Source organism: Pseudorca crassidens, chromosome 3 (assembly GCF_039906515.1).
Source record: "Pseudorca crassidens isolate mPseCra1 chromosome 3, mPseCra1.hap1, whole genome shotgun sequence".
In the NCBI taxonomy this organism is placed as follows: domain Eukaryota; kingdom Metazoa; phylum Chordata; class Mammalia; order Artiodactyla; family Delphinidae; genus Pseudorca; species Pseudorca crassidens.
The window spans coordinates 137,910,779-138,199,136 of NC_090298.1; the positions used below are offsets into that span (position 1 = coordinate 137,910,779).

General features: G+C 44.8%; 3 protein-coding genes and 1 long non-coding RNA gene across 22 annotated transcripts; all 4 read right to left on the reverse strand.

Moving 5' to 3' along the window:
• Positions 1-17,081: 17,081 nt before the first annotated feature.
• On the reverse strand, positions 17,082-114,863 carry RASGEF1C (RasGEF domain family member 1C). Of its 17 annotated transcripts, XM_067732605.1 has the most exons (18): positions 113,442-114,353; positions 112,407-112,509; positions 106,093-106,257; positions 105,059-105,153; positions 53,061-53,165; positions 49,668-49,850; positions 49,374-49,496; positions 48,044-48,181; positions 41,026-41,226; positions 39,871-39,945; positions 34,715-34,804; positions 32,932-33,034; positions 32,346-32,425; positions 32,168-32,263; positions 26,980-27,075; positions 24,826-24,949; positions 18,281-18,353; positions 17,082-17,787 (listed from the first exon to the last, which is right to left on the reverse strand). In XM_067732605.1, exons 6-18 carry the CDS (start codon positions 49,842-49,844, stop codon positions 17,763-17,765), a joined length of 1,401 nt encoding a protein of 466 aa, XP_067588706.1. In that variant the 5' UTR covers positions 49,845-49,850; positions 53,061-53,165; positions 105,059-105,153; positions 106,093-106,257; positions 112,407-112,509; positions 113,442-114,353; the 3' UTR covers positions 17,082-17,762. The 17 variants fall into 17 exon arrangements, with proteins under 17 accessions (XP_067588706.1, XP_067588703.1, XP_067588705.1 ...); XM_067732602.1 differs by lacking the exons at positions 53,061-53,165; positions 113,442-114,353 and adding an exon at positions 114,745-114,848; XM_067732604.1 differs by lacking the exon at positions 106,093-106,257.
• Positions 66,748-79,795, reverse strand: LOC137222007 (uncharacterized). Its single transcript, XR_010942249.1, has 2 exons — positions 79,470-79,795; positions 66,748-67,762 (listed from the first exon to the last, which is right to left on the reverse strand). It is a non-coding gene; the product is annotated as an uncharacterized lncRNA (long non-coding RNA).
• Positions 114,864-130,504: 15,641 nt separating the features above from the next.
• On the reverse strand, positions 130,505-193,465 carry MAPK9 (mitogen-activated protein kinase 9). Of its 3 annotated transcripts, none has more exons than XM_067732616.1 (12): positions 193,312-193,465; positions 174,833-175,003; positions 162,405-162,534; positions 159,840-159,898; positions 157,291-157,429; positions 143,920-144,085; positions 142,396-142,467; positions 139,029-139,211; positions 137,892-138,016; positions 136,806-136,869; positions 134,969-135,040; positions 130,505-133,606 (listed from the first exon to the last, which is right to left on the reverse strand). In XM_067732616.1, the coding sequence occupies exons 2-12, from the start codon at positions 174,952-174,954 to the stop codon at positions 133,464-133,466; spliced, it is 1,275 nt and encodes a 424-aa protein (XP_067588717.1). In that variant the 5' UTR covers positions 174,955-175,003; positions 193,312-193,465; the 3' UTR covers positions 130,505-133,463. The 3 variants fall into 3 exon arrangements, with proteins under 3 accessions (XP_067588717.1, XP_067588719.1, XP_067588718.1); XM_067732618.1 differs by having other exon boundaries at positions 130,505-133,611; XM_067732617.1 differs by lacking the exon at positions 142,396-142,467 and adding an exon at positions 142,811-142,882.
• Positions 193,466-202,548: 9,083 nt separating this feature from the next.
• Positions 202,549-248,116, reverse strand: GFPT2 (glutamine-fructose-6-phosphate transaminase 2). Its single transcript, XM_067732619.1, has 19 exons — positions 247,970-248,116; positions 232,568-232,675; positions 231,592-231,690; positions 230,968-231,093; positions 228,487-228,545; positions 227,685-227,819; positions 225,327-225,388; positions 222,888-222,967; positions 222,333-222,450; positions 216,034-216,197; positions 214,500-214,595; positions 214,323-214,420; positions 213,916-214,036; positions 211,118-211,275; positions 210,853-210,967; positions 208,002-208,129; positions 205,830-205,997; positions 204,649-204,810; positions 202,549-203,424 (listed from the first exon to the last, which is right to left on the reverse strand). Exons 1-19 carry the CDS (start codon positions 247,974-247,976, stop codon positions 203,380-203,382), a joined length of 2,049 nt encoding a protein of 682 aa, XP_067588720.1. The 5' UTR covers positions 247,977-248,116; the 3' UTR covers positions 202,549-203,379.
• Between the last annotated feature and the right edge of the window lie 40,242 nt (positions 248,117-288,358).

Below are 288,358 nucleotides of genomic sequence, written 5' to 3' on the forward strand. Positions count from 1 at the left end.
AGAGTTCCTTTAAAAAACAATCCCACCTGCTAAATAAAGTTTGCTATCAAGCTTTGCTGATGTGGGCAGTGGGAGCATGGAATCTAAGGCAGGCAGAGCAAGCTTGAGTTTTTGAAAACGAGTCCAGCCATGCCACTTGTCTGCTCACACCCTCCAGCGGCTCCCCATACATTCATAGTCCAGTCCTTGGCCAGCTCATGGCCTCAGGCCCTGGATGCCTCCACCTCTCTGCTGTCATTCTCCACCATTGCGCTTGCCCCTTTGCTCAAATGTTACTTTCTCAGTAAGACTTCCTCTGATCTCCCTATATAATGTAGTCTTTCCCACCCCAAACTCTCTCCCTTCCAAACAATTTTTCTTCCTAGTCCACAGCTGCTTCCACATTCTAACATCACATTATAGGATGTTTTGTTCCCAGCTGTATCCTCAGAGAGCAGTGCCTAACACACAGTGGGTGCTAAATAACTATTTGTGGAACGAATGAATGAAGGAACACACTACAAGTTGTTTCCGCCTAAGGGCCTTGGCGTGGGCTGGTGCCTTTGTCGGGAAACTTCTTCCTCCTCAACACACATTTGGCTCCTTCTTGTTACTCAGGTCCCATTAAGTGTCCTCACCTCAGAGAGGACTTCCCTGACTCTCTAATATCCTACCTCTCAGTCTTTATTTGTCATCCTGCTTTATTTAATTTTTCTTTAACTTGAGATATAATTAACATAATATAAAATTTCATGTAACATAAAACTCACCATTTAAAAGTATACAGTCAGTGCTTTTGAGTGTATTCGCAAGATTGTTCAACCACCATCAATGTCCAATTCCAATTCCAATAACACCCATTACTCCAAAAGGAAACCCTATGCTCATTAGCATTCTCTCCTCATCCCCCTCCCCCAACCCTGCAACCACTAATCTACTTTCTCTATGGATTTGCCTATTTTGGGCATTTCACATAAATGGAATCATACAATCTGTGGCCTTTCATGTTTGACTTTTTTCACTTAGGACATTATTTTCAAGGTTCACCCATGTTGTAGCATATATCAATACCTTAATCTTTTTTATGGCTGAATAATATTCCATTGCATAAAGTGACCACATTTTGTTCATCAGTTCATCAGTTGATGGACATTTGGGTTGTTTTCACTCTTTGGCTGTTATGAATAATGCTGCTATGAACATTCACGTACATGTTCTTGTGTGAATGTCTATTTTCATCTCTCTTGAAAATGAAAGTTCTTATCACTTTAGAGTTCTTATCACTTAGAGCTCTTATCACTTTCTGAAATTATTACTGGGCCTACTATTTATTGACTGTATCTACCAGGGCCAGGGTTAGGGTACAGTGAGTGAAGAAGCACTTATCTCAGGTACAAAATATAAGAAGAATGCCCCAAACCTCAGTCATCAGCATAAATACTATTTTTATGCAATATTTTAAAAAATCAAAGATAGGATCCGTCAAAGTGCTGGAGCCTGAGGCAAAAGGGAAAATCAAATCCTGTCTCTATTTAAAATGTTGATCTTTTGTTCCCCATGGATTTTTTGCCTTAGTTTTGATTTTTTAAAATATTGCATTAAAATATTATTAATCTTGATGGTTGAATTTTGGGGCACTATTTTACATTTTGCATGGAGGAAAGTGCCTCCTTTGCCTTAGTCCCCTCAGGGTGTGAGTACCATGGGTGCTCCATCTCTAACACACACAGAAGGCTCTCAGGAAGCTCATGTCTGGCTGAAGGAAAGGATTGTCTGTGAGCAGGGGGTATACAGTCAACTTTGAATTTAGGGCAAGCTCTCAAGCTGTGAGGCCACGGCTCCCCTGATGCCCTTCAGAACCCAAGGTGAGAGGGACTGAGGCCAGTCCCCAGGGAGGGCTGCTTGATGGAGAGGAGGGAATAGATCCCAGGGCATTGTGAAGAAGAAATGGACACAGATCTGTGAGCAACTGATGCGGGGAGGTTGGCAGAGGAATTTTACCATCCAGTTAGGCATCTGATATCTGGCATTGAAGGTGCAGGAGGCCCAGCATGGCTTTGGGGACAGGTTGGCTGGGACTGCCTGCTCTACAGATGCATGCCTGAGCCGGGTTGGGGGTGTCAGAAGAAGGGCGCCTCCCTGGTAGCCCCATGCAGCACTGGCACCAGCTTTGGTCTTTGTGAGACTCCAAGCAGACAACTCAACAGGGCTTCAACCCAGGTGCAGAATTTAACCAAAGGGGAGCCAAAAAACTCAGCAAACAAGATAAATATTTTAATGCAGTAGTAAAAAAATTAAATCAGGAAACTATTGTCTATATACTGGCCACCTGTTTTTGTTTTTTTAAATAAAGTTTTATTGGAAACTTGGCAAAAATTAGAGAATAAAAGCCCCTGGTGCTGGCCATAGCATCACAGAAGGGCACTCTCATGCCCTTCCTGGGGTGTCCTGGGTGTCCTGGGATGACAGTGGCTTTAGCAGGGCTCTCTTTGACCATTTCTTTCCCTCATGACTGAAAGGACTGAGTATTGACACAACCCTTTTGGAAAGTAATTGGTCGATACTTACTAAAATTTAAAACCCACTTCTCCTTTGGAGCTATCATTGCATTAAAAAAAAATCCATTTAAGGACTTCCCTAGTGGTGCAGTAGATAAGACTCCATGCTCCCAGTGTGGGGGGCCTGGGTTCAATCCCTGATCAGGCAACTAGATCTCACATGCATGCTGCAACTAAGAGTTCACATGCCACAACTAAGGAGCCTACTGCCACAACTAAGGATCCAGCGAGCTGCCACTAAGGAGCCCTTCAGCCGCAACTGAGGAGCCCGCCTGCTCCAACTAAGGAGCCCACGAGCCACAACTATGACCTGGCGCAACCAAGTAAGTAAATAAATATTTTTAAAAATCCATTTAAGTTTTTATATCAGGTCCCTGTATTAAGTACTCCCATTTAGCATGATTTTAATTTCTCTTGTCTGGAATCTGATTGATTTATCTTCTACATCCCTGAGCAATCATTTTAGGGAGAGAGGAGAATTATACCAAGGAGTGGGATCACTGGTTTATAGGAAATATGCACACAATTATTCAAAATACTGCTAAAGCATTTGCCAGCATGGCCAGCACACATAAACTCCCTCATCAGCAAATGAGAGGCCTCATCCCCTCACATTCTCATCAATATTTGATATTATCTACCTTCCTAACTTTTTATTTGGCTACGTTGGATCTTCACTGTTGCTCACTGGCTTTCTCTAGTTGCGGCGAGTGGGTGCTACTCTTCGTTGAGGTGCATGGGCTTCTCATTGTGGTGGCTTCTCTTGTTGTGGAGCACGGGCTCTAGGCACGCGGGCTTCAGTAGTTGTGGCATGTGGACTCAGTAGCTGTGGCTCGTGCGTTTAGTTGCTCTGCAGCATGTGGGATCTTCCTGGACCAGGGCTCAAACTCGTGTCCCATGCATTGGCTGCTGGATTCTTAACCACTGTGCCACCGGGGAAGTCCCTACCTTCCTAAATTTTGAAGTTTGGGCATAAAAGTTGTATTTCATCTTGGTTTTAACTTGTTTTTTTCCTGATTCTTAGAGAGTTTTGTTTTTCTTTCTTTTTTGTATTTATTTTTCTTAATTGAAGTATAGTTGATTTACAATATTATATTAGTTTCAAGTGGAAAACATAGTGATATTTTTATAGATTATACTCCATTTAAAGTTATTATAAAAGAGTGGCTATATTCTTTGTGCTGTACATTACATCCTTGTATCTTATTTATTATATACATAGTAGTTTGTATCTCTTAGTCCCCTTCTCCTATCTTGATCCTCCCCTCACTCCTCTTCCCATTGGTAACCACTAGTTTGTTCTCTGTATCTGTGAGTCTGTTTCTGTTTTGTTATATTCATTCATTTTATTTTTTGATTCCATATAATAAGTGAAAACATACAGTACTTGTCTTCTCTGTCTGACTTATTTCACTAAGCATAATACCCTCCAGGTCCATCTATGTTGTTGCAAGTGGCAAATTTTCATTCCTTTTTATGGCTGAGTAGTATTCCTTGTATGTATATACCACATCTTCCTTGTATGTATATACCACATCTTCTTTATCTATTCATCTGTTGATGGACACTTAGGTTGCTTCCATACCTTGGCTACTGTGAATAATTCTGCAATATTGGGGTGCATTTATCTTTCTGAATTTGTGTTTTCATTTTCTTTGGATGTATACCCAGGAGTGGAATTGCTGGATCATATGGTAGCTCTATTTTGAGTTTTTTGAGGAACCTCCATACTGTCTTCCACAGTGGCTATACAAATTTACATTTCCACCAACTGTGTACTTGGGTTCCCTTTTCTCCACATCCTTGCCAACATTTATTATTTGTTGTCTTTTTGATGATAGCCATTCTGACAGGTATGAAGTAATATCTCATTGTGGTTTTGATTTGCATTTCTCTGATGATTAGCGATGTTGAGCATCTTTTCATGTGCCTGTTGGTCATGTGTATGTCTTCTTTGGAGAAATGTCTATTCAGATCTTCTGCCCATTTTGCAATCAGTTTGTTTGATATGATGTTGAGTTGTATGAACTCTTTATATATTTTGGATATTAACCCCTTATCAGACATACCATTTACAAATATTTTCTCCCATTCAGTAGGTTGTCTTTTTGTTTTGTTGATGGTTACCTATGCTGTACAAAAACTTTTAAGTTTAATTAGGTCCCTTTGTTGATTTTCCCAGAACCACTTATTGAAGAGATTCTTTTCCTTATTTTATATTTTTGTCTCCTTTGTCATAGATTAAATTTCTCTATTCTGTTCCATTGATCTATGTGTCTGCTTTGTGCCAGTAACATACTATTTTGATTACTGTAGCTTTGGAATATAGTCTGAAGTCAAGGAGCCTCATACCTCCAGCTTTATTCTTTTTTTCTCAAGATTGCTTTGGCTATTCTTTTTTTGTTTTTTCTTTTGTGGTTCCATACAAATTTTAGGCTTATTTGTTCTAGTTCTGTGAAAAAGGTCATGGGTATTTTCATAGGGATTGCATTAAATCTGTAGATTGCTTTGGGTAGTATGGACATTTTAACAATATTACTTCTTCCAATCCATGAACATGGGGTATCTTTCTGTTTATTTGAAACATCTTCAATTTCCTTCATCAATATATTATAGTTCTCAGAGTATAGATCTTTCACCTCCTTGGTTAAGTTTATTCCTAGGTATTTTATTCTTTTTGGTGTGGTTATAAATGGGATTGTTTTCTTGCTTTCTCTTTCTGATAGTTTGTTTTTAGTGTGTAGAAAAGCAATCGATTTCTGTATATAAATCTTGTATCTTGCAACGTTACTAAATTCATTTATTAGTTCTAATGGTTTTTTGGTGGAGACTTTAGAGTTTCCTGTATATAGTATCATGTCATCTGCAAATAGTGACAGTTTTACTACTTTCCTTCCAATTTGGATGCCTTTTATTTCTTTTACTTATTTGATTGCTGTGGCTAGGATTTCTAATATTATGTTAAATAGAAGTGGTGAAAGTGGGCATCATTTTTCTGTTCCTGAATTTAGAGGAAAAGCTTTCACTTTTCACTACTGAGTATGATGTTAGCTGTGGTTTTGTCATAAATAGCCTTTAATATGTTGAGATATGTTCCCTTTATACAAACTTTTTGAGAGTTTTTATCATAAATGGATATTGAATTTTGTCAAATGCTTTTTTTCTGCATCTATTGAGATGATCATGTGATTTTATCCTTTGTTTGTTAATGTGGTGTATCACATTGATTGACATGCAGATATTGAACCATCCTTGCATCCCTGGAATAAATCCCACTTGATCATGGTGTATGATCCTTTTTCTATATTGTTGAATTCAGTTTGCTGATATTTTGTTGAGGATCTTTGTATCTATATTCATCAGAGATATTGGCCTGTAATTTTATTTTATTTTTTGTAGTGTCTGTCTGGTTTTGGTATCAGGGCAATGGTAGCCTTGTAGAATGAATTTGAGAGTGTTTCCTCCTCTTAAATTTTTTGGAATAGTTTGAGAAGGATTGGTATTAACTCTTCTTCATATGTTTGGGAGAATTCCCCTGTGAAGACATCTGGTCCTGGACTTTTGTTTGCTGGGAGTTTTTTGAATACTGATTTGATTTCTATACTAGTAATTGGTCTGTTCAGGTTATCTATTTCTTCCTGATTCAGTTTTGGAAATTTTGTATGTTTCTAGAAATTCTTCCGTTTTTTCTAAGTTGCCAATTTGTTGGCATATAACTGTTCATAGTATACTTTTACGATTATATCTATGTATTATTGATTGTGATTTCTCCTCTTTTATTTCCTATTTTGTTTACTTGGTCCTCTGTCTTTTTTTCTTAATGAGCCAGGCTAAAGGCTTATCAATTTTATATTTTCCAAAAAATCAGCTTTTGGTTTCATTGATCTTTTCTACTGTTATTTTCTTGTTTCTATTTTATTTATTTCTGCTCTGATCTTTGTTATTTCCTTCCAGCTCTGGTCATCAGCATCCTACTCCCACATTGCCCCCTCACAATCAGTCAGTCCCCAAGTTCTGTCAATCCACTTCCTTAGCACTGTCTGTTCCCATCACTTCTGCTCCATCCAATCATTCATCCACCCAGCCATGTTTCTCTCCTTCACTTCTTACCCTCTTTCTCAGTTCCTTGCTGACCTCCTTGTCCTCAGCTATACCTTCGTTTTCACCTAGCACACTGATCATAGGACCATATTTCTGGAAAAGAATGTGACCTTGTTAGGGACTGTGACCCTTGGATCTCAAGGACTTAAAGGGTAAAAGCCAAACACCTCTTTGTGCATTAGCCACCTACTTTGCTTTCCGTCCCCTACTCTTGTACCTGCCATTTAGTCACAAGACACTTCCCAGAGCTCAGCCTACTCTTTGAAAGATAGTCATGCTGGGTATAAGATTCTTGGTTGACACATATTTTTCTTTCAGCACTTTGAATGCATCATCTCACTGCCTACCTTTGATTCTGATGATGTTCTCTTGTACATGATGGGCTGGGGTTTTTTTGCTGCTTCAAAGATTTTCAAACGTTTTTCTCCTTCTCTTTCAGAATTTTTACTATGATATGTCTGTATGTGGATGTCTTTGAGTTTATCCTAGTTGGAGTTTGCTGAGCTTCTTAAATGTATAGATTAATAATTTTCATCAAATTTGACAAATTTTTAGCTATTATTTTTCAAACAATTTTTTCTGTTCCTTTCTCTCTTTCCTCTCCTTCTATTCTTCCCATTATGCATATGTTGGTGAGATTAATAGAATCTCACATTTCTTTGAAGCCCTGTTTACTTTTTTTTGTTCTTTTTTTCTCTTTGATCTTCAAGTTGTATAATCTGAATCAATATATCTTCTAGTTTGCTATTTCTTTCTTCTGCCAGTTCAAATATACTCTTGAGCCCTTTTAGTAATTTTTTCACTTCAGTTACTATGCTTTCGACCCCAGATTTCCATTTTCTTCCTCTTTATAATTTTATATCTCTTTATTTGTATTCTCTGTTTGATGAGACATTGTCATCATATCAACCTTTATTTCTTTAAGCACAGTTTCCTTTAGTTCTTTGAACATATTTACAATGGCTGCTTTGAAGTTTTTGTCTGTTACATCTGACATCTTGGTCCTCTCATAGGTAGTTTGTGTTGTCTGCTTTATTTTTTCCTCATGCATGGGCAGATGTTCCTGTTTCTTTTCACATCTTGTAACTTTTTGTTGGAAACCGGAAATTTTAGAAAATATATGTTAACAAATTTGGATACTGGTCTTCATCCCCACCCCCACCCCCAGCCTAGTTGTTGTTGTTTGCTTGTTTATTTGTTTGGTGACTTAGGTGGACTGTTCTAGTGAAGTAAATCTATTTTGCTGGCAGTGTGAAGCCTTTAATGTTGCTCCTCAGAGGGTGCAGTCTTAGGCATGTGCACAGTCACCCTGAGATGACAGTGGCTTTGGCAGGGTTCTTTTTGACTGTCTCTTTCCCTCATCTCTCTGTTATCTGTCTTTCTTTGTTGGTATCACACCCATCTGTTAAGCTCCACTAATTCTTGGATGATTTTTCTATTGCTTTTGACAATGTCCTGGGACATATACTGTTCCACAGTCTGGTCCAATTAAATGCAAGCCCCCTTTTCAGCGGTAGTTTTAAAGGTCAAATTTTGAGTTTTGTTCTGAACTCAGTTGGGTTCTTCATCACTGCCTTTTCCCATGGTTCTTTCTGGTAACCTAGCTGTTTTATGGTTTAGCTTATAGTTCTCATAAAGCTACCAGTCTCCTACTAATTGCTTAATTGCAATTAAGCTAATTGCTTATGGAAATTTCTATTGTTTTTGAGAGTGCCCTTAGGCTTGAAATTTGCTACATTATGTTTCAAATAAAGTAATTTCCTCTGGGTAAAGCTTGGGAGTTCTCTGTTCTTATGGCCTCCCTCTCCCTGGGCAAAGTCTCTGAGCCACTGCTCCATCATGGGTAATGGGGACAGTGACCCACTTTCTCAGAGTGATATCTTTGCTTTATGGGCAGAGCACTGTGTGGGGGCTGTAGCATCTGGTCTCCTTGGCTTGCCTCTCCCAGCGTGGAAACTTCACCTTACAAGTGAGCTGGGGTGAGGGTAATCAGGGCTCCAATATTCTCTGACTAAAGCACCTGGGATAGAGTTTCCACTCTATGAATAGGAGCTGGTGGAGGAAGGGAGCCTCTGACCTCTCAGGTTTACTAACTCAGGGTTTAACCTTTACAACATGTAACTGGGGTGTGGGGATGAGAAATACTGGCAGTGTGTTCCTCTTGGGGAGATATGGTAGCCCTTGACTGGAATCTGGGGGGAGAAGGAGCCCTATGTTCTTGGCTGCACCTGCCTAGAGTGGAGCATCTATCATGCTGAGCTGAGAGTGAAGAGTGAGGAAGTGGGTTCAAACACCATAAACTTTCACTGTTCTTACTGAGTTTCAGTAGATTTTCTTAAATAAGTTTTTATTCATTTACTCTATGCTCTTAAGACAATTTATAGAAACTTAAAAAAAATCATTTCACCACCTATGCTTGTTTTACTGGGGAGTGGGTCCCTGGAGCTCCTTACACGACCATTCTAGAAGTGGAACTCCTCCCACCTGCTCTTTGAGATTTCTGCTTCTGATGCTTGAAAGAGACTCTTCATCATCACTGCTCTGAGAAACTTTTCTGGTCCTGCCCTTCCCGTCCTCTGTCCCCAGGTGTTTCCTCTTCTGGTAGCCCCAAGTGTTTGGAATCATATTACTTTGGAAGGAGATAACCTTTGAGAGATAAACCTATCTTTTGCTGTCCCTGCACTTCCCCATTTCCCTGCTCATTATTCTGGGTACACAAGCCCTCTCAGGTTTGGGAGCCTCATTCTACCTCCCACAGTGATTTACTGTAATTTTTTGGGTATAATCCTTGAATGGAATTTTATAATTTGGCTTTAGAAATTATTATTTTTGCGGTACGCTGGCCTCTCACTGCTGTGGCCTCTCCCGTTGCGGAGCACAGGCTCTGGAAGCGCAGGCTCAGCGGCCATGGCTCACGGGCCCAGCTGCTCTGCGGCATGTGGGATCTTCCCGGACTGGGGCACGAACCCGTGTCCCCTGCATCGGCAGGCAGACACTCAGCCACTGCGCCACCAGGGAAGCCCCTAGAAATTATTTTTAAAATTAATTTAAAAAATCAAAGTACTGCTAGAAAATAATCTATAGTGTTAAAGGGCTTATAACAAAGGTCAGCTATCCCTTTTCTCCCCTTCCCCTCCTTTTTTCATTCCCCAAGAGCACTCTGGGGTAATGGTTAGGATGGTCACAACTGCCAGCCATCCCTCAGAGCAGGCTTTTCCAGGAGTTCCTGCCCTACTTGCTCCAGTCTGCCCTATTTCCCCATGTCTTCCCTTGTTCTCTCCTTGCGTTGTAGCCTATGATTGCTGGTGCTCATCACCTTTCTTATTTCCTTATTTGGTGCACATAGTTTGCAGCAGGAACATATCCTGATGTTATTAATTGTTGGCAAGGATTTGGGGGGCCCCCTGAATCTTGTTGGTGGGGATATAGACTGGTAAATATTCTGGAAAGCAATATTCTGTGAAATTAAGAATGTATAGATCCTGTCCAGTAATCCCACGTGCATAGAAATCTCCCACAGCTAGAAGCTGGAAGTCTTCACTCTTTAGATTCTCAAATACACGCTCTCTCTGTGTGTGAAATTTTAATCAATTTAATTTTTGGATAGGTAATACATCGCATAATTTAGAAGCAGAAAGTCTTTTTCTATCCACCCAGTCCACATCTCCCAAAGTTAACTATTATTAGATTTTTGTGTATTTTAAAACGTTTAAAAAATTTTAGAGACTTTGAATGTAATATAAGCAAATATAAATATATATTTCTTCCCATCCATTTTTACACAAATGCTAACATACTATACACGCTTTTTTATACCTGTATCATACAGTGGGTACCTTTTTATATCAGTAGGTAAAGAGCATCCTCATTACAGCTGCACAGTATTCTGTGGTAGGGCTGTGCAGTGATTGATTTAACAAGTTTCCTATTTATTGACACTTGGGCTGTTTCCAATCTTTTTCTGTCAAACAGTGCTGTGATGAATAGCTGTCTTCAGGCTTATTCATTTGGAGGTGTACAAGCATGATGGTAAGATAAATTGCAAGAGATGGAATAACCATGTCACAGCATACACATATTTGCAATTCTGGTGAAAACTGCCAAATTCACTTCCATAGGACTGTATCAATTACACTCCAAAGAGCAATGTGGGGGTGTCTGTTTCCCCATCTTTGCCCACACAATTTTGCAATTATTAGTCTGTCAATCTAAGAGGTGAAAACAGCATACCAATATGGTCCTCTTTTGAGTGAGGTTGAACATTTCTGCCATCCCTGAGCATCTCTTCATAATTTGAGTCATTTGCATTTCTTCTTCTATGAAACTGTTTTTTATCTCCTGCCCATTTTTCTATTTGATAGTCAATCTTTCCATTTTCTTTTGAATCGTCTTCGGTCATACGTTTCCCCCACCCCAAATTTCCCCGGAACTCCTCCCTTTGAGGTTGCTGTTTACCTCTCTGCTGCCCAGTGTGAAGGTCAGCTCTTGGTTCTTGTCTTATTTGAATTTTCAGTAGCACGGGACACAGCTGACCATCCCTTCCTTCTTGAATCTCTCTTTATCAGGTTTTGTCTCTTCTTTGGTTTTCCTCTTAACTTCTAGAAACCCCTTCTCAATGTCCTTTGGTGGATCTGCTTTATTTCCCCAACCTCTAAACATTCGAATGCCCCAGGGCTCAGTTATCTTCTCTCTGTGCCCTGCTCTCTAGGTGTTTTATCTGTGCCCCTGGCTGTAAAGCAGCCTGCACAGGGAAGCCCCCCAGATTTATATACCCAGGCCAGATCTGCCCTCAGAACCCGAGTCGTGTCATTCCAATTCGTACCCGACACCTTCACTGGGTAGCCTAATGAACATCTCAAACTGAGCATGCTCCAAATCAAATTACTGATTTTCCCCTTTCATCCTACTCCTCTCCCGGTTTCCCACAGCTCAGTAAATGGCAGTGCCATTCCTTTATTTGCTAAGGCCCCCAAACCTTGGAGTCTGTCTTGACCTTTCCCTTTCTCTCCCATTCGACTCCATCAGCAAATACTCTGAAGGTTTTACCTTCAAAATATATCCCAAACCGGGTCACGTTTTGCTACCTCCACTGTTACACTCTGGCCCAGGTTACCTTCTTCTCTCGCCTGCATCCTGTTAGCGCCTCCTAGCAGGTCTCCTTGCTAAGTGCCTGCGTGTGTGAGATCCAGTGATTAACTATAAAGACAGACCTAGACAGAGAGGTTGTATATATTAGTGTTAAGAGATCTTAATTTAAACCAAACTGTGCTCTACCCTGATGTATTTTATTTATGTTTTAATGCAAAAAGGCAAATAATTATTGAAGTAAATGAGATGTAACTGTCCACAAAAGCAGTAAGAGTAAGTAAATTGGCTGAAGAGATTTCTGCATTGCTATGCTGCACTAATATTATTGCTGACTTAGCTCCTCACTGTCAGCCCATCCAGTGTGCATGCAGAGGCCAGGAGAATGCACCAGTCTCCCACTTGGGCTCCAAGAAGGAGTTTAGGCATGCCTCTTCAGCAGGTGGGGGCTCTCTAGGTTCTGGGTTGGGCTGGGGAGCAAAATCTACCTGCTGTCACAGGAACAGGAATAATGTAACCATTAGTTACTTCCTTATTATGCAAATACTGTGCTAATCAAATTGTTTTCCTTAGGATAAATTACAAAAGTAGAATTATTGGGTTAAAAGGTATCAAAGAAATCTTTCTAAAACGGACCATGTTTTCTAAAACTCTTATATTAGTCTGGGTTCTCCAGAGAAACCAATAGGAGAGATAGATAGATGGTAGGTAGATAGATAGATAGATAGATAGATAGATAGATAGATAGATATAGATAATGGGTAGATGATAGATAGATGATGAGGAATTGGCTCATGTAATTATGGAGGCTGAGAGTCCCAAGATCTGCCATGTGCAATCTGGAGAGTCAGGACAGCCAATGGTGTAAATTCCAGTACAAATGCAGAAGAACCGTGTCCCAGGTCAAAAATAGGCAGAGAGCGAGTGAATTCTCCGTTACTTCACCTTTTGTTCTTTTCAGGCCTCCAACTAATTTGGGTGAGGCCCCCTCACATTGGGGAGGACAATCTGATTTACTGAGTCCACTGATTCAAATGTTAATTTCATCCAGAAACACCCTCACAGACACACCAGAATAATGTTTGACAAAATATCTGGGTACCCTGTGGCCCAGTCAGGTTGACACATAAAATTAACAATTACATCACCTCTTAAAACACTTTAGTGTCCCTCCTGCCCCAACCCAGAGCTCCAGGGTAAACTCCAAGCTCCTTGGTCTTCCCCAGGTGAGGGGGTTGTATTTCACCATATGGTCTCTGCAAGTCTTTCCTGCCATTGCTCTCTGCCCCCGACACACTGGATTCCTGTCTCCGCCGTCTCTCTGCTGATCTTTTCCCCAGCTTGCCCACTTGGTGGAGGTCTATTGGTGGGGGTTCTAGCTTATGCCTCAGGTTTGTTCATTCCCAGTTAATTTTCCTACTCTTCTGGTCTTGCCTGGAGGCCCAGCATTGGATATCTAAGGCAGTGTCAGGCTCTCTGCTCAGCCTGAGGGCAAGGGCCTGGTTGTGCTGAGAAGCATCTTGTGTGTGTATTTTAAGATCTCTCTGGATCTGTTCCCTGCCCCAGGGATCTAGGGCTCCCATCTGAGTCCTGAGAGTGAAAAATGGAGCCATTTTCACTGAAGACGCTGTGTACTGGGATGTGAACCTTACAGCATGGATGCCGGTGGCAAAGGGTAGCATGATGGGGAGCGTGGGGTGAGGCCTGCTGTCTTCTGCTGCTGGGGAAGAGGCACAGCTGTGCCCAGCAGAGCCCACAGAGGGGTGTGTGCAATAGGGGAGCGGGGAGGTTGTCTTGAGCATAAATGAGACAGTAGATGCACCAGGGGGCACAAGGGGCTCAGCAACCCTCCAAAGAGGAAGGGGCAAGAGTGGAGGAAAGATGTGTGTCATTGTGTCTGTGCTGGTAGGAAGACCCAGAGGCCATTTGGAGCTCCCCTTGGCTCCTCAGCACCCTGAGCAGCAGAGCCTTGCTGGACAATGGACCCTGGTAGGCCCAGGCTCTGTCCCTGCAAGCTGGGTGTCCTTGGGCAATGGCTTTGCCTGTCTGAGCCTCTGTTTTGTCACTTGGCAAGGGGGATGGTGATAGCACCTATCTCGTGGGATGTGTCAGGCTTTATATAAAGTGCCAGATCTGGGGCTTAGCACCCATGATGGAAGCATTTCAGTTTTGGGGTGAAATGGAGCTTCCAGCTGAGGCACACCCTGACTGTGGCTCCTGACTGAGTTATCTGGCTCCCTGCTCCCTTGACTCATGGATGGGGTGGTCAAGAGTTAGAGACTGTGGAGGGCACTGCTTGGGCATGCTGTGGGTGGGGTGCCCCCTCCTTGGGAACCTCATATGAGCCCTGCAGCGTGGGGGATGAAGTGCCCTGAGGTCTGATACCTGCCTGCGGTATCTGAAGGACGAGGGGCCACACTGGTGGCTGTCTGTCTCTGAGTTGTTAGGGTCTGTGGTGTTCTGGGACAACTTTGGATACACGTTTGAGAATCATCCTGGTGTTGTCTGGGGTCCTGCCCTGGAGGGCTGTCAGGTGGATAGACAGGCCTCCACAGAAGCCTGGCTGAGTTCCCGGGATAAGTCACTGGTCACTGGCCACAGTGGAGACACTCGCCCCAAGAAACTAGGGTGGGTAGGGAAGCAATGTAGGGGGCAGGGGCTTCAGAGGACCCACAGATTGCGCATATGAGATGAATTGATTCTGAACCCCAGCCAGCCCCAGGGGTCTCTGAGGCAAACCCCAGACAGGGACATCTTCCTGTCCTAACCCCCCTGTTCCTTCCCTGGAGGGCTCAGAGAAAAAGTGCTAGACAAAAAAAGAGAGACCATAGCCATGGCCCTTCCCTGGCCTCCTGTGCACAGTGGGGCTGGTGGTTGTCCCGGAGCCCTGAGGCCCAAGTGCCTGCTGTGCGGCTCAGCTGGGCGGCCTCAAACCTGCTGTGTGGCAGGGATCTGTGTCACCTGGCACCAAACTGGGCCTCACGGGCCTCACTCTTGGGCACCACCTGTGTGGCTGACACCTGCCCCCCAGGAATAGGCTCCAACTGCTGCATCCCCTGTGGGCCATCTGACCTGGCCATAGGGACTGAGGCCAGGACGGCAGGAGGACAAAAGGGCCTCTACAGGGAAGGGCCTGGAGTCCTGGATGTGACTAAGGAACCATCCAAATGGCTGTGAGCAGGGCACCATCCCTCTCTGGGCTCCGAGGCTGCACCTGGAGAAAGGGCACCAAGATCCCCACCTGCGGAGTTACTGAGAGAAGACCCTCCTCCTGGCCTGGGCACCTGGGGCTTGGTACCAAGTGGGTGCTCAGCAAGGCGGGGAGCAGGGCCCCTGGGATGAACCTAAGACACAAACACACTCAGCTTGAGTCCCCTTGGCCCTGTGATCTCTGTGGGGCTGGCCATGGGCTGCCTCCTTCCCTCCTTCCCTGGACCCTCTCCCAGCTGGGGATGAGCCCAGGCCTCACACCACCATCCTCACCTGACACCTATTCTGCACTGGGTCTCTGAGGGGCTTGCAGACTAGAGGGAGCAGATGTGGGTGAGGGGGCTGCATGTCAGGAACCTCTGCCCAGGAGGGGGGACTTACAGCTGAGGTTGCAGCTCCGACTAGATCAACATGCTCAGGAACAGCATGCCAGGCAGCGGGAAGAGCAATTGCAAGGCCACAGAACTAGGAAATAGGAAATAGCCTCAAGCCTGGGGGTGGGCCGCTATCAGCAGTGACATGCTTGACTTGCCTCCCACCTAACCTCCAGAGTTTCAGCTGCGGGCCCTGTACTGCTTCTCCAACATCCTTTCTTCATGCTCCCCACAGCCTGGAGGAGGCTGCCGCAATCTCCCAGTATGAGATGGAGAGGACTGCGAGGGGTATGGCTGAGCTGAGGAATTTGGAATCTGGCCTTGGAGAGAGAGCTGGGATCCTGGGCCTGGGTGAGGGATTGCATGAGGCAGGGGGGACAGTGGCCAGCTGCCCCCAGCCCCTTGACCTCACCTGCTGCTTCCTGAAGCTCAGCATTCTGGGGTTTCCTCATAGGTCCCTGAACTGAGTTGCTCAGGAGCAGGGAGCTGGAGCCAGGTGACCGGCAAGGTCAGGGCCCATGGGTAGACTGGGAGCCCCCTCCAGAGTGTCCTGACTCCCTGTGGCTGGGGAAGGATATAACCTCCTCCTTCCCGGGCAGGCATCCCAGAGCTCCATGGGCATCAGCCCTGGACCGGCCATCACATGTCTCCAAGGCCACTAACCCCTTCTGTGCCACTTGCCCCTGCTCCTGACAGGCAGCGCTCAGTGTGACCAGGATGCAGGGACAGTCCCTGCTGATGTTTGTAGGGGTTTTGTCTAATGTTGCCCCAGACACCAAGGGAGTGTGTTGGGTAGGGACGAGGGGATCAGGAGGTGCTTCTAGTCAGCTCCTGGAACCCCCCAGGACTCCTTGGGTTTGGCACCAGGGCCCCACCCACATCCCTGTGGGAGCTAGATATGGTGTGAGGCAGGGTGGGAGCCTGGGTTTGGCTGAAGCCCAGTTCCTGCTCTGCTACCCACTCCACTACTCACCCTCTCTAGGGTCTCAGATGGAAAGGGGTGGGCTGCTCTGGTGCAGAGCAGATCCCATTCAACCCTAACGTGCAGCATTCCCATGCCTCTGTCAGGCTGCAGGGCCCTTCTGGGGCCTTGCTGAGGTCCTGGGTTCATCAGGCAGAATTCCTCGAGTTGGGGGAGGCCCATGGGGTGCTGGTTGCTCTGGCTTTGCCTGTCCCTCAGGTGGGACCCAAGGCCACACTGCCAGGACAGAGGTGTCAGGTCCTAGCTGAAGGGGGCCTAGACTCTGAGAGTCCTGACATGGTCAGGAGCTGGCCAGGATGCATCAGTGCATCCTGAAGTGACCTTCAACACATCACTCTGCCCTCGGGCCCTGACCAGGAATGGGGGTGTACATCACGCTCCCTGACTTCTTGGCTGGGTGACGTGGTCACTTGCCAGGTGGGGACTCAGCAGCTCCACAGCCCCTCCACTTCCTGGTCCAGAAACTTGGCTCAGTGTGTGAAGGGCTGGGTGAGAGCCCCAGGGGAGGAGCTTCATGGTGGGCTGAGGGTCCTCCCTGGATTCATCACTCCTTGCCCAAACAAGAGAGGTGTCTGGCCTCACACAAGGCTGTCAGTATCCATTCACCGGAGCTTACCTAGCATCTACTGCACACCAGCTCATTTTAGCAGGACATGGGGTTTATGGAGTGGAAATAGCCACCAAGTGCCCCTCCTGAGCTGTGGTCACAGCATTCCTGGGCCTGAGCTGGGAAACTGCCCTGCATCCTGGCAGAAGCCCACGTGTGAGAGACATGAAGTGGATGTGGATACGCAGGGTATACCAATGTGTTTATACCAACTCTAAAATTTACAATGTACTGTACACACTGTCAAGTCTGTGACTCAAATTTGTCCTGCTGACCAGCATTATAGTGGTCACCAGAAAGCTATCCCGATACCAGCAGGATGCAGAAAGGGGGTGCACGGGGCTGCAGAAACCAGCCCATCTCAAGGGGCAGGGTCAGGTCCATCAGTAGAATGGCAGAGGCCACTGGTGGGCTCTGGCCCTTCTCACGTCATGGTGATGTTTGCTGGAGATACAGAGGCTCCCAGGCCATCTGGAGATGGACCGGGTGTCTGTCTCCATGGCACGAGTCACCCACTGAGAGCAACACTGCAGTCACCCAACACCTTGGGTCATCGCCGAGGACAGACAGACTGACCAACAATGTGAGCATCACTGTCCTGAAGGTAGGGCCCCTGAGGCACGGGCCACCCCTGTGTTTGGAGGCTCTGGGCCCTTCCAGGGCTGAGGCTCCACAAAAGGTGGAGAAAGGTCTCCTGTGCTGTGTGGTCACTGTGATGGGCACCAGGCCACAGGGTCACGGTTTGCAAAGCAGCGAGGCACCAATGCCTCCTCCTTCCACTGGGCTGGCTGGGGCAGGGCGGCAGAAGGCTTCTGCTGGCTTCCTCTCCTCCTCCCCCCTCTCCTCCTCCTCCAGCTCAGTGCTTTTCACGTCTTCCCCAGAATAGAAGACCTGCAGATTTAAACACGCCGAGCGAGGGTGGTGAGAGCCTGCTGGCCCGGCCCGTGGTTATACTCCCGTCCAGCCCCCCACCCCACAGGGGCACGTGCAATCCTCTTGGCTCAGTCCTTGGAGCCCGCCACTGCGCATCATTTCCAACCTCCGCTCGGCTGTGTTAACAGGCCGAACAAGCAGGAGGTGGTGTGTGTCTCTCTGTCATAAGAGTATGGACTGGGGTTCCAGGCCCTGGGGCACACATCTCAACTGCCCACGGGGCAGCCTCCAGTCGTGGGGGATCGTGGTTCCAGCCTCTTCTCCCTACCCCAGCGCTTAAGTTCCTCCTCCACCTCTAAGACCCTGGTCTGACCTGCCCCCTCCCCACGGAGGGGCTCCCAGGAGGCTGACAACCGAGTGTAGATGAAGTCCCTCCACTCTGTCTTGGCCCCAACCGCCCCACCTGCTCCCTCCACCTGCCTCCCACACTTGTCTTGGCACAGAGACTCACCTTAGAGATTTCCACCTCTCTTTTTCTGTTTGGTTCTCTGGACTCTCGCTTTCATAAGAAGCCAAATAAAGACCTAGTCAGAAAATGAAGTGATATTATGCATTTATGAGCCATGACAATAACCTCTTCTACACCCAGAGTCTCACCTGCTTTTTGTTTTTAAATTAAATTGTTGTTGGGAGGTAACTGTAGATTCACAAGCAATTGTAAGAAATAATACAGGGAGATCCGTGTATCTTTTACCCAGTTTCCCCCAATGGTAACCACTTGCTAGACTATAGGACAGGATCATCACCAGGATTTTGGCGCCGACACAGTCAAGATATAGAACATTCCATCACCACAAGGATCCCTCATGCTACCCTTTTATAGCCACACACACTTCCCTCCCATCCCCACACCTCTCTTAACCCCTGGCCACTACTAATCTGTTCCCTGTGTCTATATTTTGTCATTTCAAGAATGTGATATAAATGGAATCACACAGTATGTAACCTTTTGGGATTGACTCTTTTCACACTGTAATTCTCTAGAGATTCATCCATGCTGTAGTGTGTATCAGTGTGGTTCATTCCATTTTGTTGCTGAATAGTATTCCATACCATACTTTGTTTAACCATTCACCCACTGAAGGACATCTGTATGGTTTCCAGTGTTTGGCTGTGACAAATTAAGCTTCTGTAAACATTGGTGTATGAGTTTTTGTGCAAACTTGTAAATTCATTTCTCTGGAATAAATATATGCCCAAGAGTGTAATTGCTGAGTCACATAGTAGTTGCATATTTAGTTTTATAAGAAACTCTTTGTCTGGTTCTACATCCTGAAGATTTTCTCTTGCTTTTTTTTTCTAAAAGTTTTATAGTTTTACATTCAAGCCTGTGATCCATTTTGATTTAATTTTTGCATAAAGTGTGAGACTTAGGTTGAAGTTCATTTTTTGCCCTATGGATGTCCAAATGCACCTGCACCATTTGTTGCAAAGACTATCTTTCCTCCACTGAATTGCTTTTGCACCTTTGTCAAGAATCACTGTGGGTCTCTTTATGGGTCCTCTATTCTGTTACATTGATCTATGTGTCTGTCCTGCAAACACCACACTGTCTTGAATACTGTAGCTATTCAAGCTATATTGGCCTTAATATTGGGTAGAGTGATTCCTCCTGTTTCATTCTTCTTTTTCAAAATTGTTTCAGCTATTTTTGTCCCTTTGCATTTTCATATAAACTTTAGAATAATCTTGTCTGTATCTATAAAAAATCTTCCTGGAATTTTGATAAGAATTGCATTAAATCTGTCCTGAAATTTGGAAAGGAGAACTGATATCTTTGCTATGTTGGAGTCTTCCAATTTATGAATTCGTGTCTCTCCATTTATTTAGATCTTCTTTGATTTCTTTCATCAGCATTGTGTAGTTTTTAGCATACAAATTCTATACATGTTGTGTTAGATTTATACCTAAGCATTTCTTTTTTGATTGATTGTAAATGGTATTGTATATTTAATTTCAGTGAACTCATATTCATTGTGAGTACATGGAAATAAAATGATTTTTGCTTGTTTATTTTGTATTCTGTGATGCCTGCTGAACTCATTTTGTTCTAGGAGTTTTTATGGATCCCTTGGGATTTTTTACATCTTCTGCAAATAGGGGCAGTGTTAATTCCTTTCTGATATGTATGTCTTTTATTCCTTTTCTTGCCTTATTGCACTGACTAGGTCTTCCACCAATGTTGAATAGGAGTTGTGAGAGTAGACATCCTTGAGTTGTTACCAATCTTAGTGGGAAAGCATTCCATCTTTCACCATTAAATATGATGTTAGCTGAAGGGTTTTTGTAGATGCAATTTATCAAGTTGGTAAATTCCCTTCTATTCTTATTTTTCTGAGAGTTTTTACCATGCACGGGTGTTGAAATTTGTCAAATGCTTTTTCTCCACTGATTGACACAATCTAGTTTTTTTTTGTTCTTTGGCCTGTTAATATGGTGGATTATACTGGCTGATTTTCAAATATTGAATAGCCTTGCATTTCTGGAATAAGGCCACTCGGTCATGATATATGATTATCTTTATATTTTGCTGAATTATACTTGCTAATATTTTCTTAGGGATTTTTTGCATCTATATTCATGAGGGATTAATCTGGGTAGAGTGTATTATCTGTACTGTCTTTGTCCAGTTTTCATATCATGATAAGACTAGCTTCATAAAATAAACTGGGACGTTCCCTCCTCTTCTTTTTTCTGAAGGAGATTGTGCAGAGTTGGTGTTACTTCATTAAATATTTGGTAGAATTCTCTAGTGTAACTATCTGGGCTCAGACATTTCATTTTGGCATGTTTTTAAATGAAAATTTCAATTTCCCTATTAGCTATAGGGTTATTCAAATTATCTATTTTATGTTGAGTTGTGGCAGTTTGTGTTTTTTGAAGAATTGGTCCATTTCATCTAAATTGTTAAATTTACATGCATAGAGTTGTTCATAGTATTTTCTTACAAGTCTTTTGATGTTGGCAGAGTCTGTAGTGATACCCTATTTCATTCCCGATACTAGTAGTTTCTGTCTTCTCTCTCTTTTTCTTTGTCAAGAAGTTCTTTGCTAGAGGCTGGAAATTTTATTGTGCTTTTCAAAGAACCAGCTCTTCAATTAACTTTTAAAAATTGTTCTGTTTTCTGTTTCATTGATTTCTGTTCTCTTGTGCTCTTATTTCCTTCCTTCTGCTGACTTTTGGTTTATTTTGCTCCTCTTTTTCTAGGTTCTGGGGGTGGGAACTTAGATGATTGATTTGAGGTGTTTCCTTTTTTTTCTAATGTATGCGTTACATGCTGTAAAATTCCCTCTCATCCCTGCTTTAGCTGCACCCTGCAAATTTTGATAGCATTTTCATTTAGTTCAATTTTAAAAAAAATTTCCTTGAGACTTCTTAACTCATGGATTATTTAGAATTGCGTTGTTTAGATTATAAGTGTTTGGACATTTTCCAGTTATCTTATATTATTGATTTCTAGCTTGATTCCACTGTGATCACATGCTGTGAACACATGCTGTATGATTTCAATTACTTTAATTTTGTTGCACTTAGGATATGGTCTATCTTGGTATATGTTCATGGGCAAATGAAAAAAATGTGTATTCTGCTGTAGTTGTATGGAATGTTCTATAAATGTCTATTAGATCCTATTGTTTGATGGTATTGGTGAGTTCTGCTATGTCTTTGCTGATTTTCTGTCTAGTTGTTATATTAATTGTTAAGAGAGGGTGTTGAAATCTCCAAACTATAATTGTGGATCTATTTATTTCTCCTTTCAGTTCTATTGGGTTTTGCTTCATAAATATTGCAACTCTGTTGTTTGGTAGATACACATTTAGGATTGCTATATCTTCTTGGGAGACTGACAATTTTGTCATTACATAATGTCCCTCTCTGCCTCTGGAAATTTTCTTTCCTCTGAAGTATACTTTATCTGATATTATTATTGCCATTTCTGCTTTCTTTTGATTAATGTGTCCCCATCCTTTTACTTTTTAACCTGTCTACATCATTATATTTGAAATGAGTTTCATGTAGGCAGCATATAGTTGGGTCATATTTTTAATTTATTCTGCCAGCCTCTGTCTTTACTTGTTGTATTTGGACCACTTACATTCAATATAAGTATTGATATGTTAGAGCTTAAGTCTGCCTATTTATTTATTATTTTCTATTTGTTCTGTGTTTTGTTTTTCTTCTCTTTCTGTGGGTTACCTGAACAGTTTTTAGAATTCCATTTTGATTTATCTACAGTAAATTCCTAAAGGATATTTTCACTGGATATAGAATTATGGGTTGGCAGTTGTTTTCTTTCAGCACTTGAAAAATGTGCCACTGCCTCTGGCTATGGTTTCTGATGGGGAACCTGATGTCATTTGAATTGTTTTTCTCCTATAGGTAAAGTATCATTTCTCTCTCAGTGCTTTCAAGATTTGTTTCTTTTTCTTTAGTTGCCAGAAGTTTGACTATGATGAGTCTTGGTATGGGTTTCTTTGGGTTTATCCTGTTTGGGATTCACTCAGTTCCTTGAATCTGTAGGTTTATGTCTTTTCCACATTTGGGAAATTTCCAGGCATTACTTCTTCAAGTACTCTTCAACCATACCCAATTTGTCCTCTCCTTCCCAGACTCTGATGACATGAGTGTTAGATCTTTTGTTATAGTCCCACTGGTCCCTGGGGCTCTGGTACAGTCTATATTTTTCTCTGTTGTTCAGATTGTAAAATTTCTATTGTTTTATCTTCCAGCTCACTGATTCTTTCCTCTGTCCTCTCCATTATGCTGTTGAACCCATCCGTTCAGTTTTTTATTTTAGTTATTGCACTTTTCAGTTCTAAAATTTCCATTTGGTTCTTCCTTATATCTCCTGTTTCTCTGCTGAGATTTTCTATATTTTCACTTGTTTCAGGGAGCCTGAGACTGACTGGATTGCCAGCATGCCCTGTCAGGGGAGGTCTGATGGAGCTGAGGGCAGGGCCAGGCTTTTGTCAGAGGGTTTTACCATCCCAGTTGGGGCCCAATACATCTTAAGTCCCTTCTCTTGAATTTCTCAGCTCTTTTGGGGAGGTAGAGGGAAGGATAGGAAGAAGAGAAGATCAAAAGGGAAGGTGCTTCTCTCTAAGGGTATTCCAGAAGGGCTGGGATTTTATTTGCAAGTTCATAGCTGTCTGTCTGACTGGCACACAGCAGACTCTCTAGAAGTATTGTTGACTGAAGGAGTGAATGAAATGCCCCCACCCCACCTCTGCCCTTCCTGCCTCTAGACTCTCCCGACCTCTCTCCTAATGTGCCTTTGACACATTTTATTGCCCAAGTTCCACTGGGTAATGACAACAGTCATCATAATAACTAGTGTAGTAGGTTGAATAATGGGTCCCAGAGATATTTAGGTCCTAATCCCCTGAATATGCCCTTTTGGGACTTCGCAGATGTGATTTAATTAAGGATCTGGAGATGAGGAGATTATCTGGGTGGGCCCTAAATGCAATCACAGGTGTCCTTATAAGAGAGAAAGGGGGAGATGACTACAGAAGGCAATATGATGATGGAAGCAGAGGCTGGAGTAATGTACTTTGAAGATGGAAGAAGGGGCTACAAGCCAAGGAATTCAGGCAGCCATTAGAAGTCATAAAAGGCCAAGAAATGGATTCTCCCACCAGAGCCTCCAGAAATAACCAGCTCTGCCAACACCTCTATTTTAGCCCAGTGTAACTGATTTCAGACTTGCTAACTTCTGTAATCATAAGAGGCTAAATTTATGTTGTTCTGAGGCACTAAATTTGTGGTGATTTGCCACAGCACCAGTAGAAACTAATACAACTAGTATTGATTGAGTGCAGTCCTGTGGGCTTTGCTTGTGTCACGTCAATTAATTCTCACCATGGCCCTGGGAAGTAGTTTCTCTCATTACCTCATTACCTACCCTTTAGAGATGCAGTAGGTGAGGCTTAGAGAGGGTGAGAAAGCTGCCCAGGGTAACACAGCTTCTGGGGTGGGAGCAGCCAGGCTGGTTTATCCATCAGGCTGCTGAGCTTCTCATGTATGTGGAGTAGGGGAGACCCCAGATATGGATGAGACCCCCCCAAAATTACTGGCTCCAAAATATAAAAAATAAAATGGCAAAATTGAAAGTATTAACGATTCAGAAGCAAGTCATTAAAAAGTCCTTCCTCCTAATTTTTTATTTTTGGCAGAAAATGTTTTCCTGGGCATGGGTGTGGGTCCCTGTGTAAAATGCCTGCCATGACAAGGAGCCAGGCCTCCTGTGTGCTGAGCAGGGTTCTCCCAGGGTGGTACCAGGGCATCCTGCATCCAGAGAGCAGCTAACCATGGGGCCACTCTGCTCCCCACAGGGTCCATCAACTCAGCCAGATGACTGTTTGCTTCTCCAGCACTTTCTCTTCTGGAGGAGGGAGCTCCAGGAGTATGCTCATTTAGCAAATTCATAAGCAAATCTGTTGTGTCTGACAAATGATCGGATGGAAATACTGACTATTTAAGGGGACAGACATCAACAGTGCTCTGGAGAAAGGATGCCTCGTTTCATGCTGGTGTGTATCACACATGAACACACACACATACACAGGTACACACTCACACACGCAAACATGCGCATGCACACACCAGGTGTGGAAAGACCCATGGTCAGCCTAGTACTTTGCCACCCCCACATGAGCCCTGGAAGGGCTATTTTTTATCATCATGCCCACTTTCCTGATGAGGAAATTAGGGTCAGACATCGTTCAGATTTACAATGTCCAATGGCATCCAAACTGTGCCTGGGGGAAGCCTGGCCTTGGGGGCCCAACCTGCAGCTCCTCAGGCCCTGTCCTGTGCTCTGGGGGTAGCAACTATTCAGTTGGGGGATGCAGACTTCCCTGCTTCCTTGCAGACCTAGCACACATGGGCGTGGTACATCCCTGCTCAGAGCAGGGGCCCTGAATTGTGATGTGACCAAGAGACCACCCACGAGTTCTGTGGCTGGGTGTCAGGGAGGCCATGGGGCCACCTTACCATCCTCGCTGAAGATGGGAGCAGTGTGCAGGTAGTGGGTGATGCTGGGGTCTTGCTCGAAGGGACACTCCACTTGTTTCCATGTGATGAACTCTCCTACTTGCTTGGCCAGCTCCAGAAATTTCTGCCAGGGACACAGAGACACAAAACGATGCACCCTGAGTGCCTGGAAGTCACCTGTGACAGTGGGGCCGGCCCTGGCCCAGTGTCTCTCATCATCCCCAGTGAGGCCTGCCTCTAGGGTGGGCAAGGTGGGACACGGGGCAGAAAAATGATGGAATCACCCATCAGGAAATCTGGACGTTTGTCACATTTCTTCATTCTCTCTGAAGAATTTGCTATGCCCAGCACCTAGGGTTCACCTGTCCCCCTTGTCATGGCGAGAGAGCAGCCTTGGGCTATGCCATCAGCAGGCAGTGCATTTAGCTAGAGGTGACTATTACTTTAGTTTCATTCTGTTTATTTTTGTGGTTATCTCAACTAATGGCAAGAGATATATCCTTACTTACAGCAACTTTGTTTACATAGAGAATGAGGCGAATACATTTAAATAAATGTATTTAAGTAAAATTTAATTCATTTAAGTAGAATTTTAATTGAGTAAAATTTAAGTACATTTATTTAAGATTTTAAAAACTGCTAACTTAAAGCAGGATTTTAAATACAAAGCTGTGACTGGGTGAGAACCCCACTCTGTGGCATTCTTTGATCAGCCTTGGTGTCTGCCCCCAGTCCCCACTGCCCATGCCCCAGGATCTGGGGCCATATGAGTACCTGTCTTCTTGCCCCTCACTGCTCCCCCACCCATCATTCCGCCCAGGCCTTGATTCTGAGGACCAATTCAAGAAAGGCAAGAGACAGAGTGTGCGTTGGGACCAACTGGAGAGTGAGCTCCCAGGCCCCCTTGGCCCCTGCAGTCTCTCCCAAGCCCAGCCTCTTCCATGTCGCCTCCAGCCTGGACTGCCCCCTGGGATGCAGAGCCCAGGCATCCTGCTGGACTGGGCTTCCTCCAGCTATGCCGGACCCTACGGGTAACCAGACCTGTGGACAGCATGTGAAGGTCTGCTGGGGTGTCCATGTGAAGCCCCACAGCAGAGGCAGCTCCAGGCCAAAAGGCCCAGGCATTCATTGTGGGCCCTGTCAGCAGGAGACACGTGCAGAGCCTTTGGGGGGCCATGTGGCATGTCCACTCCTCCTAGCCACTCTGTGTGGTCATGGTGGCAGCCCTGTTTCACAGAAGGAGAGACTGAGACATGGACAGAGCGAGGGGCTGGCCCAGGACTGGTGCCCCTTGGAGTTGGAGGCTGAGTGGGGCAAGCAGTAGGGTAGGGCTGGCCCTCTCGCAGGAGAAAAGCCCCTTCTTTCCTGTGGATTGGGGGGTACCACTGCTCATGGCATGCTCTGTCTGACTCAGTGACCATCTGCTGTCACCATCCTGTGCCCTTGGGGCTCCTGGGTCCCATTCCTCCCCCTCCCCATGCCTAGCCCACCAGCTACTTCGAGACGTACATGCTGGGTAAGCTTGTATGTGGTGTCGAGACATGGAGTGGATCAGCCTGGCCTTGCTTCTAAAGAGCTTGGGGACTTGGGTGCTGTGACTGAGGGATAATAGCCCGCTATAGAAGGGGCCTCTCTCCTCCTGTGAGGTCAAGGGGAACTTCCTGGAAGAGGGAACATTTGAGCTGACAGTGATGAGTGTCTGCAGAGGGAGAGGAAGTCTTTCTCTCCTTCCCACTCTGCCTGACACTTCCTCCTGTTGCTAAGGGCTCCTACTTTGGAAGGCCTCTCCTGACCATGAACTGTGCCCCTGTGCAGCTCCTGTCACAGCACCATGTCAATTGTCACTGTGGGTCTGCAGGGCTGTCTTTCTTGCCAGCCTGGGGCTCCTTAAGGACTGAAAATGATGCTACTTCACCTGTGCTAGACATGAGGCCTGCGCAGAGTGGGGGTCAATGCCTTCATGAGCCTCAGTCTCTTCCTATGGAAGATGTGGGGAGACCCCAATAATCCCACTCTGATGTTGGCTGCAAACTGCTGCACTCTGCCTCGGAGTCCTCCTTTAATCCAACCATTCAGGGCCAGAAATCCTGCTCTGGGAGCTTTTATCAGCCTGCTTAACTAGGTGGCAGGCCCTCCAAGGCCCCTGGACCCTACCTCAAAGTTGATGTGTCCATTGGGGAGGCGGTTGGCACAGCCTTCGTTTAGGAAGTAGATGTCTTTGATGAGCAGGCTGAAGAAGGGGATGACGATCTGGAAGGGAGAGGGTGCAGGTCAGCCCTCAGTTGGCCTCCCCACAGTGGCTGCATAGGAGAGAGGCAGCCTTGCCAGCAGCCACCTGCCCCAGGGACCTCAGATACAACACCAGGATGCAGAATGTGGGAGAGACTTCCCACCTGGGCAAGGCTGGCCAGCCTCAGGGCTTCATGGGCCATAGGCTACGTAGTACGTACCATGGGGAGCAATGTGGAAACCACAAAGAAAGGAGGCACAAACTAGGGCCAGACCATTTCTTTCCAAGTCCCACCAGACCCCAGTGCAGTGCTGATTGAGCTCCTACTGTATACAATGCCATTCCCCTTCCTGTTGGGGCTGGGTGAAAGATGCATAGTTTCAGTGGCCTTTGAACATTTCTCCCATCGTCTGTTGGGAAAGGCCAATGGGAACTTCTCCCCACAGTCCAGGGGTCCACAGACTTAGGTCTCCTGACTCATGTGCCCCAGGAGGAATGGAGTGTGCCGAGCACACTTAAATATAAAATAAAAATTTTAGAAAAGAATAAATATACTGAAATAGAAAAATATTTTTTTTAAGTTTTGGTTTTATGAATCAAAAAATATGCTAATGGAATGTGAATTATCTGCTGTGAAATTCTGTGGCCTCTTTTAAAAATATACATTTAACAATTTGCCATTCTATGTCTTTCTTGATGCTAAAGATCTGATGCTGCTGCACTATGGTAAGGCTGAAAGCATCCCTACTCTGGTTCCTGAAGGGACAGGCTTATGTGCTCAGCCTGAGAAGGATGGGGTCTCTGTGTTTCACTGTCAGATGTCTTGTTTCTCCCTCCTTGTTCCATACCTGCTAACCCCTAGAGAAAGGAGTCCAACTGGTGACAGCTCAGACTACTCTTGGGGAACCAGCTGGGTCTACCTTGTGTTGTGGGTTGAACTGTGTCCCTCAAAAAGTTATGTTCAAGGACTTCCCTGGTGGTGCAGTGGTTAAGAATCCGCCTGCCAATGCAGGGGACACAGGTTCGATCCCTGGTCCGGGAAGATCCCACATGACACGGAGCAACTAAGCCCTTGTGCCAAAACTACTGAGCCTATGCTCTAGAGTCTGCAAGCCACAACTGCTGAAGCCTACTGAAGCCAACTGCTACAACTACTGAAGCCCACGGGCCTAGAGCCCATGCTCCACCACAAGAGAAGCCCGCGCACCACAACGAAGAGTAGCCCCCACTTGCCACAACTAGAGGAAGCCCGTGCGCAGCAACGAAGACTCAATGCAGCCAAAAATAGAAAGAAAAAAAGTTATGTTCATGTCCTAAACCCCCCAGTGCCTATGAATGGGAACTTATTTGGAGATAGAGTCTTTGCTATGGATGGAATCAAATGGAGATAAGGTCACATGGATTAGGTGGGCTGGTATTTTTATAAAAAGAGGGAAATTTGGACACACACAGGGAAGGTAGTCATGTGACAACAGAGACATAGATGGGAATGATGCAGCCACTAGCCAAGGAGTGCCTATGGCCATCAGAAGCTGAAAGAGGCAAAGAAGAATCCTCCCCTAGAGCCTTTGGAGGGAGCATGGCCCTTCCAACCTTGATTTTGGCCTCTGGCCTCCAGAACTGTAAGAGAACACATTTCTGCTGTTCTAAGCTACCTAGTTTATGTGCTTTGTTATGTCAGCCCAGGAAACTAACACATCTGCTCTGCCCTTAGGCTCCAGAGCTGGGCACATGTGGCCAGGCCAGCTAGTGCCGGCTTCCAGCCCATCACCCTTAGGCCCGGGCACCAGGCCCTGACACTTCTGGCTCAGGGACTGCCTAGGTCATTCCCCAACCAAGCTGACAAGGGCTTTGATGTGAGGACCTGGGCACTGACCACTCGGCAGAGCATAGAAGCATGGATGGCTCAGCTGGGCGGGGCAGATGGGGAAACCAAGGTCCATAGAGTGGTAGGGCCTGGCACAAGGTCCAGCTAGTGATCACCAGGGCCAGGACCAGAGCCAGGTTTAGCAGGGTTTGTCCACAACTGAGGGGTTTCCTGGGATGCAGGACTTGTGATACTAAACCTGGGGCAGTCCTAGGCAAACTGGGATGAACTGGTCACCCTAGATTTATGTCACTTCCACAAACATTTGCTCATGTCTTCTCTATGCTAGGTGCCGGGGCTTGGGGGACAGTGAGAGTGTGTCACACACATTCATTCCTGATCCCAGTATAGTGGGAGACAGTCAAGGGAACAACCTACAAAACAAGGAAGCCTCATCTTGGCTTCCCCCACGCTGGCTTTAGTCCCTTGCTGTGCTCTCAAAGAGTGTCTCCACTTACGCCCTTGTCACCGGGGCATTGGTGGTGGGCCTGAGTGCTTCACTGTGCTGAGGTATATACACATGAGATCATGTTTCATCCTCATCACTGTCCTGTGAAATAGGGCTTTTATGACCCCACCTCACAGATGAGGAAGCTGAGACTCAGACAGGTTAAGTAACTCATAGAAGCTCACACAACAGTAAGTAGTGGATGCAGGACTAGGACTCTGCTCCAGAGCCCCTGTCCTGTCTTCTTCCTCACTGTGCCAAGAGGGAGGGTGGTCTCTATCCATCTCCCACCACCCACACTGGTGCTGAGTCCCTGGTCCAGTTCTTGTTCATGATGGCTGAATTGAGTTGGAATGGGGAGACCCACTGAGACGGGCAAGGGTGGGGATTAAGGGCTGTGGGACTCTGGGGACAGAGACGGCTCCTCATGGGCCTGGTGCAGGTTTCCTGGTGGCAGGGCCATTGAAGTGGTCCTCTGGGTGGCAGCATTTCCCATGTGTGAGAATTTTTCACCACTTCTGTCTGTCCACATGACTGTAAACCTGGGCCATTGTTTTCTGGACCTGAGCATTTCCATCAGAACCCAGCTCAACCTGGAGGGCACCCAGAGAAGCCTGTGTGGAGGGTGCTTTGTCACAGAGACTAGGGGAGAGTGAGGGGCAGACAGGAGCCAGCCATAGGCAGGAAGAAAACACAAAGTGACCTCCTGGCCTCAAAGTTTCAGCTGGGGGCACTGGGAGACTGCGAGAGCATCTGCAAGCTTCTTTCCCTCCTTCCCTACTTCATTTCCTCCCTCTTTCCTTCCCTCTCACCCTCCCTCCCTTTTTTCTTCCTTCCAACCTCCAGCCTTCCATTCTTCTATCTTTCCTTCCTCCCTTCCTTGCACACTTCCATCCATCTATCTATCCTTCCTTCCATCCATTCTTCCATCCATCCATCCATCCGTCCATCCATCCTCCAACCTTCCATCCATTCATGAAGGAGCTTCTGTGGGTCTAGCCCATGGTCCATAACTCCCTGGAAGTTAGAGGAGAATGCAGTGAAACTAAGTGCACAGCTCTGTCAGTCTCCCACCTATAGCCCCAGACCTAAATGCACAGCGTCCCAGCACCCCAGAGCTAGAAGGGGTGCAGAGAGCGTGAGCACAAAGTCCCAGTCTGTTCACTCTGCTTTCAGGGTAGAAGGAAAAGAGTGTAGAGCACCAGTGCTGTGACTGACACCTCAGTCCAAAGGCTGCAGCCTCCTCTAGGCACCCCCACCCACAGTCCAACTCCTGGGCCAGAAACCAGTACCCCTGTGACTGCCACATGGTACCTGTGCCCCGAGGACGGAAGGTAGAAAAGACTGGGAGACTTAGAGTCTGATTCCTGGCTCTGTTGCCTACTTGCTGAGTGACTTGGCTAGTGAGGGCTCCTCTCTGAGAATCAGTCTTCTAATGCAGAAAGTGGCAATGCTGAAGTCTACCCCATGGAATAGTTGTCAGAATTAAATTGGGAGATGGTGGTCAAGTGGCCCTCATGCGGTGGGTGCTCAGTGAAGCGAGAGTACCCCTGCTGCCCTGGTTTTCCAGCTTCCTGGCTCCCGGGGGACAGGCTCACCTGCCCTGGGACTTGAGGACATGCCTTGCTGAGTGCTGCACCCCTACACCAGGCTCCCCGGGACCCAGCATTGCTGAAGTGCTGACAGCCTGAACAGGAAGGGTCAGCTGGACAGGACATGGCCAACAGTGTGGCCTGGGTCTGCGCATAATCTGTGCTCTGCGGGGAGGAGGCTGGGAAGGCCTGGTGGGTTGCACGAGCATGCATATCTCAGCCTGCTCCCCAAACCCGACCACATATGCATCCAATACGATCACAGAGTCACTTCGAATTTCAAGAACAGCAACTGGTTCTATTATCCTGTGAGCTGGAAGCAACTTCCACAAACTATGGTGGGGCCCTGATTCCACCAATGTTCCTGCAAGAGACCAGACTGAAAAGGCACAGCAAGTCTTGCTGTTTTCTCTCCATGGAGATGAACGACTCTAATCATCAAGCTGGTGACAGGTTTTAAGCTGGCGGATCATGGCAATCCCAGGACCTGGGACGGTTTCTTGTATCAGAGGCCACTAGGAGAATTTGGAGGAGAAACAAAATTGATCAGGATGACCAAATGCTCTCCAAATGCAAATGTATAAGAACAAGATCTGTGAAAATGCAATTCTGTGGCAAGAAGCCACAGAATTTTGGTTTAGTCATTTCCAAAAACATAAATGTGATCTGAGGCCACATCAATGAAGGTATTGACTTTAGGATAAGGAGGTGTAAGACCCTATGTACTTGGAACCACAATTTGATCTGAAACAGAGGGACCCTGACAAATGGAGCTGTTCAGAGAACAAAGGGACCCAAAAAGGGAGGGAACTGGAGACCACAGCATGGCAGGGCAGGCCTGGGGCTGCTGACTCAGGAGGAGAGAGGGAGGCGGGGCCTGGGGCTCAGAAGGACTGGTGGCTGGAAGAGGGAATGGCCTTACTCTGTGTGGTCCTCTGGAGAGGACAGCCCCAGGTGGCTGACACAACCCCACAAGGCAGCACTTGCTACCAGTTAGAGCTGCTGGGGGGTGGGTTGATCTGTTTGGGGAGGTGGTGAGTTCCCTATACTGGAAGCATGCGAGCAAGGTGACACGACTCTCTTATTATAGATGCTGCAGAAGGGCAGGGGATTGGACCAGATGACCTTCAAGTCACCATCCCACCTGGGCCTAGGTGGTCTGGAGCAGGGAGGGGCTCTGAGGGCTGGGCAAGCCTCTGACCTACCTTCTCTCGGCTGCTGTGGGCGGTCAGGGAGCGGTGGGCTGCCCCGCGCAGGGCTGTTCTATAGTTGCAGAAATTCCCTGTTGGGTCCATCTGGTGCTGGAAGGAGATAGGGAGGCATTTGGGCAACTGTGTCCTGGGGATGGCTGGTGGCACCCAGCAGCCCAGCAGCCTTGCTTACCTCGAGGATGAAAAACTTGGCTGTCTTCACTTTGGCCCAGGTCTTCTTCAGTCTTGAGACAGGGCTCATGTTCATGCCAGCTGAAAGAGGGAAGGCTGAGCTGGGGGCAGGGCCAGGCTGGGAGGACTGTTCTGAGCTGCACAGTCCCTCTGTGAGGCCCCCAGCTGGCCTAGCCCCTCAGGCTGCACCCTGACCAGGGCTGATGTTTGTGGAGCCTCAGCCTGCCAGATGGAGGGTGGGTGGGTGCTAATGGACACTGTGTACAGGTAGGCCTGGCTTCTGTATGTGCAGGGCCCCTGTCCCAGTCCCTGTCCCACACTGGCCCTATACTGTGACCAGGGGCCTGCTTTGGGCCCCTGCTTTCCCTGGGTCTGGGGACACACTGCCAAGCTCTCATCAAGCACCCTGAAAGTCCTGGGCTTGCCTCAAAAGGGGCACCTCCCCAGGACCTTTGGGGTGGGGTGGGGGGAACATGGGCCCAGCCTGCACCCACCCCCTGCTCAGGTGGCTTGCACCCCACCTGCCTGGGTGTGCCCACTCCACCCTCTCTGGGAGCACTTGCACCGGGGGCTCCAGGCCCACTCACAGATGATGGCCATTAGGGAGTTGAAGTTGCCGATGTTGAAGCACTCACGGGCTACGTCGATGAAGAACTCAATCACCTGGGCCCTCTGTTTCTTCTTGGACAGCTGGGGACAGGGCATATGAGCCTCAGTGATGAGGTGTCCCCACCCTGCCCTGACCACACACCCTGCTTACCTGTCCTATCCCTCATTAATCTTCTTTAAGCCCATTTCACAGCTGAGATGCTTGATGCCAAAGCAATTTGTAGCCCAGGGACTGAGGCTCTCAGTGCACCCTGGGTGGAGCTAGCACAGAGCTCATTGCCATGGAGGGCCGGATGGGGGCTGGTGGGACTCCTGTTGCCACACAGGAGCCACCTGCAGCATGGGAGGTGCTGGGGGCCCCCACATGTCCTCCTGCCCTCTCAGGCCTAGCTCCAGCACCCCTACACCTAGAAGCAGAAAACATGACTCCCTCACCTCTCTTCCCAGCACCAAACTTCTCCACTTCACACGGGGTGCGGGGACCCCACGGTGACCCCGAGGCTCTGTCCCCTAGCAGCCCCACCAATGCTTTCTGTCGACTGACTGTGATTTCAACCCCAGCTCGAGTCGAGCGTGTGAGACTTTGATCTCTCTGATGGGTCAGAACCAAACTGTGTCCTCTCCCAGGCTGAAGCGCTGCCTGACTCTGGGGTGGGCTCTGTCCAGGCTTCACTCAGGCAAACCCCCGTCTTAGCTGCCAGGCCAGTGATGCGGTGTCAGAAGCAGGCAAGGCCCAAGGAACCCTACAGTGTTCTTTCCACGTAGATTGCCCTCCTCCCATAATTGCAGAAGTGGTCCTTACTGCTGCCAAGAAGCTTGCTGTGGTGTCTGAGGAGCTGTGCATCCAAAACCCCTTCCGAGAGCTGCCCGCCTGAGGTCCTGCCCTTTCATGGGACAGCCCACACGGGGATGGTGATGGTGACCGAGCAAGGTGGGGGATCAGGGCCAACTACTAGGGTGGATGTGGGCACTCTGACAGGAAGCACTGTCTCAGGCTGAGGTATCACAGATAAGCTTCTCCTTTCTCGGTCGCAGACCCCTCATAAACACCTTATGCCCCAAGCTCTGTCTCAGTGTCTGCTTCCAGAGAGCCCACCCTGGCACATATGCTGCCTCCAATCTTCCCCTGAGACGGGGGACCTTGGGCTTCACCTGACAGTGGGAGAATGGGCTTGGGAGAGGGTTCCACTGCCATAGGAAGGGAAGAGGGTGGGCAGGGTCTGGCTTGGCGGGGCTGAGACCTGGTGGCGAGCATGTCCAGCTCAGTGTTTCCTGGTCTTCCTGCTTTCCAGGAGAAGCCAGAGACCTGGACTTTAAAGTGCAATCTCCCACTTCTTAAAGGTTAGATTATTTCTACCTCTAAGTCCTGAGTGAGCCAAATGGAATTTGTCTGCAGGCCAGACCAGTCCGCCCCAGGAACACGTGGAAGAAGCAGAGCCCGCCCCCCTCTCCCTCAGCAAGCATCTCTCTGACACCCTCTGTGACTGGCAGGTGGATCCACGCCAGGCAGGATCCACTGGCACGCCAGGATCCACCGCATCACTGACCTGGCAGCTAAGACGGGGGTTTGCCAGGCTCTACCCAGAGGGGAGATATCACTACAGGCAAGCTGGGTGACACCCGGTGTCCCAGAGCGTGCCCAGCCTGGCCCTGGGCTTGGAGACAGGCTCATGATGCTCTTCTGGTTCCCTCCCAAGAAGGCTCCTCTCAAGCCCTGGCCACCTTTGGCCATGCCAGGTCAGGCCCTGGCTTCCTACGCACCATGCAGATCTCAGTAGCCACAAGGTAGCACAATCTGTTGAACCATTTCACGTAAGCCTCCAGGTTGTTAGTCTTGTCACTGAAACAAGGCTAGGAAAGACACAAGGACCATGCTCAGGCTTTTTGTCAATAACTTTTTGAACACGAATAACTTTTTGAAGTCAGCCATGATCATTATAGACAATCTGGGAAATGTCGCAACCTCAAAACCATCCACAAATATCTCAAAACCATCCAAAAATACATGATTTGACATGTATCCTTCTAGTCTTTTTTTCTATACACTTAAAGACGTAACTTAATATGATATATATATATCATATACCCACACACATAATTAATCCTCATTATTCACAGATTTTGTGTTTGCGAATCTACTTCCTAAAATTTCATTTGTAAACCCCCCAAATAACACTCATGTCACTTCTTGGTCATTTGTGGACATGTGCAGAGTGGCAAAACATTTGAGTCACCCAATGCACCTGTGTGTTCCCAGCTGAGGTTGAGCTGATGCCCTGACTTCTGGTTTCAGCTCCCATACTGTAAACAAGTGTCCTTTTTGTAGTCTATTTAGTGTCTTTTTTTTTTTTTGGCACTTTTGTGCTTTTTCTTGGTGATTTCACTGTTTAAAGTGGTCCCAAGCACAGCGCTGCCATGCTGTCTTGTGTTCCTAAGCACATGAAGGTTGTGACGTGCCCTAAGGAAAAAAATATGTGTTAGATAAGCTTCATTCAGACGTGAGTCACAGTGCTGTTGGCCATGAGTTCAATGTTATTGAATCAACAACATATATTAAATAAGGTCTTATTAAACAGAAACACACATAAATCAAGGTTATATATTGACAGGTTGATGAAAATGTTGTGATGAAAGGCTTGCAAGGAACCTAACCCTATGTTTTCCCCGGGAGTAATGGCTCAGTATTTGCTAATTCAGTGTTCACAACGACTATAGGATATAAAGGTGAATAATGAGGACCAACCATATGTGTTTATGTATGTATGTGTGTATGTATGTTTCTATCTCTATCTCTATATTCTATATATATTCCCACATTTTTCTACATGAACCCTTTCATGTGCTATAAAATATTCTTTGGAAACATAATTTTAAAAATTGATGTAGACTATTCCACTGTATAAATGTACTACAATTCCAGAGAATCCAAAGGAAGTAAAGAAAGAAGGAAAAAAAGAAGCACAAGAGGTAAAGAAGACAAGGTACAACAGAAGACAGTAAAAACAAATCCATCTAGAGCAGTAATTACCCTGATATAGACCAGTCACTGTAATTTTAAAAATCCAGCCTTCTGCTATTTTCAAGAGGTAAACCCCAAACCCAAGGATATAAGTAAAAAAATTGAAAAATACACGTGATAAATATTTATGTGATATTTATCATCACATAGCTATATTAGTATTAGACAAAATAGACTTTAAGGCAAAAAAGGACTCCAAGGCAAGAAGCATTAAGAGAGTTTAAAGGGTAACTGCATAAAGATAAAAGTTTTGATTTATTGAGAATATGTCATGAGTCTAAATTTGTCTGCACCTAATAGCATAGCTTCAAAATATGGAGGCAAAAATAATCCAGAAAGGTAAATTCCTTATAAGGAGGAAATTAAGAATACTTGTTCGTTAAAAGACACAATAATGAGAATGAAAAGCAAAGCAACCAACTAGGAGAAGAAAATTTGCAGTACATCTAACTGACAAGGGATAATTAACTAGTACACATTTTAAAAACTCACTCAAAACTCTTAAAAATCCTTAAGAAAAAGACAAATCACCAATAGAAAACCGAACAAAAATCAGGGACAGGCATTTCATAGACGAGAAAACAAGAATGTCCAAAACACATGAAAAGATGCTCCATTTAACAGTTTGACAAAAATTAAAAAGCCTGACAATTTCAAGCGTCAGTGAGGCTGTGGAGCAAGAATAACTCCCTGCTGGCAGTGTAAATGGATACAGCCTCACCTGGCATCATCTGGTAAGGTTAATCATATGCCCACCCTGTGACGGACACAGTGATTCCCTTCGTAGGTATATATTAGAGCAACATCTCAAAGTGTTGTCCATGGACTCCTGGGGGTCCCTGAGACCGTTTCAGGGGGTCCACAAGGGCAAACCTAATTTCATATTCATAGATTATTGCCTTTCACCATGTTGACATTTGTACCAATGCATAATAGAATGATGGGTAAAATTGCTGCCACCTTAGCCTGAATCGAGACAGAGTCACCAAATGACACCAGTGGCCATCGTGTTCTTCACTACCACACACTCACAGTAAAAGAAAAAAAGTGAGTGTGACTAAGAGTGTCCTTGAGGACAAAAAACTTTTCAGTTTTATTAAATCTCAACCCTTGAGTACATGTCTTTTTCATGTTCTATGTGACAAAATGGGAGTGCAGTTGTCCCTCGGTATCTTTGGGGTGGGAATGGTTCCACCTCCCCCCTCAGATACCAAAATCAGAGGATGCTCAAGTTCCATATGTAAAATGGCGTAGTATTTGCATAAACCTATGCACATCCTCCCGTGTACTTTAAATCATCTCTAGATTACTTATAATACCTAATACAATGTAAATACTATGTAAATAGTTGCTTGGGTGAGCAGTAAATTCAAGTATTGCTATTTAGAACTTTCTGGAGTTTTAATTTTTTCTAATATTTTTGATCTGAGGCTGGTGGAATCTGCAGCTGCAGAACCTACAGATACGAAGGGAGGACTGTAGACATAGGCACTTCTGCTGCACACAGAGTTTTGATGGTGGTCTTGTGGGAAAGCACTGGTGTGACTGACTTGTGAGCTGAACTTTACTCATGGAGCACTATTTTTACCTGAAAGAAGGACTGACCCATTGTGGTTACTCAGACTTCAGTATTTGGTTGATATTTCCTTGAAAATCAACAAAATGAGCCTGTAACTTCAAGGAAAACAACTGATAGTATTCGTTGCCAAGGATAAAATTCAAGTTTTCAAGAGAAAATTGGGAACTTATAAAACATGTATCTGCCTGTGGAGCGTGACAGCTTCCCAATACTTAAGAACTTTTTGGGTGATATCAGTAGTGAATATATATAATGAATATCATTTTAAAATATCATATAATGAAACATGCCAACATTCAGAAGGTCTGCTTGATTCAGTGAACCCATATTTTCCAAATGGACAATATATGTCACAAAATCCTGCATGGGCAAAAAGATCCATTCAAGATGCAAGATGGACCAATGAATTTTAAAGTGATAGAGTTTATTTTCAGATTCCAAATTGCAGCTGATGTTAAAAAATTACCCCTTGTTGAGTTTTAGTGTACTATCAAAGAAGAATATTCACAATTATCTGAAAAGACTGTAATATATGCCTCTCTATTCCAACTACATATTTGTGTGAGGATGGATTTTCAACTCAAATAATGTTAGGTCAAGAGATTGAATGCAGAAGTAGATTAAGAGAATTCAACTGCCTTCTATTTTCAGTCATTAAAGAGATTTGTAAAAATACTGTAAAACAATATCACTCTTCTCATTAATTTTTTTTTATTTTGGAAAATAGAGTTATTGTTCATAAAACTTACATTAACATATAATGAGTTATGATTTTTGAATAAATAAATATTTTAAAAAGTTATTGGCTTTAATGGCTAATAGAATAAATACCGGTAGATATTATTAGTACATAATCAAAAGTTCTTTGGGGTCCTCCATAATTTTTAAGAGTGAAAAAGGCATCTTGAGACCAAAACATTTGAGAACTGGTGCCCTAGAAAAAATGTACCCACATACATTAGAAATGTGTAAGAATGTTCATAGAAGCAATATCTACAATAGCCAAGAGTCTGGAAGCAACACAAAAATGTTCATCTACAGTAGAGTGGGTAAAGAAATGTCACGTGCAATCTTGATGTATTTCACAATAAAAAATAATACTTGGAAAGGGCCAAACCCCCAAACAAAACAAAACAGAACAACAAACAACTCAATAAGAGTAGCAAAGTCTCCTTTCCACTCTTCTCCCAGCTCCATGCTGGGCTCCCCAGAGTAACCAGTATTCCTAGAGATTGTCCACACGCATGTGCAAGGGGATATGTATCATGCACCCTCCTATCTGTTGTTGTTACACAGATGGTCACATACTCTTTGCCACTGCTCTTCACTTTACTTTCTTTTCTCAACAATGGACTTTTGGTGATTATTCCATTCTTACAGTCACTCTTATTCTAATAGTTGCATAGCATTCTATGTATGGATGTATTATAATGTTTAATCAAGTCCCTGTGGATGGTAAGGTAGTTTGCTTCCAGCCTTTGGTCATAAAGCACAGAAAGATATCCCAAATATCTTTGTGCATACATCTTTGTGTACATGTGTGTGTATATCTGCAGGGTAAATTGTTAGGTGTGGAAAGTTGGGGTCCAGAGTGTATATTTCAAGTGTTGATGCTATTGCCATGCTGCTCTCCAAAGTGGCTGTGCCAATTTTACCCCTTACCAGCCATGTATGAGACGGTCCCTTTCCCTGCACATACACACCCATGTTTAATCTTTGCTTATCCGAGAGGTGAAATGCAATTGCATATTCAGTTTTCTCTTCTTTTATTAGGTGCCAGGGCAGAAGACAGGATATTTCCAGTTCTGGTTCGGATTTAACTCCTTGATAAGCACCAGGCTAACTGCTGGTTGGGCTCTGAGAGAGAGGGGCAGGCTCTGAAATTCCACCTTCAGAGGGAAGAGCATGCCCTTAACTTCCCTGGGCAGCTGGCACCAGCCCGCGTTACCCCGGGTGGCCGCTAGAGGGCATCAGCGCCCACCGCAAAGCACCGGGAGGGCACATGGGGTCTTGGAGCGGGCCCCGTGCGAACCTCTACCCTCTAACCCACCCAGGGCTCCTGCTCCTCGACCGCCACTCCGCCCTCGCTGGGTGGGTGACCCGGCCAGGCTCATCCCGCCCTCCCAGGCTTCCCCAGGACTCAGGGCTGCTGGGGTGTGATGGCCTTGGGCTAGGGGCATGGGTGGAGTGGGCACGACCGCTCCAAGCCCATCTGCCCTTGGTCCCTCCGAAGCTGGCTCAGCTGATGCTCCGGGGATCCCCCAGAGGGACCGGTGAGTAGGGGTCACTGCTGGGACAGTCCGTCCAAGGGCCTTCTACCTTTGTGCTGGCCAGAGGGTCCTTGTTCACAAAAGCCTGGACAAATTCCTCAGGTCCAATGTGTTGTAGCCGTTCCTGCACCAGAGACAGAAAAGGAGTTGGGAAAATGGGAAATGTATGGGGAAGGGATGCTCCCTGGGGGCCTGGCATGGGCCCAGCTGCCCTTCTCACCGGGCCTCTACAGCCCTGTTCTGGGTTGTCACAGAGCTTAGCACCATCTTGAAGGGGGCAGCCCCTCCTTTCCCATGCTCAGGGGCTGCTGTATTTCATGGGGGCAGGGGTCAATGTCTCCATAGGGAGTGCTTGTAGGGTGTGATACCTAGGAAACCAGGCTCGGAGTCGGGTAATTGAAATGACCTGCTCCCTCCAGGGTAGGCCTGATGGCTAAGAGCATGGGGTCTGGGTCAGAATTGAATCCTGGCTCTGTCCCTTCTGCTGTGTGACTTCTGGCAAGTCACTTAAACACTCTGGCTTTAGCTTCCTCAACTGTGAAAAGACAATAATAATAGCACCTATCTGGTAAGGTGGTGGGAAGATGAGATAGTGCACGTAACTCTTGAATATAATGCCTGGAAACCAGTAAGGGTGCCATAAACGATGGAGGTTTAAAAGAAAAGAACCCTACTCCCCAGCTTCCCTTCTCTCTGGGGCAGGCCCCTTTGGCCTCTGCATCTACAAGGAGCCCAATATACTGGAGGTTAGGCCAGGGCATCCCTTTCACACACAGGAAGGCCTGTCTGCGCTTCTCTGGAAAGCTGGGGTGGGTACAGTGTGACTGTGTGAGTCCTGGATGGGGAAAACCGAGGCCCGGGTGGGGAAGGCCTTGGATGTGGGAGGATCACACATCAGGTGGTGTCAGAGCCAGGATCTGAACCTAGTTCCTCTGTCCCAGGCCTGGACTCTCAGGCAGGCCAGAGGTCAAAGTTGGGCAGGGCTGGTACCTCCAGCCTTCCTGTTCCTCGCCCCAGGTGTGGTGAGAGACTGCTCCAGAGTCAGGGTCCTCTGGAGATGCCTGGGTGGCCCTGATGTGATGGGCTCAGGCCCTGGGTTAGGCTGAGACCAGGTGGGGTACAAGACGGGGAGTTGGGGGGTGGCCCACTATTTTCAGTGTTCCAGGCTCTGGGTCTGAGTGGAGGGCGGTGTGGGCCTGCTCACCAGCTCTATGTGGGTCAGCTGCTGAGCCAGTGTGTAGGGGTCACTGCAGATGCTGAGGAGCTCCCTGTGGATAGAGGCTGGAGGCTTGTTCCTGTAGGAGATGGGCTTGTCAGTGCCCAGCAGGCTTTCCGGCCCCTGGCCCAGAGCTGCCAGCTTCTGGTGCAGAGCCTGCAGGAGCTGATGCATCCTCTTTCGGTATGCCTGGAGGAGGGTAGAGAGAGGGTGCTCAGGCCTGGAAACCTGTCTCCGCATATCTAATAGCTGAGGCAGGCAGGCTCCCCAGCTGTCAGGGATGGGCTGCTCCTAGGTGTGCCTGCACCTCCCCGACCCTGAAATAGGACCCAATCCAGGGCAGGCTGGGTTTGGGGCCTACAGTCAAGGCTGGCTGGGGAGAAGGCTGCAGGATCACCAGCGGGAGCCAAGAAGAGCACACATTAGGGAGAGTGGCTGGGTGCAAGCCCCCCCAGCTGTCTGGGGAGAGGGGCAGCATGGGGTGGGGACTGCCAGGGGGTAGAGGGATAGAGGAGGGAGATGTGGAATGGACCCTGCCCTGGGTGCTAGTCTTTTGCTTGGCTTCAATGGGGGTCCCCTCCTGTCTCCCAGGCCTAGCTTAGAGAGGCTTTCCCTGACCAGCCTTGCTGTTCATCCTCTGCCCCTGGCACTCTGTCTCCAGCTCACCCTGTGTGACTTCCTTATGGGACCACTGCAAGAGACGATTGGGGTTGTTTACTCCCCTGCAGAATGACAGCTCGGCAGGGGCAGGGAAGTCTGCGTTAACCTCTCTGTGTCATAGCTCTGGGCATGCAGTGGACACTTGATAAGCATTTACTGTACCGACAGAGCCCCTCACCATGCAGCTCAGATGCTGGGCTTGGTGCAGGGACCACCCTCCCACCCCATGGGGAAACTGATTATTGCCCCTCAGAGACCCCTATTTCCAAGGAAGGTGCATCAGACTAGCTGGGTTTACTGAGCAAGTGGTCCACACATTCCCAAAGGTTTGGTCAGTAGCCCACAGAACAGGCCCCCGACTGGTCAGCAAATGGCTCCCCCAGAAGTGGATTCAACCCCCTTGAGCCAGGACCTGGCCTGGGAGTGGCAGTGGGCATCTGGGGCCTGGACTCCTGCCAACAACAAGGTGTCAGGAAGACAGGTTCCCAGCAGGGCCTGGTCCCAGAGGCCTCAGAAGAAGGTTGTGGATAGTCAGTACTACCAGGTAATTTCAGATAGAAAAAGTGCACATTCTTCATGCACACAAACCCAGAGGCATTTTGCAGGTGGGGCGTAGGGTGTAGGGCTTGCCTGGGGGACCTCAGTGTTTCCTCAAGTCTCTGATGGGGCTCAAAGGAGCACTGAGGTCCAGCATTGTTGGTGCCCAGAGCTCTGGTGATGGAGGTGGCATCCCAGCCCCTTATGAAAGTGCTTCTCTGTGGAGTGGCCAGGGCAGCTGTGGTAGAGCCCTCAGGACACAGGAAACCCGAACCCAAGCCCAAACCCTAACACTAACCCTAACTCCCAGAGCCGTGGGGGGCAGACCCAGAAGGCACCCATGGGTTAGCTGGGCAGTGTGTGGGTAAACTGAGGTCCAAGTCTTCCCTTTGTCGCCAGTGGAAGGAACAATCCGTCTCAGCTTTGCTGTATCCAAAAGTGTGGTCAGCACCCATGCTGCCTCCCAGGTCTTCATTTGAGTGCCAGGAAGATGGTGAGTTAGGTCCAGTCAGAGCCAGCCCCGGTGACACAGTCACTGGTGATTCCCAACACCTCCACCAGCCCCCCACCTCTCTCTGCTACCCAGCCCAGAGGTGGCTACACTGGCTGTTGAGATCCCGCATTTCCCACTCAACCCTCCACCATCCCATCTGCCTCCTCTCCTGTCACCAGACTAACTCTCACTGGCACCAAGGACCTCCTGTCATGAAAGCCAGGGGCTGTTTCTCAGGCAGCATCTGCCTCAGCTCCCCAGTTTCTCCTGCCTTGGGCTGTTTGTAGGCTTGTCTGTCTGCACTGTGATTGCATGCTGGGTTCCTCCTGCCTCTGTCTATTCCTTTCTTCACCATCCTCTGTACTTCATTCCTGGGTTTTCTGGTTCATGTGCAGAGTGTTGTTTAGTATTCGTGTGCAGACAACCTTCTCCTCTGATCTCCAGAGCCATGTGGGCAAGGGGCCACCTGGACCTGGTGCATGCAAGAAGTCATGCTCTCCTCCCCAGGCCTGCCTCTTCCACCTGCATCCCTGTCCGCTGAACGGAGCACTGGCATCAGGCACCTGGACGTGGAGCCATCCTCAAACCACCTTCTCCCTCAGGCCCTCCAGGCCATCACCAACCCTCTTGATTTTGTCTTCTTCCATTTCCATGCTTGTCATCCACCACAGTGTATGTGGTCCAGGCCATAGTCATTTCCCTGGTGGCTGCAGTGGCCTCCTCAGTGGGCCCCATGCATTCACGCCAGCCTCTCTCCATTCCACCCTGTAGCAAGAGTGTTCTGTTCAAAATGCACATTTGACCACTGCATGCTTCTTCCCTAAATTGCCTCCCTGCTTTTGCAAAGACAAAAAGCCTGACGTGGCTTGGAGGCCCTGAGGTCAGCTCTGGGCATGCTCAATGGCCTCCATGTAGCCCTTGCTCCTCTTTTCTGTGCTCCAGACACAGACCACTCCCCAATCCCTTTGACCCCTTGTCCCTCCTGCCCCATGACCCAGGCAGGACCTGTACAGCCTTCTCCCTCCAAGCTCCATGCCCTTCCTTCAGAGCCCTTGTCCAAGCCTCTCACTGGAGTACCAGCTCCATGAAGGCAACACTGGGTCACTCTTTGCTGGTCCCCAGCATGAACAGGAGGGGCCCACACATATTTGCTGATTAGATAAAACTGGCCTTCACCTGCTTCTAGACAGTCAGCCTCTCCAAGGCAGACTTCAGAGCTCTACTGAAGTCAAGGATGCAGTGCATCTGTGGCTACAGTTTGATAGAACCAGGCACTGGCCCTATCTTTAAAAATATGCAGACAATTTAGCAGGACTTGTTTCTATTGAACCAATATTCACTCCAAACAATTGCCATTGCTTGCGTGCTAATTCATTTAAAAATTTTCCTTTAGCGTTAACCTCAAGCTTATGTGTTTTTTCCTGAATCTTCTGTTCCCCCTCTGAATGTGGGGAAGGTATTTGACCTTCTCTTTGACCTCCTCTCATTCTCTCACTGATTTCTACACCTTGTGGACACCGTCTGGGAGATCTCAGTGAATCTGGGCAGGCCCAGGGACCTACCGCTGAGAACGCCAGTGTGTTCCTTGTCACTGTCAGGAGCCCACATTCGAGAGCCGGGGTGCACCCAGCATGGCTCAGCTCTCCCCCAGTGGCTCGCCTGTGAGCTGGGAGGATGGGGACTGGGCTGTTTTCTCTGTCATTCTCACAGAGCTGCCTGCTGCATGCACGGAGCCGAGTGTGAGTGTAGAGGTCGCCATCCAAGCGTGGCCTGGGTGGTGGCCATGGCTCTCCAGGTGCCTCCAAGTTCTCTTGGACTGAGCGTTTCGTGATTAGGATCCATTTCTATCCAGACGAGTACGGGCCCTTGTTTTCTGAAGTTCCTGAAAGCTCCCACCTGAGCCAGCCCGCGGCTGATGTCCAATGGGCTTAGCCCACCTGCACAGGCAGGAGTTCTGCACCCACTGCCAGCTCGTTCTCTGAGTCAGCTGTCCACCACCTTTGCCCTTGGCGGGAGGTAGTAGACAGCCATGTGAGTGGGAGAGCAAGGCCAGAGTGAGGAAGGCTGCCCATACAGTCAGCCTCCTCTGGCCAGCCCAGTGGGTGTGGCCAAGGCACTGCTGTCCTCCTGTCCTGTCTCCCTCACCAGGGCTGTGACCCTCTATGCCTTCCTGTGATCCCCCAGTCTCTCTCAGCCTCGGCATTGGTCTTCCTGAGTTGTAACTGCTGAGCCCAACCTACCAGGATGGGAGCCGAGGGTGGACTGGAGCAGCACAGAACCCACAGTCATAGAGAATGGCCTTCCCAGAGACGCTCCAGCCCCTTGTTCCCGGTTACTGAGAGGTGGTGGGGAGCACAGTGAGGACATGAGGCTTCCAGGAAATGGCAGGGGGGCAGGAAGAAAGAGAAAGGTGTCACCTTTCACAGCCACTTTGATGGGGAAGCCCCACTCCTTCCTGGCCCTGTACCACCTCCTCCACGTTCCTGAGCAGCATTGTTCTCCTCACAGCCCTTTGAGGGAGGGCTTATCATCTTCCCTCTTACAGAAATTAATTTAAGGTCCAGAGAGGTTAAGTAATTTGCCCAAAGACACGCAGTTCTGAAAACACTGTGTTCATCTCATTGTATTATGCACAACACTTTATATCATCCTATCTTGATCCTATCTCTGTGTAAGAAATCTTTTACAAGATGATTCTGAAATGTTTTTGGAGCAAAAGATATAATGCCTATGATTTAAAAACATAATTTGGAGGGAGGGGAAGTGTGTGAGGGGATAGAAGAAACAAGTTTGGCAAAATGTTGATAATTGTTGAAGCTAGGCTATGAGCACACAGGAGTTCATGGTTACTATTATCTATGTTTGTATATGTTTGAAATGTTCCATAACAAAAGTTTCAAAAAAGTTAAAAATAATCCCCATGTGCCTGAACTTTGGAAAGAATTTGTTCCTCATCATAGCTCACATTTACCAAGTGCTGAAATACGAGCACACGTGACTTCAGGGCCTTTGCCGCAGACCTGTGTGGTGGGAGCAGTTATCGTCTCTGTTTGACTGATGAAGAAACTGAAGTTCAGAGAGGGGAAGCACCTTGCCCAAAGTCACATAGCTGTGGTTTCTGAGCTGGGATCTGAGCTCAGAAGGTCTGACCCTGACCTCATGTTCTGAGTCCTGTGGGCCCTGCCTCATCAGTTTGGTTCAGGGCTCACCAGCTCCTTTCCCAGCTGAGACTGTGCCTGTGCTGGGAGGGGAGCAGCCTGCAGTCCACCCACAGCATCCAGGGGAGGGAAACCAGCACCTACAGGACATCCCCTTGGAGCAGGTGCTTTCTGGGGAAGAGAAACTTGGGGATTACAAAGACACATGGGTCACCCCTGGCCTGAGCCTGGGTGGGTGGCATGGAGACTAGGGAATCCCAGGTCCAGTTCTCACCACTCAGCACACCTAATTGGATTCCGAGGGAAGGAATGAGAAATGCCCCGAATGAGTTATTTCTGCTTTGAAAATCCACACCTGGTGGATGACTGCTTTCTATAGCCCATTCATAGGTCTTGGCTGTATCTTATTTTCATCTACTGGGTAGTTAGAAAAGATTTCCCAGCACAGTCTTGACAGATTTTTTGAGGGCTCAGTGAGGAGGCACTGCTTCTTAAGGAAACAAGCCCAGGACTTACACCCATCCCACGCCACGGTGGCCAGAATGGCAGGGTCTGCCTCTGAAATTGCTCTGCCAATGGCAGAGGCAGGCCTGATAAGGGCAGATAATCCATCTTGTCAATGGCTTAGACCTCACCTGCTTGAAGGCCTACTGTGGCAGGGGAGAGAGATAAAGCAGAGGACTGGGCTCTCATCTCACTACATACCCTCTGCTCCATCCATCCATCCATCCATCCATCCATCTACCGTCCCTGCAACCATCTATTTCCCACCCACCTCCCCTTTTATACATTCACCCACCCACAGATCCATCAATTCACTTATCTATCCTTCCTCCCTCCAGTCTAACATTTGCCCTCATCCATCCATTCATACATCCATCCACCATTCATCCATCCATCCATCACCATCAGTCCACCATCCATCCATTCATACATACATCCACCGTCCATCCGCTCACCCACCCATCCATCCATCCACCATCCGTCCATCCATCCATCCATCCATCAATCCACCCACCCACCCTCCCCTCCATGTTCTCACCCACCCACCCATACCCACACACACCCATCCACCTACCCATTCACTCACCCTCCCATCCATCTAGTCATCCATCTACCCACTCATCTAGCTATCATTTCTACCTTTCTCCTCCACTTCTTTCCATCAGTCTCTCCACATCCACTTAGCCCATAAATTTCCCTGCCTACCCAACTTCCCAAACATCTTTCTTTCCCCCTCGACTCATCCATCAAAGTAGCCAACTATGTACCAAGCCGGTCAGTCAGCATCTCCCCTTCCTGCTTCATCTTCCTGATCCATCCAGTCATTGAGCCTTCCCTGAGTCTCCTTTCTGCTGCAACCTAAGCCAAGTGTTATAATCCCCAGATGGATCAGGGGATGCAAAGGAGGAGGAGGAGATGACCCTCATCTCACTGAGGTCTCATAACAACTAACTTGCTGGCTATGTGAAATGACCTCAGGGCAGGGCATCCCTTTCTGAGCCTCAGTTAGGCCTTGGACTTTACAGCTTCCTGGTGCCCAGCCTGCCTTGGCAGTTCTCCTTTGGCTCTGGCTGGCTCTGTGTTCAGACCCACTGTGGGGCATGTCACTAGCTGTCAGCTTGCCACATTCAGTCTCCTCCCAAGGCAAGCAACATGCACTCCCCCTCAGTGTTCTCACCCTAATCCTGGGAGGTAGGGAGTAGGGAGTTTTGTTCCTCTTTCACCTTTAAGTGCCTTCCCCAGAGTAATGCAGCTGGGAGAGCAGGGCAGGGTGTGGGGCGCAGAGGCACCAGATGCCCAATACACTGGCTGTCTCCCAAGCTACTGGGGAAGAGGGTTCTGCCAGGCCAGCCTAATGGGTCATTGACCTATGGCCCGACCACGCAGCCACAAGAGCCCTTCACTTGCCATCTGATGCCACTGATGAGAGCAGGACAGGAGAAAGGTCAAGAGACCAGGCCTGGAACCAGAGGCCTGCTCTCCCTGCCAGCTCTGCAGTGCCTGATTCTCTGATGGGGCGGAAAGGGGCTGATTTTAGAGGGGCTGCAGTGTGCTGGTGGGGAGATGAGGACCCTGAGGCCATCCCAGGAACAGGCTCAGATCTGGGGTGTGAGGGTGTAGACAAGGTGAAGAGAATCCCGCTTGGCTCGCCCACCTCGTCACAGGGGGCGATGCGGCCCACCACATCCTTCAGGTGACTGATGGTCGACTCCTCCTGGAAGTCCCGAGGGAACGTCTCTGTCCACTCGGCCAACAACTGGAGCAGTTTGGGGCCAAACTTCCGGACCTGGGCCTGCAAGGCAATCCGAGGGTCGTCTGCATTTGGTGAGGGTTGCTTGGGAGGTGGGGGTCACAGCAGCCTCTGTCTCAGCCACTCACTGCGCGTCTGGGCTGTCCGAGGGGCAGCAGCAATGGCCGAGGCGGGGTGGGCCTCGTGCCTACTTTGTGCCAGGAGACAGAGACGGGACATGGGGATGGGGGCTGACCACAGCAAAGCAGAGGGGGACAGACACACATTTGGAATGGGGGTCATCTCTTGTTTGTAACTGCCAGTCGTCCCATCTCCCTTTCTGTGGTGACAGCATCTGTTTTCCTGTGGGGTCTCCCTCTCCATCCTTCCCAGCTGATCCTGACCCAGGGCTCCAGGAGTGTGCCCAGATCAGTGCTGGCCAATCAGGGCATGGCACACCCCCATCATGCACTGTGATTGGCTCACAGAGGGGCATGTGGCCTAAGCTAAGCCAATGAGATCGGGGCTTTTATTTATCAGGCTCCTCTTTCCACAGGATTGGGAAGGGTAGACCATGACCCTGGAGCCGCGGAGGCCATCAGACCGTACAGAGAACCTGCCTGAGCCAGAGTGAGGCTGGCCAGAGGTAAACAAAGCAAGGGGTCTTAGGGAGAAAGACCACGTTTTAATGGTGCTTTAGTCCCTGGAGCCAGTGGTAGCTTGAGACTTTGCAGTTATATGAGCCAGTAAAGTCCCTTTACCTTAGGCCCGTTGAAACTGGGTTTCTATCACTGGACAGCGGAACCCTACTGACACATGCATAAATAGGCAGTTGTAGCCCATGGGATATGGCGAGGGACAGAGGAAAGGATATGGGGAACCGAGGGAAGGCTGAGCCAACAGTGGACCCGCAGAAGAAGAAAGGGTGGAACAGAGGGTGCTGGGGGCAGGGAGACCAACAGGCACGGCAGGGCCATCCCAGGCCACAGATGGGGATCTACTCATGGGGCTCTGGGGGCCCAGGTTTGGGCTGTGTGAGCTCAAGGCTCCCCTAGGGCATTGGAAAACAGCACTGGGGTTAAAGGTTCTGACTCTGTCCCTTCTGGCTCTGGGCTTCAGACAAGTCAGAAACCCCTGTGGGCTCCTTGTCAGGAGAACGGGAGCAATTGCTGCCTCTCCAAGAGGTTGATTCACAAGTGCATGTCAGGGGAGACCCAGTACACTCGGAGGCCCCCGGCCCTGCCCTGCCTCTCACCTTGTCCAGCACTGGCTTGTCCAGCTGCTGCTGCTCGATGCACAAGTGGCAGACCCGGGCCAGGAGCTCCTGGGGCTCGATGAAGAGGCGGGAGCTCAGCAGGAAGGTAAAGATGTAGGCTTTCTGGGGGGATACGGGAGAAAGGCAGCATGTGCTCACAAGGGCATGGAAGGACGTGCCTCCCAGCCTACTCCACCCCCAGGCCCAGCCAGCCCCAGCTCTGCTGTCTCCCCCATGCCTGGTGGAAGAGAGCCCAGTCTGCTACCCCTCCTCCCCACTGGGTGGATCACCCACCTCAGGGTAGTAGTCAGCTTTGGGCACCAGCTGCTCGATCAGGGTGTCCAGGGAGGCTGAGGATGGAGCTCCATCCAGGAGGGGCTGCCCGGCCTGCTCACCATCCGTGGGCTCAGGGTGGGGTGGGCCGAGGCTGCCTGGAGTGACCATGTTGGAGGTGCTCAGTGTCCGGGGCATGCCTACCTGCAATGGCAAGGGGCATTTGGACCTGCTGGTCCCCTGGGATCCTGGCTGGGCAGGCCCTGCCTCCCATAGGCTCTTCTGTGCCCACCTGAGCCCAGTGATCACCTCCTGGGAGGGCTGCCAGGGAGGGATCCCCCCACCCCATAGCCACTGCATCCCCAGGAATCATCTCTTTTCCATTATCATTCCTAGCCATTTAGGGACTGACTGTTTCCAGTATCCACTCCTACTCGCAGTGAAGGTTGTTTTTGACCAGGCTTAGACAATCAACGTATTTGCCCTGCTGCTGGCCACAAGAATGAGTCGGGGGTGGACCTGATCCAAACTAGAGGGCTCAGATGCAATCCTAGAACTTCTGTGGCACTTGAAAGCTCTTTCCCCTGGGTCCCTGAGCAGTGGAATGGCACGGTTGGAACCATCCTGTCCCTCAAGGAGCCAGGAAAGCGAGCACATTCCTGAGTTCCGTGGGTGAGGCCCTGGATCCTGCTGTGCCCGAAGCTGCTCTGTGGACTGCTCCATCACATGAGTCGGTTTGAGTTTCTCTCAGGTGCAGCCAAATGACGGTCCAGGCTCTTTGTGATTAGGACCCACTGACCTGTCCCGCTATTCCCCCCTTGCAGGAAGGCTCTCCCACCATCTTCAATCCTCCATCCCTCTGCACGTGGCTGAAGTGACTCCCCCTAGGTGGGACCTTCCCTGTTTCCCTGCAGCAACCCGTCAAGGCTGGGCCTGACTTCCGGTGGGCATCAGCAGATTCTCCCTGTTAGCACTGTGGAGTGCTTGGGGTGCTGCTGGTGCCTGGTATAGAGAAAGGTCTCCAGCCAGACCTCCTCCAGGTGGGGCCACAGCACACATATCTTCTGACCCAGCGCTGAGTCAAGGTCCTGGCCTGCAGCAGGCACCCATCCACGAGTGTGCACTGGACAGTGCTTCCTCCCTCGGGCTCTGCACATATGTCTGTTGGTCAGTCTTCCTGAATGAAGCCTTTGGGGCACTTGTGGCAGCGAGTCCTGGCCAAGCCTGTGACTGTTTAACCATCTCCCATACGTTTAACCAGCTCCCATACGTAACCATCTCTCCATACATTCAAGCAGCCCCCGCAGCCTTAACTGTGGAGTCCTGCAGGCTCACCACAGGGACCTTACAGGGAGCAGCCTCCCCACTGCCCCTCTCACCTCACCCCTACTGCCCCCATGGCAGACCCTGGCCCCAGCCTGTTTCTGACTTCTCCTGCCCGCTGGTGACCTGGCCCTGAAAGTAAAGACAGAGGGACTTGGAGAGTCCAAGCTGATGTTGGGGATCAGAAGCAGCCCTGCAGAGGGCTGTCCCTAGGGCGTGCAGCGACTGGGTTACAGTGCAGGGAGGGTGCGGGAACCAGTCTGAACAGCGGCCTGGACAGTCCCAGCCCTAGGGACAGCCACAGCTTTATTTCACCTTTCCAGCAAAGTTGTAAGTGTTCAATTTTCAGTTGATGAAACTAAAATTTCACAAAATTGTCTCCTGTCCATCCCAGTGGGAAAGCTGCTGCACATGAGGGCACACGGGGGCTGCCCTGCAGGGAATGGTGGTTAACTCTGGGGTGAGCGCTGCCTCTGCCGCACACCCAGAGCCCAGAACCAGAGCCCAGTTCCACTAGACAGAAAGCTCTTGAGGCCAGGAAGGTCCGCTCTCTCCTGCCAGACACCTGGCACCTCCTCCCTATAGCCTGTCCCAGATCCCAGTTTTCTCAAAGATGAGCCAGTAGTGGAGGTGGAGGCGATTCTGAAAACCTCTCTGTAGCTCAGGGTGGTCCGTCAGACAATGTGAGAGGGTCTGCAGAGGGGCCTTTCTGGGGAAGCCAGGATGTCACAACTTCAAGAGGTGAGCTGGGAAGCATCCAGAGCACCTCAGGTCTGGCCTGGTACTGGGGGCCGGGTGTGGGGGGCCGGACACACGAGGAAGGGGGGAGGGCTTGGACCCAGCTCTGTTCCGAAGCAGCAAGTTTCCACTGGAGGTCAGGGGTTGCGTGGAGCTGGGGGCCAGAACCATTATGACTCACAGGGATGCCCAGAGAGCAGATGGGTGGCTGATGTTGCCCTCCCACCTCCAAGCACCCATCCTGTTGCCAGCTGGGCTCTGGCCCGATTATCAGTGAATGGATGGGCTTGGCCCCCTCCTGCAGTCTCTGGTGTCTCCTGCTGTTGCTGATTCATGCGTGCATTCATGCGTGCATGCATGGAGTGGCTGCAGATGGACAGGACCTCTCAGAGCTGGCAAGGGGTTGGGGAGGCAGACATAAGCAAGCCAAGGCATGCAGAGAGACTGTACCACTGAGGCTCTGAAGGGTGTGCCCAGGCAAGGGGAGAGGGGATGATGACTTCCTGCATCTGGGTATTCCTTTGAGATAGGGTGGGTGCGGTCAGAGCCACAGTAGTGCCCTGACATTCCTCTCACCCCTCCCCGAAGGTGCGCTGGCACAGACGTCATCCTCCTCCCTTGAGCAGGGGCTCCAGCCTACTGGGAACACAGACGGGCTGCGGAAGTGGCCCCCATTCACCCTCTCCCATAGTAACTGCTTTTATTAATTTCTTACCTATTTTTCTGTCCTTCTGTATACAAGGACAAAAAAATATAAATATATATATTCCCCCCTTTCTTTATTACACAAAAAGTAGTGTATTGCACACACTCTCCTGTGCTCTTTTCACTAACAGTACATTTTGAAAATCTTCCCATGGCAGGACAGAGCACGTTCATGCTTTTTATTTTTTAACTGTCCCACAGTAATCCATTGTTTGGATGTCCAACGGTAATTTTTTTTAACATCTTTATTGGAGTATAATTGCTTTACAATGGTGTGTTAGTTTCTGCTTTATAACAAAGTGAATAAGCTATACATATCCATATATCCCCATATCTCCTTCCTCTTGCATCTCCCTCCCACCCTCCCTATCCCACCCCTCTAGGTGGTAACAAAGCATGGAGCTGATCTCCCTGTGCTATGCGGCTGCTTCCCACTAGCTATCGGGGTAATTTTTAAAAGCCAACTCAACTGTCCATCAACAGATGAATGGATAACAAAATGTGATGGATACACACGACGGGCTATCATTCAGCCTTAAAAAGGAAGGACATTCTGACATGTGCTACCACGTGGGTGAAACTTGAGGACTCTAATGCTGAGTGAAATAAGCCAGACACAAAAGGACCAATCTGTATGATTCCTCTTACATGCAGCTCCTGGAGTAGTCAAGTTCATAGAGACAGACAGTAGAAGGTGGCTCCCAGGGCAGGAGGTGCATGGGGAGTTACTTTTATTCACAGAGAGCTTCAGTGCTGCAAGATAAAAAGAATTCTGGAGATGGATGCTGGTGGTGGTTGCACAACAATGTGAATGTATTTAATGCAATTGAACTGCACACTTAAAAATGGTTAAGATCGTAAATTTCATGTTATGTGTATTTTACCACAATTTTAAAAGAAGCCAGTGATGCTGGGAAAATTGTTTCTTGTCACAATTTCCCTTGAGAATCCTTGGAATCACCAGTAGTTCCCCAATGTGTGCTTCTAAGCACACAGCCTGCATGGTGTACATGAGCAGCAGCTGGGAGTACAGGGCCGGCACAGAGGTCCCGAGCGGGCTGGCGGGCTACTCCGTCTGTGCCCCATCTAAAGAGCTGTTTCAAGTTATCTCTCTTTGCTTTGCCTCGGGGCCTGGGACTCTCTCTCTCTCTCTCTCTGTGTGTGTGTGTGTGTAGACAGGTGCATGGTATGACTCCAGTAGGTGTGTCTGCTTTATACCCACTAAATGAACAAGACAACAAAACAACCAGTGCTGTCTGGCATGTCGGAACAGCCCTTTAAACACTGCTGGGCAGGGCTATACACTGTCACAGCCCCTTTGAATTGGACAAGATTTGACTCGATGTGCAAAGAGCCTTATGTTTGAGAGTGTTCTTTCACCTTAATCAAATCCTTGGAAATTTATCCCAAGAAAATAATCTAAAGAGGAAAAGTTTTGGAAAGGAGTTTGGTTTGGTGTTAATTATAAGCAGTGAACAAAATGCAGAACGCCACAGATGATGAACAGAAGGAGAACATACCCATTAGTGGAGTTTCTGTTGCCGTTGAAATGACAGTTATGAGGACTCAGTGATAACATAGAAATGGTTATGATGTAACGAAGTGAAAATGGGAGGAGAGGAAACTGCACATATGACACGATACAAGCAATATTATTCCAATGAATAAAATTACAATGGAACACTGAAAAAATGCTTCATTGATGTGCATGCCCCCTTTGCCCCGATGTATGCTATTGTCTTGGTGCTATCCATTCAAGCTGAATGAAGGTCGAGCTCAGTCATCAAACATAGCTGAGAAGACGAAAGGCCCCCAGAACACCTGAACACATCCCAGGGCTATGGCGGGTGGTGGGATCGCGGGCATGCTCAGCCCGTGACCCCCTGAGGGGACGCAACCAACAGTGGCCCAGCCATGGTTTGAATGCAAAGTCCACTTTCTGATGTGTCCAGGTGAGGGCCCCTTTACCCCAGGACTAACCACACACCACACCTTCGAACACGCTGCACCTGCTTGCCTGGCATGCCTCCTGACCCCTGTGACCCCTGGGCCTCCCCAATCCCCCAGACTTCACACTGGCCTTGGTCTCCTGGCATTGTGTTCTCTCCAGGAGGAGGCTGGCTCGCCCACTGCTGCACTCTAGGGCCCGGCTCCCTGACACACACGCACAGTGGGTGCTCGGTCAAGATACGTGGCATTCAAGTGACTCAGTGGTGCAGGTGAGAGGCAGTGAAGCCTGAAATTGAACAGTGCAAAAAGGGATGATGAGGTGTGGCCAACACACCAGGCATTCAAGTATTGGAGTCTGTGGGAGGGAAGCTGGGGAGAAGCCTGCAGTCCTGACCTGGGAAGGCCAATCTTCCCTGCCTGACGCCCCATCTCATCCCTTAGGCCTCCCATCTTACCGATGAGGAAACTGAGGCTCAGAGTGGGAAAGGCAGGTACCCAGCTCTCATGCTGAGTACATGGAAGAGCTGGGACTTGAGCACAGGTGAGTCTGAACTCCAGGCCCTCTTCCTGACCATCAGCCCACCTGGGCACTGATGCTGGTATCCCCAGGCCACAGTGTCAGAGGGACTCGGTCAGACACTTGAGGTGTGACCAGCAGTGCCCAAAACACGAGGAGAGAAAAAGCCCATGCTGGTTGGCCCGGGGTCACAGTGGCCCCTACGGGGACAGGCCATCCCTTCCAGGTATTAACTTTGGCCTGTGGGCCCAGGTGCACAGAGGACCTCCTCTTCCAGGTGCCACATCTCCTTCCCAGCCCAGACCTGAGCTCCAAATCCACCCCTCTTGGCACCTCCATTGGCTGGGTCTGCTTTCTTGGCCTCCATCTCCTTTCCTTCTGGCTACAAACACAGGAGTTTTGCTTTGGGGAGTAACCACACCCTCTGATGAATACTGACAGTCCTGGTGGGACTACCAGGGAGGCCCACCCTCACTTGGCCAAGGGGCGGGAACCAGCCCAGCCTGGGCCAATCAGATGCACTGCCCTGGAAAATGCACTTGGTTGTTGTGGGGGGACCTGACCTAAGCAGGCCTGACCTGCTGCAGGCCAGGCCTGGGAGGGGCAGGGGTGGCTTCTGAGTCACAGTTTCCCCCCAACCTAGGCTTGTGCTCCTGCCTCAGTTTCTCTGCCCATGTCTCCTATTCCCCTGCTTAGTCCCTGCCCCTCAGGCGTATATATGGATCCCCGTGTTTAAGTCTCCAGGCCCCGCATGTGGAGGTGCTGGGACTCCCATGACAGTTATGAGGGGTAGGCAGCGAGCCTGCATTGCATGGATCTGATCTGCAGGAAGACTGGCAGATGCAGGGAGAGGACCCCCAGCAAGCCACCCTGCAGGTGAGGCTGGTAGAGAGTGGCCAGAGCTGTGGGCACGAGAAAACACAGCTCCGCTGGGCTCCCTGAGGGCTGTCCACGTGCTCAGACCTTCCAGGTTTAAGAGAGCCCAGAATTCCTGACATTTTGTATTTTGATTTTAATTAAATTTGTTTTTTTAAAAAAGCCACAGCGGGGACCACACTGTATGACGAAAGCACATTTAGAAACGACATCTCTGGCTCCTGGGTGGCCAGTCTACAACCCTCATTCTGCTGGCCCAGCCCACAGGGCTGGTGACTGGCATAAAAAAGCTGCCAAAAATGGAAATCCAAAGACCCTATGGAAGGAATGTGTGTGGCTGGTCAGTGCAACATGTCTTGGGGACTGGAGAGGAGATGTTCTCTCCAGCCTTCTTTCCTGGGTGGGCACCGGGCCAGGCTTGACCGAGGGGACAGAGGGAAAGACACTCCTAGAAAACGGCCCTGAAAAGTGCCTTTGTGCACAGAGAACAGGGAAAAGAATCCCTCCTCTTTAGTTTATGAAGAGGAACCGGTAAGATTAAGTGCACAAAGCACTCAGCACAATACCTGCCATGGAGAGGAAAGGACCACCAAGGCCAGTCCTCCCCACGGGTGCTCACCACCTGCAAGGGCTTAGAACACAACATGAGCAGCAATTCCAACTGCTAATGGAGCTCTGTGCCAAAATTCTGAACAGCACTCCTGTGCTTCACCAGGGTTTCCAAGCTGGCTGTGGCCTGATGGCCCTCTACCCTGCTCCTCCAGGCTTGTAGCTGGAGCTTCTGAAACCAGCTATCAATAGCTGCTGGGGGTTATCCCTGCCAACTGACTCTTGAAGGATGTAGTTGGCCACAACTTCAAATCAGAGCCACTTCTGCCTTTGCCTCCCTATGTAGCATACGTTTACACATTTACATATTTGCATCCCATCATTTCTTCCCCCTCCCCCATTATATCTTTCTCAAAAATTGTTGTAATATCTGCTTAACATAAAATTTATCATATTAACCATTTTTAAGTGTACACTTCAGTGGCATTAACCATTTAGTTGCTCAATCATCACCACTATCCATCTCCAGAAATTTTCCATCTTCTCCAAATAAAACTCCATGCCCAGTAAGCAATAACTCCCCATTCTCCCCTCCCTTCAGCCCCTGGTCATCACCATTCTATTTTCTTCTTTAAGAATTTGACAGTTCTAGGTACTTGTATAAGTGGAATCATATAGTATTTGTCCTTTTGGAAGGCAGCTATGTTCACCACTATACCACCAACACTGCACAGCAGTATTTGTCCTTTTGGGACTGGCTTATTTCACTTAGTAGAAAGTCTTCAAGGTTCATTCCTGTTGTAGTATGTGTCAGAATTTCCTTTCTTTTCTTTTTTTTTTTTTTTTTTGCGGTACGTGGGCCTCTCACTGTTGTGGCCTCTCCCGTTGTGGAGCACAGGCTCTGGACACGCAGGCCCAGCGGCCATGGCTCACGGGCCCAGCTGCTCCGCGGCATGTGGGATCTTCTCGGACTGGGGCACGAACCCGTGTCCCCTGCATCGTTAGGCGGACTCTCAACCACTGTGCCACTAGGGAAGCCCCAGAATTTCCTTTCTTTTTAAGGCTGGATATTTATACTGTATTTCACTGTATATGTATACTACATTTTCTTTATCCATTCATCCATCAGTGGACATTTGGGTTGCTTCCACCTTTGTCACACTGCTTTCCACAGCAGTTGTCCATTTTACATTCCTACCAGCAATGTAAAAGGGTTCCAATTTCTCCACATCCATGCTAATACTGATTTTCTTTATTTTTTTTTTTCGGTACATGGGCCTCTCACTGTTGTGGCCTCTCCCGTTGTGAAGCACAGGCTCCGGATGCGCAGGCTCAGCGGCCATGGCTCACGGCCCTAGCCGTGACCGGGGTACGAACCCGTGTCCCCTGCATCGGCAGGCAGACTCCCAACCACTGTGCCACCAGGGAAGCCCTGATTTTCTTTATTTTTGATGGTAGCCACCATTAGGGTATGAAGTGGTATCTCATTGTGGTTTTGATTTGTATTTCCCTAATGATCAGTGATGTTGAGCATCTTTTCATGTGCTTATTGGCCATTCATATACATCTTCTTTGGAGAAATGTCTACTCAAGTCCTTGGCCCATTTTTGTATTGAGCTGTTTTTATTGTTGTTGAGTTTTAGGAGTTCTTTATGTATTTCAGATATTAATCCCTCTTAGCTTTGTGATTTGTAAATATTTTCTTCTATTATATGGGTTGCCTTTTTACTCTGATGATAGTGTCTTTTGATGCACCAAAGTTTTTCATTTGGGTAAAGTCCAATTCGTCTATTTTTTTCTTTTGTTGCCTGTGCCTTTGGTGTCATATGTAAGAAATCATTGACAAATGCAATGTCATAAAGTTTTTTTCCAATGTTTTCTTCTAAGAGTTTTATAGTTTCAGCCCTTATGTTTAGGGCTTTGATCCATTTTGCATTAATTTTTGTATATGGTGTTAGGAAAGGGTCCAACTTCATGATTTGACCTGTGGATATCCAGTTTTCCCAGCACCATTTGGGAAAGGATTTTTCTTTCCCCACTGAATGGTCTTGGCACGCTTGTCAAAAATAATTTGATTCTATACACTGGCATTTATTTGTGGGCTTTCTAGTCTATTCCATTGGTCTATATGTTTGTCTTTATGGCAATACCACACTGTTTTGATTACTGTAGCTCTGTATTAAATTTGAAATCAGCACGTGCAACGCAAATCCTACAACTTTGTTTTTCCATTTCAAGATTGTTTTGGCTATTCAGGGTCCCTTGAGATTCCATATAAAGTTTAGATGGAGTTTTCTACCTTGGCCAAAAACCCAATTGTAATTTTGATAGAGATTGCATTAAATCTGTAGATTGCTTTGGATAGTGTTAACATCTTAACAATATTAAGTCTTCCAATCCATGACACAGGTTGTCTCCACTTATTGGTGTCTTCTCTCATTTCTTTCAGTAATGTTTTGTAGTTTTCAGGGTATAAGTGTTTTGCCTCCTGGGTTAAATTGATTCCTAAGTGTAAGTTTCTAAGTTTATTCTTTTGATGCTATTATAAGTGGAGTTGTTTTCTTAATTTCCATTTTGGATTGTTCACTGTTAGTATACAGATACACAACTAATTTTTTTTTTTTTTTTTTTTTTTTTTTTTTGCGGTATGCGGGCCTCTTACTACTGCAGCCTCTCCTGCTGTGGAGCACGGGCTCCGGACGTGCAGGCTCAGCGGCCATGGCTCACGGGCCCAGCTGCTCTGCGGCATGCGGGATCCTCCCGGACTGGGGCATGAAACTGTGTCCCCTGCATTGGCAGGCAGACTCCCAACCACTGAGCCACCAGGGAAGCCCCACAACTAATTTTTTTGGTGTTGATTTTGTAGCCTGCTACTTTGCTGAATTTGTTAATTAGTACTAACAGTTTTGTTTTGTTTTTTGTATGTAATCTTTAGGGTTTTCTATATATTAGGTCATTTGTTTGCAAACAGCTAATTTTACTTCTTTTCTAATTTGGTTGCATTTTATTTCTTTTTCTTGCTCTGGCTAGAGCTTTTTTCACTATGTTGAATAGAAGTGGCAAAACAGGCATCCTTGTCTTGTCCCTGATTTTAGAGGGAAAGATTTCAGTCTTTCACCAGTGAGTATAATATTAGCTGTGGGTTTTTCATGTACAGCTTTTATTATGTTGAGGTAGTTTCCTTCTAGTCCTAGTTTGTTGAGAGTTTTTATCATTAAAGGGTACTGAATTTTTTCAAATTCTTTTTCTGCATCAATTGAAATGATCAGACGATTTTTTCCTTCTTTTTTTAATGTGATGTGTTACATTAATTGATTTTCATAGGTTGAGTCATCTTTGAATTCTAAGAATAAATCCCACTTGGTCCTTCTAATATGCTGCTGAATTCAGTTTTCTAGTATTTTGTAGAGGAACTTTGCATCGATGTTCATGAGGAGTATTGGTCTATAGTTTTCTTTTCTTGCAGTGTCTTTGTCTGGCTTTCATATCAGGGCAATACTGGCCTCATAGAATGAGTTAGGAAGTGTTCTCTCTTTACTTTTTGAGAAAAGTTTGAGAAGGATTGGTGTTAATTCTTCTTTAAATGTTTGGTAGAAATTCACCAGTGAAGCCATCAGCTCCAGGGCTTTTCTTTGTCAGGAGGATTTTAATTACTGATTCAATCTCCTTACTAGTTATAGGTCTAGATTTTCTATTTCTTTGTGATTCAATCTTGGTAGGTTTTGTGTTTCTAGGAATTGTACATTTCATCGAGGTTATCTAATTTGTTCTCATACAATTGTTCATAGTATTTTCTTATAATCCTTCTGTAGAATTGGAAGTAATGTTCCCACTTTCATTTCTAACTTTAGTAATTGAGTAATTCTCTTTTTTATTGTCAATCTAGTTAAAAGTTTGTCGATTCTGTTAATCTTTTTGAAGAACTAACTTTAGGTTTCATTGATTTTCTGTAATTTTTTTCTATTCTATATCTTATTTACCTCTTCTCTAATCTTCATCAGTTCCTCCATTCTGCTAGATTTGGGTTTAGGTTGCTCTTCTTTTTCTAGTTCCTTGTTGATTTGAGATCTTTCTTCTTTTGTTTTTTTAAATAAATTATTTATTTATTTATTTATTTTTGCCTGTGTTGGGTCTTCATTGCTGCGTGCAGGCTTTCTCTAGTTGTGGCTGGCGGGGGGGCTACTCTTCATTGCAGTGCACAGGCTTCTCCTTGCAGTGGCTTCTCTTATTGCAGAGCATGGGATCCAGGCATGCGGGCTTCCGTAGTTGTGGCACATGGGCTCAGTAGTTGTGGCTCGTGGGCTCTAGAGTGCAGGCTCAGCAGTTGTGGCACATGGGCTTAGTTGCTCTGCAGCATGTGGGATCTTCCCAGACCAGGGTTCGAACCCATGTCCCCTTCATTGGCAGGCAGATTCTTAACCACTGTGCCACCAAGGAAGCCCTCTTTCTTCTTCTTTTTTTTTTTTTTTTTTTTTTTGTGGTACGCGGGCCTCTCACTGTTGTGGCCTCTCCCGTTGCAGAGCACAGGCTCCAGACGCGCAGGCTCAGCGGCCATGGCTCACAGGCCCAGCCACTCTGCAGCATGTGGGATCCTCCCGGACCGGGGCACGAACCCGTGTCCCCTGCATCGGCAGGCGGACTCTCAACCACTGCACCACCAGGGAAGCCCTCTTTCTTCTTTTTTAATGTCAGTGTTTATAGCTATAAACTTCTCTCTTAACATTGTTTTCACTGCAACCCATAAGTTTTAGTATGTTGTGTTTCCATTTTCATTTGTCTCTAAGGATTTTCTAATTTCCTTTATGATTTTTTTCTTTGAACCATTGGTTAAGAGTGCATTGTTTAGTTTCCACAGATTTGTGAATTTTCTAGTTTTCTTTTTATTGTTGACCTCTAACTCATCCTTATTGTGGTTGGAGAAGATACTTTGTAAGATAGATATCTTTTTTTAATATATTGAGACTTGATTGTGGCCCATTATATGGTCTATCCTGGAAAATGTCCCCTGTGCACTTGAGAAGAATGTGTAATCTATTGTTGTTGCATAGAGTGTTTTGTATATGTCTCGTAGATCTAGTTGGCTCATTGTGTTTTTCAAATCCTATATTTCTTTACTTATTTTTTGTCTGATTGTTTTATCCATTATTGAGAGTGGGGTATTAAAGTCTCCAACTGTTATTGTAGAACTATCTGTCTCTCTAATTCTTGTAATTTTTTTCTTCATATATTTTGATGGTCTGTTTTAAAGTTATGTAAATGTTTATAATTGCTATATCTTGCTGTAATGAACCTTTTATTAATATATGATGTCCTTCCTTATCTCTTGTAACCTTTTTAAATTTAAAGTTTATTTTCTGCTATTAGCATAGCCACCCCACTCTCTTTTGGTTAGTGGAATATCTTTTCCCATCCTTTCACTTTTAACATATTTATGTCTTTGAATCTAAAATGAGTCTCTTGTAGACAGCACGTAGTTCGATCATTTTTTAAAATCCATTCTGCCAATCTCTTTTTGACTGGAGAGTTTAATCCATTTAGATTTAAAATAATAACTGTTAAGGGGAATTTACTTCTGCTATTTTGCTATATTTTCTATATGCCTTATAGCTTTTTGTCCCTCATTTCCTGTATTACTGTCTTCTTTTGTATTTAGTTAATTTTTTATTGTGAAACATTTAAATTATTTTCCAGTTTCCTTTTGTGTATATTCCATAGCTATTTTCTTTGTGGTTACCATGGGGATTACATTTATCATCCTAAAGTTATAACACTCTAGTTTGAATTTATGCTAGCTTAACTTTAATAGCATACAAAAACTCTGTCCCTATACCATTCTGTCCCTACACTGTTTCAGTTATTGAGGTCACAAAACCACGTCTTTATGCAGTTAGTGTCATAGGCTAATAATTATTTTTGTAAAAAAACCCATTAGTCTCTTAAATCATGTAGAAAACAAAAAGTGGAGTTACAAACCAAAGTTACAATAATACTAACTTTTATACTTGCCCATGTATATATCTTTACTAGAGATCTTTATTTCTTCATATGGCTTTGAGTTACTGATTAGTGTCTTTTTGTTTCAACTTGAAGGACTCCATTGAGTATTTCTTGTTCTGGTATAATGAAACCATTCAGCTTTTGTTTATCTTGGAATATCTTAATTTCTCCCTCATTTTTGAAGGATAGTTTTGCTGTATATTGAATTCTTGGTTGGCAATGTTTTTACTGTCAGAACTTTGACTATATCAACCCATTGCCTTCTGGCCTCAAAGGTTTCTGATGAGAAAAATGCCAATAATCTTATTGAGGTTCTCTTGTATGTGACAATTTGCTTCTCTCTTGCTGCTTTCCATATTCTTTTTGTCTTTTTCTTTCGATATTTGATTACAATGTGTTTCATCATGGTTCTCTTTGAGTTTATTTTACGTGGAGTTTGTTGAGATTCTTGAATGTTTATATTCATGTTTTTCATCAAATTTGGGAAGTTTTCAACCATCATTTCTTCAAACAATCTCTCTGCTCCTTTCTCTCTCTCCTCTCCTTCTGGGAGTCTCACAACATGTATGTTTGTTTTCTTATTAGTGTCCCACAGGCTCCTTAGGCTCTGTTCACTTTTCTCCAGCATTTTTTCTTTATGTTCTTAAGACTCAATAATTTCAATCATCCTAGCTTTAAGTTCACTGATTCTTTCTTCTGTGTGCTCAAATCTGCTTTGGAATATATCTAGTGAATTTTTCATTTCAGGTATTGTACTTTTCTGCTCCGAAATTCCTTTTTTGTTTTTTTATGTTTTCCATCTCTTTATTGATATTTCTATTTTGTTCATAGTTTTCTCAACTGGTCACCTCATCTTTGTCTAATAAGTCCATCATCTGGTCTTCCTCAGGGATGGTTTATGCTGATATTTTTCTCCTTTCAATGGTCCATACATTCCTGTTTCTTTGTATGCCTTATGATATTTTGTTGTTGTTGAACATTGGACGTTTGACTCTTATAAAGTAGTAACTAAAATCTGGAAATAAGATTTCCTCAGGATTAAAAAAAAAATTTCTTCAGGGTGCCTTTGTGCTGGGATCAGCCTAACATGTAAAATTAAGATCTTTTTGGGTCTTTTACGAGCCTGCACCTTTCCATAGGCATGTTCAGTAACTTTAGAAATTCTTCCCTATATGTGGTTTTTTTTTTTTTTTTTTTTGCGGTACGCGGGCCTCTCACTGTTGTGGCCTCTCCCGTTGCGGAGCACAGGCTCCGGACGCGCAGGCTCAGCGGCCATGGCTCACGGGCCCAGCCGCTCCGTGGCATGTGGGATCTTCCCAGACCAAGGCTCGAACCCACATCCCCTGCATCAGCAGGCGGATTCTCAACCACTGCGCCACCAGGGGAGCCCTATGTGGTTATTTTTGAAAGTCCTAATCCTTAAATGTTTGGCTCTCAAGAGAGGAAAAAGAGAAAAAAGAAGGGAGGGGGAACCAGGCTCTGGCCCTTTAAATCCCCTAAAGCCTATTCAGCCAGCAGGAATTGCAACTATGGTGGCCTGCTTCTGTATCTGCGCCTCCATAATCAGAAGCAATAGGTATAAGAACCCAGATCCCTGATATTTAGAGAACAAGGGCATTATTGCCCACCTTGGCTCCCATAAACTGTGTGCAAGCTGCTCCAGGAATATGTGCATGGCTGCCTGCCCTGAGGCTGAAGGGTGGAGGATGCTGCTACCATGCTCAGATCTGAAACTGACCAAAATTAACTGAGATTTACTGCTTAAGCCTTCCTCTGGGAGCTGCAGGCCTTTAAATAGACTCTAGAGTGCTGAAATAATTACATTAGACAGATTCTGCCAGTTCAACTGTCATCTAGGTGGAGATGGAATCCTGGTACTTCCTATGCCACTATCTTCCCTGATGTCCCCCAATTATATCTTTAACTGGGTATTGCTATTGGGTTTTTGTTTGTTTAGTTTCTTGTTTTATAAATTTATTTATTTTATTTATTTATTATTTTTGGCTGTGTTGGGTCTTTGTTGATGCACACAGGCTTTCTCTAGTTGTGGCGAGTGGGGGATACTCTTTGTTGTGGTGCTACTCTTCTCATTGTGGTGGCTTCTCTTGTTGTGGAGCATGGGCTCTAGGCATGAGGGCTTCAGTAGTAGTGGCACATGGGCTCAGTATTTGTGGCTCGCAGGCTCTAGAGCACAGGCTCAGTAGTTGTGGTGCACGGGCTTAGTTGCTCTGCGACATGTGGAATCTTCCAGGGCTCAAACTCGTGTGCCCTGCATTGGCAGGTGGATACTTAACCACTGTGCCACCAGGTAAGTCCCTGCTATGGGGTTTTGTATATGGATTTTTTCATCTCATTAGTTCTAATAGTCTTGGGTTTTCCAGAAACCAATCATGTCTACAATTAATAGTAATTTCATTTTTTCCTTTCTTGTGGTTAAACCTCACTCCCTTTTCTTGTCATAGTGTATTGGACAAAACTCCTGCAAAAACAATACTAGTGGGAATAAACATCTTAAATTGTTCCATCTTCGATCAGGGACAGGTATGCTCTGGGACAGAGATGAGAGCCCTTCAACGATGATGCTCCTAGTCCCCTTGCAGCTTTTTGGGAGGGTTTGGGGCCACACACAGTTCCTGAATCTGTGTGTGCCCTGGAAGCCCCAGGCATCCTCCTTCCCCTGCCATGAGAAGGAGCTCCCTGTCTAGATGGCCTCTTCAGAGACCATGTTTCAGTTTTACTTTTATCTGTGCAGGGCCACCAGAAGCTCTGAGAAGAGGCCTAAATTCCAAGCTTTTCTCACAGGGTCCAGGCAAGACCTGCTCCCCAGGTAGGGCATCTGGAGCCTCAGCTGGCCCAAGGCATGATTGAGAGAGTTGAATGGGCATCTTTGGTTGGGACTGCTTCTGCAGGAATAGGGACAGTCTCTGTGCCCTTAGGGGAAGAGGAGCTAAACTTGGGGCTGTTTCCAAGGGTCCTGGATGAAGTACTTGCCCCATCTGACCCAGACAGGCTCTGACCCCCAGGGGTTTCATTTCAAGAAGAAAGAGATTCTGTGTCATGTTTCATGTGTCTTTTGTTCTCACATGTCACTTAATCCTTAAAACGACCATATGGGAATGATTGCCCACTTCATAGATGAGCAAACCTGGGTCCTACATGGTAAAGTGGAGTGGATAAGGTTACTAGCTGGTGACTTTTACCCAGATCCCAGACTCCAGACCCAGCTCCTATCCTTGGCCCTGGGAAGGAAACTGGTAAATGCTGAACGGAAGACAGACATGGCCCAGAGATTCAGCAGGGGATCTGGGCTCAGGGGCTGAGAGCTTGAGGAGGGCAGCCTGATTACTGGGAATCCCAACATGGCCCAGCCTCCAGGAGGCAGGAAGCCCCCTGAGCAGCCCCTAATGGACTCAGCTGAAGAAGAGGTTTCAGCCCATGGCCAAGCCCTTCCCCCACCCTCACTGGAGCCTCAGAGGAGGAAAGGGTCCAAGGGTAGGGGCGTGAACCATGCCATCTCATGCTTGGCTGCTCTGAGCAGTGGCAGCATTTGTTCAGAGCCCCAAAAACCTCTGTGGTCCTCCTCCCCTCCCTCCCTAACAAAGCCTGGAGCTGAGACACTCATCTCATCACAGTTTGGGTCCAATGAAGGGCTCCTCCTTGTTTCCTACTGTCTGAAGGGATACTGTGGGGGTGCTAGGGTCTCCCTCAGACCTGAGCGCAGAGGTGGCACATGCGCAGCCTGGCCTTGCCTTTGGGAGGCCATCCAACAGACTTGGCTGTGAAGGGAGGACTGGCATGTGTTATTTTTGTGCTCCATATGGCCCTCAGCTCCTGCTGACAGAGCCTGCTGCTTCCATATCTTGGGAAGCTCGGGTTTCTGAGATCCTAGGGCCCAGCTTGCAGGCAATCTGTTGAGTGCAGGTTGACAGCACCAAGACCCACCACAGGTCAGTAAGTAATACAGAGCTCTTCAAAGGGAAAATTGGTCTCTCTCTCGCTCCATAATCCATCCAGTCAGTCCCTTACTCTTGGTCCACATCCTTGATTGTTTCCTGAGGACACACTTTTAGAAGGAGCAAGACTGGGCTGAAAGACACCAGTCCTTAAAAGCGAATCAAACTATACTGCCCAGTTGCTCCCCCAAACCACAGTGAAGGGGTTTTGTTTTACCCTTCCAACTGCCATGCTTCCTTACTTCCAGGAACCACTTCTCCCCACTGGCTGGAATCCTGCTTAGGTGGGCTTGGGGCGGGTGGTAAACTGGGTCCTGGCAAATGAAAATGAAGCATCCTCTCCTCTCACCCCTGAGTGAGGGACCCAGGTTATCCAATCAGAGTAAATATGGGGCCTTGCTTGGCGACCACCACAGAGAGACGTTCCCTTGATACTTTTTCCTCTCTTCACTTAAAAAAAAACTAAACACAAAAGATTCTATGAACACACCTATAATTTAAATAAGAATTATTTTTATTATTATTAAAACAATATGAATGAACATATGTGAACTGCTACCCAGGCTAAGAAAAAGAGAATTACCAGTACCTTAAAATCCCTTACGTACTTTCCCTGATGAATCCACTCCTTACTCCCTAACCTCTAGGCAATAACCATTCTGACTTTTGTGCTAATTGTTCCCTTGCTTTTCTTTATAGGTCTACCTGTGTATCTATCCCAAGAAACATACTTCTTAGTCTTAAAATTGAAGGGCAAGCACACACCAGCCATGCAAGGAGCGGGCAGCACTGTCCCTGCTGGGCAGAGGCTCCAGGAGGAGGTGAGTGGAGCAGTCTTGGTCTGACTTCCGCTTCTCTGGGAGGTGACAAGGCCCTTTCTGGGGAACTCATGAGCAAGGTCACGAGTGAGTCTTGGGAAACACTGGGCTCTCCACAGTTGGGTGCCTGGCAAGACTGGGGTGTAGACCAGGCACTGGACATGCAGCAGAAGTCTGGTCAGTGAAAGTGGGCTGCTCTGTCCTTTCTATATTTGAGCCCACTGTGGTCTACCTCCCACTCTCAGGGGAAAGCTGGAAACTTCTGTGAGTGATATGCATGTCTTCAGCAGAGCTTGAGGGGAGAGACCCTCATTAGCACATGGTCAAGACAAGCCAAGTACTGATGAGAAGCTGGCCCAAGTTGTCCTGGGTGTTCTGTCCTTGGGTTAAGAAGACGGCCTGATGGAAGGGGGTCTTAATGATGACAGTTTGTTTCTTGGGTTGCCCTGATGCAGTGTGGCTCAGTTGCCCTCCACATGTGGTGCAGAGCTGCTATCCTGGAATCATTTTCACCATCCTCCAAAGGATGATTCCCTTGTCATTTCTTTTGTGTGGGGTCTCCTTCTTTCTGCAGCTCATGTCTTCTTCTTTTCTGGTTTATTCTTTCATTTCAATGGAGCTCATCCTCCAGTATCTTCTTGAGAAGAGTGCTTAGGAAACAAATTTGAATTGTAGGACACCCAGCTGGTGCTGGGGGTGTCGTGAGTGAGAGTAAAGGAGAAACACACACCAGATCTCAGATCACATCATGCAGACCTCCTTTGGAGGCCCCTAGACATTGCATCACCAGGGCTATTTTCTCATAGTCTTTGATACCTACTGAAATTCTCATGTCTGTTTGTTTGCTTATTTCTCCTCTGTTTCCCCACAAGATCAGGAGCCCTGGAACATGGTCTCTCACGTCCACTGAAGCATCCCCAGTGCCTGGACTGTGCTTAGGCACATGGTAGTTACCCCAAAACATATTTAAACGAAGAAATGAGTGAGCAGATAGATGGCTATTAGAGTCTGGTCCTATCTGGCCACTGACCTGTTGTATAGCCTGGGACAGAATGCTTCCCTTCTCTGGGCCTCATTTCCTCACTGAACTAAGGGGACTGGGGTGGGAAGGTACCTGACCTTGTCTAGCTCTGGTCTGCACAGGGGCAAGAGCACTGTCCAAAGTCAACAGCTTCCTGCTCACAGGTCCTGCCTTCTTTCTGAAAATCAGGATGATTTTTGCATGCCTCTAGACACCGGATCCCTCCATCTTTCAGGGCCACAGAGGTCCCACACAGAGGCTGGAAATTCATCCCTGAGTCTCAAAGTGCCGGGCAAGAATCCAGCTGGACCAGGAGATGGAGAAACTGAGGACTGGAGGGGGGACACTCGCAATACAGGTCAAAGCTCTGGCTGCCAGCCTGGAGGATTCCCAGTCCTGGGTGGTGGATGGAGGGACCACAATCCACATGCCACCATGCAGAGCAGACCCCGGTGGGTGTCTCAGATTCTCAGAGCCGAAAACAGAACTGTCCTCTGGACTTAGATCTCCTCTGTGTCACCCTGAGCAACTCAAAGCCAAACAGCATTTCATTAGTGACATTTGATGATCAGCTCCCCTTATCTCATTAAGGAACTTTTTACAGGCATGCACTGTCTTAAATAGATTTATGATTTTACTAATATTTTGGTGTGTTAAACTATTCTGGTTCCTTTGCCTTTCCATATACATTTTAGAATGACCTTGTCTGTATCTACAAAAACCCCTGCTGGGATTTTGACTGGAACTGTAGCAAATCTGTAGATTAATTTGGGGAGAACTGGTAACTTTACTATGTTGATTGTTCCAATCCATGAGCACGGTATTTTTTTTTTTTTTTTTGTGGTACACAGGCCTCTCACTGTTGTGGCCTCTCCTGTTGCAGAGCACAGGCTCCGGACTCGCAGGCTCAGCGGCCATGGCTCGTGGGCCCAGTGGCTCCACGGCACGTGGGATCTTCCCGGACCGGGGCACGAACCCGTGTCCCCTGCATTGGCAGGCGGACTCTCAACCACTGCACCACCAGGGAAGCCCCACAGTATGTTTTTAATGTCATTGATTTCTATATTTATCTTTATTATTTCCTTCCTTCTGTCTGCTTTGGGTCTATCTTGCTCTTCTTTTTCTGGTGTCTTAAGGTGAAAGTTTTAATTATTATTTAAGACTTTTCTTCCCTTCTAATGTGAGAATTTAATGCTATCAATTTCTTTTTACAGTACTGTTTGAGGCATATCCCACAAATTTTGATATGCTGTATTTTCATTCTCAATCAGTTAAAAATATTTTCTAATTTCCCTTGAGACTGCCCCTCTTACCTACGAATTATTAGAAATGTGTTGTGTTATTTCTAAGTGTTTGGAGATTATTCTGTTGTTCTTCTATATTTGATTTCCAATCTAATTCCTTTATGGTCAGAAGACATACTTTGTATTAATGCAATGTTTTTATATTTGTTAAGGTGTGTTTTATAATCCGACATAGTCTATCTTGGTGAATACTCCATGTGCATTTGAAAAGAATGTGTATTCTGCTGTTGTTGGGTAAAGTGTTGTATAAATGTCAATTAGATTCAGTTGGTTGATGGCGTTGTTTGGTTCTGTATCCTTGCTGATTTCTGTCTACTAGTTCTCATGATTAGTGAGAGAGAAGTGTTGAAGTCCCTAACTATATTTGTGGATTTGTCTATTTTGCCTTTCAGTTCTGTCAGTTTTGCTTCATGTATTTTGATGCTCTGCTTTTAGAAGCATGCACATTTAGGACTGTTATGTACACTTTGCAAATGACCCTCTTATCATCATGTAACATCCCTCTGGTGACTTTCTGGAGTTCATTCTGTTATTAATATTGCTACTCTAGGTTTCTTTTGATTAGTATTTTCATGGTATATCCTTTCCCATTCTTTTTCTTTGAACCTATCTATGTCATTATACAGTTGACCCTGGAACAATGCAGGGGTTAGCAGTGCTGACCCTCCATGCACTCAAAAATCCACATTTAACTTTACAGTCAGCACTCTGTATCTGCAGTTCTGCGTCTGCAGTTCTGTAGTAGATTTTGCATAATTCTTAAGGGCCCAAGGATTTGAGGGGTGGTAAATGAGCACTGGCTTTATCGTAAAGTTAGCGTTAGCCCCTAATGAGAGATTTCTCCTACTCTTTGAAGCTTTGAAGCTAGGCACTGACTTGTCCTCTCCAGCTATTAAAGTCCTAGATGGCACCTTCTTCCAATATAAAGCTATATTAAAAATCTGTTGCTTAGTGTAGCCACCTTTATTCATTATCTTAGCTAGATCTCCTGGATAGCTTGCTGGAGCTTCTTCTTCAGCACTTGCTGCTTTACCTTGCACTTTTATGTTAAGGAGACGGCGTCTTTCCTTAAACCTCATAAACCAACCTCTGCTAGCTTCAAACTTTTCTTCTGCAGCTTCCTCACCTCTCTCAGCCTTCACATAATTGAGAGTTAGGGCCTTTCTCTGGATTAGGCTTTGGCTTAAGGGAATGTTGTGGCTGGTTTGATCTTCTCTCCAGAACACGAAAACTTTCTCCATATTAGCAATAATGCTGTTTCACTTTTGTATCATTCGTGTGTTCACTGGAGTAGCACTTTTCATTTCCTTCAGGAACCTTCCCTTTGCATTCACTACTTGCCTGTTTGACACAAGAGATCTAGCTTTCGGCCTATCTTGGCTTTTGACATACCTTTCTCACTAAGCGTAATCATTTCTAGCTTTTGATTTAAAGGGAGAGGCATGTGATTCTTCCTTTTATTGAACACTTAGAGGACCTTGTAAGGTTGTAATTGGCCTAATTTCAATACTGTTGTGTTTCAGGGAATAGGGAGGCTGGAGGAGAGGGAGAGAGACAGGGGAATGGCCTGTTAGTGGAGCAGTCGGAACACACATGTATTGATTAAATTTGTTGTCTTTATGGGTGCTGTTCGTGGTGCCTCAAAACAATTACGGTAGTAACGTCAAAGATCATTGATCACAGACCACCCTAACAATTATAGTAATAATGAAATAGTTTGGAATATTGTGAGAATTAACAAAATATACTGCAGAGACACAAAGTGAGCAAATGCTGTTGGAAAAATTGCTTGACACAGAGTTGCCACAAGCCTTCAATTCATAAAAAATGCAGTAACTACAAAGTGCAATAAAATGAGGTATGCTTGTAGGTACTTTTCATAGTCTATTTAGAATCAATATTTTTTACCACTTCAAGTGAAATATAGAAAACTTAGCCACAACTAGGGTGCTTTACCCTCTCTCCTCTATATTGTAAGCATCTTATATGTTACATCTACATACACTGAAAACAACATCTGACAATGTTATCATCTTTGTTTTCAACCACCAAACATATTTTAAAAATTCAAAGGGAGAATAGTCTGTTGTATTTATACAGGTATTTATCATTTCTGTTACTATTCCTTCATTTCTGATGTTATAAGTGCCCTTCTGGTATCATTTCCCTTCTACCAGAGCAACTTCCTTTAGCAATGCAAAAGAGCAGGTCTGTTGGCAATAAATTCTTAGTTTCCTTTCAGCTGAGTGTTTCTTATAACATCTTCATTCCTGAAGGATCTTTTCAATGGATCTAGAATTGTGGGTTGACAGTCCTTTTCTTTCAGCACGTTAAAAAATGTTGTTCCAATTATTTGACCTCTATGGTTTCTAATGAGAAGTCCACAGTCATTTGACTCACTCTTCCCTTCTAAGTAAAGCATCATTTCTCTTGGCTGCTTTTAAGATTTTTTTCTTTGTGTTTAGTTTTCAGTGGTTTGATTATGATGTGTCTGGGCATGAATTTCTTTGTGTTTTATTTTGTTTGGGATTCACCTTGTTTTGGGGTTCTTGAATATGTGGATTTATATCTTTGATTAAATTGAGATGTTTTCAGCCATTATTTCTTCAAATACTTTTTCTGCATTACACTTTTTCTCCCGCCCTTTTGGGACTCCAGTGACATAACTGTTAGACATTTTGCTATTATTCCATAGATGCCTGAAGTTCTGTTAATTTTTCTTTCAATTTCTCTCTGTTGTTCAGACTGGATAATTTCTATTGAACTACCTTCAGTATCACTGGTCATTCTCTCTCATTTCCATTCTGTTACTGAGCCCTTCCAGTGAGTTTCTAGATTTGGGTTATTGCATTTTTCAGTTCTAAGATTTCCATTTGGTTCTTTACATCTCTTATTTCTTTGCTGACATTTTCTATCTTTCCATTTGTTTCAAGAGTATTTGCCCTTATTGTTGGAGCATTTTTATAATAGCTGCTTTAAAGTCTTTGTCAGATAATTTGAATTTGCTAAGATTCATCTTAGCATTGGCATCTATTCATTGTCTTTTCCCATGTGAGTTGAGATTTTCCTAGTTCTTCACATCTCAAGTAATTTTGGATGGTGTTCTAGACATTTTGAATACTATGTTTACAAATTCTTGTTCTTTAAAAAATCCCATGGAGAATATTTATGTTTCTGTTTTAGCAGGCAATTGATCCAGTTGGGCTTGTTCCAAAAGTTGGGCTTGTTCTGATGGGGTTGTGATTTTAATGTTTGTTAGTTTTATTTTCAAAGCCATTGAGTTGATGTTCAAATCTGTATGTCATGCAGTGGCTAATCTGAGATGTGGGCAATAGTCTTATTTTGTACTTTAGTTATCAAAGCCTATGATGTGCTCTTTAGGGTCAGATCCCCAAATGTGCAGCTTGGGTATGAGCCCAGGAGTTCATAAACAACTTTATGAGGTTGCTTTTCTGACCTCCTCCCTTTCTACAATCTATGGTATTTTCCAGTGTCCTGGGGCTCCCTTTTTTTGGTCTTCAAGGCAGAAAGCTAGGGCTTTACTTACCCCGTTCTGCTATGCACTTCCTATGACTATGCCTGCATCCATGGCTAAGTGGTAGGAGGACAGAGAGAGATAGAAAAGTGGCAAGTTCACCCTGTCTTCAGTGGGGCAACAGCTCCTCTGCTCAGAGAGAAAGGTTTCCCTTCCTCAGAGTTTTAGGTTCTTGCGGGGTCCAAGAAATGGTCTTGTGGGATTGCTTGTGAGCTAGAGTATAAAAGAGCACAGGAAAGATTTTTTAAATGGATTTTCCTGCTCTCTCAGAAATAAGAGGCCTCTCACTTGCTCCTTGAGCCAGAACCAGTGGGTGTCTCCTGAAGCTCTCTGTGCCAGTGTTGATGTCCCTTTTAGGTTTCAGGCTGCCCTGAGTTCAGGCTAGCGAACACCAGTGGAGGAAAAATGGTAAACTCACTGCCAGTTAGGTGGTACTTCAAATTCTGATTTTCTTCCCCAATCTGCCTGCTATTATTCAGTTTTCAAAGTCCTCTAGCTGCTCCATGTGTACTGTTAGATTTTAAGCTTCAGTGGGAGAGATAGGATGGAGTATGCTTATACTATCCTAGAACCCAAAAGCTGGTGCTTATATTACATTTTGTAGTTTCATTCTTTTTAAAAATCAATAATGTTTGTTTTCATTACATTAATTTTATGGTCACTTTCAACTGATACTGGTGATTTAGATAGGAATGTAAAATTTCACTACAGAATACTTTCATTTTAATAAATGAGTTGATTTTATAAAAAATAGTAAGCAAGACTACACCAGTATCTGCCTGCCTGCTGTGCCCCAAACATGCATCCACACTCCCACCACTGAGTCAGGTTTTCAACTGTTTCCTCCATTTTAGAGGACCCGTCTTCTGTTCCTCTTGAAGGTCCAGCTGCAGTGTTCCCTCCTGGAAGAAGCCTTCAAAAATGCAGTAGAGGGCTTCCCTGGTGGTGCAGTGGTTGAGAGTCCGCCTGCCAATGCAGGAGACACGGGTTCATGCCCCGGTCCGGGAAGATCCCACATGCCGTGGAGCGGCTAGGCCCGTGAGCCATGGCCGCTGAGCCTGTGTGTTCGGAGCCTGTGCTCCGCAACAGGAGAGGTCACAACAGTGAGAGGCCTGCGTACCACAAAAAAAAAAAAAAAAAAAAATGCAGTAGATAGGGGGCTGGGGCCAAATGCATTTGGAGGCGGCCACTAGAGGAACAGAGTAAAGAAAGGGTCCTCTGAGCAGCTGGGGTTATAGAGACAGACTTGGGAAGGGCTGGTAGGCTGCGACAGGGGGAGCGGGTGGCAGGTGGGCATAAGCTGCAAGGGTGTGTGTGGACTCCTCCCTGAGCCTGAGTTTCCCCCCATGAACAATGGGGATGGTAAGCCCACATAAGCATGGAAAGGTTGTGAGCAACTGCGCCCAGGACAGCACTGGAACTTGGTCAGAACCATCCCCGGCTATGGCTGGGCCCTCCTCTAAAGTCCTTCTCATGGCCCATGAGGTCCCCCCGACTGGGCTCCAAGCCCACCACTCCAACCTCGTCCTAAATTCTCTCCTTGCACACGCTGCACTCATTCTTGCCTCGGGGCTCTGTGCTTGCTGTTCCCCACTGGGAACACCCTTCCTCCCGGATGCCTCCCTCTCATCTCCCATCAGAGCCTTCCCTGACTGCAGGTCCACATGGCATTCACTGCCCAGTCATTCTCCACCCTGGACATCATTTCATATTCCTGTGGCATGAAGCTATCGTGTGTCTTATTTGTCTCCTGTTCTCCCCATGGGACCGTGAGCTCCTTGGGGGCACAGCTTTGTTAGTCCTATTCATGGCTGCACCCCCAACATCTGGACCAGGGCTCAGCCAGCACTTGCTGAATGAATGAATGAATGAATGAACAAACGAACAACCGTCACTAGGCGGTGACTGGATGCAACACCAGACAGAGGAGGGCAGAGAAAGTGCTTAGTGGTGCCTGGCCAGGGGCTGAGGCTGACAGTGGTGACCATGCTGCTTCATGGGGCTGGCCAGCCAGGCGACAGCTGCCAGGGAGGAGTGTGGCTTGTTTTGTGAGGGGAAAACAAGTGTCTTATTTATCACAGACAATGAATATCAGACTGTGTGAAAAACACATTTGTCACTGAGATGTGTGAATCAAGGACCCAGGCATGAAAGCGCTAACTGTTCCTCAGCTGAGATTCTTTTAGATACTGCTACCCACCAGCGGAGAGGCACAGCCCTGCCTGCCCTGCCCAGGCCCAGCCACCTCGTCCCCTTGGAGGCCACCACTCCAGTCAGGCTCACCACCCTCCTGTGACTGACCAGAGTCAGCTGTCCCCAGGTTTCTCTCCTGTTGAACCTCCTGATGGCTCCTGTGGCCCCAGCCCTCAGCTGAGCCCCTCTCTGTGCTGCAGCCAAAGGGGCTGCACCGGCAGCTAGGTCATGTCCCTCTCTTGCTCCCCGCATCATCAGAGCTGAGTCCTGAACATGGTGGTAGCTGTGGGAGCTGCCCCGAGGCTGGGCCCCCTGCTCTTGGCTCCCTGCCTCCCCTCAGGCTATGATGTGTGTGTCTCCCTCCAGTGGGTGGGGTCAGGATCACCCCTCTGTGGCCCCTGTCCAGCGAGAGGCTGGACATAAGCACTGGCTCTCATAAGCACTGTAGAGCCGCTCCAAATGGGGGCCCTTGAGTCCCAGAGAGTTGGCGACAGCCCCGGTCAGAAGGCCATGGTCCTGGTTCCAGGTGCAGGGGCCACACCTTGAGACACAGGCCATGGCCCCCAACCTAGGCATCCTGGGGCCCTTCTCCAGCCCAGAAGTGGGATCCTCACCTCTTTAACCTCCTTGGGGAGGGAGTACCCAGTGGGCTACAGGGAAGGAAAACCATTCTCAGCTCAGGTTTTGTGGCTTCTGAGTTGCAAGAGCCTGGGACTTTCAGCTTCCACAGCTGAGCTCCGAAGGCGGCCTCAGGTGAATATAGAAGGTGTGAGCCATCTAGGAGGTCATGGGCCCTGGGGCCTGCTCACCTGGAGGTGGCAGGGCAGGGGGAGCCTCATGTTCAGACACTGAAGACTGGAAGAAAGGGGACATCAACAAGGACCACGGTCCCCACCCTGCATGGCCCTGGAACCCAACATAACCCTGGAGATGACAACACCCCAGCAAACCCAGAGCCAGCATTCTGGGCTGAGGGATTTGTCTTTGTTAATGCTGAAAACATTTGGAATGTCTAGTCCACTGTGCTCGGCACCCACTGCCTTGACTCCCCGCTGTGGGTCAGCCCCGGCTGCCTGCGCACCTGCAGGGACGCTGCCCATATCTCCTTGGAGTTTGAGGCAAAAATAGCTAATTGCATCTCCAAGTGTCTGCATGAGTCACCCGCACCTCCTGACAAAGACCTCTCAGGTGTTTTCAAGGATGGGAAATGGTTGGCAAAAATAAAACCTTTGTTTTTTATCCCTGTGGCTTCTGGGATTCGTTTCAGAGTGTCTGGGGAGGTAAGCCTGGGAGGCCTGGGGACGTGCCCTGTGGGCTACGCGCTGGTGGGGGGGGTCTTCCTCACCGTCTGGCACTGGGACAGTCCCTTCCCCTGTATGAGCCTCAGTTTCCACATCTATAAAGTGCGCTGATAATAGCCACCCTGAGGTGGGTCTACTGGGGTCAGGAGCAGAGTCAGTGCTCTATCGGTGTGGTCCTGCCCACTCTCTGACAAGGGGCACTCAGGATCCTATCGTTCTCAGATGGCCGGGAGGCCATCCCAGCCTGCTCCCCTGCCTCCTTCAGGTGGGAACTGCCCCTGGCCCAGGCTGCCCGGCCTTCCACTGCCACTTGTGTTATCCTGGCCTCTCTCAGACCTCAGGATCTGGCCAAGTGCACCTTATGGCATCCTGGTCAGGCCCCAGGAAACACGAGGTGGCTAAGGAAGTGGGGGCATGGAGGTGCAGGGATCCCCAGAAGTCAGGACGGTCTGGGGTGTGCACAACTCCCAGATGCTGCTGCCCAATGGCTCCTCTCAGACCCTCCCGTCAAGCCCAGCCAGGGCCTTCCTGCCCCAGCCTGAAAAGAACTGGGCCCACCTCCTCCTTTCTCTAGAATCCCTGCTAGGCCCCACCGTGGAGCTGGAGCCCACCTGGATCTCCTCCCCACAAGTGTGCCCTCTCACCCTATAGCCCTCCCACCTGCCCACCAACATTCCATTCCCACCTCTCTGGCCCCTTCCTGCCTCCAGGCCTTTGCACTTGCTGTACCCTCTTCTTGGATGGCAGAGGCTGAAGTTCAACCCGCTGTCCTTTCCTCCAGGGAGCCTGACTCAATCCCCTCCGCTGGTGGCCAGAGCTCCCTTTCTGGGCTCCCATGCCCTTTGCACAGTCCTCTGGGCACATATGTCCCTGGGCAGGGCTTGCGTTCCCTGTCTGGCTCTCTCACCTACTTGTTCATGGCCAGGGAGGGTGCAGTTCACCTCTCTGTCCCCGGTACTGGTCTTGGCGGGCACCGGCCAAGTGCAAGCTCAATGGTCACTCCAGGTAAGTCACCTGAGGTTGACAAGCAGAGGCCCAGGTGTCCTGCCCTTTTAAACGGTGAATTTGCTGACCTTATTTACACAAGGGCTTTCATAAGAATCAGCATTTCTGCCTTCGCTCAAGAGCTCAGAAGAGCCAGCCACATCAGGCCTGTGTTCCCGCCTGGCACCTGTCCCTCTACCCGGGGATGCCACCACCTCACTGTCCCCATCAGCCGCCTGTCCCTGCTCTGCCTGGCCTGATTAAATCCTCTGTGGTCGCCTGGGATTTGGGCACCTCAGGGGATCCTGGGGCAGGGGTCCTGCTGTCCTGGGGCACACTGGAGACCAGACCCTCACACTGACTCTACCTGTGGAAGCCACATGGACATCACTCCCTGGGGCTGTTTCCCTCTAGTTAGAGATGTCTGTTAAGGGTCTGGAAAATCTTAATGAACAGAGAAATCATTTCATTTCTCCTTGAATTTGGAAATCTTCAGGAAGGAGTTAAAACCTGTGGGATGGGGCTTCCCTGGTGGCGCAGTGGTTGAGAGTCCGCCTGCCGATGCAGGGGACACGGGTTCGTGCTCCAGTCCAGGAAGATCCCACATGCCACGGAGTGGCTGGGCCCGTGAGCCATGGCCGCTAAGCCTGCGCGTCCGGAGCCTGTACTCCACAATGGGAGAGGCCACAACAGTGAGAGGCCCGCTTACCACAAAAAAAAAAAAAAAAAAAAAAAAAAAAACCTGTGGGATGGTCCCAGAGAGTTGGGCAGCTGAATGACTAGGAGGGCGCTGCGGACTTCCCACCTCTTCTCCTCCCCCCACAGATGGTAGGAACTGGAGAAGTAGGGCCTGAGTGACACCCAGCAGGGCCACTTATCTGAAAATAACTCCGAGAAGCAAGAAGCTGCTTTTAAATACTTCTCATTCTTGCTATAAGAAGAGGCTCTCACAGCTGAACTTTAACAAATTCGTCATTGTCTTTTCTGGGAAGACAAGGGAAGATGAAGTCATCAGTGTTATAATAAAACAAAGAAACATACTGTTTTTCTCTGGCTTCTCTCAGGAATGTCGAGTAGACAGAGAAAAGGCCCTTGTCAGAGAGGCTGGGAGGATGTATGTGTGTGTCTGAACCCCGTAGCTGGTGGCTCCATTTGGCATTCTGAGTCACTCCCTATCCTGGGCTGTAGCCTCTGGACCACTGGGGCCCTTGTCCACGGCCAACAGCATGCAGCATGTGCACAAACACAATTGTGAATCTGGTTCCCTCCAGGCTTGCTGAAAAGCAGTTTGACTGTCACCTGCAGGGGACACAGAAGGGGTTCTGTGGTTGTCACAGAAGGGGAAACTGAGGCTCAGAGAAAGGGCCTGACCTGTGCTAGGTCACCCAGCTGGATTGAGGGGGGACCAAGATGGCCCCCACCCCTTCCAGGGATTCAAATTGATATTGGGCTTTTATTGACTTCTGAAATGGGTCTGGGGTAGCCCACAGCCGGGACTGATTCTGACTTGGGAGGGTCTCCACACAGAGACCCCAGGCAGCTCATGTGGGGAAAGGCCCAGGCTGGATGGTGGGCTACTCGGATCACAGGCACTAGAGGCTGCCCCAGTGCACATGGTCAACCCCAGGGGCCCAGGCAGATCAGTGCCTCCCCAGCCACTGTCCTAAAAGACAGTAAAGGAGGTAATGGTGTTAGAACTTGAGTCCTGTGTAAGAGGCCACTTGTCCATGGCCACCTTTGCAGAAGGCAGTGAGCCTCTGCCTCTGAGGCTGAGACCTCCCACACTGGGGGTAGGGCCATCTTGGTCAGATGTGGGCACTGGACATCTGTCCCTGCCCTCAGCATCTGGGGGAGGCTGGAAGTCACTGGAGTTGCTCCTGGAAAATGCAGATGCCTGGGCCTCGCCCCAGCTTGTGGACATCCTGGGTGGTTCCAATGCTCAACCAGCCAGATCCTTCACCTAGAGGAGTCCCAGATGTGGGGACCCACAGACCACCACCCATCTGGGAGCCCTCAGGCAAGTCCCATCCCCCTAAGAGCTTCCTAATAAAGTGGATACAGTGCACCGCCTCACTTGTGGACAGGAGGATACAGGTGTGAACCAGCCGCCACGCGCCAAACTCACAGCCCAAAGACGGTTAACACACACATCCTTGAAAATAAACACATGAGTATTAAGAAAGCCCAACAATGCCCTGGCAGAAAGGGGACAGCCAGTTTTCCCTCCGACAGATTCACCAGTCCTTCTACTAGTAGCAGTAGTGATGGTGGAAGCAGTAAGAGGGATCACAGTGACAGCAGGAGCCCAGACTCACTGCTCAGCCACTGGGTGGATTCCTCATCGTCTCTGTCCCACACCACGCCGTTGCTCTCATCCTCCCTGTTTCACATGAGGTGACCCTGGTTGAGTGACCTGCCGCTGCAGTGTGGGGAGCTGGGGGAGCCAGGCCATGGCACGGCATGTGACCAAGAACACAGCTCACCCCACTTCCTCCATTCTGGGCCCTGGGCCACATGTGTCAGTGCATGGAATCCCCAAGAGGGAGTGCTGGAGAAGTGAGGACACCCACCAGAAGGAGAAGTTTTCACAGGGCTAGGGACACCGATATGCCAGGTACCAGCAGGGTGATAAGGGTGGGGCCCCCCTATGCACACCTGCCCTGTGCAGCCCCCTGGGTCCCTCCAAGAGCCTGGCTCGGGCTCAGGACCTTCAGAACATGAAACCGCTCATTTCAGCGTTCGTTGAATGACAGGATCGATTTCATGATATTTCCGGGTCTGACTACTCTCTGCACAGCTATTCACTTAATCATGTTCTTTATCAATTCACATTTTAAAATTAGCATCATTCTTACCAATAATATCTATGAACTCACAGGTCTAATGTGCTGGCTGTGTGCTTTTTAAAATGCATTAAAATAAACATGTCAACACATAACAGTGACTGAATAGTGAACAAGTGTTGTCAATCCTCAGCCCAGCCTGAAGAGGCAGCATTGCTGGTCCCTGAGGACAATGGCTGTCGGGTGAGGTGGATTTTAGGACCTCTAAAATCTTGGGGTCTCTTAGGTGAACGAAGCTGCCTCCTTGACATGCCTGAGACCCACAGGGACCCATGTCTTTGGGCCTCAGCTGGCTACACCCTCCAGCAGCAGGTGGCCCTTGAGGCAGAGGTCACGCAGGCCACACCCTCCCCTCAGCACACTTTCACTGTGGTCTCCAGTCCATGGAGGGCCTGGGAGGGCAGTGAATGGTCCAGCCATGCTGAGTGCTGCTTTAATCTTGCAAAGACCTGTCCTAAGTGGCTGCCAATCCTGTCATCAGGACAATGACTTCCAGGTTCTGTACAGGCCGCCAGGCCAGCCCAGGCACCACCTATCATACCTCCAGGACTTGCCAGGATGTGGCAGGGAGGAATCACTGCTTGTGCAGATGGGCCATGCTGCTCCGGGGACAGGGGGCCCTGGCTTTCTGGGACTAATACTTTTCTTCAAAAAAAGACACAGACACTATGAAAACATCACTGTTCTGGTGATGGCAGCTGTCAGGGCCTGGCAGAGGCCAGTCCCACATGAGTATCCTCCTGGCCCCAATCTGCTCCTGGAGGAGGGGGCTACAGAGAAGAGGGGCTTCCAGGGATGGTGACTTTGCCAGCATGTGGGGGACCGAGATGTGTGGGGTGAGACCCTCAGTGAGAGAAGGAGTGGCCAGGTAAGGGGCAGTGAGGGTGATGCTAGTCTAAGGGCCATAGAGCGACTGGAGTTACTTCCAGAAATATCCCTCCTAGGAAAGGATGTCTTTGGGGCTGTCTGCACATAATATCCCTGGCTCAGCAGCCCTGATCCCTTCCCTCTCCAGGCCCACCTCCTACTCGGTGCAGGGGCTGGCCTGCCTTAGTAACTTATTTCAAGGTGAACTCACTGAGTGCTTATGCTCTGCTCACCTAGCAGTTTCCCTAAGGAAGCAGCCTGTTAATTGGCTCCGTTTTAACCTCTTCTCAGTTCCAGCAGCCCCAGCAAAGGCCCTCAGATGAGTGTCTGCACTATCCCTCTGGCCAGGCTGCAGCAGTACATGGACCAAGTGAGGCTAGGGCGCAGTAAGCAAGAGAAAGACCCCAGCTTGCCTCCTGGTCCACACCAAGACTTGGCCCTGCTGTAGCTGCCCAAGGTCACGGGCCTCTGTGGCTTCTGCCTACCCAGCATCTATTCCTCCTTCTGGCAACAGAACCCATTCTGTCCTCTCTCTCTTGCCTGTGGTATTAAAGGCACATGGCCCTAGTGGCTACTTGGGGTAGGAACTAGCTTGGCCTACAGTGCTTTGGGATGGGCATGCGATTCAGGCCCGGCCACTCGGTGCATTCTACCTCCAGACTTTGGGATAGATTCATGGGTAGGCATGTCACTTGGGTGGGCCACCAGAGAGATAAATGTCTTGGGAGCAGAGACTCTGTCTTCTGCTTAGGGAAAGTAAAGGACAGGAGGTAAGTGCAAGGTTGCTGAGACACGTCTTATAAAAGAAGCCCATGTGGAGAAAGAAGAGCCAACAGGCAGAGAGCCTGAGACCATGTCCTAGATCTAGCCATGCCTGAAGTCTACCCCTGGGCTTTTTATTTACAGATGCAAATACATTCTCTTTTTGTGCTTATGTCTGCTTGAGCTGAGTTTCTGCACATGCAATAGAAAGAACCTTAATGACCCAGGCGCTCAAGACAGGCATGTTTTTGGAGTACACCACCACCGTGGACTGTGGGAAGTGCATTGACTTTACACATAGGCTGACGAGGGCAGATGTGGGTTTGGTCCTTAGCTCTGAGTTCCTGGGGAGGTCACCTTCCCTCTCATATTCTCTTCTGTAAAATGGATCTAATGACCCCAGCTCACAGGCTGATGTGCCAAGGTGACATCTGGCCTGGAACTCAATGGCAGGAAGGACCAGATATGGGAAGGACATCCTGGGAGTTGGGGAAGGGCTGTGTAGGGGGCAGCAAGTGCCAAGGCCCAGAGGAGGGAGCAAGCCAAGAAGAGCGAGGCTGCTGTGGCTAGAGCGGGTGACGAGAATCCTCACCATGGGGCACGGGATGGGGAAGAGGTAGGTTTGGTCAAGTGTTGTGGGATGGCCCTGGTGGGTCTCTACTGGGTGAAGAATGGGCATGATTGTGGGATGAGCTGGAATCAGGGGGTGGAGAGAAGTGGCTGCATTCTGGACAGATCAAGAAATTGACACCCACAGGCCATGCAGATGTTTGGATGGCAAGGGGGTGGCTGATGGAAAAGGACACTCAGCTACTCAGGTTGGCACCTGGCCACCTGGGTGACTTGACTGAGATGAGGGAGACTGTAGGAAGAAGAGGTGGGAGGGGTGGGGGGAAGCCCAGAGTGGAACAGTGGAGGAAGGAAGGGCTGATCAGTGGGCCAACCATACAGAGAGCAGAGGACAGCATGAGGCGATGCCCCAAGGTTTTGAGGACCTGCTCCAGAGCAACTGATGGGTGGCATGAAGGCAGAAGCTAGCATGGATCTTCACCTTCGACCTTAACCATTACTCTGAGACCCTATCCAGGGAGAGTGCAACGATCAATAGCACCTGCCAAGGGCAAGGAGGCTCACCACACTGCTAAGAATGTGCAGCACCCGGCAACAGGCACTGGTTAAGCGAAGGGTGGTCCCTTTCTTCAACAGAATACCATGCAGCAGTCAGAGGAGCACAAGAGATGCTGAGAATGTCTGCCAGCTAAGGAGTGAGAAAAGCCAGTTATAATTCAGGCTATGTTTAGAATGAGCGAAGCTTTGCAAAAGAAAAATATACCTCCATGCACCCAGAGAAAAAGTCCAGCACAGTCAATGATGAGAGGGATTATCTTGTCCTTAATAGGCTAGTGAGTGGTTTTGGTTTCTCCTTTACCACTTTCTGCATTTCTGACATTTTCCCCTTCAATGGCTTGTATTACTCTTACAAAGAAGCATCAGAGAGTTTTCATTTTGGGGAAAAAAGAAAGGAAATACAAGGAAAGAGCAGACAGGTGATGGAGGAGGAGTGTGGCTCCAGGTCCCCCAGCAGACGCCAGGGGGAGGCAGCTTGCTGGGGCCTGCAGCTTTGGGGAAGGCAGCCAATTCCTCTCTCTCCAGCCACTTGTTAGTCTGAGGAGGTAATAACACACAGAAGCATGCAGGGCACATTTGAGTTTAACAAAAAGCAGGGATGATTGACTCCAAGTCATTTCTCAAAGCAGAAGCCAGCATATGGGATGGCCCGGCTGCTGCCTTCAGACACCAAACAGCTGCAAGGCCGACTCTTTTCTAAAACCAGTGCTGCCACCATTGCTCTTTGAGATGAGCTCCAAGATCCAAATACTCAGAATACAAACTGCCATTTGGGGGTTCACACTGGCATGTGCACAGCGCTTTACAGTTGGCAGAGTCCTTTCACAGATGTCATTCCCTTTGAGTCCTAGGTCCCTGCATATACACTCAGGGAGCTAAGCCCCCGCCCCAGCCTGGCCACTAGCAAGCAGCCCAGGACCCAGCTCCTGCCCAAAGGACTGCCAAGTTTACTCCCACAAGCAGAGCCCCTGGGGCCCTTAGCTTCTTTTTCAGCCTTAGTTATTGTTACTTGTTTGTGTTTTAACTTTTTAATGAAGTATAGCATACATCCTGAAATGTACACACATTTGAAGTGTGCAGGTAGGTGAGTTCTCCCAAAGTGAACACACCTGTGCAACCAGCACCCAGGTGGAGAAACAGCACATTTCCAGCTCCCTGAAGTCCAGCCTGGGCCCCTTTCCTCTCATTAACCCTTAATTTCAGCTGGAAAGAAAAATGAAGAGGGATCACCATGTAGGAAACCATCACTGTTAAGACAATGCCTGAGACGTGCAGTACCCAGAGGGCTATTCCTAAATGCAGAGAAAGGAGATGAGGAGGGGCCCCATGTGCCCTGCATGCGTGGCCGTGGTGGGCTGCACACCCAGCTTGGGGCCACTCTGCCCCTCTCGTCACTGGTGGTCAGGAGGCCGCTGCCTGGGGATACACCGAGCCTGCTCAGCCTCAGTCCCACTCCAGATCTACATAAAAGAAGCAAAACCAAGGGAAATATATGGGTAGATATAAAGACATTTTTTCTTTTCCTTTAAATATCTTTAAAATGTAATTGACCGTTCAAAGCAAAAATAACGTAGTGTGGGGTTTATAAATATGTAGAAATACAATGTATGACAACAGCACTGTTATGGGTTTCACTGTTTCCCCCAAAAAAAGATATGTTGAATTTCTAACCCCTAGAATCTCCGAATGTAACATTATTTGGAAATAGGGTCACTATAGATTTAATTAGTTAAGATGAGGTCATTCTAGAGTCAGATGGGCCCCTAATTTGACTCGTATCCTTAAAAGAAGATGGCCATTTGAAGACACAGGCACACTGAGAGGAAATCATGTGACAATGAAGGTGGAGATTGGAGCTTCAAGCCAAGTAATGTCAAAGATTTCTGGCAAACCACCAGAAGCTAGGAAGAGGCAAGGAAGGATTTTCCTATTGGTTTCAGAGAAAGCATGGCCCTGTTGATGCCTTGATTTTGGACTTCTACCCTATGAGAGAATAGATTTCTGTTGTTTTAAGCCAACCCAGTTTGTAGTACTTTGTTACACAACTCTAAGAAACAAATACCAGCACAAAGGCTGAGAGAGAATGGAAGTACACTGGCATCAGGTCCTTATACCATATGTGAAGTAGTATAGTATCACTTGAAGGTAGACTATGCTAAGTTAAAGATGTGGTGGGAAGAATTCTAAGATGGCCCCTCAGATTCCCAAGCCCCTGGTGTACACGCCTTGTGTAATCCCTTCTCCTTGAGTGTGGGTGAGACCCATGAATGTCATGGATGGTACTCCCATGATTAGGTTATGTTACACAGCAAAGGTGAAGGGAATTTTACAAATTTAATTAAGGACCTTAATCAGTTGGCTTACAGCTAATCTAGATTAGGTCAGGCTCCTGGGTGAGCCTGACCTAATCAGTGAGCTCTTAAAAAAAAAAAGTCTAGAAGTCGGAGACTCGCATCAGAAGCTCTCCTGATGTCCTTGAGAAACTAAGCCATTATGAGTTCAACAGCTGCAAGGAAATGAATTCTGCCACCATCTACATGAGCTTGAAAGGGGATCCTAAGGTTCAGATGAGATTCCAACCCCAGGCTTCTGAGACTCTGAGGAAAGGACCCAGCTAACCTGTCCCTGGAAACTGACTCATGGAAACTCTAAAATAATAAATGTGTGTTGTTTTATGTTACCAAGATTGTTTTAATGCTTTAGGTAACAAAAAAAAGTAATACAATGTATATTATTACACCTAAATCCAGCCCTAAAATAACATAACACAGGAATACAGCTAATACATCAACAAAGAGGATAAAATGGGATCACTAAAAAACAGCCAATCGCCTAAATCCAGCCCTAAAATAACATAAAACAGGAATACAGCTAATACCTCAACAAAGGGGATAAAACGGGATCACTAAAAAACAGCCAATTAATCCAAAATAAGTCAGAAAAAGAACATAAAAGGATAAAGAACATCTGAAATAAATAAAAAGTAAATAACAAGGTGGTAGATATAAATCCAAAAATATCAATAATCACATTAAGTGTAAATGGTCTAAACAACCGAATGAAAAGGCAGAGATTTTCAGATTAGATAGAAACCTAGAACCACACAGAGCCCTCTATTTAAATATAAAGACACAAATAGTGGCAAAGTAAAAAGATGAAAAAAAGGAAAGAAAGATGGTGTGTCTACATTATTCTCAGACAGAGTAGATAAAGAGGGGCATTTCATAATGACAAAGGGGTCCATTTATTAAGAGGACATAAACATCCTAAATGTGTACTCACCTAATAACAGAGTTTCAAAATATATGAAGCAAGAACAGATAGAACATAGCAGAATGACTGAGGCAGAAGAATGAATAAGTGACCTGGAAGATAAAATAGTGGAAATAACTACCACAGAGCAGAATAAAGAAAAAGAATGAAAAGAATTGAGGACAGTTTCAGAGATCTCTGGGACAACACTAAATGCACCAACATTCAAATTATAGGGGTCCCAGAAGAAGAAGAGAAAAAGAAAGGGGTGGAGAAAATATTTGAAGGATTACAGTTGAGAACTTCCCTAACATAGGAAATATTCAATCAAGTCCAGGAAGTGCAGAGAGTCCCATACAGGATAAATCCAAGGAGAAACACACCAAGACACATATTAATCAAACTATCAAAAATTAAATACAAAGAAAAAATGTTAAAAGCAGCAAGGGAAAAAACAACAAATAACATACAAGGGAATCCCCATAAGGTTAACAGCTGATCTTTCAGCAGAAACTCTGCAAGCCAAAAGGGAGTGGCAGGACATATTTAAAGTGATGAAAGGGAAAAACCTACAACCAAGATTACTCTACCCAGCAAGGATCTCATTCAGATATGACAGAGAAATTAAAACATTTACAGACAAGCAAAATCTAAGAGAATTCAGCACCACCAAACCAGCTTTACAACAAATGCTAAAGGAACTTCTCTAGGCAGGAAACACAAGAAAAGGAAAAGACCTACAAAAACAAACCCAAAACAATTAAGAAAATGGTAATAGGAACATACATATCGATAATTACCTTAAATGTAAATGGATTAAATGCTCCAACCAAAAGACACAGACTGGCTGAATGGATACAAAAACAAGACTCGTATATACGCTGTCTACAAGAGACCCACTTCAGACCTAGGGACACATACAGACTGAAAGTGAGGGGATGGAAAAAGATATTCCATGAAAATGCAATTCAAAAGAAAGCTGGAGTAGCAATAGTCATATCAGATAAAATAGACTTTAAAATGAAGCATGTTATAAGAGACAAGGAAGGACACTACATAATGATCAAGTCAATCCAAGAAGAAGATATAACAATTGTAAATATCTGTGCACCCAATATAGGAGCACCCCAATACATAAGGCAAATATTAACAGCCATAAAAGGGGAAATCAACAGTAACACAATCATAGTAGGGGATTTAACACCCCACTTTCACCATTGGAGAGATCATCCAAAATGAAAATAAATAAGGAAACACAAGCTTTAAATGATACATTAAACAAGATGGACTTAATTGATATTTATAGGACATTCCATCCCAAAACAACAGAATACACTTTCTTCTCAAGTGCTCATGGAACATTCTCCAGGATAGATCATATCTTGGGTCACAAATCAACCCTTGGTAAATTTAAGAAAACTGAAATCGTATCAAGTATCTTTTCTGACCACAACACTATGAGACTAGATATCAATTACAGGAAAAAAAATCTGTAAAAAAATACAAACACATGGAGGCTAAACAATACACTACTTAACAACCAAGAGGTCACTGAAGAAATCAAAGAGGAAATCAAAAAATACCTAGAAACAAATGACAATGAAAACACGATGACCCAAAACCTATGGGATGCAGCAAAAGCAGTTCTAAGAGGGAAGTTTATAGCAGTGCAATCCTACCTCAAGAAACAAGAAAAATCTCAAATAAACAACCTAAACTTACACCTAAAGCAATTAGAGAAAGAAGAACAAAAAACATCCAAGGTTAGCAGAAGGAAAGAAATCATAAAGGTCAGATCAGAAATAAATGAAAAAGAAATGAAGGAAACAGTAGCAAACATCAATAAAAGTAAAAGCTGGTTCTTTGAGAAGACAAACAAAATTGATAAACCATTAGACAGCCTCATCAAGAAAAAAAGGAAGAAGACTTAAATCAATAGAATTAGAAATAAAAAAGGATAAGTAACAACTGACACTGCAGAAATACAAAGCATCATGAGAGATTACTACAAGCAACTATATGCCAATAAAATGGACAACCTGGAAGAAATGGACAAATTCCTAAAAATGCACAACCTTCCTTCCGAGACTGAACCAGGAAGAAATAGAAAATATGAACAGACCAATCACAAGCACTGAAATTGAAACTGTGATTAAAAATCTTCCGACAAACAAAAGCCCAGGACCAGATGGCTTCACAGGCGAATTCTATCAAACATTTAGAGAAGAGCTACCACCTATCCTTCTCAAACTCTTTCAAAATATAGTAGAGGGAGGAACACTCCCAAACTCATTCTATGAGGCCACCATCACCCTGACACCAAAACCAGACATACATGTCACAAAAAAGAAAACTACAGACCAGTATCACTGATGAACATAGATGCAAAAATCCTCAACAAAATACTAGCAAACAGAATCCAACAACACATTAAAAGGATCACACACCATGATAAGTGGGGTTTAGCCCAGGAATGCAGAGATTCTTCAATATATGCAAATCAATCAATGTGATAGACCATATTAACAAATTGAAGGAGAAAAACCATATGATCACCTCAATAGATGCAGAAAAGGCTTTCAACAAAATTCAATACCCAATTATGATTAAAAACTCTCCAGAAAGTAGGCATAGAGGGAACTTTCCTCAACATAATAAACGCCATATATGACACACCCACAGCCAACATCGTCCTCAGTGGTGAAAAACTGAAACCATTTCCACTAAGATCAGGAACAAGACAAGGTTGCCCACTCTCACTACTATTATTCAACAAAGTTTTGGAAGCTTTAGCCACAGCAATCAGAGAAGAAAAAGAAATAAGAATCCAAATTGGAAAACAAGAAGTAAAGCTGTCACTGTTTGCAGATGAAATGATACTATACATAGAAACTCCTAAAGAAGCTACCAGAAAATTACTAGAGCTAATCAATGAATTTGGTAAAGTAGCAGGATACAAAATTAATGCACAGAAATCTCTTGCATTCCTATACACTAATGAGGAAATATCTGAAAGTGAAATTAAGAAAACACTCCCATTTACCATTGCAACAAAAAGAATAAAATACCTAGGAATAAACCTACCTAAGGAGAAAAAAGACCTGTATGCAGAAAAGTATAAGACACTGATGAAAGAAATTAAAGATGATACAAGTAGATGGAGAGATATACCATGTTCTTGGATTGGAAGAATCAACATTGTGAAAATGACTGTACTACCCAAAGCAATGTACAGATTCAATGCAATCCCTATCAAAATACCACTGGCATTTATCACAGAACTAGAACAAAAAAATTCACAATTTGTGTGGAAACATAAAAGACCCCAAATAGCCAAAGCAATCTTAAGAAAGAAAAACGGAGCTGGAGGAATCAGGCTCCCTGACTTCAGACTATACTACAAAGCTACAGTAATCAAGACAGTATGGTACTGGCACAAAAACAGAAATATAGATCAATGGAACAGGATAGAAAGACAAGCACATATGGTCCCACGCACATATGGTCACCTTATGTTTGATAAAGGAGGCAGGAATATACAGTGGAGAAAAGACAGCCTCTTCAATAAGTGATGCTGGGAAAACTGGACAGCTACATGTAAAAGAATGAAATTAGAACACTCCCTAACACCATACACAAAAGTAAACTCAAAATGGATTAAAGACCTAAATGTACAGCCAGACACTATCAAACTCTTAGAGGAAAACATAGGCAGAACACTCTATGACATAAATCACAGCAAGATCCTTTTTGACCCACCTCCTAGAGAAATGGAAATAAAAACAAAAATAAACAAATGGGACCCAATGAAACTTAAAAGCTTTTGCACAGCAAAAGAAACCATAAACAAGACCGAAAGACAACCCTCAGAATGGGAGAAAATATTTGCAAATGAAGCAACTGACAAAGGATTAATCTCCAAAATTTACAAGCAGCTCATGCAGCTCAATATAAAAAAAACAAACAACCCAATCCAAAAATGGGCAGAAAACCTAAATAGACATTTCTCTAAAGAAGATATACAGATTGACAACAAACACATGAAAGAATGCTCAACATCATTAATCATCAGAGAAATGCAAATCAAAACTACAATGAGATATCATCTCACACCGGTCAGAATGGCCATCATCAAAAAATCTAGAAACAATAAATGCTGGAGAGGGTGTGTAGAAAAGGGAACCCTTTTGCACTGTTGGTGGGAATGTAAATTGATACAGCCGTTATGGAGAACAGTATGGAGGTTCCTGAAAAAACTAAAAATAGAACTACCATACGACCCAGGAATCCCACTACTGGGCATATACCCTGAGAAAAACATAATTCAAAAAGAGTCATGTACCACAATGCTCATTGCAGCTCTATTTACAATAGCCAGGACATGGAAGCAACCTAAGTGTCCATCGACAGATGAATGGCTATAGAAGATGTGGCACATATATACAATGGAATATTACTCAGCCATAAAAAGAAACGAAATTTAGTTATTTGTAGTGAGGTGGATGGACCTAAAATCTGTCATACAGAGTGAAGTAAGTCAGAAAGAGAGAAACAAATACCGTATGCTAACACATATATATGGAATCTAAAAAAAAATGATTCTGATGAACCTAGGGGCAGGACAGGAATAAAGATGCAGATGTAGAGAATGGATTTGATGATATGGTGAGGGGAGGGGAAGGGTAAGCTGGCACAAAGAGAGAGAGTAGCAGCGACATAAATACACTGTGAAATGTAAAATAGATAGCTAGTGGGAAGCAGCTACATAGCACAGGGAGATCAGCTTGGTGCTTTGTAACAACCTAGAGGGGTGGGATAGGGAGGGTGGAGGGAGACGCAAGAGGGAGTGGATATGGGGTTATATGTATACATATGGCTGATTCACTTTGTTATACAGCAGAAACTAACACAACATTGTAAAGCAATTATACTCCAATAAAGATGTTAAAAAAAAAAGAACAGATAGAACTGTGAGAAGAAAATCGATAACTGCAGCTGAGATTTTAATGCCCCCTACTCAATAATAGACAGAATAAGTAGACAGAAAATCAGGAAGAATATTGAACACTTGAACAACATTACCAAGCAACTTAAACTGATTGCTGTTTACAGAAGAACATACAAGAACAGCAGAATGCACATTCATTTCAAATGCACACTCAAGAACAGCAGAATACACATTCATTTCAAATGCACATTCAAGATAGACTATATTCTAAGCTATAACACAAGTCTTAGTAAATTTAAAAGGACTCAAGTCACAGAAAGTATATTCTTTGACCAAAAAGGAATTGAATTAAATATAATTAACAAAGGTATCTGGAAAATCCCCAATTATTTGGAAGCTAAATAATACACTTCTAAATAACTTATGGGTGAAAGAAAAAATAATCAAGGAATTAAAACATATTCTAATTTGAACATAATGAAAACACAACATATCAAAATATGTGGGATGCAGCCTAAGTGGTACTTAGAAGAAATTTTATAGCAGTAAATGCCTATATTAGAAAAAAAGTAGATCTCAAATCATATACTCACATTGATGACCTTAGCTTCTACCTTAAGAAACAAGAACACCAAATGAAACCCAAAGTAAGCAGAAGAAAGGAAATGATACTATTCAGAGCAGAAAATAAATGAGGTATACAACAGAAAAACAATACAGCAAAACAATGAACCAAAAATCTTGTTCTCTGAGAAGATAAAAAAATTTAATAAACTTCTAGACAGACTAATCAGGAAAAAAGAGAGAATATGCAAATTACCAATATCAAAAATGAGAGAGGTGACATTAATACAAGTTCTAAAGATATCAAAAGGATAATAAGGAAATACCATGGACAACTTTATGCCAATCAATTGACAATTGACAATAGATAACATGGAAAATTTTCTTAATATATACAAACTACCAAATCTCATGAAAGTAGAAACAGATAACCCGAATAGCCCAATATCTATCAAAGAAATTGAAACTGTTGTTAAAAGCCTTCCCATCAGGCGTAAGACAAGGATGTCTGCTTTCACCATTGCTATTTAATATTGTACTGGAAATGCTAGACACTGCAATGAGGCAAGGGAAAGAAATAAAAGGCATTAAATTAAAAGGAAACAGTAGAACCATCTTTATTCAGAGATGACATGACCCCCTATATACAAAATCCTAAAGAATCCACAAATAAACTACTAGAGCTATTAAACAAATTTTCAGTAAAGGTGCAAAAATACAAGCTCAAGACACAAAAATCAGTTGTTTTTCTATATGTTAGCAATTAACACTCTGAAAAAGAAATTAAGAAAATACAATTTATTTTTTACATTTATTCTTTTATTTTTATTTATTTATTTTGGCTGCATCAGGTCTTAGTTGCAGCATGCGGGATCTTCGTTGAGGTATGTGGGATCTTTCGTTGCAGTGCGCGGGCTCTTTGTTGCAGTATGTGGGCTTCTCTCTAGCTGTGGCGTGTGGGTTTTCCCTTCTCTAGTTGTGGCGTGCAGGCTCCAGGGCATGTGGGCTCTGTAGTTGTGGTGCGTGGGTTCCAGAATGCGTGGGCTCTGTAGTTTGCGGCACGTGGGCTCTCACATTGAGGCATGTGAGCTCAGCAGTTGTGGTATGCAGGCTTAGCTGACCTGCGGCATGTGGGAACCTAGTTCCCCGACCAGGGATCGAACCTGCATCCCCTGCATTGGAAGGTGGATTCTTTACCACTGGACCACCAGGGACGTCCCTATTTATTTTTTAAATTAAAAAAAATTTTCTTGGAGTATAGTAGATTTACAACATTGTGTTTGTTTCAGGTGTACAGCAAAGTGATTCAGTTATACATGTACATATATGTTTTAGATTCTTTTCTCATATAGGTTATCACAGAATATTGAGTAGAGTTCCCTGTGCTATACAGTAGGCCCTTGTTGGTTATCTATGTTATATATAGTAGTGTGTGTATATTCACCCCAACTCCTGATTTATCCCTCCCCCCACCATGTTTCCCCTTTAGTATACATAAGTTTGTTTTCGGTATCTGTAACTCTATTTCTGTTTTGTAAATAAACTCATTTGTATCATTTTTAAAAATTAGATTCCAAATATGAGTGGTATCCTATGATATTTGTCTTTCTTTGTCTGACTTACTTTACTCAGTATGATAATCTCTAGGTCCATCCATGTTGCTACAAATGGCATTATTTCATACTTTTTTATGGCTGAGTAATATTCCATTGTATATATGTACGACATCTTCTTTATCCATTCCTGTCAATGGACAGAGGTTGCTTCCATGTCCTGGCTATTGTATAGTGCTGCAATGAACATTGGGGTTCATGTATCTTTTCGAATTATGGTTTTCTCTGATATAGGTCCAGGAGTGGGATTGCTGGATCATATGGTAGCTCTATTTTTAGTTTTTTAAGGAATCTCCCTACTGTTCTTCATAGTGGTTGTACCAATTTACATTCCCACCGACAGTGTAGGAGGGTTCCCTTTTCTCCACACCCTCTGCAGCATTTATTGTTTGCAGATTTTTTTGATGATGGTCATTCTGACCGGTGTGTGGTGATACCTTATTGCAGTTTTGATTTGCATTTCTCTAATAATAGTGATGTTGAGCATCTTTCCATGTGCTTTTTTGGCCATCTGTATGTCTTCTTTGGAGAAATGTCTGTTTAGATCTTCTGCCCATTTTTTGATTGGGTGGTTTGTTTTTTTGACATAGAGCTGCATGAGCTGTTTGTATATTTTGGAGATTAATCCTTTGTCAGTTGCTTCATTTGAAAATATTTTATCGCATTCTGTGGGTTGTCTTTTCATTTCACTTATGGTTTCCTTTGCTGTGCAAAAGCTTTTAAGTTTAACTAGGTCCCATTTATTTATTTTTGTTTTTATTTTCATTACTCTAGGAGGTGGCTCCAAAAAGATCTTGCTGTGATTTATGTCAAAGAGTGTTTTGCCTAAGTTTTCCTCTAAGAATTTTATAGTATCAGGTCTTATATTTAGGTCTTTATTCCATTTTGATTTTATTTTTGTGGATCGTGTTAGAGAATGTTCTAATTTCATTCTTTTACATGTAGCTGTCTAGTGTTCCCAGCACCACTTATTGAAGAGACTGTCTTTTCTCCATTGTATATTCTTGCCTCCTTTGTTGTAGATTAATTGACCACAGGTGCGTGGGTTTATCTCTGAACTTTCTATTCTGTTCCATTGACCTATATTTCTGTCTTTGTGCCAGTACCATACTCTTTGATTACTGTAGCTTTGTAGTATAGTCTGAAATCAGGGAATCTGATTCCTCCAGCTCCGTTTTTCTTTCTCAGTATTGCTTTGGCTATTTGAGGTCTTTTGTGTTTCCATATAGATTTAAAATCTTTTTGTTCTAGTTCTGTGAAAAATGTCACTGGTAATTTGATAGGGATTGCATTGAATCTGTAGATTGCCTTCGGTATTATAGTCATTTTGACCATATTGATTCTTCCAATCCAAGAACATGGTGTATCTTTCCATTTGTTTGTGTCGTCTTCTATTTCTTTCATCAACGTCTTATAGTTTTCAGAGTACTGGTGTTTGTCTCCTTAGGTAGGTTTATTCCTAGGTATTTTATTCTTTTTGATGTGATGGTAAGGGAATACAATTTATAATAGCCTCCAAAAGAAGAAAATATCTGAGAATAAATTTAACCAAGAAGGTAAAAGACTTGTACACTGCAAACTATAAAATATTGTTGAAAAGAAATGAAATAAAACCTAAATAAAATGAATGATATTTTATGTTCATAGATTAAAAGATTTAATATCATAAAAGTGGCAATACTACTCAAAGTGATCTATATATTTAATGCGATCCTAACCAAAATTCCAATGGCCGTTTTTGCAGATATCAAAAACCCATCTTAAAATTCATATGGAATTGTGAAAACAAAACTGGAGAACTCACACTTCCTGATTTCAAAACTTACTATAAGCTACAGTAATCAAAACAGTGCAGTATTGGCATAAGGACAGACATACAGGTCAATGAAACAGAATCAAGGGTCCAGAAATAAACCCATAGATGTATGGCCAGTTGATTTTTGAAAAGGGTGCTGAGATCATTCAATGGGCAAAAACAGTCTCTTCAGCAAATGGTGCTGGAATAACTGGATATCCAAATGCAAAAGAAGTTGGACCCCTTACCTTGCACCATATGCAAAAATTAACTCAAAATGGATCAGAGACCTGTATATAAAAGCTAAAAGTAAGAAACTCTTAGGAGAAAACATAAGGGGAAAGCTTCATGACATTAGATTTGGCAGTGGATTTGTAAATATGACACCAAAAGTGTGAGCAACAAAAGAACAAATGGATAAAACTGGAGTTCACCAAAATTAAAAACTTGTGTGCAGCAAATGGCATTATAAAGAATATGAGGGCTTCCCTGGTGGTACAGTGGTTAAGAATCCACTTGCCAGTGCAGGGGACACGGGTTTGATGCCTGGTCTGGGACGATCCCACATGCCGCGGAGCAACTAAGCCTGTGTGCCACAACTACTGAGCCTGTGTGCCTAGAGCCTGTGCTCCGCAACAAAAGAAGCCACTGTGATGAGAAGCCCACACACTGCAACGAAGAGTAGCCCCTGCTTGCTGCAACCAGAGAAAGTCCGCACACAGCAACAAAGAACCAATGCAGCCAAAAAAATAATAATAATAAAATAAAGAATACTAAAAAGACAAATTACAGAATGGTAGAAAATATTTGCAAATCATGTGTCTGATATAGGTCTAGTATCCTGAATATATAAAGAACTCCTACAATTCAACAACAAAAAGACAAACAACCCAATTTAAAAACTAAACAGGCAAATTACTTGAACAGACATTTCCCCAAGGAAGATCTGCAAATGGCCAACAAGCACATGAAAAGGTGGTTAACATCATTAGTCATTAGGGAAATACAAATCAAAACCACAATGAGATACCACTTCACATCCACAAGGATGGCCATAATCAACAAACGGAAAGTAATGAGTGTTGGTGAGGATGTGAAGAAACTGGAACCCTTGTTCATTGCTAGTGGGGATGTAAAATGGTCAGCTGCTATGGAAAACAGTTTGGTGCTTCCTCAGTAAGTTAATCATAGACCCAGCAGTTCTACTCCTAGTTATATACCTAAAAGAAGTGAAAACAGGTACTCAAACAAATACCTGTACATGAATGATCACAGCAGAACTATTCACAATAGCCAAAAGGTGGAAACATCCTAAAAGTCCATCAACAGATGAATGGATAAATAATTGTGGTATATATATACAATGGAATATTATTCACCCATAAAAAGCAATGAAGTACTGATATATGCTACAACATGGATGAACCTCAAAAACGTTAAGTGAAAGAAGCCAGACACAAAAGGTCACATACTATATGATTCCATTTATATGAAATATCCAGGATAGGTACATCTGTAGAGCTAGAAACAGATTAGTGGCTGCTAGGGGCTGGGGGAGGGCAGAGTTGGGAGCAACTGCTTAAGGGGTATGGGGTTTTATTTTGTGGTAATAAAAATGTTTTGGAACTAGATAGAGGTTGTGGTTACACAATCTTTGTAATTTACCATATTAACAGACTAAAAAAGAAAAACCATATGATCATCTCAAGGATGCCAAAAAGTATTGGACAAAGTTCAAAATCCATTCCTGATTAAAAACGCTCAGCCATCTAGGAATAGAAAGGAAGTTTCCCAACTTGATAAAGTGCATCTGTGAGAAACCTACAGCTCATATCATACCAAATAGTGAAAAACTGAATGTGTTCCCCCTAAGATCAGGAAAAGGCAAGGATGTCCACTCTTATTACTTCTATTCAACACTGTACTGGAGGTTTCACTAGTGCAATGAGGTAAGAAAAAGAAATAAAAGGCACCCAGATTGAAAAGGAAGAAATAAAACTATTTTTATTTGTAAATGATGTGATCATCTATGTTGAAATTCCTTTAAAAGCACTGTAACTAATAAATGAGTTTGGCAAGGATGCTGTGTACAAGATCGATATACAAATATCAACTGCATTTCTATTTACCAGCAACAAGACATTGAAAATGGAAATTTAAAAATATGATTTACAATAGATAAAAAAGTACTGAAGGCTAAAGTTGAGAAAAGATGTGCAAGAGTACCTGGAAAAGTATAAAACATTTCTGAGAGAAATTAAGGATCTAAATAAATCGCTGTTAATACATCAGAAAATTCAATATTCTTGTCAATTCTCCCAAATTGATCTATAGATGGTAGAAATTGGCAAGCTGATTCTCAAATTTATTTCAAAATGCAAGGGAATGAGAACATCTAAAACTACTTTGGAAAAGTAGAACAAAGTTGGAGTACTTACACTTCCTGTCTTCAAGACTTATTTTAAAGCTATAGTAATCAAGGGAGTGGGGTGCTGAAATCAAGATAGACCAAGCGATCACTGGAATACAATAGAGAGGCCAGAAACAGAGCCACAAGTTTATGGTCAATTGATTTTTTAAGAAAATGTAAATGCAATTCAGTTAAGAAAGATGGTCATTTCAATAAATGGTGTTGAACAATTGGTTATCTGATGCAAAAAAACTGATATTGATACCTTCTTCCCATTGTAAGCAAAAATTAACTCAAAATGGATCACAGATTAAGACCTATAAAGTTTCTAGAAGAAAATATGGGAGAAAAATCTTTGTAACCTTGGGTTAGGTAAAAATTCCTTAAGCACCAAAACATAATTGAAAAGAAAAAATTGATAAAGTGGACTTCATCAAAATTAAACACTCTGTTCTTCAAAAGACACTGTGAAAAGAATAAATGACAGTCACATAATAAGGGGAAAATTTATAAATCACTTACTGATAAAGAACTTGTATCCAGGGCTTCCCTGGTGGCGCAGTGGTTAAGAATCCTCCTACCAATGCAAGGAACACGGGTTCGAGCCCTGGTCCAGGAAGATCTCACATGCTACAGAGCAACTAAGCCCGCGCGCCACAACTACTGAAGCCCGCGGGCCTAGAGCCCATGCTCTGCAACGAAGAGTATCCTTCACTCGCTGCAACTAGAGAAAGCCTGCACACAGCAATGAAGACCCAACACAGCCAAAAATAAAAATAAATAATAAGATTTATAAAGAACTTGTATCCAGAATATGTAAGGAACTCTCAAAAAGTAATAAGAAACAAACCTGATTTTTAAATATGCAAAATATCTGAACAGACATTTCATCAAAGAAGATACACAGACGGCAAATAGACATAAGAAAAGATGTCCAAATAATTAGCCATTAGGGGAATGAAAATTGAAACCACAATGAGATCCCTCTCCACAACTATTAGAACAGATAAAATGAAAAAGACTGACAATACCAAGTGTAGCAAGGATGTCGAGCAAGTGGAACTTCCATACATTGCTATGGGGTTCAACCATTTTGGAAAAGAATTTGGCAGTTTCTTTAAAAGTTAAACATGAACTTGCCATATTACCTAGCCATTCCACTCCCACGTGTTTATCTAAGAAAAATGAAAGCAGGTATCCATACAAAGATTTGCATGTAAGTGTTCATAGCAGCTTTATTTATAACAGTCCCAAAGCATAAAGAACCTATATGTCCATCAGTAGATGCAATGGATACATGTATTTGATTTTTATTACTTTGTAACAAATACCATAAACTTAGAATACAATTACCGAAAACTTAAACAAATTAATTATCTCTCAGTTTCTTTGGGTCATGATCCTGGAACATTTTGGTTGGGTACTCCGCTCAAGGACTCACCAGGTTGAAATCAGGGTGCCAGCAGGGCTGCCATCTCATCTAGGCCTTAGGTTCCTCTTCCTACTTCACTGCTGGCTGGCAGAATTCAGTCCCTTGCAGTTGCAGGACTGAGGCCCTCAGCTCTAAGAGGCCACCCACCTTCTGTACAACATGGCAGTTTGCACCTTCATGGCCAAAAGGAGAGGCTTTAAACCTGTCTGACTTCCAGAAGAACCCAATTAGGTCAGGTCCACACAGAATAATCTCCCTTTTCATTAACTCACAGTCAACTAGCCAGTGACCTTAATTACATCTGCAAAATCCCTTCTGGCATATAATGTAACCTAATAGCCTAAAATCTCATATTCACAAGTCCCTCTCACTCGAGGGGAGGGGATTATCCAGCACATGTACCCCAAGGAGTGGGAATCCTGGGGGTCATCTTAGAATGCTGTCTACCACATAAACAAGTTGTGGCACATCCAACCAACAGGAATCCTGCTCAGCAATGAAAGGGAAGAAACTGTTGATACACACAACAACATAGATATACTTTAAAATCATTTTGATGAGTGAAAGTAGTTAGATGGATATTTTGATTGCGGTGATGGATTCATGAGTGTTTACATGTTTACATGTGTCATGAGTGTCTACTGTATGTCAGTTATACACATGTTTAAAAAAGAAGTTTATAAAATGTGATATTCAATAGTTATTAGAAAACATTTAAGTATGTTTTTCAACTTTTCAACTAATTTTTATGAAATTGAAATACAGATTAGTTATTTATGATGACACAATATTCAAACTGAGGTGTGCTATAAGCACAAATGCATATCTGATTTTAAAGACCATATGAAAAAGGAATGTAAAATATATCATTGGTAACTTTTATATTGATTACATGTTGGAATGATAATACTTTGGATATGTTTGGTTAAATAAACATAGTTGTTAGTTGTGTTACTAATCTTAATTTCACCTTTTTTAATGTGGCTACAAGAAAATTTCAAATTACCCATAGGGCTCCATGATATTTCTACTGGACAGTGCTGCTCTAGATCAAACTGCTTGGTTAGGGAAGTACGGGGGATAGCAAACAAGTTCACTGACATCAGAAGGAGACCAAATTCAGAACATGGGACACTCTACAGGACAAATGTCCCCTTTTCTCTAAGAAATCAATGGAATGAAGACCAAAAAACCCCTAAAAAAACCCAAAAGGTGGGGGGGGAGGACTATTTATAGAATAAAAGAGACTTAAGAGTTATAAAAATCAAGTGCAATGTGTGAAACTTGCTAGGATCCTGATTTGAACAAACCAACTATAAAAAATATTTCTGAATTAATTGGGGCATCTGATTATAGACTGGCTATTAGATAATAATCAGAAATTATTATTAATTTCATTAGGTGTGTCAATGGCATGATGCTAATAAATAAAATCCCTTTCAGTTCCTTGATGCATATCATAGTTATGACAGGGGAAATGATAGGGTGTCTTGGATTTGCTTTAAACACCTAACAGGACAGAGTACAAGTAAAGGAAGATGGGCTGTGAGCTAACAGTGTGGGATCCGGGAGATGAATGCATGGGGTTCATGTTTATCCTATTCTTTACATGTTTAAGTTTTTGAGAATTTCCATAAAAAAAAAAGTTTTACTACAAACTACAGTAATCAAAACATTATGGTACTGGCACAAAAACAGAAATATAGGTCAATGGAACAGAATAGAAAGTCCAGAGATAAACCCACACACCTATGGTCACCTAATCTATGACAAAGGAGCAAGAATACACAATGGAGAAAAGACAGTCTCTTCAATAAGTGGTGCTGGGAACACTAGACAGCTACATGTAAAAGAATGAAATTAGAACACTCCCTAACACCATACACTATAATAAACTCCAAATGGATTAAACATCTAAATATAAGGCTGGATACTATAAAACTCTTAGAATAAAACATAGGCAGAACACTCTTTGACATAAATCGCAGCAAGATCTTTTTGGAGCCACCTCCTACAGTAATGCAAATAAAAACAAAAATAAATAAATAGGACCTAGTTAAACTTAAAAGCTTTTGCACAGCAAAGGAAACCATAAACAAAATGAAAAGACAACCCACAGAATGGGATAAAATATTTTCAAATGAAGCAACCGACAAAGGATTAATCTCCAAAATATACAAACAGCTCATGCAGCTCTATGTCAAAAAAACAAACAACCCAATCAAAAAATGGGCAGAAGATCTAAACAGACATTTCTCCAAAGAAGACATACAGATAGCCAAGAAAGCACAAGAAAAGATGCTCAACATCACTAATTATTAGAGAAATGCAAATCAAAACTACAATGAGGTCACCTCACACCGGTCAGAATGACCATCACCATAAAAATCTGCAAACAACAAATGCTGGAGAGGGTGTGGAGAAAAGGAACCCTCCTACACTGTTGGTGGAAATTTAAATTGGTGTAGCCACTATGGAGAATAGTACGGAGGTTCCTTAAAAAACTAAAAATAGAGCTACCATATGATCCAGCAATCCAAATCCTGGGCAAATATCCAGAGAAAAGCATAATTTGAAAAGATACATGAACCCCAATGTTCATTGCAGCACTATACAATAGCCAGGACATGGAAGCAACCCAGATATCCATCGACAGAGCAATGGATAAAGAAGATGTGGTACATATATACAATGGAATATTACTCAGCCATAAAAAGAATGAAATAATGCCATTTGTAGCAACATGGATGGACCTAGAGATTATCATACTGACTGAAGGAGGTCAGACAGAGAAAGACAAATATCATATGATATCGCTTATATGTGGAATCTAAAAAAAGGGTACAAATGAACTTATTTACAAAACAGAAATAGAGTTACAGATGTAGAAAACAGACTTATGGTTACTAGAGGGTAAGCGGGGGGAAGGGATAAGTTGGGAGACTGGAATTGACATATACTCAATACTATGTATAAAATAGATAACTGACCTACTGTATAGCACAGGGAACTCTACTCAGTACTCTAATGGCCTACATGGGAAAAGAATGGACACATGTATATGTATAACTGATTCACTTTGCTGAACACCTGAAAGTAACACAACATTGTAAACCAACTATACTCCAATAAAAATTAAAAAAAAAAAAGTCTGTGACTTTCTCCCTGAAAGTCGCAGGGGGTCTGGGTGCCATGTGACCTTGGGCTGCCCTCCCTGTCTGAGGCAGGGGTGAAAATGGCCACAGGAAGGAATGAGGGCATGCCTCATTAAGGTGAGTAGCCACTGATCATACTTATTATATGCAATGTGCTGTTAATGACTCTGCTCATGAAATTGGTTATATATGGTGCAATAACCTAACTTGTTCCTTCTTCTTACACACTATTTGCAAAATATAAGTACATTTTCCCTGGCAAACATTTCAGAATTGCAACATGCAGACACCTAAAGTCCTTTTCTTCATCCAAAGTGCTAAAAGAATTTAGCTGCATTTATGCAGAAACATCTGTTCTCAAAGCATAGGCCACTGGGGGCCTGCAATTGACATCAGGGGAGCAGCTGTCACACACACTGTCGTCTCAGCCTCCTTAACCCTTTTGACAATCCCCCTTGCACACGTTCACACAAACCACCAAGTGTGCAATGTTTTATTCTTAAGGGGTTTGTCAGAGCAGCCGGTTGTCAGAACTCCTGAGCTGGGGAGCCTTCCCACATGACTGATGGATACTGCCATTAAACGTGAAGGAAGCGGAGAGTTCAACCATCCTCACGGAAATATGTCACAAGTGGATTGCACCTCCCGATCAGGGCTCCAGATCATGGATAACTCTGAGGATCAGAGCCAGGCACATATCCAAATCCGCCTGCCCAGGTGGTGTCTAGGTGTGTGAGTGTGCAGGGTGACCTGCCCTGCCCCTCGGAGCCTGGGGTCCTCCCTCTTGGCTCCTGTGCCTTGCTCTCTAGTGTTTTTGTTCTGCTGAAGATTGGCAGGGAAACTGGGCAGTGGCTGGTTCAGAAGGCCCAGAGAGCCCTCCTGAGCTGTGCTCCCAGCCTTGTGCAGGATGGCAGTGACAGAGTGGCCCAGTGCCTGTCCTCAAGCTGCTCACAGCCAAGATGCAGAGAGCAGGCACTGAGCTGCCAGGGTCTCTCGTGCCAGGGGCCTGGACCCTTGCTCCTTATTCCTTGCTTACCTGACCACCACATTTTGCCTAACTGCTGTTTGAGCTTCCATAGCAGCTGAGGTATAGCCTCCTCCTGGAAGGCTCTCTTGAGTTGACCCTGACTATGGCCCTCTCTCACCCACACATGAGGTAGGGGACACTGCCGCCCTGCACCTGCACCAGGGCCTGCTACAGAGCAGTACTCCGGTGATCTGGTGGTTTGATTAACTTAGTGGTCTCCAAAGTAGGAAGTGTGTCCCCAGAGTAAAGACCAACATGAGGAACTTGGGAAGAAAATGTGAGAACTCCTTTTAACATTTTAGCATTCACTTAAAGTGATTTTGTTATGAAATGTTTGTTACATAAAAAGATTATCTGTAACATATAAGTTATGAAGCATGATAACAAAGTTAGATGCCTGGAGGCCCTCCACACAATCGGGCGGTGGAATGTTGTCAACCCCTCCTGTGCTATCCTCCCAACCCACCCTACTTTCATCATTCCCACTATCTGGAATTTTTTTTTTATCAACTCATATAACTTAACAGCAAAAAACAATTTTTTTTTAAACAATTTGATTTAAAAATGGGCAGAATATCTGAATAGATACTCTTCTAAAGAAGACATACAGATGGTCAATAGTTATATGAAAAGATGTTCAACATAGCTAATCATCAGGGAAATGCAAATCAAATTCACAATGAGATATCACCTCACAAGTGTTAGGGTGGCTACTATAAAAAAGACAAGAAATAACAAGTGTTGGTGAGGAGGTGGAGAAAAGGGAACCCTTGTGCACTATTGGTGGGAATTTAAATTGGTGCAGCCACTTTAAGAAACAGCATGGACGTTCCTAAAAAATTAAAAATAGAACTACCATATGATCCAGAAATTCCACCCGAAGGAAACAAAAACACTGACTTAAAAAGATATCTGCCCCCTCCCGTTCATTGCAGAATTATTCACAATAGCCAAGACACGGAAACAACCTAAGTGTCCATCAATGGGTTAATGGATAAGGAAAATGTGGTATATTTATATATATACAATGGAATATTATGCAGACATAAAAAAAGAATAAAATCCTACCATTTGTGACAACATGGATGGACCTTGAGGGCATTATGTTAAGTGAAATAAATCAGACAGAGAAAGACAAATACTGTATGATCTCACTTATATGTGGAATCTAAAACAAAACAGAACAAAAAAGTTGAGCTCATAGATACAGAGAACAGATTGGTGGTTGTCAAGGTGGGGGTGGGGGTGAGTGAAATGGGTGAAGGGGGTCAAAGGGACAAACTTCCAGTTATAAAATAAATAAGTCCTGGGCATGTAATGTACAGCATGCCGACTATAGTTAACAAAACTGTATTGTATATTTGCAAGTTGCTAAGAGTATATATCTTACAAGAAAAAAATTTATCCCAGAAATACGTATCCCTAAACAATATACTGTATGGTTTAATTGCTTTTAAGTTTTATAAAAAACTGGTGTGTGGACTTCCCTGGTGGCGCAGTGGTTAAGAATCCGCCTGCCAATGCAGGGGGACACGGGTTCGAGCCCTGGTCTGGGAAGATCCCACATGCCACAGAGCAACTAAGCCTGTGCGCCACAACTACTGAGCCTGTGCTCTAGAGTCACGAGCCACTACTGAAGCCCGTGCGCCTAGAGCCCGTGCTCCGCAACAAGAGAAGCCACCACATTGAGAAGCCCGTGCACCGCAACAAACAGTAGCCCCTGCTCGCTGCAACTAGAGAAAGCCTGTGGGCAGCAATGAAGACCCAACACAGCCAACAAAAAATAAAAAAAATTTTTTAAAAACGGCGTCGTTCTGTACACAGTACTAGTGACTTGATTTTTTGCACTTACCATGATGGATGAAGATTACATCCATACAATGCTTCTAAGAGTCTGCTCTCTGACTGTTCATATGTGAGTGTTCCATAATTTCTTTTTCCATTTTCCTGCCAATGGAACATAGGTTGGTTCCAGTTATTGCTGCTTGGAGCAGGGGTCTAGGAGTACATGCACACACAATTCTCTTGGGGACACATCAGCAGTGGAACTGCTCCTTTGCAGGATATGCTACAAGTATATATATTCAAGCTCACTGGATAATTCTCAGCTGTTTTGCAAACTGGTCATACCAATTTACACTCCCACACATAGATCAGAAGGGTTTCTACTGATCCACAATGTCTCCAGCATTTATTACCCCACATATTAAATTTGCTTATTGAATGAGTGTGCAATAGTGTTTCTTTCTTAAATATTTGATAGAATTCACTGGGAAAGCCACGTGACATTTTCTTTCTGGGAAAGTTTTTAATTATAAATTCAATTTCTTTAACAGAAATAGAATTGTTCAGATTTTCTACTTCTTCTTGTGTCAATTTTGGTTTTGTCTTTCAAGGCATTTGTTCCTTTTATCAAATGTATTGATATAAAGTACTTCATAAAAATCCCTTGTTATCCTTTTAATGTCTGTAGAATATTGATAAATTGTATTTTCGCCTAGTTAGTCTTAGAATTTATCAATTTTATTAACCTTTTCAAAAGGTTTTTTTCTCTACTGTTAGTTTTCTATTTCACTTATTTCCATTCTAATGAGAATGTTTATAAACAACCTGACACACCTTGCCTGATAGATAGTAAGCACTCAGAGAGGCACTCCTGGTTGAGCCCAGCTCAGCCATGAAACTGGGCAGCTGCTTAGCATGTGGGTGGTCAAATGAATGGACAGACAGGTGGCTGAGCAGAGAGTAGAGGCCTCATAAAGACAGAAAAGAGGGCAGGCCACACTGCTTAAGAATAGCCCAGGCTGTAAACATCTCAGACCATAAACAGCATAGACCAAGTGCCAAGGCCCACACTGGCTAGATTACCCTGCAAAGTCCACTTACATCCCTGAGCCTCTGTTTCCTCAGAGGAAAGGAAAGTAGACGGAAGTTGCTATGAGGCCACAGGTACACAGCTGCTGGCACTGTGCAGGTGCTTCAACCATCAAAGACAGAAGTAGCCATTTAATTACTATTTTTTAGCCAGACTCATGTACTTTTGAATGTTGCCTGGATTTAAAAACAAAAAATGAACAATTTACTGACCAAATTAACCAAGTACATAATGACTCTGCAGGGGCAATATTTAGCTGATTCCAAGAGGCTGCATTCCTTCCAGTCCTTGGCGAGATCCCTTGTTTATAAGGCAGGAATTCACCAATTAGGATGATCCCTGGTGCCAGGACTGAAAGGCCTTTAACTGACAACACTGGAGCCTGTGTTAGCTTTACTCAAAAATAATAAAATGAAGGTGACACCCCCCCACCCCAAGTTCATGGACCTTTCACAGGTTAGTCCATAAGACTCTTCCTGGCTAAGTTTATGTGGTTTGGCAGTTTGGAGTATACCTGGTGGTGCCTGGGGTAGTATGACCCTAAGGAAATCACGGAGATGACATGACACACACGAGAGGGCTCCTTTCTACAGGCCCCGGCCCCAGGGAGCTCTGCAGGGCAAAGGAGGGTCAGGCCACTTTTCGTCATCATTCCCAAAAGTGAGGGATGCATGCTGGGTCACCAGGAACGGAAGGGAATAAGCACGGAGTGGATGCCTCTTTTGCACCAGGCACCGGCATTATGGGCCCCATTTGGTGTTTGAAATCCAAAGTGATCCTCGGAGTGTAAGAGCAGTCACCCAGTGAGGAAGCAGTGGGTTCAAACCCCAGTCTCTGTGACCTGGGTGCCTTGTGCTATCTCTGGTTCCCTCGGGAATCTTTGGGGGCCCTGCATGAAAGGGGCATGGTGGGGCACCTTTGCAGAAAAAGAGAACCCTCTGAGGTAGAGCCAGGCCCACAGGGCCAGGCCCAAAGGCCAAGGGTGTATTGACAGTAACAGGAAGGAGACTGGGAATGATGCCTGAAGGATGGGAAGGGAAATGGAGGCCAGAGCCTAAAATTTCCAGAGGATGCCTGACGAAAGCCTTCAGCCCCAGGTTCCTCAGCCTCTCCCCACAAAACCCCTCCCCTCATGCTCCTGGCAGATGCCCTGGCCTCCAGGAGGGCACAGGACACACAGTCCGAAGGTGACATGCATCACAGTTGGTAATTTTAAAGCAATTTCAACCCAAAACAGTTAACCTGAATCAAGTTTTGAGAAAGGAGTCCAATAAACCCAGGTTATCAGAGAAAATTCATGTAGATCCTTCAAAACAACACAGGAAATATCAACCAAAAAATATGAAGAAACCATTGTGGATTAAACAGACTCTAACAGACACGACAAACAAGGGCAATACCTGATCACTGATTGGATCTTGGATATAAAAATAAGACCCATAAAACATCACTGGGGCAACTGTTGAAAGCTGACTATGGACTGTTTATGAGAAACGTGTTAATGTTAAGTTTCTTGAGTGTGATACCTGAATAGAGGTTTTGTAGGAGAACATCCTTGTTCTAAGGGGATGCTGATGTCTTTAGGCAAAGGGCATGATTCCAGTAACTAACTCTTCAATGGTTCAGCAAAAGTAATGAGCAATGAGATAAAGCACATGCTCCAAGATATTAACGAATGAGGTATTTAGGTGAAGAGTACATCATTCTTTATGAAGCTTTCCAAGTAAAAAGTTTGGGGACATCTCTGGGCCCCCATAGTTAACAGCAATCAGCTAAATCCAAACCTCTCCATAAAGATGAACCAAAAGAGCAAATAAAAGCACCCACACCCAGGCCTGGAACATGATCAGGAGGCAGGCTGCTGCCTACCTGAAATTGGATGAAAGAGACCCAACTTGCAGAGCCTGCTCCAGAGCCCGCTGGTATTGAGGGTCAGGCAGAGACCACGTGGGAAAGAGGAGCAGGGAGCTAGGTCCAAGACCTTAGAAAAAATAACACCAGAAGGAGAAAGTCCCACCTGCATGGGGAAATTCTGAGAGCAGGTCTGAGACCAGGGGGGATCAAGGCACTGAATACTAGGGAATTGAAAGGGGACAAAGTGTGTGGGACCAGAGGCGGCTGTCTTGGAACTGTCCTGCTTCTAGGAGATGTGGCTCTGAAGTAGAGGCCCTTGGAGGTTTGGTGATAGTAGATAGGAAGAAGTAGCATGGAAATTCAAGGACCTACAGAAGCAAAAGTAAACACAGAAGACACATAACCATCCCAAAGCCTTAAAGACACCAAGTAGGGATACTGCGCTTCTCTAAACCAACAGAAGAGGGAATTATTGAACTAAGAAACCTGATGTTATCCATATGACCAACTCCTGCCTACATTCATTTTATTATTACCAGTCCCAGCTAACCTAAAGACATTTCTAAGTTAACAGAAGGTAACAGACAATACCCATACAAACCAATTTAAGGTTGACAACCATTTAAGAATGACAATCATTCTCCCCACAAATCAATTCACAGGGGAACAATTTAATAATGCCCCAACTTGAACTGCCTTAAGAAAAGATTCATATATGAAAAATAACATCTGAAGTATAAATTTGATACGGACCAAAAAATAGGTAAACGTGAAACTAGAGTTTCCCAAACTCAGGAAAGAAAATGAAAGACAAAATCAACTCAGAACTGAACACTAAATTAGAAGCTCTCTTAGGGAGAATAGATTTGACTGAAAATTTTTTAAATGCTCATTGAGGAAATGAATGAAAACAACCACAAAACAGCAGTGAAGAGAACCATAAAGAAAGTGATAGATATAGAAGACAGGCAAAAAAAAAAAAAAAAAAAAGATCTAGCATACAGACATATTACTGGAAGAAAAAAATTTTAACATTTAAAATTATTATCCAAGAAAACTTTCTGGAAATGAAAGAAGACTTGACTCTGCATAGTCAAAGCCCCCACTTATACTTCAGAAAACATCTCAAATGCTCAACTCCAAGACTTTTCCTAGTAAAATGATTAGACGTTAAAGGTAAAGAAAAAAATAATCCTTTGGAGCTCTAAGAAAAATGATCAAGTCACTCACAAAGGGAAGGAAGGCATGTTTATTTCAGACTTCTTGTCAACAACATGTAAGAAATACCATCCAGAGCAGCATTTTAACAAACTCAAGGAAAGAAAGTGTAGGTCAGGATCCTATAACCAGCCAAGCTATCCTTCAAGTATCAGGGTTACAGAAAACATATTGAACATGAAAGAAATCAGGGACTATTGAACTCATGAGCCCTTCCTGGAAAACCCATTGGAAGCTAAGCTTTATCAAACCAAGAGATGACTGGGGAAACTTTAGCAAAAAGAAATATTAGCAAACAGAATCCAACACCATTGTGGTGGACAGACTCTAGGGTGACCATGATTCCTATATCTCCTGGTATTCATGCCTTGGGTGCGGATGGAAACTTTGACATTCCTCTAGCCAACAGAATATAGAAAAAGTGATGGGATATCACCTCCTGATTCCCCTGCACAGGACCCTGTCTAGCAAATTTACTCTAGAGGCTCTCTTTGCTGGCCTGATAAAGAGGCCATGCTGGGGAAGCCCATGTGGCAAGAACCACAGGTGGTCCCCAGGAACTGTGGGTGGCCTCCAGAAGTTGAGAGCAGACTCCAACCACCAGCAAACACTTAAGCTGTCAGTCCTGCAACCACAAAGAACTGAAGTTGGCTAACAACCATATGAGTGGAAAAGCTAATCCATTCCTAGTTAAGCCTCTGGATGAAAACCCAGTCCTGGCTAACACCAGCAGGAACCCAGCTAAGCCACGCCTGGACTTCAAATCTACAGAAACTATGAGATGATATATGTGTGTTATTTTAAGCCACTACATTTATGGTAATGCATTACACAGCCATAGAGCAATAGATAGCTAATCCAACCATATCAAAATATATCATGCCTAGTGGTTTCTATTCCATGAATGCAAAGATGGCTTAATATTGATATTAATAAATTTTGTGTCTTATTGTTTGCCTCACTCTCATCCCAGACCTGATATTAGGAAATCCATTAATATCATTCATCTTATTAATTATGCTAAGGAGAAATATCATAATTGTCTCCACAGATGTCTTCAACAAAAATCTATACCCATTCCTTACTTTAAGAAACCACCCAATAAAATAGAAATTAATGGATACTCCATATATATATATATATACATATATATATATATATATACATATATATATATTCGTACCCTAAAGTCAGCATCCTTCTTAGTGGAATAAGTATTAGAGGTCTTTTTACTAAGGTCAAGAGCAAGGTAAGAGTCCCTATTATATCCAATATTTAATACTGAATTAGAGGTTTTTAGCTAATTTAATTAGATAAGAGAAAGCAATTAGATGCATAAAAATCAGTAAAGAAGTAAAACTATTTCAATTTTCACATGACAGAATATATGAACTATCTAACAGAGTCTAACAACAAAATAAATTTAATGAGGTAGATAGATATAAAATAATATACACGTAGACAATAAGAAGTTACAAGATATAATGGAAAAAAACCTTTTATAATAGCAACTAACAAGGTAAAATACTCATGAATAAACCTGACAAAGAATGTGAAGAAAACTTCTAAATGCTCCTGAAAGTGGTCTTGAACAAGTAAAAGGTTAAATAGTCTTGAACACAAAGGAAGACATTCCTTGTTTTTGGATAAGATGACTCAACTTCATAAAAACATCAATTATCCTGAAGTTATACATAAATTTAATACGATCCTAACAAGAGATACCAGCAACATGTTGCAATAGCTAGGAAATCCCTGAAATTAAAAGCAGTGGAAGGAGGATTAGCCCTACCAGATATCAAAACACAATAATGGGTATTGAGTTCAATCTCTTTCCTCTGTTGCAATAGTTGTAGATAGTCTTCCTTGCTGTTCATACACACACACACACACACACACACACACACACACACACACACACACTGTAATTCCTACGTGTGAGACCAGCATATGATGGGACAGAGGTGTGAGACAGACTAGAAAGCCCAGAAATAGGTCCAACTGCATTTGGATGTTTAGTACATGATACAGGTGTATTTCAGATCACTTGGAGAAAAGATGGCCTTTTAAATAAATCGTGTTGCGATAGAGGGATAGACATTTGGAAAAAGATTACATTGGATCTGTAAACTAAGTACAAAACCAAACGAGTATTGGAAAACATAGGTGAATTCCATTACAACTGAGTGTGAGAAAAGCCTTTCTAACTAGGATTCAAAATCTAGATGCAATAAATGAAGGATGATTAAATCAACTATCTAAAAATAGAAAGCTTTTAATGGCAAAACCCACCATAAACAAGTTAAAAAAAAACCTGGGAGAAATAGTTGCAATATAACAAAGATAAAGCACTAAATAAATATCTCTAATATGTATTTTGAACAAATTTTTAAATCCAAGTTAAAGAATCTCCCCAAATGCAAAAGGAAATGGACAAAATATATGGACAGGCAATTCGCAGAAAAAGGTACTCAGATGACTCGTAAACAAATGAAAAGCTGTCTAATTTCACTCATAATAATAGGAATGTAAATTAAGATGCACTGAAATACTATTTACTGGCTCTTAGATCCACGAGGGTGTGGCAGAAATAGACACTGTGATACCTTGCTGGTAGGAGTGCAAAATTTGGGAAGAGGGGAATCGAGAATAGTTAACAAAATAAATATTTATTTACTCTTCCTTCTTGGAATTAATAATATGCTTCCACAAACACAAGCAACCTATAGGCAAGGTTATCCATTACTCCACTATTTTTAATAGCAAAGGCCTGAAAAAAACCAAATGCCCATCCATAAGACAGTTGAATAAGTAGGGAACAGCCTCAGAATGGAGTACTATGTGGCTCTACAAAAGAATGAGGGAAGTCTCTGTGAACTGGTAAAAAGATATTTTTAACTGAAAAAACCAAGGCACAAAAAAGATGTACATGCTAACTTTTGTAATAATGCATGAGTGGCTTATTTTGCAAAAGAGACCCAGCAAGAATAAACCAGAAATGATTTCAAATGATTACCCATGGTATGGGAACAAGAAGGAAGAAACAGGGATGGGATTGAGACTTCTAAGTACAGCTTTTCTTCTTTTCTTTTTCTTTTTTTTAGTTTTGACCTTTGGACCATGTAAAACAAATGTTTTACATATTCAAAAAATAAAAGTATATCATAAAGACTAAAAGGAAAAAAACCCACCAAACTGTGTGCAAACACAAACAGATGAAACTAATGGTATATCAAATTGAGAACATACTCACATAGTGATGACTTTAACAGCCAAAGAAATCCTGAACTTGACCTGGTAGATTTTGATTGGTAGTGGTTTGGATGTAGTGATTCTGAAACTATTCTGGGTGTATTCTAGGATTAAGCAAATTATTACATATATTTATATTCTGTGGGAACCAGGTTCTTACTGTGGGAGAAAGGACATGGAAACATTAACTTTTAGTTTTAAAAAAAGAGCTCTTGGCTCAGTCCACTGAGAAGGCCTAGAGCCAATGACGCCAAGGTAGCAATGAGCACATCTAATGCCCAGATACTGGTTTCTAACCCCACTCCCAAGCCCCACTGAAAGACACCAAGGCTTCTTGAGAAATGGCTGACTCTAGGTCTGAGTCAAAGTACAAGTGAGAGCTGGAATAATATTCAAAAACTTATGGGAACATGTCAAAGGATGCAGAGACCAACCTGAACACCCAGCCCAAACAGCCAGCATCTCTTCTCTACAAATTCGGGGCAGGCAGGTACTCCTTCCCCTGCCGGGTGCAGGGAGATCTGAGATTGGCGCCCAGAAGGATGCAGGAAGTGGGGCAGTGCTTGAGACCAAACCAGGCTCTCTTGTCCACCGCAGCTAACAACTCCACCACCTGCCGAAGACCCTGCCCTTCTCATGCCCCTGGCCTTGCCAGGATGGCAGACTCCACATCCAGCAGCCAGTTGTCTCATCCTTGAAAACCCCTGCTCCCTCTCCTGCCCCCTGCAGTCCTCTCCACCCACCTCAGGGAAGTCCTTTCAATACTCACAACTCTAAACCCTCCAGGGTCTGCCCACTGCACCCAGAGGAAAATTCAAACTCCACAGCTCACATAACTGGCTCTGTTCCAGCTCCTCCCACCCACCACCTGTGCCTGCTTCAGGGGCCTTGCACCCTCAGATCTTTTTGTGGGAGTTCACATCACAGCCAGTGGTCACTGCTCAGAGACACAGTCCCTGACCAGGATAAGGCTCCCCACCCCCCTCCCCCAGTCCCTACCCTAATTACCCGGTTTTATTTTCTTCCTACCACTTACCTTCTGCCATGACCTTGGTTTTTCCCTTGATTACTTGTTCAGCTTCCTTCTCCCACACCTGCTTGTAAGCACTCACTGGGGCCAGGAGCAGATACCATACAGTAGGAGCTCCACGGATGCTCTAGGCGAGTGAGCCAACAACCCCAGCCACTCCCCTGACTCAGTGGCTGGAGTATGGCTTTTGGAACCAGTCCTACCACCGTTGAAACCCCAGCTTTGCCACTTCATGGTCCTGAGACCTTGAATAAGTCCTGTCACCTCTCTAAGCCTCGGTTACTTCAACTCTAAGATGGGGACACAGCACCTGCCCTGCAGGAAAATCTTCCCAGGACACTTCTCTGACTCCTAAGGCTCAGCAGAATACCTGCCTCAGGGGCCCAGGAGGCAGGGGCGGGGGAGCAGGGGTGAGCCTCTCCACCACCCCAAGCTGGCTTGTCTGTCTTTTCAACATTTCTCCCCACGCTGAGCCTGGGGCAGGGTCGGGAGCCTCCCCTTGCCTCTTCCCCTCCCCGCCTCCCTTTCCCCACCTGAACACAGAGAGGAGTGGACTACGGGTTCCCTGGCCCTGCCTGCCGTCACTGAGTGAGGGACACACCCAGAACCCGGAGCTGACCCCACTGTCCCTGCAGGCTCTCTGGCGGCAGCATTGATCCTTTCCTCAATCCGATCCCAGCTTCAGAGACAACACCACCCTCTTCTCCCACAGACAAGGCCCTTTCCCTTCTTCGCAACCACTCGGCAGGTCAGCCTTACTGTTCCTATTTCGCAGCTCGGGAAACTGAGGTCTAGTGTTGGGGAGGCCTTGGGTCCAGGCTGGCTTTTCTTTCCTGCCACCCGAACAACTGAGGAAGCTTGCTGCTCGCGCCGAGTCAAGTGGAGGGGCGCGCGCGGCACAGCCGGGTCTCTAGCCACGGCGGCTGGGGGTGTGCCCTCCGCCGGTCCCCTCCCGGTCGCCACCCCTGCCCACGCACCCGCGCCCCTCGGGGCACACTCCCCGCGCGCCTCGCAGCCCCTCCCATCTTCCACCACCACTGCCGCGAGGGCTGCACACTCCCGCGCGCCGTGGCTTCACGGCCGGCCGGCCGGCCGGCCACGCGCACTGTCACCCGCGCGTCCACTTGTGCCCCAGGTCAACCCTGCGCGTCCCCGCGCAGCGGCCCGGACACCCGCCGTCCCGTCAGGCTCGCAGCCCCGGACCTCCGCGTCGCGACCTACCAGGCACTCGCGCCCCGCCGCCGCCGCAGCCCCTCCCAGAGCCCCTGCCCGCAGCGCCCGTGTCCCGCCCGGCCGTGCCCCAACTCACCGGCTCCCGGTGCGCCCAACCCCGGAGCCCGACCCATGGGCAGCGCCCGCCGCGCCCGCTGCCAGCCGCGGCGCTGCGGACCCGGGCCGCTGCCCGCTGCCTGCCGCCCGCGCGGCTCCTGGGCGCAGCCCGCCTTGCGCTGGCGGCCGGCCCTGTAGCAGCGCGGCGCGGCGGCCCCTCGCGGCAGCAAGGGGAAGCGCAGGGCGGGCAGGGCGAGGGGAGGGGCTGCGGGAGCCCCTGCCGGGCGGTCCCATTCCCATTCCCTCCTGAGGCCTCCCATACCCGAGGTGTCCCTGCTCACCAGGCCTCTCCTCTGCTGCAGGCCTCAGGGTCAAGGCAACATGTCCAGACTTGCATTCAGAACCCTCAGCTGTGACTCGCCTCCCACCCCCGTGGAGGGGGACCCACTACAAGCATCAGATGCCAACCCCCTCTGCCACAGCATGGCTCCTGCTGGACTCTGCACCTGAACTGCCCCCCCACCGACTCCCTCACCTGGAAAACCCCTGACACCCTAAAATCTGGTTCATCTCTTTTCCTCAAGGCTAGGCTCTGGCCACCCCTCTGGACTCTGCTCCTGAGGTGGCTACTGAACTGTGGTTTGTCTGTGCCCCTGTGTCTGGTGGGCACAGGGTGGGCATCAAAGGGTGGGGAAGAGTGCTCATCAACCCCCAAGCGGCTTCTGTAGGGGAGGTGGTCCCGGGAACTGGCCCACTGGGAGGGTGGGTCACCACTGTGAAGACACTGGGCTACTAAGAGGATAACTAAGAGGATAACCGGTGTGCTATTTCACTTTTAGAATGGAGGAGGGCGCCTGAACAAGATCCAATGACCTTTCTCAGCTGGCTCCACCTGGACATTAAATGTGTCCTGGTTTGCCCCAGTGTAGAGGTCAGGATAGCTGTCTTCTGCTTTAGTCAGGACCTGCCTGAGGAGATGTGGCAGGTCACCCAACCCAACTAGCTTTAGCAAAAATAATTTATTGGCTCATGAAGCATTAAAAGTCCAGGTATTCTGCTTTCAGGAATAGTTAGATGCAGACGCTTAAACATTATGAATAGGAATCCACCTCTCCCATCTCCCAGAGCTTCTATGGCAGAATGGCCCCTAGCAGCCCTGGGTTGACACCCTCAGAAAGAGCACACGTGCCTGATATTCCCAAGAGAGCCCAGAGCTGCCGCACGGGCTCTGAGGAGGCCAGTTCTGGCTATTTCCAAAGACCTGAAGAATGAGGGTTACAGGCCTGGGTGTTGCTTCCCTGGAGCTGAGGGTGAAGTAGCCCTTGTGCTAAGCCTGATGATGGAGCAGGGCTCTGCTCTAGCATGCCCCAAGGGCTGTTTCCAGGAGACTGGACAAATGAAAACAACAGAGTCCAGCCAGTATCTTGCACAGTTGGCAAAACTGAGGCCTGGAGACAGCAGGCATCTGCCTGGGGCTCATAGATGTATTAGGGCAGGTGGGTTGGTTGGGCTGGGCAGGGAAGCAGCAGGGCCTTGTGACAAGGCTAGAGCCAGAGGCTGGTCCCAGTGAGGGTCATGCCTGAAACCAGTGCTGATGACCAGGCTGTGGTGCAGGGGAAGAAGAAACAGAGGCAGGTTGGGGGAGGTTCCCAGCACAAAGATTCACCTCAGGGCTTAGGCGCTAAGGCCAGTCCTGAGGCCAGTGGGTCTTCTCTGATTCTCACCCCATGCCCCAAACCCTCAGGTCAGGCCTCAGAGACATGCTGGGGTTCTAGGGAGAGAGGGCTGCATGAGAGGACTCAGAAGAGCTGGCCCACTCACCCGTGACACGCTGAGGCCCGAGCAGCACTTCAGGGCCCCCTCACAGACTGTAGCTCAGAGGAGGAGGGCCAGTCTCTCCCTATCCCACCCCACCCCTCTCTGTGAGCAAAGGCTTGGGGACCACTGAGGCACTGCTGTCATGCTGGGTGCAAGGTTGGGGCTGCTTGGAGTCGGGGCAGTGCTTGGTGTGGTGGAGGAACTGAAACCTGTGAACTTGCTTGTGGCCACAGCACATGTTCCAACTGCCTGAGTGAGGCAGGGCTATGCCTGGGACAGGGAAGAAGGCCATGTCTCCTGAGGTCTCCTGCATCCTGTCTCGCTGCTCCAGAGGTCAGGTATGTGTTGAGAGTACAGCATGTGCTGCAGTCACCACCTCCCAGCAGCTCCTTCAGCCGAGCCTCGAGGCCAGCAGGGAGTTCTGCTCTGAGCTGTCCCCAGCTTGGCGGACACTGGCTGCAGGTGCCGTGGCTAGACCCTGGGAGAGGTCTGGCCCCATGCAGGCACCACATTTTCCCGGGCCCCTCCCCAGCCTACCTGCATCCATCAAGTCCCTTTGGCCTGTGCTGCCCCAGCCTACCTTCCCACTCCAGAATATGCCCAGGGACTAGTCCCTGGAGTGTCCGGTGTTGGGACAGAGGGTGAGCAATCCCGAGAGCTATCATCTCAGTCTACTCTGCCCCAGCCCCGCCTGGGACACACCTCTGGTGGATATTTCCTGAGGGCCTATGTGTGCTCTGCACCATGCCGGACACTAGGATACCACAGCGAGCAGGACATGGGGTTCTTGCCACTTCAGAGCCCACAGTTTAGGGAGAGGAGACTGAAAACTAACCACACAAACAAAAGAATAATAAAAATGATAATTTCAGAGAATCCTAAGTGCCATGAAGTCACCAATACAGGGTGAGGTCTTTGAGTGTGTCCGGGGCTACTTTACATGGAAGGGCTCAGGTAAGGTCCCTCTTGACACATGGGGTTTGGGCTGAGACCCTAAGGAGGAGTCAGCCCTACAAGGTCTGTGGGAACATTGTTCTTAGCAGAGAGGATAGCAGGAGCAAAGACCCTGTGGCCAGCTTACACTCCTCTTTTGTGAGAAAGACAGGAGGCAGTTGTGCCTGGAGAGTAGGAGAGGGTGCGGGAGAGTACAGAAGCCCAGGCGGAAGGGGCCAGGGTCAGGTCGGGGCCTCCTGGGGGTAAGGAGCTGGGACTCTGTTCTTTGCGTGTGGCCCAGGGGCGGGCTCCACCTCAAATCTGTCAGCAGCCCCTCTAGCCGGAGGTGTACTGGTCATGACGCCCATGAGACCTTTCCCAGCAGCCCCAGTCACTGCCTTGGTTGCCCATGGTCCAGATGGCTCCCACCCACATACGGCTCTGGGACCACCTGAATTTGTCCCACCAGCCCAACACTGGGATGGCGGGGCTGGGGTCCTTGTCCACTGAGGAGGTCACTGCTGGAGCTGCTGCACTGAAGTACACATGAGGGAGGGAGGCAGGCAGGGGACATCTGAGAAGCACAGACCCGGGGCAGGGGCAGGGGGCTGGGGGACTGGGTGATGGGAAGATGAGGAGAAAGTGTGAGAAATCAGAGGCAGCTGGGGTCTGGCCAGGGTGGATGGGGGATTTGCTGAGACTACGGGGCCAGGGAGCTATTAGGGGACATCTGGAGGCAGCTGGATCTGTGGGTGCAGTCTGAGGTAGGCCCTCATAGGTGAAGGAAGGAGATCCTGTGGTCCCAGCTGCTGTAGACACTCAGGCAGTAGCCAGAGCCTGTGAGGGCCTCTGCAACATGTCGGCCCCAACTCTTGGCCCAGCTGGAGCAGGTGACTCAGGAACGAGCTTGACACCAAGCGGGCTGCCAAGCACCGGCACCAATAATCAGAGAACAGTGAGGACAATTTTGGCCTCTGGGCAGTGCATTTTATTAGTGAAACCCACAACTCATCCATTCTTGGATCTGGTGAAAACTCATCCTCTCTCGCTGCCCCGGAGGGCAGATCTGTGTTGAGGGTACAGCATGTGCTGCAGTCATCACCTCCCAGCAGCTCCTTGAGCCGAGCTGGCTCTGGTGAAAACTCTGCAAACTTACTATGAGGGCAAATCTCCAGGGGAAAGTCATCACATGGCCAGCCACTGGTGGGGGGTAACCGTTATGGACTGAACGTATCCCACTCAAATTCATATGTTGATTGTGAATCTCTATATTGTACACCTGCAACTTATATAATATTGTACATCAACTATACTTCAATTAAAAAATCTACTATGGGGCTTCCCTGGTGGCGCAGTGGTTGAGAGTCCGCCTGCCGATGCAGGGGACACGGGTTCGTGCCCTGGTTCGGGAAGATCCCACATGCCGCGGAGCGGCTGGGCCCGTGAGCCATGGCCGCTGAGCCTGCGCGTCCGGAGCCTGTGCTCCACAACGGGATAGGCCACAACAGTGAGAGGCCCACGTACCGCAAAAAAAAAAAAAAAAAAAAAATCTACTATGTATCATATAAATGAACTGCAAGGATATATCGTACAGTACAGGGAATATAACCAATACTTTATAATAACTTTAAATGAAGTATAATCTATAAAAATTTGGAATCACTATGTTGTACACCTGAAACTAATATAATATTGTAAATCAACTATACCTCAATTAAAACACAGTTCATATGTTGAAATCCTAAGCCCCAAGGTATTTGGCGGTGGGGCCTTTGGGAGGTGAACAGGTCATGAAGGTAGAGCCCTCATGAATGGGATTATCACCCTTATAAAAGGGACCCCACAGAGCTCCCTTGCTCCCTCTGCCATGTGAGAACACAGTGAGAAGGTGGCCATCTGCAACCTGAAAGAGGGCTCTCACCAGAACCTGACCATGCTGGTACCCTGGTCTCAGACTTCCAGCCTGCAGAACTGTCAGAGAGAAATTTCTGTTATTTATAAGCCTTCTGGTCTGTGGTACTTTGTACAGCAGCCTGAGTGGACTAAGACAGTCACATTTAATGACTGTGTATAGACCAGGGCCCTGACCATCCACTGAGTCTGGGCAGGGATCAGGGAGGAGAGAGAGAGTGTGTATGCATGTATGCATGTGCTTGTAATATGTGAGTGTGTGTGGCATGTGTGGTGCATGTGTGTGGGAGGTGAGTGTAGGTCTGGTCCCCATCACAAAGCTCCAGGCTTGGCTGGCTGAGGACAAAGGCTGGCATTACAGATGGGGGGGGGTCCCTGGAAGCGGGGCGGGAGATGAGGTGCAGGTGGTTCATGTAGGAGAGGATCCCAGGGAGCTGGGGAAAAGAGGGAGGGTGAGATAGGGAAGGGTGGACAGCCCATGAAGGGTGCATTGTTCAGATGGTTACTGTCATGGCTGATAAAGGCCTAGACCCTTTAAGGAACTGTACAGGAAGTGTCTCAGCATTCTCCTGCTGGGCAGAGAATTTATCCATGTCCCCTCTACTTCCAGGTTGCTCCTGCATGAAGGCTGAGTGTACAAGCAAAATTCCTGAGGCAGAAAAGCATGAGCTTGAGGCTGGCCACCCCAGCACACGCACAGTGCCATCCACCCACCTGTGCTGAATGCAAGCAGGTGAGACTGAGTCTCGGAGTACAAAACTTGCCTGCTACAGGCCCCCGTGGGACACTCAGATTCCCTCAGGTCACCCCCTTTCCCACCCCTCCCAGAGTCCCCTTGCCTGCAGGCAGCACTTCTGCCAGCTAGGTGGCATAGCTGGGGGTGGCCACCCCTGCTGACTCCTTTCACTGCCTACTGGTTCAGTGGCATGAGGAGCCCAAAGTGGCCCAAAGGAGAGACTGAGGTTCGGAGGAGGCATTATTGGGTCCTGGGGGCAGTGTCCAGCAGAGCCTAAATCTGCAGGCCTGGAAAACACCTCCTGAGGGTCCTCAGCTCCCAAGCTTAGGGGAAAGTATGTGACATGATGCGCCCACCAGGTTCTTGTCAGGGGACTGATGGCATAAACCTCCCCTTCCGTCCTAAGTGCCCTTGGCACCTGCCACAACTTGAGATCTCATTTATCCAAGATGTCAAATGTCACTGTGCTTAGGAATCACCTGGAGCACATGAGGAGAGGCAGCGCCCCAAGACCCCCATCAAGACTCAGGTTTAGGGGTCTAGGTGGCCCCACAGTCTGTGCTTGTAACAAGAGCCCCAGGTGATGCTGATGCAGGCAGAAGATGGGTCACACTTCAAGAAATGCTTATTAAAAAGGGTACAGGGTGGGGGCTTCCCTGGTGGCGCAGTGGTTGAGAGTCCGCCGGCCAGTGCAGGGGATGTGGTTTCGTGCCCCGGTCTGGGAAGATCCCACACGCCGTGGAGCGGCTGGGCCCGTAAGCCATGGCCGCTGAGCCTGCGTGTCCGGAGCCTATGCTCTGCAATGGGAGAGGCCACAACAGTGAGAGGCCCGCGTACCGCAAAAAAAAAAACCAAAGGGTAGGGCTTCCCTGGTGGTGCAGTGGTTGGGGGTCCGCCTGCCGATGCAGGGGACGCGGGTTCGTGCCCCGGTCCGGGAGGATCCCACGTGCCGCGGAGCGGCTGGGCCCGTGGGCCATGGCCGCTGGGCCTGCGCGTCCGGAGCCTGTGCTCCGCGGCGGGAGAGGCCACAACAGTGAGAGGCCCGCGTACCGCAAAAAAAAAAAAAAAAAAAAAAAACCAAAGGGTACAGGATGATCCCACCCATTTTTGGTGGGCAGAATAATGGCCCCCACAGATGCCCAAGTCCTAATCCCCAGAACCAGTGAATGTGTGACCTTACACGGTAAAAGGAACTTTGCAGGTGTGACTTAGTTAGGACTTTGAGATGGGGACGTTACCTTGGATTATCAGGGTGAGCCCCATATAATCAATGGGTGCTTAAAGGCAGAAGAGGCAGAAGAGGGAGACAGAAGAAGAGTCAGAGAAAGATGTGAGTATGGAAGCAGGGTCAGATGCTACTCTGCTGGTTTTGAAGATGGAGCAAGGGGCCAAGAGCCAAGGAATGTGGGTGGCCTCTAGAGGCTGGAAAAGGCAAGGAAACGAATTCTCCCCTAGAACCTGTAGGAGGAACCAGCCTTTCTGACACCTGCTTTAAGCTCAGTGAGACCCATGTGAGACTTCTGATCTACAGAACCGTAAGAAAATAGACTTGCACTGTTTTGAGCCACTGTTTGTGGTAATTTGCAATAGTGGTAAGGGGAAACTCGGACACCATTCCGCAAGAGAGGCATGGAGAAGGCAGGCAACTTATGCAGGTGGCACAACAGGGCACAACAGGGCGGGGGCCCAAACCCTGCATGCTTCCCATTAACTGCCCTGGGGGCTGGGTGGGAGGCAGGCAGGTCAGGATCAAGCTGCTGCCCGCCGAAGGGCCCACTCTGGGCAGAGTGGATGTGTTATGGACCCTCCCTGGGAGCTCATTTACAACACAGATGCCCAAGACCTTGGACTCAGAGGATCTGTGTGGGGCCCAGGAATCTGCATCACAGCATCAGAATGGTTTACCGACCTTCAATTGTTTAGAATTTATCAGCAGAAAAAGCACAGAAGGTGGTTTTAGGACATCCAAATATCCCAAATGTGACGCTGGCAACCTTGATCATGTAAAAGTGTGTGTGAGCAATGTGGCAGTGGAGCCCAGGTTTAACACCCATCTGGTCAAGTGGGACCCACAGAGGCTGCCACAGAGGCAGTGACGTGTGGTTACAGCTGCATTGTAGCAGGCTCACTCCAGTGTGGGGTAAAGGCCGGGCTGTGGCTGGACAAGAGTGGAAGCCAGGAGCCCCTCTAGGCCATCACAGCCACTGCTGAGCTATCTGTTGGAGATGGAGCCAAAAGGATTGGAGCCTCCTTTACCCAGGCAACTTCTTGTCCTTAGTTGTCAGCTCAGCTGGATTAAGTATTTGTGTCTTATTAATGGGACACGGGAGCCTCTCAGCAGGCGTTTGCTGAAAATGAAGGAGTTGCATGAGGGGAAGAGGGGACAGGAGGGGTCCTGGAAGTGGGGACCCCTGGGAAGCATCCTGGCCCAGCTGAAGAGTCCCGACATAGTCCTGTAGAAGGATGCATTTTGATTTTGTGCAGAGGCGGCAGTGTGTCCATGGGGAGTGGGGCTTTCTGCCTCCAGCTAGGCTGCTGGGCTGTTTCTAGACCAGTGGGTTTGGGAAGAGCCTCGGCCAGGCTGTCTGCCTATGCTCAGCAGGGCTCAGCCTCGTTCCACAGGCCCACAGCACACACAAGCCCCAAGTCCTCTCACTGCCACCATCACACTGCCTTAGTCTTTCCTGGTCTGATGGGTCCAAGGTGGCCCCTCACGGCTGTCACACCCTGCACTTCTCTGCTAGCTCACCCTCATGCGTTTGAAATTTGCTGCCTCCTGCTCTTCCCAGAATAAGCCCTGCCACTACCCAAAGGAAGCTCTTTTCTATTTAGTTTTCTGAGAGTCTAAAACCAAAACAAAAATATGTTATTTATTGAAACAGTTTCAATAAACACCCTTGCATTCGTGAATAAACAATACAATCTTGGATTCAGTTAGCATCTATGAAAAGGGCATAATCTTGATCTGTCTTTATTCAATTTTGGAATCAAGATTAATCCAGCCTCCTAAACTGAGTTGGGTGGCTTTGAAAATCTTGGATAAGTTAGTTTGTTTCTTGAAAATGAGTAAAAATTGATCTGTAAGATTAATTTTTTCTGGAGAGTATTTGGGGGTGGGAGGGTACCCTTTGATTACCATTTCACTTTCTCTGACAGCCACTGATCCACTCAAGTTTTCTGGAGGCCACCCAGAGCACACCCACTCCTCTGGCCTCAGACCCCATTTTTGCATGCTCTCTGGCTGTGGGAGCTTATGTTTTCTTCCTGCCTCCATTTCCCTGACTTTAAGATGGAGATGATACTGACCTCATGGAACTGTTGAGAAGATTAAATAAGCTCGTATGTGTGATGTGCATAGTACCATCATTCCTTGAGACAATTTCAGTGCTTTATATATCTATAGAAATTTGTCTACTTCTTGTAGATGATCACATTTATTAGAATACTGTATATTTTCTGTCTATAATAACTTCCCTTTTCCACTTTGTCACTTGCATATTATTTCTTGATCATATTTCTAGAAGTTTATCTAGCTTATTAATCTTTCAGATTTGCTGATTTTTTTCTCTCATTTTTATTTTCTAGTTTCTTGTCCCTGTCCTTATCTTTATTATTACTCCTTTTCCGTCTTTAGGCTTGCTCTGTTGCTCTTTTGTCAATCTCCTGACTTGAACATTGAACTCATTAAAAAAAAACTGTCCTGTTTTTCATAAATGTATTTAAGCCTTAGCTGGGTCAAATTTGGCATGCAGTGTTTTTCTGAGGTCATGCACTTTTAGGAATTTCATAATTTTTCTTATGATTTCCTCTTTCACCTAGATTGCTTTTAGAGTATTGTTTAGTTCCCAGATATGTGAGATCTTTTCAAATTTATTTTGAAATTTATTGCACTATCACAGAAAAAGTTGTGTATTTTTAACTTTGGAATTTATTGAGGCGTCCTCTGTGGCCTGGTATATAGTCAATTTCCTTTAAATTCTATGTGTGATCAAAAGGAATTTGCCTATTGGGTATAATATTCCCTATGAGTCCAAGTTTAATAACTGTGGCATTCCAGTCTTCTAGATCTCTGCTAATTTTTCACTTACTTGACCTGTCAATTTCTGAGAGGAGTGCATTCAAATTTCCACTACATTTTATAAGTTATTTCTCCCCAGGGTACTGTCAATCATTACACACACACACACACACACACACACACACACACAGAGATTCTTTAGTAGGTTTCTCTGATGTCATGTGGACACATTTATCCACACGAATGCTGCCTATTATAAACACTACTAACATATCCACATTTAATAAAGTATTTATGTATATGTCTATGTATACTTCTTTGTCTTTAAAGTACATGCATATACTTCATTATACACGAGTTTACAGACACTAAAAAAGTCTAGGGGACTTCCCTCGTGGCGCAGTGGTTAAGAATCTGCCTGCCAATGCAGGGCACACAGGTTTGAGCCCTGGTCTGGGAAGATCCCACATGCTGTGAAGCCACTAAGCCCATGCGCCACAACTACTGAGCATGTGCTCTAGAGCCACGAGCCACAACTACTGAGCCCATGCGCCTAGAGCCCGTGCTCTGCAACAAGAGAAGCCACCGCAGTGAGAAGACTGCACTGCAATGAAGAGTAGCCTCTACTCACCGCAACTAGGGAAAGGCCACGCACAGCAACAAAGACCCAATGCAGCCATAAATAAATAAATAAATAAATTTGTTAAAAAAAAAATCTGGTTGCATGTAAAAACAATCAATGGGGGGAAATTAGTGACTATATGCCAGCATAAATGTGTGTATACAGGAATATATGCATCTATATAAGCAAATGTGCATGCATGCATGTATAGCTGTATGTATGCAGAGAAGGTTCAAGCACATGTGGTAAGATGTTAACCTTTGGGGAACTGGGGTGAGGAAAGGTATACAAGAACCCTTTGGACTATTTTTGCAACTTTTCTGTCAGTCTGAAATTATTTCAAAATAAAAAGTTAAAAACTTAATGAAGTCAGTAGAAAGGACTGGAAGGAATCAGCTTTAAGGAACTTCCCTGGCCACAGTTACAGCAATTTAAGTCTCCAAAAGAATGACTGGAAATACTCAAAGAAAGAGAAAGTCAGAAATATAAACCTTCTTGTGATACCATTTGAGGTAGGGATTGAACCCACACCTTACTCTGAGCATGGTTGCTGAAGGTAAGGAACAACACGTGGAGCCTGCCTTTCAGCCAGAGCTGATCTGGGAAGCTCTCCCTGAGAGCAGAGTGACAGCGAATGATGTCAGTGGGATGGCTGAACTAAGCCCTTGTAAAATTCCTGCTCACGGCAAGGATTATCATCTGGGGTTAACTGCACGAGATATATGGTGGATGGGGGCCCCTGCCAAAGTAAGCCCACGTGGATGACTTTCTAGTCATGAGAAAAACACGACTGTGTGACAGAGGATTGGACTGGCATCATCCGAACCAGAGGTCAATTTTAGCATCGGTGACAGCGGGTCAAAAAGATATGAAATGTCTTCTGGTGTGAGTTCATATAAAGAACACACTATCACTTAAATGTATTATAACCAAAAGATGTGGGTGTATCTATCAAACCTTTGGATATGCATTCCAGATCCAAGAAATACTGGAGATGGACAGCATGGTCAATGCAACCCCGTGGAAGCAGCCACACAGAGCTAGAGAGTACACATCCTGCAGGCCAACCTGCCTGACAATCCTGGTGTCACGGAGGATTAAAAGATTCTTAAGAACATGACAACCAGAAACCAGATACCAGGAATGCAAGAGCTTCAACTAGATCCTGGCAGCACACACTAGTAAAAGGACTTTGGGGACACTAGGGAAATCCCAAGGCCCTGGGTATTAAACCAGATGAAAACTTACCGACATGGACAGCTGGAGACCATTAACTGAAAAATGTAGGTTATAAAATGCATGTACAGTGTGACCTCATTTGGGCAAAAAGCAAAACAAAAAATCATCTAGATATGTATGTGTACATAGAAAACTATCTGACAGATATACAATAAAGTATCAAGTGGTCATCTCTGGATGGGGGAATATGTTGTGTTTAGTTTCTCATTCTTGATTGTGTTTTCACACATATCTTTTTTTATTTAAAAAAGGGAGCAGATGGGATGAGAGGAGGTGGAGAGAATGAGTATAGACTGCTCTTCATTTCTGTTGTGAACGGGAGCAACTCAAGTTAAGCAGCTTTTTCTTTTTAACACAGGTGACATAAAGGTAGGAAGTGATGGAGCAGAGGTGGGGAGAGTGACGACACAGGACAGAGATGATTGTAGGAGTGAAGTTCCTGAAAGGGGCTGGGGGTCAGCTTCTGTGGGAGCAGGGAGGGTGGGTGAGGGGAGGAAGAGGCAGGCCTTCACTTGCTGCATTCTATTCCTTTGTCAAGTACCGTTAGGGAGCCATCTTTGAGAATATCTGAGAACAAACACGTACAGCTGAGTGTTCTGGTCAAGTAGTTATTTTTTTAAATAGCATCTTTAGTATGATAATTTGCTGCTTAAAAACACCCAAGAAATCAACTTTAATGTGGAGAGGTGGACAAACTTAACTATTAGTGAAATTCTGTATGCAACTCTAGCCCAGATTAAAATCAAAAATAAAAACAAAGTAGCCTGACTGCTATTAGCTGAAAAAAGGCAAGGTATGTTCAAGGTGATAAACTGTGCTGGATGGACACAATTCTGTAATCAACAGGCTACTGGAGGGCAGCTTGGCCCTTGTGGAATCACAGTTGCGTGCACTTCAAAACATCACTTCTTTATTCACGTGGAAAGAAAATAAGGCCAACACTTGTTTCTACCCTGCTCCCCTGCCCACTCACTCACTTGTGGACACTGAGACAGCAACTGGTCGCATTTCTAAGTGGCCACAAGATCTCAAAGGTGTAGACATGAAGGGGAAGATGGAGCTCACCACCTTCTCCTCCCAAGAGAAAATAAAAGAATGAACTCTGAGAACCAGTGCCTGGTGCCAAACTCATTTCTTTTCTTGAAGTAAGTACATCAGAGACACCTGCTGAAGTGTCTTCATGATTTCTTTGAGGTGTCCATTAAGATTCTTCTTCCTGACCTCATGGCAAGGTAACACTCCACATGAGCTGAATGACAAGCCATTGGGCTGAGAACCCTACAGAGGAGGCTGGCAAAGTGCTGGCCACATGGCTCCTGTCACTGTGACTGCTGGGTCTGCCTAAAGGCTCCATCCTGCCGCTCAAGGTTATTAGTCACCTTGTGGATAAATTTTCAGAAGGCCTGTTCATGCTCATAAAACTGACGGATGTCACAAGCTGGCAGACAGAATGCTTATGAAGAATGACAGAATCAGGATTAACTGCAACATCACAAAATCCAGTAATTTTGCTGGATTACGGGCTGTGAGTGTGATGTGGCTGTTAAAGCTAAGGCCACCTGAGACGGTGTTCATTAGTGGGGCCTTGTTTGGAGGGCGTGTGCTCAGGCTGTATCTGAAATACTACGTTCACTTCTGGGCCCATGTTCTTAGGGTGCACTGAGGTGGTGATGCTCTGGGGGCTTTTTCATATGAAAGAGGGTTGGGAGAACTTTGAGTTTAAGCTAGAGAAGGGAAGTCTTGGAGCTCACTTTTCCAACTAATGTATTAAAGCCTGTCTCATAAAGGTGGATCAGACTCACTCTATTTCACCAGAAGGAAAGACGTGGGACCAATGGGTGGAAGTTGTGGGAACCAGGTTTTGGTTCAGTTAAAGAAAGAACTTTCTAACAGTCAAAACTACAAAAAATTCAGTGGGAGGAGCATTCTCGTCACTAAAACCATCTGAGCAGAGGCTGGATAACCTCTTCAGGTTGATTCCTACCCTGAATGGCAGTATGAACTAGAGAACCTCTTCATCCATTCCCACTCTCTATGAAATCTAAGTGTGTAGACAAAATAAAGCCAAGAATTTATTTCAAAGCTCAGCACAGAACTACTTCTTTAAAATGAAGAGATTCATTTAATCACATCTGTGTTTCTATGAAGTCTGTATTATAAGCCTATAGTTCCTACCCTGCACCTAAGTTCCATGTGGAAGGAATACTGTAAATGATCCATTTCACTGAACTGAGACTCTATATGCTCTTTTTGACACAGAACAAGAACACTGACTTGTGCTGGGGCTCAGAGTAAAAATGTCTCTATTTATACCCAAGATGTGTATGTAAAAGTGTCAGAACCACTAAGAGCAGAAAAGGCGAGCAGAACTCTCCTTCAGGCTCTGCTTCCCTCTAAGACCACAAAGCATCTAGAAGCTGCTTCTAGAAAGGGGCTCTTAACATGGTATCCACCAGGGTTCAGGATTCCTCAGAAAGTTTGGCAAAATTTTGTGCTCATGGCCTTTTTCTAAGGAGAGGATCACAGTTTTCATCAGACTCTCAAAGGTGTTCACGACTATAAGAAGAGTAAGATCTGCACGAGTGTGACAGCACTCTGAGGGCAATCCTGCTGCTCCCTTCCTGATGTGGGTCAGGGGCTGCAGCTTCCTCACTGTTGTGCAGGGGGTTAGAGAACTGATTCTGGATTTCCCTTCCAACACTAAAACCCCACAGCACAGAAATAGCACAGCAAACACCCTTGTTCACAAGGACCCCTGAGCCCTGAGGACACAGCAAATGAAAGGTTCCCAATGGCCATGACAGGCACATCCCTCTTAAATCATGGTCACATTTGGCTTCAAAGAGATGTCACTGGCCAATCTGTCACTGTTATTATGGATTTTATTACCACCTTTCCTGATTAAAGACCAAAAATATCAAATAACCACCTTATTGTCAAAGGTAAGCTTACACTTAAATTCACACAAGTAGCTACAGAATCTTCAGGAAAGTATATCCTAAGTTATTCTGAAATACTACCCCTTCTCCCACCAAAAAAAAATCCCACCCACCTACATGTACCATTTAAGTCAATAAATTAAAAGTATTTTAGTACTATCTACTCTGAAAGTAGGAAGGGGGTAAGATAGAGAAATGGAACCTAGATCATTTTCAAGAGAAATGTTTTCCTTTTCTAGAAACCTTTAAAATTAAGATTGATACTCATCCATCTGGAATGATTCTAGTCCTTAAAGCAGTGAAGAGAGTGAGCCATTGTGGGCCCTTCTATTCCTATGGTTTTAAGTAGTAAACATCCTAAAGTGCCTCAAAACCAGAAGCAAAATGAAAGAGGCTCATCCATGCACAAAACCACAAGCACAATGCTGGAGAGGGTGTGGAGAAAAGGGAACACTCTTGCACTGCTGGTGGGAATGTGAATTGGTACAGCCACTATGGAGAACAGTATGAAGGTTCCTTAAAAAAACTATAAATAGAACTACCATATGACCCAGCAATCCCACTACTGGGCATATACCCTGAGAAAACCATAATTCAAAAAGAGTCATGTACCAAAATGTTCACTGCAGCTCTATTTACAATAGCCCGGAGATGGAAACAACCTAAGTGTCCATCATTGGATGAATGGATAAAGAAGATGTGGCACATATATACAATGGAATATTACTCAGCCATAAAAAGAAACGAAATTGAGCTATTTGTAATGAGGTGGATGGACCTAGAGTCTGTCATACAGAGTGAAGTAAGTCAGAAGGAGAAAGACAAATACCGTATGCTAACACATATATATGGAATTTAAGAAAAAAAATTGTCATGAAGAACCTAGGGGTAAGATGGGAATAAAGACACAGACCTACTAGAGAATGGACTTGAGGATATGGGGAGGGGTAAGGGTAAGCTGTGACAAAGCAAGAGAGTGGCATGGACATATATACACTACCAAACGTAAAATAGATAGCTAGTGGGAAGCAGCCGCATGGCACAGGGAGATCAGCTTGGTGCTTTGTGACCACCTAGAGGGATGGGATAGGGTGGGAGGGAGGGAGATGCAAGAGGGAAGAGATATGGGAACATATGTATATGTATAACTGATTCACTTTGTTATAAAGCAGAAACTAACACACCACTGTAAAGCAATTATACTCCAATAAAGATGTAAAAAAAAACCAAAACCCACAAGCACACAAGCACCATTAACGATTTGAAGTAATACAAGGAAAGACTGACGGATTGGTGGATTCTTCTGGCCACACCTTGTGAGAAAACAATTACTCCGAATACTCGATTTTGCACTGCATGTTTTTGAAAACTCAGATTCAGGAATCTGCAGAATATTTTCAGTAAGAGATCTAACAGAAATGTTTTGCTTTTCAATTTAAAAACATTTGCTAATATTGATTGAAATGATGACACTCCAATATCTACCTGTGTTCATGTTAAATCTGTAATCAGAGATGGTGATGTAGAAATACACAGTCAACTGTCACTTAAAAACACACCACAAAAATTGGACATGCTATACACTTCTCTTTTAAAATGTATTTGTATTATTTTCACCAATCAAAACACACATAATATATTTTATTATAAAACATTAGGCAATGTTACTTTTGAGATATGCAATCTGAAAGGTCACACCTGTGTTTACTACCAGTGTGAAACACCAGAGGAGTTACATTAGAAATCAACCAGACAAATTCATCATACATCATTACCATGACTTACACAGCATCAAATCTGGATTAAACCAGTATCCCATTCAGTGTTTCAACTATGGACTCTGGGTGTCAGTAAGGGGCCCTGCCAAGGGTTTTCTCCTTTCAGCACTGCGGCTCTGAGTTTCAGGGTGCAGAGATAAACACAGAGCCCTGTTTCCATCTCCTGTTTCCACAGCTGATCAACACTGAGCAGGATGTGTTTCGAGAATGCTCTCCTACTCTGACAGACTCTGTCTGCTCTCTGGAACCTGTACTTGAAATCAAGACCTGACATAGGGGAGGCAGTCACTTCCTTTTTAACAAAAAACTAAGTCAACAAACAAAACGAACCTAGTCCAAATTCCAGGCTAATAATAAATTACCTGGTTTATAAAAATATGTGTCCAAAATAGTTACTTCAGGGTTGTGTACAATATAAATTACAAAAATAAAATAGAAAAGATGAAAAATTGAGCATAATTTTTCAGTTCTTTATCCAACATCAGCATTTATCTATGGAGAGCAGTTTGAAACCATCTGCACTGCACCAGGGCCCTGGCACATCTCGGCTCAGGAGGGAGGACCCTGAAGTGGGGTGAGGTATTTCTATGGAGCTCGGCTGTCTGCAGCCCTGTGGCCTGTCCTAGGTGCACTCACTGATCTCTGATGGAAGGTGGTCTTGGCAGGAAACCCGTCCACACCATCACGGACTCCATCCGTGAACACACAGAGGAATGAGTGAGCAGAAAGCCAATCTGTGCGGCACCTAGCTCCACTTACAAATGACGCCTGGCTGAATGTACAATCACCCAGCGAAAACTTGATGCGCCCTCAGCATCCCTGTGCTGCATATACATAAGCCTAGGACAGATAATGTATTTTTAAAACTCTCACCTTTGTTTTTCTCTTTAAAGATAGATTTAGTAAAGTCTTTTTAAAGAATGTGTATTAGAGAGGAGGCCATTTTAAGATGTTTATATATGTATAGTGATAACTTGCTTCACAATACCATCAGGCCTCCAAAACCAAAATAATCCTAAGCCATGTAATAGGTGTTTCTGCCTCAATTCAAGTTAGTATTTCCATCTTATAGTTGAATGTGTCTAAACCTCACAATATAAAACTATTTATTACTTCAATATTAATTTTGTTCATCAAGGGTTCCAGTTTCCAGTGATAAGACCAATAAGATACAACTGGTGTAGAGATAATCATATATTTTAGATAATATTTATAATAAACTTTCTTATCAAAGTTCCTCCTCAGAACACATTCTATAGAATGTGAACAATGTTGATTCAATAGCTTCCAAAATAATTAAACACAAGATATGAATTTGTAACAGAATAAGCTCAAGGGAAAAGCATTATGAGCACAGGTAGCCGTATGTGACCATCGTAACTCCATTTCTGCAATGACACTTCAATACCCAGTATTTTACTGAACTTTGAATGATTTCCATATCAGTCTGAAAGTATCAATTTCAGGTGAGCAGTTTAAAAATCAGAAAATGTTCAATAGTTAATTATTACCCTTTAGGGTATTTCCTCCATATCCCTCAGAAGTTTTTCCAGAACATTCATGGATTTCCCTTAGGAAAAGGAAATGCCTCCACAAAGTGGAAAACAAACCATAAACAGGCATTCTGAATCAGTCTGCTTCCTAAAACAGACCAAAGGGGGATTTATGTGGTTTCTTTCAGAGAAGAAAGTCGAGTAAGAATGCTGTGTTGGAAGAGGGAAACTCTGCCTTGTGAAATCACGTATCTCACCTTGAGTGACAGAAGGTAAGAAAGGACCCAGTCCAGGCTCAAGCAAAGCAAGCACTTAGTAAGTGACTGCAATCATCTTCAGTGATCACTTCATAAAATTCTACTCTAACAGCAGGTGATGGGTTCAAGAATCTATTTGCCATCATATTATTGACATAGGTATTAGGTGGCTAAAAAAGAAGGTGAAGTTCTAGGTAGCATTTTAAATTAATAAGTCCAGAAGACCAAGAAAAAAGAGATAGGGAAGATAGGATTTTAAAGGTATATATGTTTTAAGCAGCACAAAACAAAACTTAAAATTTTATCATGCAGTAAAGCTGAATGTACAGTCACCCAGACTAAGACAATTTAGAGAAAACAAAGTGTCCTGGTCTTAGCAGTGGTAATTCTCAGCCCCAAACATGACAAATTTAAGAAAAGTTACATTTTAAATTTATAGATTTAATTATATTCCTTCTGAAATACGAAAGAAAATAACTCATACCCTAAAAGAAGGTAATATATGATAATATGATGGTGGCCAATTAATACACATAAATCTATTTTTCTGGACAGACACCAAATTACTTAAGAGGATTAAGAGACAATTCTAGAAGCAGCACTACCTTGAAGATTATTTGGCTTTATAAATACTGATTTCCAAAGTGCTAGAGGGCAAGTCTGAGCAAGCATTTGTGGTCACATGCATATAAGTCCCAACGGTTACTGAGGATGAGAAACTGTCACTATTACTGTACAACTTAAGAAAAAATTCATCTATTCTAATTGCTCACCTGAAATGACCTTGAACAAAATCTCTAAAAGTGTGGTTTGCACTTTTTTTCTTTAGACATAATCTGCTTCATTTTATAATCTAAGCAAGGCAAGCCTAGTACGACTGAGTAGGGGCAAGGCATCGTGTTTCTTACATGCAGAACATGGAGTTTTTCTATTTGGTTCCATCAACTCCCAAGTATTTCAGGCCCATGGAAGCGAGAGTTCCTTCACTGATGACAAGCATGCTATTTCTAACTTATCATCGACAACCTTCAAGGGGTCCTGTTGAGGCATCCAGACTGCTGTCTGTGTCTGAGGCCAGCGTCTGCTCAGTGGACATGGATGAAATGTCATTGATAGACGACGACTGAGAAGGAGTGGCGTTGCTACTTACTGCTGCATCTGTGCTAAGAAAACCAAATATAATAAAATCTGAGGCACGACATTGCTGCAAATCCAGGCAACGAGACTTCAGGTCATTTCTCAGCTCTGTCCTTTTGTAGTTTCCTATACTATTAGTATAAACAAGAAGTTACTTGACTATATATTTTGAACTTTTCCTGGAGTCTTTCTTTAGGCTCAAAATCCCAATTATTCCTCCGTCTTTCCCTGCAATATTCTCTTTCTTCCCAGTGGCTAAACATCATACATGTACTCGTGTATAATCATGTTATTAACTTCTTTAAAAATACCTGCTGGTTTTAAAAAGATATTAAAAGAAAATTGCTGAATTTATCCTAAAACTATCAGTATCACAAAAGGCTTAAGCCCAAGTAGGATTCAAGTGTCATCAGACATTTCAATTATAATCATAAACACTTAGTCCAAGGAAAAAAGCATCAACCTTTGAAAAATTCTTTTGCAATAAAAATACCTTCTAAAAGAAGGATTATATGCAAATTAAAAAAGGAAAAAAAATTAGTGGACTCTTGTTCATTTTATTTTTGCTTTCTAAATCCCCAAAGCTGACATGTTAAGGCAAATGAAACTATCCTATTTCCTACTATCTATATTTTAGTCTGGTTTGAACAAAAACAAAACATCCAGGTTCCCAGAGGTAAGTCTTAAATTTGTGCTGAGTTAACAACGAGCACCTAAATTCGTATTGAAGTTATATAATCTCTAGACACTTGACACATTTGTCATGCTGAATATAAAATTCAAGAATAAGAAGCAGTCCAACATGTACTTACGTGTGTGTGTGTGCATGCACTTTCCAGTGGGAGTGGAGTGAGAAAATAAATATAACTAAAGAGTTTTGTTTAAGTAGAACCCTACAGGACACCATATATACTATGTCTTTAATACTCATACAATTACCTAATTGTCAGACTTCTACCACTAAGTAAAACATGTAGAAAGATGAGAGAATTATATGAACAATTTTCTCAAAAGAAAACCCAATTCCATTTTATCTAGATTCACATTAATTTTCGTTTTTAACTGGTTAGGGGCAGTACAACGAGGGTCATGCACATTGAAAAGGCTTTAAATTCAATTTCCTTATCTATTAACAAAACTGACAGCAGCTGTTACAAGGATGAAACAAGAATGTTTATAATATAGTTGGTTCGCTGCCTGGCACAACAGTAAAATGTTAGCTGCCACCACCAGGACAAACCGAAAAGGAGAAGACTATTTCACATAAGGAGTTTTCAAATCCAATGCTGGTCAAGCTGGCACTTAACACACTGTTGCCACTTATAAAAAATGAATAGGGAAAGAAAAATATTATGCAGTCAAACTATTAAAGCAATCACTAACCTGAAGGTTGATCTTTCACAACACCATTCTTGCTTCTTTCTTCCCAATCCATTACTTCTTTGTAAATTAGCTCTTCAAATAGAAATGCAAGTTAAAATGCTTCATCAGTTTCTTTGCATCTCAAAATACTGCTTCCAAATCAATTGGAACCACTCCAAGGGCACTGTGATGTGCTATTTTTAATTGTGATAGACAGTTAAGTAATATAGTTTACCTAGACCAAAATATAATTTGATCCATTATATCTCTTCAACCCAGCTATTAAGACAGCCAGGGACTTCCCTGGTGGCGCAATGGTTAACAATCTGCCTGCCAATGCAGGGGACATGGGTTCGATCCCTGGTCCGGGATCCCACATGCTGCAGAGCAGCTAAGCCCATGTGCCACAACTACTGAGCCTGTGCTCTAGACCCCGCAAGCCATAACTACTGAGCCCGCGTGCCACAACTACGGAAGCTTGGACATCTAGAGCCCGTGCTCCACAAGAGAAGCCACCGCCTGTGCGCTGCAACAAAGAGTAGCCCCCACTCAACGCAACTAGAGAAAGCCCGCACGCAATCAAGACCCAACACAGCCAAAAAAAAAAAAAAAAAAAGAAGACAGCCAAAAATGTATGGTAGCTCTGGATCCATGATGGGGGTTTTACAAAGTGGGGGTGAGGGAGAGAGAATGAGAGAGACACACAGAGGGAGAGAGGTGGGGAGAGAGGGAGGGAAAGTACTAGCAAAGTGGCTCTAACAGAACAGTTTAAGTACTGGATACTCTCACATCTTTTTGCACATGTTTTCCTCCATCTTTACTGTGGTTCTCCAAATATAACCCCTCCAGATTGGTCAGAAATTAATCTAATTACCTAAGTTTTTTCTTGGCTTCAATCTCAGTTTTCCTCAATTTTCATTTGTAAGAAAAACTAATTACCTATTAACTAAGCAGCTTCCTAAAATTTTGCTATTCATGAAATAAAATTAGCATATTGCAAGCAGTTAGTGAGGCCTATGGGTGTGTGCACATGCAGGTTGTTGGTATCCCTATATCCCGGGGAGGGGCTCTTGGGAAGGACACATCACCATGTTTGACTTGCGCTGACCATAGTTCTCAATTACTACTGATTCTTCTTTTTAATGAAAAATTTTTAGTTCAGCCTCTTTTTTACTGGTTTAGTTTGCTGTGGGTTGTTTGGTTAATCTTAGAGTGGTAATAATAACTATCTGCATATTTTTGATCTGCAATTTTCCCCAAACTCTTATTTTAAAACACATATATAACTACATGGCTTACAAATACAGCAGAAGTTCACATGACCCCAGTGGGGTCTCCCACGTCTGCTTTACAGAGACCTGTGAATTGGGGTTACTCAACAATTTGCAACATGTTGTCAAGGTAAGTGTGATACAATCACTGAGTTTAGTTTACAAACCAAGATTTGATAATGTAAGATTGTGTGAAAAAGCCTTTATTTTTCTCTTTTGAAGCAAATAATATGCAATTCATACACGTTCCTCTCTAATTCTGTTATCTTCAAGTTCTTTTTCTACTGGGAAATAGGAAGAGAGAGGATAAATGGGCTTCAGGGTTTCTCAACCCTCTCTTAGAAAGGCTATTGTCAAAAAGTGCAGGCATGAAGCAGAGGCAAGTGTTTTTTCTTGATGCCACATCGAAGTGAAATTAGAACAGACTAAGCCACACAATGATTTCATATTTGCACAGTATAGAACACTTCACAGATACCTCTGCTTTGCCTACCTGTATACAATGTTGGCAACATACACTTTTTTAAAAATCTTGCCCCATTGCAAGAAATGTCATAAGTAACAATCAAAATAAGTTCCGACTTTACCTTTCCATTCTTCAATTGCATGTTCTCTTTCTTCCAACTGGGCATCATAAATTTGAGGTGGTGGCTAAAAGTTAAATTACAGCTAAAGTCAATAGTTAAAAAAATAATGAGGCATGAAGAAAAAGAATCACTTTGTAAGACTTCTAAAATATTTATAATATGGATGTAGTTTCATTAAATACTTGGCTTATTAAAGATTTCTTTATAAGTATGATTTCCATCAGTTTCAGAATCAAAATAATTGAGGAAAAGTTAACCAAAAAAATAGAGCATTATAGTCCTCTTAATAATCACACTCTAAAGACATCTGCCCAAATGTAATTATAAAATTAGTAATCACAGGCTGCTTCTTAGAGATCCACCCTGGACAAGGTACTGTGCTATGAAATACAGAAGCTGCAAAACACATTTCAGGTTTATATTTCTTCCTGTTAGAACTCCCAAACTCAACCCCCAATTCATAAATGGACTGCTTCAAAAATTTGCTTAAAATCATGTGTTTATAAATCAAATTCTTTTCATATAAAACAATGTTTAAAATGGTGGTTAAATGCATAGGCCAAGACATAATAATGAGCATGCCACTATGTGGTTATTTCACTTCCAACTAAAGACCATCCATACCAATGCTGCTACAGAAAAATGCACATGAGCACCAAACTCAGAAGTGGAACCCCCCTAGCAGGTACCTCTGGGGAAGGATGAACAAACTTGTGATTTTCAGGAAGTTTCTTAGCCTGACTGGGTGCCTAAACAAGATGATGTAAAGCAAAGCCCAAGGCACAGTGCCAGGTACACAAATGGATGCCTAAAAAAGGTGATATTATGATCACACATCAGCATCTGCATAAATGAAGATAATTATATCACCACAGCATAAGCATGTTCACTCCTGAGGTACTCTGAGTAGAGCCCCACTAACAAGAGTCCCAAAAGGGGTTGTGAGCCATGTTACATGGCCTCGTTGTAATCAGGAGTCCTTTTAAATCTAGGACTTTATGTACCCATTCCAGACTAACAGACAGAAGGTCCAAGGAAATGTATGCCCTGCCTTTACACATAAGTCTTTTCAAAATAGATGCTTACCGCTTCTGCTTCAGCAGGGTCATACCAAACAGTGATATAAGGGTGACGCAAAGCTTCATCTACAGAGATTCGCTTGTCGGGATCTATCACTAACATTTTTGATAGTAAGTCTCTGGCTTGACTTGCTAGGGTAAAAACAAATATTAGATTAATAAAGTAATACCGTTAACCTGAAAATCACACAATAAAGAACTAAATGTGATAGCAGAGACAGAACAAAAATATATTAACTTTGAGAAATTGTTGATAGCTTCAAGATTATTAGAGTCTTTTTCTTTAACAGTAAGTCAAGCAGCCACTTCCACTACAAACCAGGCTTTCAAATGTGCTTTCAGCTTCTGAATTTGGAAGGGAGAAGGACAGGGCACAAGGCTGAGAAGCCACATCCAGGGAGGGTGCAGGAGCTAAGCTAAGGGTGTCACTGCCAAGAATGCAGGCATGAAGCAGAGGCAAGTGTTTTTTCTTGATGCCACATCGAAGTGAAATTAGAACAGACTAAGCCACACAATGATTTCATATTTGCACAGTATAGAACACTTCACAGATACCTCTGCTTTGCCTACCTATATACAATGTTGGCAACATACACTTTTTTTAAAATCTAGAGATTAGTAGTTAGAAAAAAATCCAACAACTTCGATAACTTGGTTAAATATAAGGCTCACCTAGGTTTTAGCAATTAAAATTCACTAGTATAGGCAAAGAAGAGATGGGGCTTTTCTGAATGAGGCACAGTTTATCTTGATGTAGAGAGAAACAAATCTATTCTTTCCCTTAGAACACTTAGTGATAAGCACAGGAGAAGGGGAGAAGGAGCCTTTTAAAATTTCTGACTGTTCAACTGGGCTAGAATCTATATTCAAGTATTCTTTATACCTGAAAACTGTTTGAATTCCATTTGCTGTAATTAACATGAGTCTTTCAGACTGATGTAAATATTTTGACCACAGGCTTCAGTTACGTCACTTTATTGAGGACAAAACTTCTAGGTCTTTAAGCTTTCTTTCTGAAATGCCTTCATTTTACCTGTAAATGACTTTGAGGGTTTCAACTATTTTGTCTCTCAATGTTCACAGGTTTTAGAATGCAAACATAAAGTGAAAGCTTCACCCAGTATAAGAAAAAATGATATCTTACTTTTAATTTTGTCTCGTTCAGATTCTGATGGGAATATCCAATCTGGAAAGAGTTCTTCAAATTTGATTCCAGGATACTTTGGTCTGTTTTCTACGTAATTCCTCACAGTTGGCTGAAGTTTCTTCATGAAATCTGCAGATGGTGTTCCTAGCTGCTCAATAACTTTATTCCACTGATCAATATCTAAGGAGTCTCTTGAGGAAAATACAACTGAAATGCCTTATATTCATATTACATAAAGTAGCATCATTCAAAGAAAAACTTAAATTATATTTATACTTATCAACAAGTAATTAACCAGGCCACCTCACTGGGTCAGCAGAAGCATTCTGAAATAACATTCGAAAAAGGTTTGGGCTCCAAGTTAAGACTATTTAAAAAAAACTCTGCATCTTTATAAACTCTGATCACAGTTTATTAAATCAACACGATGAAGTCTATATGCCTTCCCATTCTAGATCAAAATAAAGTTATCTTGTAACTGAAGAATACCTATGACTGAAAGGCTTAAACATGAAATTAGGTAGTAATTATATAGGCAAATTGAAATCAGTTCTCATAATAAAACTATGTTAGATCTAAAGCTCCCTAAAGTAGAGAGACCTATCTGATTGCTCAATTTACAGCTGGGAGCCACCCCTGCGAGGCAGGCCTGGAGGGATGGGGTGCATGAGGGGGTGGGCAGGAGCCAAGGCTCTGGACTTTCTGAGCTCTCACCATGTCCTTTCCCACTGTAGCTGTGCTTACATTGAGCAGTGACAGCTTTGAGAGGTCATTCTGTTTTACTTGGCACTGACCCGGACCATCACTGCAATACAAAGGAGTGTGTTTCATTTCCTTTCAAAGTATATGACCTGGGTTTCAGACTCCATTGTGTATTAGACACTCACTAGGTGTCAGGCAGTCAATCTCCCTTGGGTCTCACCTTCCTATTTGTAAAATGCAGACAATACCAGCTTTGCCTCTTTCACTTGGGGCTTGAGATAACTGGCAAGATGAATGTGGAAAGGGATTCTATTGATAAAACCATAAAAATTATACAAGAGAACGCAAGCCAGAGGAATCAAATAAACAGCATCTTTAAAAAGTGACTAATTGAGGTATGTCTTAGAAAAATAAAATGACATCACTGTGAAAGAACCTAGGGAACAGACACATGTTCTTTAAAGAACAAAGGAGGAGGCCCTCTCGCTTCCTGTAATGTCTTTCTTCTTGCTGGTACACCATCCACTGGAGGATTCCATCACCAATCAAACAATTTTTTTTCTCCCATCTTAAAGCAACAGCCACTCTCCTTTGGCTGAACATCGTAGCTTAGCTACCATTCCCATTTGCAGCAAAACAGAGTTGTCTATACTTGTATCTCTAACTCCCAGTCTCTCATATTCTCTCTTAAACATCCTCTCATCAGGCTTTTCCCCCATCACTTCATGAAAACTGCGCCCATCAAAGTTGCAGGTGACCATCCCTCAACTCTCAGTCCTCACCTTTTTGACAGTGTCAGTGAGCCTCCCTCAGTAACCTGCTTCCTGGCCTCCAGGGTCCCTTGCTCTCTGGGAGGTGCCTGCCTAAAGCTTTCTCTTTCTCTTAGGCCATGTTGGGACAGGAGTTCCTTTTCTACCTCAGGTTACGAATCTAAAACAAATCTCTGAGAACTGCAATCTGGTTTCTGGAATCTTTTTCTATCTAATGTTGGAAAAAGTTAGCAAAATTGTCTTTGGAAAATGATGTAATCTCTGTGTATGTTCTGAGAATGACAGTAGGTGACATTATACATAAAATTATTATTACTGACATTGCAAGATGTTAATATGTAAATTAAGAATTTTAAATTACTTAATAGTGTACCAAAGAGTTCCTACACTTTTCATTTCTGTACTTTCTGAAGAAAACCTTTAATTAATTAAAGAAAGGAAAGTCACAAAATGAATTAAAAATTGAGACAAACTGAATGTTAAGTAGATACTTCTAATTATGTATCTTTAGGGCATTCCCTGGCAGTCTGGTGGTTAGGACTCTGCGCTTTCACTGCTGTGGGTCCAGGTTCAATCCCTGGTGGGGGAACTAAGATCCCACAAGACTTGTGGCATGGCCATCAATCAATCAATCAATCAATCAACCAATCTTTAGAATACATCAACTTTTCCCTTTTTAAATGAATTTATTTGCAAATTAAAGATCTCCTTTTTTACATATTGAAACAACTGAATCTAAGGTAAGGCTATGGAAAATTGCTAGAAAATTTATTAGAACAAAATAAAATGCTGTATTTAACTTCACATAAAATCTGTGATGTGAAAAATGTCAAGGAAGGTAAATAAAATGATAGGAATAAAATCTTTTCATTCCAGGTCTGTGTTGTGAAGAATTTATATTACAAATAAACCAACCTCATAAAACTATAAAAAACTAAAATTACTTTAATAAAATACATATAAAACATGACTATATAACTTAATTTCTTTTAAAGATAACCATCAATCTGCCAGCAGAGACCACTTTCATAACAAAAAACAAAATCAAAAGACTAATGAAAATTTTAGGTGGTTAGAACACAAATGAAAAAGGGTATACGTGAAAAACCATGTTAGAGCAAAAAATATTGAAGATGGAAGAATATGAGGAATATGAGAAAAGAAAGCTATTGAAACTATCATATATCTATTCTCCTTTATGCTATATATCATTAATATGATTTGCTGACCACAGTATAAGTTAACCTTTTGCATTTTATATTTATTTAAATGTCTGTTAAACTTCCCCAGTGTGTCACAAAATAACCTAAGTGGATCTTCTAAAATTTTCTACAAAATGTCAGAAGAGTAACAAAACAAAAAAATGTAGCAAATATTGTTTCTCACAAACTTTTTCCTTTAATCTTTTTCATTTAGGTCTTTATGTAGTGTGCTTCAGTTCTTACTTTGGAGGAAAATATTTTAATTCATCTTGGTAACTAATGAAATAGTATATTAAACAAATTAAACAAATTACAAATTATTGGCCTATTAAATTTAGACAACAACTTTCTAGATAGCTAAATTAACTGAATTAACTAAACAGAATTTTCATTTAAATATCAGAATACATTTGTCAAAGAGTAAATACATTTCTCATAAGCTATTTTTAATAAAATTAAGAACTAATATAAATTGGTTTAACTTAATTCTATGCCTCAATAAAATTGTTACAGGTAGTCAAGCAAAAAAGAAACATAAAATTGAACCATTTGGTGTGTGACACTAATTTAACAAACATAATCAAGACCCCCTTAGAATACAGTCTAGAATTATGACATTTTCCTTTTGACCTCCTGCTGCCCTTGGTATTTATGGAAAACATGGCCGGGAAGGTCCCCCGGGAAGGATACGATCAGTGCCTTGGAATATCACACAACCTTTCACCAGCTCTCCCATGATGCAACCCACTGACCAGATATCAACTGAAAATAAAGTGAAATGACAAAATTATGAAGTGCCATGAACAAAACAAAGGTGAGGAAAAGGATTCTAACAGTGTACTAAACACACAAACAAGGAAAATAAATTGCTAGTAACGGGTGAACTTTTTTACACAGTATGAAATATTGCTGACCTCTATTTTGGCCTTCGGTTTGCAGCAATCTGGGCTTTTAGTGCCAAAGAGTCCAATACTTTACAGCTTCAGAAACAAACAAAGTCCCAGAAACAAGAAGTGCCTGTCCCCACAAAGCTGTTTCCAGGCACATGCCCACCCGTGCCCCCAGCCTTCGTGGTTAGTGCTGGGTCTCTCCCTGTGAAGGATACAGTCTCTTCCTGGGAACAGGACTTTATGGAGGACCATTTCTGCCATGATGCACCCGACAGACCAGATGTCCACTACCAAACACCAGGTGATTAAAACCAGCCAGAGACCCTCCAACACATGTCCTTTCTCAAACCCCCTCCCAAACAAAGACAAACCCAGCTTGTCAGCAGGACTTTTGTAAAATATGAACACCACGCCTCCAGAATGATCCTTTTTAAACTGTCAAGTCAGCAGGGCCTCACAGGGACAGGCTTGTCTGGGCTCCAGGTGAGGGCCAGAGGTGCCCCAGCTTCTGGCTGTTCACCATCTTCTGTGGGGGCCCAGCTGAATTACAGGCCTCAGGTGACCAGGCAGAGGGCTATTTATTGCCCCTGCTGCTGGGGGTGGGGTGAGAGAACTAACAGGGGACCTAATTTTCTCTCATGTCCACAGAGGACTGGAAGCCCACAGAGCTGTGTCTCTCAGAATGGGAGCACAGGTTATAAAACATCTGAATAAACTTGAAGCACAACTCATTTCAGATGACTTAGGCAAACTTTCAGATTCTTTTTTTTAACACGTGAATGTGATTTAGTTCTTTTTGACAAATTTTTCAAAAGTTAAGCTTCAAAGAGCTCTGATATTGCTTGAATAAGTTTTGCTGTGAAAAAAATACCAATTTTCACACAAAAAGCACATGTTGTATTATTCCATTTATATCAAGTTCAAAAATAAGCAAAATCAATCTCTGCTGCTGGAAATCAGGATAATGGCTTCCTTCGGGGATTGAGACCCAGAGCGGGGCTGGGGAGGCCTTGGGTGCTGCTCGTTATGTGGGTGTGCTCCCATTGAGCTGCACACTCGGGATTTGCATACGTTTCTGTAAGTATGTTATACTTTGATAAACATTCAAAAATATTAACTTTAAAAGTGAATTTTTAAAGCGGATAATTTTAGCCAATGGAAATATAAAATTAATTATTTCTCATCTGTGAACTATGATAACCTATGTATAACACAGCCTCCACATTATACTTCATACAGTTCACAGGAAAGAGAAAAAAACTAGTGATGACGAACAGCACTATTTTTACACATCTCGGCCTCTTCCAGTTCTGTCTGTACTCACCGTTCTCTTTGTAGCCCATGCCCAGGATGACTTCAGGTGCCCGATAATACCGCGTTACCACGTAGGGGGTCATCATAAAGTTGGTGCATGCTGTGCGAGCCAGGCCAAAGTCAAGGATCTTAAGGGTACAGTCTGACTTTACTACAATGTTGCTAGGTTTCAAATCCTAGGGCAGAAATGATTTAAATTAATAAAAGGAACCAAAGCATGCTAAGTAAACAATCTCACATTGGTAAGGATTTGTGAGGTATGTGAGAGTGCTGGGAGAAGGAGGAAAGTTAGAATTGAACCCTGGGATTTTGGAACCATTTTGGAAAATCCTACTTTCATATTGAAACTAATACAAATCAGCCTAGAGAGGCCATATGGTTGCCCTTACCCCTGTGTGGAAACCTTCATGACACTCCTTTGCTTAAAACCTTCTGAGAACTTCCACAACGCCCTCTCCTCCCTCACTCCACGTCTGGTCATCCTTCAGTTCCCAACACTCTGGCTCTTCCCTGCTGTCCAATACAAATATAACTCAACCCACATGTGTAATTTACATTTTCTAACAGCCACCTTAAAAAAAGTGACTAGAAAAGGTAAAATTAATTTTAATAATATTTTCCTTTACTCCAATACAGTATATTTCCAGAATATTCATTTTAAAATGTAACCAACATATAAAAATTATTAATGAGATATTTTACATTCTTTTTGTTTGGTACTGTCTTTGAAATCCAGTGTTTATTTATAATTATAGCCACATTCTGAGTACTTAATAGCCTCAGGTGGCTAGTGGCTATAATACTGGACAGCACATGGCTAGAATTCTCTGACCCTGGAATCTTCCAAAGGCTTCTTCTTTCCTTGGAAGAAGAATCCCATGATTACCAACCCCAACTTCCCACCCTTCCCTGGGACCTACCACTCCCCACCACACATACTACCCTCAAAGTCCCTCCTCTGCCCCTCCCAGCATGGGCTCTGTAAGAGGAGGCCTCAAGGGTCTCTCTGTGCTTTCAGCTCTTAGCCCGGAGTTTGGCACAGCAAACTCTCAGAAAATGTTTGCTGAGTGAATGTACACATCATACTCCACCACACTCTCAACACAACCTATCACTTCTGCAGTTTTTTCCGTCATAACTCTAGGGACTTTCTCCACGGTCATCCCCCACATCCCAGACCCTTCCTCAGGCCACAGGAATTTGACTCTTGCCTTGGACTCCAGCCTGCAAACTCACCCTAGAAACTATGACTTCTAAACAATCCACATCTATTCTTTTCACAAGTGCTTTCCAATGTGTAGCTACAACGTCAAACTGCCAAGTCACACCACACAGTAAGACCGTCACTTTTAGTGACGTTTCAGGCCCAGCACCTGGCTGAAACTTTCCAATCGATGTGTCACCAACGGGCATAGGTGTGTCTTGAGTGATGGCTGCCAGGTGTTATTGGGATAAGCAGAAAAACACTTAAAAATTACATCAGCTAAAATTATGTTTCATTACTGCTAAGCACTCTCTTTCTAAACATCCGGAATTCAGTAAAATATAACTTATAAATATATATCGCTTGAAAACATAATTAAAATTCCCACCAAGCCCATGCAGATGCACTGGTCCCTGGCTGGCCCCAGAGCACTTCCGCTGTGCATGTCCCGATGTGGAGATGTGCTGTGGGGAGCACTGCCAACTCACCCACAGCTGCTATTCTGCACAAAGGAAAGCAAGCGAAGAATCAGCCCCACGCTCAAACCAGTGACCCCTTCCTGTGAGAAAGCAGTAATACAGCTAAGGTAAAACAAACCAATCTGTTTCTAGATTCCTTTTTTAAAACCAAAGAGTATGCCAAGAACAGGCATTTCATAATACAAATTACTAACACATAAAATAATGCTCAACTTCATGAAAATTAAAAACCCAAATGACAAGGAACAATTTTTAGTCTCTCTTCTGGCAATGAGGAAAAGAATGGCAATATCCAGTGCTGGAGGAAGAAGCAGAAACAGACCCTTCCTTACACTGTTGGTGGGGACGTCAATAGGTGCTTTCTTTTTAGGAGACTGATGTTTTTAAAAATTTGAGACGTCTATACTTTACCACCAGCAGCCCCTGAAATCCAACCTGGCCCTGAACTAACACAGCGCCACATGAACAAGGATGATTAGAGTAGTGCCACCGGCCAGTCTGATGAACTGCTGTGTGATTAGTAGACATGCTCATTCCAGCCACCTCCACCTGTCAGAAAATTGTCCTCTTGCACTGATTTTGTTGGAACAATGCACTTTACTGCCATCTGCTGGAAAACTGTGATAATAAAATGCAAACCAAGCTGTCAAAGGTGTGGCTTGTTGTCCTGGCAGGACTGGGAGAGGCAGCCCCGCCTCCCAACGCTTGCGGATGGGAAGGTGCTTAAAGAGGTCTCAGGGCGCCTGAGGGCTCCCCACATGCGCAGCCGCTCTCCCACCAGTCTCCACACACAACCAGAAGAAGCTTTCCACAAACGAACTGGACTTGTAGTTTGAAGATGGCAGAGTAAAGACAGTTCTGCCCCTTCAAATCTTGAAAACCACTCCAAACAAGAAACACACATCAAAATAAAAATGACACCTAAATTTGGGGGCTTGACCCAGAGTGCGGGGATGGCATCACTGGGGCAGCCAATAAGGGTGCACAAAATATCTGCAACCAAAAAAGGGCAAGAGCAGAGGAGTGGAAGGTTGAGGCCGTTGCTATTCCTGGTCAGTTCTCGGTATAGAACCCACTGACTGAAGAGGTGTCCCTGCACATTGTAACAAGCGTCCACTGCCTTGATTTCCCCACAGGTACCTATGACCCCTTACTCAGGTGACTGTACCTGGGAACAGCAGTCATTTGGAGAAGTGTTAGACACAAGTTCTAAGTGGATACTGAAAGTCAAAGACCCAAAGCAACATCATGCCTCCTCTAGCTGGTGGTGGGGGGTGAGTTGTGGAGGCCAGGTAATAAATGGAGACTGGTCCAGATCTCTTCCAGCTATATTATGACACAGGCCTAGGGCAAAACTGTGAAAGAATATTGCTGTTCACCTCACATGAGTGTGAATGGTTTCTGATCGTCTTTTCTTTTTTTTTTTTTTTTCATTTATAAGTTTTATTATTTTCCAAATCTTATTCAATAACAAGTACTACTTTTCAAATCAGAAAAAAAATTAGTAAGCATGAGGAAACCAACCACCTGATGACAAACTTAAATAGTCACTAATTTCACCAATAGATTTGGGTAATTTCAAATTTCCTTGCTAACACAAATTTTGGAATAAGTCACCTTATGTGTATTACTGAATATGTTCATAACAACCAGAGCCAGAAGTGGGATTTGTCATTTGTTAAATTCAGGCAGCTCACCAAGCAGCCCAGACTTAAACATGAGAACAAATGAATTGCTCACCATAGCTTTGTACTCACATCTCAAATGACTGACTACCTTAGGTACATCTTACCTTCTTTCCACATCCACTTTAGCCATTGAATCTCTCCCTGAGATTAAGAAAAGATTTATGATGAAAAAGATAGCTCTTACCATCGGGAAACTCTTCCTCCCCTAGAAATGCCAACCCTTTGCTCCTTGCAAAGATATGCTCTGTACCAGCATTTTATTTTGGACCCCACCTTATCCTAAAACAATGGAGCATCTTGGCTGAGCAGCCCACAGAGGATTCCATCTGCTGCTGGCCAGACAGAAGCTGGGGATTAGGAGTAAACACTGGGAGCCCCAAGCGGATCAGCCAGTGTGTCCCTGCCCCTCCCCTAAGCTTTATGCTTCCTCCCGTGGAGCCTTCTGTACCTTCCAAAGCCCTCAATGAATGGGCTAGAAAAAGGTTCTTTTCTTCCCTTGGCACTTTACTGCCATGCATGTTTCCCTGCTAGCATGGGCTACTCCATTAAGCCTCCTGCCTGTCAAAATTTCTAGACTCAAAGTAGGCACCAGGCTGTATATCTTCATTGCCTCAAACTCCAGAGGACATGTCAAGCCCTCCAAGTCCAATCCACTCCATCAGTACCACAGGGGAGTGGAATGTCTGCTGGTACAAAATGCCCCACATCCCCTCCTTGCAAGCATCCCCAGTCTCCACAAGGGAGTCTCTCAGGGTCCCTTCACTTGACTTCATGGGGAGCAAAAAGTCTTTCACCTCAAGCAAGTACATCCTACAGGCCAAGATTCCAAAGATTATGCCTTCCTTTCTATCTCTATAATTATATAGACCTGGGGGCTTAGAGTTGAGGGTTCCACGACCAGTTTTGTTATTGTGGGTCTTTTCCTTCTTTTGTGTTTCTTGCCTAGAGAAGTTCCTTTAGCAGTTGTTGTAGAGCTGGTTTGGTGGTGCTGAACTCTCTCAGCTTTTGCTTGTCTCTAAAGGTTTTAATTTCTCCATCAAATCTGAATGAGATCCTTGCTGGGTAGAGTAATCTTGGTTGCAGGTTTTTCTCCTTCAACACTTTCAATATGTCCTGCCACTCCCTTCTGGCTTGCAGAGTTTCTGCTGAAAGATCAGCTGTTAACCTTATGGGGATTCCCTTGTGTGTTATTTGTTGTTTTTCCCTTGCTGCTTTTAATATGTTTTCTTTGTATTTAATTTTTGACAGTTTGATTAATATGTGTCTTGGCGTATTTCTCCTTGGATTTATCCTGTATGGGACTCTCTGTGCTTCCTGGACTTGATTAACTATTTCCTTTCCCATATTAGGGAAGTTTTCAACTATAATCTCTTCAAATATTTTCTCAGTCCCTTTCTTTTTCTCTTCTTCTTCTGGAACCCCTATAATTCGAATGTTGGTACGTTTAATGTTGTCCCAGAGGTCTCTGAGACTGTCCTCAGTTCTTTTCATTCTTTTTTCTTTATTCTGCTCTGCAGTAGTTATTTCCACTATTTTATCTTCCAGGTCACTTATCCGTTCTTCTGCCTCAGTTATTCTGCTATTGATCCCATCTAGAGTACTTTTAATTTCATTTATTGTGTTGTTCATCGTTGCTTGTTTCATCTTTAGTTCTTCTAGGTCCTTGTTAACTGATTCTTGCATTTTGTCCATTCTATTGTCCATTCTATCTCCAAGATTTCGGATCAACCTTACTATCATTATTCTGAATTCTTTTTCAGGTAGACTGCCTATTTCCTCTTCATTTGTTAGGTCTGATGGGTTTTTATCTTGCTCCTTCATCTGCGGTGTGTTTTTCTGTCTTTTCATTTTGCTTATCTTACTGTGTTTGGGGTCTCCTTTTTTGCAGGCTGCAGGTTCGTAGTTCCTGTTGTTTTTTGTGTCTGTCCCCAGTGGCTAAGGTTGGTTCAGTGGGTTGTGTAGGCTTCCTGGTGGAGGGTACTAGTGCCTGTGTTCTGGTGGATGAGGCTAGATCTTGTCTTTCTGGTGGGCAGGTCCACGTCTGGTGGTGTGTTTTGGGGTGTCTGTAGACTTATTATGATTTGGGGCCGCCTCTCTGCTAATGGGTGGGGTTGTGTTCCTGTCTTGCTAGTTGTTTGGCATAGGATGTCCAGCACTGTAGCTTGCTGGTCGTTGAGTGAAGCTGGGTGCTGGCGTTGAGATGGAGATCTCTCGGAAATTTTTGCTGTTTGATATTATGTGCAGCTGGGAGGTCTCTTGTGGATCAGTGTCCTGAAGTTGGCTCTCCCACCTCAGAGGCACAGCACTGACTCCTGGCTGCAGCACCAAGAGCCTTTCATCCACAGGGCTCCTTAATTTGGGATGATTGGTTGTCTATTCAGGTATTCCACAGATGCAGGGTATATCAAGTTGATTGTGGAGCTTTAATCCGCTGCTTCTGAGGCTGCTGGGAGAGATTTCCCTTTCTCGTCTTTGTTCTCACAGCTCCCAGGGGCTCAGCTTTGGATTTAGCCCCGCCTGTGCGTGTAGGTCGCTGGAGGGCATCTGTTCTTTGCTCAGACAGGACGGGGTTAAAGGAGCCGCTGATTCGGAGGCTCTGGCTCACTCAGGCCCGGGGGTAGGGAGGGGCACGGAGTGTGGGGCGGGCCTGCGCGGCAGAGGCCGGCGAGACGTTGCAGCCTGAGGCGCGCCTGTGCGTTCTCCCGGGGGAGTTGTCCCTGGATGCCGGGACCCTGGCAGTGGCGGGCTGCACAGGCTCCCCGGAAGGGCGTGTGGCTAGTGACCTGTGTTCGCACACAGGCCTCCCGGTGGCGGCAGCAGCGGCCCTAGCGTCTCATGTCTGTCTCTGGGCTCCGCACTTTTAGCCGCGGCTCGCGCCCGTCCCTGGAGCTCTCTCAAGCAGCGTTCTTAATCCCCTCTCCTCGCGCACCAGGAAACAAAGAGGGACGTAAAAGTCTCTTGCCTCTTCGGCAGTTCCAGACTTCTCCCCGGACTCTCTCCCGGCCAGCCGCGGTGCACTAACGCCCTGCAGGCTGTGTTCACGCCGCCAACCTCAGTCCTCTCCCGGCGCTCCGACAAAAGCCGGAGCCTCAGCTCCCAGTCCCGCCCGCCCCGGCGGGCGAGCAGACAAGCCTCTCGGCTGGTGAGTGCCGGTCGGCCCGATCCTCTGCGCTGGAATCTGTCCGCTTTGCCCTCCGCACCCCTGTTGCTGTGCTCTCCTCCGCGGCTCCCAAGCTCCCCCACTCCGCCTCCCGAAGTCTCCACCCGCGAAGGGGCTTCCTAGTGTGTGGACACTTTTCCTCCTTCACAGCTCTCTCCCGCTGGTGCAGGACCCGTCCCTATCCTTTTGTCTCTGTTTAGTTTTTTCTTTTGCCCTACCCAGGTACGTGGGGAGTTTCTTGCCTTTTGGGAGGTCTGAGGTCTTCTGCCAGCGTTCAGTAGGTGTTCTGTAGGAGTTGTTCCACGCGTAGATGTATTTCTGGTGTATCTGTGGGGAGGAACGTGATCTCCTCGTCTTACTCTTCCGCCATCTTCCCGGAAGTATCTCTCTGATCGTCTTTTCTAATCAGTATGGAAGAATGCATCTGCCCAGTCAAAGGCTACATGCCACACCTGAGGCCTTATTAATCTGCTCTAGCAACGACACCGTGTCCAGCACAAGCAGCTGCAATCAGGACTACTGATCAGCTAAGGCTCGATAGTCTACATTCTCTAGCATCCATCTAGTTTCTTCAAGGGCTGGACTAGTGAATTAAACTGAGCTATGAGGGACCACCATCCTCGCATTCTTTGGGTTTTAATGGCAGCATTAATCTCCTCCATTCTCCCCCACCTCCCAGAGTTCAATAATGTTTTTGATGTACTATCTTGAGGGGGGCAGTTTCAGGTTTCCACTTGGCCTTCCCCATCATAACTCTTACCTCACAGACCAGAGAACCAATGTAGGGGTCACTCTGCTAAGAGTACCAACTGCCAACTGTATCAGTTCCAATCACACACTTGAGGACTGGGGAGATGACTGTTGGGTGGGTCCATGGACCCTGTGGCCCATTGTGAGCCACCAGACTTAGACCCCTCAGGAATGAAGGTCTGGGTCACACTCAGGTAAGGCACAGAGACCTGCCAAGGTGATGGCTGAGGGTATGAATAATGGAGAATGGAGAGAATGAGTACCTGTTGTGGCTCCAAGGTCAACTGTAGTGAAAGGGGCTATAGTTGGTCCCTTCCCCTCAGGAAGGGAGGCCCACAGGGAGCCTGAGGGGGCTGGTCCTGACCTGTGTGGAGAAGCAGAGCTGAGGGGGGCAAGGGTGGATGGTGGTAGCCATGAAAATGCGTACCTGGCTCTCTGCTGTGGGACTGCAACTGACAGACACCCCACTGAGGTACCCTGACCCTCCCCTTTGCTTATGACAAGGCCACACACCCCACAGTGGCTCTTGGCTAATGACTGCATGGGGAAGGAGGTCCATTCTTATGAGACACCAGATTCCTCGGACGGGCAGCTCCCAACCCTCCTTCGTGCCCTCTCTACTCCAAGGGGTCAGACTGGGCTGACCCCTGTCAGCTTCCCCACCTCCACTGACTCACTCCCTCTGTTCTTCCTCACAGGCCTTCTCCCCATGCATCTCTTGCATGTCTAATGCCATCGTGCTACACTAATGCCTTCAATGAAAAACCCCACATGCTCTATGGGGAGGGAAGGCAGCAGAAAGGAATAAATGACTTGGCTGAGTAGAGTAAATTCCAACCTCAGTGAGTGGCCCACAGTGAAATAATGTGGACCACAACACCTGGGAAGGGCTTAGGAATTGAACGACAAGTACTGTGGAAGGCAGGATGGGGCAGGGAGCAGGACACTGAGGGATCTGGGGTGGGGGAAGGTTCACAGAAAGGTAAAGGTAGACCTCCCAGATCCACACAGAGGTGTTGGTTCCTCCTTTACTCCTACTGGCCTATTATCTAGAAAAACTGAAACCAAGTTTCCAGACTCAGGCCTCAAGCACAATACCAACAGATCTGCTGGTATGAGACACAGGAAGGGCATGGGTGAGGGGCCCAGCCTGAAGACAGGGTGCTGTAGCGAAGGTCTGCATTTTGCCACATGAGAACTTCAGCCCCACCCCACACAGCCTTTCATACCAGCAGCCAGACTGCTCTCCCTCAGTCAAGAGACCGGAGCCTTTTCTAGAGAAACTAAATGATGTCCAGAGAAAAGACCTGCAAACAGAGACACCTGTGGCTATGTGTTGCTCTAGAGAAAAACCCCTCATTCAACAATCCCAACCCATGCACTTCCACTTGGCCTTCTAATCCTTCAGTCTTAAATAGGACCAGTGACAAAAGGTCACCAGACGTTTGAGGAAAACCTCACACGTGACAGCGAGAGACCAAATGCACTAAAACAAACAAACAAAACAAAACAAAACAAAACCTCAGGGGAAAGGAAAACACTGCAGGCAGCAATAAGAAAACTTCAAAGGGACTTCCCTGGCAGACCAGTGGTTAAGACTCCGAATGCAGGGTGCAAGGGTTCGATCCCTGGTCGGGGAACTAAGATTCCGCATGCCACACAGTGTGCCTAAAAACAAACAAGAAAAACCCAGAAAACAAACTTCAAAGAAATTCTAGCCTTGTAGAGATGATAGTGTCTCCATGCAAGAAGAATAAAATGCTATTTACCACAGCCAAGACATGGAAGCAACTTAAGCGCTTATCAACAGACGACTGAATAAGAAGATGTGGTATGTGTGTGTGTATATGGAATTACTCAGCCATAAAAAAAGGAATGAAATACTGCCATTTGCAGCAACATAAATGGACCTAGAGAATATTATACTTAGTGAAATAAGTCAGAGAAAGACAAATACTATATGATATCACTTGGAAGCTAAAAACTGATACAAATTAATATATATGCAAAACAGAAACAGACTCACAGATATAGAAAACAAATTTGTGGTTAACAAAAGGGAGAGGGGGGGCTTCCCTGGTGGCGCAGTGGTTGAGAATCCGCTGGCCGATGCAGGGGACACGGGTTCATGCCCCGGTCCAGGAAGATCCCACATGCCGCGGACCGGCTAGGCCCGTGAGCCATGGCCGCTGAGCCTGCGCGTCCGGAGCCTGTGCTCCGCAATGGGAGAGGCCACAACAGTGAGAGGCCTGCGTACCGCAAAAAACAAAAACAAAAACAAAAACAAAAGGGAGAGGGAAGAGGGGTATGGGATTAACAGATACAAATTAACAGATACAAATTAGGGGTATGGGATTAATAGATACAAACTACCATATATAAAGTAGGTAAGCAACAGGGAAATACTGTATAGCACAGGGAATTACACCCATTATCTGGTAATATGGAATGTAATCTGAAAAAATACTGAATCACTATGCTGTACACCTGAAACTAACACAATATTGTAAATTAGCCATACTCCAATAAAAAAAAGAACAAAATGCTATAAAAAGGAACTTTTAAAAATAAAAAAGAGCTCCAACTAACTCGTACTTCAGAGAAAGACAGAATAAAGAACACAGTAAAGAAGGCATTCTGAAAGAAATAATAAAAAATTTTCCAGAACTCTATGGCATGTTCTTCCAGACTGAAGTGCCCACCACAATTAACGAAAAAAATTTCCATATCAAGGCATATCATCCTAACATTTCAGAATACAAGAAATAAAGAAACTTTAAAAAATGTTTCCAGAGATAAAACAAAACCCAAAACAGGGCACTTGCAAAGGATCAGTAATAAGAATGGCATTAGAAAGTTCAAAAGCCATACAACACTACACAACAGGGTACTGTATTTACACCTTAGAGGGGAACTGATTTGTAACTAAGAATTTTCTATCCAACTGAATTATTAATCATGTGAGAGGGCAGAATAAAGAGTTTCAGCTATCTGAGGCCTCAAAAATTTTACTTCCCATGCATCACTTCTGGGGAAGCTATTGGAGGATGTGTCCCACCAAAACAAAGGAGAGATAGGGATCAGGAAGTGGGCTCCAACTCCAGAGAGAGGTGAAGGAAATCCCCAGGAAAACGCTGGAGCGAGGTCCAGGATAAGGTCTCTGCATCAGGTATGGGGGCAGCCAGTCCAGATGTGAGCAGGGCTGAGGCGCCAGGAGACAATCAAGGTGATGGAACAGCTAAGACATTTGGATACAGTGAGAGAAGACTTAGATACCCTAAGGTTTAATTAGCAATAAGGATGTGGAAAACTGCTCCCTCCTTAAAACAAACAACAAAGACCAAAACTCTAACAAATAAAAGACAAGTGTTGTTAACTCTAGGGACAAAAAGTTGAAAGGAAAAGAAATATAATCATGGTGTAAATATAGGCTTAGCTGTGAAAAGCGTTTATAGGGTCATGATGACGTAAAACACACTATGGACACTGATCCAAACCAATTACATTGTAACTATACTGGGAGGACAGGGGGACAGGAAAGGTGGCAGGTGAGGGGCACGATTGGTGAAAAAGAGCTAAGTCAGTACCTTATGTCCCAAACTGAAGAAAGATCAACAAATAGAGATCTCATCATATTATTTCAAGATATGGAGATAAACACCAAAATAACAGCTAAAAGAACTGAAAGAATTTGTTCTGGGGAGAGAGAAATAAGAGGGAGGAGGTGGGGGCTCTTTTTTAGTAAGTATTTGTAAAACTATTTGATCCTTGATAAAAATACAAAATTCAGCAAGTTGCAGAACAATATATGTACAAGATGATCCTGTTTTTGAAAAATATAAGTTAAAAAGGACGTTAGTATAGACAGATATGTTGGTATTAGCATCAGTAAGAAAATGTGTCAGTGTAAAGTTAGGAAGGAAACACATCCAACTGCCATCACTGGCCTCCTCCAGGTGACAGTGGTGGGCTGGGGACTTCCATTCAATTTTTTGAATTATACAAGGTAAAAATTGGTGGGATTACAGGTGTTTTATTTTTCAAGTAATTAAATTTTATGTTTAGAACGAAACCATCTTAGTAAGCAAAACCGAATGTGTGTATTTATGCCTATCGTATAGTATACAGAAAAAAGGACAGGAAAAGTTCACAGAAAACCGTTAACAGGCTTAAAGGGATAACTGCGGTTCATCACCTCTTGGGACCTGGAGGGGTGGTGGGTGTGCAAACAGGTGCCTTCTCTACCTTTCCCACAATGACCACGTGGTACTTTCACAGCAGACACAAAGTCTGGCAGACCCACAAATGTGTGAACAGGAGGGCATAAGACAAGGGGAGGGAGACCCAGTGGGGAGGTAAATGGGATGGAGAGGTGGTTGGCAGAATCATGCTGGGCAAACCAAAACTTTCTTGGACCTTCTGGTCCACAGGTATGGGCCTAAACCGCAGGGACGGAACATCACCTAACACAGGCACGTGCATGCTGCAGCTCTTACAAGACCCCCTAAAATGGGAGGATATTGCTGCCCCATGTATATCTGGGCCCAAGAGGGGAGATACAAGCAAGACAAACTGTTTCCTTTTACAAAATTAATAAGGCCTAACATAATGAAGCCTAATAATCTGGGAACTTATTCTCAGTTAAGACTTTAATACAAAATGTATTTAAGAGAAATTAGGAGTGCCTTAATTTATATAAAGGTCTGTAAATATTTTTGAAGAGAAATAGAATGTTATGCTGGGAAATCTTTATTTTTAATTAAAAAGACCAATGTTACTATTTTTAAAGCAAGTTTGACAACAGTATTTATATAATTTAAACTGAACACTTGGCGGCAGCAAAGGCTGTATTTTAAATGACTGAAGACTGGTCAGGACTCTTTGTGCCAGGCGCCCAACAGGCACTGGGAGGGCCAGGACTGGCCTCAGGCTACAGACCTCACTCAGGCCTCAGGCCTCATGCTCACAAGGGGCAAGAGTTTGGCCCTCTCTGGATTGGTGGGCTCTGCTACTGTGTTAGGTCTCTGATCAGTGGCTGTGATGGAAACAGTCTTTCCTGGCACCCAACAGATCCAAAAGAATTACTACTACTACACCATCAAAAATCTCTCTATTCTTTTTTGTATGAAAAGGCTTCATTGTTTTTGTCTCACTATCTTCTTCCCCCCACAGATTTCAGTTCAGAGAAAATACAACTTCTTGCTGTTGAAACATAATATTGAAAGACAGTCTGTCAACAAAATTAGTATAGTAATAATTTAAGGAATGCTAAGAATGTTTTCAATAAAACTATCTCTGCCTCTAGTCTCACTCAACATTATAGTTGCTAAAAAAACAAACAAACAAAAAACCAAACAAAAAAACACAACTCTATCATAATCTGCCCACACAGCAGTACAAGTGAAGAAAATAACAAAAACTCATAAAACCAGCTTAGAGAATATCTCTCTGGTTTTTAAATATGTACCCCCTGACAGGCAACACCATCATTCAAATTCCAGCCTTGGCCTATTCAAAAGATCTGCCTGGAACCTTTCCGAAAGCTCCCACCAGTATGGCTGGGATGCTGGAGTGGTAGAATTTTACGATGTAAGCAATGAACACTTGGGCCATAATTCACATAAGACTTCTCAAGCAACTGTATCATATACTACTTGGCCTCTAACTTTCCCCCACCCCAAATCCAAATTCCTTGCTCACTAAAAATAGGATTTCAAATATGGAAAAACTATTAACACCAGGTAAATCTGGGTAAAGAGTAAAGTTCTTTGTCCTATTCTTGCAATTTTTCTCTAAGTTTTAAGTTACTTTCAAATAAAAACTTAAAAAAAAAAGAAGTATTTTTCTGCAGTACTAGTCTGAACAGCTGGCTCATGCCTGCATCCAGGGTGGCTCACATGGGCCCAGGCAAACCAGGCATTCCACAAATGTCTTCTAATCTCAACTATATTTGGAAGAGTAACATGATCCCATAGTTTATTTGGATTTTCGACATTGACAAATTTTTTAAAAATATTATGTTCTTTTGTAACTGGAGATTATGACAACGAAATGATTGTGATTAAAAAACAAAACTAAACAATATGGTATCACTACTTACTCTATGAATTATACCAGCTGAATGTAGATGTTTAATACCACAGAGCATCTGGTAAAGAAGGTAGGACATTCTTTCATGGTCCAACTCCATATGAATAACCTGACATAAGTTAGCATCCATTAATTCCATAACCAAATACCTGGGGAAATAAATGATCAGCTATGTACACATGAAAATTATCCAAAATTCCTTTATGGTTATTAAACTAGAATTTTTATGAAATAGTAATAACTTACCACCTAGTCACTGCACTGGCTAAAGTAAAAAGATAACTTGTTTTCCCTAAACATTTATAAGGTATCTTGAAAAGAAGCAAATGTATGATGAAAGTTTGTAAAAGTTTTCAAAAAATGAAAACAACTAACAACAAAATGCCTTTCAAGTTAAATACAAAACAATTTTTATATCATAGTAAATAGAATCTCAAACATTCAAATTCTCCTATATTTAAACATTTTTGCTATTGGATCATTCTTACCAATATAGAAACCATGCTGTTATTGCTCTCATCTTAAGAAAACTTTGACCTTACTTCCCCCACCAGCTACCATCCTATATTTTTGCTCCCTATGCAAGCAAAACTCCCCAAAGAGGTGTCTATACTTATCATCTCCAATTTTTTCTCCCATTTTTCCTTAATCCCACTTTAATCAGGCTTTTGCCCCCACCACTTTGCTGAAACTGTCCTCAAGGCTCCATGTCGGCCTTCCGTGTTGCTAAATCCAGTGGCCAGTCCTACAATCCTGGCTGACTGTGCCCTTTTCCTATCCCCAGCTTCTTACTGTTGAAGTGCCAGCACTCGGTCCTTGGTCTTCTTTTCTCTAACTGTACTTACAATCTTGGTGATCTCTGGTCTCTGGTCTCAAGACTTTAAATACCATCTATAGACTGACAACTACCAAATTAATACCTTCAACCCAGACCCCCTTGCTGAACTCCAGGCTCATTTATCTAACTGCCTATTTCACAGTTCCACTTGGGTGTCCAACAGACATCTTGAACTAAAACTGAGTTCCTTCTACCCTGCCTCGCAATCTGTTCTGACTGTAGCCTTCCACATCTCAGTTGAGAGCACTTTTATCCTTCTGGTGCTCAGGCCAAAACTCCAAGTGTTGCTCTCAGCTCCTCTTTCTCTCATACCACACATCCTCTCTAGGAGCAAACACTGGGGTTCTACCTTCAAAACAGTGTCAGCATCCTATCTCTTGCCTTTACCATCACTATCACCCCTCTGGTCTAAATGCAGCCATCATAATCTCATCTGAATTGCTGCAATAGCCTCCTGACTGGTCTTCTGTGTCCTACTTCTAACAGTGGGTTCTCGACCCAGAAACCAAAGTTATTCTTTTAAAACATAAGTCAGATAAGCTTACTCTTCCTGCTGAAAGTCTTACTGACTTGTAAAGGAAAATCCTTACAGTGGCCTAGAGGCCCAGCAGTGTCTGGCCCTGTCACTTCTTTGAACCCACCTCTTCAACTTTCCTCTGCTTCTTCTGATCCAGCCACACTGGCTCTTGCTGTTCTTATAACACACCAGGCACACTCCCTCTTCTGCTCCTTTACACTGCCTGTTCCTTCTATCTTGATACTACCTTCCCCCAAATATCTGTAGGACTAACCTCCTCACTTCCTTGAAGGCTTTCTTCACATGTCACCAATCCAGTGAGGTCCTTCCCTAACTACTCTACTTAAAGTTGCAACCTGACTCCTAACGCCCAGCACTTCTGAACCCCCTTACCCAGCTCCATTTCTTCTACAACATTTGCCACACATCCTAATGAATGACATCATTTCCTTATTTGTTATGTTGACTGTCTATCTTCCCTGGCTTTCCTGCAAGCTCTAGGAAGAAATATGACCACCTGCGATTCTTAAAAAATGAAAGGGATTTTTGCTGTTTTGGTCACTAAAGTATGCCAAGTTCAAGAGACTGTCTAGCACACAGTTGGCAATCAAATATTTGTTTGGTTTTTTTTTTGGCCTCACCGTGTGGCTTGCGGGCTGAAAGCATGGCGTCCTAACCACCACACTGCCAGGGAATTCCTGGCAATCAAATATTTGTTGAATGAATGAATGAATACATGAATAAATTTAGGATAAAGTTGTGTATTATATCTCAATAATAAATTAATATCTCATTTCATCATTACTAAGATAATTCTATTTCACATTTTGGAAGTTTAATGACTTACCCATTTCAAATAATAATTATAAACACCTAAACCCTACAATCTTGGGGACTAGAGAAAAACATGTTATATTTTATATTTCAGTAAAGGAAATCAGCAGCATTAATGGCACTGTCTGCTCTGAAGAATTATTTTCAGTCATCCTTTATCTGTTGTAGAAATGATAACCATCTAGGCACAAATAGTTGAATACTATTATTCATTTTCCTTAATATTTCTCTTCCACAGAGAAAAGTGGCTAGGATATCATTTAAAAATGTGTTCTCACCTATATTTCCTAAGTAAAAAAAGGAGTTACTTTCTTTTCTAAATTTTCACTCTTTGATGAGCAGTGTATTACTGAATAAAAATTATACTTACACATCTTGAAATTCTTCTAGAGTTTTCTGTGGTGTAAACACATTTAACAAACTAATTATCTGAAAAGAGAAAATTATATCTCAGCATGTCAAATGACTCTACTTGATTATAAAAATTAAGTTTAACATTAAAGTGTGTTAAAACTAGAAAAAAAATCACAGCAGAGCTTTGTATTTATTATTATTGTTATTGCTTTTACCAAAACATTCTATTACACAGCATTTGAAAAAAGCTAAATGATTAGGATTCTCAACTTGGAAATAATATGCACTTTTAATCAAATCACTTTTATGTGTCCCCAGTAACTTACTACTATAGAATTTTAACACATAATGTCTTTCTAGCTCTGAACATAAAAAAGTAGCAATTACAAGTAGAAAAACACTAAATAAAGCAATATGTTAACTCTGAAAACTTAAATACAATATCCAAATTTCTAAAAAGTTTTGAAATGTAAAGGCTAAGCTTATATTTTTGGTATGATAAAGATGAAATGCCTCATAGCATTACCTATTAACATTACCTTTATGTAAGGAGGATTCAAGAACGGACCCCACCACAGGCCTTGGTCCTGGCACCCCAATGGTTAAACAATGAATTCTGCTGCTTGAGCATCAAACACACGTCCTCAATCATTTCAAATGACTGAGGGAAAGATGAATTATTCAGTATATAGGATTGGAGTGGCTGGCTAGCCAAGGGGGAAAAAACTAGATTCATACTTCAATCTTTACACCAAGATAAACTCAAAATGGAACAAAAATTTAAATCTAAAACATGAAACCATGAAACATTAAAATATGAATAAACATTTATACAATTCTGGTGTAGAAAAGCCTTTTCTAAGCATGACAGGAAACCTAGGAGATTTGATTATGTTAAACACAACAACAAAAATCAGTATGACAAAAACAACCTAAATTAGGTCAGATGGAAAAGTGAGGGTTGACAGCTTTAATATACAAAGATCTTCTATAAATGCATAAGAAAGAAACCAACAGTCCTAGAGAAAAATGGACAAAGGCCATGAAAAACAAACTCTCAAGAAATAAAAATAAATGGCTAATAGAGATATGGAAAGAAAATCAACCTCACAAATAAAAATAAGGTATCATTTGTCATCTATCAGTTTGGTAAGGTAAAACAAACAGTATGTAGCTCTGGGGTATTTTGAAATAAAAGACATACTCAGATACTCAATAAAAGTGTAAAATTGACAGTCTTCCTTGAGGTTAATTCCTCAAGGAATTAACCTTCCTTGAGGTTAATGTCAGTATATATTATTAAAACCAAAAGTGTGCATAGTCTTTGACCCAGCTATCTTGGCCAAGGAATTCACCTGGACAAGTGTGCAAAGATGCAATGTATAAGGATGTTCACTGCAGCACTGCTTATAATAGCAAAAAACTGGAAACAATCTAAATATCTGATAATAGGTGATTGGTTAAATGAATAACTGTGCATCTGTACTATGTAGCCATTTAAAAAATGGTTTATATCTATGTTCATTAATGTATATGAGATCTAGCAACATTCCACTAGGGAAAAAGCAGGATGTGTAATAACATAACTGAGCTTATTTATGTATGTGTGTATATATATGCATAAGAATGCTCACCAAAATGTTAATGATAGTGGGTGGTGGGATTCAAGGATTTTTCTTTCTTGTTTATACTGTTTGAATTAAAAATAATAATAAACATTTTTTTTGTAACCTGAAAAAAAAACTTCTTTACTTTTTGTTTTAAACCTGTAAAATAAAGCATGCATTGGAGAATTTAAAAACAAACTCAAACCACAGACTCAAAAGATTGAACCTATCTTAGTTTTGTGTTTAATGTCCCTACACCAGAAAAATCCAGCATAAATGTTACAACAAAAGGAGCCATATAGAGTTGAGTGTACTTTTGAATACTTATCCCCCCCACCCCGTAACAAAAAGAGGTCACATGGGAGGGGATCTCCAAAGCCCCTGCCAGACTTAACATTTTATAATTTTATAACATGGCAAGGTTATCAAAATCATGTTCAAAATAATGCTCAGGCATCAGTAGTAGAATATAAAATGGGCCTGAGTACCTCATTTTCTAGAGATATACTGTTTTTCCTTAAAATTTACAATGCTTTGATTTCTGTAGAGATGCCAAGTACAACTATCTTGAATATAACATCATCTAATAACATTTATTTAAATAAATGTGAATATGTAAAAGCTACTTATAGAACAACGTTTTTCTAAAAAGTATTTGGATATTTCTCAATTTGCCAGGTCAATACTGTTGCCATTTTATACACAGGGAAACAGTGAAAACCAAATGGTTACAAGGTTAATTGACATTCCCATCTGTGTTGAGTGACCTAAATTCCTATGGACAATGATGCCTCTTGCTGACTTCAATATCTCCAATGTTGATTGAAAATTCTGTCAATAAAATATAACCATTTAAATAGTATTTTTATCACTAGTTTACCCTAGGTCTAAACTCATTGTATCTCCAAAGACCCAGATGATTATGGCAGCATTGACAACATTAAAGTATTAGAGGAAATATAGACATAACTTACATTTTTATGATTGACACATTTTAAGAGGACAAGTTCACGATAAGCTCTCTTTGCATGAGTCTGATTCTGAAAAGGACGGCTTAGTTTCTTGACTGCAACATTTATCCCAAGAACTGTATCAAAAGCAGCACTATAATTAAGAAATATAATAGGCAACCCATTAGGATGATTTTGGAATATACAGCAATGCAGAATGTACATTCAATGTATTATCTTTTTAAATGAATAACAAATAAGGAAAAATCTGCTTGCTTCCACTCTGGTACTTCTGCACATTAAGAGCAAGGTGAGTTGGCTAAGCGTGCAGGACGAACGGACTCCTCTGCAGAGGCGTCACCATGGCAGCTGAAGCTAGGATGGGATTCAGCAATCTTTGCACATGGACGTCTCATTATATTAGTTGAGATTATTATGTTCAGAACCAAGTAATTTAATACAGAGCATGTAAGACTGCCCAGAAAACAAAATCTTCAGTTTAAATATGCCAATAAGTTGAAAAAAAGTCACTGGTATCACAGAATGAAATATAAGTATATTTTGGAGTATCACAGTGGAGAAAATGGTTTGAACTCATGAGACGGATATAATAAATCTAGATTTTGATTGATTGTGTTTTTCCCAGATGTAAGAATCTAAAAGGAAAACAGAAGCCAAAATCTCAGTTCATGGTAAATCCCCAAGATACAAAATCCCTAACATAAGCAATTGCTATACATAAAATTCTGCTAGAAATACCTCCTCATACTACTATGGTTAAGAAATAAAATCTTCTAGGATCTTTGTTTCCAGAATCTCAAGTTCCCAGCTGAAATTTATGATTAATTTTCCTCCAGAAAATAGACAGGAAAAATTGAGTACCTTCTGTACTAGTTTCAAGCTAGCACTAACAGTATGATTGCTGTCACTGTTACCTTTTGGCTCCTCATCAGGGGTTAAAAGCTGCTAAAGACCATCAGAGAACCTAAGCACCATTTAAAATACTGTTTCTATTTATTTATTCTATTCAGTTTATAACACTGTTTACACTTATTCACTTCTATTAATTTTTTTTTGCCAAAAAACCCAAACTTAATTCAATTTTAACTTTTAAAAATTAAAGGCTGTCTGCTGTAGCATTTGGTTAAGAATTATTAGAAGCTTCCTGTTACTTTGGAATTACTTTTTCTTTAATTCACATTATGTGTTCATGTATACACAGATGTAAAATCACATGCCCAGGGACTTCCCTGGTGGTCCAGTGGTAAAGAATCCGCCTTCCAATTCAGGGGACTTGGGTTCAATCCCTGGTTGGGGAACTAAGATCCCACATGCTGTGGGGCAACTAAGCCCGTGTGCCACAACTACTGAGCTCACATGCCGCGAACTGCAGAGTCCATGTGCTCTGGAGCCTATGGGCCACAAGTAGAGAGAAGCCCGCATGCCACAAGGAAAGATCCCACACGCCTCAATGAAGACCCTGCGTGCCACAACTAGGGCCTGACGCAGCCAAAAAAAATAATAAAGAAAATTAATTAATTAATTAAAATCACATGCCCATATGCAAATGTAATATTCATATGGATTATAAAATGTCAAAAATAAATCTATTTGTGAAACAAATCATTAATTAATACATGCACATGTGATTTGTACATATATATATATATATATATATATATATATATATATATATCTCAGTCTTGAGAATTTAAAAACAGACACACCTTTTTTGGTCTCAAAAGTTTTTGTCCAATGAGCCAAATGGACCAATTCTGAATATCTGAGCAGACTCATGCTTCCCCATTCCTAGTTCCAACTCCAGGAGGAGCTACCTTCAGTTATTCCTGGCTTTACTTCTTTTAGTAATATCTCAACTCCAAAGAATATACTTTTATCACTATTTCCTCATTTATCAACTTCAGAAATTAGCTATTTACTCCCCATTACGAACACTGAGGATTTAGTCACTTCATTGAAACCCCCAACTCCTCCTAGTTTTTTGTTCTCATGTTATTGTTATTATTATTATTATTTGTTGTTGTTGTTGGTACGCGGGCCTATCACTGTTGTGGCCTCTCCCGTTGCGGAGCACAGGCTCCGGACGCGCACGCTCAGCGGCCATGGCTCACGGGCCCAGCCGCTCCGCGGCGTGTGGGATCTTCCCGAACCGGGGCACGAACCCGTGTCCCCTGCATTGGCAGGCGGACTCTCAACCACTGCGCCACTAGGGAAGACCTCTCATGTTATTTTTAACTTTTCCCTTGGTCACCCTTGTAACTTTAAATAACATGCCTAAACTTGCTGCATCAACTTTCAAAGGAACCTCTTGCTCCCCACTATGTAAAATGAGAATATTACACTTCATCTCCTTTTTCCTCCAGCTCTCTAATCTCTTTTCCTCCAATTTCTGTCTTAAATGGTCAAGTTTAATAACACATCTTTCAATCCCTATAATTAAATCTTCTGTGTTTCTTCCTTAGGATGTGTCTAAAAGTTGAAAATCGACTTACAGAGTGTATGTTTGTATGTGCACACATGTAAACATTACTAATTTCAGAGCGAGGATTACATTTCATTTCTAAAGATCACATGACCCTTGCCACTCATAAGAGAATGTGATTGTTTCCAGCATTAAGGTTAAATGGATTCTCTTCTAACATTCCGTAAGTTCTCAAATATCATGCTGCTTTAAATTTGTTTTATTCTTAGATCGTGACTTTTTCTAACTTTTCTACCACAAGTTTCTAATAAACTTTTTTTTTCTTATTAAGAGAAGACAAATATACCTCTTTAGAGCTGTCACTAGTACTTCTTACCTCCTTACTCACATTATCTATTGTTTGGAATCTATTCCATTTTTCAGAAAGACATTTTTCTTGGGGTTTCAAGGCCTGATGTGTACCTATCGCCCTGGGATTTCTCTTCTCTGGCTTCCACTGTTTCTGGTGTTACACGTTCTTGTATTCTTTCTTGTTGGAGTACACTCTCAAGGAATTTCCTCAGAAAAAAAGGGCATGGAAGATAAATTATCTTACTCTTCCTTTATCCTTGATTGATAGTTTGTCTTCTAAGCTCGAAATCAATTTTCTCTCAGAGCTCCAATGATTTCCAAAGTTGAGTGCTGTTGGTGAGAAGGCGTATGCCTGTCTGGTATTCATTCTTTTGCTTCCTTTTTTGTTCCTCGTCTTAATGATTTATTACAAAGAACCATGTTTTGTCAACAACCCCAAAGCGCTCCCCCCCACTAATCACTATCCTTCCTGCCCCCCAAAGACAATAACTACTTCTGACTTTATTTTTATACTATAATTAAATATATTTATTTGGCTGTGCTGGGTCTTAGCTGCTGCACGCAGGATCTTCAATCTTCATTGCGGCATGCAGGATCTTTTAGTTGTGGCATATGGGATCTAGCTCCCTGACCAGGAATGGAACCTGGGCCCCCTCCATTGGGAGCATGGAGTCTTAGCCACTGGACTACCAGGGAAGTCCCCTACTTCTGACTTTTATCATAATCACTTCCTTGCTTTTACCAGCTAAACATGTATCTTCAAGCCCCTGTATCATTTATTTTTGCCTGGTTTTTGAAACTGTCTATGTCTGACTTCTTTCACTCAACGTTATATTTGTGAGGTACATCCGTTGTTGTGTGAAGCTATAACTCATTCTGTGTCATCGCTATAATACTCCTTTGTTATGATTATATGACATAATGTTGATAGATACATTGGTTGTTTTCAGTTTACAAGCAAAAAACATGGTCATAAACATTCTTGTACATGGTTCTGGGCATGCATTTCTGATGAGTAGATAGCTAAAAGTGGTATTACATATAGTTTATTTTAGTAGATAATGCCAAACTGTTTTCTGAAGTGGTTTGTTCTATCAATTTCTAGGCATTTGATTTTTTTGTCGTATATTGACCCTGTGTCCTGCAAGAGGGCCAAGTTTAACAAAAGGGAGATCACAAGGGAAGGGGTGGGGGGGCACTAATCCAATCATGAGAACCCTTTAGAAGCAGAGTTTGTTTTGGCTGGTGGGAAGAGGGGAAAGTCAGAGAGATCTGAATCCTGAGAAGGACTACACATGTTGTTGCCTTTAAGATGGAAGGGGGGTCACGTGAGAAGGAATGTGGGAGCCTCTAGGAGCAGAGTGGCCCCTGGCTGATAGAGAGCAAGGGAATGGAATGGAGACCTCTGACCTACAGCTGCAAGGAACTGGGTTCTGCAAAGAATCTGAACGCACTTGAAAGCAAATTCTTCCCCAGAGCCTCCAGATAAGAGCCCAGTCCAGTGACACCTTGATTTCAGCCTTGTGAAATGCCAAGCAGAGAACCCAGGGAAGCCCACCCAGATTTCTGGCCTACAGAACTATGAAATTATAAATGGTTGTTGTTCTGCTTTAAACCACTAAGTTTATGGTAATTTGTTACGCGGCAATAGAAAACAAATACATCCTCTCTTCCATATTTTTCTACCCTTTTGTCTCCCCAGGCTTCATTCTGGATACTTTTTTCCTCACCTATCTTTCAGATCACAATTCCCTCTTCAGTTATATCTAATATGCTTTTAAACCCACCCATTAACTTCATAATTCAATTACTATGTCTTATAGTTCTATAATTTCTATTTAGTTGTTTTAAGTTTTCATTTTCCACCAAAACTTTTTCATACTGTCTTTTATCATCCGGAACATAACATCATAACTCTTTGGAAGTCTGGATCCAATAATGCCAATAACCCCTGTGGATCTGTTTCTTTTCTCTGTTGTTTGTGCTGGATTTTGTGAATGTTGTCCAATCTCCTTGTGTGACTAGTTATTTCTGATTACGTCTTGCACCTTGAACTTGCAAAACTGTTTGCTATCTAGAAATAATTTGATATCCAGTATGATCTATCTTCCTCCAGGTAGAATTTACATTTATTTCTGCTGGGTACCTGGGGGCACTAGCAATTTGGGCTCACCTCACTTTGGGTTCAGCAAATGAGATGATGTGAAGTTAAGTGGCAGTTCCTGCAAGGGCCAGTTTCTTTTTGGTTCATCCTTACTTCTAGGATGCAGCCCTTTATCAGACCCAGTTAAAGCAAAGGAAGTTCACTAAGCCCCTTTAGAGGGCCCTGGACGCCAAACCCTGTCTCCTATAGCCCCACAAGGCAGTCCAAAGGACTCTAAGTCTCTCAGCTGCCCACTCCAGAATTTTCAAATGCCCTCAAGGGAAAGAACACCCCAAATCCTGGGCTCCTCTTACTAGGCTTCTCCTTCTCCAGATACTGGCCTAATAATTCTTCATTTACTTACTCGCTCTCTAGGGGCAAATGCTGAGCATGGGGGTAGGGGTGGGAATGTTGGGAGCCAACTAGCAAAACTGTTTCATAGACACACTTTTAATTAACATCCCTACTTCTAGCCACCCGTTTCACCTTCGTTTTTTGTATCTGGCATCTGTATACTCACAACCTCTTTGGAGTTCTACTATCGATAGGTTCTCTTCTTTGTGGCAAATGTCTTACCTACTTATTCTCACTTCCTCTGCAGAAACTTGTTAAATGCTCTCATATCCACTGATTACTGCTCTCCTGTCTCTTTGTTTAGGTGTCTGATCTTAAATTAGAAGTTCCAAACTATACATTTTAGAGGTGTAACTATAAAGACACAATGATTTGCCCAAGGTCACTAAGAACTACTGCTATGAGGATCTGAGCTGGACTTAGAACTCAGTTCTCCTGAATCATAGCCTTCCTATGCCTTATAGCATATATCTTCTTTATCACAAAAATTTTGTTGTGGACATTATGTTTATTTATATATACTAACAGAAAACAAAACAGTATAAGAACAGGCCAACATTCATGCTTGTACAGAACTAGAGGAAGCAAAAAGGGATAAGAGCTATACCAACCATTTCATGTTAAGGTTGTAACTGTCACTTCTAAGCATTGTCAGATCTAATATTACACTTTTTTTTTAAACACTTCATAAAAGATGCTCAACATTGTTGATTATTAGAGAAATGCAAATCAAAGCTACAATGAGGTACCACCTCATAGCAGTCAGAATGGCCACCATTAAAAAGTCTACAAGGGACTTCCCTGGTGGCACAGTGGTTAGGAATCTGCCTGCCAATGCAGGGGACACGAGTTCGAGCCCTGGTCTGGGAAGATCCCACATGCCGCGGAGCAACTAAGCCCGTGCGCCACAACTACTAAGCCTGCGCTCTAGAGCCCGCAAACCCCAACTACTGAGCCCACCCGCCTACAGCCCATGCTCCACAACAGCAGAAGCCACCACAATGAGAAGCCCACACACCACAATGAAGAGCAGCCCCTGCTCGCTGCAACTAGAGAAAGCCCGCACGCAGCAATGAAGACCCAATGCAGCCATAAATAAATAAATAAATTTATATATATATAAAAAGTCTACAAATAACAAATGCTGGAGAGGGTGTGGAGAAAGGGAACCCTCCTACACTGTTGGTGGGAATGTAAGCTGGTACAGCCACTATGGAGAACAGTATGGAGGTTCCTCAAAAAACTAAAAATAGAGCTACCATATGATCCAGCAATCCCACTCCTGGGTATATATAAAGACAAAACTATAATTCAAAAAGATACATGCACCCCTATATTCATAGCAGCACTATTCACAATAGCCAATACATGGAAACAAAGTAAATGTCCATCTACAGATGAAAGGATAAAGAAGATGTGGGACATATATACAATGGAATACTACTCAGCCATAAAAAAGAACGAAATAATGTCATTTGCAGCAACGAGATTATCATACTAAGTGAAGTAAGTCAAAAAGAGAAAGACAAATACCATATGATATCACTTATATGTGGAATCTAAAATATGACACAAATGAACCTTTATGAAACAGAAACAGACTCACAGACATAGAGAACAGACTTGCGGTTGCCAAGGGGGAGAGAGGTGGGAGAGGGATGGATTGGGAATTTGGGGTTAGCAGATGCAAACTATTATATGTTAGAATGGATAAATGACAAGATCCTACTGTATAGCACAGGGAACTATATTCAATATTCTACGATAAACCATAATGGAAAAGAATATTTTAAAAAAAGAATGCATATATACATATAACTGAACCATTTTGCTGTACAGCAAAAATTAACAACATTGTAAATCAACTATATTTCAATTAAAAATTTTTTTAATAAAAGCAGAAAAAAAAAGTTAAGCACTTCGTAGAACTGTTTCATAAAACAAATAGTCCTTACTACTTTGGTTAAACAGCTTGACATTTTAGAAGGAGAGAGAAAAAGTGAATATATATATATATGAAAGAAATGTACACATATTTTCCCCGTAGAGCTTTAAAACCTTGAATTACTTAATTCTACTAATAACTTAATTTTATAAATACTTCAAATGATAAACATTTTAAAACTTACTTCCTAATTATTTTACTAACAGTTTTAATGAACAAAAACATAGAAACAAATAAATCAGATAACTGTAAAAACAATTCAAAATTAGGAGTCAGAATATTTTATTTGGACCCCAGCTCCTCCTTTTAATCCTGTATCAATACCTGCACTTTGGTTTACCTGCACACCTGTCCCTATATCTTTATCAAGCTCTAGTTTAAATAGATGATTAACAAGTTTTGTAAACCATTCATTATTGCTACTATGATATTTTACTTCTCAAAAATGTAAAAACACATGTATATTAGTTTCCTATTGTTGCTATAACAAATTAGCACAGATTTACTGATTTAAGACACAAATTTATTATCTTACAGTTCTGGAGTGTGTGTGTGTGTGTGCACACATGTGCACGTGTGCATCAATCAAACCAATCACATACTCCTTGGTTCGATCAGAGAGAAGGCTCTATTCCAAGCATGAGGTGAGATTATCTGAAGTTCCACAGGTAAGTCTCAAAAGATCAGGGATAGTGTCAGGACAGGGACAGAAGAGCAGGGTTTCAGAGGAGACTCCAACCAGGAGATGCAGTGGGGACAAAAGTGATGGGCGTGGGAAAGAACCTGTCATATTTGCAGAGAAGGGACCATTGGAGATAAGAAGTTATCTAAAAGTTAGGGCTTGATGGTGGGTATACTCAAGCCCTTCCATCACTGATGAGGAAGAAAGGAGTCTAACTGGCACCATTCATAGTTTCTTGCTCTATCTACACAGCAGAACAAGGTAAAAGATCCTCTCCTTGAACCGTGTATAAAAAGAACACTTTTCTTTTAAGGACCTTAAAGCATAATGCCAATATCCAAGACTCTGTGCAAAACAGAGCCAGGAAAAAATCCTCTGAAGACATGTGGGGGAAGTATCACAGGAAACGTTTCTCTCTTGTCAGTCTGGGACTACCATTGCCTGCACCACCACTGCTGCAGTTCAATGGTACCACAAAGCCTCAAGCCTAGAAGGAAGGTGAGGAGTAGTCACCCACCTTCCCGGCTGAGAGGAAGCCAGCACAGGCTCTGGTAGAAAGTAGCAGTAAAGTAATAATGGAAACCAGGTCTCCAACCATCTAGGCCCAGCTCTCGTGACGGCACCTCCTCTAAAAGCCAAAAGAAAACATCCCAGAAGTCTAAGAATAATTTTCATAATTGCACAAACATTTCTAAAAGAAAGTATCAATAATCTGAATCAAGTTAACTAATCTCTTTTCCATGCATCAGTAAAGTTAACCCAACTAAAAGGTTTTGATCTGGTAATGAATAACTGGCTTGGGTTACAAAGTTAAGTGAATAATTACATCAAAGATCACAAAATAAACTCTAGCTGTGCAAAAGGCTCATTAAGAGCTATTTTAATCAGTTCAAAGACTTCTTTCTTGAGCAGAAAAGCGTGAAACCCAGTTTTTGATCCTTCCTTAAAATCAAAATTCAGGCTATGGAAGTGGGAATTTGCAAGACGTGCAATTTAGGATGGTGTTAAAATTTTAGCCTCTACATGTATGTGAGGTGAAAGTTGCTCATACAAATGTTAATAAAATTGTCATAAAATTATTTAAATGAAAATACTAAGAGTTAAGTGAAAGTACAGTTAAGACTATATCAATATGTAACGTAAGTTACAAGAAAATGACAACATATTTTAATGCATAATATAACATGAAAATATTACATATAATACTATAGTATCAGGGGTTAAATATCCATTAAAAATGACAAATATCCTTAAGTTAAGGCACCTTTCAGTTTACATTTTTTTTCAAAAAAAATTTTTTTAAGGGGGGATTCACATAAACATAAAATGAACCATTTTAAACTGAACAATTCAGTAGCATTTAGCACATTCACAGTGTTGTGCAATCACCACCTTTAAGTAACCCCAAAAGATTTTCATCACCCCAAAAGGAAACTCCATACCCATTATGAAGTTGCTCCCCATTCCTCTCTCCCCCTTGCCCTTGTTACCACCAATCTGCATCTTTCTCTATGGATTTACCTACTTTGGATATTTCACATAAATGGACTCATATAATAATACTACCTTTTATGTTTGGCTTCTTTCACTTAGCATGTTTCTGAGGATCATCTATGTTGTAGCATATATCAGTGCTTCATTTTTTTTATGAATAATATTCCATGTATGTATATAACACAGCTTGTGTATCCATTCATTTATTGATGGACATTTGGGCTGTTTCCACCTTTTGGCTATTGAGAATAGTGCTGCTATGAACATTTGTATACAAGTCTTTTTTGAACATCTGTTTTTAATTCTTTTGGGAATATATCTAGGGATATTTACTGGGTCATGTAATAATTCTATGTTTAACTTGTTGAGGAACCGTCAAACTGTTTTCCACAAGTGGCTGCACCATTTTACATTCTCGCTGGCAGTGTATGAGGGTTGTAATTTCTTCACATCCCTGCCAATCTTTGTTATTTTCCATTTTGTTGATTATGACCACCTAGTGGGTATGAAGTAGTACCTCACTGTGGTTTTGATTTGCATTTCCCAAATGGCTAACAATGAGCATCTTTTCATGTGTTTATTGGCCATAAATCTTCTTTGGGGAAATGTCTATTCAAGTCCTTTGCCTGTTTTTTTTTTTTTTTTTTTTTAATTGGGTTGTTTGATGAGAACCTACTGTATAGCACAGGGAACTCTACTCAGTGCTCTGTGGTGACCTAAATGAGAAGGAAATCCAAAAAGGAGGGGATATATGTATACGTATAGCTGATTCACTTTGTTATACAGCAGAAACTAACACAACATTGTAAAGCAACTATACTCCAATTAAAAAAAAAAAAGATGCTTTTACCTAAAAATAAATAAATTGGGTTGTTTGTCTGTTTGCTGTTGAGTTGTAGGAGTTCTTTATATTCTGAATATTAGACTCTTACCAGATACACGATTTGCAAATATTTTCCCATTTGTGGGTTGTTTTTTCACTCTCTTGACAGTGTTCTTTGATACACAAAAATTTTTAATTTTGATAAAGTCCAATTTCTTCTTTTGTTGCTCATGCTTTTGGTGTCATTTCTAAGAATTCAAAGTCATGACGCTTCCCCCTTTGTTTTCTTCTAAGAGTTTTATGGTTTTAACTCTTACATTTAGGTCATCGATCAATTTTGAGTTAACCTTTTACATGATGTGAAGTAGGAGTCCAACTTCATTCTTTTGTATGTGGGTATCCAGTTGTCCCAGCACCATTTGTTGAAGAGACTGTTCTTTCCCCACTGAATAATCTTGGCATCCTTTTTGAAAATCAACTGGCCACAGATGTATGGGTTTATTTCTGGACTCTTAGTCTTTAAAATTCTTTAAAAATTCAGAACTTTCCATCTTATAATTCTACCACTGCTTTTACCAGAGGAGGTTTAGCTTATAACTGTTTATTTGGGAACTTTCATTTCAAAACTAGAATTTTTTTAATGAAAAATATACACCCATAATGAGTAAATTCATTATTAAACATTTCTTTAAAAAACAAAGATAGGAAGTAGGATATGAAAACTGGAAATCAAAACTAATCTCTGAAAAACAGTATTTTTTAAAGTAGCATGTAATTTTATTGTCATTTACCATGCTGTAATGAAGTCATTAATTTTAACTGCAAAACCCTTGTAAAGCTCTCCATTATACAATTAATTATGAATTTCTAGTCAAGCTCTTAATGTGGTTATTACATTAAATGTCCTTGATATCAGTCTTGCTTAATTCCCTATGTCAAATTACCATCCAGTTCCAAATAAGAGATGGGTTATAAATCAAAAGAATATTTTACTGTCTAGAACTTTTTATTAACATCAAAGTATCCTAATATGAACCATCCATTCACTTTAAAACTTTCCTGGCACACTGGATTTAAGTACCAATATAGCATGTTATCAATTGGAAGTTAAGATCACCACTATTTTAGATGCAAGCCAGGCATTCCTTCCAAACAGCCCCTTCCCCCTCATTAGTTTTTCTGGGAATCTCTGAACTACCACCTCCTCTCAGCTTCCAGGGCCTCTAACTACCTAAGCCAAAGAAAACAACTAACTTCCCTGATCACATATCTCTACAACAGAGGATCAATTACTAACCACTGATGCAGATTCTCTAAACTCAACATCTCTAATAAAAATATAAACTCTCCTACCAGACCATCCAAGAGTTCTCTTTTATCTTGAATCCCCTTTACCTACAAGCTGTAATCATTGGGTGTTTAGCTTTACCACAGTTCCTTTTAGATGCAAAGACAATCTTGTTTTTACTAACCAAAAAAAGAAGAAAAGATTTGCCAAAAAACTAAGGGATAGAAAGCTTGGGAAGTGCTGATAACTGTAGTCTAGAAAACATGTGAAAAACTTTACCTTTAGCTGGCCAGTGATGTCGCGGCAGCTGACTGTCTTACCAAGCAAGAGACTAAGGTTCAGGGTCAGACCAACGGTTCTGACGTTCTGGGCTGGACACATAGTTGAAGTGAGACACCAAGGAAGAGACGGCCAGCCCAACCCCTCATACGGCATCCCTTCCTGGTTAATCCATGGGGTGATAATGACACTGACTGGCCTCATCCTGCCAATGAAGGGCAAGGCACTGCAATGACGGCGCCTAGAAATGAATAGGAGTGATTGGGAATAAAAGGGGGAGGGGGGAAAGGTGGCCAGGATGAAGAAATGAATAAAACTCCAAATTTCTGTTACAACTCACTGTCATACCTATTACTCTAATATCATAATGACAGGGGGAATGGAAAAGAAAAAAAAGAGAAAAGAAACAAAGAAAAAAGAAAAATTGCTACCTATTTAAATTTACGCAGCATTCTAAGAATTTGAGCTTGTATCCTACAATCTGACTATATGTAACTAAAGCAAGAGGTTGATTCAATTTAGCTTATAAACCTATAGCAAAGAAAAGGGTATTTTTATCATCAGTGTTTCTAAATTCTGACGACTTAGATCTATTAAGTTTTTATTACAACAAAAACTCAATCTACACTACTGAAACAGACCATACTTACCAGACAATTCCTTGGGCTCCAGAACCAATTGGTTTCAACTGCTGGTAACGTTTTAGGACAGTGAAAGTTGAATCTGCCACTTGTACACTGTAAAACTGACTATCACATTTACTGTCACTCATGATGTAGTGTCATATAATATTCCGAAGAGCTGGTACAGTCGTCAGATTCCTTGAAAGAGAAACAGAATGAACATGGATTCTTACTGAAATTATACATGCATAGCTCACTTAATAGTGTTTCAAATTCATTGGTATATAAGACAATGTGGCTGTAAGTTGGTAAACTGAGTTAGACCAAGTTCTGAACTTAAGCAACATGCAAAAAATGCAAAGACATTTTAATGGTACAAGATTATCATGAAAGGAAGGAATTCTGAGACCCTGCATGACCACATCTTAAGGGATTGGATTAGGAAATAACCACCTTTGGAGAAAAGAATTTGTACATTTTTATTAGCCATGACAAGACTACATCACTATGTGATTCCCATCAGCTTGCTTCCTGTGGGACCAGATTACACCGTGCTGTCTCAACCAGATATGGAGGCACTCTGGAGATGCTGCAAAATGAACGTCTACAATTCATTCATGCAGAAAAACAAATGGACCAGTCTTCTGCTGTGTCCACAAATTCAGGTTAAAGTGACGAACTAGAAAGCAAGTCCGATGCCAAAGTGATTGTAAAAGTGGTAAGTTAAAGAACAACGGGGTGTTGGAGGCCTGGTGACACCTGTGTGTGCCGTGGATGCTCGTGAGTGCGCTCCTACCTTGTGAGGTGGTCCCGGAGCCGGCCTACATTCCCTAAACCCTACATCACTAGTGGGCTTCAATACAGACAGCCATAGATGGAGAACTCTGTCATAAGCTACAGTCAATAACATGGACACTATGTTATCCACGAGGCATGAATATAAACTGGAAGCCCCAGAGCAGCCTTTCTGTGGTTTAGATAGTAGGCTGAGATTCCTACGCTGCAGGAGCCTGTATGATTTTATACAGAAAACAAAGCAAACAGAAATCGGCAGGCAGCTACCTTTACTCCGTTCCCTGGCTCTTGTCTGATAATGTTTATTCAAAAGTTAGCAAGCTATTTATATTGGTCATTTCTTAAAAATTAAAAAGCCAACAATAAAATCATTTAGGTAAATATTCTACACTGCTTACAAACACAGAATTTAAATTTTATTCTACAGCTTCCCCAAATTCCTGCTTGTTTGTTCTAACACCTAATATTTAATATCTACCCACTGAGTTTTTGGAGTGATTATATGTGTTTCAACACAATGATGTCTAGGACTTCCATTAAACATGGAAATTGATTAACAACAAGACTGAACAAAGAATTTAAATCAAATGAATAGTTTCTCCAACTGACTGTTGCTTCATGTTTTACCATTCTCAGGGCAGTGGCTGAGGCACAGCTGGTAGGCACAGCAGCCATTTTGACCAAGAGCCATTGCACACTGGCTGGGGATTGCGTCTGGGAGGCCAGCGTTGCACTAGATAAACTAACACACTGCTCACAACAACCGACAGAAATTATCAGCCCTGTGTTACACTGGAGTGACCCAAGGCTTAGTGAGCTGGCCAAGCCATGCTGCTGTGAGAAGGGGGCCCTAAGCTCTAGGAGGGGAGGCATAGGTCTGTCTTGTTCATGGTGGCACCCTGTACTCCCAGGACAGGAGGACAGGGAGGGCCTGGCCCCTGGGACAGAGTGACCATTCAATATACCTCTGCTGATCAGACCCATAACACTGCAGCTAATGATTCCCTCACGATGCTGCTCTATTTTACTGACATCTGAAGGAGCATCTTTTTCTTAATTTATTTATAGTTTTTAAGAGGCCGAGACAATTCATCTCAACATTTACGGGGTACCTTTGTACAAGAAAGTGATAAATAATATAGAAGACATATATCAAGATCAAACAGGTATTGGTCTTGAAGCAGCCCCTACTTCACTATTTGGGGGAGAAGTGTGAAGAATGAGTCTATTATCTACATTGTAATATAAGTTATAAAGAGGTAAGGGCCATAAGCAAAATAGAAACAAAGCTGAAAGGCAAAAGAGGTCCTACCCACAAGCAGGGGTGCAGAAAACAAGAAGAGCTTCATGGAGGAGGTGGCATTTGCCCTGGATAGTTTTGCCAGAGACAGAGTAGAAGCACAGAACTCAAACTGACTGTGCTCAGACATGGTGAATTGCTCAGCTTGACTAGTGGAGTAAAAATGCAAAGGATCAGAGACAGACTCAGCGAGAAGGCAGGAGCCACTACAACCTGCTATTTCTTGGCCATGTTGTAATGCACCAGCAATACTGGTCATTCATAAAGCATTTCTTGAGCACCACTGTGGACCAGGTCCTTTGCCAGAACCTGCCTTCTGCGTTTCAAGCTTACAGAGAGCGTACACTGCGGGTATACTCAGAAGAGATCGGATGCAAGGAGAGCCCTAAACCCAGAAGAATGGAGGTTTAGGGTGAAGGGATAGGAAGTAGCATGTGCAGAGAGCTGGAGGTGCCTTCTAAGCATGACAAATCATTTGAGATTTGATTCTGCTGGGTCATGGGGGGAAAAAACTGGAGAGAAAACAAGGCCAGATCACCCCAGGCCCTGGAAGACGCTCAGAGCCATCTGGGCCTGGGCCTGAGGGCTGTAGAGCCATCAAAGCACGAGAGGCATGGGTTCACACTTGCTTTTCAGAGAGGTCATTCGGGAAGCTGAGAAAGGGTTGGATTCGAATGGGTAGGACTCAAAACAGGCAGACCTGACAAAAATGGCAGGATTGTGGCAGGTGGGGAAAAGAAGGAAATGCACGGCTTGGAGGAAGAATGTACGTGACTTGTTGCCCTGCAGGAGATGGGGAGAAACAAAGGTGAAACAGCTGGAGGTAAGCAAGAGATAGCTGAGTTGGAAAGTACGGCTTGTTAAGTTAAGTCTGAAGTGGCCAAGGGACAGTATGAGAGGCCTAGGCTGCTGACCTACTCCAGGATCCACTCCTCCCTTCATTTTAGTAACAGAAGCCACCCTGTTCCAGCTGGACAAATGGCTACCCAACTAGAGATGACATCTGGTCACTTTCCTGGCAGCCAGCTGTGGCCAGATGACTAACCTTTAGCTAATGAGATGTGAGCAGAAGTGATGTATGCTACTCCCAGATCATTTGTTTAAACAGAAAGCTGCTTGCCTTTCAATCTATCTTTCTCCCTTGCTGTTGGCTGAGGGATCAGCAGTCATAGATCCAGAGATGGAAGTCACATGCTGAAGATGCTAGAGTCACCCACCAGCCTGAGTCTGGAATGACCTTGTGGCACTGAGGTGGCCCCCATTCTGGTCCACCTGCCCACATTGAGATTGGCACAAATTAATCTCAACCTTGTTGAGCAACTCTGGAACTCTCTCTGCTACAGCTGTTGTAACCTGTACTCAGACTGGTACAGTATTAGGTTAGCTTTTGTGAATTTGGGGAGTACATTACATTATTAGGTCAATAATTAACATAATTTCATCTCAAGATTTTAAATAATTTTAAAATTAAAATAAGTTTCCCTTATTAGGCAGAAAAAAAAAATCACCTAAGACAGAATCTGTCAAAGCCACCTCCTCTGTCAATCTTGGGCTTCATGGGCTTCATGAGAGCAAGAGAAAGAACCCCAAACCAAACTAAGAAAGCATGTAATTTAGCTATTAATGAAATCAACTCTCTCTTGAGATTGTATTTCAACAAAATGGACCTCAACCTGGTTTCAGAAGACAATTTACAAATTGAGAGGTGTTAAGAATTCTTCATGCAACCACATTACCAACACATTAAGAATTCTTCATGCAACCACATTACCAACACACTGAAGGTGCAGTCCCTGCCTTAACTTCCCTCACCAGAAGATGCTGGTTCCTCACCTCGGTTCCCAGCAGTGGGACCCAGTGCCTACCGTGTTCACTGTCACTCGGCTTCTGCAGGTCTGCCTCTGCTTCCCTCTGCCAAGTCAGAAGCTCCTCAAAAGCAGGGAGGGCCTGTCTTCCCTCTCATAAGACATTGTTCAATGCCCACCATTTTTCCACTGAAAAAGCTCCTAGAAGAACACACTCTGCTCCTACAGACCTAACTGTGGTGAGTGGGTGCCTTGAGGTTAGGAATTGGCAAAGCCTTTGCTAAAGGCACCTGGCTCATGTCCACACTCTCCCCACTTACCATACTGCTTTGATGAATGCTTGTTTAATGAAATGCTCTAATCGAAAATCTCTATTTCTCCAAGACTGGAGACCTGTAAAATCTACCCACTCTATAAATAAACATTGGGCAGGAGAAACCTTCCTACCTGTTTAGAGCCTAGAATAAGAAATGCTTTAAAAAATTTTTTCTCTACCTCTAGTATTCTAAATATAAGCAATTCAGGTACTATAAATATTAAATCTGATTAACTTTTCTAAATAGAAAAATTAGCTCTAACTACAGCTTTACATAGTTATAAAATTTTAAAGTGGGAAAGAACAGTGGAGAGCATACAGTCTGAGTCTTGTGGGGATGACAGCTACCATTTACTGAGTTCTCCTAACAAACTCCTGACGGCCTTCTGTGTGCCAAGCATGAGGTACCAGCTGTCAATGGAGTACTAATTGGACAGTCCCTTCCCTCAAACCACCAACTGCATATTTATCACACCACGTAGGAGGTGTCCTAGGGGAATGCACAGGCTGCATGGCAGAAGCCCAGCAGAGTAGTGTCCAGAGGGCAGAGTGAGAGAACAAGTGGAATGTGTGAGTGAGAGACGGATGTAAAGGAAGGCTTCCTGGAGGAGGCAAGACCTGCGTGCAAGTTAAGTATCAACCTAGGTGTGACGAAACAGGTACTTTCACACATGATGGTGAGAACTATAAATTAGTAAAACATTTTTTGGAAGCAAAATAGGTAATACCTAAGGAAAAATTTAAATGCACAAGACTCCTAACCTGGCAACTACAATTCTATAAATGTATCTGACAAATACATGTGTACAAATATTCAAAGATATTTGTGCAAGGATGTTTGTTGCACTGCTTGTAACAGGCAAAAAACTAGAAATAACCTAAAAAGTACCCTTGGAATGACTGAATAAATTACGGCACAAAAGTATAATAAAGCCATTAAAAACAATGCAGGGACTTTATGCATTGATATGGAAAGATGTCTAAGATATATAAGGAAATAAAGCAAGTTAAAGAAGACTGCATACAGTAAATTCCAATGTATGGAAAAATACACAAACACATGCACACACACACACACACAATATGCTAGCAAGTGCAGAGAAACAGTGGGAAATGAGACTTTCATCCTTGCCATTATAACTTCCTGTTCTTTTTTTTTAAACTATGCACATATTTCACATTTTAAAAACTAAACAAACACTTTTAAATGAAAAGTTGCAAAATGGTCACTCTGACACCTTTACAGAGAATGGATTTGAGGCAGATGAGACTGGAGGCAGGAAGGCAAGTGGGCCAGGCTCTGAGTACACAGTTATACACCTTCTCCTAACAGCCTGTGAGGTGCGTGGTACTGTCCTCACTCTGCAAATGAGGAAACAAAACTGAGACAGTAAGGAACTTGCCCAAATTCTCAGCTGGAAAGTGGCACGGCCTGGATTTGAATTGAGGTGTATTTGACTACTATATCCATGTTTTTCCCAATATACTACTGTAATATCTCTAATTTTACTTAGAAAGTAAAGTGACTGTCCAAGGCCTGGTCAAGACCAGGCCAGAATAACGCAGATCTTCACATCTCATCTTGTTGTCTTCACCCCACTAAGACACTTTCTTCTGATGATGAAGATAATTCAGTGATCCATAGACTCAAACCTTTAATCACACTAATGTTTCAGAATACCCAGGACATTCAATATTTAAATTAACTGACTGCTGTGATTAAAAGCAGATTTTCACAATCACCCTCTTTGTTTCAATGCTTGCTGCTGAAAGTTTTAATCAAATTGTTTTTTCCTACTTTAATTCATATTAAAAATAGCATAGCACAACAACTTAATCTTTCTTGGATAACCAAAATCTTCACAGCACCGCAGGGCCATTCTTCTGAACATCAGTTCTTAAGTTACAGTACATACTATGATACAGAATTGGTTATTATGTCACTCACAGGGACGTGAGTGACTCCAGCAAGGATTCTTCCTGCCAGCTCCTTGTAGTCGTCAGTCTCCCCATCTCCAGGCCCAATGCCCGATACCCAGTGTTGTGAGTAAAGGCCTCATTGCTCCCCAGACATACCAATAGCCAAAGTGCTCTCCCAGCCTCCATTCCTGATACCTCCAAACCACTGTATATATACCACATTAGAAAGAAAGATCTGTCCACTTGAAAACCTTTACATGAATGCTTATAGCAGCTATATTTGTAATAGTTCAAAACTGGAAACAATCCAGATGTCCTTCAGTGGGTGGGTGGTTAAACAAATTGCTGTATGTCAATACCATGGACCATCACCCAGCAATAAAAATGATCGAACTACTGATATACATTACAACTTGGGTGGGTCATAAGGGTATTATGAAATTTTAGTGACAATTTTTAGTGATAAAAGCCAATTTCACAAGGTCCATAGGACATAATTCCATTTATACAACATTCTTGCAATGAAAATTACCTATATTATAGAGATATAGAACAGGTTAGTGGTCACCAGGGGTTATGGATGGTGGGGGGCAAGGCGGGTGGTGTGGTTATAAACGGGTAGTACAAGGGAGATCTTTGGGATGATGAAATAGTTCTGTATCTTGATGGCAAAGGTGGTGATTATATGAACCTCCACATGTGATAAAATGACATAGAACTGTACAAGCATTGTACCAATGCTAACTGCCTGATGCTGGTATCATACTATAGTTACATAAATATACAACCATTGGTGGAAACTGGGTGAAGAGTGTACAGGACCTCTCTGCTATTTTTGCAACCTCTTGTGAATCTATAATTATTTCAAAATAAGGAATTAAAAGAGATTTGTTGAAAATATGCAGTTATCATACTGCTCTCCTGTTTAAATTCCTTCAGTAGTGACCGACTGCCTTGACAGTAAAATTCTAATTCTTATAACAGCAGAGGAGTTCTGCAGGGCCTCTGGCCCACTCTTCGGCACTATCAAACCACCTGGGAGCAGCAGACCCCAGCTACTGCATACCTCAGGTCTCTGCCTGAGCTGTCCCATCTGCCTGAGATGACTTCCCTCCCCCTTTTGCTCTCCTGACCAAACTTCATCCTCCAAAGCCTAGTGCAAGCACCTGCTTCTCCTGCAAGTTCTCCTCTATAGGCTTTCCTTTCAAACTGTGCAGGGCATGTCCCTTTTTTGGCACCACATCATGTATTCATTTGCATTGCAAGTCTATCTCTACTTCTACCTGTGAGCTCCTCAAGGGCAGAAAATGTGTCTGATCTACTTCTCAATCCTTTACTAAGTACACAGTGGGTGCCCAGGAAATATATGTTAAGGCAAAACTAAGCAGGAGAGTAAATGTGGTAAGGCAGCTTCGTGCAATGGCTAAGATTAGGACTCTGGAGTCAGAGAGCAGTGGGTCTGCCATTTATCTGGGTGAGTGAACTTGGGCAAGCAATTACACTCATGCGTAGAACGGGAATAACTGCAGAATCAACCTCAGAGGAAAACTAGCACAGTGTCTAGCACAGGGCAAGGTCTCAACGTCAGCTGACCTTAAGACACCCATTCTACTTATCCCAACAAATGTCTGCATTCTGCAAATGTGAATTAAAATCTGGTAAGTGCAAAAGCTGATGACGTGGTTAATACTGGTGAGCACCTCAGTGAAAGACACAATAGACAGGAGGCAATGCACAGAATTTACTTTTCATTCTAGCGTGTGGTAGGCAGATGATGTTTCAGGAAATTTTTGAATTTTTTTTTTTTATACAGCAGGTTCTTATTAGTTATCTATTTTATATATATTAGTGTATATATGTCAATCACAATCTTCCAGTTCATCCCACAACCATCACTCCCCCTCCCTGCTTTCCCCCCTTGGTGTCCACATATTTGTTCTCTACATCTGTGTCTCTATTTCTGTCTTGCAAACGGGTTCATCTGTACCATTTTTCTAGATTCCACATATATGTGTTAATATACGATATTTGTTTTCCTCTTTCTCACTTACTTCACTCTGTACGACAGTCTCTATGTCCATCCATGTCTCTACAAATGACCCAATTTCGTTCCTTCCATTGTATATATGTACCACATCTTCTTTATCCATTCGTCTGTCAATGGGCATTTAGGTTGCTTCAATGACCTGGCTATTGTAAATAGTGCTGGAATAAACATTGAGGTGCATGTGTCTTTTTGAATTGTTTTTCTCTGGGTATATGCCCAGTAGTGGGACTGCTGGGTCATATGGCAATTCTATTTTTAGTTTGTTAAGGAACCTCCATACTGTTCTCCATAGTGGCTGTATCAATTGACATTCCCACCAACAGTGCAAGAGGGTTCCCTTTTCTACACACCCTCTCCAGCATTTGTTGCTTGTAAATTTTCTGATGATGCCCATTCTAACTGGTGTGAGGTGATACCTTATCATAGTATTGATTTGCATTTCTCTAATAATGAGTGATGTTGAGCACCCTTTCATATGTTTGTTGGCAATTTGTTTATCTTCTTTGGAGAAATGTCTACTTAGGTCCTCTGCCTATTTTTTTATTGTGCTGTTTGTTTTTTTAATATTGAGCTGCATGAGCTATTTATATATTTTGGAGAATAATCCTTTGTTGATTCATTTGCAAATATTTTCTCCCATTCTGAGGGTTGTCTTTTCGTCTTGTTTATAGTTTCCTTTGCTGTGCAAAAGCTTTTAAATTTCATTTGGTCCCATTTGTTTATTTTTGGTTTTATTTCCATTAATCTGGGAGGTTGGTCAGAAAAGATCTTGCTGTGATTTAAGTCAAAGAGTATTCTGCCTCTGTTTTCCTCTAAGAGTTTCATAGTGTCCAGTCTTACATTTAGGTCTTTAATCCATTTTGAGCTTATTTTTGTGTACGGTGTTAGGGGGTGTTCTAATTTCATTCTTTTACATGTAGCTGTCCAGTTTGCCCAGAACCACTTATTGAACAGGCTGTCTTTTCTCCATTGTATATTCTTGCCTCCTTTATCAAAGATAAGGTGACCATATGTGCGTGGGTTTATCTCTGGGCTTTCTATCCTGTTCCATTGATCTATATTTCTGTTTTTGGGCCAGTACCATACTGTCTTGATTACTGTAGCTTTGTAGTATAGTCTGAAGTCAGGGAGCCTGATTCCTCCAGCTCCGTTTTTCCTTCTCAAGAGTGCTTTGGCTATTCGGGGTCTTTTGTGTTTCCATACAAATTGTGAAATTTTTTGTTCTACTTTTGTGAAAAATGCCAGTGGTAGTTTGATTGGGATTGCATTGAATCTGTAGATAGCTTTGGGTAGCATAGTCATTTTCACAATATTGATTCTTCCCATCCAAGAACATGGTATATCTCTCCATTTGTTTGTGTTATCTTTGATTTCTTTCATCAGTGTTTTACAGTTTTCTGAGTACAGGTCTTTTACCTCCTTAGGTAGGTTTATTCCTAGGTATTTTACTCTTTTTGTTGCAATGGTGAATGGGGCTATTTCCTTAATTTCTTTCTTATCTTTCATTGTTAGTGTATAGAAATGCAAGAGATTTCTGTGCATTAATTTTGTATCCTGCAACTTTACCAAATTCATTGGTTAGCTCTAGTAGAGTTCTGGCGGCATCTTTAGGATTCTCTACATATAGTATCATGTCATCTGCAAACAATGACAGTTTTACTTCTTTTCCAACTTGTATTCCTTTTATTTCTTTTTCCTCTCTGATTGCTGTGGCTAGGACTTCCAAAACTATGTTGAATAAAAGTGGTGAGAGTGGATATCCTTGTCTTGTTCCTGATCTTAGAGGAAATGCTTTCAGTTTTTCACCATTGAGACTGATGTTTGCTGTGAGTTTGTCTCATATGGCGTTTATTATGTTGAGGTAGGTTCCCTCTATGCCCACTTTCTGGAGAGGTTTTTTTTTATCATAAATTGGTGTTGAATTTTGTCGAAAGTTTCTCTGCATCTATTGAGATGATCATGTGGTTTTTATTCTTTAATTTGTTAATATAGTGTATCACATTGATTGACTTGCATATATTGAAGAATCCTTGCATCCCTGGGATAAATCCCACTTGATCATGGTGTATGATCCTTTTAACTGCTGTTGGATTCTGTTTGCTAGTATTTTGGTGAGGATTTTTGCATCTATATTCATCAGTGATATTGGTCTGTAATTTTCTTTTTTTGTAGTACCTTAGTCTAGTTTTGGTATCAGGATGATGGTGGCCTCATAGAATGAATTTGGGATTGTTCCTTCCTCTGCAATTTTTGGAAGAGTTTGAGAAGGATGGGTGTTAGCTCTTCTCTAAATGTTTGATAGAATTCACGTGTGAAGCCATCTGGTCCTCGACTTTTGTCTGTTGGAAGATTTTTTTTTTTTTTTTTTGCAGTACACGGGCCTCTCACTGCCGTGGCCTCTGCCGTTGCGGAGCAACAGGCTCCGGACACGCAGCCTCAGTGGCCATGGCTCACGGGCGCAGCCGCTCCGCGGCATGTGGGATCTTCCCGGACCGGGGCACAAACCCATGTCCCCTGCATCGGCAGGTGGACTCTCAACCACTGCGCCACCAGGGAAGCCCTGTTGGAAGATTTTTAATCACATTTTCAATTTCATTACTTGTGATTGGTCTGTTCATATTTTCTATTTCTTCCTGGTTCAGTCTTGGAAGGTTATACCTTTCTAAGAATTTGTCCACTTCTTCCAGGTTGTCCATTTTATTGGCGTAGAGTTGCTTGTAGTAGTCTCTTATGATGCTTTGACTTTCTGCGATGCCTGTTGTAACTTCTCCTTTTTCATTTCTAATTTTATTGCTTTCAGTCCTCTCCCTCTTTTTCTTGATGACTCTGGCTAAAGGTTTATCAATTTTGTTTATCTTCTCAAAGAACCAGCTTTTAGTTTCATTGATTTTTTGCAATTGTTTTCTTCATTTCTATTTCATTTATTTCTACTTTGATTTTTATGATTTCTTTCCTTCTACTAACTTTGGGTTCTGTTTGTTCTTCTTTAATTGCTTTAGGTGTAAGGTTAGGTTGTTTATTTGAGATGTTTCTTGTTTCTTTAGGTAGGATTGTATTGCTATAAACTTCCCCCTTAGAACTGCTTTTGCTGCATCCCATAGGTTTTGGATCGTTGTATTTTCATTGTCATTTGTTTCTAGGTATTTTTTGATTTCCTCTTTGATTTCTTCAGTTATCTCTTGGTTATTTAGTAACGTATTGTTTAGCCTCCATGTGTTTGTGTTTTTTACATTTTTTTCCCTGTAATTTATTTCTAATCTCATATTGTTGTGGTCAGAAAAGATGCTTGATATTATTTCAGTTTTTTTAATTTACCAAGGCTTGATTTGTGAACCAATATATGATCTATCCTGGAGAATACTCTGTGTGCACTTGAGAAGAAGTGTAATCTGCTGTTTTAGATGCAATGTCTTATAAATATCAATTAAATCTATCTGGTCTATTGTGTCATTTAAAGCTTGTGTTTCCGTATTCATTTTCTGTCTGGATGATCTGCCCATTGGTGTAAGTGAGGTGCTAAAGCCCCCCACTATTATTGTCTTCCTGTTGATTTCCTCTTTCATACCTGTTAGCATTTGCCTTATGTATTGAGGTGCTCCAATGCTGGGTGAATATGTAATTGTTATATCTTCTTCTTGGATTGATCCCTTGATCATTATGTAGTGTCCTTCCTTGTCTCTTATAACATGCTTCATTTTAAAGTCTATTTTATCTGATATAAGTATTGCTACTCCAGCTTTCTTTTGATTTCCATCTGCATGGAACATCTTTTTCCATCCCCTCACTTTCAGTCTGTATGTGTCCCTAGGTCTGAAGTGGTTCTCTTGTAGACAGCATATATATGGGTCTTGTTTTTGTATCCATTCAGCAAGACTGTGTCTTTTGGTTGGGGCATTTAATCCATTCACATTTAAGGTAATTATCGATATGTATGCTCCTATTACCATTTTCTTAACCGTTTTGGGTTTGTTTTTGTAGGTCCTTTTCTTATCTTGTGTTTCCCAGTTAGAGGAGTTACTTTAGCATCTGTTACAAAGCTGGTCTGGTGGTGCTGAATTCTCTTAGCTTTTGCTTGTCTGTAAAGTTTTTGATTTCTCCATCAAATCTGAATGAGATCCTTGCTGGGTAGAGTAATCTTGGTTGTAGGTTCTTCCGTTTCATCACTTTAAATATATTGTGCCATTCCCTTCTGGCTTGTAGAGTTTCTGCTGAGAAATCAGCTGTTAACCTTAGGGGAGTTCCCTTATATGTTATTTGTCGTTTTTTCCTTGTTGCTTTTAATAATTTTTCTTTGTTTTTAATTTTTGTCAGTTTGATTACTATGTGTCTCAGCGTGTTTCTCCTTGGGTTTACCCTGCCTGGGACTCTCTGCACTTCCTGGACTTGGATGGCTATTTCCTTTCCCATGTTCGGGAAGTTTTTGACTATAATCTCTTCAAATATTTTCTCAGGTCCTTTCCCTCTTTCTTCCCCTTCTGGGACCCCTATAATGCGAATGTTGGTGCGTTTAATGTTGTCCCAGAGGTCTCTTGGGCTGTCTTCATTTATTTTCATTCTCTTTTCTTCATTCTGTTCTGCGGCAGTGAATTCTATCATTCTATCTTTCAGGTCACCGATCCATTCTACTGCCTTAGTTTTCTGCTATTGATTCCTTCTAGTGCATTTTTCATTTCAGTTACTGTATTGTTCATCTCTGTTTGTTTGTTCTTTAATTCTTCAAGGTGTTTGCTCTTTAATTCTTCTAGGTCTTTGTTACACATTTCTTGCATCTTCTCGATCTTTGCCTCCATTCTTTTTCAGCGCTCCTGGATCATCTTCACTATCGTTATTCTGATTTTTTTTTCTGGAAGGTTGCCTATCTCCACTTCACTTAGTTGTTTTTCTGGGGTTTTACCTTGTTCCTTCACCTGGTACACAGTCCTCTGCCTTTTCATTTTGTCTGTCTTTCTGTGAATGTGGTTTATGTTCCACAGGCTGCAGGACTGTAGTTCTTCTTGCTTCTGCTGTCTGCCCTCTGGTGGATGAGGTTATCTAAGAGGCTTGTGCAAGCTTCCTGATGGGAGGGACTGGTGGTGGGTAGAGCTGGGTGTTGCTCTGGTGGGCAGAGCTCAATAAAACTTTAATCTGCTTGATGGGTGGGGCTGAGTTCCCTCCCTGTTGGTTGTTTGGCCTGAAGCAACGCAGCACTGGAACCTACAGGCTTGAACTTCTGCTGCCAGTGTCCTTGTCCCTGTGGTGAGCCAAAGCTGCTCACTGCCTCTGCAGGAGACCCTCCAACACTAGCAGGTAGGTCTCGTTCAGTCTGCTATAGGGTCATTGCTTCTTCCCCCTGGGTCTTGATGCACACACTACTTTGTGTGTGTCCTCCAAGAGTGGAGTCTGTTTCCCCCAGTCCTGTTGAAGTACTGCAATCAAATCCCGGTAGCCTTCAAAGTCTGATTCTCTGGGAATTCCTCCTCCTGCTGCCGGACCACCAGGTTAGAAAGCTTGATGTTGGGCTCAGAACCTTCACTCCCGTGGGTGGACTTCTGTGGTATAATTGTTCTCCAGTTTGTGAGTCACCCACCCAGCAGTTATGGGATTTGATTTTATTGTGATTGCACCCCTCCTACCATCTCACTGTGGCTTCTCCTTTGTCTTCAGATGTGGGGTATCTTTTTTGGTGAGTTCCACTGTCTTCCTGTCAATGACTGTTCAGCAGTTAGTTGTGATCCCAGTGCTCTTGCTAGAGGGAGTGAGCACATGTCCTTCTACTCTGCCATCTTCTCAGGAAATTTTTAGAAGACACCCACTTTTCAACATATAATAGTAGCTATGTTTCTGAGAGTTAAGAATTGGAAAAATGGATTTTCTTTTTTTCGGTACGCGGGCCTCTCACTGTTGTGGCCTCTCCCGTTGTGGAGCACAGGCTCTGGATGCGCAGGCTCAGCAGCCATGGCTCACGGGCCCAGCCGCTCCGCGGCATGTGGGATTTTCCCAGATCGGGGCACGAACCTGTGTCCCCTGCATCGGCAGGTGGACTCTCAACCACTGCGCCACCGGGGAAGCCCGGAAAAATGGATTTGATTCTAGAATCAGAGCTGGAGGATTTACTACCTGGGTTGCACCCTCATGCTTAGATATGCTGAAATCAAACTAGTAGCAGCATCAGTTTAGATATACAATATTTAAATAGTCAAACAAATTAAATCATTTACAGTTCTGTAGAAATACATGTGTGTGTATGTTTATGTGTGTGTATATATATATTTTTTTCTTTTTTAAGGAAAAGGAGTTTTTTAAAAGCAATCATTCTCAATTATTCTTTCTCTTAAAATCATTGTAGGGGAGTGGAGATATGTTTTTTAAACAAATTGTTCTAAAAAAACCATATGTTTTTAAAACGAATCCCCAAGTTTTTCCTACACTGGCCTATGGAAGGACAAAGTAACAGGTGGTTTTCACACTGTTCATTCTCCTAATAGCTAAATAATTCAGCTATAGAAATATTCAAATAACAACTTCACAATGGGCAAGAACCCGTTTAACATAATGAGAGTTAATATTAATGTCTCTCTTTTTTTTTTTTTTTTTTTTTTGCGGTACGCGGGCCTCTCACTGCCGTGGCCTCTCCCGTTGCGGAGCACAGGGTCCAGACGCACAGGCTCAGCGGCCACGGCTCACAGGCCCAGCCGCTCCGCGGCATGTGGGATCCTCCCAGACCGGGGCACGAACCCGCGTCCCCTGCATTGGCAGGCGGACTCTCAACCACTGCGCCACCAGGGAAGCCCCGCTCATTATTTTTATATCTATTAATTTACACCCCAACATTTTCCAAAGAGGATTTGAGGCACCTTTTAACAATACTTTAACTGGCAATCCAAAGGCCAATAAAAAATGTGGAAAGATCTACAGTCCTTTCTAAAAAATGAGTTCTTACCGGGCAAAAGATATACAAACTTGTCCCCGAAATAATATGCCCTCTTAATGAATCAATGGGTCCAGGCACTGAGCATCAACAGCGGCTAACATCATAGTGTGAGCCAACCAGGACTACTTGCCTCTAGAGGAAGCATGCACCCCCTTAGGAAGGCACCCTGGATCCAACCAAACCTCGCCTAGATCCAACTACAACTTTTCAAGAAATACAGAGGAACAAGAAATTACATTGGAGAGGTACAATCAGTAAAATCCCAATAATGGAAAAGCTATTGCTTCAACAAATAAACTACAAGGAAAAGAAAAAAAGAAATAAAGGGGGATCTACAGATTAAAAGAAATTTAAAAGACATATGAACTTATCACAATGTATGGACCTTATCTGGATCCTGATTCCAATGAAGAAACTATTAAAGAAACTATAAAATTTATGAGACAACTAGAAATTTGCATGCTGACTGGCTATTTGATGATATTAAGGAATTATTGCTTTTCAAAGTTTAAAAGACTCCTTATCTTTTAGAACATAAACTGAAAAATTCATGGATGAAATGACATCATAGTTAGGATTTGCTTGAAAATAATAGGTGGGGTGAGGTGTATGGATGGGATTAGGGACAAACAAGATTGGCCATGAGTTGGTAATTGTTAAAGCCAGATACTACTGTCTACTTCCGTATATGTTTGAAATTCCTCATAATAAACAGTTAAAGACTGATGTTGAAACTAGTTCATACAATCACAGAAGGCCAAATACAAATTTAATTTTCCTTAATTCTTAGGGAAAATTATGTAAAAATGTCACCTTCTTAACCAAGTATAACTACATATTTAGATTGGAAATAGCTGCCCTACTGCCAAATCAATAGTCTTAAGAAATAATTGTGGTTTTGTTTTACCTTAGGCATCATGAAATAAATTGGCTTACTCACTGTTAATTGCTTCATCTGGCACTTTTCTCTATCCAGAAAATTAAGAAATTTGATTTTAAATAGACAAATTGAGGTGTATCCTCTAACATTTATTTAGGGAGGCCAAATAAACATATTTTAATCTGTCAACAAATTATTTAAAGTGGTATCCTGAAAATTAAATTCTCAGGAGTGGATTCTCCTCAGGAGACTCAGGAGAATCAAAACTTTTCAGAGAAGACTATGCCAAAATAGTATTATTTTTAACCCTGCAGAATCCTTTTGAAGGGGAAAAAAAAGGGTTAAATGAACGGAAACATTATCTAAATTGGATATTGTTCTTCCAGAACAAATGAAGAGCCAAAAGAGAATACTCAGAGCTGAGGGACCCAGGAAAGAATGCTGATCTGGGGGATACCTGGGTTCAAATTTCACTTTCCAGCTGCTTGCTATGAAACAAGACTGCTGAAACTCTGGGAGCCTCTGTTTCCTCCTCTGCAGAAATGGGCTTCATAGCTGCTATCACAGAGCTCCAGTGACAATTAAATGAGAGTACCTGGACAAATAGGGCCTAGCTCCTCTGGCCTTGGGCTACCTTTCCAGCTCATTGCAACTCTTCCCTCCTATACAACCTGCACTGGAGGTCGACAATCCTGCAACAAAGCTGAATGAGGTCTGTATTTTGCTTGTTTCACAGCATTTAAAACATTTTAAAATTAGCTACTGCCAACATTTCAAAATCAAGAGAGTGTAGATACAAACGTCGAGTTCTGACTTCTTTCTAAAAATTGCTGGGTGAGCTGGGTCTGGTTCTCCAGGGTCCCCACTACTCCAAGCTCTCTTACACCTGGCCCAACAGGCTGATTTTGACCCCACATTGGTCTAAAGTTCTTCCTTCACCCTGCCCTTTCCCACTTCTTGCCTCCCCCACCTGACAAGTTTCTCATCACCATTCAAGGCTCAACTCCAGCACCAGCCATCACCTCCTCCAAGTTTCCATGGCACAGCCCCCCCTCTACAGCCAGCTGTCCTAATACTCTCTACATGTCTGCCTTCCCTACTGGGCTCTTGGGCTCTCTGGAGGAAGGGACCCTGTTGCTATTGCCTTTGTGTCCCCAGGGCCGAGCAGAAAGCCTGACCTAGATAATGTAGAATTCAGTAAATGTCTCCTGAATGTGTGGAAGGAAGTTACAGCTAAAACATTACAAAAATGTAAGATTTTATATCACAGCTTGTTCTGACAGTTACCAAATAAAGGGGTCAAGGACATTAAAATGTTTCACAAAATGAAAGCAAGTTTCCATCTGCATACTAGTTTCACAAGTTAGTCAGAAGTCACTAAACAAACATAAAGGAAAAGCAACAGGCGGGCAGGGTCATTCATTCATTCACTGGACTGATATTACTGAGTACTTACTGTGTGCTTTCTAAGCACTGGGGATAAAGCAGTGGACAAATCAGACAACTACCTGTTTTCATAAAGCTACATCCTAGTGGGAGAGACAGAAAATAAACAGGCAAATCAATAGAATAGTTTCAAACCAGATACTAGGAAGAAAATTAAACAACATAATGAGAAAGAATTACTAAGGGAAGAAAGAGGGTGGTCAAGGAAGGCATTGTGTAAAGTGAGACATCTGACCAGAAGAAGAACCAGAAGGAGCCAGCTGTGCAAAGATCCGGGAGACAACGCCAATCACTGGACACAGCAAGTGCAAAGGTCCTGAGGTAAACAGAACGTTCAAGGCAAGTAAGGTGGGTGGGACAGGAGAACGGTGCTCTGGGTTGGGGGAGTGGTGGGGGGTTGGAGGGGTGGGTTGGTGGGGTGGGGTGGGCAGGGCCCGCTCTGGCGTTGCTGGGCACTGAGTGTGCAATGACAAGGCATTGGAGCAGCGTTAGCATGGGGGACTATGGGCGAATGGGGAGGGGGTTCCTGCCACACTCAAACCAGCAAGGAGCAGTATGCCGCCCAATTTTTCACAAATGTGCACTGGGCTCCCGCCCAGGCGCTTTCACACACATTCATATAGCCTGACAACAACACTGTCCCAAAGGGCAGACATTTCTCCCACTTTGCTGAGGGGAAAACCGAGAAACATCAAGTGTCAGTGCCTTTGCTAAGGTCGCAGGAACCAAATCCCAGGCTTCTGAGCATCCCGGAGCAGGTGTGCTGCTGTGTGCCAAACAATCGGGGGGGGGAGGGCGCCCACAGACCCTACGGTAGGTCTGCCAAGGCCAGACTAGGGAGCGGGCCCTCAGCTTTGGGGTGCTGACAGCCGGTAGGGAGGGGTGACTGCGGCAGCCCGGGGGACGAGGGGCTGCGGCCGGGGTCACCAGCACCCCGCAGACCCCGGTCGGCCCCACAGAACCCGGTCCTCCAGCCCCGCGCTCCCCCTTCCCCGCGGATCCCGGCCGCGCGGCCCTCCCGCCGTCCCTCCCCAGCGAGGCTCGGCCCGAGAGTCCCCGCTGGGCCTAACCCGCCCGCCGGGCTCACCTCGCCTCCCCGCCGCCGCGCCAAGAGGAGAGGGCAGGCGGGCGGACTGGCGGCGCTGCGCGCTGGCGGCTCGCGGCTCCGCTGCCCGGGGCTCGGCCGGTCGCCCCGCCCCGCTCTGCTCCGCTCCGCCCCGCCGCCGCCGCCGCCGCCGCCGCCGCCGCCGCCGCAGTGGGTGTGAGGGGCGCCGGAGCGCTTAGATCCCTTCCGGTCTGGCTCTCTTCTCCTCCGCCGCCGCCGCCGCAGCGGCGCTCGGCCTGACCGACCCGCGCGCCGACCAATCGGCGCGCGGTAAGTCGGACTGGTGCAGCCAATCGCGCGCGGGGTGGTGGGGACGAACTACTGCCGGGCGGCTCGGGCGGGGCGGGCGGCGGAGCCAGGGCCCTCAGTGACTGGTGAGCGGCGCTCGAAGGTAGCGCAGCAGATCGGATCCGCGCCTTATTGACGCAGGCACTGTTCGGCGAGCTAGCTGAGCTTGTTGCCCCCACAGGGGCCCACGGCGCGGCGGCCGAACACGGAGCCGGGAGACGGTGGAGAGGGCGGGCTGGCGGGACCGAAAGCCGGGCCACAGGGCTGCAGGTGCAGACTGGCAGCGGCGAGTCGGCCTGGAGGGAGACGGAGCCGGTCCATTTGGGGGAAACCCGGGGTGAGGGTGAGGGCGAGGGCCAGCCAGGGCGAGGGAAGCTGGGGCCTTGGCGTCCAGGACCGGGAGGCGGAGGCGGCGAGGGAGTGGGGACGAGAGGAGAGGACCTTGGATTCCTCTGCTCACCATGAACGAGTTTGTAGGGGTGCTCCCAGAAGTCGGGGACGGAGATGCGAGGAGGTGGCCATGTGCAGACAAGTATCCTCGGCAGGTCAGCGACAGGGCAGGAGAGGACAGGCTGGTGCTCCTGGGGCAGAGTTCAAGCTTCTGTCTCAGAGGAGAATGGCAGAGTCGTAAATGGAGGGAAGGGAATGCAGTGCTGAGGGCCCCTAGGACCTGGGGTTTGTTGACACTGACCTTTTTTTTTTTCCCCTTATCCTGATCACTTCATTTATTTATTTTTTAAACATCTTTATTGGAGTATAATTGCTTTACAATGTTGTGTTAGTTTCTGCTGTATAACAAAGTGAATGGAATCTTTAAAAAAATGGTTCTGATGAACCTAGGGGCAGGACAGGATTAAACACGCAGACGTAGAGAATGGACTTGAGGACACGGGGAGGAGGAAGGGTAAGCTGGGACGAAGAGAAAGAGTAGCATTGACATATAGACACTGACCTTCTTTTGAGGCATCTCCCACAGCCCTCTAGCCTCTGGATCTGGTTCCAGCATGTCTGGAGTCATGTGAAATGATGGGAGAGGTGGTGTCGGATCTGTGTTTGGATGAGCAAGGCTGGAAGTGAGGCAAGGAGGCTGGACACAGTGGGGAAAAGCTCAGAGGTCCGTGGATGGGGTGAGGGGAATTGGACTTTGCGGATGGGGAGACTGGTGGACTGTGAAGGAGGAACAGCCCTCACAGGGTGGCCAGGACCACAGGGTGGCCAGGGCAGGGGCCAAACTTGGGGGAAGGAGCAGGACTCTGCAGAGGGGGGAGGTTAAGGGGCTGAGGGGCATGGAGCAGGGTGGCAGAACTGGGGGAAGCTGGCAAGCCTGTGACCCATGGCCAGGCTGGGGGCACCAGGACCTCAGAAGAGAGGTAGGGTAGAGGAATGGATCCAGGTGCAGTGTCCCCCTTAGGCCACCCCTACCTTGGCTACCAGAACAAGTTTTCTAAAACTGAGTGTGGCCCATCCCTGCTTGAAATTGTAACTCCTGAGTGTTGCCTGATTGAGGAGGGCCCACCTGATAGGCTCCTGCCCACACTCAACCTTACTGCCACCTGCCCCAGGTGCACAACAGAAAACAGGGAGCAAAAATTACCACCATCAAGGATTATGGGAAACCGTCGGAGCTGTGGTTTTACGATGGAGCACTCATGGGTGCTTCTTCTCAGATTAGGAAGGAGCACCCATTCTCACACACAATCCAGCCCTGACTTTGCAGCACTCATCCCATGGAAAGTGAGTACCAAAAATCATTGTACACACATACAAACCTATATACATTTCCTGCTGAGTTTTCTGAAAGGATTCTGCTTTTTTCTGGCTTATGAAGTACAGGGAACATTTATGGACATAGAGCTGAGGTTACAGGGTGGGGGCCAGGGAGCTGGTCTGTGCTTGGAAGAGTGCACAGGATTCCGGTTGAGGCCAACAAGAGAGAAGATCCTGTCACAAGTGTGGTGAGAACTGCAGGGGTGGGGGAAGGGGGAACACATGAGCACTGACAGCTGATCTAGCCTGCCAGGTGGAGAGGAGCAGTTGAAGAAGGCCTCCTGGACAGGAGGAAGCCCCAGCTGAGGCTGGAAAGCCAGCAGGAATGTTCTGGGCCAGTGCTTTAGGCAGAAAGCGCACTCAGACCCAGAGATTCAGAAGTGAGGACATGCATGCTATATTCAGGAAACCACATATCACCTAGTCTTGCTGGAGATGGAGAAGGGCGACTGGAGAGTTTTGAGGGCTTTGAGGTGCATGGACTGGCACAGCTGACCGGAGGCCCATCGGCTGGCTTCAGCTCACTGATATGCTTTGTTTAACCCTGAGAGTTGTTTGTTTCTTTGTTTTTTAAGTTTTTTAGTTGCCAACATTTAAAAATTGGGAGCTTTCACCTTGGAAACACTCAATTGTTGGTTTCTCTTGAATAGTTAAAGCTCTGGCAACATGGGGCCCAGATTCGCATAGTAGTCAGCTGGAACTGAGTGGCAGCTGCCCCTTTAGGTGAGACCCCTAGTTCACCACAGTCTCCACAACTCCCTATTATCCACATCTGCCTGCAACTTCACTCACCCCTTACCTAATAGGCCTTGGGGCATCGCAGGGTGGAGACCTGGCTGTGGAGGTAAAGGGCAGCTGTTGTGGAGTATTAAGAAAGGAAGTGAGCAGAGTGATTAGATGTTTATTTTGGAAAGATCACTAGGGCACATGAAGTTTCAGGGATGAGGGGCTTAAGACCACAAGACCAATTAGGGAGCTATTGCAAAGGTCCCTGTAAGAGAAGATGAGGTCTGGTCTGGGGCCAAGGCAGCAGGTGTCAAAAGGAAGGATCTGATTTTAAAACTGTTTCAAGACTTTAGGCAAATTCAAATTAAATTACAACCCACTATCACTACACACCCCACTAGGATGGCTGTATGAAAAAAGACAATAGCAACTGTTGATGGTGATGTGGAGCAAATGGAACTCCCAGACACTGCTGGTGGAAAAGCAAAATGGTTTATCCACTTTGGAAACAGTTTGATAGTTTCAGATAACATTAAACACATAGCTGTCATACCACCCAGCAATCCCATTCCTCGATATATACCCTAGAGAAATAAAAGCATGTTCACACAAAGAGCTTACGTGAATGTTCATACCAGCCTTACTCAAAACAGTTAAAAACTAGAAACAACCCATGTGTCCATAATTCAGTGAATGGAAAGACAAACTGTGGTACATCCATGCAGTAGGATATTACCTGACACAGAAAGGACTGGCCTGGTGGCGAGTGCACAGCACAGCATGGATAAGTATTAAAAACATGGTAAGTGAAAGAAGCCAAACATAAAACTATACATGATTCCATTTATATGACCTTCTGGAAAAAAAAGAGTCACATCAGTGGTTGTCAAAGCTCAAGTGTGGGGAGGGGAATGACTCCCAGGGGCCATGAGTGAATTTTTGGGGATCACGGGCATACTCTGTTGTATTTTAATTATGGTGGTCCTCATATGACTATATATGTGTCAAAACTCAGAATTGTGCACCTAAGAAAGGATGACTTTTAATGTGTGTAAATTATACAAAACAAACTTGATGTAAAGGAAAAAAAAAAACTGTTCAAGAGGTGGAATTGTCAGGTCTTACAGGTAGGATGTAGGGGTGAGAGAGGAGGAGTAGTCAGAGAGAAAAACCTGGCTTGGTTCTTGGCTGGGGACTTCTGCCCTTGGCCTGCTCATGCTTCTGCCAAGCCTCATTAGAGCATTTCTGGCTGCCCTTCCCTGCCCTTGATGCTGCTGCTGGCAGACACTGCCCACCTCCCCATCCCATGTGGGCCTCTTCACCTGGGTTCCATTCAGGCTCTCCACTTAGTTGTGCTCCTCTGGGCAAGGGATTAGGCTCAGAGAGCCTCAGTTCAATGGGGAAGTGGTGAACCCAACCTGATGCGAGGACTCAAGGAGCAAAGTACCAAACGCGGGGTGCCGACCTTACACACAGGGTATGTGAGTGTTCTCATTCTGGCTGCTTTTGGCCCCCTCCCTCGACTTTGCCTGCTCTCCCCACAGTCCATTAACCCCTCCTCTCTCTTCTCCCCAGCCCTTACCAGAACCAGAGATGTGCCAAAGGATTCAAGTTAGGACTGTTTTAGTTGTGTGTTATAGAAAGCCACATTGCACTTAAACCAATGGGGACAATTTGGGGGAGTTTCCTGCACTGTTGCACCTGAGGGAGAGCGGGGGTAGAGCTGGCTTCAGTACTGCAGGCTTGAGAGCCAGGCTGAGGCCTTGAAAGCCAGAGGCAAGCTCTCTACCCATCCCATTCCTCTGTGTCAGCTTCCTTCTCTCCATGTCACCTTCTGCTCTTCCACCACCCAAGGGGAGTGACCCTCTGTCTCAAGTCAAGTTTGAAAACCCCCATGGGAGGACTCTGATGGCTCCCCCTTGCAGGGCTCCCACCCTTTGCTGGTCAGTCAGGCTCATGTGAGGACGTGGCAGGCGAAAGGGCAGAAAACAGCTGGGAAAGACAGAAGTCTGGGTTTTATTCTCTGGTAATAAGAAACAGGGTGTCTTATATACACTACCAAATGTAAAATAGATAGCTAGTGGGAAGCAGCCACATAGCACAGGGAGATCAGCTCGTGCTTTGTGACCACCTAGAGGGGTGGGATAGGGAAGGTGGGAGGGAGACACAAGAGGGAGGGGATATGGGGATATATGTATACATACAGCTGATTCACTTTGTTATACAGCAGCAACTAACACAACAATGTAAAGCAATTATACTCCAATAAAGGTGTTAAAGAAAAAAAAGCATGTCTGAGCTGGGGGCACAGCTGAAGGCATGGGAGCTGTATGAAAATGGGGTTGATCCATGACTGTATGACTGAATGCAGTGACCCTCAGCCCTCCTCTTCCAGGTTTCTCCCAGAGCACCAGCCATTGGACCCTTGCTCAAAGGCAAGGGACTGGAAAGCTCTTCTCTGGGAGTCTGACCAGCCCTGAAGCCTAAAGTAAAGGCTTGACCTCCATCCCCCCACAAGCCCCCTTCCAGATTGACCGGCAGTGAATCTTGGCATCAAAATAAGCCCCACTGTGTGCTCAGGACTTTCCACCTACCTTGAATCTGACTGGACAGCCCAAGGTCACATGGCAAAGAAAATTAAGACAATCAAACAGAAAACTGCATCTTGAAAGAAACAGAGACTATGTAGAGAAGAAAATTCCAAAGGAAAAAAAAAATCATTGCAGGCTTCAAAGAGTATGAAAAAATATTGCATCCTAGTAACAAGAACCACCATTAAAAAATTCAGCACACAAGTTATGTCTTGCTCTCTCAGCTGAGATGGCCTAGAAGCAATGACATCCCAGGAGTGAAAACACAGCCAGAGCCCAGGTCTTGTTTTCTAATGCCATTCACAAATAAAGGAAACCAGGGGTCCTTGGAGCAATGGCTGATTCTAGGGCAGGGGCAGGGAATATACAAGATGAGCCTAGCACAAGTTGTAGTGCAAGAAAGGGAAGTGCTTACAAAGTACACACACAAACGAGGGGTCATGTCACAAGAGCCAACTGAAAGAGCTCCCAATAGCCATAGCTGGAACAATTCAAACAACAAAATAACATAGCACTGGGTTATGACTCAAAGTGTAAAATAAATATCCATGAGTTTCATAGTAACAGAAATAAATGATTTAACAAAAAGATGGAGAACAGACAAATCTGTACTGAGTTCCAAATAATTTATGTGGATACTCCCCTCACGGAGGTGAAGCATAACTCCCTACTCTTTAAGTGTGGGATAGGCATGATGGCTTCCTTCCAAAAAATTCAGTATGGAAAGGGGGGAAAAAATAGAGTACCCGACAAACACTACCTCAGTCAAGGGTCACCTGACATAACAGTGATAAAACATGTTGATAGTATGTACCCTTGATATGAAGTGATGAGAATGGCATTTTACTTCTGGGGTCTTCCTCCCCAAAACACAGAGCGCCAGTCTAACCACAAGAATAGCACCAGGCAAATCCAAATGTAGGACATTCTATCAATACAAAATACCCAGCAACAGTCCTCAAAACTGTCACGGTGGGCTTCCCTGGTGGCGCAGTGGTTGAGAGTCCGCCTGCCGATGCAGGGGACACGGGTTCGTGCCCCGGTTCGGGAAGATCCCACATGCCGCGGAGCGGCTGGGCCCGTGAGCCATGGCCGCTGAGCCTGCGCATCCGGAGCCTGTGCTCCGCAACGGGAGAGGCCACAACAGTGAGAGGCCCACGTACCGCAAAAAAAAAAAAAAAAAAAAAAACTGTCAAGGTCATCAAAAACAAGGAAAGTCTGAGAAACTGGCACAGCCAAAAGGAGCCCAAGGAGACATGTGATGTCCTTGAATAGGAAAGGGGAATTAGATACAAATTAAGAAGATATGAATACATTATGGGCTTTAGTTAATTTAAAATATTATATATATATATATTCAGAGCCAAAAAAAGAGTTCTTGGAAATTAAATCATTTGGCAGAAATGGAAAATCTTGGTAGTAGACAGGTTGGGAGAGAAAATTGAAGAAATCTCCCAATGAGTAGAGAAAAAAGATAAGATGGACAATAGAAAGGATAAGAAATTACAGGACATTCCAGCAGCTTCACCTCTGCAGTCCAATGCTCTACCCCTGAGCTATAACCCTCAGCAGCTTCACCTCTGAATAATGGAGAGGCTAGAGAAACAAAAAGAAATCCATAAAAAAGTAACTCAAGAAAACATCCCAGACTTGAAGATCATGAGTAACCAGACTGAAATCAACACTAAATGAAAGGAGATCCAAGGCACCTTTGTTGTGATATTTCAGAACACAGGGAACAAAAAGAAGGAAATAAAGAGGTCACTGACAAAGGCACACCAGAGTGACTTTGGACTCCTCAACTGCAATACTGGGAACAAGGTAAGGGAGCATTACCTTTATGATTCTGAAAGAAACATTTTTATCTGACCTAGAATTCTATAATTAGCCAAACCCTCAATCAAGTGTGAGTCATAAAGTCATTTCCAGACATGCAAGGTCTCAAAACATTTATCTCCCAGCATCTTTACTCAAGAAGTATGTGCTCCACCAAAACAAAAAAGGACTCAGAAGAAGGAAGACACAGAGACAGGAAGCAAGAGACATGAGAGATGAGGAGAGAATCCCCTGGAGGATGGTGAAAGGTGATCCCAAGGTGACAGCTCTGCAGCAGCTGTGGAGGGCAACTGAGCCACACTGCAGCAGTGTGACCTGGCACATAGACTGTCATCACCAAGACCCCCCTTCCATCAGTCCATCTTCTTAACCTGAGGACAGAAAGCCCAGGAGAACTTGGCCCAGATTCTCATCAGTACTTGGCTTGTCTTGACCATGTGCTGATGAGAGTCTCTCCCCTCAGGCTCTGATGAGGACACGCATATAACTCACAGAAGTTTCCAGCTTTTCCCTGAGAGCGGGAGGTAGACCACGATGGGCTCAGATATAGAAAGGACAGAGCAGCCCACTCTCACTGACCGGACTTCTGCTGCATGTCCAGCTCCTGGTCTACACTTCAGTCTTGCCAGGCACCTGACTGTGGAGAGCCCAGTGTTTTCCAAGACTCACTTGTGACCTTGCTCGTGAGTTCCCCAGAAAGGGCCTTGTCACCTCCCAGAGAAGCGGAGGTCAGACCATGACCGAAGACTGCTCCACTCACCTCCTCCTGGAGCCTCTGCCCAGCGGGGACAGTGCTGCCCACTCCTTGCATGAATGGTGTGTGCTTGCCCTCCGATTTCAAGACTAGGCAGTATTATTGTTTGAGTATTATTGTATGGGGTAGATACACAGGTAGAACTATAAAGAAAAGCAAGGGAACAATGAGCACAGAAGTCAGGATGGTCATCACCTCTCAGGTGTTAAGGATGAAATACATTTTTCTGGTCCTTGTTCAGATAAAAATGTTCTGGCTAGTTTGTAGTCTCCTAACCTGAAGTTGTATTGGTCATTGTTTGGTCAGGAAGACAGAAACCAGAGCAGGCATTTCCAACAAGACTTACACACTTGTTAATTTGTGAGAAGGGCAGGAGGAAGGTCAGAGAATGCCATCACAGCCCCTTGGGTTCCTGCCAACTCTCCAGAATTAGGATTTTGGAGGAGCCACAGGAAAGCTCTGCTGGTGGCCACCACAGCCTGGAGCACTGAGTGATGGGTGAGTTGTAGGGAGCCCCACCATAGAGGATATTTTGGGGCCAAGGGCCACAACAGGACCTCCTGTCTGCCTCTGCCAGCACAGAAATAAGTTATATGAATGAGTGATATGAATTTCTCATTGAATAATATAATTTCTAAACTGTCTTTCAAATCTCCCAGAAGTGTCTCTCACTGGTGGAATTTAACCTGGAAATGTAGTTCCCAGGTTTCCAACCCCTGTGATACAGAGTAGAGCATAGAATAGGATGAAAAAGGTCACTGAATAGCCCACAGGTAATCCAGAACAAAGATCTGATGGGATTCTAGAGCTACACATGCCCATTAGTTGCCATGAAGACACCACTCGAGCTGTCTGGGATAGCACTTTCATAGGGAGCCAAACTCCAACTCTACAAGAATTCTGTCTCTGGCTTTCTATCTTCCTGCCTGATTCTATTAATAAAATGGGTGACTTTATAGGCTTACTGGGGGAAAAAAGTACAAATTTGAGTTTCACCTCTGTATGCTTCATTCAGGCTCTGGGCAACCCCCTCCAACAGCTATTCAGTGGATTCTCATTCCAAAGTCCCAAATCTCCTGCATTTTGTTCCATTCTGTTAAAATAGTGCTCATTTTCATCCTAGAAGCACATAGGTCACGGGTGTGGCTACCAACAAACAGGGCTGCCCCCACGAGACACTGCTGAGTTTGTTTTGAGGAGCCCTCAAAAGCATGAGAAAAGAATGAGAATAACAAAAATCCACACGCACAAGACAAAAAAATTGTACTGTATTTATTGTCTTAAAATTGCATAGTACTTTGATTGTGCATGCTTTTAAATAGAGGGCAAGTTAGCCCTCTTGAAACTACTCTCTTGCGTGGGATTTTTCAGGCTGTTTTACTATGGGCAGGAGCAGGGACCAAAATACTGCCTGATCTTAAAAAGAACCATGATCAGAGAGAAGTTGTCGGAGAGATTTAGATGAGAAGACACTGATGAAGGGAGTTGAGATTTGACAGGACTTATAAGAGGCATAGGAAGATGGTGGGAGGGGGCTTCCCTGAAGTCAGGGGACAGGACTCAGGAGCAGCCAAGAGAGGATGGGAAAGGAGAAAGGAGTCCAGAGGGGCAATGCCTGGTGCTCAAATCTGAGATGAATGCTCCCTGCCAGGACACTGGGTGCACTGGGTAGCCTGAGGGTATGGTCTGGGCGTTACCTTGGCTACAGAAAGCCACATACTAGAAAAATAACTTAAAAGCTATACAATTGTCATTATAAATATTTTGTCTTTAAAACTAACTAGTGTTGGTTAAAAAAGGTTCACAGTTACTCTGAAGAGAGCTGTATCTCTATTGCACGGTATTGGAAAAGTCCACTCAGATCCCATGTGTAAACAATGATTCCCTTCTCCTCTGGCAACTTCAGGACACAGAGAAACACTATCTGCTGTAAGCAAAGCACTTGGGTACAAGGCACGTCAAAGCTGTCAAGCTCTACTGGAATCTACTCAGAACACGCAGAATGCCAGCTTTTCTTCCCACTTGATGTCACTGGGAAAGGTCTTAAATCAGATTAAAGGTGGTGATGGTCTTCTCACACTCTTGTTCTCATTCCACGGTTACAGACTTGGCCAGATTTCTGGGGAAGTCAACCTAAAATGACAGAAAGTAGCTGCTCAGGACCCCACAAGTCTCAGCAACACACTGTGTTTATAAAGCCTACTCTCAGAGTACTTGACGACAAGGAGACAGGTGTTCCTGGGCACCTCCAACCATGAGCTCCTTGAGACCTGCATCTTGGAAGCAGTTCCTTATTCCAGAAACTTCACTGAACTGTACAATGTTTAGTTTATGCAATAAATATTTATGGGGCACCTGTGTCACGCAGTGTTAACACTATTAAAAGGATATGATTCATGCTATTAAAAACAGCTAGCTCAATTTGTACTGTTAAAAATTCACTTTTCTTGGAAGTAGATGCACTAAATTATTGGTTAAGGGTGGGAACTGGGAAGGAAATGTGACTGAGGATGGTTGATAAAGTAGCCTTCAACTTTATCTACAGGGTCTTATTTCATTTACAATAACATTAAAAAAGGGAAGAAACAAAAATGACAAAATGTTGGCAAATGTCAATGCTGGATGGTATATATACCATCGGATGTTTGTTATATTGTTTTTGGTATTGATACATATTTTTTAAAGCTTCTCAAAATTGTAGTAAAACTATTTCTTTGCACACATACTTTCTGGTGAGATCATAAACTGGTTCTTTTCTGGAACAGAAATCGACAATATAGGAGTTCCAAAATGTTGAATGATTTGCTAGACTGAGGATAAATCTTCTAATGTGGGAGGAAGATGTATATACAAAGATAATTCACTGCAATTGTTATTTATGCAGATATTCCAAAAAATTAGAAACAGTTTAAATAATAGAAGACCGGTTAAGTAATTGTTAAAATCTGTGTTGTAAGACTGCAGTGGAATATTGTGCAATGATCAAGTGTTGCTTACAAGTTCAAGATGTGAGAAAATATTTGTAATATGTTAAAAAGGAAGTTATAAAAGTTCATCCTTGATATTATCTCAAAAAAATCTTTAAAATGCACAGGCACAAGGAAAAGACTGGAATAAAATATTAAATTTGCTAATTAACATTGCCTCTGGGTGAGAAGCTTATGGTTTAATATGGCCTTCATACATCTTGCAGTTCCCATCTTGTTTTCAGGGGGTATAAGTTACTTTAAAAACAGTTATTTTAAATGTAAATATTTCTCTTATGAATTTTTATGCCAAATAAGTATTTAAGAACCAAATGGAACTCTGGGTTATGTCTCTCCCCTTTGCTGGGTGATGTGCAATTTTTAGACGTACGTCATATCCTCGGAGTACAGCCAGGTGGAAGGAGAGGAGCTGTAGTGGAATCACACTCAGGATGCCCTGGAGGCAGTCCACGGTGTGGGGCAGCTCGATTGTTTTATATGCAAACTTGGAACTTTCAGTGTCGTCCTTGGAGCACAGTATGATTGGGCGACCCTAAGACAGAGAAATGTGATCACAAGATGCAGATCATCTCTGAAAGAAGCAATCCCTCACACACAGCAGAGTTTCTGAGATAAACATATTGCAATCATAACAGTGATCTTTTGCTTTTGCTGGAGTTATGGATGAGGTGATGTATCCGATTTGTGTAAAGGACAAAGAGTTTGGAGGCTTTTTTGGTGAGGTTCGTATTCTTCCCTGGTAGGGGGTCACCTCCTGCTGCGTTCATGCAGCACCCATTTGTGAGTGGCTCCAATGTGCTTTGCAAAGAGCAGGAGCTCTTACCCCTTACTCCAGGGGCTCATAGTCAAGTGGTAAGAAAACAAAAATGTAAATAAGCAAACCGATAAATAACAATAAATTTCAGATAAAAGCCACCTGGGCGGTAAAACCCCGTAACATGCTTGGGAGACAGTGGTGAGGTCCGAGGAGCTCTCTAAAAAGGAGACATTTGTATTGAGACCTGAATGATGAGAGGCCAACTCCCCGAAGAAGTGTGGGAAGAATGTTCGGGGCAGAGAGAGCAGCCTGTGTTCTACAAGTTCTAGCGAATTATTGAAACTGAGGGGGTGGTGGGAATTCCTGAATTTGGATCCAGTTGGTCAGAAGTGTGGGTGGCCTAGGAAACCCAAAGATTGTAGCTAGTGGCTGAAGTGAGGGCGGTCTTGTGGAGGACAGTGCCCTTCACCTGTGAAATCTGACTAACTCTGGGTGGCCAATATCAGAACTATCCCCAGGGCTCTCCACCAGACCTCCTCTGGTCTCCATGCCTGGGATCCAGGACCCCTCTGGGCAATCTGGATCACTGGGCCTCACCTAAGAGCTTCTGTGGGCATGGCCGCAGGCTGGCCAGTCCCTTTCTGAATGTGCACCACACATGAGGGGCCCCAGGAGAGAGTGTGTGCTCACGCCTACTCCCCAGCAGGAACACCCATAGCTGGTGCCGGCAGACGGTGGGTGAGGCGGGCATGTGTGGAAGAGAACAGGAGGCATGTGTGGCAGAGAGCCCTCACCTGGCGGGCTGTGACCTGTTGCAGGGCATTCTGGCATTTGGCAAAGCAAGGATCCTTCATGATGACCATGATGACAGGCATCTGCTTATCAATCAGCGCCAGGGGTCCGTGCTTCAGCTCCCCAGCTAGGATGCCTTCTGAGTGCATGTAGGTTATCTCTTTAATTTTCTGGGGAAACACGAGGTGGGATCATTGTCACACTGGGAAGACAGGGAGCAGATCAGCCAGAGGGGAGAAAGGGGAGGCGGGAAGGAATGATTCCAGGAAGCAGGGAGCTGAGGGCCAAGAGGCAGATGGACACATGGAGCGGTCAACAGCACTGAGGGCAGCCGAAAAGGCCAGGGCCAGGGGAGAGGGCTGGCTGCTGTCCAGAGCATGCACAAAGCCCAGCACACAGCCTGTGAACCCAGACCAGCTCTGGGACACAGTCACCCGCCTTGGATGGACAAGTCAGTGTCAATCTAGCTTTCCCCCTTCCCCTCTGTAGCCAGCCACATGGCCTCCCTAACAGTTATAATTTGTAATGATGGCATTTTATTCTACACCTTCATTCAATTATCTGATTAATCACTCCCCCAATTCTAGATCATTAATAACTTCCAAAGGGTTGCTCCAACTTAACTATCAAGCAAAATCACACACACACTGGGGTGTTAATGGAGTTTTCCCCCTATGTTTAGAGAGACACATTTTTTTTCAGTTACCATTAAACCCATGTCATTGAACTGGTGAGAGTGTTGAAGAAAACATTTCTCAACTCCCTAGAACTATTTATTTGGGTCAGGGAAACATTGTCAGGAGTGTGGCTCCATCCTGGATGCCGCAGACGGCTGAAGTGCTGGTACCCAAGTCACCACAGAGGGGCCACTGACTTGTGCCAGCAGCAGCGTAAAAGCTTCTTTCTTTCCCCCAAGACTAACTTGGAGACACAGCTGAATACTCATCTTTCACCAGCACATTCAGGAGCTGCAGCTGAGCACCCCACACCAGATGGCAGAGGCACGGGGCTGGGGCGCCAAAAGTGTGCCCCACCGAGGCATTGCCTCTATTACCCCTGAGAAGCAGTGTGCCTGGCCTCTCACTTCCTTTGACAGGGGTCAGAATATCCACTGGAAGGATGTGGGAGTTGAATCTCACTGCAGTCAGGCAATTCATGGCTTGTACCCCACACCCACTCCCCACTTCCTGTAATACTGTGAATGTTTCCCACAACTGGCATCGTTCTTCCAAATGGGGGTGGTTGGTGGGGAGCAGCCACTTGTTCCCACGGGGAGAGAAGGGCAGCCAAGCTGAGTTATAGATGATACCCATGTGTGGGTACCAAATGCTGCCTCACCCTCCCCTCCCCTAGCACAATGCCCTGCCCTCCTTCCTGCTGGTTTCTCGGGGTGTCTCCTGTGACAGTCTCCCATTTACCTTGCTTGTTGATCCATAAACAGCAGGTGGATAGTGAGTAAAGGGCAAGCACTAGGCTCGGGTCCCTGGACATCACTTCCCACCCTCTCAGTAGCCCTGTGGTCCTGGCATCTTACCCCTACTCCAACGGCTTTCTCTCAAGCCGGTATGGATCTTTATAGCTGCAGTGGGCAAAACAGCCAATCACTGATATAAAAAATACAGGAATTTCAATGCTCATTCCTGAAGGATCCCAGCTCCCCTTGGAAGTTTGAGGAGTAAGAGGGACACTCTACAGAGACCCAACCCTGCAACTCTGGTCTGCCCAAATCCTCCCATGCAGACTGCTTGTGGCAGTGGAAAAAAGCAAAGTCCAAATGGACCTGATTTCGAATCTTAGGCTGATCACTTCCACTATGTAATTTTGAGCAAGATGAATTTTTTGGAGGCTCAGTTTGCTCCTGGGTAAAATGTAAACAATAACTGCCAGCCTCTCAGAAGATACTCATGAGGTAAGAATGAGCTATTCCAGATGGAGCCTGGTGCAGGTTGACACCTCAGGGGCTCTCATAAGGTTGCCCTGCCCCCTTTGTCTTCAGGAGATCAGGAGCCCTCATCTCCGTGTGGCCAGAGCTAGAATACCTGGTCAGTGAGCGAAACCCTCCCCTCCCCTAGCACAATGCTCTGCCCTCCTTCCTGCTGGTTTCTTGGGGTGTCTCCCATGCCTGCCATCATGCAGGGGCCAGTGGAGGTGGGGGTTGGTCAGAGGGGGCTCACCAAGGCTCCTTCCAGGCACGTGGCATAGTTATAGCCCCGCCCCATGACCAGGAGCGACCTCTGTGTGTAGAGCTCCAGGGCCAGGTCGTGGATCTTCTCATCCAGTGACAACACTTCCTTGATCAGCTCTAAGTGAAGCACATAGCAGAGGGGGAGAGCCAGTCACACCAATTATAAAACAAGATTCACAAAGAAAAGTCATGGTGTATAAGACAAGGTTTTAGAACTCACATCACTTACACACTTGCCTTCCTTGTATTAGTTTCAAAGGACTTTAAATGTAGATTATGGGAAATAGCTTGTGTTATCGGCCAGGATTTTATTGTGATGGTGATTCGTATTTGTGTTTATACTTTCCTGAGCACATAAGTAAGTAGGGAAGTGTTATTTCTAGCTCCATTTTACAGGCAAGGCAACAGAGGTTCAGAGAGGCTAAATCCCCAGCTGACCAGCCACACAGCTGACACTCCATACTAATGCCCCTCATCTGGGCCACATGCCATGTCTGGAAACAAAGCCAGTGTAGGTTGGACCAGCACTTCTCAAATTTTTTGGTCTCAGGACTCCCTTACGCTCTTAACATTTACTGTGAATTTCTAAAAACCTTTATTTTTGTGGGTTATAGCTATCAATATTTACCAGAATAGAAGCTGAGAAAATTAAAGATACTTATTCATTCATTTAAAAATAATAATAAACCCATGAAATGAAAAAAATCAGTGAGAAGAGTGGCACTATTTTACATTTTTGCAAATCTTTAATGCCTGACTTTTTCATAAAAGACAGATTCTCCTATCTGCTTCCCCATTCAATCTGTTATGATATGTTTTTTGGTTGAAGTACAGGAAGAAAATCTGGCCTCACAGAGATTTGTAGTTGGAGAAAGAAGGCATATTTAAACAACTTTTTCAAATAATTGTGAATATTCTTTGATAGTACACCAAACTTAAGAAGTGACAATTTCTTAAAAGGGTAGGTGCAAATGTGGAATCTGAGATCATATCAACAAACTTTTCCTACCTTGTTACATTAAAATGTATTTGTCTATCTTGCACTTACCTAAATGGGTCTTTTACATGTGCATAATTTTATAACACTGCATTGGCCATTTGCAAAATATTGGTTCACTGAGTTACCCAAATCTTCTAAAAATGGACACATTTCATTATAAAATATTTTTTAAAAAAGTCATATTTGTTAAAATCACTGTGATCTCATCAGAGATGTTTCTGAGTATTGGGAGGAGGTCAAACTCGAGCTGACAGCTACAAGTATTCCAGATCATGTTTCGGTTGAAAGCTCGAAGGTTATCATTAGCAACAAAAACTGTTATCAGGGGCTTCCCTAGTGGCGCAGTGGTTGAGAGTCCGCCTGCCGATGCAGGGGACACAGGTTTGTGCCCCGGTCTGGGAAGATCCCACATGCCGCGGAGCAGCTGGGCCTGTGAACCATGGCCGCTGAGCCTGCGCGTCCGGAGCCTGTGCTCCGCAACGAAAAAAAAAAACAAAAAAAAACCCCAAAAAACTGTTATCAGTTGTTTTTCTCAAAGTGTCAGGATAACTTGGTTCACTTTTGAGAAAATGTCTGCCAAGTACCAACTCAGCTTGTTAATCAATCATAGGGCGTTTTTCTCTGGAACAACCTCAGGGTGCTGCATACCTTCCATTTGTCACGTAGAATATTAAAAAGTGTTGCAGTTTAATAAGACTAATGCATTTTACCATATCATCAAAGACATTCCTAAGTGAAGCTATGTGCATTTCTGTCATGGGAATAGTGTGATGCCTCTGCCTTGAAATGTGCTAAAGTGCCAGCGGCGGCCATCATTGCCTTTGCAGATGTTCACACAGAGAGAAAGGCAAAAGCATCTTATTCACTATAAATAACATATTACTAAGAAAATAGTTTTGACTGAAAGGGACCCCAGGACCTTTGGGTTTACATCTTGGTAACTGCCTAGCAGAATAGAGTCCTGTTTTTGCAGGATTATTATCTGGCTTAAAGTTAAGAAAGTTTTTCTTGTCAGTAAATTTTCAGCATGTTGTCTTGGTCAGATTCAGACCCCTAGAGCTTGTATGGTTACATGGTGGCTTTCCCTCACTGCCTTCTCTGAGGTTTGCCCTTGGTTCCAGAATAAAGTCTGGTGAGACTGTGAAGGAGCAGTTTGGGCCAGGAAGAGGTGTGAGGCCATTCACTCCTTCTTATGTATTTCCTGAGCAACTACTGAATGTCTGCCCTGGCTGGACACCTGGCATCCAGCAGGTTCTCTGACAGACACGGTTGTGTGCTCACTGAGCAGACACGGTTGGGGAAGACAAGCCAATTCACAGGAGGACAGGTAATTTCAGATCATGGTATGTGCTATAAAGAAAAGAAACGGGCTAATGTTTTTTAGAGAGATGGGCAGGGGATTAGTGCCCCTATTAGGGTGGCCAGGGAGGGTCCCGGAGGTGACATTTGAGCTGAGACTTGGGTAATGGGAGGCGTCAGTCATATGAAGAGCTGGAGGAAGAGGGTTTTGGTAGAGGAAAGAGCCAGTGCAAAAGCCCTGTGGTGGAAAGAGCTTGGCATTGCTGAGGATCAGAAGGTCAGTGAGGCAGCTCAGGGAGGGGGAGGGAGCTCGATGAGGTCAGAGGCACAGGGGCCCAGAGTGCAGGGCTCCGTGGCCTGGTGACAAGTGCGGACTTTAATCTTGGCCCAGTGGGGGCTGCTTCAGGGATTCAGTGGTAAGTAAAAGTTTTGAGGAGAAGGGAATGATTAACAGCATTGTTTATGGGAGAGAGTCAAGTAAGAGAGCAGCCAGGAACAGTCCACAGGATTTGATAATGAGCAGTTTAGCTCTGGAACATACCAGGTAAAGATCTCAGGCCATGGATGATCTCTCGCCTTCTGTTTTGTAGTGAAATGCGGTCTTCGGACATCATCAAACCAAACATCACCAGGGAGATGAACTGACTGGTGTAAGCCTGAGGACAAAACAGTGGTGCTAGCAGAGCCGGGGTGATGTACATGTGGTGACCACTCAAGACGAGACAGATTCCTGGGCTCCCCTCTTGGCCCCCTGTCCACCCACCCAGCAGAGGCCCTCCTGTGGGTGCCCACATGGCTCCTTCTACCTTGGTGCTGGCCACGCCGATCTCCGGTCCTGCATTGATGTGGACTCCGCAGTCAGTCTCTCGGGAGATGGAGCTGCCCACAGTGTTGGTGACACCCACGGTCAGGGCCCGGCGGTCCTTACAGTAGCGCAGTGCCAGGAGGGTGTCTGCGGTTTCACCTGCCACACAGGTCCTTCTTTTCAGCTCACAGGTATGTGGGCTCTGCCAGCCTTAACCCCGAGCCCCCAACTCATTTACTTCTGGCCCTTAGGCAGAAATTGATGTCCAGACACAGTTGGTGTGTGCTCAGAAAGGAAAATGCATGCTCAACAATTTTTCTGGTTCTTTTTTTTTTTTTTTAATGTAAGATGCTCTTTATTCAAGGGCTATGAATACCAAAAACACAGTTAGCACTTAGATCTTGAAAAAGGAGAGTTCTTTAGGTTTAAAAGTAAATAGGAAAATAAAACATTCATAGGGATTTGAATTTGAAGGTTGAAATTAATTTATCACTTCTCATTTTACCACTCAGTGTGAAGTGCATGTTCTAGGGGATGTTAAGACCTTTCTCATGAAAGTTGGTAAACTGTTCAACTGGATGGGGCCTCCATGTGGGGACCCTGACAGCACAGACATATGGGAGTCACTCGATCACTTGGGTGTTTAGTAATGCAATTAATGTGGTTCATTGTGATCATTTATGTAACTAGAAGATGAAAGCTGATTAGTAAGTGGAACTAATTTGGAAGGAATTTATTAAAAGTTTGTTCATGATTAAGTGTTGAATAGAACATTTAAGTTCTACAATTGATGTTTTCATGAAAAATATGTGAGATTATTTTTTCTAAAAATGGTTCAAGATCCTCTTGTCCCAGCTCTTCTCTAATCTAATTTCTCTTGAATATTAAGACAGAGTGGTTTATAAATACTTCTCCACTTTCTCACTTCCCATTTCCTATTCAACACACTACAGCCTGGCCTTGTGCCCTGGTTGATTCTCAGATTCACGATTTTGCTACTATTTATGTGGCGAGTGCTTGCTCATCCACTGTCTCACTGAATTCTCATGACAACTCTGTAGGGGGCATCATCCCCATTTTCCCTTGAGGATGAGGTACTCAGAGATGGAGCAAATCAATGCCTCACTCACTCAAGGCCAAGTAGCTGTGGGTGATAGTGTGGGCCTGGCTCCCAGTGCCCTTTCTTGGACTCTAAACTGCCTTATTCAGAATGGGCTGAGATTTAAGTTAAAAAGCAAGAATGCCCCTAAATGGTGTTTCTCAAACAGATCTTGTTTTAAAGGAAAACATTTCTTGTCCTAGTGTGTACTCAAATTATTTTTATAAAAAAGCTTAAATAGGTTCATGCACAAACCAGCACAAACTTCCTATGTTTGTAAGTCCTAAAGAACTCAAGCTAAATTAAATATGATCCAGAACATAAAACCAAACATTCAATGTTCACAGAGCCACCACTCTTGGCTGTGCTGTCCTAACTTCTCTGCAGTGCAGGCTGGTGCTACTATGGCCCAATTCTCCTCTCCTGTTTCTGCTCAGACTTGTGTCTAGTGAACTGGGGTGCTACAAGGCCTTCCCTTAGCACCTATGGGAGCAAGGGAGCTCTATCTTCATGGGGTGCTCTATCTTCATCGGCAACATCCCCATTTTTGATACAGTTAAAAAAATTTAATGTAAAGGGGTGAACAAAGTGAAACTTTAAACCCCTTCTATGAAGTCACTCAGGAGGTGCCACTGCATTATTTTCACATTAAAACCACTTCTGTTCTTTGGTTAGTGGCTTCCACCAATTCATGAAACATTTTTAGGCTCTGATGGGATTGTAAACCCAAAGGTAACAGTGGCAACTGAAGTCAGAGGGCAGCACCTGGGTACGAGGTGGTCAGCTAGATGGTGGCTGTGTCTGTGTTAGTTTTTCTTAGCTTGTTACTGAAATGGAAATGGTATTGAAACTTCATAATGAAAGCAGTATAAAAAGATATTAGGGTATTGCTGTTAATGCTTCAATTGCGATAATGACATTGGTGTTATATTTTTTCTTTTATCATTTAGAGATACGTTCTGCAATATTTATGGATGAAATAACATGATGTCTGAGACTGACTTTAAAATAACACAGTGAAGGGGAGGGGTTAAAGTAGATATGATGACACAAGATGGGTGAGTTATTCCATAACATAACTGCTGAGCCTAGGTGCTTCTTTATGCAAGTCTCTCTTTTATAAAAGTTTGGGATTTTCCATAATTCAGTGTATAAAAATCCTCCTAGAGCTCATGGGGACTCCAAGCATATGGCCATGGATCATCTCCCTGACCCTCCGTCCTGCCTTGAGCTGGAGCAAACACCCAAGCCTAGTGTTAGAATGCCGCCCAGGCAGGGTTTCCTGAGCTGAGGGCAGCCTGGGCTCTCTACACCTGAGTAGTGTCTCTCCATGCCTCGCACTGTTGGGTTGCGTGAGCACTGTATGGTGCCCACACAGTTCTTGAAGTGACTCTCAACTAGCAGAATTAAACTTTCCTCTAATTTAAACCCAGCACACATTTCTGAGTATCTCGGTGAGTGGTCCCTTAAGTCCTGGACTTGGAACAGCAGGAGGAGGGAGAACCTGGCTGCATGGCCCTCCCCATAAAATGGGACAGTAGCTGATGGCTCTGAGGGTTGAATGACCCTGGGCATGAGAGAGTGTGGCACATGGTTTATGTGCAGAGAACTTCATGGGATGAAGGAGGGAGGGAGCTGCATGGTGTGTCACTGAGAGGACAGAGCCCTGAGATGAACTAGTGAAAACCTGTAACCCTTACCTGACTGGCTTATGAAAAAGCAAACGTCATCCCTGAACACAGGTGTGTTCCTGTCCAGAAAATCACTAGCAAGTTCAACCATCACCGGGAGCTCGGTCAGTTCCTCCAAAACTTGCCGCGTCTGAAGCCAACAAGAATGGGGACTAAAGTCAGTCATGAACAGTACAGGGACAAAGGTGGCTGGGCTTCTAAGACAGTTGATGAAATGGAACCTCTGCGTCCAGGTGAGCAGGGAACTTCAGGCATTCACAGGCCAAACTGCTGGAGAAATGGCTCCATGCCAGTTCTCGTACTGGCTCATGGCACCAAATTTGGAAGGCCAAATGCATGACAGCATTTAAGACTCATCTTGTCCTAGCCAACACTGCCTCCCAGGCACTATCAAGGGCCCAGCATGTTGCACTTACGGCCACAGCAGCATGGTAGCTAGTTCCACAGCCAATCACAATGAGCCGGCGACATCGTCTGATCTCCTTCAAGTGGTCCTTCAAGCCGCCCAGAAGCACTGCAGGACACATGCAGTGTGTTAATGCTGACATGACACAGGGATTGTGCATTGGCCCAGGGCTCGGACGAGGGATTACCTGTGTTGGTCTCAAAATTCACCCGACCTCTCATGGTATTGAAAACTGATTCTGGCTGTTCAAATATCTCCTTCTGCATAAATGCACTGAAGTTACCTGGTCAAACAAACATCAACAGGATGTCAATTTTAATGTTGTTACACTTTCACTGCTTAGCTTTTAATCAAGAAGAACAGTTGTTATGCAGTTAGTCACAGTGACACATGTAAAGGCTACTGCAGATTACAAAAGGTGTCTCCAGGTATTGTCCCACCTGATACTCATGGTGACAAGCCAGATAAGGTATGATTATTATCTTCAATGTGCGTATCAGACCCTGCAACTTGAGGGAGGGAGGGATGTAAGTAACAAATGCATGGCTGGCCTTCCTGGGCCACGCTCCTCTTAACAAGGCCAGAGGAAAGTAAAATGTTTTACTTCCTAACACCCACCTACTAAGGGAAGTACAAATTAAGCGAGCCTAAGGAAATAGGCAATTTTTTTTAAACCAAATTCCCTCCTATACACTGTATTAAAACAAAAAACCAAAAATCTTTTTAGCCACATATTTCTAGGGCTCTGATGTGAATGAAACCGGATGACATCTAAGACCCCCGACGGGTGCTGTGCCTGATGCCTGTCGACAGGTGTCCACAGACAAGGCGGGAGTGTCCTCTGGGATACACACACGCATGATGCCAAGCATCACAGTGTCCCTGTCTGCTGCCCTCGGCAGAGAACTTGTAGAAAGAGTGCCACGAAGCAAACAGAGCAAGTGAGGAGGGGTCGGGCCATTGCAGATATGGCTCAGGGAAGGCCTCTCTGAGAGGGTGACGTTTCAGGAGAGATGATCAAAAGGAGCTGGTCCTGTGCGAAGCTGAGTGAGTGCGATGACCCCCAGGGGAGTAAGCACTCCGCCTGTCTGAGTAACAGTGAGGCAGCCAGGGCGGGCAGGGAGGGGCACAGTGGAGAAGGGTTGTGCAAGGTGGGGCCAGGCTGTGTGTGGATGGCTGTGGGCTGTGGCAGGGAGTGTGGGTTTTATGCTGAGAACAGTGGGAAGCCATTGGAGGGCTTTACACAGCATGATAAGAGGGTATGATTCACGTTCTTAAACGTTTACCCAGGCTGCCCTGTGGAGAGGAGGGTGTAGGGAGACAAGTGTGGGTGCAGGAAGATAGACTCCCCTCACAAGGAGAAAGTAGTCCACAGTCCCCCGTTACTGCAGGCCTCTCATCCAGAGAAGAAATGATGCCTGGGGTGTAGGAATGTGTCCCAGAGAATCTGTAAAGGGAGGTAGTTGATGGACTGGGGTCAGTTCAAGCAGGGAGACCTGGTGCCGGGGCATGGTCAGAAGCCCCTTTGGAGTAGCCAGGCCAGGTGCCCCACATCCCCTGAGATGTATGAACCACAGACCACCTGCAGCCCCACTCCGGTGCTCACAGCAGGCAGGAAGGCTGTAGTGCCCACCCATGACAGGGCAGAGAGTCTCAGGAGCTCCCCCACAGAGCACCTGCCCCATGAGGCTGCTGCACAGGGACCCTCAGAGGACACCTGCCTTTCATGATTTGCTGCAATTCCATCTGCAAGGTCTGTATGGCTCGAGATGGGTCATCACTAGCCGAACGCTTGACCCGGTGAATAGAGAGTTTCCCATCAGCCACTGCAGCAATGTCATCATCCTCAAGGAAGATGACCCGGTTGGTGTGTTCTATGATAGCGCTGGAGCAAGGAAAATATGGGTGTCAGAGATGGGGCCTGTCCTTGACAGTTACAAGATGTGGGTCCATATCAGTAACACTGAATAGCATTTTAGGATATGGCATATAAACATTGATTCATACCTCCCGCCCCTCCCCTCCACCCAGAATTATTTTGAAGCCAGTCCAGACATCAAATCATGTGTAAACATTTTAGCTTATAGCTCTAAAAGACAAGGATTATTTTTCACCCTACTACAATACCATTATCACATCTAAGAGCAATAGTTTTTCCTTCATATCATCAAGTATCCAGTATGTTCAATTTTCCCCAGTAATCTCATAGATGTCCTTTTATAATTGCTTTCCTCGAATCAGGATCCAAACAATGTCACCTTTGGAGAATGCTCAGGAACCAACACATTCTGAATAATAAAGGGAAAGAATGAAACATTTATCTTGCCTTTCCAAATGACCTTTCAGAATAACCACAGTTTATGAAGGCAAGTTTCTCTTTATAGGAGAAATATAGCTAATAAAGAAGGAATGATAGAATTATAATAATCAACTTACGAATTCCTAATCATTAATAGCCCTAATCAAGGTCCATCAGTGGCTACTGAAATGAAGAAATGAAAAGCTAAGAGCAGCTTTATAATGGATGGATAAGGCTTCTGATCTTTGAACCCCCTGATCAATTTTAACAGTACTACAAAAAGACAATGAGACATAGTGCCTCCTGATGGAAGGACACACTACCTATTAAATAGTCTTGCCAAAAAAAAAAAAAAAGCAAACCTGAAGATCAAGCTTCTAGACACCTATAAACTTCTGTTTGCAGGAAATACGGTGAACAGAAGAACATGGAGGAGGCACTCAACAAAATCCATATAGTGGGAAACTCATTAGGACAGATGACTCCTTTTCTTACACACACACACACACACACACACACACACACACACACACACAAAGCAAGAAAAAGCGGGGGGACTTAAAAGCAAACTATAAGATCTATCCACTAATGAAATGTGCAGTCATTGTGTTTATTTTTATAGTAACTTTCTCTGTGTGGAAATAAGAATTTTTCCCTTGAGATGGAAACAGAAAGTTTCTTTTAAAAATAAAATTGTTAGAAAAGTTGGTAAATGAAAAAGAAAGTTAGGTAATCAATAGTACAGGTGGTACATAGATATGGTAAAAACCAGGAAGGTGGTACCTGAAGGACCATGGGAGAAAAAAACCCTCATTCTACCAAGTGCTACACTGACATGTGCCCTGTGCAGAAAAAGGAGCATTTAAAACTCCTGATGCAAAGTTAAAAAGAGAAATAATCAAGTTCTATGGTTCTAAGAGAGGTGTCTCCAGATCCTAGGGAAGAAAGACAAAGAAGGATGGAAAGCCACTGCACTGGAAAAAATATTTTAAACAATATACATTCTTTGAATAAAAAGCAGAAAACACAGGCAACAAGAGGAAGAAGTGAAAACGGCCTGATTCAATCTCCAGTAGATAAATGCTACTTACAAGTATTGTCCTTCAGACAGTGCTTAATACGTGTGTTTGTATTCACCTGTGTGTGTACATCTGCATGTTTAAATATAATTACTGTTTTAATTTACAGAATGGATGGCAGTCATCAAAATTACTGGCCCAGGAATTAGACCTGAGGTGGAATCCTCATCCCTGTCTCTTACCAGCCTCTGCCCTCAGGCAACACAGACATGACCCCTCTGAGCCCATCTCGGGTTCCTCTGCTTTAAACTGGGAGATGACCCCTGTGCCTTCACCAGAGGTTTGTTGTGATTATTAAATGGGATAGTCTTGGTGAAGCCCTCAGCACAGTGCCCAGCCATAAGTGCACAGCAATGCTGGCCACTGTTGTCACGAGAGCTCTATGTGCCTTCGTACCTGAAACGGTCACCTTGGTCACTCTTATTTTTCAATATATGCTTTTTCATCTACACACAATAGATTATAGAATCACTTTATTAAGTTCCAAAAACCTAAACAAACAAAATAACGTCAAGGATTTTAATTATAGCATCGAATTTACAGATTAAGAAGTCAATATCTTTAAAAATAATTTTTAATTATTAAATTAACTTTAAACCAATTAACGTTTTCAGAATATTAAGGCTTCCTACCAAGGAATGTGGAATCTCTCCCTTTATTCAAACCTCTTCTTATTTCTCATGGTAAATTTCTGTAGTCTTCCCCAAACAGGTTCTTGGACTATTTTTATTTAAATTTATTTTAAGGGATTAAAACTTTTTTTTCAGCTCTGGTAAATAGATTACTTTTTTAGTTCAACAAAAGTTTGCTGAGAGCCTACTGTGCCAGTCACTTGTGGAGACATGAGGGGGAATAGGGTAGATATGGTCCCCTACCACCCACCTCACTGAGCTGACAGCAAAGTGACAACTGCTGGAATGTCGAATTTCTATACCTTTATACTCTGACCAGCCACAAGTATAACTTCTAACAGCCTTTCAAGTGGATTTTTTTTTTTTTTTTTTTTTTTGCGGTACGCGGGCCTCTTACTGTTGTGGCCTCTCCTGTTGCGGAGCACAGGCTCCAGACGCGCAGGCTCAGCGGCCATGGCTCATGGGCCCAGCCGCTCCGAGCATGTGGGGTCTTCCCGGACCGGGGCACGAACCCGTGCCCCCTGCATCAGCAGGCGGACTCTCAACCAAAGAATGCTTAGCTTATTTTTTTTTTTTTTTTTTTTTTGCAGTACGCGGGCCTCTCACTGCTGCGGCCTCTCCCATTGCGGAGCACAGGCTCCAGACGCGCAGGCTCAGCATCCATGGCCCACGGGCCTAGCCGCTCCACGGCATGTGGGATCTTCCCGGACCAGGGCACGAACCTGTGTCCTCTGCATCTGCAGGCGGACTCTCAACCACAGCGCCACCAGGGAAGCCCTGGATTTTCAAAGTATATAATTGTATTGCCTACAAATAATTCTTTAATCTCCTTTCAAGCATTTGTCTTTTTTTTTTTTTTGAGAAACATCTACCATACTTCATTGAATATAAGGTAACATTGATTTTTTTTTTTTACATAACAATTTTTCAATTTAATCAAATCTCATTTTTATAAGTAACTACTTCACAACAAGTTAACATGCTAAGGCAACATCAATAGATGAAAAAAGGTAGTCCCTGGCCCCAAGGAATGTTGCCCAGGAGAAGACAGAGATATGTAAAAAATACAATACAGTGTAGCGAGTGCAACAATCAGGCATGCAGAAGTGCAAGGGTAGCAAAAAGAAGCATGTGATCACAACACTAAAAAGAAGTCTGCACAAAAGACATAATATGTAAACTGAGTTTTGAAAAATGAAGTGGGTTTCCCAGATGCCCCATAGGGAGAAAGGAATTCTTGGAGGAGGGAAAAGCATAATTCAATTCATATAATCCTAGAAGTGAAGTAGTCTATGGCAGGAGAAATGATTGGACACAGGCGTCATGAATACTTGTATGTCTGCATTTTACCAAGTCCATTCTAAAGGGAACTTTGAGGATCAACTCGGGGGTGGGGGGCCACGGGGGGACAGAACTAGTCATTCTTGTAAGAAACACTGGAACCAGTTTCTACCAGCCCACCAAAAAAACTACTTCAAAGGCAACATGGTATCACAGAAAGGGCTTGTTTTTAGTTCATTAGGCCTCACTTAAAATTCTGATTCCACAATGCACTTGCTTTGGGATCTTGAACAACACTCATAACCTCTGCAAATTTCAGTATAGTAAGTTTATGTGATTACCTTCATCTGTAATATCCCTGCATTGCAATCTTAATGGAAACTCAAGTTCAGGTCAAAGACAAGTTTCTCTGTGACTTCTCCTCTAAATTTTTTTTTTAACGTCTTTATTGGAGTATAATTGCTTTATAATGGTGTGTTAGTTTCTGCTTTATAACAAAGTGAATCAGTTATACATATACATATGTTCCCATATCTCTTCCTTCTTGCATCTCCCTCCCTCCCACCCTCCCTATCACACCCCTCTAGGTGGTCACAAACCACTGAGCTGATCTCCCTGTGCTATGCGGCTGCTTCCCACTAGCTATCTATTTTACGTTTGGTAGTCCATGCCACTCTCTCACTTTGTCACAGCTCACCCTTCCCCCTCCCCATATCCTCAAGTCCATTCTCTAGTAGGTCTGTGTCTTTATTCCCATCTTACCCCTAGGTTCTTCATGACCTTTTTTTTTTCTTAGATTCCATATATATGTGTTAGCATATGGTATTTGTTTTTCTCTTTCTGACTTACTTCACTCTGTATCACAGACTCTAGGTCCATCCACCTCACTACAAATAACTCAGTTTCGTTTCTTTTTATGGCTGAGTAATATTCCATTGTATATATGTGCCACATCTTCTTTATCCATTCATCTGTTGATGGACACTTAGGTTGCTTCCATGTCCTGGCTATTGTAAATAGAGCTGCAATGAACATTTTGGTACATAACTCTTTTTGAATTATGGTTTTCTCAGGGTATATGCCCAGTAGTGGGATTGCTGGGTCATATGGTAATTCTATTTTTAGTTTTTTAAGGAACCTCCATACTGTTCTCCATAGTGGCTGTATCAATTTACATTCCCACCAACAGTGCAAGAGTGTTCCCTTTTCGTCACACCCTCTCCAGCATTTATTGCTTCTAGATTTTTTGATGATGGCCATTCTGACTGGTGTGAGATGATATCTCATTGTAGTTTTGATTTGCATTTCTCTAATGATTAATGATGTTGAGCATTCTTTCATGTGTTTGTTGGCAATCTGTATATCTTCTTTGGAGAAATGTCTGTTTAGGTCTTCTGCCCATTTTTGGATTGGGTTGTTTGTTTTTTTGTTATTGAGCTGCATGAGCTGCTTGTAAATTTTGGCGATTAATCCTTTGTCAGTTGCTTCATTTGCAAATATTTTCTCCCATTCTGAGGGTTGTCTTTTTGTCTTGTTTATGGTTTCCTTTGCTGTGAAAAAGCTTTTAAGTTTCATTAGGTCCCATTTGTTTATTTTTGTTTTTATTTCCATTTCTCTAGGAAGTGGGTCAAAAAGGATCTTGCTGTGATTTATGTCATAGAGTGGTAACATTGATCTTAAGATCATGATTATTTTATATACTTCTAAGAAGTATATAAAAACTGTAGCAAATTATAATTCCCAGATGCCACTTACAGATGCTAAAATCTATAGAATAATTGCATGTCCTAGAATCATTGAAATAATATTAGCTTCTCATTGAAATGGTGCCCTAAGGAACACAGTTTGCGAAATGCTGACCTTTCGTATCAGCATTAAGTACAATGCTGGCTGTGGGCTGAAACAGGCCTTGCAGCCTGGGCTGTAGGTTCCTGTTACTTCACGTGTCCCAGGAGACCTCACCTGGTGTCCTCCCTGCTTCACAGCAAGGCCTTACCAGAGGCTGGTGGGAAAGAGGCATAATAAAGGTTTGGATAAAGGAGGTAGTAATGGTGGTGTTTATGGTGGTTTTCTATTTCAACTAGCAGGAAAGTGTTTTGGTCTTTTCTAAGTGTATGTGTGTGTATACATCTTTTGTACTAAAATGGGCATGAAGCCTACTTTCTCAAATTTCAGAATTACTGTTTGGTGTATTGATGAGAACATGGACTTTGGACCAAAACCCTCAATCTTGGCTCAGTCTTTTATGAACGGTCAGACTCTGGCAAAGGCAGGCAAGGTTCAGGAAGGACCAAAGGTCTGGAGACACTTGCCCCATCTAAAGGGAGCAGACTTTGAATGGCCCCAAAGAGGGTTGGGGGAGCAGTCTGGTGTGCTCAGATCTGCTGGTTTTTTAGAAAAGCTAGAAATTCAGATTTTTATGGGAAATTTCCCAGTTTTAAAATGTTGGCAACGAATTCCTTTATTCTGTACAGGCCCAAAACATTGTGTAGATCAGTAGACCTTGCCTTTGGCCACCAGGGCTGCTGATGACAGCCATGTAAAAAGTGCTCAGTGGGCAAGGATTCCCTCAGGAGGGCCACCGAGAGCTGAAATCTACCATCACCGCTTCGCCTTGCTGACCCTTGAGAAAACAGCTCAAACGGGGGAGTAAGTAAGAAATGGGGGTGTTTAGCCAGTCATTATTGATTACATCATCCTAGGAAAGACAAGAAACAAGGTGTAGCTACCTTGCATCAGAAGCAAAGAAGAATTCCACTGCTTTATCGCCTACAGCATGAAGGCAGGTCGAGCTGTCCAGCCTCTTCATCCTTGTTTTACAGATATTCTTCACATTCTCAATATTGCCTAGCAAATGAAGGAAAGGATCACAAATCCCATTAGACTATTTTCTTGGAACAACACGAAGAAGCCAATTTCCCCTTTGAATATGTGTGGGAGAAATGGGCAATTTTTAGCTTTGGCTGCATCAGCCAAATTGTGTAAAAGATCCCCAAATAGTAAGAGCACTGAATCGGCTATGAACAAAACAAACCAAATCAACACTCCAATCAGGGCACAGGTGCCTTTATATAACAGAACCACAGCAGCAGCTCCCTCAACTTGGGTATGTGCTTGAAAATATCCACAAGAAAAAGCTTTTGAAAAAATGGAGCCAAGTCCCAGTTGCAGGAAAACCTTTTGGACCTGGCCCTAGCAGAGTGAAGGAAGGCATCCTGCCTCTGAGGGGAGCTGCTGGCACCAGAACAGTGCTGCGCTGTTCAAGTCCTTCTCAAGAAACTTACGTGTCCTGTATAAGATGGGGATCTGTTCTGTGGAGAGTTTATATTTGCTCCTCACTCCAATGAGCAGGGGGCTGCCTCTCCTGTAGGGACAAGAGGGAATCGAGTTACCCATTGCCTTGACACCCTGGGCCTGGCTGGATGTCCTCTGAGCACTGAAGAGAGGGTCCCCGCATCTAGCCCTCTCCCCAGTGCAAAGTGCTCCCAAGACATGCCAAAGTTTGTCCCAGAATTTATAGAGCCACTAATTATAGACATTTTAGAAAAGTAAAGCTTTACTGCTTCTTCACACTATCTTCTTCTGCAAACTAGTAATAACATGGTAATAGATTTTAAAAGGAGTTTCAAAATTTGATAGGGACCAACTGGCATTTTATAATTCTCTGATTTGAAAGACTTAAATTCCAAATGGTAAATTAGTTCCTGTCCCAGAAAAAAATAAAATCATAATATATTCACATAATTTCCTGCCTAGATACTATGACAGTCTGGTCCACAGGTGCATTCTCAATGGCTCCCCAGTGTCTTCACAATAAAGCCTGCAACCACAGGGCAACCTAGATCCTGCAGAGCTGGGCCTCTGCCCACCTCCCCACTCCCCACCAGCTCTCGAGTTTCATAGGGCAGTGTCCCTACAATCTTGTTTGCTCTTGTCACCCATGCCTGGTACACAAAAGGTGTCAGTAAGCACACACTGAGACTAGAAGAGCCTCAAGTCCCACCAGTGCCCCTCCCCATCACCATCCTGGCCTAACTGCAGATCCCTAAAGCGCCACAATCACTCTGGGCTCCTTGTCTTTGCTCACGCTGGTTTCTCTGCCTGCCTTCCCCAGGCTGACACCTGCTTCCCCTTAGGCCCCCCGTGCACTGCCTCCCAACCCCCATCACAGAGCATCACCATCTTCTGCCCTGCTCTGTCCTCCTGCACAACTGTCCAGTCCTTAAGTCAGGGGTCCCCAACCCCTGGGCCACAGTATCGATCCGTGGCCTATTAGGAACCAGGCCACAGAGCAGGAGGTGAGTGGTGGGTGGGCAAGTGAGCGAAGCTTCATCTATATTTACAGCCGCTCCCCATTGCTTGCATTACTGCCTGAGCTCTGCCTCCTGTCAGATCAGCAGTGGCATTAGATTCTCATAGGAGCACAAACCCTACTATGAACTGCACATGCGAGGGATCTAGGTTGCCCGCTCCTTATGAGAATCTAATGCCTGATGATCTGAGGTGGAGCTGAGGCAGTGATGCTAGCACTGGGGAGTGGCTGCAAATACAGATCATCATTAGCAGAGAGGTTTGACTGCACAGAGACTGTAATAAACCAACTGCTAGAGACTCATATCAAAATCCTATTGGTCACACAGAAACGAAGACCCAACACAGCCATAAATAAACAAATAAATTTAAAAAAACAAAACAAAACAAAAAAACCCTATTGGTGACTGGCAAGCGAAAACAAGCTCAGGGCTCCCACTGATTCTGCATTATGGTGAGTTGTATAATTATTTCATTATATATTACAATGTAATAATAATAGAAATAAAATGCACAATAAATGTAATGTGCTTGAATCATCCCGAAACCATCCCCCCGCCACTGGTCCGTGGAAAAACTGTCTTCCATGAAACTGGTCCCTGGTGCCAAAAATGTTGGGGACTGCTACCTTAAGGGTAGGACCAGGTTGGGTGTCACTAGGTCCCCAGGGCTCAGCACACAGTAAATACTCAACAAATATTAGTTGGATGGATGGATAGATAGATGGGTAGATAGATGGTCAGATTGATTGATGGATGGATAGACAGATGGATAGATAGATGGACAGATAAATGGGTAGATAGACAAATGAGTGGATGGACAGATGGACAGATGGGTGGATAATCCACCCATCTGAATATAATATTATAGGATGGCACTCACATGCCCACTTGTGTGAATCCACACATTGCTGGGGGCCACAGGGCTCTAACAGAAGGACATGTGGGCTGACCCAGGCCCTCTCAGCTGATTCCTGGATCACACCTGGCATGAAGGTGATGAAGCTTGAGCTCTTGGCCTTCAAGGCCTCTTCTTTACTGGATTCAAATCAACATTCATTTTTGTTCCTAATTTCATGTTCATAATTTTGCATGCTTTTTCTAAAGGGAATCTCTGAAGTTGACCTGAAACCTGGACCTGCCCTTGCTATACAACTTTATTTTTAGTTTGAATTTGTTGTCAATTTCTAAAAAAAAGTCTAGAGATTTCAAATAAAAATCCAACTTTCTAGTTTCTCTTTAAAAAAATCAGAAGCTCCAGCCACAGAGCTGGTGGGGTACATTCTCTGTGGCTAAGCCACAGTTGTCCCTTAGATAGAGTGAGCACCTTCTGTTTTGCCAGAGGCCCTTGTGCCTCAAGCTAAGTGATTTTATTTTATTTGTTACTGGAAATGTCAATGAGTTCTGCCTCACCTTGTGGCCACGGCTTCTCCGGGGTAGTGGATGCTCTTGAAAACCAATGCAAATGCGCCTTCCTGAAAAGACGGGAAAGGAGAGTGAGGAACAACTTACTCTGGCTAAGCTAGGTTGCTGCAGCTCAGCCCACTACCCCAGACAGCTCTCCCTGGGAGCCTCTTCACTGCGGGCAGTCCTGGGGTCACTCACTCAGGGTGCTGAATGTAGGACAGCTTGCGCAGGGTGATGTCAGGAGGGGAAAGTGAAACAGGCGGTACCACAGTCAAGTATCAAAGACCAGAACTTGTGGATTTCATTGTAAGCAATATAAACCTCCCTGTCCAGGCCCACAAGGAACAGTTCCCAGCTCTGTGATGACCTGGGTGGACTGCTGCAGTTAGAACCTCAGGAAATGAGAACCATAGTCAGGGGTCCTGCCCTGGGCCTCAGGGATGGTGCCTACTCAGGGAGCAATTGTGAGGATTAAAGGGGCTAATCCACGACCTAAGTTTAGCTCAACACACGTTAGTGTCTGGGTTCAAATCATGGCTCCACCCCTTAACTGGGCAATCACTGCAGCCTTCTTTGTGTCTCATGGTGAATGGAAATGAGAATAGTCCTACCTTGTATGGCTTCTGTGAGCTAATGCATTTTAAATGCTTAGAACAGTGCCTGACATATAGAGACACATCAGAAGTATGAGTTGTTACAATTATTTCTATGGCAACGACTGCCATTTGTGCTCTGTGCCTCAGCTTGTTGGTTTGTGCAAACCAGAGTTACAATATAGTTCTCCTAACTCAAGACTCCAAACGCTCTTCCTATTTAAAAGTTCAATGCAAAATTCTCTCCAACATTCTGACCATCCTGTACTAATCATGACCCTACTTGACTTTATGTACAGCCAGCTATAAATCTGGATTTACAAGGTTTGGAAAACTTGGCAGACCTCATGGCCTCATGCTATGGCCAGTTTGCCAACTCAGTAACACAACCAGAGAGACCCCAGGGCCAGCATCTCCAGGTCCCTAAGGGCCTTTCAAACTGCCCAAAATGAAGGGGCTTTAGACAGAACCTGAGGAGCCTGACATTCACCCTGCTGGTTTTGTCAGCAATGAAGTAGGACTAAATAGAAAAACTCTTCCCGTTCTCTGCCAAAAAGAGCCCTGTGTTGCTTCAGATAAATCACTGAAGTTTAAAAGTGCCATCACTGAGAGACATTCCCAAAATTTAAAATTACAAATGGAAAAGAGAAAGTACTATGCTGCAAAACTATATTGGTTTACTGTATATTAGTTATGGGACAGGCTTTTATTTATAAATATGTCCTCTAAATTAAGGTCCCCCAAAATGGGAGTCATAGGGCAAAGGGTTTGACTTACTTTTAAAAAAAGACTGAAAACACCAAAGGGTCATATATTTTAAACCACAGTGTTGTACCCAAAGCAGCCTCTGACCCCAGATGTTCTAGATTCTCGGCCCTGAACAGTCTCCAAGCTGTCTCCATCTCAGGGGAGCTATTGGACAGCTTTGATGCTCAGAAGGATGGATTCTAGTAAGTCTGGAGCCCTCTCCTCCTCCCTCCACCGTCCCATGGCGGGCCTGGGTCTGCTCTACCTCCTCCTCCAACGAGGTGTCTCTCTTGGACAATCCCTCCACAATATGCCTCTTTGCAGGGACCTTGTTCCATGGGTCCAGCCCTCCGGGACATCACCAATCTCTTTCTCTCACCTGGATCATTCATTTCAGCACACAGACATGATCTGATATCTCCTACCACAAAAATACAATCCTGCCTCAGAACTGCAACCCTCTCCCTTCACTGGGCCATTTCTTTGCACCCTTCTTCTTCTACAAGCAAACTTCTCAAACGTCCACACCTGCTGTCTTTATTGCCTCTTCCTTCCTTCTAACTCCACTCAGTAAGGACTTGTGGGCATTTCTCCCACATGACGAATAACTGCTTTACTGAAACAGGAGGAAAGACTACAATTCTAAGTCTCCAACATCAGTTAAATTCATCTTGGGTATGTATGCACACAAGTCAACAATGCACACAAGTCAACTGATAAGATGACAACATGAACTGCCACAATCAAGGTCCCTTGTGCAACACACCATTGGTAGAAGCCACAGATCAGAAGGCCTATCACCATTTCAGAGATGTTAAAACAAAGCAAAGCAGTTTCTATTTGATGTTTACTACCAAAACCTCAGAACTTCTCCCAATTCTACAAGGATGTAACATTTTAAGGCCAGGCACTGTAGATGAGCCATCTTTAATCCTCAGGTACTTGGTGCAAGTTTGCCTAATAAATGTTTATAAAAACTGAAGGAATGAAGGGGTGATTTAGATAAGTGAGACTTGTAACTCACCAACTGCTGAATGACTCTCTCAACCAGTGTTGAAAATGTAATGTCCTCAGTTTCTCTGTTGTCGAACACATATTTAATCAGCTTGGCGATGGTCTCTGTATCTGTTTCTGACTCAAACTCATAGCCTTTGCTTTCCTGGAATATTTGGTTGGACAGAGTGTCAGATAATGGTTGTTGTGCAATGCTGGCCTGGCCAGCTCCCTCTCCTCCCTTATGATTTGTCCTTGGAGTGACTTAAGGCAAGAACAAGGAAAACGGGGAAGGGATGAGAAATGTTTGCCTGAATCCCACAGCCTAACACAGCTGAGTCATTGTAGTCTTCCCTGAGATCATCCCGCCTCAGAAGCTTGTCCTTGCCATTAATCTGGACATTGCAAAATAACAGCAATCAGAATGATCAAATACATTGAGTCAAATCCACCCACCTCCCAACCAATACCACAACCTCTTCATACCTGAAACTCTCGCCGCCTGCATTCCCACCCCACATTCCATTTGGTGTATGAGTTGGTATGTTATTCAGTGCAGATACTTTAATAAAAAGAAGTTCATGTTCTTTTGATTCTGCTCTGACTCTGCAACGGTCTTTGAGGTAAATGAGAATGCCCTGCTCTCTCCTCCAGCAAGATCTGGGGAGGAGCCTGAGCTGGGGATGAGTTTTGGGTCTAATGTGGTGACGTGGCCAAGAGTGGACCTCAATCAGCTTCTGCCTTTTTTTCTGGAGGGAAATGAGCTGGTTGGAAAGTTTCTGGGAAAGACCAATACCACTTGACTTAGATGTTACCCAGGGGAAGTATCTTACCAGAAATTTCCTCAGGTCTTTGTAATTTGTAATGATCCCATTATGGATGACCACGAATTCTGGAAGAAAAGTTTAGTCAAGAGAGAAATGCTATGAAGAAATGAAGTTCAAGTCAGATGTGAAGAAAGACAATTTGACAGCTTGAAACCTACAAACTCTGCTCATACAGACACTTGTGTTAAGCAAACTGCATTTACAGGGATTAGAGCTGACATCTGCCATGACTGCAATTTAAACCCAAGGAAATAACACATTTCTCTTTTGATAAAAAGCATCCACCAACCTGGCCACGCACTGAGCTCTGACTTGTGGCCTACAGTAGCATGAAATAGGCTTTGGTATTTATGTCAAAAGGGATGATTAACCCTTCATTGTCTATTAACTGTCTTCACAACCATCCCGTTCTCCATTGTTTTCATATCTATCGTGACTTTATTTCTTCACATTATTTTCTTAACCCTGTCACATTTTCTTTCATCTCAGCCTATTGTCTTAACTTCTCATCATTAATTTGTTTCCTAGAATCTGTGTTTTCTTTGTGAAAACTTCTTTGTGTAATTTTCATATGCAGTGTAGTTGCTGGGTATAAGTCTTCCTTAAAAGTATGCTCTGGGCTTCCCTGGTGGCACAGTGGTTGAGAGTCCGCCTGCCGATGCAGGGGATGCGGGTTCGTGCCCCAGTCCGGGAAGATCCCACATGCCGCGGAGCAGCTGGGACTGTGGGCCATGGCTGCTGGGCCTGCGGGTCCGGAGCCTGTGCTCCGCAGCGGGAGGGGCTACAACGGTGAGAGGCCCGCCGCAAAAAAAAAAAGTATGCTCTTCAGATATCACTGATAAGTCGTTGGAGAAATTTTACAAATCTTTTCTTATTTCCCATGTTGTTTTATTTTCAATTACTCATCCTGAGTCACAGCAGGCATTTCCAAATTTGGGTGTGGGGGCAATCTCCTTGGAGCCTAGCTGCTTTGGGGACACAGAATCATTGTCTGCAGTGAAGCGGGGGTTCACCCTATCATCTCAGTGGGCAGGAGGCTGAGGTTGAGGTGGCGACATTTCAGGGCACATGGTCTCGGTACAGTGTGTTACCTCAGCCAACACTCTTGCTCCAGGGACCAGCCTCTGCATCTGGCTTGGGGTTTGGCTGGATGTATATCGTAGGTCCTCAGCACCGTGGGGTCTATTGTCCCCCTCCTGAGTGCAGGGTGCCTGATCCTGTAGTGGGGCGTCTCATGGCTCAGGGCATGGACCAGATGCAAGGAATGGTCCCCAGCAAAGAAACCTCACTACCCAAGTCTCTGACCATGTAGGTGTATGTATAGCCTGGTCCCTGTGCTATCTCTGGCTGCTCTGATGAGAGAGGTGCATGGGGCCCTCCTGTTCTCTCCGGGAGGCTTTCCTTTCCAAATCGGGCAGGGTGAGCTGCCTCCAGGCACTGCAGTGTCCACAGGGGCAAAGGACACTGACCAGGGAGGTGCTGCTCTCTCCTGTGGCCTGACTTCCAAGACAATTAATGGCAGTGAGGCGTGCCAAGTGTTTAGCTAATAGTAAATACCCTACAGCTACTCTTACTCTAATATGAGGCTTGGCAAGAACCTGCATTATGCCACATTCTGGAGTCGGCTTGGGGTGGAGGATCCCAGCTGACTCCAGAAATCACTCTCTCCACCGGACACCCTCTCGCATCATGCCCAGGTGTGGGTCATGGGTGCTTCTGACCTGACCAGGCCCAACCCAGAGTGGAGACCCACTAGAAGGCCCAGTCTCCATCTCATATGCCCATGTGTCCTACTGCCAGAGGCCTGACACCCCTGGGTGCTGACCACAGAGTCCCTGAGAGCTACCAGTGGGAGCTCCAGACCTACCAGTCCTTCCCCCATGAGAGGAGACTGGGACATCATGTAAGAGAACCACCACATAAAGAATTGTCCTGGGGGCTCAGGCAAGTGATGTGGACCCATGAGCTGGGGCTGACATGGTGAGGGGGGAATTGGGAGAACTGGGTGGCCCTCGTTACAGGGACCAGGATTGGAGCAGGCACCTCAGATGTTAAACAAGATCGGCACTGCCACCTGCCCTGGCTCAGGACCACTCTCTTCAGGGGCAGGGATGGGTATAGCTGGACGAGGAAGGAACCCCAATCTTTCCTCAAGTGCCCAGCCCTCTGGAACACTCTGGTCCCTAACTGAGGAGCAGTGCCCAGGCCTTCAACCCTTTACACCACCAAGTCCCACTCAGGCTGGGTCCCCAGAGCCAAAGGCATTCATGGGAAGTGCCACTGTTTTCCTGTGGATGCCTGCAGGGTCAGCACTACCAGGGTCCAGGTTGAATTTGCCTCCTTTCTAGGGCCCAGTGCCAACAGTTTGGATACTCGGGGAAGACAGGGATGCTGAGAAGCCAGTTGGTGGTGGGTGTGGATCAACCCTGGCACAGGTCAGGGCCAGGCACAACCACTAGGACAGGGGAGCAAGGCTATACTACATACCGTTGCCTTTGTCTGAGCGCTGTGGGTGGCTGTTGACAGCATTGGGAACCCCGTGGGTGGCCCAGCGTGTGTGGGCAATGCCAAAGTGGGTCTCAAACTCCACTTTTAAGTCCATGCTGTCCTGTTCTAGATGAAGGAAAAATAAGTTTGCCGAACTTTAAGCATTGACATGGTACTGTTACATGAGGTGACTTCATTACATGAAGACACATCAGCTACACCAAAAGTACATCCCACCATCAACCACAAAGGCCCCATTCTGGAGAATTCTGCCAGACCCTTGCTTTAGTTAGTACTTATCAGTAATCTAACTCACTTAACTGAAATAAACTTACTTTAAAAAGAAAATTACAGGTCCCTACCATAAATGGAAAAGCAGTATCATTTGCCAGAAACATTAAAATACGTAAGTACTAAATATTGAAAAAAAAATTCTCAGCGCACCATCACCTGAAATAAACCATCCCACATTCTGGGAAACAGTTTTGCAACATGGACTTAACCCTCCTATTTTTCCATGCTTGGGTAGGTTAATATTTTTAGTCTCCAATGCTGTTGGAATTAAAGATTTTAAAGTGATCCAGGCTGCGATTATTACTCTGACTTGGAATGTCTTTCACATACTGTAAAGTTCTTCATCAAGAGCCTTGACATTTCCTCTTTTCTTGACTAGCTGGATATGTCTTTCTTTGACTTCGTTATTATTTCCATCGATTGCCACACCTGTAACATAAACATGATTTTTTGTACTGGAATTTAAGTTTTGTCTCCCATGCTTCATTACAGGGAATGACCCTGGGTGAGGGCTATACAGAACTGTGGATTTATTAGTTCTTATTCCCCAGGCTTGCTACCCAGAAGAGAACTAGACAGTGTTAGGATATTGACTTGGAAAGAGGAGGCTGTGACTGTGACAGTGCTAACCAGCAATCAGGGAAGATGTGCCTAGAACCCAGGCTGTGGCTGCCTCACCCCGGCTTCTAACCAGGGTAATTCTCGGAGTTTGCCTGCAGGAGAGGTGCCACCACGTCTGCCACCAAAGGCAGTGGGCTCATTTAAGGACATTTGTGCACTTTGCATTCTGCTACTTTAGCTGGTGTTTCCATTGCACTAGTGTTCCTGCAATCTTTCATCTGACTTGCTTTCTATTAAGAATTTATAGGAATATATAATTATCTGGCTCTCCTTTTTCTCCTAAGGCTGCTTAATTAAAAATGGGAAACAGACTAAATATCCACCTGTTATGTGGATGAAGGAGTAAACTCTGAGATAGGCATCCAGTGGAGGACTGTGTAGCCACTTAGAAAGATTATGTTAGGAAGTGTTTAGGATAATGGAAAAAAACAATGTAAGTGCAAGAAGAAGAACACAAAATTACAGAATTGCATAATTATAATTAGATAAAACAATAAATATCTGCATGACACCTCTACCATCCCCAGACCCCAGACAACCACAGGAGGGACACAGATATTGATGGGGGTGCTTGTGATGGATATTTTTTTACCTTTGTTTTTTCTTTCTACTTTTCTATAGAAATTTTCAAATTTGTTTAATGAACAAGTATTATGTTTATATGGCAGCAGCCTGCAAAGCCTACCTGCTGAGTCATAGCCTCTATACTCAAGCCGCTGCAGTCCCTTGATGAGGGTTTCAAAAATCTCCTTCCTTGTCCGGGGGACTCTGTAGTTCATGTAGGCGAAGATTCCTGTTAAAAGAGGGAAAACCATATGTTTATAAAACAATTGGTTCGTGTTTAGAAGAAAACACTTCTGGGGAAACAGATACCAGTGGAGGCGCATCGCTGAAGGGCTTCCAGGCTGCCTGCAGAGGAAGGTGTGGCCTTCCCCAGACATAATGGAAGAGCAGAACTCCCTTCCTGCTTCTAGAAGGACATTGTATGCAGCCCTCCTGCAGTGACAAAAGGACTCACAAAGCATGTGAAGAACACACTCACACACCATGGCCTTGCCATTCCACTGTGGAGAATTTCTCCTATGGACATACTCGAAGAAGACGCCTTTCATTGTGGCAACATTTATAACAGAAAAGATCAGCAAAACAAAGCAACCACCTAGGGCCATCTGGAAGTCCCCACTATGTGTACTCCTTGGTTTGCACAGAACACACCTGAGAAGAGTCAAAAGGAGGTCACCCCAGCCTCCTATGACAGGTAGGAACAGGGGCTGGGGCCTTTGCTCCACTTTCCACTTGGCCCTACTGCTTGGAGTATTACCATCAATAAGCACTACCTTTACGACAGCAAGCATAAAATCATCTCTTGGCCTCATAGAGAATCCTTATCTTCAAGGGAGGCCCACCAGCCTAGAAGATTTTGTTTGGCTTTATTTTCTGCATTCATATATTAAAATAATATTTTCCCAAATAGGAAGAAACAGTCATCATGTTGGTTCTTTCCAAACTCCTCCACTTCCCTGCTTGAGACTACAGACCCTTGGTCTGTCTCTATCCTGCTCTGTGAGTGTCCCATCCCATTACCCCTCTGTCCTTTTGCCCTACACAGGAAAACCTCCCTTCTCAAAGTTCAGCTCCAACCCCACCTCCCAGGGCAGGCTTGTCCAGGCCCTGGCCAGAAGTGTTCACCTGCTCTTACATCCTGAGACATCTACATCCCCTGACAAGGTCACAGGCGTCTTGGCACATGGTCCTTGTTCAATAAATGTATGTGGATAGAATGACCATGAATCTGTATTAAGCAGGGAAGCAACAATATGGATCGTGAAAAGGAACTCATCTTATTGAGAACTCACTATATGCCAGGCACTGGGCTAAGCACTGCTACACAGGTATCAATCAAAGCTTGAAGCAGTCTTAGAGGTTGGACCTGCCATTACCCTCCCCTTACCTTCTGGAACTGGGCCAGAGTCAGGAGTGGAACCAAAGAGACCTGATTTTAGGACTTAAATGATACTAACCTCTGGGCAGCACTGCCTCGGGGATGAATAGGGTTAAAAGAAGGTTTATTTTCTCAATTTTAATTTTTAAATTTTATTATTTTTAAATTTTCTCAACATTTTTCTGGTATGACAGAAAGGTCAGCAAAATTTTAAAATTTCCAGATACCTGTACCTGCACTCCCATGTTCATTGCAGCATTATTTACAACAGCCAAGACATGGAAACAACTTAAGTGTCCACTGATGGATGAATGGATAAAGTAGCCATGGAATATATATGTAGTATTATTTTTATTAATTAATTAATTTTATTTATTTATTTTTGGCTGCGTTGGGTCTTTGTTGATGTGTGTGGGCTTTCTCTAGTTGTAGCGAGTGCGGGCTACTCTTGGTTGCGGGCTTCTCATTGCAGTGGCTTCTCTTGTTGTGGAGCACGGGCTCTAGGCGCACGGGCTTCAGTAGTTGTAGCACGTGGGCTCTGGAGCGCAGGCTCAGTAGTTGTGGCACATGGGCTTAGTTGCTCCACGGCATGTGGGATCTTCCTGGACCAGGGCTCAAACCCATGTGCCCTGCATTGGCAGGCAGATTCTTAACCACTGAGCCACCAGGGAAGCCCTATATATGTAATATTAATGGAATATCATCCAGCCATAAAAAAGGAGGAAATCCTGATGTTTGTGACAACATGGACGAATCTTGAGGGCAATACGCTAAGTGAAATAAGTCAGACAGAGAAAGACAAATACTGTATGATCTCACTTTTATATAGAATCTAACCAAAAAACTAACTCATAGATAAAGAAATCAGATTGGTGGTTGCCAGAGATGGGGGATGAGAGGTGAGCGAATTAGGTGAAGGTGGTCAAAAGGTACAAACTTCCAGTTATAAGATAAATTCTGGTGATGTAATGTACAGCATGGTGGCTATAGTTAATATTCTATTGTATATTTGAAAGTTGCTAAGAGAGTAGATCTTAAAAGTTCTCATCACAGTGAAAAACTTTTAACTACGTGAGGTGATGAATGTTAACTAATCTTATTGGGGTAATCATTTTGCAATATGTATATACATATACACATACATATGTAACATATACCAATACATATATACATATACAAATCATTATGTTGTATATCTTAAATTTATACAATGTTATACATCAATTATATCTCAATAAAACTGGGAAAAATATTTGCCAGATATAAACCTTGGAGAGGGCAACCTGCCTGCAGATAACTAAGGGATGATCATGATTATACAGCAAACCACATGTCATATCTCTGTAATATCTGTAATGACTCTAGGTTATATTCAAGTCAATATAGTATTTTTGAATGAATGATTAATCTAAATGATTTAAATTAAATGATTAAAGCAAATATTATACTTCTAAGCAGTAAGTAGGGTCACATCATAGAAATTTAACTTGCTAAAATTAATCTAGACACAGTCAAAAAATAGGCGATGAGATTATACAGTGCTAAAAATTATATTTTGCATTCTTAGGTACTGTATGCTACTGTACACAGGATATATTTGCACACAAGTATTAAGGGGCAGGGTTTATATTTAAAAACACGCACACTGTGGTTTCTGAGCAGTTACAGATGTTTTCTTTTAAAAATGGCCAAGGATAATTTTGGCAGTCAGCTATTTTTGTCTTCTAGGTCAGGTGAGAAGCGCTTCCCCAGCTTAGCATCTGTGCTTCAAGAGCTCACAATTTACCCTACGCTTCAAACCTAAACACTTCTGGTCAGAGGATGTATTTTTGTCACCTTACATATATATAAAAAAAAAGACAGCTACTTTTTAATGTAAATTTTTTAACAGCTTCATTGGGATACAAGTCACATACCATAATATTATCCCATTTAAAGTGTACAATGCAATGGTTTTTGAGTATATTCACAGAGTTGTGTAGCCATCACCATAATCTATGCTTAGGTAAAACTTTCTATAACATTAATTTTTCTGCAAAAAAATCAGGAAGTTCCCTGGAGGGATATGGTCAAATTCCAGTCAATGTAAAGAGCACATAGCTACGGGAGGTGGCTATATGAAGGATGGAGCAACTCACAAACCATTTTTGTAGTCTTTTAAACTGCAAAACTCTCCTGGCACCTTGGGAATTATTCTAGAATTATACCTGCACCCTCACAAAGGGGAGCTAACAGGCATTGCAGATGACACAAAGGCCCATACACCAACTCTTGTTTTTCTTTTGGTGGGGGGGGCTGGGTGGAGACAATGTATATTTCCAAAAGTCAAATTATTGTCTATTTTTCTCCCATAAGCATGGAATAAAAGATATATATATTTTTTATTCTATTTTGTTCAGTGGCCTTGTCTTCTTTGTTGGCTTTATGCCTTAAAAAAATAATACACAGTTTTATATACAATCTACTGTGTTCTTCAACTTCTTTTTATTTATTTGTTTGGCAAGAATTCATCCTCTTATTCATTCTTTTGAAAATATCTAGAGCCTTTATCCTACATGGCATTCACTCTGTTAGGTCTTACAAATATCAAGGAAAATAAAACGTACATGATCCTTATAGTCAGAATGAGAGGTGGTCATCAAACAAATATATGCATAAATTATTTTAAATGTTTTGAAAGGAAAAACACCAACTCTTTCAAATCCGAAATTCTTTTACAAGAGCGCTGTATGTTTGCCGATTCTCCCCTGCAATTCCCCGTTCTCTGGGCCAAACTTCACTTCTATGTTTATTTTTTTATTTTTTATTTATTTATTTTTTACATCTTTATTGGAGTATAATTGCTTTACAATGGTGTGTTAGTTTCTGCTTTATAACAAAGTGAATCAGTTATACATATACATATGTTCCCATATCTTTTGTGTCTCCCTCCCTCCCACCCTCCCTATCCCACCCCTCCAGGCGGTCACAAAGCACCGAGCTGATCTCCCTGTGCTATGCAGCTGCTTCCCACTAGCTATCTACATTACGTTTGGTAGTGTATATATGTCCATGCCACTCTCTCGCTTTGTCACAGCTTACCCTTCCCGCTCCCCATATCCTCAAGTCCATTCTCTAGTAGGTCTGTGTCTTTATTCCTGTCTTACCCCTAGGTTCTTCATGACACTTTTTTTTCTTAAATTCCATATATATGTGTTAGCATACGGTATTTGTCTTTCTCCTTCTGACTTACTTCACTCTGTATGACAGACTCTAGGTCGACCCACCTCATTACAAATAGCTCAATTTCGTTTGTTTTTATGGCTGAGTAATATTCCATTGTATATATGTGCCACATCTTTTTTATCCGTTCATCCGATGATGGGCACTTAGGTTGTTTCCATCTCCAGGCTATTGTAAATAGAGCTATAATGAACATTTTGGTACATGACTCTTTTTGAATTATGGTTTTCTCAGGGTATATGCCCAGTAGTGGGATTGCTGGGTCATATGGTAGTTCTATTTGTAGTTTTTTAAGGAACCTCCATACTGTTCTCCACAGTGGCTGTACCTATTCACATTCCCACCAGCAGTGCAAGAGTGTTCCCTTTTCTCCACACCCTCTCCAGCATTTATTGTTTGTAGATTTTTTGATGATGGCCATTCTGACTGGTGTGAGATGATATCTCATTGTAGTTTTGATTTGCATTTCTCTGATGATTAATGATGTTGAGCATTCTTTCATGTGTTTGTTGGCAGTCTGTATATCTTCTTTGGAGAAATGTCTATTTAGGTCTTCTGCCCATTTTTGGATTGGGTTGTTTGTTTTTTTGTTATTGAGCTGCATGAGCTGCTTATAAATTTTGGCGATTAATCCTTTGTCAGTTGCTTCATTTGCAAATATTTTCTCCCATTCTGAGGGTTGTCTTTTGGTCTTGTTTATGGTTTTCTTTGCTGTGCAAAAGCTTTGAAGTTTCATTAGGTACCATTTGTTTATTTTTGTTTTATTTCCATTTCTCTAGGAAGTGGGTCAAAAAGGATCTTGCTGTGATTTATGTCATAGAGTGTTCTGCCTATGTTCTCCTCTAAGAGTTTGATAGTTGGAAACACAAAAGACCCTGAATAGCCAAAGCAACCTTGAGAACGAAAAATGGAGCTGGAGGAATCAGGCTCCCTGACTTCAGACTATACTACAAAGCTACAGTAATCAAGATAGTATGGTACTGGCACAAAAACAGAAATATAGATCAATGGAACAGGATAGAAAGCCCAGAGATAAACCCACGCACATATGGTCACCTTATCTTTGATAAAGGAGGCAGGAATGTACAGTGGAGAAAGGACAGCCTCTTCAATAAGTGGTGCTGGGAAAACTGGACTGGTACATGTAAAAGTATGAGATTAGAACACTCCCTAACACCATACACAAACTTCACTTCTGAACTCACGTCAGGCACTTATGCCTCTCTGGCTCTGAGACCCAGAACAGCCCCCTTGGTGGGAGGTGCTGCTGCCAGAGCCCCTGGTGGGCTGGAACTGGCTGGAACGGCTAAAGGGTCCTTGCCATCAGGACCACCAGCTGTGTCCACACCCAGCTGGGAGGCTTGGCAGCCACTCAAGCACCGTTTGGTTGATTACTGTGGTGAGAGGGGCTGCCAAGAAGTGGTTTTCAAGGTCTTTGTGCAAGAAGGCATAAATCTAATTTTTAACATGAAATCTCTTGCATACCAACCTCTTTTCAGTAAATTCTTTTAAGCACTGTCTCTCTCCTCTCTCTTGGCTGGATTCTCCCTGCACACCACCACATGAAAGTGAATAAAGCAGCACCTATACTGTGCTCTTATTATTTAAAAAAATAATGGAATAGAATAAAGCTGCTTTCCCAGGAATTTTGTTTGCTATTCATATCAGAATTCCCTTCTGGAATCCCATTCATCTGCAATAAAAGCTGCAGTGAGAATCCATTTTTTACCTATGAAATCAGTAAAGATCCACCAGTTTGACAACAAGTGAGAGTTTAAATTTGTACACTCTCTTTGGAAGGCAATTTGGCAATCTCTCAAATTAAAATGTACACATCTGTTGCACAAAGCTTCTGCACTTCTAGGAATGTCTCCAACAGATATCTGTGCAGAGATTCAACTGTGCATGCATTAGGATAGTTGCTCAGCGCTGTCTGTGATAGTTGAAGACTGGGGACAGCCTGATGCCTGGCAGGGCCCAGGTAAGTGGTGGCACGGCCACACGTGGCCACTGTAGGGCCACATGCAGGCAGCCCTATACAGAGAACAAGGTGAAGCTGTGTGTTCTCTTGGAAAACAGGCTACATCTCCAAGATGTGTCAAGGGAAAAAAGTGGCCTGCAGAACATCTGTAAATTACCCAAGGTGGGGCAGGGAGACACATAGCGTGTTCCTGGAAGACCCAAGGAGCAGTGGTTGCCACTGACGAGCGTGCTGGACAGAAGGCAGAAACTCCTCTCCCACTGCATGTGTCCCTTTTGTACAGTCAGGATATTTTGCCATGTGCCTGTATGTAGTATGTTACCATGTACCGCTCTATGAATTAGAGAGTGGTGGGTACAGGATTGTCAGCTAGCCCAATCAACTTCACCGTGGCTCCCCAGCTCTGCTCACCTGGAGGGACAACAGCCATGAGAAGGCAGAAAGCAGTCTGAGCACACGGTCCAGTGCGTAAAAAGACAGGGTCAGGGTCACCCCGCCTGGGTTCCTCCTCCCTCGCCTGCTTACTAGTCTGTAACAGCAAGAAGCACAGAGGGTGGCAGCTATGGCCTACCACCTTCGCCAAATATCCATTTCAAATCCCAGCCCACTCCTTGCTTCTGCGTGGCCTGGAGCAAGTCACTGAACTCCCAGTGGAGCGTGGTGATGGCAGCACTACTTCCTAGGGTTGTTGTGAGAATTCATGGGAGTCTTTGTAAAGCAAGAGGAACAGTGCCTGCTGCATAGTAAGTGTCTGTATCTGTGAAAATGGAGCAGGCAAAGAGCTTCCTCCTCCTGGGGAGCATGCAGCACAAATGCAGGTATGTATACAGCACAGAGGAAGCCCTTGAGAAATTATCATTAAATAAAACCACAAGGAAAACAGTACCAGTTTACTGGTATTTATTTTTGGCTTTCTACTTGGGGAAATGATGATTAAACCAAATGTGTGATCTGGTTACAGATTGATTAAGATGTAAATCATCCCATAAACATTTCTCTGGCCCACAGGGGCTTCATCACTGTGCTGCGTGCTGTGAAGTGCCAAGATAGACCAGTCAGGGGGCCTTGCAAGGCGAGTCATGAGAGGACATGATGCACAGGGACCACCCGACCCCTCAGGAGACTTGCAGGCAGAGAGGCTGAGAGCTGAGAGGTGGGAAAGGGGCAGAAGGCTCCTGGACCGGCTCTCTGCAAAGGTGGCCGACAGCTCACCCACAGGCCTTCTCCTCTCCCGATTTTTAAAAAGTTACATGGCCCTGTTTATTTCCTATATAGCACTTCCCTTCTTGTCTGTTGTCTGACTCCCCACTGGATTGTAACCTTCATGAGGATGGAGACCACACGTGTCTTGTTTATCTGTCTTATTCCTTGCTATATTCCCAGAACCCAGCACAGAGCGTGGTACATTTGAGGTGCTCAGTAACTACTTTTTGAATGAATGAATACATGAATAAATGAATGGATTTGGTGGGGGGCATTGATCAGAGAAGGTGACCTTTGAGCTGGGCTGGAGACAGCCACCCTCAACCACGGACAAGCAGAGAGAACCCCCAAGTGTAAGCACGAGGGACAGAAAGGCAAGAGAGGTGGGTAGTGCTGAGTCTGGTGTCCCTGAGTGTTAGCTCCTTTCACCAGGGCAGTGAGGCACTGCTCTAAAGGTAACCCTAAGACACTCAAGCACAAAGGCATATATGCCCCAGCATTACCCACCCCCAACCATCATGCACTGTGAGGACCCTAGGAATAGAGTGGAGAGTCTTCTAGATAAATGAACCAGGTCCTGGGGAAGGATCCCGGAACTCCACTGGGTGGGATTGCAAAGTAAATCACAACCACCACTATCACCACTCATGAAGTCTTTCCATGTGCCAATACTTTCATAACTTCATCTTGTCTAATCCTCACAATGCCTATATCCAGGCTGTGGTTCCCATGGACAGACAGGGCATCTCTGGCTCCAGGTCCAAAGAGTTGAGTAAATCACAACCAGGTCCACCTGATTGCAGGGGGCTCATCACTGCTGCCCCCCAAATTAGCATAAGACCTGTCTTAGAATCCTACTCCAAGGGATGAGAAATAGCTTGCAGAGGGGGCCTGGCCCGTGGGGAGATGCCCATCTGGCCTCTGATGGACACACTCAGAGCTCCCCTGGTGAGGTCCAGGCCATGTTGATACACCCTTCCCTGACCCCTGGGAGGTCACTCCTTCCCCGGGACATTCCTGCTTCTAACTCCACCTTTCTCTTCCCATCTAGGCCCCTCCTCACAGGGCAGAGGCAACCACAGCAAGGCTGGCTCCCACTACACACTTCCCTTGACCAAGAGGGATGGCGAAATACCTCCAAGCTGGTTGGAGAGATGCCCAGCCCTAGGGCAGAGGCTGCCTTGGCCCAACCACTGCAGCTCAGTGTATACCCCTTGCCTACACTGCCATCCTAGCATCCAGAGCTTCGAAACAGCTTTTCAGGGTCCCACTCTTAAAACTGATGGGAAAAGTGAGTGAGAAAAGGTTCCAAAGGTAGAAAAATCCAGATAAATTCAGAGGGACTCCAGAAGAGACTGTAGATGTGATGCAGGATGGACACGAGCCCTTTAAGAAGGGACTGTGGCTCCTTAACCCAGCCCACCTTGGGGGGGTCTGGGAATTCTAATGTTCCCTCCAAATATGGCTTGAGAGATCATGTAGGAACTCAGGACCAAATGCACCACAGAGGTCCATCCATGCAGGTAGGGGAGCTTCGACCTTCAAGTGACAGATAATGACAATGACAAGATGGAGGGGCAATGTTTCTGGATTCCCAGCCAGAACTAGGATCACTGAACTCCTGGAACCTTCTCTACAACCCCTGGGGTGCTCGGGGTATTGGATGGGGGGAGGGATTGTTTGGGGCCTAGAGGATGAGGGAAGAAGGTCTAAGTTTACAGTGGGTGGGCTAGGGTCCACATTATGATTCTGTGGCTATCGTTTTGGAAAACTTCTCCATCTTTCCAAGAATCAGCTTCCCAATGAAAGACATTGCCCTCACTGTGACTGAGGGTGAACAGTCCCAGGCAGAGATACCACCTGTACCTCATACAGAGTAAGGCTCACTCCACTGGAGCTATGTCACCACCCAGCCAGGATGGGACCCTCTCCAGACCAAGGTCACTCTTTCCACCACCATCCAATGCTTCTCAGAATTGAAGAGGTTGACCTCCTTAGTCCGTGAGTCTACTAGAGATTAGGTAATATTCTAAGTCCCAAATTGGAAAACATGGCCAGTTGGATTTATGCCTCATAAAATTCCTGAGTGTGTGTGTGGTATGCCAGGGGAGGCGGGCAGTATACCCTTCCAGGTGAGGCCCCGAGGAAAGGGAGGCCACTGGGCCAGGAGCAAGGGCTGCAAAAGGAGGCTGTGGCCTCTCTGGATGTCCAGGCCTCCCTTGTGCAGACTGGGGAAGGCCACTTTATTCATGAAGTGGGAAGGACAATTTCTGCTGCTTCCTCACAGAAGTAAGAGTAAAGGTGGAGATCGCTCAGCTGGGTCCTCTCACAAAGGCAGAGGAGTCCCCAGGCCTGGCTCAGGGTCAGGAGGGGGTTGGCTCTTCTGGGGACAGCCTTACCCTGTTTCAGGCCTCCTTGGGACTCCAAGGGTTCAAGTTACCACAACACTCTAATCCCTGAGATAACAGGGGACTCTGCTTCCTGCAGTAAATGTGGGCAAGGCATTTTTCTTTTTAATAGAAAATTCCTGGTGTCCCTGTCCCGTTAGGGCTTCACCAAAACAAAGGGGAAGCAACATACAAATACTCTTAATTGTACTTAAAAAAAACTTTCAAGAAAAAAAAAAGAAGTTCAAACTGCCAAATTCAGCTATGAAAAAGCCAGACTTTTTTTTTCCAGTGAAATATTTCCTTTGAAAATTAAAAAGAGGCAGATGACTAGATTAAATTACTTGGCTTTGCACCTAATGAATCTTCAGAACGTTCTCCCAAGAGTGTTTGTAACCTCAAGTTACTACTCCTTTATAAGCAAATTTTGCTAAATATAAAAATAACTCCTCAATTTAAAAGCACTATTTACTAATCTTATATCACAAAGTGTCCAGAAGGTTTCTCAGAACTCGGGAAACCCCTGATGAATAAGACTGATGGGGAAATGGCATGATGATGCGGCGGGGGGAGAAGGAGGATGTGGAGGAGGGTGGAGGCCATGCTGAGCCCCTGCCTGGCTGGCCGCCCAGCTGGCCTCTCTGCAGCCCTCCAGAGAGTGCCATAAAAGTCCCATAAGTAGGGGCAGGGGTGTTAAAGAGCTGCTAAGACTGGCTCCGAAGAGCCAACTGTGTGCATCTCTTCCCAACTCCATGCTCAAGGACCTCATGCTGGTGACCTGAAATTAGCCACGGTGAGAGTATTCACACCATAGAAACTGGCAAACCAAAGAGCCGGTTGTTAAACATTTATCTGCACACTACTGTGTAGGGGGCTCTGTTTCTCAAGGCTCCTATGGCTTGGAGAGGCAACAAGCTAGGCGTCCTGACCCCAGAGTCTGTGCCCCATCAACTCCAGTCCAGTCTCTTCTGAGGCATCCATCCATGAACTGAACTGTTATAAGGAGGAAGGGAGTGTCAAATATGACAGGGTTCTGAGAGCCAAAAGAAGTTTGGGACAAAAGGATGAGCTTTCCCGAGCCAAGTAATCTCCCTGGATTGCTGTTCCCTCACCTAAGACGAGAGGCAAGCGAGTCCCCGTAAGCATTTGACAAGTTCTCCTGAAAGACTGCTGTGCAGTAAACACACTGTGTGTGGGTGCGGGTGTGTGTCCTGGCCCCTCTTGATTCTGGGGAATAAAACCATGCCTGTTTCTTGCAGAGAAGAGATGAGTGGGAAGGGTATCACGTACACACATGGAAAGCAAGATGCAAGATATTTATATGACATGGGAACTGACTTTTAGAGAAAGTATGAACACTATTTGGTCCATCTGGGTGTGTGGCATGATGCCAGTGAAGGAAGGGGTATTTAACTGATGCCTACATTCACCTTCTGACTGGGACCAGAGGAGTTGGGTGTGTGTGGTGCAGATGCTGGTAGCCCTCTGGTCAACATTCTTGTAGCCATCTGGGATTGGCAACACTGGACTATTCTTGCAGAAGGCATCTGAAAGCAAGAACCCAACTGTAGCAGGATGAATAATCGTCCTCAAAAATATTAGGTCTTAACTCCTAGAATCTATCTGTAAATGGAAAAGCGTCTTTATAGATGTGATTAAGTTAAGGATCTTGATATGGGAGATTATTCTAAATTATACAGATGGGCCCTAAATGAAATCACAAGTGTCCTTATAAAAGGGAAGCAGAAGGAGATTTAATATGGAAGAGGAGAAAGTGATGTTACCATGGAAGAGGAGACTGGAATGAGTAGCCACAAGCCAAAGAATGCCAGCAACCACCAGAAGCTGGAAGAGTCAAGGAACAGATTCTCCCCTAGAGCTTCTGGAGGAAGTGGGGCCCTGTTGGCACCTCCATTTTGGCCCAGTAAAACTGATTGTTGGACAACTAGTCTTCAGAACTGTGAGAAAATAGATTTATGTTGTTTTAAATCAGCAAGTTCGTGGCAATTTGTTACAGCAGTCAGAGGAGCTAATACAAAAGATGATGAATTCAAGGCAAGGGCTTTACCTTCTAGCAAAAACTAAGAATTTTTTCTTCTTCAAGTCTTTTTTTCCCGCCTCATAGATGACTAAGTGTAGTAATGAAGGACAGGGAAGATTTAAGAATTCATAGACGGGACATGCAATCCTTTTTGTCACATCCCCAAGCACACATGCCGCCATGCCCTTCCATATGCTGTGCCCTCAGCCTGGCACACCTATCACCCTCTTCTCTCTGTAGAGCTCATACTTGAAATCAGGCCTGTGACACTGTCCCAGGTCCCTCTCTCTCTTCTGGGGAAAGTCAGTGTCTCTGCTTCCACTGTGCTGGGGTCCCAACCTCAGACTGCATGGGGGCCATCAGGTACCATCAGTGAGTGGGGCAGCTGGGTCAGGGTGGGAGAAATGGGGAGCTTGCACCTGTCATCCCAGGGATCACTGTAAACTATTCAGAAACATGGACTCAGAGTTGCTCATCTTCGATTTTTTCAAGAGAAGTCAAAATCCTACCTATTTAATGTGAAATCTCCCAATTGTGTTATTTGGTAACTACAATAATTTAAAAAAAAAAAAAAGTTTAAATTCTGTGCACCAAACAGAAAGGTGTCTGGCTGCCGGTTTGATATGGGGCTGCCAGGCTGCAGCTCGTGCCCTAGGTCTTCCCTCTATGGCAACATTTACCTCATGAGTTACTCTATCCCTGGTCAGCCTCTGGACTGCCCCTCCAACTACCTGCCCCTTCTCTGAGGGGAGGACCATGCCCACAGAGCCCCAGGGCCTGGAAAACAGGGCCTCTCCAGGAGCAGTTATTCTCTAGAGTGGGGAAAGTAGGGAGGGAGAGGGAATATAGTAACATTTTCATCAGCAGAAAGTCAGCAAAATGCCAGCAATTCCCAGATGTCAACAAAACCACCCATGAGTACCTATGTGTTGCTTCAGATAAACTCTCAGTTCATTAAAACTTTGAGGGTGATCTGCTTAGTGTGTGGAGGATCAACTAGAACTGGGTCCAGCTTCCTGTGGGAGAAGCAGCAAAGACAAGGGAGAGCAGGAGGCACTGTGAGCCCGGTCATCAGGAACTGATAAGGAAAGGCCTTTAGCTCAACCCCTGCTGACCACTGCGGAACCAGCCCCAGAGATCTGAGCTCTGAGGTGGCTTCAAGCCCAGCAGGGCTACAGCCAGTCCAGAGAAAAGACCTAAAACAACTGCTCAGACAAAGGTATGCACAGACCTCTCTGGGCCTCAATTTCCCCAAATGTAAAGTGAAGAGGTAAGTGGTTTATTCCAGGAGCACCTTCACAATTTTTGTACTATCCTTGTACCAAAAGCACAATCATTTCTTTAATATTTTTCTATAAAACTGACCAAAGTTTTTAAAACTTAAATAAATTCATTGCAAAAGAAAACAAACATAAAGGAAAACTAGTATCACTTGCCATATATACACAGATCATAATCCAAAAAAAAAAAAAAAACCCACAAACAAACTACACCAATGGGTTCAATTTTAGCCATCTGCTGCTCTGAGCTCTGAGCCCAGGACAGCTTCCTCCGTGCAAGGGGTGCTCCAGCAAGTGTCAGAAGGATGTTAAAGGCACATTAGCACCCAGCTGAGACTTTCTCTTGGCTACTTGAAAAGGAAATAACTTTCCCATGCAGGAATTCCACAAGACTCCCAGACTTCACTGAGGACTGGAGGGTGGGGTGTGCCAGCAGGGAGCCCTGTTGGGAGGACACAGGTAGTTACAAACCAAAGCTCATCCTTTCCCTAGGGGCCAAAAACACAGCAGCCCTTTAAGAAAGCGGAACAAACTCAGAATTGAGAGTCTGAGCGCCCCCAGGCTCAGAAGGACAACAGAGAAAGGTGGGTATACATAGGAAGCAGGATGGCTAGGGTGGTGGTAGGGGCGGAGGGCATCTGAGAGGAGGAAGGAGGGAAGCTGCTCATGCTGGAGGGGCAGACCCAGTGGGAGGGTCTTGGTGCACCAGTCTGGCTCTAAGACCACCAGGTGGCCAAGGGCCTTGAATGCCACACTAAGGAGTTTGGAACCCAAAGCTTCTTGGCAAAATTGCCACCTTTGCCTTATCTCTCTCCCCAGGAATGCCTACCGGCAGCCCTATATGTACATTACCAATGACACTCAGGAGTACTGACATTTTTGCTGAGGGTTCAGGAATTTAAATTGATGTCTGCTTGGCCTGGGGAAGGCTGCACCCCAAAAGTCAGCTGCCTGCTCCTTGGTCAGTCTGTCCTTTTTCACTTTTTCAGGAGCGCCTGGCCTCAGAAACAAGGCCTGTACAGACCTTGGCCCACGGCTCACTGCTGGCACACCCGACCCCAGCAGCCCTGAGCACGGTCAGACAGAGGCCTTTCATGGCTTCAAAAGTTCCACCAGGTCCTCCAGCCACAGGAGGCTGTAATGGGAAACTGAATCCCACTCAAGGAAAAAAAAAAAAAAAAAATGCACAGTGACCTTTTGTCCCAGCAGAAGTTCTCGGCCCTCTCCCCAAGCCAGCGGAGGCGGTCCAGCAAGGAGTAAGGAATTGCAGATGTGCGCGCAAGGCCGGGCCGCCCTCCCCACCGTCCCGCAGCCTTGAGGGACCGCGCCCAGTCACCGCGGTATTCGAGACGCCGGGGCCCGACCCCGCTCCCAGTCCAGGGCTCCCTCTCCCAGATTCCGCCCGAAGCTCGGCGGTAGGTGCTGCTTCTTCCCCGCGCCTCGCCGAGAGCTCTTTCCAGCGAAGAGGCGGCAATCCGGAATCAACCCTTCTAGGGACAATTAGTTCATTTTGGGACGCGAAGAGGACGCACAGGCCCTTCCCGAGCGCACGAGGGGCTGCTCTCGACACCACGGGGACGGTGCAGGTGTGGTCGCCTCTCATCGGTGTTCACGATGGGCTAAGAGCCGCGTTGGGCACCCCGCGCCCGGGATGCGCGCTAGCTTGCGCCTGGCCGCCTTGTGGGCGACTTGGGGGCGCTTTCCTCACTGGACATGGGGTGCGGACACACCTCTGTGTTTCGAGGGTCCAGGCCTAGGACAGGACCAACTCCCTCCCCTCTGTGGGTTCGAGAACGGGGTTGAGCACCCTCCCCTTCACCCCTCCTTGGGACACCGACTCGGCGGCCGGGGCAAGGGGAAGCAGGCCCAGCCCGTGAAAGTCCCTCTGTCGGGGACCAGGGCAAATCGACGCCCCCATCTCGCGCCGTCTCCAGTCCCCAGGGCCCGGCTCTTGGGCCCAGGCTCTGAGAGGCCGGGGCGCCGGAACCCGCGGCCGCCACGGAGGGGGCCGCAGGTGGGCGCTGCACTCACCACACATCTTGGCCGCTCCTCACACCCTTCCCAGCTCTGGGCCTCTACTCTCAGCTGACACTGCACAGCCCCGTGCGCACCTCGCGCTCCTGGACTCTAGCTCCCGCCGCTCGGCCTCTGGCCCTTATAGCTCATAGCCCTCCTCCAGGGGCGGGGTCGAGGCGTGGCCTCCTCCCGCCTGCCCGCTTCCCATTGGCCCCCGGTTGTCGTGACAACGGCGGGCACTTGGCCCCAAGGAGTCTGGGCAGCGGGCTAGGGGCGGCTCCCAGGCGCAAGTCCCGGCTGTAGCACGTGGGCGTCCGGCGTTAGATTCTGGAAACGGGCCGGTGGGGGCAGCACGCTTCCTGAGTTCAGACCCAGACTCAACCAGTGAGTAGACGTGGGACCTTGGGCAGGGGACTGAATCGCTCTGCGCTTCAGCCTTCCTGTCTGTAGAATAGGGATAACAATGGAACCTACCTCCCGGGTCGTAATGTTGTTTAAGGCAGTCTGTGTAAGTCACAGAGTACAATGTCGGGCATAATAACACGTGTTCCGGGTGTGCACCCCTCTGTGTGCCAGACTCCTCTCAGGGCACCAGAGACGCAGCACAAGGTAGGCCCAGAGATGGAAAGGGACTTTGCCAAAATTGGGCAGCCGAGGCGGTGTCAGAACTCGAACCTGGGATTTATTGCAGAGCCGGAAGTCGGAGGCCGGGATTCCCCAAGTTTTGAGCAAAGCTGGGGGAACCCAGGAAGCCGCCTCCTCCCAGAGGGGCGCTGGTTGACTTCTCCGCGCAGCTGGCCTGCGCTCCGCCGGCCTAATCTCAGGAGCCCTAATCTGGCCCCGCCGTGAGTCACAGAGGCCTGCGTTCCCCCGCCTGGATGCCGGCTGCCCCCTCCCCTTCCCCCTGTACTTTGGGCTGGGTCTCACGAGGAAGGTCACGAGAACTGGCCCAACATTTGCGTACTTCGAAGCCATCTGGTGTTTTTTATTTTACTTAAAAAAAAAAAAGTCCTGAAATTCTAAACAGATACTCTTCAGTTGTGTTAGAGAAAAAACGAAGCTTTTTACGTCTTCTCTAGAGCATTTTTCCTAATGTAATCCGTCTCTAGCTTCACAAGGCTCTGCAGGCCCTGGCAGGAGTAGGCATTTATTGCACACATTGGACCTTCGAGGAAACTGAGGCTCAGCGACAGTAAGGAGCAGGTTGGTTGAGTAATCCTGCTAGGAAACAGCAGAGCTGGTTCAGGAGCTGCCGCATTTGCTTCTCAACCTCCACAGTGCACTGTCAACTTTCACTCACTCGTTCCCTCTTTCCTAAGCAGCCGGCTTCATGCCTGTCCTGGTACTAGGGACCTAATGGTGAGTGAAAATAGATCCAGCTTGGGCCCTCGTGGCACTTAAAAAGTGGTGGGCAGCAGACACTTAGTCTAGTGTCACAGAGAGCCGGATGGTTCCAAGTGGGATATAGGGAGGAGGGACAGACCTGGCTGATGGGGAGGGTTCCAGGCTGCCTGGAACTTGGCTGGGCCTGAGGGTGGGGCTGGTGCAGGTCAGTATAGAGTTAGGGCAGTTGCCAGAGGAAGTTAACAGACTTGAAAAGGGTACTGGTATGTGCAAAGGTCCCATGGCTGAGGGCTAGAGCTTGAGTTGGGAGATCAGGCTGTTCTGCCCCAGGGCCTCTACCTTCTGTAACTGTGGTGGGGATAGGATGATATTCTTAGGCCCTCTTCTAGCACCAAGACAGCAGGAACCCTGAGGTCCTAGCAGGGTCCACATCTGCCCCCTATCCTCCTCGGGGATTCACAGCTCTCTGGTGCAGAGGAGCATGAATGCTAGGACCCCTGTGGAGGTATCTGCAACTGCTGCCCTGCCTTGGGGACCAGCCCCTGAGAGACCTTTGGGAGGACAGTGGCCTGGGCCTGGCTACATAACCACTAGATACCCCTGGCCCTGGCATTGGTTCAGGGATTAGTGTGTGGCCCATGCTGGGCCCTTGTCAATCTGCTTATGGACATGGGAAAATCAGCAGAAAAGATGAGCTTGTCCCTTGCCCAGTGGCACAGCTGGCTAGAGGGTAGAGTGGTGATGCCGGGGACCTTCTTGTCACCTTTGGGGTTGGGTGGGGAGAGGCTGCCTGAGAGTGAAGAATCCAGAGCAAAGCAAATGCCTAAAATGGAGAAAGATAAACATTTTTGGAGCCCTGGGTTCACCCGGGCCTGAAGCCAGGGTCTATCGCTAGGCTTCTCAGTATCAGAGCTCAGTAAATTACCATCTTCACTTGAGGCACTCTGAAGTGACTTCTATCATTTGCAACCAAGTAGAGTCCTGATTCCTTCAACCTGTCGGAACTGGGATCTGAGGCCCAGGGGAGCAATTAGGCAGCTGGTGGCCCCAGCCCATAAGGTCTTGCTGGCTGGAGCCCCTTCCTGCTCTCGCCTTGTGTCTGGGACCTGTCTGGTTGCAGCCCAGGAGTCCCCTGAGGTTTGATGAAATTAAGCAATCTGATCAAAGTCACAAAGCCAGGAAGTGGGGGGCTGGTCTGGATCTGGAGACCAAGGCTTGGTCCCTCTCAGAGGAGGGAGGATGTGGGACCATGCATAGACACCTTCCCCAGCCTGGCCCCATACCTGTGCTTCCAGAAGGGTGAGCCTGAGGAGCTGGAGCCAGAAGCCCACAGGGCGTGGTGGAGCAGGGCTCTGAGCTTACTCCCAGTGGGTGCTAGGTGTCTAGTGCCCAGACTGATCACCCTGGCTAGCTCTGACCCCACTTGTTAGGAGTGACCTTGACCCCTCTGGCCAGCAGGGTGGGACCTCACACTGGGATTGCAAACTGCAGCCACAGACATGGCTTCTTCACCTGCACATTTTTTCCAACCTCAAGCCAACTTTTATAGTCAGAAGATTTGCTCATTGATCTAGTTTCTCCCAAACAACCCAAAGATCTGCTCTCCTGCACCCCATACACAGTACAGCTGAGTCCCATGGCTGTTCTGGAAGACAAAGAAGGTGCCTGCTATCTCCTGAAGGCTGATATAAGCCCTGTTCAGCTGTTTTCCCTTTGACATTTCTGCTGGGGCATAGGGAGTGTTACAGGGTCGTGGTATGGTGAAGGCCACTCTCTAACTCCTGCAGGAGTTCTGGCTGGGCTGTTACTAGCTCCCAAGGACTCCCATCAGGGGCCTTGCCCCCCGTTTCCAACTGCCCCAGCTGGGCTGTGGCCACTGGGCAACCTGCGATGATGACCTGTTCTTCCTTATCTCTTTGTACCCCTCTGGGAGCAGAAATGCCAGGCAGACCTCGATATTGACTCCTTTTGTCCAGAGACCCAGCCCTGCCCAGAGCTGTGGAATACAGTGCTTCCCAAGCCTCGGGAGGGTCCAGGGAGCTGGGGATGCAGGGTACTGGTGCTTGCATCTGGGAGCCCTGTATTGGATCACTGCATCTGGGGGCAGGCACAAGATTCTAAGGGCACCTTGAGTGGTCCCCACAGCAGATGAGGTTCAGGGAGCCTGGGCCAGACCTTAGATGTCATACCTAGATGGAGTACCCTGACTCAGGACAGCTGGGCCTCGGCTCAGACTTGAGATGGGGAGAACAAGGAGCAGCAGAGCGTGAGACCAGACCTGGTTGTGGGGCAGGAAGCCACCCTCCAGCCCTCCACCCCCTCCCTCCTGGGAGCTGGGGTAGGTGGATGGGGGATGAGTGGGGTACAAAAAGCCCATGGCTAGGGAGAGTCTGAGAGACTGGCCAAGGGCCAGGGTTCAAGGACAGCCAAAAATGGTGAGCTGGGTGGGAAAGTGAGGCAGAAATCCTTCCACAGAGGGAGGGCCTGGGGGAGGAAGGCCTCAAGCTTGGCTAGGGCATGGGAAAGAGGGAGGGTTGTGCAGCTCAAGTTTTGGCTGCCAGATGGTTCCACTCCACCCCCACCTCACCCCAGGTCTGAGGCAAGAGAAGACCACCCTTTCAGCACAGGCTGGGGCTGCACAGAGGTGACCTTCCTGAGGAGTTCCTTGGAGAACTTTTTTCACCTTCTCTCTCCTGCAGGTACTGAGGAGGAGGTCTGCCACAAGGCTGAACTTGTGTATTCTTTTATAATTGTAAGTTAATTTCTTAAAAAATAGGGCTAATTATAAATCTTTATAACTTCATTCTTTGGAAGAAATACATATCCATTTTAGGAAATACAGAATAAAAAAATTTTTAAGGGTTGATCACTGTCAACGTTTTATGCCACCTCCCCCTGCCCCCACTACAAACGCTCTTTTTTTTTGCATATATAGTCATTATTTAAACAACAACATGGCCCTATGTTGGGAAAACTAGTAAAGTAGTCTTGTTCAGGCTTCAGAGGCAGAAGTAGGCCTCTGACCAACCTGTGACCCTGCCTGGACTGCGTGCCTGCTCACACACAATTGTTATAAACAAGTCAAGCAGCACTTACGATAAGAAAGGGAGTGGGTCTTAGAACTTCTTGAGCCCTGGGGACCTGGCCAGTCCCCCCAGGTCTAGAAAATCTTGTGACTCACACGTTGAAACCAACAGCATTGTTATGATTGAATCAAAGCTGCGTTTTTGCGCGCAAACTGATGATAACAGTTTGCGACCTGGGATTATAAACGGAAGTCCCGAGAACTGCAATTTGAAGTCTCACCTGTGGGGTGGACGCACCGCCCAGGATCCCTCCCAGTTGGGACTCCAGATTGCTGTTACGCGGGACTTCCCAGCTGCTGTTTGAATCTGGATGTAGGTGTCAGCCCAATCTGGTGATTTATACTCTGTTATGTCTCTCATACGTTTTCCCCTTCTAATGACTGTATATTGAAGTTATATAAATTAATAATCTTCTATTAAAAAATTAATTAAATCTGTTCAGTTGTGTGAAACGAGTGGTTATTTTGCCAGCAGATCCAACAAACATTGAAACCAAAGCGAGCTTTTGGCAAAACACCTTACTGCAAAAATTGTTTCATAGCTGATGCTTGAATTCTGATTAGAAAGAATTTCAGATTGTCCTGTGAAGACTGGATTTGACCAGGGATGCCAGCCTTGTACCCGATGTACCTCTGGTGCCATTGTACCCAGAGAAAGCTGGGTCTCTGCTCTGCTTGGCCAGGAGAGGGTGTGGGTCTGTGCGGGATGAGCAAAAATCTGAGGTTGCATCAAGCATTGGCTGTGGGATGGCAGTGAGGGGTGAGCAGCAGGTCCACCCCACAGAGTGCAGGCCTTGGAGGCTCTCTGGCCAAGACACAGGAGCTGGTGATGGTAACGCCTGCATGGCACTACCAGAGCTCAACCCACGCCAAGCAGTATATTATTTCAGGCAAGCATCTCAGAGACAAAAAGGCACCAGATTCACTCTTCATCCCTCCCCCTGCTCTGTGCCCTGGGAAGCTGGCCTTCATCTGGGGTCCCAAGCCCTCTGACTTCTGGTTGGCTCTAGCCAGGGGGAGAAACTGAGCAGGAGGCCTGGGGTGGGGGGTACGGTCAGGATAGCCATCCTCTCCCCAAGGCCTCAGGTTCTGTCTGGTGGCCTCTCCCATAGCTGCCCTCTCTGGCTCCTGACAGAGTGGTTATGCTTGGGCTGAGTACCCCCTGAAGCTGACCCAGCCCTACTGGTCTCCTTAACCCTGCACATTCCCTTCAGGAAATGCTCTGAATCCCTCTGTCCAAGGGCACAACCCAGGGTGACCTGGGCTGTTTGAGTTTGCCTGGGACTGTTGTGGTTTTAGCACTGACGTTGCCACGTTCTGGGAACCCCTCAATTCTGGGTAAACTGTGACAGTTGGTCACTCTAGCTGCCACCGATCCCTGCAGAGACTCTGATATGCATTCTTGTCTCCTTGCTTTCCCCTCTACTAAACCGAGATTAAAACGGGCCCAGGCTGTGCCCTGGATTTCCAGTTTCTTGTGACCAATTAGAAGAGCTGGCCATCCGGGCCCCACGCTGAGGATCAGTTGCCCATCACTGAGTGTGGCAGTGTCCTGAGAAGAGGTTGACCCCCACATTCTCCCTGTCTCTCCTCCTAGGCTGGTGCTGCCTGTCCTACCTGCCTGGGTTTCCTGCCTGGCCCCAAAGGCAGGCGGGCCAGATAACTCCTTCACACTGCTGATATCCTACAGCTTCCCAGGTGGGGGTGGGGGAGTGAAGAAGGGGGCTCACCAAGGGTTAGTGTCGTTCAGTCTAGCAGCGGCATTTGGCTGTGATTCTTAGAGCCCCGAGAAAGGACGGAAGGTGGAGGTGCGGGGTCCAGGACTTCCCAGGTGCGGGGTCCAGGACTCTCCATGGAAAGTTTCATTGATGGTTTCCCTCTCCATCAGTGGAGAGGGGGTGCTTCTGGGTGGGCCACCCTGCAGGGCGATGGAGGGCATCCTACATAAGGGTCAGTCCAATCCCACCAGGCAGGGGACCGGACCCCAGGGCATTACTGGAGCTACTCCTGACCCATGTGTGTCCTCATTTACATGTTTGTTGAGGCAGTGGGATGTGAGACCTTCCCAGACCCTGCTGGCGCAGGAAGGAGGCTTCAGGGAGGGACTGTCTGGGTGTTCACTAGGTAGGCAGACAAAGGTGCCTTCTGGAGTAACCGATGGGCAGAGGAGACATCTGGGCCTGTTTCCCTCCCCTTTGGGGACAACACCCTGGATTCCTCTGTGGAATTACCCCTTCTCTACTCTCAGCCTTTTGGATCACAAGGGCTGGCTTGCTGCCTGGCTCCCGGGGTAAGCACATGACCCAGGTCTGGATAATGAGGACACCATATTCTGAACACAGGGGTGGGTCTGGGCTGGACAAGGGGCCTAAATCAGGTCTATGAGAACCAGTGAGTGTCATACTGGCGGAGTTTTGCTGGACCCATCAGAAAAGAGGGACTTTGTTTCCGGTGAATTTACTAAGGTATTAGAATGTAAGGCTGGAATGTCATTTGTAACCAGATTGACCCCGGTGGGGAAAATCCAGGATTGGAAATAAAATAGAGGAAAACAGATCTGTGCACGTGGACCCAGTTCTGCCTGAAGTTGTGCATGCCTGGACTTCTTAGGCACGTTGTCCTTGCTTGGGTAGGGGTCCTGCCTTAGCTGGTGAGGTTGACCCTTGCCCACAAGGACTACTGCCCTGTGTGCCCTCTCCTTGGCCCCTGCTTGGAGGGTTCCAGGCAGCCTGCTCATTCACTGAATAGGCATTCACTACCTTCCCGTGCAGTACACTGTGGGGGCAGGTCCTTCTGTCCTCCAAGTACTGATCTTTGTGAAATGCACTGAGGGTTCTCACAGGATGCAGGTAGCACCACCACCTATTTATATAACCTGTGAGCCAACTGTTACCGAAACTTTGACTTTCTGTGCAATATGGGGAGCTGGGGGTCTAACACCTTACGGTGCTCCAGGAAACCAGCTGCCAGAGAATGCAGGAGCCCTGGCTGGGTGTCTGTTCTCCACCTTTGCATTAGTGAAGTGGCTCTGTTGCTAGGGACAGAGATTTACTCTATGCAGTCTGAGCTGACACAAAGAAAGAACTTGATGCCTCTACTGGTGAAAACACCTCCTTCAGAGACAAGACAAACGGGACAATAAAGCAGGGCTCCCCATTTTGCTGGCATGGCAATGTCTTACATATGTTCTGAAATAACCCATCTCAAAAAATGCTCTTCCTTTTCCTGCAAATGGAAACCAGATTGTGCAGTTTTTAACTTCCTTTCCTTAACAATACTATATTTAGAAAATCTTTTTGATCTTAGCAGATATGAACACATATTATACACATATTTTCATTATGAAAAATTTCAAAAATAGTCTAATGAATCCCCAAGTACTTATCACTCAGAGTCAAGAATTACCAACATGTAGCTGACCTTGTCTCACCTATCCCTTCAGCTTTTGTTCTGCTGGAACAAGTACTGATATGATTTGATTTGTTTATAATTCGTTATGTGTATTTACAAATAAAAACTCTATGACTTCAGTTCCATTATTACACCAAGCAAAATTAACAGCAATACCTTAATATTATCAGATACTTACTTATTTTCAACATTGATGTTTGTTGGAATGCAGTCAATATTCCTTGATTGTCTCAAAAATGTTTTTTTATAACTTGTTGATTCAAATCAGTATACTAACAATGTCTACACAGTGCCTTTGTGTTATACATCTCTAAGACTTTTAAATTTGTAATCCATAAAACATACAAAATCTCCCCCACACCTTTGCCTCCACCACTTGGGATGGTCTGAAAACAGCAAGTGTTTTTACACCCTGCCGGGCCCTGCGTAACTGCTCCTTTGGATGTCTGTCTCCCGCCTGGCTCAGAGCAGACAGAGTAGGCTGTGTGGGGACCACATGCTACTGGAAAAGCAGCACCCCAGGGTCTGGAGCAGGCAGGAGATGTGGAGACCAGGAGGGAATGGAGATGCCAGTGCAAGCCAGAGGCAGCTGTGACAGCAGAGAAGACACTGGCCCCAGAGTTGGGCTGGCTAGCTATAAGCCCTAGCTTTCTGCAGCCTCATGGTGTGGTATTGAGTAAGGCAATCTCTTCTTCCATAAGATGAAGACAGCAGGCACTCTCACACACTGCCTGAGAAAGTGTCAATGAATACAACTTTCTAGAGAAAAATTTGGCAATATATATAGACAGGGGACTGGTTACATGAAGAGTGGAAAGTATCCACCATGAAACGGCAGCACAGGTATGTACAGGCTAGGTGGTTCAGTAGAAAAGAGGGCTACAAAGATGCTATGTAGTGTGTAATCCTTATTGTGTTTTGCTTCATATTGAAGCAAAGTTTTATTGAGATATAATTTTATTGATATAATTCACACACCACGCAACTCACTAGTGTAAAGCATACAATTCAATGATTTTAAACTTATGCACAGAGTTGTGCAACCATCACCACAATCAATTTGAGAACATTTTCATCATTCCCTTCAAAAATAAAATCAAGAGCTTCCAAGGCTGGCAGGAAAGGCTCCTTGTCCTTAAGGCTTAGGTGTTCCTGGGGAGCAGAGAGGCTGGCCCCTCGCCTGGGAGTAGCAGTGTGGGTCTTCTGTCCTGGCTGGAAAGTGGCCGATGGCAGGTCTGTGACTCAGGCCTAGCTGGTGCTGTGAGTCTGAGGGTTGTGGGGCACATGCAGGTCCCTGAATTCTGGGGCCCTCAGAGGCTCATTGGGGAGGAACAGTGCCCACGGGGTATGATGGGGCCAGCATCACCTATACCACCAGCTCTTCTTGGTGGTCCCTGGCACTTCCCTCACCTGCGTGCTTGCTGAGCTGAGGTCTTGGCCTTCTTGGCACAGCCTGCCTGGCCGGCCAGCGCCTCAGCAGAGAAGCTGGGGCAAGGAGAACAAGAGCCTCTGTGTCCTACAGGGGTGCAAATCATCCCATGTCCTGAAGCTGACTGGGCTCAGTCTGTGGAGTGAAATATTTTGGAAATGCTCGTGGGTCTGCAGACACAGGTGAGCAAAAATAACTGAAAACAGGTTGACATCAGAATCCCTTGCCTCCAGCCGGGCATGTCCACGTGCATATGTGGAATCGTGGTCGAGACACTGATAACAGTTAACCACAGAAGCCTTTCCTAGAAGGGACATGCTAACCCTGTCTTAGCTCTCTAATCACACAGGCAGGTTGTGGTGACTGCCCCTGCCAGGGGTCCTGGCTATCATGTGACTTTGTGCCAGGTGCCTTTCATACCTGGCTGACTGAAGATGATTGGGACGTGACGCTGTGTTCTCTCATTTATCAACAAGGAAATCCCTATAATCCTCTGACTGGGCACCTTGACATCTCATTGTGATGGGACCTCTGAGGTCTCTGCTAAGCACAGGGCTCTTGCCTGAGCCTGCCTCCTGCCTTCTGTCACCAACCCTGGAGTCCCACACAGCGCAGGCCTCAGGCCTCTGCTCAGTTCATGGAGCAGGAAAGTACCTCAAACTGGACGTTTGACGGAATTGTGTCCCCCCAAATTCATATGTTGAAGCCCTGACCTTCAGTGATGGTGTTTGGAGGTGGGGCCCTTACGAAGTGACTAGGTTTAGCAAGGGTCACTGAGGGTGGGATCCTCCTGAGGGATAAATGCCCTCACAAGAAGAGGAAGAGAGAACGTTCTTTCCCTCCATGCACATGCACCAAAGAAAAGGCCGTGTGAGGGCACTGAGAAGCAGTTGTCTTCATGCCAGGAATAGGGTTTTCACCAGGAACCAGAAGAATCAAATCTGCCAGCAGCTTGATCTTGACTTCTAGCTTCCAGAACTCTGAAAAATAAATGTCTGCTGTTTAAACCACCTGGTCTACAGTGATTTTGTTATAGCAGCCTGATCTGACTACAACATCAGCTTAAGCAATAAAGAAAGGAAGTTTCCTGTTCCTGAAAGTAGATCCAGGGGCTCGAACAGTGTCTTCATGATGCTGTCTTCCACTCAGCCTGCCTTTGGGCGGTCTCAGGGCTCAGACAGGTGCCCTCTCCTGGTGGCTGGGGTCTATAAAATGAGCGACCCTGGTGAGGGGTGAGAAGTGAGTTCACTTCCCCAGTCATGGACCTGAACTGGGAGCTGGGGACTAGGGTTCAACCCAGAGCCACCTGGAATGAGAGGTAAAAGGGAAGGTCCCCAGATGGGAAAGGGGGAAGATGCTGGGTGGTCCACATCCATCCAACACACTTGCTGAGTGTCTGAGGGAGTGAGGGTAGGGGTGGACATACCAAAGTAAAATCTGAGGTGCTGTTACCAGACTACGGGCATGGCTAATGGGGTAGCCTTTTGTCTCTCACAAACTGGTAGGACAGGTAAGGCAGAAGAGAGGTATGTTGGAAGCCCACCCAGGTGGAACCAGATCTCAGGTTGGGCTAGTAGGTGGAGCACAGGGGCCTGGGGTTTCCTCTGTTGTTGTTGTTGTTGTTTTGGGGGGGACAAGAAGAAAAGTTTATTTTACTGTCCAATTATTTTCTTAAAAAATTTAATTTTTTATAAAATACAACTTTTAGTACCATAGAAATGTTTCAACATCTACAATGACATATTATTACTATGTACAACTTCAAAAACAAATGCTTCCAACTTCAAGTGAAGTGATGTTGAACACCCTGACTATACTTAAGCTGTAGGATGGGCCATTTCCTAGATGGCCGATGTTTTCCTCAGCTTGGAAAAAAAGTATACAATTGAAAAATATAAATAAGATCTTCAATCAGCTGAGAATCATAAAAATGCTTTCTGAAGTTCAGTCAGAAGTTCAGAACTTCACAGAGGCTCAGTGGAAATCCTTAAGCAGAAGTGACGCAGTGGGCTTTGCACTTTAGAAAGATCTCTGCAGCAGTAGGAGGCTGGGTGGGTAGGTTCAGTGCAGGCCTGGGGTGACAGGAGAGGTGAGCGGGAGACCTGGGAGGTTGCCCAGGCAGAGTTACAAGAAGAGGATAGTGGGGAGAAAGAGAGCCTTGGTATGGCCCACAGTATTCAGCTCTAGAGGCAACGGGAGAATAATTTGCTGGTCTTTGGAATACAAGATGATAGCAGGGTGAGTGGGGTGAGGACAACTGTTTGGGCCCTGTTGAATCTGAGGTGACTGAGGACACCTGCACCCAGCAGAGGGGTCTATAATTTGTGGGACATGATTCTGGAGCTCAGAGAGGGGACTATGCTGGAGACAGAGTTTGGAGTTGGGGACTTGGATTTGAAGAGATGGAGGGTGTAAGGGGAAAGGGAGAGAATGCCAAGGAATCCAAATCCAGAGGTTTGATCAGACTTCTGGTGCTCCCTCTTGCTGGCCTATGACCCTGTAAGCCCCTTCATCTTCCTGAGCCTCGGTTTTCTCATCTGTAAAAAGGGGCTAGAAATAATAGCTCCTGTGCAGTTATGAGGACAGATGAGGATGGGCTCTGCAAACCATGAAGCATAGGGTAGGTGCTCAGAGGACAGTGGGGAAGCCCAGAGAGGGTCTGAGAGCTATAGCCCAGGCAGAGGCTAGGCCATCCATGGAAAGGGGTCTACTGTTGCTGCTGCCCCATGATCTGAACTAAAGTGGCCCCAGCAGGGACCAATGGGTGGGGGTCCAGCCAGGGCAAGGGAGCATAATCACTGGGGGCTCTCTGTGGGGTCAGTGCCAAGGACAGTTGCAGAGCCACCCTATTGGCAGCTTTTGGAGTCTTATTTATCTTCTCCTAAAAACACAGCTGGGAAATGGAAGATCACTGGCATGGGGATGGGTGTTGGCCAGATGGCCTTTCTGTCACCCCTCCCAGATCAACAGGATTTTTGGATTTTCATCTTGTCATTAACAGATGAAGAAAATAAGCTGTGTGTTGCTTGTGTACAGAGTTTGGGTGAGTCAGGCTATGGCTGGCTTTGGGAACTCCGAGGCCTTCTGGGCCAATCCACCCATTGGACATATGGAGAGAGGAGCCAGAGAAGCTCAGGGCACTGTGCAGAGTCATTTGTCAGTTGGGGGGCCCTCAAGTGACCACAGGCTGGTGCTGACACTGGCCCTTCAGGTGGGGTGGCACTCCCAGGTTTGACACATGCTCCATCACTCCTCAAAACTATCCATGGGGTTTTCCCTGGTGGCACAGTGGCTAAGAATCTGCCTGCCAATGCAGAGGACACGGGTCCAAGCCTTGGTCTGGGAAGATCCCACATCCCGCATAGCAACTAAGGCTGTGTGCCACAACTACTAAAGCCTGTGCGCCTAGAACCCATGCTCCACAACCAGAGAAGCCACTGCAATGAGAAGCCTGCACACCACAACGAAGAGTAGCCCCAGCTCGCTGCAACTAGAGAAAGCCCGCAGGCAACAAAAGACTCAAAGCAGCCAAAAAAACACAAAAGACAAAAAAAAACTATTCATGGCCCACATTAGTTCAGAATGTTATCAGAGGGGTCCAGCATGTTCTGGGGAGTGTGTGTGTGTGTGCGTGTGTGTGTGTGCACGCACACATGCATGTGTGAACTTGTGTATGTATTTGAGTGTGTGTACGTGTATATATATGTATGTGTGCATGAGTGTGTGTATGTGTATGTGTGAACAAAGAGCAAATTGGAGGCCAGGAGATGGTATGAAAGACCTCAGGGCTGTACTCAGATGTGTGAGCTTGATTCTCTAGTGACAAGGAGTGGACATCACAAGAAGTCACTTTTTCCATCTTCAAGGTCCTGGTCCTTGCTCTTCCCTCAGCCTGGAATTTCCCTTGCCATAATTACCACACAGGACTGGCTCATGTCACCCCTCAGAGAAACCTCCCCTGCCTGCCCCTATTAAAAGGGGCCACCTAATGGTCCTGGCTACTTGCCTGACACCCAGTGCTGGGCCACTGCTCACCCTGCTGCCTCGGGGAGTACAGGACTGAGTGAGCAAGGCTGGAGGTAGCCTCCCTGCCAGTGCCTTGCTTCCTCTGCTGTACTGGAGGGAGGTCCAAATGGGGCCTGGACTGCCACTGGGATCCAAGGGGGTGGCTTCTCAGGCCTGAGAGGGTGACCACACATCTCTGACTGGACAACCTTGTTCCTCTGCTGTCACGCATTGAGAAGAAGCAAAGCTCAAGCCAGTGCTGAGAAGCAGCTTCCCAGAAGACTCTTCCTGCTGAAAGCTCCCAAGGGACTCTTCTCATGAGAGGGAAGCAGCTTCCAACCTGCTGGGTTAGAGTTGAATCCCTGCTCTGTCCCTAAGACCCTTAACTGCTGGCCCTTTCTGGACCTCCATTTTCTCATGTGAAATGGGAATGATACTTTAGCTTGATGAGTTTTTGTGAGAATTAAATAAGAGAAGGTGACAGGAATGTTGATGAAATTTTATGATAAATTTAAAGATTTTTCAAAAAGCAGAAGCCAAGAAAAATACTTTTCTGAGTACAATAAAAAGATAGTAAAAAAAAGAAAAAACTACTTGAAAATAAAAACCAAAATCCTTCTAAATAACCCTAGAAGAGGAATTAGAAATTGTGTAAGAATGTACATGTTAAAACCTGGGGGATGCATCCAAAGTGATATTCAGAAGAAAGTTCATAGCCTTACAAATATCTTTTCAAAAATCAGAAAGACGAAAAACCCTTGCAAGCAGGGCTTTCCCTACCCCACCACCGTTTTGTTCACTGATAAATCCCAAGAGGCTAGAACAGTGGGCAGAAGAAGCTCAGAGAATGGCAGAACAGGGAAGGCTCTGTGGTCAGGAGAGAGTAGGATGCTACTGGAAACTGAAAGGATTGAAAGCTCAGTGCCAGACTAGGTAAGGGGGCTGATGTCAGCTGGGTAGTCTGGACAAAGAATGAGACTGTCCCCTAGACTAGCCCAGCACCTTCTATGTAGGTCAACACATCATTTACTGTCTAGACTGAGCACCTGCCAACAAATGGCCAGCTGGTCCCTTGGGGAGTGGTGCCATGCCAAGGTGTTGGCACTGGCTCCTGTTGTTGGTAGGTAGGTACTCAGCAGTGGCAGTGGCCAGATCAGCCTTGGTGCAGCAAAGTCCATGCTGTTGAGTCCATGCATGTCTCCATCCCGCTCACCAAGGCCACATTATACATGGCTTCCACAGAGAGGATTTCCCTTCACCATGTTCTTTCTGGGTCAACTGGGGGAGGGGGTTGTAGGCGAGCTGCCATTCACTATGTTCTGATGCTGGCTTGCTATAGAACCTATGCATGAGACAGGGCCTTTAACTCCCTGTTAACTGGTCATGGAGCAGCTCCCTGAAACACCTCGAAGAGGCAGGGAAGCACAGTGTGCCTTCCAGACCTGCTTGCACTTACCGGAAGGCTGTTTCATACATACAATTTTGTGATTTGTTGGGTCAGATAGCACTCAGTTCCTGATGGGTACTTCGGCTCATGTGGAACACTTGCTATCCCAAAGTCAAATGTACATGCTCTACCAGGGCCCAGCAGTAGGTCAGAAAGTTGTTTTCAAGTGGAGAATCATGTTGGCAGAAGAGGACATGGCTTTACTCCAGGACCCTGGCCTCTGTGCTGGGGAGGGCTCTTTCCTGTTCCAGGTCTCACTCACAACCACAGGTTACCCAGGAAAAGGTTGGAACAGTTATTCAAAGGTGGCATATGTTGCCTCCAAAATCCAAAGATTTTTACCTCTCTTTTTTCTGGTGGGTGAAGCAATGTATAGCAACTTACCTCTCACTTTAGAGGCATTGTCCAAGATCATCAGACACTTAGAAACTTTGCTTTTGTGGAGGTCCCTGAAGTTTCCCACAGTTTACCTCATACACTCTGGCAGGAATGTATCTTACTAGGGCTTCTAGGATGCTTGCTGCTCCCTGCCCTTCAGACCCTTGTAGCATAATGTGATCAGTGCAATGGACCAGCATTTTGTTTTGTGCGATTTCAAGAAGAAAGTGACATGGCTCCAAGGCCTGTGAGGACAAAGTGCTTTGGGTTTTCTTTCTTGACAGGAATAGGAAAAACAAATGTATTAGCTGGATAATAGGCACCAGGAGCTGAGTTTATTTGCTCTGGTAAAGATACCACATATGGAACTGCATTCTCCACCGCCCCCAGCGTTTGCACTGAACACACAGATGAGTTAAGTGAGCATGTTGTGGGAGTCCCCACCCTGCATTTTTCAAGTCTTTGAGGGTGGGCCAATGCCTGCACACCCCAGTGATTCAGCATTGCTTTCAGTTTACTATTCTGGTGGGTTATGGGAGTATGCCAAGGCTCCATACTTAACATAATGGCCTTGAGTCAGAGAACCAATGTGGGGATTTGTCTAGGTATGAAACATCTTACTCTCACTCTATGCATGCTGGGACTTATGAAATAATGATTGGACCCACTATGAGATGGACTAGCCAAGACTCCACCTATCACCTCACTTCCGTAAGCCCCACTCTAACCAGCAAACCATTTCAGGTCTCCAAGGGTTAGCATCAGTTCATAGCGAGTATCGAATTCCTAGAAGGTCTAGGTACTTTCGCCCGGTGCATAGTTGCTCTGGAAAATGACAGTGAGTCCCACTGGGGAAGGCATAAGGGAAGATTTAAAGTATAATGCTGATATTTCAGAGTTCTTCCTCAAAGAACATAGTCTCTCCTTCTGTCCCGGCACTCTTGGTCTAGGAACTTGGTAAAAGGCCACGAATCCCCTCTGTACTCACTGGAGTTACATTTTGCCTATTAATTTCATCTCAAGGGCTCTGTGGTTGTTTAGCCCCCACCGTAGGTTCCCATGGTCAGATCACCCTGCTACCACTCTGTGCCTGTAGTAACTGTACCACCTGGATATTGTTATAGCTGATTACATGCTGCCACTTGGCTTCTGCCTCTCCAGGGTACCATTATGCCCACTGAGGGTGGGAAACCCAGTCCCACTGCAGGGTCCCCCTCTGTGCTGCCAGCCTGCCTAGATAGCCACCACCGAGCTTTCCAAGGCTGTGGGTGGCCCCTCACCAAAGCCTTACTTAGTGCCTTTGTGAAAGGCTTGACTCCAGGCCTTTCCAGGGGTGGTGGCTGGAGAGCGGTAGAGCAAGTTACACCTATTATGTGACTCCAAATGCCCACCTTCCTAGGCCTCCAAACTCTATGCTTAGTGTGCCAGGGGTTTCCAACTTTTCAACCATATTCCTTCAAGACTTCCATTGGCTAGCCAACAGCATCACTCTCTTAACCCAAGCAAGCACATTACTATAAGGTACATCCATGAATGAACAGGGACCGGTTGATTCTTATATATATTCTTACACTTAATGAATGCATTAGAATCTGTGCCACAGCCCCTGCCTCCATATTCCTTGGGCTCCTGGCCATATGGATTGATTGGCAAGGCCATGTAACTTTTGGGGGGTTTTAGGATCCCCCTTCTGAGATTAGGCCCTGGACTTCTCTGTCTGGATGTAGTGAACTGTGACTCACTCTGGGTCCAGTGGTCCTGAGGGGTACAGGTATGCCCAGACACAGCCATTGAGAGGCCTTCGTGCAGAGGTGGTTACTTCCTGGAGCAGGAGGGTGCCTCTGTTGTCGAGGGAGGCTTGGGGGGCACCTGGGGATTTCAGAGTTCAGTCTCATTTGCGCCTGTCTGACTGTCCCTGTACCATAGCTCAGGGTCCTCCTCTTCCCCACACCCTTACCATGTGTAACTAGTACCAGCAGTGTTGAGCATTTAATTGTCATCACAGTTAGGGCCCCAGGTGTGGGTTTCCCTCACATCTGCCTTGCTTCTCAGGAGATGACAACATCTTCAAGGCTGCTATGGAGCCTCCTGACCCTGCACCTGCATTCTCAGTTCTGAACTTCTCCTTGCCCCAGGTTCCCTCTGTAGCACAGTGCTTCTCAAACTGTCTGTGGGGAAGGGTCATTTAAAAAAATTTCCAATCCATCGCAGACCAGTACTTATGTAAAACATAGTAAAAATGATTTACAAAAAAAAGAAATTAAAAAACAAGACATAGGGCTTCCCTGGTGGCGCAGTGGTTGAGAATCTGCCTGCTAATGCAGGGGACACGGGTTCGAGCCCTGGTCTGGGAGGATCCCACATGCCGCAGAGCAGCTAGGCCCGTGAGCCACAACTACTGAGCCTGCGCGTCTGGAGCCTGTGCTCCGCAACAAGAAAGACCACGATAGTGAGAGGCCCGCGCACCGCGATGAAGAGTGGCCCCCTCTTGCCACAACTAGAGAAAGCCCTCGCACAGAAACGAAGACCCAACACAGCAAAAATAAATTAATTAATTAATTTAAAAAAAGGAATGATATTTTTAAAAAAAAGAAGACATAGAAAATATTAGATTTAGCATACATAAATTACTTTCAGTAAATATAGTTAGAACCAATATTGCCTAAGAAAAAATTATTAAAATCACAAAAATGAACCTTTCACTGAAAGTGTACTTACAGATGATTAATATAAAGAATCACAACTACATTAATAACTGTCATTCTGCATCTGTAAATAAACACAAAAGAGTCCAATAATGATTCTTAATTTTGAAGCTTTTAAATGGACTTGCTTGTTAATGTATCTAATAGATTGAGTTGACACAGAGCTACACATAGGGAATAATATACATCTAAGCTTTTTCTATTCTTTGCTTTAGTAATTTTAATAGTAGAGAAACCAAGGCAGTCTTACACAGAGGTATGTTGACAGAAATGAATGCAGAGATTTTAAAGTGAGCAAGCTCAGGATGTCCATTTTAAACTTTTCTCTAAAATGGAGCAAGTCATGTCATATTTTAAAAATTCATCTGTAATTCTTCATTAATCAAAATCACAACAATTAATTCTACAAGTTATAGTTAACTTAAATTATCTTTCAAAGAAAGAAATGGATTCCATATTTTAAATACTTTTGGATTATAGAAAAGACTAATTCTAAAAACCCACACATGGTAACAAGGTTCTCCTCACACATTAAGGACACTCCTGCACCACGTGTGACTCACCATGAGTCTCTGACAATTCCCCATTAGGTCTATGCCCTGTGCAATAAGAACATTGGTCATACCCTTGTATGCACTTGAATGTTGCAGCTAGATCAAAATGCTACAAAGATTTCCAAACGTGCTCAATTTCTGAATTTATCTAATTTCTGACCAGCAACAATCAATCGGTGGATGGCACCAGTCTGTGGACAGAAGTCACATTTTGACAAATGATGCTCTAAGGTTGTTACTGTTCCCTGGATCATAGTTGCTAAGCAACTGAGTATCACAGCCACTTGATGCTCCAATGCCTTGCCCTCCACATACACTTATCTCATGCCACCACCAGCCATCCTTTGGGGACTCGTGATGCCACTGCATGCCGGATATCCCACATCCCCCTTCTCCCTGGCAAGGAGGTGTGGTCTGTGTTCCTCGAATACGTAAACAGCTGGGTCCCAGGGACCACTCTGAGGATGTGTTTCCTGAGGTACATTCCAATAGGGTAAATTAAGGAGAGTTTAATAAAGGACTCCATCAAGGTGTGGGGAGAATGTAGGAAAGCCATGAGGGAGAGTGCAGAGCCCCAGGCTTTGTAATGGCAAGGTTTACCACCACCCTCTGCCTGCAGGAACAGGAGCAGTGCGCAGCATCAGAAAGTCAGAAGGAGGGGGCTATGTGGAGGGGCTGCCAGCCAGGAACTATGACCTCTGGCAAAGGAAGACAGACAGCCCTGGGGAAGAAATACCTCGACCTGCACTCCCCACTGAGGAAGGCATGTGGGTTTATGATTTACACAGAGGTCAGTCTCTTGGAGCACAAAGCAGGGTGCAGAGTCATTCTGCAGAGCAAACCAAAGTCACTGACACTCATTTCCTATACTTCTGAGCTCACAGCCGGAGATTTGGGTCTCCTACAACTTGTTTCTGAACCTGGCAAGTGTTTACATCATGCCTGTGGTGTCATTCCTTTGTGTGCTCCCTGTGTCTTGAAAAACTCAAGCTAGAGTTCTGTGTGCACATGATTTAAAGACCATGTGGAGCAAAACAAATCTGTAACTCAATATTGTTGCACTTTGTTCACCAATACCTCAACATTTAGAAGTACCAATAAAACTGGGCTCATCCCAGACTGTCCATCGTCCAAGGGAGAAGCTCACATCAAGTTAACCATTCATTTCCAGGGAATGAACCTTCCTGCAACCTCCCTAGGGTGCAGGTCCCTGCCCCCATTATGGAAACCCTTCCCTCCACCCACTGGGTCTGACACAGAGACCAACACCACCCAAACTGCTGCTGGTGGGGGCTTGGGGACTTGAGAAGTGAAGGCTGTGCTGGCCCACATGTGGGTGGGCCGTGCAAAGCAGAGCCATGCAGACTGCAGGGGTGCAGGGACAAGGAGGGGCGCTGCTGGAGAGCTCTCTCTGAGGCTAAAGGCCTTTGCCACTTCTCTGACACTAGAGGTATTTTATGTTTTTAGACACAAAGAGGTGGCTACAGACTCAGTAGATGGTGGAGCATGTCATTAGGATGTGGTAACAGTTTGACTTTCCTTGAATTTATTTTCATGGTTACCTTCTATTTATGGACAATGGATCTAGTTTTATATTTAACTTAGTGATCTAATATGGCATTTTGAAATAAGTTTATTTAAATTAAAACAAGGAGAGACATAAAAAAAAAAACCAGGTGGTGGGTACACATGGCAAACTCTGGATATGGGCAGGCCTGATGGACTTGGGAGTCATTTGGGTGGCTGGGTCTTGGAATGACGGCCACATTGGTCTCCCCACTTTCACCCCGGCCCGTTGCAGTGGTGCATTCATTTTCTGTGGCTGCCGTAACAAAATCGGTGACTTAAAACAACCCACAGTTAGTCACACACGGTTCTGGAGGCTAGAAGTCCAAAATCAGTTTCACTAGGCAGAAATCAAGGAGTCAGCTGGGTCACACTCTCTGAAGGCTCTAAGGGAGGACCCTTTCTTTCCTCTCCCATCTTCTGGTGGCTCCAGGCATTCCTTGGCTTGTGCCTGCATCACTCTCAACTTTGCCTTCATCTTCACATTGGCTTTTCCTCTGTGTCTGTGTCTCTACTTTGTGTTCCTTATAAGGACACTTATCACTGAATTTAGGGCCCACCTGGATAATCCAGGATGAACTCATCTTGAGATCCTCAATTCATTACATCTGCAAAAACTCTTTTTCCAAATAAGGTCACATTCACAGGCTCTGAGACAGGGACATATCTCTTTTTTGGGGAATCCCACTACAAGTGGGTCCCTCCTCTGCTTAGAACCACCATCTCAGCCCCTCCCTCCACTTCCTGCCGCTCTCCCACCCATCATTTCATCCAGTCACACAGAATGGCCAGACCCCTGGATGTTTCTGGAACATGTCAGCTTGTTTCCTCACACATTGTTCCCTGTGCCTGGTGCTCTCCTCACCCAGAATCCTGTGGGAGCCTCTCTCACTTCTCCAGGTCTTTGATCCCCTGTCACTTTCTCAATGAAACTTTTCCCTGAACATGGTGCTCAATAATGAAGCACCCCCCCACACACACACCCCACATCCCAGCATCTCCCCCCCTCACTCCTGGCTCTCTTTATCTTCAGAACAGAGCTTCTGTCAGCTGGCCACCCACTGGGTTTGTGTCCCTTGCCCATCTCCCTCATGAGAAGGTACTCCAGAAGGGGAGGGATTTTTGTCTGTTTTGTCCACTGCTGTAGCCCTAGTTCTAGAACAGTGTCTGATGCGTAGACACTGTTTATGTTGGTTGAAGAGTGCATGGGGATGAGATGGAGGGTGGAGTGAGGTTGAGGGGCCCTTAGGTCCATCCAAGCTGGATGAATGGGGGTGGAGACCCAGGACCTGCAGGGTCTGGTTGGCTGCCACGTCTAATCGCTCCTGTCTCCATGGTGGTCTGCAACAGGCTCTCTGTCCACCTTTTTCTCAAGAGTCATGCCTTGCTTCTTTTATTTTTCTTAGAATAGAAAGAAGAAGAAGAATCTGTCTGCTTATGCATTAAGATACTTCTTAATGGTTGCCCTGTGCTTCATTTTAGGCAAAGCTCTAAATAACCCGACCAGGGAACTTATATATATATATATATATTTTAAAATTAATTAATTAATTTATGGCTGCGTTGGGTCTTCATTGCAGCGAGCTGGCTTTCTCTAGTTGTGGTGAGTGGGGGCTATTCTTCATTGCAGTGTGTGGGCTTCTCATTGCAGTGGCTTCTCTTGTTGTGAGCGCGGGCTCTAGGTACGTGGGCTCAGTAGTTGTGGCTCGCGGGCTCTAGATCGCAGGCTCAGTAGTTGTGGCGCACAGGCTTAGTTGCTCTGCGGCATGTGGGATCTTCCCTGACCAGGACTTGAACCTGTGTGCCCTGCATTGGCAGGCAGATTCTTAACCACTGCGCCACCAGGGAAGTCTGAGAGAACTTACCGTTTAAAATAACTTTTTCGTTTTCATTTATTTTTTATGAAAGCATGATTCATGGCAATAAATTAAAGCAAAACAAATAACAATAAAGAATAAATTCACTGAGTACTCTAAAAGGTCTTTTCAGAGAGAACTCCAGTGAGCTTTTATGCTTCCTTCGTCTCTGTCCTTGGGGCGATATCTGTGAGCCAGGGAAGCAGCTCAGAGAACCCTGGAGCCATCTTGTTAACACATGTGAGGCCTCCTGGTCTGGAAACCCAAAGCCATTCCTTGCCATGAACACAGAGACTGGTTTGAAACTTGAAACTCTGAGTCCCTGAAATAGAGAAGGTCCTGTGTCTGAGAATGCTGTGTTCTTTTTCCAGTTGAGTCGAAGGCTGGGCCAAACCCCTTCCCTCACTGGTAGGAGCCTGAGGTCTGGCCTTCACTTTTCTTGTGGAGGAAGAAAAGAAACTTTGTTCAGCCAAGTTTGCACACCTGGTCCTTTCAACTGTAAGTCTGCATCCCATGCCCGTGAACTTGAACAGGAAGTCACTGGGAAAGGTCTGCCTCTCTGGGGGCAGGAACAAGGCGCTGCCAAGAATGTGCTGGAGAAATAGGTCAGCACCCTGCGGGAGCAGGGAAGTAGGCAGGAGTGGGGCTTCCTATCCTGGAGTAAAGGCTTCTACTCTGCAGCCCAGCAGGCTGGCCTCCCCACCCGCTCCTGGGTTCTCAGAGGAGGCTCTGCAGGAAAACACCTGCACCACTGCTTCCTCTCCATCTTTCCCAGGGCTGGCAAGCCCTAGGCCAAGGGCCCTTGCAGCAGGAGTCCCCGATTTGTGACCTTGCAGAGGTGGCCTCATTTCTGAGTCACAGCCTCCCATCTGTACAGTGGGCTAATAGTACCCCAGGTGTGGTGACAGTTCAGTAAGCCCTGGGTAAAAGGCACTTGCTTCAGGCTAGCCCTCCAGCCAGGCCAGAGTCTTTCTCTTGCTCTATCCCCGTGTAGTCTCTTAAACATGAACTCAGTTTGGCAACCAGAACATTTGGATTTCTTGTGCAACAAGGAAGTCCAAGCAGTGCTGGTTTTCAGGGCAGTAAGAGGGTCTGAGATGTGCGCCTGCTTCCAGCACCCCCAGGCCAGGCCTCAGTGCTCCTCCCCAGGTGCCTTCTCAGCTTGGCCCCCTGGGTTCCACTCCTGCAGCCACCTCTCTACTCCATCTTCTTGGTGGGTCACCTACCCCAATGACTCAGTATCCCAAGGGCCAGAGGAGGTCTCAGGAAGACCAGCAGAGCTCTGCTCCATCCCTACCCATGTCCACCTGGGGGTGCACCTTAACCTCCCTGAGCCCTGTGTCCTCTGTAAGGGGAGGATGGCTGTGTCCACTGCAAAGAACAGTGACCATGCAACCTGTAGGCACCCTCAAGATTTCTGCCCCCATCACTAGCCCCTGCAGGGACTGGCTCAGACCCCTTTCTTCTTTGCAAAAATATCCACATACCCCAAATCTGCACATCCTCCTATATTCCACTCCTGTTCCTTCTAGGCCTGGGACTGGGGACACTGTCATGCCCCCAACCTCCAGCTCTGTGTGCTTTTCTGGCTGGGTGCAGAAAGCAGGGGGGCGCCCACTGTTCACTAATGACTACCAGAGGCAGCCTTGTGCACAGTTGAGCAGCCAGACCAGGCAGGCGGTGGGAGCCAGGGTTGGCAAGGGAAGGGGTGTGGTGAGGAGAGACAGGTCACTTGAGAGAGGGGAGAAGCTATAGAAGGGTCATGTGGTTGGGATTTAGCATCCAAGAAGAAAGATCCAGATGTGTCTGCTGAAGCTGATGTTATGCTCCAAGGCCTCCTCTGTGCACCCCTCCCCTGCGACACTGTCTGTCGTTCCATGTGGTCCTCAGATGGACCCTAACCTGTCCATCCAGCAGCTGCATCTCAGCCACTTGTCCCTGCATACCGCTTTTCAGGCCATGCTCTCTGTGGGAAACATTCTACCCCATCCCTCTTTCAAGACTTACTCTGGGAAGCTCTCTGTGCCCATGGCTATTGGGCTCACAGGTCCTGCCCCTCACAGAACGTTCTGAGGCCTCCTCTCCTGGCCCACACTGTCTGCGGGCCAGTTTGCCCCAGGCTATAGCCTTCAGGGGGTTCTGGTGGAGTGGAACCCTCACCCCTCCAGCCTCCACCTGTGCTGTGGGCCCCGTGTCCCCAAGGCCTTCCCATCTCTTATGCCTTCAGACTCCTGGCCCCAATGAGGCCAGGGAATAGGAATGAGCACCTGGGGTCTAGAGTAAGGAGGGGGCAGTGGCTGAGTACCCTCGGTGCCCCAGATGGCTTGCTTATCTCTATTGGTAAAGTCAGCCCCTTTTGAACCACAAGAGGGAAGGTTGTTCCCCAAATGAAAGCCAGGAAAACTTTCACTCTAAGGAAGGTGCTTGTTAAGACTATCTCACTGAGTCACCAGGGCCAATGCAACATAAGCTGTTTGCTGAGAATTCTTGGAATGCAACCCTTCCTCTCTTTATTGTGGGAACTTTAGAAGACACCTCTGTGGGGAAAGGATATGAGTATAAAACTGTCACAGCTGTTTTGTTAACATGAGAGAAGAAGCTGGAGGAAATGGGATCACCAGGAGGTTACCATCACCATGGAAGGAAGAGTAGAAAGAACAGAGTTGGGTTCTTGGTGATATAGTCTGAATAACTAGAACAAGTCTCACCTGAAATCCATTCCTGGACTGTTCAGGTACATGATCTGATACATTCTTTTGCTATTTAGGTCAGTTTGATGCCACTTTCATCCCTAACTTAGACAATCTTGCCCTCTCAAACCAGGAGACAAACATGGGTCAAAGTGGGAAATGGGGTGTGCAAGAAGCTGGATGAAGCAGAAGCTCTTACTGAGAAGTGGAAAGCAGGGCCAACGTTGCTGGGAGCACTAGGCAGGTGAGAAGATACCTTCTTGGTGTCTGTGGTATCCACAGAAAGGGGGCAGTGTTTGTGAGTGTGCAGACTTGGACAAACTCCCAGGCAACAGTATTATGGGGTATATGTGGTTGGGAAAGGCTATAGAAGCCCCCTGACCCATAGGCTTTGGGAGAAAAGGTCTGCCCAGTGGTTCTGAACACTGAACACAACATATGGGAAACTTGAAGAGCTCACATAAGGCAGCCCCTGTTCTGACATATGCCCAACTTCCTGGACCCAACAGCTCTAGCTGCAAATGGCTATGCATGTTGCCCTGGCGCCTCAGGGCAGGGCCCCCAACCATGGGTAACTATTCCCCTGGTGGAAAGATCAACCTCTATGAAATGAGGCTAGGCTTTGGGGGAGGGAGGTGGCCACTTCAGAGCCTAAGGCACTGGTTTTGGCTGAGGGGCTGGCCAGCAGGGATGTGAACACAGGGAAGTAGAGTCTTGATGGCTTTGAAGACATCTGTGGTCTTTAGGTTTCAAGAAGGCTAGGTTTTAGGCATCTGGGTCAAGCCCCTAAAGATAACCAGGTGTCTTAGCCAGCCTGGGGGCTCCCAGGACATCATGGCCGATGCCTCATGCATTCTCATGTTGGCTGCATGGCTGGAAAGCACAGAACTGGGACTCCCTTGTGGCCCCCTCTCCTGCTTTCCTCAGGATTGACCTGCAGCAGGCAGGAAAGGCTGGGGCGGTGGCTTGTTGTACACAAAGCTCCACAGAGCCACTCTATCCTTACAGTGGGGTAGCTGGCTCCTTCGATACTTCTTTCAGCTGGAAATTGTATTCAGGAAATGACAGTGATTTAAACAAGACAAGTACATTTCTGTCCCACGTAAATGCAGCCTGGGCCTAGGCAGGCTACAGTTGAGGTGGTGGCTCCATGACGTCACCAGGACCCAGGTTTCTTCCACCTTCCTGTTCTACCATTCTCAGCATGTAGCATTCATCCTCAAGGTCAAAAGATGGCTACTGGGCCTCCAGCTATCATACCCAGTGTCTAAATAGAAAGAAGGGGGAAGAAACATAAGGAACAGAAATATGAAAAGTCAGCCTTTCTCAAAAGGCCCACCTACAACTCTTTAGCCACCTCCATCTATAAGTGAGGCTGGGAAATGTAGCTTCTCACCTGGGCACATGAAGTGGTAGAGTAGGTATTTAAAGTCAGTGAGGCTGGCTCCTGAGTCTGTGCTCTAACCACTACACTGTATAGCCTTCCAAAGGCAATGGTATATAACTAGAATTTAATATTTTTCATTTTGTTTTTACTTTGTTTTATGATTACATTTGTTTTATGACAGGGTGATAGAAAATTGAAACCAGTTACATACATATAACATAAATACATATATTATATATATACATGATACATATACACATATAGATACCCACATGCTTTTTCACCTTTGTGTAAATGTTCTCTGATCTTGAATAACTTCATTTTTGGAATAAACCGTATTTGTCATTACATATGTATTATACACATATAAAATTTATATTATATATATTACATATTATTTTATATAATATATTACATATAAAATATAATACAATATATATTTTACACTATATATATACATTGACCAAACAGGGCTTATTCCAAAAATGAAAATTTATTCAACATCAGAAAATATTTACATAAAGGAGATAAAGCATGTGGCTATATCAAGACATGTAACAAGGCATTTAATACAATTTATCAATCATTCCTAATAAAAATTTCAAATAAAATAAAGATAGAAGAAAAAAATGTTAAACATATTAATCAGACATATTAATCAAAACCAAATATCATGCTATTTACTGATAGTTTGAAATCATTTTCATTAAAATTACCAAAAAAGTATATTTCTGCCATCACCATTAAATTCAAGCCTATTTTTTTTTTTTTTTCGGTACGCGGGCCTCTCACTGTTGTGGCCTCACCCGTTGCGGAACACAAGCTCCAGACGCGCAGGCTCAGCGGCCATGGCTCACGGGCCCAGCCGCTCCACGGCATATGGGATCTTCCCGGACCGGGGAATGAACCCGTGTCCCCTGCATTGCCAGGCGGACTCTCAACCACTGCACCACCAGGGAAGCCCAATTCAAGCCTATTTTTGAGGTGCTAAAGAAATAATGCAAGAAAAGAAAATAATTAATTGGTTATATTTGAAAAAAAGGACAAAATTATCTTTATTTGCAAACAAAATTATTGTACTTCCAGAAAAGCCAAGACATTTTGGGAACAGACTACTAAGATTGATAAGAGAATTTAAGATGGCTGAAAATATGATATATTAAAAAAATCTGTTTTTTCTAAAACAGCTAGAAAAGAAAGCAAAAATGCATTCACGATAGCTTTAAAATCTTAGAAATAATTTTTAAAAGAAAGATACAGAACCTATATGAGAAAAACTATGAAACAGAATAGAAAGACCCAAAATTTAACAGATAGAGAACACTTAAATTCTTGGATGCGAAAAATGTAATACCTTAAAGATGTCATTTTCCTCAAATCAGAATAGAAGTTTAATGTATTTTGGCTTTTGGGGGCTGGGGGAAAGAGATGGGAAGGGAGATAGGGAGTTAGACAAATACTTTAAAAGCTTATAGCAAAGAGTAAGTTTACAAGGAAATTATTAAAATAAAAAGGTTAGGAGGAATTGACCTACCAGATGTTAAATCTTACTTTAAAGTCACTTTAACTAAAACAGCATGTTGGGAATGGCTCGTATTTATAGTCTGGCACAACAAGATGAGTGAGCTTCCTGTGGCCACTGGATATCTGAAAGGTGGCTGGCCTTGAGTTGCCAAGACCCAAGAGGGTGTCTGCAGGATGAATTTCCAGATCAGGGGCAGAGGGAGCCAAACAAGGAAGCATTGCCAGTGTAAGGAAACGGTAGCCAGATGTTGTTGAGAGAAGCCCAGAGGCACTTGGCCAAGGAAATAATCAGCATTTGGATATCTGCCACATCCAGAGGGCATCAACACAAAGTAAAAATGGTACTTCTCCTCCCTCCTCTCCCACCCCTCCAACCCTGGGGGAGTCAGAAAAACATGACACAGAACAGTGAAGGAACTGGCCAGGCCCCCCAGTTTCTACCACAGGAATCCCAGCATGAGGCTGGCCCCATTGAAGTTCAGGGGCAATTTCCAAATCATGGAGAAAACAGTGTGGTGTGAAAGAGGGAGGTGCTTCTGCTTGCACCCTCTGGAGTGCATCTCTTTCCCTCCATCAGGTGCGATAGCTGTAATCATCCGTCAGTTCAGGCGTCTATTATGTATCAGTATCAGTCTGTGTATGTCTTAGTTTTGTACGGCTGTCATAACAAATTACCACAATCTGGATGACTTAGAACAACATAAATCTACTTTCTCACAGTTCTGGAGGCCAGAAGTCTGAAATCAAGGTGTCAGCAGGGCTGGTTCGTTCTGGAGTCTATGACGGAGAATCCATCCCATGCCTCTTCCAGCTTCTGGTGCCTGTGGACAATCCTTGCTGTTCCTTGCCTTGTAGAAGCATCATTCCAATCTCTGCATCTGTCTTCACATGACTTTCTCCCCTCTGTACACTCTCTGTGTATCTTCTCCTTTCTGTCTTTTATAAGGATACCTGTCATTGGATTTAGGGCCCATCTTAATCCAATGTGTTCTCATATCAAGAGCTTTACCTTAATTCCATATGCAGAGGTTTTTATTCAAATTTAGGTCACATTCTGAGGTTCTAGGTGGACATATCTTTGGGCAGGGGGGGACACCATTCAACTCTCTATAGAACTGTAGCATGTGTGTCAGTCACAGTGGCTGCCACACAGTCTCTCCTTCCTGTGAAAAAATATTGTGCCTGAAGTCTCCTGCTCAGTTTAGTCATCAGACTCAAGGGCAGTCATCTGCTTAGGGAGACTGTGGTGATGAATAGGCCAATCAGACTGGCTCCTTTCAAAATTTAGATTGATAATATGCACACGATGGTTGAGAGAAAGACAAGAACAGAGAGAGTTACCATTAGAAAGAGACCAAAGTGGTACAAAAAATACGAAATATGATAATATCAAAAATTTTAATGATAAATGTTCAAGATTTATACACTTAAAAATACAAGACATTACTGAAGGAAATTAATAAAGTTCTAAATAATAGAGAGGTATACATATTCATGGATTGTAAGACTCATTCTCGTTAAGATGTCAGTTCTCCTTAAATTGATCTATAAGTTCATTGCTATTCATATGAAAATTCCAGTAAACTCAATAAGCTAATTCTAAATTTTATATGAATACAATGAGCATGCATTACTTTTTACATCAGAAAAAGATGAAAGAACATTATTTCATAAAAAATAAATAAAATAATATTTATATGGAAATATAAAGAGCCAAGACAAACTCGAAGAAGGACAAAGCTGGAGGATTTACACTATGTGACATCAAGATTACTACAAAACTATGGTAATCAAGACATTGTAGTATTGGTGTAAGGACAGACACACAGACCAATGGAAAGAATACAGACTCCTGAAATAGATTAACACATATGTTTTCAACACAGCCTCCAGTGTAATTCAATGGGGAAAGGAAGATCTTTTAAATAAATGAAGCTGGGTCAACTGGAAATTTATATACAATGAACTCTGATCCCTTACCTTACACCAGCCAGAAAAAATTACTTTGAAATAAATCATAGACATAAATGTGAAAGATAAAACAGTAAAGCATCTAGAAGAAAACAGGAAAATATTTTCATGATCTCAGAGTAGACAAAGATTTTTAAACTGGATGTAAACACCACTAATCATAAGAGAAAAAAATGAAAAATTTGACTTCAGTAAAATAGAAAACTTCTGTTCACCCACAAATACTATTAAGGAAGTGAGAAGGCAAGCCACAGACTGGGAGAAAACATTTGTAGTACGTATATCTTACAAAGGACTAGAATATATAGAACATCTAGAATTTATAAAGAGCTCCTACCCATCAAAAAAGAAAATAATAAAATCCAATAAAAAATGAAAAGAAAATTTTGAATAGGCACTTTACAAAAGAGGATATGCAAATGATCAATAAGTGTATGAAAATGTGCTTAGTTTCATTAATCATCAGGAAAATGCAAATTCAACGAAATACCACTACCCACCCCTTCGCATGCTTAAATTTCCAGGACTGACAGTACCAAGGGTTGATGAAGATATGAAACAAGTGAAACTCACATGCATTGCTGGTGGGAGTGGTAAAATGGTCCAACTGCTTTAGAAAACTGCTTGGTGGTTTCTGATGAAGTTAAACATACTGATAATTTATGACCTAGCAGTCTCACTCTAGGCATTTACCCAAGAAAAATGAAACCATAACTTAACACAGACTTGTACAAGAATGTTTATGCAGTATGATTCAATGTATATGAAGTTCAAGAACAGTTTAAATGATTATAGAATTCAGAACAGTGGTTGCCTCTGGGGGTGGGACAGGTACGGATTGACTACGGATGGGGCATGAGGGAACTTTCTGGGGTGATGGAAATGTTTTTATATTGATCTGGGTGGAGGCTACGTGGGTATAGGCATAGATAAAAACTCACTACCTTTGTACTTAAGATTTGTGCATTTTACTGTATGTAAACTATATTTCAATAAGGCAATAATAAGAAAGCAAGAACCAGAGAATAGCTAGACCCCCATACTATCTTTACAATAAATTCCTTATTTTTCAGCACAGCCTGACCTAGCCTCTGACCCTTGAAGACAAAAGAACTTGCTCTCAAGCTGTGAGGATCTGGATCTGACAGGCTTCTTGCCAGGGACCACAAAGTAACTGTCGGGTCAAATGGGCAGAGAGAGAGAGAGAGAGAGAGCGAGAGAGAGAGAGAGAGAGAGAGAGAGATAGTGTGTGTGTGTGTCTGTGTGTGTGTGTGTGTGTGTGTGTGTGTGTGTTCCTATGTATTTATGCACATTTCTGTTTTGACCAGCAAAGTGTGTTTTAAGCTTTTTGAATGTCATTGCCTTTAGGTAGGACAGGCACACTCTTGTCTGTGAAGTCTGTCTCTCCATTGTCTGGCCCCTCAGGGCATTTTGCCTCAGGGCCAGCATTTGGGGGATGAAGCTCCAGGCCTGCTTGCTTCACCTCCTCTCTGGTGACCCCTGCTAGCCCCTTGCCCCCACCTGATCCATGCGGGCTCATAGCGCTCCCTGGTATTCCTCACTTGGGACTCTTGGCCCTGCAGGCACTTCACTGGGAGGTTCATGGGCAGGAAGGCATCCCCCTCTCTGTCCCTGTGATCATTCCTCCTGGCTGGACTCCCAGCTCTGTCTGCCCCAAGCTCCCCACAGACATGCTGAGCTGCAGCTGGGGCACCTCACAGCCTTCACCATGCCAAGCCCAAGAAAACAGTTCCTGGGAGGGTCTCTCGTCACGAAGCCAAAGTGCAGACAAACAGCTCAGACCCCATCATCCCTGCTGAAATGGGCTGCAAGGGTGACAATGTGTGATGCCAGAGAGTAAGTCAGAGGCTGGCTGAGCTGGGAAAGCGCTGTAGAAGCTCAGCAGGGAGGAAATGACGAGTGCTGTGTCAGAGCCTCGTAAACAAGCATGACTTCATGCTTGTCCCGCACACACCCCTCTGAGGTCATGCAGACCCCGCCTGTCCCCTGGGCCTGCTGCACACAGGCCCTGACGTCACGGGGCTGCGCACTTTTTGGGGTGGGCCTGTGGCTTGTGCAAGAATCGTAGGAATGTGGGCCGCTCCGAGAGGACACACTGGGCCGGCCCCATGAACTGTGGAAGTACCACTTCTCTGTGCCAAATCTTGGCCTGAGTACCAGGGACACAGGAGGTAGCCCTTGTCCCTGGCTTTCAGGGCCTGGTGCGGAACTCAGCTTTGTAACTATCTCATCACAATACAGAGTGGGCGGCTGGTGGGACAACCCAGCGATGTCCAAGGCCCTGGGGACGCCCAGCAGAAAGAGGGAGTTCTTTTCCCCAGGGGTCAAAGAAAGCTTCTGGGAGGAGGAAACTTTTCAGCTGTGTCTTGAAGGAGCTTGCCAAAGAAAGCCAAGGAAAAGGACTCAAGAAGGGAGGTCAGGGAAGGCTGCTAGAAGGGGGAGGGCAGGTGGAGGGGCTGGAGGACTGCTGACCCAGCTGCCTCCGGCTTCCTGCCTTCCGCCTCCCAGAGAGACCCCAGGAGCCTCACAGATTCAGTGCAGTTGAGTATGCCTGGTTTCCTGCCCCCACACGCTCCAGAGCAAGCAGATGTAGGGATGACAAGCGCTGCCCGCCCTCTTGCTTCCTGTGATGGGGACATCCCTTACTCCCAGGCAGGCCCCTGAGCCCCAGTGGTCCTGACTCGTAGAAAGGTCTCTGTGAGACCTCTTACTGCACCACCCAGGGCCCCCAGATTGCAGAGCTCCCGCAGCCACCCCTCTCCCATGGCTGTAATTTCCAGGTGCTCCCCACCCTGACTGTTCTTTCCCAGTCAGGGGGCAGGCAGCCAACATCTCCTGGGTCGGATCAGGCCCCGATGTGGCTTCAGGTTCCCTGCCTGCATATGAAGGAGGAGGGTGAGTACCTGGCAGTGTAGCCCCCTACTCTGGGCCTCCCCTGCCACCCCTCACCTCACTCCCAGTCATCCTGCTCATGTCCACAGCTGGCTGGCAGGGAGAGCGACTTCCCCCATGCAGGACTGCGGACAGCACCTGCTTGGGGCCACAGCTGGGACACGGTGGAGCTGGGGCTAGAGCTCAGAATCTGGCCTGGGAAGGCCCCAGTCTGGCTTGGCCTGCCTGGCACTCTTGGAGCATCACCTGGCAGGCTATGCCATGCAGTTAGCAGGTCCAGACACAGGTGTGTGCCAGAGGAGCAAGAAGCTGGGCCTGTGGCTGACCAGGGAGGGGAGCGAGGCCCTTGTCTGAAGGGGTGGCTGCTGCCTGGCTTTAGCCACCTGTGGCTTTGTGGGGCTGCAGTTCACAGGTGGCAGACCACAGGCCCCTTCCACCTTTAAAGACATGCTGGAAATTCAGATTTTAGACAAATATCTTCTGATATTAAAATGTTGGCCATCAGTTAAAAATGTTAAGATGCTCTGTGAGGACCAGATAACACAAATCTATGGCCTAGAGTGGCCTCCAGTGACCGTTACACCCTCTGAATCATGCAGCCTTTCATTAAAATTTTGCACCCAATTTATAAATGAGGCTACTGAAGCCCAGAGACCTGCATGACTGCCCCCATGGGGATCCAGGTCTATACCTTCTACCCCACCCGTTGGTCCCCTTGCCAGTCTGGCTGCCTCGCTGAAGGTTTGATAGTGGCTGCAAACCAAACAGCTGCAGCTGCTGCTGCTCCTGCTTGGTGCATGATACAGAGGGCCTTGTCAGAGTCCTGCCAACAATAGACACCTGGAAAGGGGCTTCCAAAGCCAGGCCTGGCACTCGGAACAGTCTGCAGGTCCTGGGCCTGTCCCAGGGATCCCGTCAAGGCTGAAATGACAGCAATGGGACCCACAGCCTGGACCTGTCTCAAGGAGGCTGCCAGGATCACCTTTTTGGGCCTTTCCTATCTGCTGCTCCTGACACACAGGGAAGGGTCCTGAGGACTCCAAGGCCATAGTGTCCCAAGCTGAGCTGTGGCAGCCTCTTGGGACTGAAAGTACACCTCTTGCCACTTCCCTCGGAGCAATTTTTGTGCTTCTGGCTGGAACCAGGTAAACAATTCTACCTCCTCCTCATCACTGAAATCGGGAGCACTCATGTTTACATACCACTCATGGTGTGCTATGAACCGTGCTAAGCACCTCTCCTGCACCATTTCACACATTCCTAGCTATGGTCTTCTGAGAGAGGTATCATTTTTGTTTTTGTCATACAGATGGGCTGACATTGCCTGTGGCAATACTGGAATTTAATGACAGAATCAATACTGGGACCCAGACCTATCTAGTCTCAGAGTCCTTGCTTATCAACAGTATGTGTCTTCCTTCCCACATAGTCCTGGGTTCAAGTCCTGCCCCAACTGTCACTCTGTATCCCTGAGCCTTGGTTTCCTCCTCTGTAAATAGGCTAGCAATCCCCATGTGCAAGTTTGTTATCAAGCTGTGAGCAAAGAATTAACACAGCAGGTCTAGTTGCTCAATCTTTATATGTCCTTGGGGGAGCCTAGAATCAAGAGTGACCCTTGGCCAATTCCTTGGAATGTGGCCCTCAGAATCTTCTTTTTGCTACTGATTGATGATGTTGTGTATGCCTGGATCAATGGGGCATTGCTGGAAAGTACCATCCAGGATTTTTCTGTGCAAGCATCAGGACAGCTGATGTATTGGGTGGGCCAAAATATTCATTCGTTTTTTTCCGTTAGATGGCTCTAGTAGCACTTAGTTGTCTTTAACTTCAATTGAAACAATTTTGTTAGATTGTATGTGAAAGCTGTCATATCAGCATGCATTTAAAAAAGACATCAAAATAGGTGAATTTTTGTCCTGCCATTTTAATATTGAAGATGGAAGAAAAAAGCAACATTTTCAGCATATTGTGCTTTATTATTTCAAGAAAGATAAAAATGCAACTGAAATGCACAAAAAGATTTGTGCAGTGTATGGAGAAGGTGCTGTGACTGATCGAACGTGGTTTGTGAAGTTTCGTGCTGGAGATTTCTCGCTGGATCATGCTCCACAGTCGGGTAGACCAGTTAAAGTTGATAGCAATCAAATCGAAACAATAATTGAAAATAATCAATGTTATGTCACTTGGGAGATAGGCGACACCCTCAAAATATCCAAATCAAGCGTTGAAAATCATTCGCACAAGCTTGGTTACGTTTAATCGCTTTGATGTTTGGGTTCCACATAAGTTAAGTGAAAAAAACCTTCTTGTGTATTTCCACATACGATCCTCTACTTAGACGCGATGAAAACATTCCATTTTTAAAACAAATTGTGACGTGTGATGAAAAGTGGATACTCTATAACCATGTGGAATGGAAAAGATCGTGGAGCAAGCAAAATGAACTACCACCAGCCACACCAAAGGCCGGTCTTCATCCAAAGAAGGTGATGTTGTGTATATGGTGGGATTGGAAGGGAGTCCTCTATTATGAGCTCCTTCTGGAAAACCAAACAATTAATTCCAACAAGTACTGCTCCCAATTAGACAAACTGAAAGCGGCTCTTGACGAAAAGCGTCCAGAATTAGTCAACAGAAAACCCATAAACTTCCATCAGGATAATGCAAGACTGCACGTTTCTTTGATAACCAGGCAAAAACTGTTACAGCTTGGCTGGGAAGTTCTGATTCATCAGCCGTATTCACTAGACTTTGCACCTTCAGATTTCCTTGACTTCAGTCTTTATAAAATTCTCTTAGTGGAAAAAGTTTCAATTCCCTGGAAGACTGTAAAAGGCACCTGGAACAGTTCTTTGCTCAAAAAGATAAAAAGTTTTGGGAAGATGGAATTATGAAGTTGCCTGGAAACTGGCAGAAGGTAGTGGAACAAAATGGTGAATATGTTGTTCAGTAAAGTTCTTGGTGAAAATGAAAAACGTGTCCTTTATTTTTACTTAAAAAACCGAAGGCACTTTTTGTCCCATCCAATATCTGGTTTCTTCTCTGGGATCCTGAGTGTTGGTTGCCAGAGCAGGATGTGCCTATGTGACCAGCTCTCTGTAAAGCCTGGATCCGGAGACTTGAATGGGCTTCTCTGGACAGAGATACTTCACACAGGTCCCTGTAGTTCTCTGCTACAGAGAAAAGTGTGTCCTATGTAGCCCCAGTGGGGGAAGGACTTGGAAGCCTGAGCCTGACCTTCCTGGACCTTATCTGATGCACATCTTTTTCTTTTTTGCTTTTACTTTGTGTCCTTTTCTGTAATAAACCTAGACATGTGTATAACCTGGTATTGAGTCTTGTGAGTTCTAGGATGGTCTTGAGACCCCTGAAAACAGAAGCTTAGAGGGAAGTTATGTAAAGTGTCACCCATGGCTGGAACATGGAGAGGGCCTCGGCAATGGTGGCCAGAATGACCACTTCTGGGACTTCAGCCTGTTTCCAGCTTTTCCTGTTGACTTCATCCTCTCCTCTGACCACTGGTGGGGTTTGACCTTGACCCTCAGCTCTGCTCTTTGCTCTCCTAACTGGATTTAGCATTCACTCCCCCATGACTTCTTCAGAGATTCCACCAGAACATCCCGGATCAGGGCTGGGCCCTGTCCCTGGCTGGGGATACAAAGTGAAGATGGTGATCCATGACCTGATGGGTGAGGTCAGTCAGTTCCACAGCCCAGCCTACCCCTGAGAAGTGATAAGTTGTGTGGCCCAGGCAGGAGAGCAGACCTGCAAGGGAAGGGAAGGGTCCAGAAGGCTGTAAGATTTGAATGAAGCTCTTCCCTTTGCACGTGCTGAAGCCATGTCTTTTCATGGTCTCCTGGGGCCAGTGCTAAGACACTGCTTCCCTGTCCCAGAAGGGGGTCAGTGTAACTGGTTTAGTTCTATGGGGCCAGAGTGCAGGAAATGGAATCAGGCCCTGGGAGGGTGGGGCAGGTCTGGAACCTGCGGAAGAAAGGAAAAAGTATGTGGACAGACAGTAAATATTGTTGAATGAATGAATGGTGTTAAAGCCCACCAGTCAAAGACCACCAGGAATATACAGTCATAGACAGTCTACAGCAAAGGGAGAGCACACATTCTAAAAGGACCATGGGAGTTGGGAGGGACTTGTAGAATGTGGGCTTGTGCTGGATGATTCTAAGGAGCATTTTGGGGAACGCAGATCAGCTCTAGACTGGATGCAGGGGCAATTTGGCGATTCTTAATAACATTTACTTAGGAGATAGGAGGAACAAAGAAGTTTAGAATTGTCATTAGTAAAGAAGCAGTAGTCACTCAGGGATCCCAAGAGAGGGACAGTTGGTATTTGTGTGGCTGTGTGATTTTCTCTGTCTAGTTCTACCATGTTCATGGGGTGGCCTTGCCTGATTATTGTTGTACTCTACAGAGGTTGTTTGTGTTCAGTTGGGAACAATATAGCCTCTGTGGCAGCTGCCAGCTGCTGGGACATTTCTCATGCTCTTGGTGCATCATCCAAGTGACTCCATATTTTCCTCTTCTCTGGGGCCACCTTTCTCCACCTCCTTTCATTTCTAGGTGACATAACCTAGGATGGTCCCTGCTGGCATATTTCTGAGAATTCTTAGGCGGTATGGACTCATTTTGGAAATTGGTGGTCCACGATGAATCACACTTCTCAGCGTGCATATCTTGCGCTGTCCATTTCCTCAGAATGTGGGCTGAGCCTGTGACTTGTTTTAACGAACAGAATAAATCAGAAGTGACTCTGGGCCAGTGACAGTCCTGAGTCTGAGGCCTCAGGAGGCCTTTCTACTTTTACACTCTTGAGAGCTGGATGTAAGAAGTCCGGCTTTCCTGCTGGAAAGCCTACTGGGAAAGACCACATGGAGGGAAGGAGGAGGAACAAGGAACCGGACAACAGTGAGAATGGAGGCTTCAGAAGTATGACCGCAGCTGAGCCAGACCTGCCAGTTCCTGGCAATTTGAGCCATACTAACTGAAGCCCCATCAGATGAATGAAGAAGCCATCCTGAATATTTGGCCTCAGCAGACATCATGTGGAACTGTACTCTGTCTGAACTCCTGATCCTCGTGGCCTTTATTTTCCTTTGATGAAGGTGTGGGAACAATATTTTGCAGTATCTTAACATTCTCTTAACTTTCTCTTACTCTACCATAGAAATGGTGGAAATGCAGTGATGGATTGTAGCTGGCTCTCGCCTCAGATATGGAGGCTGTGAGGAATAGTGCATTCTACAACAAACAGGTGAATGCATGCCCCAACTAAGCACAGCCCTGCTTGGCCTTAGGTGTCAGTTGCCAGGTGGAAATGAGGACCACGGCTGCCCAGCTTTCAATCTGTCAAGAGAGGTTAGCGATTTCAGTGCATGTGAAATCTCCCAAGTTTTAAATTCTGACTCAAAATGTTTTTTAAACTCTGTGTGTATACCCTTCCTCCAAAGGCAAAAAAAAAAGGAAAATCTACCTGCAGTTTTATTTTGGCTTGTGGTTTATCATTTTGTAACCTCTCATCTAGAGCAATGCTTCTCAACACTTTTACTATTAGAAAGTATTTTCATTAAAAAAAATCAAGCATTTCATGCTCCCTGAGTAGTAGGAACTCTTAGTTTTTTGTTGCTGTGTAAGAAATGAGCCCAAAGTTTAGTGGCTTAAAACAATATGTATTTATTATCTCACAGTTACTGTGGGTCAGGAATCAGGTGTGGCTTATCTGGTGTCACTGACTCAGGGATACTTACAAAACTGTGGTCAAGGTGTCTGAAGGCTTGACTGGGGAAGGATCCACTTCCAAGCTCACACATACGGTTTTTGGCAGAACCTGTGGGCTGTTAGACTGAGGACCTCAGTTTCTCACTGGCTGTGGGCCTGAGGCCATCCTCAACTCCTTAGCACATTGGCCTCTTCATAGGGCAGCTCACAACACGGCAGCTGGCTTCACCAAAGAGAGCAAGAGAGAAAAAAGTGCCAGTGAAAGAGAGTGCGTGAGCAAGGTGATGTCACCTTCTTTTACAGCCTGATCTCAGAAATGACATGCATCACTTTTTCTGTGTTCTATTTTTTAGGAGCATATCACTATGACCAGCCCTCCCATTAAGTGAGCTACAGGACTGTTCTCACACCCAAATTCACCAGGCAGAGACGAGAACCAAAAGTGACAGTGACCGCCAGTCACTGCAGATCCAGAGAAGGGCCAGAGCTTGCTCCCACAGCCATTGTCATGGGATAGAGGCTGATGTCTCAAAGCACCTTGCCTCTTGGGGGCTAGCCAGCCACCATCACTGGGATTCAACCCAAGGTCTCTTCTGGCAAGGTGGAAGCAAGTGATTATCACAACACAACAACTATATAGTTGACCCTTGAACAATGCAGGGGTTAGGGGTTCAGTGGAAAACTGGCTTATAGCCTTATAGCTGGACCTTTTTATCCAAGGTTCCACAGCTGTGGATTCCACCGACTGAAGATTGGTACATATTTGCTGAAAAAATCCAGGTATAAATGGACCTGTGCAGTTCAAACCCACGTTGTTCAAGGGTTAAAGGTAGTGGGGTGGGAGATGGTGGGGCACACCCACGCACTTTCGGAGTAAGTACACATTAAGGCAACATTTTTGGATGTCAAAACATATTATGAGATTTAAACCTACGCCTTGTCTTGTTATCTCCCCTTCTCTGATACTCAAGCATGAGGACAAATCAGAAGATCACACAACATTCATTTTAAATGATCTCACTTTTTTGTTATAAAGCAGAAACTAACACACCATTGTAAAGCAATTATACCCCAATAAAGATGTTAAATAAATAAATAAATAAACGGAGAAAAAAATGATCTCACTTTTGTTTATAAATAAATGTATATGATATTTAAGTATATTCATATGATTGTCTCTAGGAGGTAAAATTATATGCAAATTTAATTTTTATCTGCATATTCTATGATGAAAATGAGTTACTTTTGTATTAACAAATTATTTTACAAACACATATGTAGATTGTAGCAGTTTATTATTTAAAAACCACACATTAGAAGCATTTAAAATATTCAAGACTTGGGTTAAGTAATTATGATATAAATACAATAAACCTTTACGTGGTCATTAAAATTGTGCTTGCAAAAAATTTTTTAAAAGTTTTTAGCAGCACAGAAAAAATTTTTAAAGTTTTTAACAACACAGGAAAATCCTTATAAAATAAAAAATTAGGTATAATTTCATTTACACATTAAAATTTGGCTCCAATTGCAATGTGTGGAGGGTGGGGGTTTTCCCCACACCACCAAGCAATTCTCTGACAGCAACTGGGCGTCCTACAATTCAATTCAATTCTGAAACTATCTACCTGGAAATAGATTCCACAGTTTAAGAGCTCAGTCCCTCCAAACTACCCTCTGCTTCAGATGCCAGTTCCCAGTCTAGGTTGTTACCGGTACTTCTGACTGATTGGCTGCCATGCCACTTGTTGCAATGACCCCCTCCTTGGGCTGGATTAATTTGCTAGAAGGGTTCACAGAACTCAGTAAACTTGTTTACTCACTAGACTACGAGTTTATTACAAAGGATTTTAAAAGATACAAATCAACAGCCAATGAAGAGATACACAGGGGAGGTCCCAAATGAAGGAGCTTCTGTCTCCATAGAACTCAGCATGGTCACGCAGGAAAGTGTTCTGGTTCACTAACCTGGAAATTCTCCAAACCCCCTCACCTTTTGGGTTTTTATGAAGGCATCATTACATAGGCATAGTTGACTAAACATTGGCTACTGGTGACTGATTCAACCTTCAGTCCCTCTTCCCTCCCTGGAAATCAGGAGTTGGGACTTAAAGTTCCAGCCCTCTTCCAGCTGGGTCCCTTGGCAACCAGCTCCCATCATTAGGTGCTTTCCAAAAGTCACCTCATTAACATAAACACAGTTGAGATGGAAAGGTACTTGTTATGAATAACAAGAAACCCATTTCAGCTTTATGAATCTGTTTTCAGGAACTGAGGACCAGAAGTCAAATATTTTAACAAAAGATGCTCCCATTGCTCTTATCATTCAGAAAATTCCAAGGGCTTTGGGAGCTGTGAGCCAGGAACCATGGACAAATATACTTTGATCATCATCTGAATGACCAAATA

Bases quoted from the DNA above. Each gene is read 5' to 3' on its own strand.
- MAPK9 (XM_067732616.1), bottom strand. From the start codon at position 174,954: ATGAGTGACAGTAAATGTGATAGTCAGTTTTACAGTGTACAAGTGGCA. The intron at 159,899-162,404 runs GTAAGTTATGTC...TTCTCTTTTCAG, and splicing joins AATGTGTCAATCATAAAAAT to ATAATTAGTTTGTTAAATGT. The intron at 139,212-142,395 runs GTATCCTTCCCG...GAGACTCCTTAG, and splicing joins GATATTCCAAGGCACTGATC to ATATTGATCAGTGGAATAAA.
- GFPT2 (XM_067732619.1), bottom strand. The intron at 225,389-227,684 runs GTGAGTTACAAG...CCGTCTTTTCAG, and splicing joins AGAGAGTCATTCAGCAGTTG to GAAGGCGCATTTGCATTGGT. The intron at 214,037-214,322 runs GTAAGTGCAACA...TGTTGGCTTCAG, and splicing joins GCTACCATGCTGCTGTGGCC to ACGCGGCAAGTTTTGGAGGA.
- RASGEF1C (XM_067732601.1), bottom strand. The intron at 27,076-32,167 runs GTAGGTCAGAGG...TCTCCCTTCCAG, and splicing joins CCCACAGCAGCCGAGAGAAG to ATCGTCATCCCCTTCTTCAG. The intron at 17,788-18,280 runs GTGAGTCTCTGT...TTAAATCTGCAG, and splicing joins GAGAGGTGGAAATCTCTAAG to GTCTTCTATTCTGGGGAAGA.